The sequence below is a fragment of the Thamnophis sirtalis genome, unplaced genomic scaffold (genome assembly GCF_051295495.1).
Source record: "Thamnophis sirtalis isolate CommonGarterSnake01/CBP01778 unplaced genomic scaffold, rThaSir2_p1.2 scaffold_7, whole genome shotgun sequence".
In the NCBI taxonomy this organism is placed as follows: Eukaryota; Metazoa; Chordata; class Lepidosauria; order Squamata; family Natricidae; genus Thamnophis; species Thamnophis sirtalis.
Window position 1 is genome coordinate 7,111,727 of NW_028261387.1, and position 288,358 is coordinate 7,400,084.

A 288,358-nucleotide genomic window follows, 5' to 3' on the forward strand; every position below is an offset into this window, starting at 1 on the left:
TGCGAGGGTCTTGTAACTTGACAGCTTTAAGACTTGCGTGCTTCAAATGCCAGAGTTTCTGAGCCAACATGACTGGAGGAGGTCCAGCCCCGACTAGATTGAGTGTATGATGTGGTTTTTAATCTGTTTTCTCTGTTTTTAAATTTTTTTTATTTTTTTAAATGTATTTCCTGTAAGCCGCCCGGAGTCCTTCGGGATTGGGCAGCCTATAAATTTATTAAATACTAATACTAAATACTAATACTTTTCAAAAACAAAAACAAAATAAACCTCAAAAACACATGTCTCGCAGGGTATATACCGATTAATCCAAAGCCAAAACCACGGCCTGATTATCTAATCATTAGCCCTCTGCTATATCATTTATAAAACTGGAACAGAAAGATCCAAGATTGTAATTCCTTCATATACTCACTTTCTACTCGAAAGTAATTACCGTTGAGTCCAGCAGGGTTTATTCTCCACCAGATTAATACGATATTGCAGTTTGGGGTTCTATAATAATAATAAAAATAATCATTTAATATAATAAACACAGCTGCAAGAACGGGATCAATTACATAACAGCCTGCATGAAATTAAAACTGAAATATTTCCGATACTTGGATTATGTAATCCCCCTTTTGTGTGAATTTGTTACAAAGAATGCATTCTGAAGCCTGGAATTTGCTGCTTCAGGCTTTTATTTCTCACTGTCTATGGGTCTCCAATAATGGTTAACAAAATCTTGGCTGCCTCCCAGAGAACTGCAGTAAAAATGGAGTGAATATATTAACAAGAGCCCAAGGTGGGAGGATAACATCTCATTCTAATGATATACCAACTATGTGTTATTTAATATTAGTATGTCATTTAAAAATGAAGGAACATAAAAGTTATTTGGTGAACATGTTAATACCGTTTCCTACGTATATTAAAGCAAGATGGAAAACATTTCTGTGGGCCAGGAGACATTATTTCTAGATCATTTTCATCCCAGTGGTGTAAACTTAAAGGGGAATTGCAGAGATGTGATGATGTAATCAAAGGGATGTAGGAAGTTATCACCCATCCCTCTCCCAGAAAAATGAAATATCCTAGGAAATATTGAAAAGGCAGACTATTTCTCTGGATGTGAAAAGAAAGAAACATGTTTTAAAAGACAGAATAGCTGCCTGCCCATCCCCACTTTGTCAATGGGCCATTAAGAAGGCCAAGCTAGTCCACTTTACATAATAAAGACTTCTCCACTTCAGCTACAGGAAAGCATGATAATATTGGCCCCAACTGACCACATGGCATCTGAGAACTCAACCAAACCTGGATTAAAAACACAGCCTAGAGAGTTGCCCCTGCATGGCCCCATGGGAGTCTGACAACCAATCAGAATACATTTCTTACACAGGAACAGGAAACAGAGAGGTGGGACTGAACAGGTTATAAAAAGCCTAGAAAGCCCCTCCCTCAGCCCTTCTCTTCTTCTCCACCAACATTGAAGCATGTGATCACCTTTTCTGTTCAGGGCTCAAGCCATGTGGTCCTGTCCACCAATAAACCCATCTTTCCAAGCAGCCTCCATGTCTCCAGTGTCTTTTTCCCCACTTGGAGCCGAGCCCAGAAGGACATTTCTTTCATCATGGCCAAAGGAACTCATAACTACTTTAATAACCCATTTGTAATAGTGCAGCAAAAATGAACACCTAAAATATATACACCAATGTTCTCACCAAGGACCAACTCATCTGAAAAATTGAATTATTATAGAAAGCCCCTGCTAAGATTTGTTTCATGATATGATTCCTAGGGATGGAGTTACCAGGAAGGGAGGGAGTGGCCTCGAAACCAGGAGATTGAGTTCTATCAGTTTGGAGATTTAGATCCCTGATCCTCCACTGAAGGGTAACTATGACTTTTTTGAGATGGGCTAAAATCGGAAAAGCTGCAGTAAGCCAGATAGTGATAGGAGTAGGCAATATATTTAGTGTATTACCTACTCCAGCCGTAGTTGAATATGGCTTTCTCCTTCAAAAATTAAAGAAAGGTTAGCAGAATTAAGGAAAAGACTTTGCTTGTCAAAAACTATATTTTTATTCTTAATCTTTGCTTCAAGTCTGAAACCTGTTTACTGATCCAAAAACACTTTTAAAAAGAAAAGAAAACTTGCTTAGATGACTAGCATTTTTTTTAAAATTGAAGATGATACTCTTAACTTTCACTCTCTGTGATATATTTGTAGCTTATTCCAAGAATATATCAATTCTACAATATCAAATACTGTCCCAGCCTCACTTAATGTACGTCTGGCTGTTCTTTACAGTTTGAAAAAATAGAAAATGTGCAGCAGATGAAGGAAAGCAGAAATGTCCATATGTGTGTCCTGATTTAAGATAATGGATATTATGGCTATAAGCCATACCAAATTATTTCTATGGGGAAAGGATAACTAACACTAAAAGAGAATTAATGCTTAACAGTTAATATTTCATAGAGCATGCACTGTGCTTTTAGAGTGAAAACCTTTACAGAGCAAAAATCCTCTCGCAGTAAAAATCCCAAAATATAAAATCAAATCCTGAAAACAGTATTTACTACCTAATGATTTAAATTTTATTTAATTTTTTTTTAATCTTTTACTAAAACTCTTGTGTCTGTTTGACTGTTTGTAACCATCAATTGGACACAATACTGTGTCACATAGGGCAACAATTTTTGACCTCAAATCAGGGATAGGTTCCTGCCAGTTCTAACCTCTTCTATAGAAGAGGATCCACAAACCTACAGGGCTGTTTAGAACCGGTTCCAGCTCCCTCCCACCGCCCGTCCGCACATCATCCAGATGAAGAGCGAGAGGAGGAATTCTGGGAGTTGAAGTCCACAAGTCTTAAAGCTGTCAAGTTTGAACACCTATGGGTTTTTTTTTTCTAAAGGGTTAGGAGTGCAAGGGTCTTGTAACTTGACAGCTTTAAGACTTGCGCACTTCAATGCCAGAGTTCCTGAGCCAATATCACAGCCCAGAGGTGGGTTCCTACCAGTTTGCACCTATTCGGTAGAACCGGTTCATCAAATCTACCGAACCAGTTAGAAGAGGTTCCACCAGTGGACCCGAAAAGCAGGCCACGCCTACAGAAGAGGTTCCAAACTTTTTTGAAACCCACCACTGGTCCTTGGATATGATTATTCTACACTATCATGCTCATATTTATAAAACTCAGGGCCTCTGTGAAAGGTAAGGATGACTACGGCGTTTGTGGGGCAATCAGAACATTGCGTGTGTTGAAGTTGTTTTAACGCAAACCAAAGATGCCTTTTAAAAAACAAGTTTACATCATATTCTTATGCATGCCAGTGCTGTGTGTGAAGTAATTTAAGGTGGTTCTGACAAGTGTCGTCGGCATCTTCATATCTGGTCACATGGGCGGCAAGCCACTCCCATCCGGTCACATGGGCGGCAAGCCACTCCCACAAAGGAGGCCACACCCACAGAGTAGGTTCGAACAATTTTTGAAACCCACCACTGTCCCAGCCATAACTAATACTGCAGAAAGGCCCTTTGTCCAGCAACTGGACAGGAAGAGAAGCAGCACTTCCAGGGCAATTGAGAGACGAGCTGTTTCCTGACCCCAACCATTCCAGCATAAAGCCTCCTCCTTCCACCTTAGATTATCTGCTTAAGCGGTTCTGTGCTGGGATAAAAGGAAAAACACCATTTCCCTACCTAAAGCTGATCTCAGATTCCTCCGTAGAGGAGGCAATGACACGAGGAGATTGCTCTCTGTAAATAGTTGGTGGGAAACTATCAGTGCAGAATTGTGAGAAATCTGGATCTCAGTTTTTGTCAGTACTTGACAATGTAGGGTAAGGTGACCAGATTTTCAGATGGGTAAAGAGGGACACCTTTGACCGGGGGGTGGGGTGGGGGCCTTGATAAAAAAATGTATACGGAGCAACAAAAATTTTCATACAACGCAAAAATAGTATTGTAATGTTTTTTTTTATTTCAACCTAACTACAATCTACAAATATAAATTGTAACTGTTGCCAAACATCAAAATTTTGATCGCGTGACCATGAGGATGCTGCAACGGTCGCTAAGTGTGAAAGTGGTCACTAAGTGTGAAAAATGGTCATCAGTCACTTTTTTCAATGCCATTGTAACTTTGGTCACTATACCACCTTTCTTGCCACAGTTTTTAAGTGAATAACTGCAGCTGGTATTTTGTATTTTAGACAGAATCCTTTTTTAAATAGTCTAAGACAATTTTAAAAAAGAATCCACACAGAATAAATTGAAGTAAAACATTTCAAACTATTCCACACAGAATAAATTGAAGTAAAACTATTCTTAAAAATTCTATGCACAATATATTTCAAAGTATTGTGCATATAATTTTTTAAAAATGATTTCACTTCAATTTATTTTGGATAGAATCTTTTTTTTAAATAGTCTAAGACAATTTAAAAAAAGAATCCACACAGAATAAAACTATTTTAAAAAATCCTATGCACAAGAAATAAAATATTATTTTAAAATATATTTAAAAAAATAAAAGAAAAAAAAACCATCTCACTTAACAGCAGGCAGGCACTCCAAGTCAATCCAGAATGATGTAGATGTTAATACAAAGAACTGAGCAAATTAAAATGGTGAAATTAGTCCCAAAGAAAAAATAGTTACTTAGTTCAAAGAAAAATATTTCACCATTTTTCCCACACGAGCCGACCTCCAACCTCCGTGCCCCTCCCATCCGGGAAATCCAGGAAGGAACACTACTTCTCTAGCCAAGTATTTCCTGGAGCTCTATGGTACTGGGTCATCTTTTCTTATAAAAGTAAGTAAAAGGGGTGGGGTGGGGGTCCGTTTTCTTGCTTTAACGTTTTATCTTCAGTGAGAGAGACAGAGAGAGGGTTTAGACATAGTGTCTTCTGTCTTGCCCCAGTTAGGATTTCTTAAGCAAATCCACTGGGCTTTCAACATGAAGCCAGAAAATCGGGACTTTTTAAAAACGCCCCGGGACACGGGACAAATTGTTATAAATCGTGACTGTCCCGCCAAAATTGGGATGTCTGGTCACCTTAATGTAGGGCCCATATATTGGATCTGAACAGGGTAGTCCATGATCTTGGGAGTCCTTGTCCCAACTTGAAGCTCAAAACATTAATTTTCCCCTTTTCTTTCCTGCCTGCCTACCTTCATTATTTTTGTAAATAACTCAAGGTAGTAAACATACATAACGCTCCTTCTTCCTGTTTTCTCCTAACAATAACCCACCGAGGGTGGGTTGGCCTGAAAGATAGTGACTGGCTAACTTATTATTTTTTTCAGATTCTCTTACATTTGGCATCCAACATTAATCAAGGAAAACAAAAGCAAAAGAAATATTTATGGAAGAGGAATGACTTTTATACTATACAGGGAAATGAGCCATAACTAGAAAACAATCCCAGAAATGAAATTCATTTCTGGAATTGTGACTGGCTAACTTTTTTTTTATCTCACTGGCATTTATTTTTACCAGTTCATTCACTGCCACCAGCTCCACTCCGCTCACAGTAGGAATGCATGTACATTGTTGAGTTTAGGTGTCAACTTTTTAAAAAGCTCTGTTAAACTAAATTTTCTAAAATGCCTGGAGAAAACCATAGTTAATTATCCCCCCTAAACTATAATAAATAGGTTGTCAGGCCTGCAATTATATTCCTTTTAGAATTTTGGCCTGCCACACTTTCTCTTATTTCATTATGCTGTTTCTTTAGTATAGTTGATGGGAGGGGGGAATAGACAGGAGTAGGATTGTGGAATGTATTGTTTTCATTCTTTACTAGAAGCTCAAGGTCATCCTTTGTCTCCGCACTTTTACACCTGACCGGAAGCAGCTGGGTGTGGATGCCAGCATGGAAGAAGAAGATTGGACCATGTGATGGATTGTGGGTGTGGGGACAAGATCATGAACTTTTAACCGGGTGGGATTCTGATGTCATTTCCAGAATTGGGATTAACACAGCATAATGCCAAGACGTCTGATTTATTAAATTGGAATTTTAAGGATCATTTTGCCTTTGACTCTGATTTAATTCTACATGATACTTGGAACGCTGACATAGGTCCTGGCCATGGGATCCCTTTTTGTGACCTTCTGACAAGCAAAGTTAATGGAGAAGGGCAGATTCACTTAATAACCGTGCCACTAACTTAACAACTGCAGTGATTCACTCCACCACTGTGGTAAGCAGGATAGAAAAACCACTTGACAAATGTGCCCCTTAGCAACAGAACATCGGGGCTCAATTGTGGTCACAAGTCGAGGAGCACCTTTCAGTTGGAGTAAAGAGAACCTAACTGGCTGTACCCTTTCTGATTGTGTGTTGGGTTGTCCGAGGGCGTGCATGGGTGCAAAGCAAACTTATTTATTAAATCGATTTAGAGGCCGCCCAATCCCAAAGGAACTTGGCCAAGAAGAACCTTTTTATGGCTTCACTCAAACTGCAGGCAGTTGAGAACTAATATCCTGCAACGGCACCTTAGCACAATGGTCTAATGACGTGGGGGGATTCTCACAGCTACTTTAAAAATACCACCTGCCATCTGTCAGAAACGGTGTAGGGCAGGGGGTCCTCAAACCTGGCAACTTTTGAGACTTGTGGACTTCAACTCCCAGAATTCTCCAGCCTGGCAACTTTTAAGACTCGTGGACTTCAACTCCCAGAATTCTCCAGCCTGGCAACTTTTGAGACTCGTGGACTTCAACTCCCAGAATTCTCCAGCCTGGCAACTTTTAAGACTCGTGGACTTCAACTCCCAGAATTCTCCAGCCTGGCAACTTTTGAGACTCGTGGACTTCAACTCCCAGAATTCTCCAGCCTGGCAACTTTTAAGACTCGTGGACTTCAACTCCCAGAATTCTCCAGCCTGGCAACTTTTAAGACTCGTGGACTTCAACTCCCAGAATTCTCCAGCCTGGCAACTTTTGAGACTCGTGGACTTCAACTCCCAGAATTCTCCAGCCTGGCAACTTTTAAGACTCGTGGACTTCAACTCCCAGAATTCTCCAGCCTGGCAACTTTTGAGACTAGTGGACTTCAACTCCCAGAATTCTCCAGTCTGGCAACTTTTAAGACTTGTGGACTTCAACTCCCAGAATTCTCCAGCTTAAGCTGGAGAATTCTGGGAGTTGAAGTCCACAAGTCTCAAAAGTTGCCAAGTTTGAGGACCTCTGGTGTAGGGTCTCCTGTTTGGGCGGGGTTGGACTGGATGACCTACAAGGTCCTTTCCAATTCACCCGTTAATCAGTTAAACCCGTGTCCCTGCGCGCACGTGTGATCCGCAAGCAAGGTTCCAGCGACCCCGCAGATCAGCCGACGTTGCCGTGTCCCGAGGCGATCCTGATTCCCCGCTTCTTCTCCTCGGGGCTCCAGGCGGCCGCAGGAGCAGCAGCAACAACAGCGCGCAAGGAAACGGGGAGGGAACGACGGCGAGGCGGCTACGTCCTCCATCTCCTCCTCCTCCCTCCATCCCTCCATCCATCCCTGCAAGGCTCCCTCCTGGGCGTCGGGAATCTCCTGATTGGCCGGAGGAGCCGCCGGGGGGGCCCCCAATTAAAGTGCAGCCGCGGAGCTGCGAGGATCGTCGGGCAGGAGGAAGACCCCGCTCCCCGCGCCGCGGTGGCATCTTCGCCGCGGTGGCAGCTGGAGGGCGCGTAGAGGGATCCCCGGCGAGATGGGTAGCAGGATCACCTTCTTCGAGGTGGGTGTCTCGGCGGGGCACGGGATGAATCGGTAGCCTCTTGCCCACCCACCCCCCCTCCACCCCAAGCCGATGGAGTGGAGGGATCTCCAGGGATCGCCAGCCTTCCCTTCTCCTGGATCCAATCCCTGGCCAGATCGCAGGAAAAGAAGCGAGCAGGGAATCTCCCTTTTCTAACCATCTTCCCGCTTGCCCTGAAGCCATAAGCCAGGACAAAGGTTGTAATTTTTATTCTTAAGCACAAGAAGCCTTTACTTTGCATTACTAGGTCCCTGACAGTGGTGGAAAAAGCACTTTGCTAAGCGTGGTTGCTCCAATCGGAGCACACAGCTTTAAAACCATCCTTAAAGTAGCAAGTCTTCAATCTCTGATCATCTATCCTTTTGCCCTCCAAAGTGTAGTTAAGGACCACTTCCTCTTGAAGCACCTAGAAGAGGCTGTTAGCTGTTAGTTACACCAGTGTTTTCCAACCTTTTTTGTGCAAAGGCACACTTTTTTCATGAAAAAAAAATCACGAGGCACACCACCATTAGAAAATGTTAAATTTTTTTAACTCTGTGCCTATATTGACTATATATAAAGTGTTTTTCCCACGGCACACCTTACACTATGTCACGGCACACTAGTGTGCCACGGCACAGTGGTTGAAAAACACTGAGTTGCACCAACTGTATATTTGGAACAGTATTCTAATGGAACATGCCTTCTAAGGATAAGGACACACTTTTGCTATCCACTTTAGACAAGGGTCTCCTGGAGGCAGGGTTTCTGGGATTTGAGGTCAGGTTTACCACCAATTCAGGAAAAAGTCCAGAATGCATTTACAGTCAAATAAAAGATTTCAACTATGGGTAGTTTTTACTTAAGCGCTACAAAATACAAGACAGCCAACATTAATGTAAAGCAGATCTGGAGAGGTTTTGCTATGCTGTGTGTGTGTGTCTGTGTGTGTGTGTGTGTGTGTGATAAGTTCTTCTCAATTACTAGTCAATTGCACATAGTATTTGGGAATTGCTTTTGTTAACGCGGGCTCCAGATGGAGTGGATGATTCTCTCTTCCCCTTCCCCTGGCTAAATTTTCAAAAAAAGCTTTTCAAAGGAACAAGAAATGGGATGATATAATTTATGTTTGTATGGTAGTTTACGCTTTACATTTATGTTGGCTGTCTTGTCATTTGTAGCGCTTAAGTAAAAAAACTACCCATAGTTGAAATCTTTTATTTGACTGTAAATGCATTCTGGACTTTTTCTTACCAACATTATACATGTATATTGAAACTCGCTTCAGAATTGCATTCAGTATTTCTGTAACACTTAAAGCTACTAGAAACATCCTTTAGAAGTAGAATCAGAGGTGGGTTACTCCCGGTTCGGCCCGGATCTGGCGAACTGGTAGTAGTGGCGGCGGGAGGCTCTGCCCACCCGCCTGGACGCTTCTGCGCATGCGCGAACCTGTAGTAAAAAAAATGGAAACCCGCCACTGAATAGAATACATCTGAAGCAGAGATATGCTATGCTTCAGAATATTTAGCTTTAGATTTAACTATTTTCTCTTCGACTGTTTTCATCACTCAACACATTTATTTTTATCTTCTTGAGAATTCAACTGGAGAAGTTGGAATGCTTTAAATATTCCAGAGCGTTAACAACAGCCTTAAGGAGCGGGTTTTTTTTTTCTATTCAGAAAAGTATAATTAGTGCTCTTTTTGCTTGCAAGTTTGGCAAGATGGTTAAACTTGCCATTTTCCCGTCAAGTTCCACTTTTTAGGGTTTTTACGAGTACAGACCGTTGTGTGTGGGTAAAGATGGATAAAGATTTCAGATCACTTGGCGTCGATGGGCAGTGACATGTTTCAGATACAAACGGCCAACTTCTTTGAATAGTCTGGTTTTGTTAACTTGTGTGTTGTAAACCGTATTTCAACTTAATTGACAGAGCTTCTACTGAAGCATTATCTTTGTACTGTGATGGCGAACCTATGGGATGCGTGCCCGAAGTGGCACACGGAGCCATGTCGGTTGACCAGAGGGGCATCGCCAATTCCTCTTCTGTGTTTCTGGCGTGCATGCACGCATGCCAATCAGCTGTTTTTTTTCAACCTGTGGCAGTGCTGGAAATTGGAAGAGCTGGTCTTCCGGTTTCCATTGGCGCATGCTTGCCAGCCAGCTGATAGTTGTGTGCGCATGTGTGCCAGTAACCGGGAGACAAGCATGTACACTGGAAACTGGAAGTTCATTTCCCGGTGCGCACATGCCCAATCGACACTTCTCTTCCAGGGCCCACCCCTAAAGAACATGTGCGTGCATGCACACTCCCTTTTCAGCACTCAGTGCCAAAAGGATTCGCCATCACTGATCGAGGAAATCCCAAACCATCAATATCACAGGCCAGCAGTGCAGAATTGGAGATGGAATGATGTTTGGATCTCTAATTTATATATAAAAAAATTCCCTGCCTTTGTAAGCAAATAGATGATCAGATTTGGGCAACTGAAGATGTTTTACGATCAGCACATCATTCCATTGATGTTACTTTTAAGAAGGTTGGCACCAAACATGCTAGCAGTGAAGTTTGTAGGGGAGGTAGAAGAAGGATCCAATTTAGATTCTCCTCTCTAAAGTCTTGGAAAGGATGAAAATAAACCACCTATATAGCCAGGCACTATAGAATTGTATCTTCAGCTTGGCCAGTTTTGAATCTAAAGAGTAGTTTTTCTCTCCTTGTCTTATATTACATAACTGAAACAAATAGTTTTAAAACTTTGAATGGCTAAAAAACAGTATCATATTCATTTTACCAATTCCAAGCCATGGTTTGGTGTTGTGGCCCAGCAGGAGCCGTTGGAGCTGCCACCAGACTCCGACAGCGAGGGGCCCTATGAGTCGGCTCTGGAGGATGTGGAGGATCCTGGACAGGGTTCCGACTCCGAGCAGGGCGCAGAGAGGCTGGTTGGTCACCAGGAGGCACCTGAGCCTTGGACCAGTGGGGAGGAGAAAGGGAGAGTGATCTGGACAGCAGCAGTGAGTTGTTCCTGGATGCCCGGCACCGAAGAGCTAATAGGCGTCAGGAACAGTTGCACAGTTACAGGAGATAATTGTACTCAGCTGGTGGTCATTAGGCTCCTCTCCAGACTATAAAAGGAATGCTTGTGCACACGCCCCTCTTTGCAGAATTCAACGCAGGAACGAATGTCGGAGAACATTATTGTGAGCTTGGCAGGCTGGATTGCTGCCATGGCTTATCTGTGCTGGATTGCTGCCCAAGCTTGTCTGCGCCAGTTTGCTGCCAAGGACCTGTCTGTCTGTTAATTAAATGCCGTAACTTCTCTTTGGCTCGGAGTGTGTGTTGGTGTGGGACGAGGGGGGTCAGAACAGAATTGTATCTTCAGCTTGGCCAGTTTTGAATCTAAAGAGTAGTTTTTAATCTCCTTGTCTTATATTACACAACTGAAACAAATAGTTTTAAAACTTTGAATGGCTAAAAAGCAATAATGTATTCATTTTACCAATTCTAGGCCATTGTTTGGATACCGCCTAGAGGTATTGATTATATATGTGTCCCAAAAATGGCTCACTACCAAAAATGATGCCTATAATAGAGGTGTATATTTGGAGGTGTGAGAGAGGGGTAAAATCTTCACAAAAAGAGTTCATTGAATTGTAACTCAATCTGGAAATAGATGAGTAGTTTATAGTGATCAAGAGACTTTTTACAGTGTGTTCTACCACCGTGCGCCGAGATGTTTTCTTGAACAGTATGTTCAGCAGAGTATGTACAACAATCCAATTTTTCTCAGCAAAAGCTTGGATTCATTTATTCCTGTAGCCGCTCATCCCATTTTCACCTTGGCACGTATTCGCTCAACTGATCTATTATGAAATTGATCCCAAGTTGTTTTGCATTGGCTGAGACAAATCCCAGATGTTTTAATTGTAATTATTTTATCATCATTTAGATCAGCTTTCGTGGACTGAATTAGTGCCTTGGTTGAAGCTTGTGACTAAGCAGTATTTACAGTCTCTGACTTGCAAAATTTAGGGAAAGGGAAGGAGATATTTATGAAGCATGAGTGGGATGAAAGTAATTTTGAATCTGTTGGTAAGTATTTGGGTTGTCAGGACTGCAGGAATATTCCTTTCTGGATCTTTGGCCTGCTACACACACTCTTATTTTACTATGCTGTTTCATTAGTGGGAGATTGGAAGGGGGGATAGTAAGGAGTAGAATGTGTTGTCAAACTGTTGTGGCCCAGCAGGAGTCGTTGGAGCTGCCACCAGACTCCGACAACGAGGGGCCCTATGAGTCGGCTCTGGAGGATGTGGAGGACCCTGGACAGGGTTCCGACTCCGAGCAGGGCGCAGAGAGGTTGGTTGGCCACCAGGAGGCGCCTGAGCCTTGGACCAGTGGGGAGGAGACAAGGGAGAGTGATCCGGATGTCAGCAGTGGGGAGGAGCCAAGGGAGTTGTTCCTAGATGCCCGGCACGGGAGAGCTAATAGGTGTAAAGAACAGTTAGGCAGTTACAGGAGGTAATTGCACTCAGCTGGTGGTCATTAGGCTCCTCTCCAGACTATAAAACGACTGCTTGTGCACATGCCCTTTTGCAGAAGTCAACACAGGAACTAATGTCGGAGAACATTATTGTGAGCTTGGTAGGCTGGATTGCTGCCAAGGCTTATCTGTGCTGGTTTGCTGCCAAGGACCTGTCTCTCTGTGAATAAATTCCGTAAAGTATCTTTGACTCGGAGTGCTTTGGTGTGGGCCGAGGGGGGGGGGGTCAGAACACAAACTAAGAAATTCCTTTCTAGAAACCAAGATCATCTTTTGTTCTCTACATATTTGGGCCTGACCCAAACTGAATGGGTGGAACTGCCAGTGTGGCAGTGGAAGATTGGACCATGTGATGGACTTGTGGGTGTGGGGCAAGATCATGAACTTTCAACTGGGTGGGAAACCCCACGAAGTTTTCAGATTTGGGTTTCCACAGATGTGCCAACATGTCTCTCTTAATAAATTGGAACTCTGAGGAATACTTTGCCTTGGACTCTGACTTAATTTTGGATGATATGTGGAATGCTGAGTTTACAGTACAATAGAATGATGTAATATCTCTGTTTATGTGATAAGCATCAAAGTGACCCTCCTTTTTATCTTAAATTATTATGTTGCAATGAATAAAAGTAGAAGTAATTAAGAATAGATTTGGGGTGTATGTGTAAAAAAGATCATGACTTTACAGCATTCATTTTAGAGGCCTGAAATAAACAAGTTTGCAACCATGAAGAGTTTAAAAATATGTCTTTTTAAATTAGAGTTTGGCAGAAGCATATTTAGCTTACCGTATATACTCGAGTATAGGCCGACCCGAATATAAGCCGAGGCACCTAATTTTACCACAAAAAACTGGAAAAGTTATTGACTCGAGTATAAGCCTAGGGTGGGAAATGCAGCAGCTACCGGTAAATTTCAAAAATAAAAATAGATACCAATAATGTTTTTGAATATTTATTTCAAAGAAAAACAGTAAACTAGCGGTGTATTCAATGAAATACTTCACTCACCTCATGATGCTGATGTCCCGCTGTGATGATGATGTCCCGTGCAGCCGCGGGAGCGATGTCCCGCCTCCTATGACACACGGCACAGTGATTCCTATCATTGGATCACTGTACCAGAGGAGGTGGGACATCGCTATGTGGCTGCTTGCCATAACAAGGAGGAGGTGGGACATCGTTGCAGAGCGGCAGAAGGGGGAGGAAGGGGAATCGTAAGACAGCCCTGCATTACATTAGAACGTGAGGAGGGGGGATGGTGCGGTGCGCGCTGCGCGGCAAACTGACACAGAGGGAGGGGAAACTCACAGGGGCACTGGGCCATTCACGAGTGTCACCCAGCGGCATGGCCCCGCCCCTTTTTCTCCTCCATTTCGGGCAAATTTTTCACTGACTCGAGTATAAGCCGAGGCGGCTTTTTTCAGCCCAAAAAGTGGGCTGAAAAACTAGGCTTATACTCGAGTATATACAGTAAGCTTAGTAGTGGAAGTTTTATACCACACATGTTATGTGATTATGTTCTGATTCAGGGCCGGCCCCGCAGGCCAAATTTAAGCACCCCATGCACACGGGCCTTGAGTTTGGTACCCCTGGTGTAGGGGATCTTAATTCAACTTTCCCTTGATTTAAACTGAAGTGTCTCCTCTTCTTGCTTCATGGAGCAATTTCACCTAGAGAGCTTACCAGTTTGAACTACATTTGGGTTCAAGGTGGCTCTCCTGCATGCAGAGATAGAATCTCCTGTAATGACTCGATGCTTACAATCACATGTTGTAAACCTGATTTCATATCGTCAACATCCCGCGTTAAGTTTATTCGCTCCTCCCGAGAAGGCATAGTGGGAAGTTGCATCAAGTCAAATTTACCTTCTTCCTTCAGCCTGCTGGATTTTTTTCTTTCCTCTGAAGAATGTTATGTAGAGCAATGTTATCAGAAAAGGGCCCTTATGTATCCTCTTATTTTGCCTTGGCAAGCTTCCCGAGAGTCAGAAGGAAGCGGGCACAAGTATTTTCAAATACTCCAGTTGGCACAATTCCAAAGCTCTGTAGAAAGTGCTTGAGTCTTAAAAGCATTCCGGGTAGTAATGGTTGTTGAAATGACGGCACAAGACTCTTAAAGCCTTGGCAGCGTGGAAGCCAAGTTATCTCCATCAGTTCAATCAATGTTACTTCCAGTGGTGGGTTTCAAAAATTTTTGGAGCCTCTTCTGTAGGTGTGGCCTGCTTTCCGGGTCCACTGGTGGAACCTCTTCTAACTGGTTTCAGTAGATTAGACGAACCGGTTCTACCGAACCAGTGCGAACTGGTAGGAACCCACCTCTGGTTACTTCCCATCTAAGTAACTGTGACTGAGATTTCAAGATGGCCCTCTTCATATTCCGTCTTTGATTGCTGATGTGGATCATTGGTAGAACTAACATGACTTTCCTCAGTTGAAGTATGTATCTTTCGTGACCCGTCAAAAGCGCGCCGACAACAGCGCGCCGACAACAGCGCGCCGACAGAAGCGCGATTTCATTTAAGGTAAGATTTACAGTTAGGTTGAGGGTTAGGTTGAGGGTTAGGTTGAGGGTTAGGTTGAGGGTTACGTTACAGCGCGCTTCTGTCGGCGCGCTTTTGTCGGCGCGCTTTAGGGCTAATTAGTCGCTCATTCGTCGTGCGGTTTTGTCAGGCGCGCCTTAGACACCGCGGTTTAGTCAGGCGCGCTTTTGTTGTGCGCGCATTTGTGGTGGAACCTGTATCTTTCACTTGGTACACCAGTGCTAAGCTTTGAATTTTGCTTATCAACTGTACCAAAATAGTCCTCACCCCCCTCTTAGAGGGGTGTGTGTGTGTGTTCCCAGTATTGCCATTCTCACCAGCTGTCTCAATTTCCTTTATAAGACTAGGGAACGTTTCTTCTAGCATTTTTATTTTCTTTGTTGGCCTCCAACAGCTGATCAAATACAGATTGGACTATGTGGGTAGTAAGAAGACAATTTTTTTTTTTTTTTTGCAACTAAGGACAAATCTGTGTTCAACTCTAATGAGTTCCCAGTTGAATCTGCTTCCTGGGTCTCAGATTCCGTTCCAGCTACTTCTCCCTCTATGTTTCTTACACTTAAATCCTGATCAAAGGATAAGAGCTTACCAGAGTCCAGTGCCTGGACGGCTTCCTGCAGCATCCTGCTGGCCAAAACGGGTCATGAGGAGGGCATGCATGGCTCCCCAAGCCCTATTTGGCTGGCAGGGTGCTGCAGGAGACATCTGTCCTGTCTGCTATCTGTCCCACCTCCCCCCCCGCCCACAATTGGCCGGCCCATGGAGGACAACTACAATACTGATCCAACCCTCGAAGAAATCCAGTTTGACACTCCTGTCCTACACTATCTTCTTCCCTGTGTTCCAACATCATATTTATATTTCCCATACCATTTTCTTCTTCTTGAAAAAGAATATTAGAGCCGAGGTGGCACAGTGGTTAGGGTGCAGTACTGCAGGCCACTTCAGCTGACTGTTATCTGCAGTTCAGTGGTTCTAATCTCACCGGCTCAAGGTTGACTCAGCCTTCCATCCTTCCCAGGTGGGTGAAAGGAGGACCCAGACTGTGGGGGACGATATGCTGACTCTGTAAACCGCTTAGAGAGGGCTGAAAGCCCTATGAAGCGGTATATAAGTCTAACTGCTATTGCTATATTTGTGATGGGGAAAGGGTGGATTGTGTGATTTCACAGCAGTCACTTGAATGTTGCATTCAGTTATAAGTCCCGTTCTCTTCCTTGTGGTCTCCGTGATTTTACTTATTTAGAAAACCTCTATGGCTGTCCAACTTACTCACGGTGACACTGGGCAGAAATAAAACCCACAAACCCAACAACAATAACATCCCTTGACAATTTGACAACAATCAAACATACCACTTGTTGGACTCTGTATCACCCCGGGGTCCCCAGGCTCTCCGTCAAAACCATATCTTCAGACATTCAAAAGAGTACCAAGGAGGGGGCCAATCTTACCAATGCAGGCATGATGTCCACAGGTTGGGAACCACCATTCTTCTTAGGATTCAGTAACAAGCTGTGTTACCTTTATGGAAGACTAGCTGATAACCCGGCGTTGCCCGGGTGTTTATTTATAGGGGGGAAATGTCCGGGCCAAGCATAATTTCTAATGTTGGATTTTTCTCCTTACCAGAGGGAGGCCCCTTGTGGAGTACTGTGAAGCTGTTACCATGGCAATTCCACAGTGCTGTACAGTAGAACCCATTTTATGGCATTATGGTAGAAGCTGTTTTAAGGCACAACAGGCTGTATCTTAACAGAACACACACCCTGAGGGGTGTTAGGAAGGTCTTAACCCCACAGTATTTGTTTCCAGAGAATAAATAATCTGTGCACCAAGTTTGGTTAAAATTTCTCAAGACGTACACAAACACACAGAGAGAGAGCCATTTATAGATAGATAGATAGATAGATAGATAGATAGATAGATAGATAGATAGATAGATAGATAGATGAAGAAGTCACTGCATGTAGCTGATTTGCCAAAAGAGTTGTTCTGTCAGCAGTGGAGAAGTCAAACAAAAAGTGAAAATGGTAATTGTGACCACATGATGGAATTAGATTACACTATTTTGGCCGCCATGTTGGTGTTTTTACACACACTCACATGTATGGATGACCCTGCAACCAAGGATTAAGGCAGTTTAATGTAAGGCTGATGGCTAAGACTGGATGACTGCTCTAGAAACAGGACATTACAAGGAATGAGGGGGAAATTGATACTGCTCCAGCAGAGAGAGATGAATGATGAATGGGACATGACATTTTTGCAAACTAATGGACAATGCTACCCATTTGAATGTGTGCCCTTGTGACATTGCTCCATCTTTTCAGTTCCTGGATAAGGTATAATTTATTGATGAGAAGAAAATATGCTGTGCATTGCAAGTGGAAACCAACCACTTGTCAATTACGCACAAGGAGAATTCCAATGGCAATGACAAGGACTTCAGGAATGTTGGGGAAACTATTGAATGAAGTGACGAATAAGATTGATTTTGAGGGGGGGAAATCCTATAGAAATTCATACACTTAGATCACCTAACTTAGTCATTCTGCTCGCTGAGGTGACTGTAATGAGGAAAGACAGATTTCATAATATAATGAATATACATCCATTGGTCTGAAGGCATCCACTATTAATTTTTTTCATATAAGTGAGAGCCTTCATAGTTCAACTTACAAGAGAAGAATATTTAGAACTCTCTTTGAGTTCCAAAGAGAGAAAAATAGACATTTGCATTCACATTCCTGCCTCAGAGATGACTTCTTGATTTGAAGTCCCTCTTGGGTCTGAAATCATAACTCTGGATCAGTTGTCATCTCCATCATCTTGTCATCTTCTGTCTTGTCATTTCCAGATGACAACACAGAATCGAAATCTGGATGCCACATTGCCATAGCCTGCCTCTATGCGAATGGGGAAAATCAGTTCAGGTGTCAGGAGGCTTGAGATTGATGGGGAACAGATTCCACAATACAGTCTGGACATCCAGTAATCTGTTCTGCCCCCCCCCCCCTCGTTCCACACCAAAGCACACTCCGAGCCATAGATGAGTTACGGCATTTAATTAACAGACAGACAGGTCCTTGGCAGCAATCTGGCACAGACAAGCTTGGGCAGCAATCCAGCACAGATAAGCCGTGGCAGCAATCCAGCCTGCCAAGCTCACAGTAATGTCCTCCGACATTCAATCCTGCATTGACTTCTGCAAAGAGGGGCGTGTGCACAAGTAGTCTTTTTACAGTCTGGAGAGGAGCCTAATGACCACCAGCTGAGTGCAATTACTCCTGTAACTGCGCAACTGTTCCTGATGCCTATTAGCTCTTCGGTGCCGGGCATCCAGGAACAACTCACTGCTGACGTCCTGCTCACTCTCCCTTGTCTCCTCCCCACTGGTCCAAGGCTCAGGCGCCTCCTGGTGGCCAACCAGCCTTTCTGCGCCCTGCTCGGAGTCGGAACCCTGTCCAGGGTCCTCCACATCCTCCAGAGCAGACTCATAGGGCCCCTCGCTGTTGGAGTCTGGTGGCAGCTCCAACGGCTCCTGCTGGGCTACAACAGTAATCCATATCTCTTTATGATGGGTTTGTCAGTCACAGTCACATCACCTGGGACAGAAGTCACTATTTGGGAAAAATTGACTCCTCATCCATTTTCTCTGCAAGTGCTTAAATATCGCCCAAACCCTTTGACCTCTGGAGGCTTTCTGACTTTGTTTTACCCCTTCTCTTTCAGTCGGGCAACAAGAATAACTTGGCAATTGTATTCCCTCAGATTTGGGGGGGGGTGAGTGTGCTGTGCCACAGCAATAGTAGTGTAAAGGTATGGGTGACTGGGTGTCTTTCATCTCTTTTTCCAGGGGGTATAATAGTAGACTAGAATTAGGTGTCACCCTCACTTGACTGACCCAATTCACACATGATTAGATCAGTTTGGAATGAATTACATCCTTCTCTTCTCTCTTTCAAAAATTGTTCAAACCTACTCTGTGGGTGTGGCCTCCTTTGTGGGAGTGGCTTGCTGCCCATGTGACCAGATGGGAGTGGCTTGCCGCCCATGTGACCGGATATGAAGATGCCGACGACACTTGTCAGAACCACCTTAAATTACCTCACACACAGCACTGGCATGCATAAAAATATGATGTAAACTTGTTTTTTTAAAGGCATCTTTGGTTTGCGTTAAAACAGCTTCGACACACGCAATGTTCTGATTGCACCACAAACGCAGTAGTCATCCTTACCTTTCACAGAGGCACTGAGTTTTACAAATATGAGAATGATAGTGTAGAATATTCATATCCAGTGGTGGGTTTCAAAATGTTTTGGGACCTCTTCTGTAGGTATGGCCTGCTTTCCGGGTCCACTGGTGGAACCTCTTCTAACCGGTTTGGTAGATTTGACGAACCGGTTCTACCGAATAGGTGCGAACTGGTAGGAACCCACCTCTGTCACTAAGGCACAACATTGCATAGGGGTGGTGAAAATAAAATTTGGGTTATGTAGTATTCTGAATTTGAAGACATAAAGGTGTTCTGGAGTGTCAGGATGTAAAAAAAAAGCACCTGTTACTAACTCCAAATGTATATTTTCTTGGAATTGTAGTGCAAAGACAGCTTCACCCTATCCTTTGATTGTGTTATTGCTGACACATAGCCAAATGGAATGTACAGACAGATTTCAATTGCATCTCATAAACAGCTCCTTGCGGTGAAATTGCAATTTAATCTTCTACAAATCAAAATGTACACTTGTACATGCAGAAGAAGGTTTTTAACAATCTTTCAGCTTATTAACTGTTGGCCTGTGCTGCAGAACACCTTATGCTAAGTCCTAATTGATTTGTTTGTCTGGTATACACAGAGACTACGATCTGAACTGGCTCCTGATTCTTTCCCAGTCACCATCTGAGATGTCACTTCTAACATATAAAGTGTCAGTGTTCCAAGTATCATGTAGAATTAAATCAGAATCAAAGGCAAAACGATCCTTAAAGTTCCAATTTAATAAAGCAGACATCTTAGGCACATCTGTGTTAATCCCAATACTGGAAATGATATCAGAATTCCACCCAGTTAAAAGTTCATGATCTTGTCCCCACACCCACAATCCATCACATGGTCCAATCTTCTTCTTCCACGCTGGCATCCACACCCAGCTGCTTCCGGTCAGGTTGACTGGTGCGGAGACAAAGGATGCCCTTGGCTTCTAGTAAAGAATGAAAACAATACATTCCACAATCTCACTCCTGTCTATTCCCCCCTCCCATCAACTCTACTAAAGAAACAGCATAATGAAATAAGAGAAAATGTGGCAGGCCAAAATTCTAAAAGGAATATAATTGCAGGCTTGACATAAAGGTGTTTAGGGCCTGGGACCTCAGTATTTGCGATAACTCATCTTTCTGTACATTTCTACGTATATCTTCAAGGAAATCCTCAAAGGACCTGTTGAAGTTATTGTTCTGTGTTGAAGTACCTGTAACCCAGAGACAGACCTTCTCAGTGGTAGCCTTTTCCATTGGCTTATTATTTTGGCTTTTTTATACTAAGCAAATGACTTCTTATTCTCTGAGGCCTTTTAATAGATTGATATTTTAATATTTTGTACGTATATGCCTAGTGCACCTTAGCTAAACTCAAAAAGGCTGAGACAGCGCATGCCTGTTTAATAGTTGGATAGGAGACCAAGAAGAAATCTCTTCGGCAGCACATATACTAAAATTGGAACGATACAGAGAAGATTAGTATGGCCCCTGCGCAAGGATGACACGCAAATTCGTGAAGCGTTCCATATTTTTTAAAAAAAAATAAAGTAGGAAAAAAAAAAGAAATATCTGAGCTGAAGGCTGCATTTGATAATATAAAATAATTAATTCAGAAAAAGGAAATGGCAAATCACTTTTGCACTGTTGCTAAGAAAACTGAATAGATAAGGTCATGTAGTTTCCAAAAGTAAAACTTGATTCTTATATATGGGGTGTTGTGTAGATTATTAACTAATCTACCTGCGGTTATATTTTCATATATTCTATTTTTAAATGCTACTTGAGTTCATAGGATTTTTTTTTTAAAAAAATACAGTCTGGTTTTACTATGCTATAAGTTGCCAGGAGGAAATCCAGTTTGTTCTTAAAGAACATACGTTATTAGAATAAAAATGAATAAATATACTGTATGCAGCTTGTAAAATGATTATAGCTATCTTTGAGTCATGAACCCAGCTGTGGTTCATTTAAAAAAAAAGTTAAGGTATGACTTCTTTGATATTTGACCTCAACTGTTTCTTGTTCATGTAAACCGTAGCCGTTAACAGCGTAAGATCATTTGAAATGGTTTGTCCACTTTTTTCCCAGGTGGAAATTCTTGACTGGAAGACAAAACAACAGCTGTGCTTCCTAGAAAAGGTTAGTAAACACCCCTTTTTTATATTCACATTTATAGATCATGTTCTGAGCACTCGGAGATTTGCACAATATCTTCATCCTGTAGCTGGGGGCTTCCTTAATTATATCCTTTGCTCCCACCCACTCACCCTTCCAAAAAAAGAATTATCTGCTTGCTTCCTGATGGAAAATTTTTCTCTTATATAGGTTGAGCCACAAACTACAATCAGCGACATCCAAGTGATGTTCCACAAGATGCGTGAGTATCTATGTTTCAAAATTTATTTTAAAAGGGATGTCAGTACCTAATTAAATTATACATCATTGTGAGGAGCAGAAATGACATAAGCTTTCTCAAAGCCGAGTTACTAATTCTTTCTACTAATTGCTGAAGGTTTAAGCCAGACTTTTTCACTGTGAGGCTCTTCAGATGTGTTATGTCTCTAGTTTTTCCTTCCCAGTTGCCTCCCAGAAATAGACAAATGGTTGTTCTATGGCTAGAGTCGACATGGGGCAACTTGTTGCAGCCAATTCACAAGCAGATAACTCACCACAGCCAGCTCAAGGCAGATAACTCACCACGGCCAGCTCACAAGCAGATAACTCACCACAGCCAGCTCACAAGCAGATAACTCACCACAGCCAGCTCACAAGCAGATAACTCACCACAGCCAGCTCACAAGCAGATAACTCACCACAGCCAGCTCAAGGCAGATAACTCACCACAGCCAGCTCACAAGCAGATAACTCATCACAGCCAGCTCACAAGCAGATAACTCACCACAGCCAGCTCAAGGCAGATAACTCACCACAGCCAGCTCACAAGCAGATAACTCACCACAGCCAGCTCACAAGCAGATAACTCACCACATCCAGCTCAAGTCAGATAACTCACCACAGCCAGCTCACAAGCAGATAACTCACCACAGCCAGCTCACAAGCAGATAACTCACCACAGTCAGCTCACAAGCAGATAACTCACCACAGCCAGCTCACAAGCAGATAACTCACCACAGCCAGCTCACAAGCAGATAACTCACCACAGCCAGCTCACAGCAGATAACTCACCACAGCCAGCTCACAGCAGATAACTCACCACAGCCAGCTCACAAGCAGATAACTCACCACAGCCAGCTCACAAGCAGATAACTCACCACAGCCAGCTCAAGGCAGATAACTCACCACAGCCAGCTCACAAGCAGATAACTCACCACAGCCAGCTCACAAGCAGATAACTCACCACAGCCAGCTCACAAGCAGATAACTCACCACAGTCAGCTCACAAGCAGATAACTCACCACAGCCAGCTCACAGCAGATAACTCACCACAGCCAGCTCACAAGCAGATAACTCACCACAGCCAGCTCACAAGCAGATAACTCACTACAGCCAGCTCACAGCAGATAACTCACCACAGCCAGCTCACAGCAGACAACTCACCACAGCCAGCTCACAGCAGATAACTCACCACAGCCAGCTCACAAGCAGATAACTCACCACAGCCAGCTCACAGCAGATAACTCACCACAGCCAGCTCACAGCAGATAACTCACCACAGCCAGCTCACAAGCAGATAACTCACCACAGCCAGCTCACAAGCAGATAACTCACCACAGCCAGCTCACAAGCAGATAACTCACCACAGCCAGCTCATAGCTGATAACTCACCACAGCCAACTTGCGGCAGCCAACTTGCTGCGGGACAATTTAACAATTCACTTTAATTATTTAAATTATCTAAATCTAAATTTAAAATTATTATTTAAAATTGAAAAAAAATAAAATTATTTAAAATAAATTAAAAAAAAACTATTTTAATTTTTGTCATTCACATTTCATTTTGACCCTCCTTTCTGAATCCTTGCTTTGATGTTAGTGTAATTCTTGTCCCGCCGTGAGTTTTATTGTGGCTAGTTGTCCCGCAGCATGTTGCCTGCAGCAAGTTGGCGCTCTTTATGCTGGCTATGGCGAGTTGGCAGTGGCGAATTGTCATAGATAGCCTCAAGAGCCAAGGTGGCGCAGTGGTTAGAATGCAGCACTGCAGGCTACTTCAGCTGACTGCAGTTCTGCAGTTCGGCTGTTCAAATCTCACCGGCTCAAGGTTGACTCAGCCTTCCATCCTTCCGAGGTAGGTAAAATGAGGACCCGGATTGTTGGGGGCAATAGGCTGACTCTGTAAACCGCTTAGAGAGGGCTGAAAGCCCTATGAAGCGGTATATAAGTCTAACTGCTATTGCTATTGCTATAGATGTGGCTAGAGGGCATCAAATTGGTGAAGACTGGCTTAGGGGTTTCTGGGTTGAGTTAGCAGTACAGATCTTGCAAAGTTCATCTGCTGAAGCAAACGTTTGTTTTGGAATTTATATATTTATTTTATTTAAAAATATTTTTCGGCACTGTCTCGCTTCAAGGGGACGCTGGGAGGCTTACAACATTAAGCATCGATTTTTATCATTTATATATTTTATCTTTATACATGCTTTTATTTAGAAATGTATTCATATATGATTATATACAGGGGTGAAATTCAGCAGGTTCTGACAGGTTCTGGAAAAACGGTAGCGGAAATTTTGAGTAGTTCGGAGAACTGGCAAATCCCACCTCTGGCTGGCCCCAGAGTGGGATGAGAATGGAGATTTTGCAGTATCCTTCCTCTGCCACGCCCACCAAGCCACGCCCACAGAACTGGTAGTTAAAAAAAAAGAATTTCACCACTGATTATATACCAATATGCAGAGCCGAGGTGACGCAGTGGTTAAATGCAGCACTGCAGGCTACTTCAGCTGACTGCAGTTCTGCAGTTCGGCTGTTCAAATCTCACCGGCTCAGGGTTGACTCAGCCTTCCATCCTTCCGAGGTGGGTAAAATGAGGAGCCAGGATTGTTGTTGGGGGCAATATGCTGACTCTGTAAACCGCTTAGAGAGGGCTGAAAGCCCTATGAAGCGGTATATAAGTCTAACTGCTATTGCTATTGCTGTTTATATTACTTTTGCCAGAAATGTTGTGTAATACTTTGGGAACCAACCCCACCAAACCCAAACAGGCAAATTGAGAAAGAATGAGTAAAGAAGTGATTGGCAAGAATTGATATTTTTTTAAATAATGTGTTGAGATTAAGATGGAAAGTCAGAGGACTGAATAATAGGAAGGTCACGTTTTTAGTTGTGCGCTTCTGTTTTCCCCTATAGATCCTCAGTGGTATCCAGCAAGACAATCTATAAGGCTTGATCCTAGTAAGTATCGGTCGTGTGTGTTTGTGTGTTTGTGTGTGTGTGTGTGTGTGTGTGTGAGAGAGAGAGAGAGATTGATTAATTTAAACACTGCATTTTTCTCTAAATCAAAGCAGTTCATTCAGGTTACAATGTTAAAATCCTTTAAAAAATTAGTTCTTTGCTAGGTTGCTGCAGGAAGCACATTTAATTAGCATTTTGAGTTATGGGAAGTGAGATCTGGACTCCTGCATCCATAGACAGAACTGGGGCTGTTTAAGAGGGAGAGGGAATCAAAATAAAAATCATCTCCTCCCTGTGTGTTAAGAAAAGCAGGCTGCTCAACAGAGGTCCAAGGCCAGCTTCTTTCTGAAGTCGGCCCAATTATTGAGACAGAGTTCTGATAGAAAATCTTGTGTGTAATAAACACTTTTTGCCGTGATGTCTTTTTAACACCCTGGTTTCCCAAAGACTAGGCTGTGAGCTCATGTTTTGCATACAGAATGTTACCAATATAGCCCAATTTAAGAGGCTGTGACAGCAGTTCGGAGAAACATCAGCAAAGACTGAAAAAAAGCTGAACGGATTACCTGGGACCACGATCTGCTTCAGTTTTCTGTATAGAGGCAGTCCTCAACTTACAACAGTTCACTTGTGACTGCTCAAAGCTACAATGGCACCGAAGAAAGTGATTTATCACTATTTTTCATACTTAACCACCTTTGCAGCATCCCTATAGTCACATGATCAAAATTCAGATGCTTGGCAACTGATTCATAATTCGGACAGTTGCAACGGTCTATGGGGAAGCCAGATTCACTTAACAACCAGGTTACTAAATTAACAACTGCAGTGGTTCACTTAACAACTACGACGAGAAAGGTCGTAAAGTGGGACAAGACTCACTTAACAAACGTCTCACTTAGCAACGGAAACTTTGGGCTCAATTGTGGTGGTACGTCGAGGATTATCTGTATTGACAAGGACGTGTAGAATCATTTGACGTACTCATGGGTGAAATCCACTGACCTTTGCTAGCGGTTCGGTAGCAATGTGAGCACACGCGGTACTTTCCGTGCATGCATAGAAGCTTGCCTGCAAAGGTAAGTGAGCAGCGAGGGGAGGGGATCAGCTGTGCCATGCGATTTATATTAGCTAGAAAGCAGGAAATCCTGCTTTCTAGCTAATATAAATTGTGCAGCACAGCTGATCGTGGGAAAAACCGGTTTGGGCGAACAGGTAGCATTTTCCCGTCCGAACCGGTAGCATTTCAGTCCTGGATGTATTTTCCTTTCCCACATCTTCAAATGCTTCCTTTCCCCCCCCCTTCAAATGTTCTTAAATGGAAGAAAGGTTTGGATGCCTTCGAAGGCATCCTTGAGGTAAATAGGAAAGAATAGATGTAGAAAATGCAAGCTTTGATGAGGGGATTGTGTATCTCAGTTCATATTACAACTTCTTCTCATCCTCTCAGAAGGAAAATCCCTGAAGAATGGGGAAATCCTGCAACTTCTCCCAGTTGGCACCACTGCTACTCTCTATTTTAAAGATTTAGGGCCGCAAATTGGATGGACCATGGTGAGCCCCCTCAGCTTTGATATGTTTTAATTAATTGCTGTTTTACTTCAGTAATATCTTGCGTTATTCAGATTCAGATTGTTTATTTGTATGCCACCCTTTTCCCTGGGGGGACTCAGGGCGGCTCACAATCCAAGGGGGGGGGGGGAAGAGACAAACTTTTACATACAAAACAATACATGATTGAAACGCAACATTCATACCATTCGGGCGGGTTACAATCTTTAGCCCCAGGCCTGACGGGATAGCCAGATTCTAAGGGCTGTGCGGAAGGTCTGAAGGGTGGTGAGGGTACGAATCTCCATGGGGAGATCGTTCCATTGGGTCGGGGCTACCACTGAGAAGGCTCTCCTCCGCGTGGTGGCCAGTCGGCATTGGCCAGCAGATGGAACTCGGAGGAGGCCTAAACGATGAGATCTGATGGGTCGTGTGGAGGTGATCGGCAGTAGGCGGTCTCTTATGAGGTTATTTAGGTTTTTCTCCAACGCAAAATGGTAGGAAGCACCTCCCGCCTTTTTGCTTTCTTTTCTAAACTCAAGAGTTGCTGGGATGAAGGATGCAAAGGGGGAAAAAAATATATATATATATAATCACCCAAAAAAACTTGGCAAGCGAGTCCATAGCAACGCAGCCCTGGTTGCTTGGCAACCTGACAAAACCCGGCTTGTGTAATGCCTATATTAGGGGATGCAACGAGAAAGTAGGGAGAGGATGCTGCCCTCCAAAATTAGGGCGAGAAGGAAGCAGTCATTTGATCCAATTACGTGGAATGGAGCCAACTTTGGATAGAATAGAATCCATTCTTCCAACTTTTCGTCTTTGGCTTCGGTTTTTCTGCGCTTCAGTGCCAGGAGAACTTAAAACAGGTGAAGCGCTTCTCTGCACAAAGATGCTGTGACATGCCCCTTTTCCGAATTGGCTTTTCGCCTGTCATATCTGCTAAAAGAACAAAAATAACATCTGATCGGGGGAAAAGACATTTTTAAAAAGAAAGAAAGCCCTCAATGTAAGATGGAGCCAGGATTTGTGGGCACGGCAATTTGTGGGTACAGTGGGTTGTGTTATAACCGTGACCCGTCAAAACCGCGGTAGACAAAACCGCGCTCGACGAAAGCGCGTACCTGACGTCATCAGCAGCACGACGAAAAAAATTAAAAATAAATTAAATTGAAATTAAAATAAAATTAAAGCAAGCCGATTCACATAAAGGTAAGGGTTAGGTTTAGGGTTAGGTTTAGGGTTACGTTAAGCGTTAGGGTTAGGTTTAGCGTTAGGTTAAGGGTTAGCGTTAGGTTTAGCGTTAGGTTAAGGGTTAGGTTTAGGTTTAGGTTTAGGGTTAGGTTAAGGGTTAGGTTTAGGGTTAGGTTTAGGGTTAGGTTTAGGGTTAGGTTTAGGGTTAGGTTTAGCGTTAGGTTAAGGGTTAGCGTTAGGTTTAGCGTTAGGTTAAGGGTTAGGGTTAGGTTAAGGGTTAGGTTTAGGTTTAGGGTTAGGTTAAGGGTTAGGTTTAGGGTTAGGTTTAGGGTTAGGTTTAGGGTTAGGTTTAGGGTTAGGTTTGGGGGGGGTTAGGGTAAGGTTTTCGCTTTAATTTTAAATTTACCGCTCACAGCGCAATGTTTTCGTCGTGCTGTGATGATGTCACGTACGCGCTTTCGTCGAGCGCGCTTTTGTCTACCGCGGTTTTGTGGTGGAACCGTTACAACCCACAGTCTTCCCCTTCCTTGTGTTTTATTTTATTAGATTTTTACCCACCTTTATTACTTTATAAGTAACTCAAGGTGGCAAACACACCTAATGCTCCTTCCTCCTCCTCCTATTTGCCCCATATAACAACAATCCTGTGAGGTGGTTTGAGCTGAGAGAGAGAGAGTGTGATTGGCTCAAAGTCACCTAGCTGGCTTTCATGCCTGACGCAGAACCCAGCTCTCACCGTCTCCTGTTTCCTAGACCAACATCAATACATTGCTACCCATTCTTTGCCAGACTGGCAATTTTCAAACATGTTACACAGACCAACATGTGGCCAAGTTAAGGGACTACTTGCATGAATCGTAAGATAAAATGGGACATTGATAGCAAACCAATGATTTATATCTGGAATCAAGGCACAAAATACAATTGGGTTGATTTAAACTACCACATTTTCCCGAAAATAAGACCCAGCTGATTTTTAGAGCATGCGTCAAATATAAGCCCTACCCCCAAAATAAGCCATAGTGAAGGGCAGTGACGTGCGGTGAGGTTTATGGCTGGTGAGGCAGTCCTTTCCCCCGACATCCCAATGTCTAAAGCGCTTTCCTTCTTTCGCCTGAGGTCAGGCTGGGCTAGTTGCTGCCAGAGTCCCCAATGGATGACTCTGCTTAATTGTTTAAAAAAGCCTCTTAAAAAGCGCCCTCTACAGGAGGAGACGAGAGAACCACGTGCCTCATCTACATAAGGAATTTTTCGGCTTTTAACCCTTGCTTAACTCTGCTCGAGTGATCATGAAGTCAGACTAGATGAGGCACGTGGTTCTCCCGCCTCCTCCTGTAGAGGGCGCTTTTTTAGAGGCTTTTTTAAACAGTTAAGCACTAAGCAGAGTCATCCACTGTGACTCTGGCAGCAACTAGCTCAGCCTTTTTCCTTTTACATTTTTTTTTCTTTTCATGATGACAGTGGTGAGGCTCTGCCTCTCCTGCCTCCCCTGACTGCACGTCACTGGTGAAGGGGGGGCATAGCCAGCACAGGAGGCGGTGAGTGTGCACATACTGACAGTATTCAGCAGCAGCCACAGCCCGCTTAGCAGAGGTGAGCCGATTACCTGCCCAAGGAACAGATGCAGGCAATCTCAATGTGTTGTACGGGCCAAGGGAGGGCCAAGAGTCAGTGGGCCAGAATGGCGGGCCACAGCTCTGGCTCATTGACTCTTGATTTTCCCATGGCCTGTGCAGTGCGTCCAGGTCACCTCCCCCCTGTCCCCCCCTGTGCCTCTGCCTCCATCTGCTTCTTGGACCCTGACCAAGAGTGCCCTGACCAAGGGACTGGCAGACTGCAGCTGCTGCCAGATACCGTTGGTCCCCACCAGTGGTGGGTTTCAAAAATTGTTCGAACCTACTCTGTGGGTGTGGCCTCCTTTGTGGGAGTGGCTTGACGCCCATGTGACTGGATGGGAGTGGCTTGCCGCCCATGTGACCGGATATGAAGATGCCGACGACACTTGTCAGAACCACCTTAAATTACCCCACACACAGCACTGGCATGCATAAGAATATGGTGTAAACTTGTTTTTTAAAAGGCATCTTTGGTTTGCATTAAAACAACTTCAACACACGCAATGTTCTGATTGCACCACAAACGCAGTAGTCATCCTTACCTTTCACAGAGGCACTGAGGTTTATAAATATGAGCATGATAGTGTAGAATAATCATATCCAAGGACCAGTGGTGGGTTTCAAAAACATTTTGGAACCTCTTCTGTAGGTGTGGCCTGCTTTCCGGGTCCACTGGTGGAACCTCTTCTAACCGGTTCGGTAGATTTGACGAACCGGTTCTACCGAATAGGTACGAACTGGTAGGAACCCACCTCTGGTCCCCATGTGCTTGCTGCCTCTTGTGCACGTGCTGGGGGTGGGGCCCCCAGCCAGACTGGTCACCCTGAAATCGTGTTTCCCCCCCCAAAAAACCTTAGTGCTTATTTTGGACCCCCCCCCCAAAATATAAGATCGGGTCTTATTTTTGGAGAAACATGTAGTTTGTCTTGAGTCATATTGCTTATAACGACCAGCTGCAAGAAGTATTTTAATAGGCTTGTCCTATGCCCTTGAGCCAAGGCATCAGTCGTTAACAGATACATAGAAGGAATGTTAATATTTCATTTGCTTATCCCACATTTATTTCTCTTCTCCCATAGGAACTCATTTGAGTTGATCAGGAGCCTCATTTTGAATTGGGGATTCAGCCTTCTGCCTTGGATCCAACCATCTAACCATGCTGTGTTCTTTATTAAGCACGATTGTTTTCAGTTGTGCTAAAGGCAAAACCATCTCAGATTGCAAAATAACCACCGCAGTGTTTTGCCGTTTCAAAGCTATAATACAAGCAGCAACAATTCTTGGGCGATGAAGAGAGTTATGTAAAATAGAAAAAAATAAATAAATGACAGCCTCAGGGGAAATAAGCAGAGTACTTTCTAGAGCAGCGTTTTTCAACCTTGGCAGTATTAAGATATATGGCATTCACCAGCCAGCAAGTTAAAACGTTGGTTCAAAGCGTCGGCTATAGCAAATGTTCATTCAGCATCCATTCTGATTGGGGGGACTGCATGCAGTGTTGATGGAGGGAGCTGGCTCGTGGCACGACAAAACCGCGCTCGACTAAGCCGCGCCCAATTAAACCGCGTCGCTGACGTCATCAACAGGGCGACAACAGCGAGCGCGGAGAAAGAAGGGCGCTTTAAATAGCGCTTTGAAAGCAAGCCGATTCAACTTAAGGTAAGGGTTAGGTTTAGGGTTAGCTTTAGGGTTAGCTTTAGGGTTAGGTTAAGGGTTAGGTTTAGGGTTAGGTTTAGGATTAGGTTTAGGGGGGTTAGGTTTAGGTTTAGGGGTTAATTTTAGGTTTAGCGTTTACAGTGTGCTTCTGTCTCCGCGCTGTTGTCGCCCTGTTGATGATGTCAGCTACGCAGTTTCGTCGAGCGTGGTTTAGTCGAACGCGGTTTTGTGGTGGAACCGAGCTGGCTATGCACCAGCTTTGTAATATTCCCTGCAACCAAAAGGTAAACTTCTAATAAGCGTCTCTTTCCTTTGCAGGTATTTTTGATAGAATATACGGGCCCGTTGTTCATCTATTTTGTGTTTTATCTCCGTATGCCTTTTATCTATGGCCAGGATGACAGATTTTCTTCAGGCCGACATCCAGTAGTTAAGTGAGTCTCACTTCTAGGCTGGAGGTGTTTAATTTGGGGGCATCACAGCTTTATGCCAAAATGTCTTGCCCGATTTGTCTTTTTAGTTTTCTGAAACGCTTTTATCTTGCTGTTTCTAGCTTGGCATGTATCTGCCATTCTTTCCACTACATCAAAAGGTTGATTGAAACAATATTTGTTCATCGGTTCTCCCATGGGACTATGCCACTGAGGAATATTGTTAAGGTAAATTGTCACAAAATCTACTTGCAGCCCTTAAGTGCAATCTAATCTGGCCACTCCCTATAGGAGCCCAGTTTGTGATAACAACTTTGGGCCACAATGATGCTCTTCAAAGTGAGGAACTGTTCTCTGTTAGGATTTAACATCCGCTACTGAAATCTGCCATTCCGAATTATTGCTGCAAACCATGGGACTGCGATATCGGATCTTTTTTATTCTAGCCAAGTGGGAACATGCTCCTTGAGAGTGGATTTCTTCCTAGGTCATGCTCTCCTGTTAAAACTGTTGAGTCAGTGGGTTTCTTAGAATTACAGCTGACGTTGGCCTGCAGCTAACTTCACAATAGCAAGGTATATTTTACAGATTTTTTTTTAATGCACTCCTAGACTTCAGCTCCATCAGCAAAACCAAGGGAATTTCGGATTCATTAAAATGTTGCTAGCTTGCAACTATTCTTTTATAGAAAAATTTTGGACTTGGGACTATTTGCAAAATGTAACTTTGATGCGCCTTCTCCAGGGACGGAACCATTCCAAATGTTCGTGGGAGATTGATTTGAAATCCATTGCTATGTTAAAAATTAGCAATAGCAATAGCAGTTAGACTTATATACCTCTTCATAGGGCTTTCAGCCCTCTCTAAGGGGTTTACAGAGTCAGCATATTGCCCCCAACAACAATCCGGGTCCTCATTTTACCCACCTTGGAAGGATGGAAGGCTGAGTCAACCCTGAGCCGGTGAGATTTGAACCGCTGAACTGCTGAACTAGCAGTCAGCTGAAGTGGCCTGCAGTACTGCACTCTACCCACTGCGCCACCTCGGCCCTTAAATTCTCAAAGGAGGAAATAAAAGTACATTAGATTGAAAATGAGGCTAAAATCTATCCCCCCTCTCTCTCGCCCTGCCTCCCTCTCTCTCTGTTACCCTGAGCCAAAATAGATGTTTCTGAATTTATAATTTGATCCTTAAATTAAGCTCTTCTGGAGGTATTGCAGTGGTGGGATTCAGCCAGTTCGCACCTATTCGGGAGAACCGGTTGGAAACTTTCTAAGCAGTTCGGAGAACCAATTGTTGGAAGAAATCTCCTTTTGTTTTTTCCCCACTTTACAGGGCTAATCCTGTAAGGAAGGCAGGAAGGAAACATTCTGGTGTAGTTTCTAGCCTAATCTTTATTGCCCTGCTTACAGAAACTGTCTCTCCAGTTAACCCTTATTACCATTGTAACAACTAATCTGAAGTGCCCATCGACCTGAGTGACATTTTCTTGGCCACGCCCACATGATCACATGACCACCGAGCCCCACCTACCCAGCTGGTCATTAGGGCAGGGAACTGGTTGGTAAATTATTTGAATCCCACCACTGAGGTATTGAATGATTTAAGAAGAACAATGTAGCTAATAAATGTAGTTTAAAAAAAAAATTAATAATGGTGGGGTGTGGTTTTCTGTATTATTTTGTTTTTGCATTTCACATTTTATATGTAGAACATTAATTAGATCTGTATCTCATATTTCCTTCTGGGGTTCAGGAGGGAGTATATAGTAGATCTTTAATTTTTCTTATAACATCACATTGAGGATTGATTCAAATATGGGTATTATTCCAAAATCTAAGCCACTGTACCCTATTGATATAAACATTGCATTTTTAAAATGTATAATAGAGGGTCGTTGATTATTGTCATTCATGTGAATTTTTGACTTCTATGACTCCCCCCCCCCCGGATCTTTTTCTGTAGTGGGAGATGCACATAAAATAATAGTGTATTTGCTATCTCTGATATATATATATATATATATATATATATATATATATATATATATATATATGTATGTATGTATGTGTGTGTGTGTGTGTGTGTGTGTGTGTGTGTGTGTGTGTGTGTGTGTGTGTGTGTGTGTATGTGTATGTGTATGTGTATGTGTATGTATGTATGTATGTATGTATGTATACATGTATACATGTGTGTATATGTGTGTATATGTGTGTGTGTATATATATATATATATATATATGTATATGTATATGTATATGTATATGTATATGTATATGTATATGTATATGTATATGTATATGTATATGTATATGTATATGTATATGTATATGTATATGTATATGTATATGTATATGTATATGTATATGTATATGTATATGTATATGTATATGTTTTTGTTGTATTTGTGCTGATAAATAAATAAAGGGAGACTAGTATAGATCTATTTCAAGCTATTTAGCTCTCATCAGCTAGCCATACCCTTACTGGGATTTGAACCTGGGCTATATTACATACTAGGCAGACTTCTTAGCCATTAGGTCACAAAAAATGGATAACGGATAAGAGCCTGTGGCCTAATGGCTAAGAAGTCTGCCTAGTATGTAATATAGCCCAGGTTCAAATCCCAGTAAGGGTATAGCTAGCTGATGAGAGCTAAATAGCTTGAAATAGATCTATACTAGTCTCCCTTTATTTATTTATCAGCACAAACACAAAAAAAAACACATATATATATATATATATAATACCCAGATCGGATCACCTTATTTGTAAATAGTTGCTAATTTCCACTTGGTTTTTTATATAGAGTGGGGGGATGGGCATACCGTTCAAAATTAAAAATCTGGTGCCCTAGCAAAGACGTAATAATCCTTTAGAGCTTTAAGTGCTCTTAGCAGGTAGTTGTTCTCATTATGATTTTTGTTTCCTAACGCTGCATCTGAAGAACAAACTATTCAGTGGCAGCTGGCCAGTTCTTTCATTGGTTCTTTCAATCTCCGCTAAAACAAAGACCACTTACCGTAGAAGCTGTTGCTATTTGATCCGGATTATGTTCTTGAGATCAAACACGTGCTTTGGCTTGAATCTGGTTGTTTGCATTAATTAGAGCATTGCCTGCTGTATTTTGTTCAATGCAAGAGGCAGTTTTTAACACACGTTTCTCTGCCACTGGAGAACATCGGGATGAATGAGGACAAACGTAGCTATTCTCCAGGGATGGCCTTTTTCTGGCAGTTCAGATTATGCCTCAGAAGCACATGAATGCCCTTTTAATTTCTGCCTAATTAACACGGTGAACAAAATTCTCTCGCTCTTTCTCCCTCTGTGGTCTGGAGTTACGTAGCATTTACAGGCAATACTATTTGCAGGAACACCCAGATTCTTCTATTAAGGCCCATTAGCTCCAGCAGGAGAGGCATAGCTATGGGTCCTGTCAATCAAGAATGTCAACTTGTGAGACCTGGGGGAGAAGGGCTTGTTTTTCTGTTGCTATTTTGCCCTTTGGAACACCATTTCTCTTAAGATTAGGTGGCCCTGACCCTTCTGGTTTTTGGGAAGGCTTTCAAGATATGGATCTGTTCCAAAACATGGATTGTTAGAGCCTGTACAGCTGGGGTGATCAAACTCGTGGGGCGTGGGCTGCATGCGTCACACGCTGGCCATGCTCACGGCAGTTTAGCAAAGGGGGGGGGAGTCACAATACATCATGTGACAATCAAAGGTGGTATTCAGCCGGTTTGGACCTGTTTGCCCAAACCGGTAGTGGAAATTGTGGGTGGGCCTACCCACCCACCCCCTGCTCTATGCCGTCCTCATGGGTGCACTCACATTTGCGAACCGGTAGGGAAAGTGTTGTGGCCCAGCAGGAGCCGTTGGAGCTGCCACCAGACTCCGACAGCGAGGGGCCCTATGAGTTGGCTCTGGAGGATGTGGAGGACCCTGGACAGGGTTCCGACTCTGAGAAGGGCGCAGAGAGGCTGGTTGGCCACCAGGAGCCTCTTGAGCCTTGGACCAGTGGGGAGGAGACAAGGGAGTGAGATCCAGACATCATGCATTGGAGCAGTGGGGAGGAGACAAGGGAGTTGGTCCTGGATGCCCGGCTAATAGGCGTAAAGAACAGTTACACAGTTACAGGAGATAATTGGACTCAGCTGGTGGTAATTAGGCTCCTCTCAAGACTATAAAAGGAATGATTGTGCACACGCCTGTTGCAGGAGTCAACGTATTCACTAGAGCTGGAGAACTCTTGTAGCTGGCTTGGCAGGCTGGATTGCTGCCAAGGTTAGTCTGTGCTGGATTGCTGCCAAGGTCTTGTCTGTGTGTTAATTAATCCTTGAAGTATCTTTGTCTCGGCGTGCTTTTGTGTAGGACAAGGGGTGTCAGAACAGGAAAGTAAGTGAATACCACCCTTGGTGACAATGCTGTGATGACTTGAGTTTGACACCGCTGCTATAAGGTAATTGTTATCTTCCTGGATTGGTTTGGCTGTTGTCTGTTTAATATTGCATGGTTTGTATTTTTTAAATGTTCTCCACTGCCTATAGCAAAGAAATAAACAAGTAAGGACCTTTACTATTTCTCCCCTCCATTTATTTTATTTTTTTAATACACAACTCAAGGCAGCGAACATATTTCAGCAAGTACTTTAAGGATGCATTTGGCTACAGTTCCATTCAGCTCCAGTCAACAAGCAAATTATCTGGGCTGGTTCAGGATGTGAGGCCTGTAATCAAACTTCTAGATCAGCATTTCTCAAGCTTGCTGTCTGGGGAATTCTGGGAATTGAAGTCCACACATCTTAAAGTTGAGAAACCCTTATCTAGACAACACTTTGGAGGAGGCTGGAACAAAGTAAGAAGACAAACGGAATGATTTAAGAGAAGGATGGTTGGAAAGGGCTTCCACAACATCTGATAGAAGTGGAGTATTTTCTGTTACTGTATAGAGCAGACTTAGGAATTGCAAAGTGTAGTGTAGTAGAATTTAAAAGTGGAAAAATGGCAGTGTAAGACAATGGCCGGTTAAAAGTGACATTATAAATGTGCTATTACCTATTTTCATCTTCTGATATGAAGAGGTGAGGAAAATTAACAGTTTTTTTTCTAAAATATGAGGAGGCAGAAATTTTTCAGGTACAATTCATTTCACAGTAAACTTCACATTTTGGATTGATGGTAGCCATCACCAAATAGCTTTTTAATGGGGCTTCTATTATTAGTAATTAGTCATCAGCAGTGTCGGTGATTGGGGGTGGGGGGGGAAGGCAGTGGGGCTCAAAACGAAGAAAGCCGTGTTGCAATGCAAACTTCGCTTTCCATCTCTGTTGCAGAATCACTCATGCCTAAAAGCGGGTGGGGAGAGAGAGAGAGAGAAAGAGAGTCTTTGTGGTGTAAAAAAGTTAACACACAACTTTTTCATTTTCCAAAGTCTCCTCTTATTCATTGCAGGAAGGAAGATTTCCTGCAAATATAACATTTTTCTAGATTGTGTTATTTTCCTTTGAAGTCACTGAAGTTCTTTTTGTTAATTGTCTGTGTATCAACCGTATTATAAGAGGCAAGCATTTTAGATGTTAGATTTTTGTTTGATTGGAAGAAGAGGGCAGTGTTATAAAAATGGGACACAAGGTCAGTAAGTTGTTTCGGCTTGTGTTGGATTATGGGTTGGCAGTTTTTAATCAGCTGCACTCTAACACAAGATTCCTTTGTAGGCACAATTACAATGTGGACGCTGAGCTTTTAAGCTCTTTACAGTTGGGTATTGGTACTTAAATTGCCTACTGGTATTTAAACTATCTGCTACTCATTTCATCCACGCATTCCACTTTCAAGGCACAATCTTGTGGCCCCTGAACTATTGAACCTAAATTCTTTCCTACCTGCTTCTAAAGTGAAATTTCATGGTGTCAGAAGATTCTAAAAGAGGCAGATGGAGCAGAGGATCTGCCCTCATGTCAAACCTGCACTCCATAGTTGCCTGGTGTGGCCCAGCAGGAGCCATTGGAGCTGCCACCAGACTCCAACAGCGAGGGGCCCTATGAGTCGGCTCTGGAGGATGTGGAGGACCCTGGACAGGGTTCCGATTCCGAGCAGGGCGCAGAGAGGCTGGTTGGCCACCAGGAGGCGCCTGAGCCTTGGACCAGTGGTGAGGAGACAAGGGAGTGTGATCAGGACATCAGCAGTGGGGAGGAGCCAAGGGAGTTGTTCCTAGATGCCCGGCACCGGAGAGCTAATAAGCGTCAGGAACAGTTGCGCAGTTACAGGAGGTAATTGCACTCAGCTGGTGGTCATTAGGCTCCTCTCCAGACTATAAAAGGAATGCTTGTGCACACGCCCCTTTTGCGGAAGTCAACGCATGAACTAATGTTGGAGAACAGTACTGTGAGCCTGGCAGGCTGGATTGCTGCCGAGGCTTATCTGTGTTGGATAGCTGCCAAGGACCTGTCTGTCTGTTAATAAATCCCGTAACGTATCTTTGGCTTGGAGTGTGTTGGTGTGGGACGAGGGAGGGTCAGAGCAGTTGCCTTTACCTGCTTTCTCTCGCAGCTTTGCCAAACAATAACAGGAACAGTGGTGGAATTCACTTTTTTTTTTACTACTGGTTCTGTGAGCATGGCTTGGTGGCATGGCATGGCTTGGTGGGTTGGCAGGGGAAGGATATTGTAAAATCTCCATTCCCACCCACTCCAGGGGACTGCAAAATTCTCATTTCCTCCCAATCAGTTGGGACTCAGGAGGCAGAGAATAGATGGGGGCAGGACCAGCCAGAGGTGGTATTTACCAGTTCTCTGAATTACCAGAATTTCTGCTATGGGTTCTCCAGAACTGATTAGAACCTGCTGAATACCACCTCTGGACGGGAAGAGGATGGTGAGTTCCTAAGGGTGGAGGGAGGCTGTGGCATGTAAGTGAACCGTCTGTTGCCCGAGATACGTTATCTAACAAGGCCAAGTGATGAAGAATGTTTTGACCGAAGCAGACAGTTTTTCCCAAAGCAAAAGCATTGAACGCAATTGGTAAACGATGAACTCCGGGTGGCCCGGAAGGGGAAAAGGGGAATTACCTATGTGGGTTTTCACAGGAAAATCCCAGAACTGACTTTGCTTATACTATGCCTAGATGTATTTTTCAGGAAACCTACACTCTTGGTTTAATTTAAAGAACCAGGAATTTCTTTTGTTGAATGTGCCAAAAGGGATGGTTGATACCTCAGTATATCTTTAGATACCAAGAAAATTAAGAACCCAGAAACTGATTTAAGTTTATCCTGTTCCACAGAAGGATTTTTGCTTGTTTACACAAACTCACAGATCCCTTTATATCGTGCTAGCTGAATTGCTATCAAGTCTGTGCTTCAAAACGAAACACCTTCACACAAGTTTTAGGTTTCATCCACCCATCGATATCCATAGCTCCTATTGCTATTTTTAAAATAAAAAGGACAAAATTAGTGTCATATCACAACACCCCCAATCCCCTCTTCTTTTGGACCTTTATTCAATGCCACAGATAAATGGATGGGGTTTACAACACAATGCTGTTTTTTTTTGGACAGATCTCTTTAATCTGTATCCACCTACAGCACTTCTTCAACTTGTCTTAGTGAAATGCTAGAAGATCCTGATTCTTGAATTTAACAGTGCAGCTATTTATAGATTAAACACTAGCATAGGTTGATTTTGTCTGAAATAAGATGTATGAAATAGTATTAATTTGCTTGAGGGATTTAAAGTCTATAATTACGCTGAATAAAATTGCCCTACTTGCCATCATAAATTTGAGAAGTTTGTGCCTCTAAAATATTCTGTATTAAAAATTTACCAAACGGGGGATCGTATTTAGTAAGCTCACTTCCAGAATGTTATAAATACTGTATGTCTATTACAGAAAGGTCTATATTTTTAAAAAGTGCTACAAGGAATGTGAGATAAGTGTTTTTAAACATTTAAACAGCATTTACTGTTTTTAAAAAAATCTCTTTCTTTTAAATCTTCTCATATAAACTATTTTTGGTAGCATTAATAGTGTAAATTGTTAGGAAATAATAATAAACTGATTTTTTTTTTGTAGACTAAGTCATAGGGGAAGCATAATTTGTTTCTTTGCACTTCATTTAAATCTTGTTATATAAACTATTTTTGGTAGCATTAATACTGCAAATTGTTAGGAAATTATAATAAACTGACATTTTTGTAGACTGGGAGCCATGTGGAAAGCATAATTTGTTTCTTTGCTCTTCATTCACAAATATTTATTTATTTCTAAGGAACAAAGTAATGGGAAAGTTCTGAATTACATTTGAACCAACTGGGGAAAAAGTCAGACTGTTATAATGGAGGAAACATAATTTCCCCGTATTTTGTTAAAATAACTGGAGAACTAATTCTTCTTTGAATATGTAGTACCTGCTCACATTCTGTTTATATACGTTAGCATTAGGCAAATAATTTACTTGAGTGCACATGCACTATATTTTCTGTAGACCTCTTTAATATAAAAAATTAACAAAAATATAAATGACTTGTTTTACAGAATTGTTTCTATTACTGGGGATTTGCTGCGTGGCTTGCTTTTTATATCAATCATCCTCTTTACACGCCACCATGTAAGTAGCAAAAAAAAAAAAAAAAAAGGAAAAATAATTTGAATGTTTCATTCAGCTGAACCTTCATAAATATTTTCTTCTGCAGATTATGGACTAAAACAAGTTAATTTTGCTCTGATCATGTTCCTGGTAAGTATATTGCAAATTTAAATATATATATAGTAAGAAACATTTGTAATTGTTATTGTCACATTGAGCAATTTTTCATTGCAATTTTATTGTCCCATTTAGTCAGTATGATTTAGTGGTGGGATTCAGCCAGTTTGCACCTATTCGGGAGAACCGGTTGGTAACTTTCTAAATAGTTCAGAGAACTGATTGTTGGAAGAAATCTCCTTTTGTTTTTTTCCACTTTACAGGGCTAATCCTGTAAGGAAGGCAGGAAGGAAACATTCTGGAGTTGTTTCTAGCCTAATCTTTATTGACCTGCTTACAGAAACTACCTCTCCGGTTAACCCTTATTGCATTGTAACAGCTAAGACGAAGCGCCCATCGACCTGAGTGACCTTGAATTGGCCATGCCCACTTGGTCACATGACCACTAAGCCACGCCTACCCCACCTGGTCATTAGGACAGAGAACCGGTTGCTAAATTATTTGAATCCCACCACTGGTATGATCCTAGCATAATATTGGCATGTTGGTGTGATGAATCTAGAATCTTGCCAGTAACAGACCAGTAGTGAGCCAGTTTGGGGTAGTGGCCAAGGCATCAGGCTTGAATCCAGGAGACTGTGAGTTCTAGTCCTGTCTTAGGCTCAAGGCCAGCTGGATGACCTTGAGCCAGCCACTTGCTCTCAGCTCTAGGAATAAGATAACAAGGCCACTTCCAAATCTTGCCAAGAATACTGCAATTTTCACCCGCACTCAACAGTCTCAACACAGTAGACCAGAAACTGAAGCCAAAGACATTCTCATTTCTCTGTCTTCTTTTTTCTTTTGATTTTCTTTTATTCTCATTGCAGCCAATAGCAGAAAGTATATTTAAGGCAGTTTCAAAGGGTTCACCGACAAAAGGGCGAATGACAAAACCGCGCCCGACTAAACTGCGGTGACAAAACCGTGAGTTCTAAAGCGCTCCGACGAATGAGCGCTGAATCGCGCCGACAACAGCGCGGTGACAGAAGCGTGCTGTAAAACGAAACCTAACCCTAAACCTAAACCTAACCCTAAACGTAACACTAACCCTAACCTTAAATGTAACGCTAACCCTAACCCTAAACGTAACGCTAACCCTAAACCTAAACCTAACCCTAACCCTAAACCTAATCCTAAACCTAACCCTAAACCTAACCCTTAACCTAACCCTAACCCTAACTCTAACCCTTAACTTAACCCTAACCCTAAACCTAACCCTTACCTTAAGTTGAATCGGCTTTCTTTCAAAGCGCTATTTAAAGCGTCCTTCTTTCTCCGCGCTGACTGTTGTCGCTGCGTTGATGACGTCAGCGACGCGGTTTAGTCGGGCGTGGTTTAGACGTTCGCCCTTTTGACGGGTCATGGTTTTTTATACTACTGGCAGCTTCCTGAACTAATTTACACTAATTGGTATGTGATCAGAATATTTTGGCAGAAACGAGACTCAGAACCTAGTATGTGGTTTTAGCACGGCTATTTGAGTCCTATCTTTTCATTTAGAAGAAAATTATCATGGTCAGATATATCTTTTAGCAGGATATTTATTTAGTTGTTTTTTTTTTAGCTCAACTCCCTATTGATCCCTATTGATTCTGTGATGTGCATGTTTTTATCATGATCCTCAATTATGTGTTATGCCTTTGATTTTGTTGGGTTACTATCAGTGGTGGGTTTCAAATTTTTTTTGAACCGACTCTGTGGGTGTGGCCTCCTTTGTGGGAGTGGCTTGCCGGCCATGTGACCTGGTGGGAATGGCTTTCTGGCCATGTGTTTTTTCTCTCTCTCTCTCTCTCTCTCTCTCTCTCTCTCTCTCTCTCTCTCCTTCCTTTTGTCTCTCTGTCCCTTTTTCCTTTTTCCTTTCATCTTTCACTTTTTCTTCTTTCTTTCTTTCTTTCTTTCTTTCTTTCTTTCTTTCTTTCTTTCTTTCTTTCTTCCTCTTTCTCTCTTCCTCTTTCTCTCTCTCCCTCTGTGTGTGTGTGTGTGTCAGTGGTGGGTTTCAAAAAATGTTCGAACCTACTCTGTGGGTGTGGCCTCCTTTGTGGGAGTGGCTTGCCGGCCATGTGACCTGGTGGGAGTGGCTTGCCGGCCATGTGTTTTCTCTCTCTCTCTCTCTCTCTCTCTCTCTCTCTCTCTCTCTCTCTCTCTCTCTTTCTCTTTCCTTCCTTTTGTCTCTCTGTCCCTTTTTCCTTTTTTTCTTTCATCTCTCTCTCACTTTTTCTTTCTTTTTTCTTTTTTTCTTCCTTTCTTCCTTTCTTTCTCTTTCTCTCTCTCTCTCTCTCTCTCTCTCTCTCTCTCTCTCTCTCTCTCTCTCTCTGTGTGTGTGTGTGTGTGTCAGTGGTGGGTTTCAAAATTTTTTGGAACCTCTTCTGTAGGTGTGGCCTGCTTTCCGGGTCCACTGGTGGAACCTCTTCTAACCGGTTCGGTAGATTTGACGAACCGGTTCTACCGAATGGGTGCGAACTGGTAGGAACCCATCTCTGGTTATTGTGTACTGTATTTATAATGTTGTAAGGCTATAATTTATAAGGCTGTCCTTCTCATAAATTGCATAAAAGGGCAGCCTTATAAATCTTTCGAATCAAGAAAATAAATATGCGTTCAAAGTGTTAGCATAACAGGCTTAAAGCGAAAAACGGAGTGGTTTCTTGCCATATCTTAGCTGCACAACACAAAGCAATATGGATTATGGGCTTGTGGCTAGTAACTTGACTATTTGCAATCATTGTTCGCAATTACCTTACCCTTTTAGAATGTTCAAAGGAAGAAACTTTATTTAAAATTAGTTAAATACGCACATTTTAAGATTTTCCAAATAAGGGCAGTAGAAGCATTTTCCTTCAGTGTCAATGAACAATGCATTGTTCTTAAAGCAATGAGGGGTTTCATTTTTATGCGGAAACACAAAAGCTTCAATGTGTTTACTAGAGGAATCATCTGGGTGCTTCCCACAGGAATGCACAATTTCAGGGCCCAGCTGTCAAGAGGAGCGGTTGAGATACAGCACAGAGGTTGACAGAGCTAGCAAAATAACTCTTGCTCAGATTTTGAATAGCTATCTGAGCTGAATCCCCGGAGGCCTTGCTAATTTACATGCTCTTAAGATGAATCGGTCTTTGCACAGATAAATCAAATCTGAACTTCTTGTCTTGGCAGTTTGGGGAAAGACCTAGTGGAAGCGCTGTCATCTAAATCAAATGTTTCTAATAACTTGTAACAATTGGAGCTTTGCAGGTAGTCCTCAACGTATGACCATCCAAAGCCATAACTGCGTTGAAAAAAAAGTGACTTACGGTTGATCCTTGCCCTTAAAACTGATGCAGTGTTCCTGTGGTCCACTATCAAAATTTGGGAGCCTGGCAATTGACAGCTAAAATGCACTGATGCCATGTGATAGTCAGTTGCAAACTTCCCATGGCAAAAAAGGTGGTAAAATCAGGCATAATTCACTTTGTGACCACACTGCTTCATGACAGAGGTTCCAGGCCCGATTGTGTTATAAGTCAAGGACTTACCTGTATTTGAAGATGTGTCAAAAAAGCTGTAAGACCATGCAGTCCAGAGGTACCATGGTGTAAACAGAAATTAGATTTCGCTTTTAAAACAGGACAAAACAGATGAGATTTTTAAGATATTCTTCCCTATTTAGTATTTATTTTTTTTAGCAATAGCAATAGCAGTAGACTTATATACCGCTTCATAGGCCTTTCAGGCCTCTCTATGCGGTTTACAGAGTCAGCATATCGCCCCCAACAACAATCCGGGTCCTCATTTTACCCACCTCGGAAGGATGGAAGGCTGAGTCAACCCTGAGCCGGTGAGATTTGAACCGCTGAACTGCTGATCTAGCAGTAGCCTGCAGTGCTGCATTTAACCACTGCGTATTTTATTGGTCTTATATGCTGCCCACTCCCGAAGGACTCCGGGCGGCTTACAATAAACAAAGGGAGGGGATAAATAGACAAATAGACAAACAACAATTTAAAATACACAACATTCATAGTTCCCGTGGGGCTGGCTATTTCAACAGCCCCCCCCAGCCTGCCTGAACAGCCAGATCTTCGTGGCTTTGTGGAAGGCTAATCAGTTTCTTTCAGATGTGAGTGAATTCACTCTCAGTAAAAGAGCCCAATCTATCTGAAGTGGACCAAATGGGTCTGTATGAGAACTAGCTCTGTCGAATTAGGAATATATATATATATATATACCGAGAGCAGGGGTGGGTTTCAACTGGTTCGCGGCGGTCCCCGCGAACCGGTTGGTCGGCGAACCTGGAAGTGAGTAACTTCCGGGAACGGCGAAGGGCCCACCCGCCCGCCCGCGCTCCTTACCCGGTTTTGACGAGTTCGGCGCTTCCACGCATGCGCAGGACGCATACAGCGCCTGCGCGATCCTCCAGGAGCAGCTGGAGCATCGCACAGACGCTAGTACGCATGGGTGCACTGCGCGCGTGCACGAGGACGCCGCCGGCCCCGTTCCAACCGAACCGGTTGGAACGGGGCGAGAAACCCATCCCTGACCGAGAGCCCTCCTCTCTATTTAAACTACCTTTTCTTTCATTGTCTCTATTTTCATCCACTTTCTCATTCTCTCTCATTGCAGACATGTGAAGCTGGAAACTTTTCTATCCATATTACCCTTAGTAGTCTGAGAAGAGATGGAAAAAGCTGAGTGTTTTGCTTCTAATTAAATACTGTTAAGGTTACTGTTGACTTGCATTTATATTGAATAAATATATAGGTGAATGTGGGGCATCTTACAAAGAGCCTCTTCCATGAAGCTGGCTGATCTTCTGCCCCAGTTATTGGGTGGGGGGAGAAGGATTTCTCCTTTTTTTCTTTCTGATTGAGCTATCTTTGATCAATGTACTATCATTATAGATAGCAATAGCAATAGCAGTTAGACTTATATACCACTTCATAGGGCTTTCAGCCCTCTCTAAGCGGTTTACAGAGTCAGCATATCGCCCCCACAGTCTGGGTCCTCATTTCACCCACCTCGGAAGGATGGAAGGCTGAGTCAACCTTGAGCCGGTGAGATTTGAACCGCCGAACTGCAAGTAACAGTCAGCTGAAGTAGCCTGCGGTGCTGCACTCTAACCACTCTGCCACCTCGGCTCCCAAATCCTCAACTTTGTTTAATGACGGTCATTAAGTTACAGCACTGAAAAATGTGGCTTATGACCATTTTTCACATGGATGGCCCATGGTCATGTGATCCAAAATCAGATGCTTGCCAATTGGTTCATATTTATGGCAGCGTCCCGGGGTCATGTGATCAACTTTGGCGCCCTTCTGACAAGCCACGTCGATGGGCAAGGCAGATTCATTTAACAACCAGATTGTTATACTTAACCGCAATGATTCACTTAACAACTGTGTGCAAGAAAAGTTGTAAAACGGGGCAAAAGTCACTTAACATCGTCTCACTTAGCAACGTAAATTTGGGGCTCAGCCGTAGTCGTAAGTCGAGGACGGCCTATATCGCTGGGCAGTTGTGAGACTCCCAGTGCCTAGAAACATAGGCATTTCTTTGAAATTGCTTCTCCTTCTTCAACTGCTTTAATCTAGAAGGATTGGCAGTGGTGGGTTTGTTGAAAGATAGATGCATTAATTTTAATTCTGTAAATACTCTAAAGTGCTTTGAGTATTGAAGTATTTCTGGTAGGGTACCTCAATGAAAAAAAGCAGGTGAACTACAAAATTATATTGGAATAATAATTGCATCCATGTTATTGGTGCTACCTTCCAAGCCTTCTGCTAAAAGAAATATTGGAGATATATATATATTTTTAAACCTACACAAAGCAGAGCAGGTAGTTTTAAATTTTTTGGATCTTTCAATTGATAGGATCCAAGACCTGTAAGATCCCTTATCCAACGAAGAATCCTTTCACGTGGCTATTTTATTTTGTGTCTTGCCCCAATTATACCTACGAGGTAAGCATTTTTAATATTGCAAAAATTTGGCTTTGCTTGATGTATGTATGCTTAATGCGTTGCTATAAGGACAGTAATTAAAACACTCGAAAGCTTGAACTGCACCTTTAAATATCTCCCCATTTTTGATAAACCACCGAATTCTGTACTTCACAGAACATGCTCGTAATACTACTTTAGAACGGAAACGAAGAGAAAAAATGAATGCAGAAACATAGCGTAAGGAATAGGTGAAATTGCCGTGACCCGTCAAAACCGCGGCCCACAAAAGCGCGCTCGACGAAGGCGCGCATTTGACGTCATCACAGCGTGACGAAAAAAATTAAAAATTGAAATAAAAATAAAATTAAAGCAAGCCGATTCACATAAAGGTAAGGGTTAGGTTTAGGTTTAGAGCGTTAGGGTTACGTTTAGCGTTAGGTTAAGGGTTAGTGTTAGGTTTAGCATTAGGTTAAGGGTTAGGTTTAGGGTTAGATTTAGGCTTAGGTTGAGGGTTAGGTTTAGGGTTAGGTTTGGGGGGGTTAGGGTAAGGTTTTCGCTTTATTTTTACATTTATCGATCACAGCGTGATGTTTTCATCGCGCTGTGATGACGTCACGTACGCGCTTTCGTCGAGCGCGATTTTGTCGTCCGCGGTTTTGTGGTGGAACCGAAATTGCTGCATAGTGTTTCTTGAAGTTGAGGGATTACCTCAGATTTACTACTGTTTCAAGGACACCGGAAAAAATGAACATCATTTTTTAAAAGAACTGCAAATGGAAAGACCTACTATAAATTATTAATAAATTAGAAATGTATAAATGGGAACGTTCGTGGAGAACAGATGATGCAGAAGCAGCTTAGACAAGTAGTTTTCTAATTTATTTTACCTGGGCCACTTGAATATATTTTAATACATCAAGCTATTTTAGCTTCAACACACATTTTTTATATAAACCTGTAAAGGGGAGGAGGTAAATTTGGACATACTAGGATATCTCTAGGTGATTTTTGCAAGGCTTTACGATTCCTAGTACTATAATGTAACAAAAATAACCCGAAATTCTCCACTTTGCTGTAGATTATATACCTAAAAAGATGTTTAGTATAATGATCGGAAGTGAATTTTTATGCAGAATGTATGGAGAGAAGAGCGGGAATTACTAATTTTAAAAAATAAATCATCAACATTTTATTATTTTAAAATTGCTTCCAGGAAGGGGAGTCCTAGCAAAACAATTAAAGCCATTCTGCTATTATTATGTTTCTGCTCCTTAACAAACATGATAAATTGAGGGGAAAAAGAGCATTCCAGGCAGGCAGTTGATATATTCACATTAGATCCACCTTGTGAAATTCTGATTGTGAGGCATGCCAATTGCAATTAAATTAAATTAATTGCAATTGCAATTAAATTGCAATTAAATTCTCAAAGCACTCTTTCTGTACGTCTTTTTACCATCATCTTCAATTAGTAGATGTCAGTTCGTTGTTTTTAAAGGCCCTACACATAGTAACTCTGCCTACTAATATTTAAGAAATGTATACCTTCTTTACTTTATCTTAATTAACTTAGGTGGGAAATGTCTTCATGCTCTTATTCAGAAGATCTTAAACCAGAAGTTCATATATGTAGCAACACATTTCCAATCTATCGGTTGTGTCTTCAATTAGTTGCATGTTTATGTTTTATTGCTTTTGTTTTACAAACTGATATTAAAAGTAGTTCTGTTTGATTATTTTAATATAAAGGGACTGGTTGCATTTAGCAATTTTAATCATGTGAAATAGTTCTAAATCTTCTTGGCCATTACAGCTGGGAACGTGGATTGGTTTTACTATCATGACTCAGTGCGTTCCAGGTGAATAGCATTCTTGGTTTTAAAATTTTGGGGTATTTATTCTCAATAGAATATTTTGTAACGTTAATGATCTTTCTTCTCTCTTGCAGTGGGATTGTTCACCTTGCTGTGTTTCATTCAGATGACAGTCTGGGCGAAGGATAAACACGGCACTTATATACGAGAGTTTAAGGACTACCCTAGTTTTAGAATGTCCATCATTCCTTTCTTATTATAAGAACAATGTGTTTTTTCCCCCCCTTTCTGAATTATAAGCAGCAAAATGGATGGGTGTCCGAGAAGAGCCAAGATATGAAAATAATTTAGATTGATCATTTCAGATGCATGTCAATACTGTGCTACAGTGAGAGGGGATCACAAGCAGGGGTGGGTTTCACGCGGTTCGCGGCGGTCCCCGCGAACCGGTTGGTCAGCGAACCCAGAAGTAAGTAACTTCCGGGAACGCCGAAGGATCCACCCGCCCGCCCGCGTTTCTTACCCAGTTTTGATGAGTTCTGCGCTTCCATGCATGCGCAGAACGCATACAGCGCCTGCGCGATCCTCCAGGAGCAGCTGGAGCATCGCACAGGCGCTAGTACGCATGCATGCACTGTGCGCGTGCACGAGGACGCCGCCGGCCCCGTTCCAACCGAACCGGTTGGAACGGGGCGAGAAACCCACCCCTGCTCACAAGTCACACTTCCCTTTTGACTCCTCTTCCCCCCTCCCCCAATCTTATTGCCTTAAGGGTCATGAAAAACATTCATATTTTATTGCAGTTTGATCTGCCAAGGTAATAGATAAGTAGATGCTTAGTTTTGATGCTTCTCTGGATTAAACTCGGAGAAGAAAAAACCGTGAGCATCCATTCCGCATCCAAAAGAGAAAACAAAGGTTGCATCTGGTATAAGATGCTTGCTATAGCAAGCAGTATAGACCATTTATATGGGAAATCTCTAGCCTACAGGCCTGATCTGGTTTATGGGGCCAGCATGTTAAAGCCTGGGGGCCTTGGCCTTAATCTAACCTGCACTGAAACCTGTCTCATTTCCCCCAAGGGCCCCCTCTCATTACTGCCCTGCTGATTGGAAGCACATCCAGCGCATGGCTTTCCCAGGGAATACTCACTTATAGACAGATCGCCTAAGAGTTGCCTTTTGCTTCCCCTCAAAATGGGGGACCTACAGCAACCCCAGCCAGGTTCTCCCTGTACTGCATTTCTTTTGATTAGGAAATGTGCGTGCTTGACATTGGCATCTGTTTCTGATCACAATGGCGCCATGAGTAACTTATCAAAATCTTCACTCTTGCATAATAACATCCCACAAAATACATAAGAGAACGAATTTACATTGTGAGACACATGTCTTCACCCTTGTTCTATTCTTTACAGATACCGATATTTACCGGACAATTACAAGAGCAACTTGTAGCGAACACATGGCAGAAAGTGTTCCATGAGATTTATGAGTCCCACTAGGACTCATAGGAGAACAGTACGTTTCCCCGATTCACCGACAAATGCGCGCCCAACAAAACCGCCGCAACAAAACGGCAAAATCGAAAGCGCGCCCACTAAAGCGCATCGACAAATGCGCGCCGACAAAAGCGCGCCATCGAAACAACGGTAACAACGTTAACAACCCTAATCCTAACCTAAAAACCCTAATCGCGGTTTTGTTGGGGCGGTTTTGTCGGCGCGCTTTCAACTTCGCCCGTTTTGTCACGGCGGTTTTGTCGGGCGCGCATTTGTCGGGTCACGATGTTTCCCCATTCCCATTCTGCATAGAAAAGGAGCGGAGTTTATTTTAAACCCGACTGCATCCTGGAATTATAACCCACTGGGCCAAAGGGATTCAGCCGAAGACTGGACCCAATTCCCAACTCTGCTTTAGAACATGGTACGCAGAACTAGAGTAGAATCCCAAGGGAAGGAAGCAGTCAAGACACTAAGGATAATTATCCGGTGCAGCCATCTGGCGACCCTACCAATAATCTATTCAGAATTGCTTATGATTGAGGTACAATTCAGCTTAGTAAAATAAATAGAAGCAGGTTTCTGTGGAGATTGCCTATCCAAATATCACTAATAAAAATATACCTTGGGTTGACAGCGATTAGGACCAGGTATCACTGAGCAATGCAGTCATAAAGTATGACATGCCTAACCTCGTGACCCGTCAAAACCGCGGTCGACAAAAGCGCGCTGGACGAAAGCGCGTACGTGACGTCATCACAGCGCGACGAAAAATTTTTTAAAATTGAAATAAAAATAAAATTAAAGCAAGCCGATTCACGTAAAGGTAAGGGTTAAGTTTAGGGTTAGGGTTAGGTTAAGGGTTAGGGTTAGGTTTAGGGTTATGTTAAGCGTTAGGGTTACGTTTAGCTTTACGTTAAGGGTTAGCGCTAGGTTTAGCATTAGGTTAAGGGTTAGGTTTAGGGTTAGGTTAAGGGTTAGGTTTAGGGTTAGGTTTGGGGGGGTTAGGGTAAGGTTTTCGCTTTAATTTTACATTTACCGCTCACAGCGCGATTTTTTCGTTGCGCTGTGATGACGTCACGTACGCGCTTTCGTCGAGCGCGCTTTTGTCGACTGTGGTTTTGTGGTGGAACCCCTAACCTCATTGCTAAGCAATCCCAGTTAGGCACCTTGTTGTAGCCATTATAACTCCAGGATGAGTGGGCCATGAAGCAGGAGTTTCAGGTAAGAAGCTTGGGATGCCACAGCTGCTGGCACAGCCTGGGTATGAGTTGGGGGAAGGAGTGCTACAACGGAACCCAAGTGCACGGAGGCTGAAGTAAGGAAAGGAGAGTATGATACGCTGCACAGGAACGCTGGGGGTGGGGGTGGGGGACTTGAGGAACTTGCAGCTTTCTCTGCCAGCCTCCCCATTGACTTTGCTTTGAATGCAACATAATTTCATTCGGATGGATGCTGATTAGTGCACATTCAAAGTGACAATATTAGCAATAGCGATAGCAGTTAGACTTATATACCGCTTCACAGGGCTTTCAGCCCTCTCTAAGCGGTTTACAGAGTCAGCGTATCGCCCCCACAGTCTGGGTCCTCATTTCACCCACCTCGGAAGGATGGAAGGCTGAGTCAACCCTGAGCCGGTGAGATTTGAACCGCCGAACTGCAGATAACAGTCAGCTGAAGTGGCCTGCAGTGCTGCACTCTCACCACTGCGCCACCTCGGCTCGTAATAGAATATTCCATTCTATTCTTTCTATTCTATTCTTGTGGGAGGGTAGCGGGGAAGGTCGTAAATGATAACCACGCGACTGAAGGATGCTGCAACTGTTGTAAGTTGCAAGCTGCTTGCCAAGTGCTCGGAGATCATAAACAGGTAACCACGTGGACACTGCAACAGCTGGAACTTTGATGACCATTCGTGCATACACGTGTAATGCTGTCACAACTTTGGTTGCTGAACAAGTATTCTTGGCAAGCAAAGCTACCAATGAAAATAAAATTGGCTGGAGGTAACACAATAGATAAGGCAATGGATATTTACCCAATCTTTGGCATGTTCTGTCTTCATGAAGCCCTATTAGATAGGGGATGCATTCCCTACATGAACTTCACCACATCCTGGTGCTTCCACTAAAGCTAAAGCATCTTATACTACCTGCATTTCTCACGCTTGGAAAGGCTTATTTTTATACTTCAATTCTTTGCACAACTTATTTGAATGTAAGTCCTCTTGGTGTGACTTACTTTTAAGTAAGTAAACATGCATAGCAGTCCTCCAGCCTTATGCCTGGATGCAAGGAAATATTAAACAATTTTTCCCTAAAATGACCCATGTACTTTAAAAAAAAAAAAGTGTGCAAAATTGTATCAAGAAATCAGTACAATGTTGTCTTAAATTTTTAAGAAGCCCGTAGCAACAAACCTGGGATGTTTCAGATTTATTTCTCTAGAAATAATGTACATTTTTCAGCTATTTGTAAAGAGATAATATGTAATAAACCGAAACTTTTATTTTAAACTTGGTTGAAATTACTGCAGTGAGTGGCCACATTTTGGTATTTTATTACCCAGAGAAGCAATATGCTCAATCATATCAATGACATGTAAAAATTTAAAAAACACCCCACCTTCACACGTAGAAACTGTAAAGTCTTTGTACAACACTCAGTACTTCTGGGAAGATAGTTTGGAAATCAGTTGTTAAGTAGTCCTTGGCTTATGATTGGTGACTTTTGACTGTTCAAAGTTGCAATGGATCTCCCCCAAAACTACTTATGAGTCTAACTTGAGGACTAGCTGTAATTATTTTTCTACTAAATGTTCAAATGTTCTACAAAACTCATTACACGGACATGAGTTTATGGATGCTTTGTTAGCCCAACTAACAAGAAAACTTGAGCTGCAGTGTTGCCAATAGTGGATGTCCTGTTTCTGAAGATCTTCTGAAGGATAGCAAAAGTTTTCTTTTATGTAAGAGCCCCTTCAAGGCTGTGAGTTTGTTCTTTTTTTAAAAAAATATTCTAACTACACTCCAATAGATTCTTGACTGGTTTTAACTGTTGCTTTGAAGTATATGCCACCGCAGTCGTAGCAATAGCACTTAGACTTATATACCGCTTCACTGTGCTTTAACAGTCCTCTCTAAGCAGTTTACAGAGTCAGCAACAATCTGAGTCCTCATTTTACTGATCTCAGAAGGATGGAAGGCTTAGTTACCTTGAACTGGTGAGACTTGAACTGCAATTGGCAGTCAGCAGAAGTAGCCTGCAGCAGTCCTGCGTTCTAACCACTGCACCATCACAGCTGCTGTTTTAAGGATTTGAACTGTCCAAAGTGGGTCTTGCGTAAATGTTTGTCCTGAATAAAAATGGTCGGAATGCCGTAAACCAAGATAACTGAAAAATTAAAAGTTTCCCATTTGTCCGTAATGTTTGGCCAATACATAGCAGGTAGTGTGGGCTATTCTCACCCATAAGCGATGCATCTTGTCAGATTAGGGTTCACTGCCCCCCCACCCCTTTCTGGTTCTTACTAAGAATCTGTAACGTTATTCCACTTTCTTTAAAGTTTGGAAGATTGCTGTCAAGGGCTAGTTCTCAGCAACTGGAAATGTTGGCGCAGCTGCCACACAGCTTTTATCTGCTTATGTGCCGATAGACAACAGGAGTCACTTTCATCTCTCTATTAGCTCCAGCTGCACGAGGGTGTAGAGGAATCTCCTCATCCTCCATCTGCTGTTTAGCGAAATTCACAAAAACCTGTGGGAGAAAAGCAGAGAAATGTACAGCAAGAACTACCCCTAGAAAGCCCAAGTTCTGGTAGAAATTGGGATATATATATATATATTTAAAGTCACAACCCCTGGTATGCCCAAATATGGGAGGAAGGTCACACTTCCACTCTCTGTCTTCGGCTCATCACAAGAGGCCATCCAGACAGAAACCCAATATTTTTTACTGTTGCCTTTTTGTTACATTTGTTATATTTATGCTGATAAATAAATAAAGGGAGACTAGTATAGATCTATTTCAAGCAGCAGGCCACACCTACAGAAGAGGTTCCAAACTTTTTTGAAACCCACCACTGGCAAGGATCTTGTAACTTGACAGCTTTAAGACTTGCATGCTTCAATGCCAGAGTTTCTGAATAGCTACTTGGACCGACCTAAGTACTAATTCATAATTTCATATCCGGTCACATTTTAGAGATTTTTAGAGATTTTATTAATATTTGTAGGCCGCCCTTTTCCCTGAGGGGACTCAGGGCGGCTCACATAAAATCGGGGAGGGGGAATACAGACGCTAAGATAGAGACATATAATAAAATAGTAAACAACATGCATTCATCATTCGGGAGGGGTAACTATCATTGTCCCCAGGCCTGACGGGCGAGCCAGTTCTTAAGGGCTATGCGGAAGGCCTGGACGGTGGAGAGGGTACGAATCTCCACGGGGAGCTCGTTCCAAAGGGTCGGGGCTACTACTGAGAAGGCCCTCCTCCTTGTAGTTGCCAGCCGACACTGGCTGGCCGATGGAATACGGAGGAGGCCTAATCTATGTGATCTTATTGGTCGCAGGGATGTAATTGGCAGAAGGCGGTCTCTCAAGTATCCAGATCCACTGCCATGTAGGGCTTTATGGGTGACTAATAGCACCTTGAAGCGCATCCGGAGATCGACAGGTAGCCAGCGCAGCTCGCGGAGGATAGGTGTTATGCGGGTGTACCGAGGTGCACCCACAATCACTCGCGCGGCCGCGTTCTGTACTAGCTGAAGTCGCCGGATGCTCTTCAAGGGCAGCCCCATGTAGAGCACATTGCAGTATTCCAGCCTAGAGGTCACAAGGGCCCGGGTGACTGTTGTGAGAGCCTCCCGATTCAGGTAGGGTCGCAACTGGCGCACCAGGCGAACCTGGGCGAATGCCCCCCTGGTCACAGCCGTTAAGTGGTGGTCAAACGATAGCTGTGGGTCCAGGAGGACTCCCAAGTTGCGAACCCTCTCTGAGGGGTATAGAATTTGACCCCGCAGCCTGAGTGATGGAATATTGATCGAATCTTTGGGAGGGAAACACAACAGCCACTCGGTCTTTTCTGGGTTGAGCACAAGCTTGTTAACCCTCATCCAGTCCATAACGGCTTCAAGGCCTCGGCAAGCCACTCCCATCTGGTCACATGGGTGGCAAGCCACTCCCACAAAGGAGGCCACACCCACAGAGTAGGTTCCAACAATTTTTGAAACCCACCACTGCAACACACACTCATATCAGCCATTTAATGGGCTCCATCCTACTCTGGGTATCCACAGGCCCTCTGGCAAAACCACATCTTCCGGGCCACTTTAATTTCTGGAGGGATTAAGTTCCAGAAGGAGGGAGCCACCACAGAGATGCCCCTTCTTCTGGGTGCCACCAAATATACCTCCTTATAGGGGACAGAACCCGCAACATTCCTTGCCTTTTTCAATCTGCATTAAATCCATACAAAGGTGGTATAAGCAGCAGTGGATTACTATTCTACAGAGACAGATTGAGACAGAAAAATCTCAAACTAAACCAAACCAAACCATGATTATCGTGGAATTCCTTTGCAACTACAAAAAATGTTTAATTCCTTTGCAACTACAAAAAATGTTTAAAAGGTAAGTGCTGCTGAAATATCTCTAAACAGTAGTCCCACTGGATGTGACTCAACTGCACTTTCAAATAAATGAACTTCTGTCCCAAAGTGGCAAACTGAATTACCCCCCGTTTCTAATATACAGTACTGAAATAGTTTCTGTCCTTGGGCCGTTCACGTTCATTGAGTGGAAGATTTCCATTTTCAAAATAATTACCTGATCTAGAGTCGTTTGTGAGATAGAGTATTCTTCAATATTTAGGTTCTCTTTGTTGGAGAGAATCAACCTAAAGATCTTGGCCAATGAGTAGGTACATATTTGATACTGCAGCATGTTATAGTGTTTTTCTCTCTGTATCCCTCTTGGAAAGTTCTGGCACATGAATTGTTCTACTTGGTTGAGATCCGGAAGTAATCCAAGTTTAGGTGCCTTGATTTTCAGGGTAACAATGTAGCCATCTCCGTATCTATAAGATATCCATGGTTCGTTAAGTTATTAAGTTTGTGCAGTAATATTCACATTTATTTTAGGAGAAATTTCATAAAGAAAGCACATAATTATTAAATGACATACTTCCATAAAATCTTGGTTCCACCACAAAACCGCGGTAGACAAAAGCGCGCTCGACAAAAGCGCGTACGTGACGTCATCACAGCGCGACGAAAACATCGCGCTGTGAGCGGTAAATTTAAAATTAAAGCGAAAACCTTACCCTAAGCCCCCCAAACCTAACCCTAAACCTAACCCTTAACCTAACCCTTAACCTAACGTTAAACCTAACGGTAACCCTTAACCTAACGCTAAACCTAACCCTAACGCTTAACGTAACCCTAACCCTAACCCTAACCCTTAACCTAACCCTAACCCTAAACCTAACCCTTACCTTTATGTGAATCGGCTTGCTTTAATTTTATTTTAATTTTAATTTAATTTATTTTTTAATTTTTTTCGTCGCGCTGCTGATGACGTCAGGTACGCGCTTTCGTCGAGCGTGGTTTTGTCGAGCGCGGTTTTGACAGGTCATGAAGATCTTAACCATGAGCATGAGAAACCAATTTTCAACTTACTTGTATTTGAGTTCCTGGATTGTGCCCAGACATTTGAAGGCGCCTTTAGCCATGATTGCTATGCGCGTACAGAGCGCTTCACATTCTTCCATGCTTATAAAATGAGAAACACATTGCATTTTACATTTCACATACAGAACAGGAATCTGATTTCAACAAATGGGTCTCCTATGGTGACCTGGTTTTAAACTGTCTTTACATTAATGAAATTTTTAAAAAAAACAACCCTTAAGAAGACAGGAAGTGGAGAGACTGAATCCTTTCCTAACAATAATCAGCTGATACCAGGGGTGGGTTTCTCGCCCTGTTCCAACCGGTTCGTTTGGAACGGGGCCGGCGGCGTCCTCGTGCACGCGCGCGGTGCATGCATGCATACTAGCGTCTGCGCGATGCTCCAGCTGCCCCTGGAGGATCGCGCAGGCGCTGTATGCGTCCTGCGCATGCGTGGAAGCGCAGAACTCGTCAAAACCGGGTAAGGACCGCGGGTGGGCGGGCGCGCCCTTCGCCGTTCCCGGAAGTTACTTACTTCCGGGTTCGCCGACCAACCGGTTCACAGGGACTGCCACGAACCGGTTGAAACCCACCCCTGGCTGATACAATGGAGAGCAAGTTGCAAATTCAGGAATATCTTAACTGTGCTCTCAGAGCTAAGTTTTGCCATAAAATAAGAAACTTGCTGAGATGAGTTGGACTATGTTAGACTTGCAATTCTCTTAGGGGACATTTCTTAGTTTTAACAGAATAACAGAAGGGATCTTGGAGGTCTTCTAGTCCAACCCCCTGCTCAGGTACGAAACCCTATATCATTTCAGATAAATGGTTGTCCAATCTCTTCTTAAAAACGTCCAGTGTTGGAGCATTCACAGCTTCTGGAGGTGAGTTGTTCCACTGATTAATTGTTCTAACTGTCAGGAAAGTTCTCCTTAGTTCTAGGTTGCTTCTCTCCTTGATTAGTTTCCATCCATTGCTTCTTGTCCTACCCTCAGGTGCTTTGGAGAATAACCTGACTCCCTCTTCATTGTGGCAAACCCTGAGATATTGGAACACTGCTATCATTTCACCCAGAGTCCTTCTTTCCATTAAACTAAACATACCCAATTCCAGCAACCGTTCTTCATATGTTTTAGCCTCCAGTCCCCTAATGATCTTTGTTGCTCTTCTCTGCACTCTTTCTAGAGTCTAAACATCTTTTTTTACATCATGGCAACCAAAACTGGGTGCAGTATTCCAAGTGTGAGTTCTCACTGTTCTCTTTTTTCTACCTACACTATTTTCTCCAAAAAAAAAAAAAAGATAACAAATTGGCAACGCTGGGATTCATCAATCTTTACATTTTATTTTATTTAGCATTTACAAAGCTTTTAAAAAAAGCTTTTGCTGCACCTTCGCCCTATCTCATAAGAATGTATATGCTGTTGTCTTTCATTTGGAGCATTCTCATGTTTAACCATTTTATTTTTGTTCTGCCAAGCTGTTTTTTTTTTTTAAAATCATGCAAGACTTCTAAAGGACCTTCAAGGCATTTGCTAAGACCAAAACACCTGTATTCTCCAAGTATGAGGCAGCTATTTCCCAAAGTTTGCTACTTGACCAATTACCTCCAATTACCTCCAATAGACCCATTAGATCCCACAGATTAGGCCTCCTCCAAATTCCATCCGCTGGCCAATGCTGGCTGGCGACTACCCGGAGGAGAGCCTTCTCTGTGGCTGCTCCGACCCTCTGGAACGAGCTCCCCGTGGAGATTCGAACTCTCACCACCCTCCAGGCCCTCCGCAAAGCCCTTAAAACCTGGCTGTTCCGACAGGCCTGGGGCTAAAGAGCTTTTGCCCCCCCCCCTCGAATGGTATGGTTGTTGTGTGCTTTTAAATTGTGTATTGTTTTGTTTGTCTTTTTATCTCTTATCTGTATCCCCTTCCCTGACTTGGATTGTGAGCCGCCCTGTGTCCCCTCCGGGGGAAAAGGGCGGCATATAAGTGCAATAAATTCAATTCAATTCAATTCTGCTGCCTCCTACGATGGATTAAAAACGAAGTGCGGAGTGCGCTCCCAACTTAAACAAACTGAAATAAATTGCTGTCATTATATAATTGATGGACCTCCCTGAAGCCATTTTAGCAAAACCTAAAGATTTATAATGCGGGTGGAATAATTAAACATTGTTTTCAGGTCATAAAGTTATATTTTTGAAAATATAAAGTAAGGAGACAGTAGAGGGAATTCTGGGGGTTGAAATCCGGACATCTTCAAGTTGCCAAGGTTGAGAAACACTGCAGTAGAGGATTATCCTAATGCACCCCGGGATGGGCCAAGGTGGCACAGTGGTTAAATGCAGCACTGCAGGCTACTTTAGCTGACTGCAGTTCTGCAGTTTGGCTGTTCAAATCTCACCGGCTCAGGGTTGACTCAGCCTTCCATCCTTCCGAGGTGGGTAAAATGAGGACCCGGATTGTTGTTGGGGGCAATATGCTGACTCTGTAAACCGCTTAGAGAGGGCTGAAAGCCCTATGAAGCAGTATATAAGTCTAACTGCTATTGCTATTGGGCCCAGACAAACTGGAGTTCAATTCCCCATTCCTCTAGCAAGTTAATTCAATGATTTAGCCAGTCATTATCTCTTTAGCTTCATCTATCTCAGCAGGCTTGCTTTGAGGATAAAATGCCAGGAGATGGTAATTACTTGAAGAAGGACCCTCCCTGCCTTAAGAAAGTGAAGGGGAACATGGGATTTTCCCAGCTGAAATCTGAAGTGGAGCAAACACATCTGAATGAGCTGTGAGTGCTAACCAGGATGCACAATTCTCCTTATCTTGATGGCAGCGGGACTTAAATTACCTGTGAGAGGTGAGAACCACAGCTCTTCCATCTCTGATCACACTGAAAATTGAGTTCCATAAGAAGCGTCGGGACTGAGGGTCCATTCCCGTAGTTGGTTCGTCCTGTGAGAACAGGAATATAGCAACGAGTAAGTTTTCTTAAGAACAGATGGTGAAGCAGTCCTCCCCTTGGTAAAAGAAGCAATGTGCTCAGAGTTCCAGTTATTTTTATCCCACTGTTATTATTTTTACAAATAACTCAAGGCAATGAACATATCCAACACAATTTCCTCCTTTGGGGGTTTAACAGGCTTACTAAAGTTACTAAAAGATAACTTTTTCAAGGTTTGGATGCTACGTCTCTCATCCTTCAGAAGAAATTGTGTACCTCAGCTATCAGGATTGTGTAAAATGGCATGACCTAGCTTATCAGCATTCACTGAGTAGAAAAAGAAAGACAGCAAAAAAGACCATTAGCAGATTCTGCAAAGAGCTATTCCAAACCAAAAGTAACTATGGTGTAGGGCAGGTGTTGTGGCCCAGCAGGAGCCATTGGAGATGCCACCAGACTCCGACAGCGAGGGGCCCTATGAGTCGGCTCTGGAGGATGTGGAGGACCCTGGACAGGGTTCCGACTCCGAGCAGGGCGCAGAGAGACTGGTTGGCCACCAGGTGGCGCCTGAGCCTTGGACCAGTGGGGAGGAGACAAGGGAGAGTGATCCAGAAGCCAGCAGTAAGTTGTTCCTGGATGCACGCCATCGAAGAGCTACTCTGCGTCAGGAACAATTACGCAATTACAGGAGGTAATTGCGCTCAGCTGGTGGTCATTAGACTCCTCTCCAGACTATAAAAAAGACTGCTTGTGACATGCCCTTCTTGCAGAAGTCAACACATTGACTAAAGGGAACTGTTGTAACTAACTTGGCAGGCTGGATTGCTGCCAAGGTTTGTCTGAGTTGCTGCCAAGGTCCTTATCTGTTTGTTTGCTTGGCTTTCAGCCACCGAGATTCTGGTCTTGCTAATTAAAGTACATTCCAGTTAAGCTTGTCTCGGCATTCGTTACTGGACGGAGGTGGGGGTCAGAACAGGCAGGGGTGTCAAACTCTTGTTGCCACGTTGTCATCACATGATGTATTGCAACTTTTCAGTCCTTTGCTAAACCGGCATGAGCGTGTCAAGCTCACAATGCATCTGGCCTGTGGAATGCCAGTTTGACAGCTGTGGTGTAGGAGAAGGACAGGCAAAGCTTAAGGGTGGAGTCAAGAGCGGAATCAGCCTAGAGTTGATACGTTCCTACAAGCAATTCAGGTCCAGCCACTCTTGAATCCTGTTGACCTTTCTCTAGTGCCAATTTAGTGCTGATGGTATGCATCTAAGCATGAGCAGTAAATCATCCCACCTAGAGCTTAATGTGTGGTCCCGATTCTTTGTGACTAACACACAGTGGTGGGATAAACCCAGTGGTGGGTTGCTAATCCCGTTCCAACTGGTTCGGTTGGAACGGGGCCGGCTGCGTCCTCATGCACACGCGCAGTTCACGCATGCGTCTTAGTGCCTGCGCGATGCTCCAGCTGCTTGCGGATAATCGCGCAGGCGCTGTATGTGCCATCCAGCTGCTTGCGGAGATTCGCGCAGGCGCTGTATGTGCCATGCGCCTGCATGGAAGCGCAGAAGCCTTCAAAGACCGGTAAGGAGCGCGGGCAGGCAGGTGGGCCCTTCGCCATTTGGTATTTATTAATATTTGGTATTTATTAATATTTGTATGCCGCCCTTTTCCCTGGGGGGACTCAGTTACTTACTTCCGGGTTCGCCGACCAACCGGTTCGCGGGGACGGCCGCGAACCGGTTGAAACCCACCCCTGGATAAACCTTTCGGTTGCAAAGGCTATTCCTCAATTTTCCAGAACTGTTTTGGCAATTCATAGTTACCTTGTCACAAAGTTACTTACTAGCAGGACTAAGGGAGGGCAACCTATCAATGCAATAGCAGTGGAAAGTTTCCGCTTGGTGCCACCACTGTACGTTCCTGCCAACTGATCTGCATTTTGCGACAGACCAAGTTTCTGAATTCCCCACTCTGCCACCTGTGGGGGGGGGGAAAAAAATCAAGATCTATGTAAATATATTGTGGTTTTAATTCAGTCTGTTATACAGATTTATATCTGGAACTCTCACAAAACAGCCTACCCCAATCTGGTATCAAAATTACAATCATTTCCACAAAGGATCGTCATAATCCGGAGGACACCAGATTACGGAAATTAGTCGTAAAGGACGCTTCAATGAGAAGCTCATATCCTTTAGTAATAGCAATCTCTGGTGTAGCAATAGCAATAGCAGTTAGACTTATATACCGCTTCATAGGGCTTTCAGCCCTCTCTAAGCGGTTTACAGAGCCAGCATATTGCCCCCAACAACAATCCGGGTCCTCATTTTACCCACCTCGGAAGGATGGAAGGCTGAGTCAACCCTGAGCCGGTGAGATTTTAACAGCCGAACTGCAGAACTGCAGTCAGCTGAAGTAGCCTGCAGTGCTGCATTTAACCACTGCGCCACCTCGGCTCTATATGCCTTATATACATGTTGAATTAATATCATGTTCTGGTAATATTCCAGAAAAAGAAGAGCCAGAGGGAAAGGGAACAGAGGAAAGTAGGAGAGAATAGAATGAAGCTGGGGCTGAAAACTAGAACTAACTTTGGACCACTTCCAAATGATATTCATACAGATATGCATCTCACACATGATTTTAGGGATGAGATTGCCAAAATCTAATGGGCTTTGAAACAATTTAGGTCTTTATTCTGGACACCCATGATACCATGTAATGGTGCCCACTCTCTGAAAAAGTTGTTGACCCAGCCTCCAAGCCAGAAACAGGTGGGAAATTTCATGATCATGCTTAGCTAAAACCCAGTAGTGGGTTTCAAAATTTTTTGGAACCTACTCTGTGGGTGTGGCCTCCTTTGTGGGAGTGGCTTGCCGGCCATGTGATCTGGTGGGAGTGGCTTGCCGGCCATCTGTTCTCTCTCTCTCTCTTTCTTTCCTTCCTTTTGTCTCTCTGTCCCTTTTTCTTTTTTTCTTTCATCTCTCTCACTTTTTCTTTCTTTTTTCTTTTTTTAATTTATTTCTTCCTTTCTTTCTCTTTCTCTCTCTCTCTCTCTGTGTCAGTCTCTGTGTGTGTGTGTGTGTGTGTGTGTGAGTGGTGGGTTTCAAAAATGTTTGGAACCTCTTCTGTAGGTGTGGCCTGCTTTCCGGGTCCACTGGTGGAACCTCTTCTAACCGGTTCGGTAGATTTGACGAACCGGTTCTACCAAACTGGTGCGAACTGGTAGGAACCCACCTCTGCTAAAACCGGACAAACCCAGCCTCTGAGAAGGATTTTACTATCTTGCAATGAGTGCTGAAAGACTTCAGCCCATGCACTTCACACTGCCAGATTCATAATTTTTATGTGCAGTATACATATACATGTATGAGATTTTTACTCTAACTGAAATGTATTGCCCTAGCATTTACTGCACTCACCCCAATCTGATCATCATACGGGAGGCGGCAGGAGAACGAGGTGCCTCATCTAGTCCGACTTTACGATCACTCGAGCAGAGCTAAGCAAGGGTTAAAAGCCGAAAAAATCCTGACGTAGATGAGGCATGTCGTTCTCCTGCCTCCTGTAGAGGATGTTTTTTTTAGAGGCTTTTTAGAGGCTCTGGCAGCAACTAGCTCAGCCTGACCTCAGAGCTCTTGCCTTTTTCCTTTTACATTTTTTTTTCTTTTTATGATGACAGGCGAAGCAGAGTTGAAATCCTCTCTGAAGCAGCTGGAAAAGGTACATGTGGGTCGGAGGGAGGGGGAGGAATTCAAAAAGTTTGATTGCATGCAGAGCCATGTTGCCTTTTCAAACACACACACACACACACACACACAGAGACACACACACACAAAGCTGGATAAAAGTATATAAGCCCAGCTTCACTGATTGCAAGTTTGAAAAGGCAACGTGGCTCCACCTGCAATCAAAGGCTCGGATCGGAAGGCAGCAGGGGAATGGGGGGGGGGGGTTATGGCAGAGGAGCTGCTTTCAAGCCATTGGAAAATATATCCAATCCAACTTCTGTCTTTGTGTTTGTTTGAGAGTGAGTGAGTGGGACAGGGATCCAACTTCTCTGTGTGCATGTGTCTGTTTGAGAGAGGGGGGAGGGAGGGAGAGAGGGAGGAAGGAGGGGGAGGGAGAAGAAAAAGAATGAAGGAAAACTTCTTCGCAAAGGAGAAAAACAAATGCTGTCACTTTAAATCGGAACTGAGCATGCCTGGCTGTGGAATTCTGGGAGTTGAAGTCCACAAGTCTAAATTTGAAACCCCTGTGTCAGTGCCTCACCAGCTATAAACCTCACCGCATGTCACTGATCTGATGCAACATCAACACCACGTGTGTAACAGTTTCTATGAATACACAGTGCTATACCTTGAGCTAGCCCCACTGCAAGCTTAAGCAAGAACAACTCCATTACTTTTAAGTTTCATGTGTGCACATTTGAAAATATACTCTGTAGACGGAAGAACCTGTTTTGTGGTTGGATTTCGCCATGTGCAAGACTGCCAATTGGAAATAGAAACAATAGCCATTGCAGTGTGACAGGGCCAAAAAGACAACATTTTTTCTTTCAAAGTTTAATGTGAATAAATTACAATCAGTGGTGGGATTCAGCCAGTCCGCACCTATTCGGAAGAACCGGTTCTTAACTTTCTAAGCAGTTCGGAGAACCGGTTGTTGGAAGAAATCTCCTTTTGTTTTTTTCCCCACACTTTACAGGGCTAATCCTGTAAGGAAGGCAGGAAGGAAACATTCTGGTGTTGTTTCTAGCTTAATCTTTATTGACCTGCTTACAGAAACTGCCTCTCCAGTTAACCCTTGTTACATTGTAACAGCTAAGACGAAGCGCCCATCGACCTGAGTGACGTTGAGTTGGCCACACCCACCCAGTCACATGACCACTGATCCCTGCCTACCCAGCTGGTCATCAGGGCAGAGAACCGGTTGTTAAATTATTTGAATCCCACCACTGAATACAATCTAGTATCCCATCAGGAGCCATCTAGTATCCCATCAGGAGCCATCTTTTTGTGTAGGTATCTTTAGATGTAGCCCAAAACATGCACCGTAAATGAAGAATAATTATCCCTACCCTCTTAACTTCAGCTTCTGGGACACCACGGAGACGGGCATAGAGAAATAAATGTTCTCTTCCTGTTAGTAGTTCATCAATGGCATCGAATTGTGGGCAATAGCCCATGTTTTGGTGAACATCCCAGATTTGGGTCAATATGCTAGCAAAAGTGAAAGTGATAAAAGAAAAGAAAAATATTTACAGAGCCAGATTTAATCAGTAGAGTAGCATCAAGCGAGAAAAGTATCCAGCTAAAGTAGAACTATCATTTAATAAAATAATATTTTGTAATTAAAAGATTGAAGTAACACGGTAAGAAATTGATTAAAATAAATCAAGTTATATCTCTGTTCATTAAAGCTTGACTGGGTTATTCAAAATATTATTCACTTCTACAACATGATGGAATAAGACAATTAAACATACACCTTCTGGAAATACAGAACTTTGTTCTTCCATCTGCACAGAATTATATCCTTTGCAAACAATACAAAGTTGAGTACACACCAAATTTTAAAATGATATTCCTATCCACTATAATGTTTCAAATCCTCACTGCAGATTCATGTCTGGGTAAGCAGAACAGCCAGCTTCAAGATCACATACAGACTATGTAAAGTTTAAAGTTTAAAGTTTGATTTTATTTATAGGCCACCCAATCCTGAAGGACTCCGGGCGGCTTACAGAAGGAAAAAGAAATAAAATAAAATAAAATAAAAATAAAATAAGGCAAGTTAAAACACAACACAAATACATTTATTTCAGTCGGGGCTGGACCTCAATAATGAGGTCAACAGCCCCAGGCCTTCCGGAAAAGCCAGGTCTTGACAGCTTTTCTTAAGGCCATGAGAGTGAGTGAGGTCCGGATTTCTGGGGGTAGTTCGTTCCAAAGGGTCGGGGCAGCCACAGAGAAGGCTCTCCTCCGGGGAGCTGCCAGCCAACATTGTCTGGCTGACGGCATCTGAAGGAGGCCAATCCTGTGGGATCTTACTGGCCGTTGGGAGGAATGTGGTAGTAGATGGTCTTGCAGGTATGCTGGTCCTAAGCCATGTAACACCTTGAATTGCATCCGGAGACAAATGGGTAGCCAGTGCAGCTCGTGGAGGATAGGTGTAACATGGGAGTACCGAGGTGCATGGAATGCTTTTAGCTTACCACCAAAGTGATACCTATTTATCTACTCGCATTTTGGATGCTTTCAAACTGCTAGGTAGGCATTAGCTGGGGCAAATAACAGGAGCTCACTCTGTTGCACAGTGCTCAAGTCTTGAACCTGAGCCATTATACAGAGGAATAAGTATTTTCTCCATATCCCATATACCAGAAAATAAGAACCTATTGTTAAGAGCAACGTGATGGCAATTACCAGTTAGTAAATAATACCGTGTTTCTCCGAAAATAAGACAGGGTCTTATTTTCTTTTCACCCCCGAAATAAGCGCTTGGCCTTATTTTTGGGGAGGTCTTATTATTTTTGAGGTGCAGGAGGCCCTTTAACCTCAGCCGGTGGCCCCCGGAAGTTCTGCCTCTGTTTCAGGCGTACGCTTGCCAGCCCTAGTGTCTCTGGCCCTGCCGCTCTTTTTGCGGCTGCCACTAAGAGAAGGGGCGCGGTAGCGATAGCTAGGATTTGCAGGAGCAGCCTCCATGAGGCCATTCTGTGTGGATGGCAAATGCATGTGGGGCACAGGGGGCATCTTTTCCTCTTCCCTCCAGGAAATGGTGGTGACTGGCTGCACATGTGTTTAAATATTCGAGGGGAGGTCTTATTTTAGTGCATGCGCTGAAAAAGCCCGATTATTGGGCTTATTATCCGGGAGGTCTTATTTTTCAGGGAAACAGGGTTTGAGTTTGAGTTTTATTTCATTTGTATGCCGCCCTTTTCCCTAAGGGGACTCAGGGCGGCTCACAGCTCAAAAAGGGAAGGGGGGATACAAACAGTTTAACAAAAACACAAAACAATACAGAGTTAAAAAGCACAACAGTCATACCATTCGGGATAGGGGCAGCGAATCTTTAGCCCCAGGCCTGTCGGAACAGCCAGGTTTTAAGGGCTTTGCGGAAGGCCTGAAGGGTGGTGAGGGTTCGAATCTCCACGGGGAGTTCGTTCCAGAGGGTTGGAGCAGCCACAGAGAAGGCTCTTCTCCGGGTAGTCGCCAGTCGACACTGGCCGGCGGATGGAATTCGGAGGAGGCCTAGTCTGTGGGATCTAATCGGTCTAGTGGAGGTAATTTGCAGTAGGCGGTCTCTCAAGGGTATCAAGAAACATCTGTAGTTCTTTGGACTCAACGGTTTCAACATCTGTCGGGACTTACCTATGGCCAACCACAACAGCATCTCCTGATGTTACTTTAATATCTCCAGTCAGCATTTTGAACGTTGTCGTCTTGCCAGCACCATTCACACCCAAGAGACCAAAGCACTAAATTATAATTTAAAAAAAACAACAACGCTGGTTACTTTTAGAGCTTTTCAGGAAAAGAAATAATTCAAAATGCATTGCGTACCTGAGACACAACCCACCTCTCCCGGCCGAACACCCACGCAGAGTCTGTCGACTGCTGGTATACGTCTTCCTGCATATATCTGGAATAGGAATTTTTTTTCATCAGAAACCCTGACAGTTGAAGGACATGTACTACTGCAACGTGCTCTACATGGGGCAGCCCTTGAAGAGCATTCGGAGACTTCAGCTTGTCCAGAATGCAGCCGCGCGAGCGATCGTGGGTGCACCTCGGTTCACCCACGTAACACCTATCCTCCGCGAGCTGCACTGGCTGCCTATTGGTCTCCGGATACGCTTCAAGGCGCTAGTCGTCACTTATAAAGCCCTTCATGGTATTGGACCTGGGTACTTGAGAGACCGCCTGCTGCCAATTACCTCCCAAAGACCCGTTAGATCTCACAGATTAGGCCTCCTCCGAATCCCATCCGCCGGCCAATGCCGACTGGCGACCACCCGGAGGAGAGCCTTCTCTGTGGCTGCTCCGACCCTCTGGAACGAGCTCCCCGTGGAGATTCGAACCCTCACCACCCTCCAGGCCTTCCGCAAAGCCCTTAAAACCTGGCTGTTCCGACAGGCCTGGGGCTAAAGAGTTTTTGCCCCCCCTTCTCGAATGGTTATGGTTGTTGTGTGTTTTAAATTTTGTATTGTTATGTCTTGTCTTTTTATCCCCCTGTCTGAAAAATTACCTTAGTCAATTCGTGCAATTTCAAAATATAGCTTTGGCTGTCTCCTTTCATTATTCGCTTCCTTTCTTCTGCAACATCCTCATCTTCTTCCATAATAGGTCCCAGAGTATTTTGTAGAAACCTGGAAAAAAAAAACAGAATAAGTGAGTTGTAATTCAGCTTGTACTTGAAAAGCAGCCTATGTATGGATCCCATTTTCATGGCAGATGTAAACCCGGGAACCTCCCACCACAACAATATTTATTAACTCTCTAAAACAAATTTCAGTACAAAGACCTCTGAAGCCAGGAGATTATCCACATACCATCTTGTAGACAAGAAATGGCGTTGCAAAAGAAGATTCAGAATGAAATAGACCACACCCTGCACTGCCAGGGTTAGCATGTATTTTCCAGCGAAATCCCAGGACAATGGATTCGAGGCACGTTCTTCTCCTTTAGAATGAAACCAACAAAAATAAATGTGAATGGCCCAATGATAAAATATAGTTTTTTAGAAACAGAGAATTTCCCCCCTTTGGTCATCAACTGTTCAGCTCCAATTCATGGAATTGGAGATCAAGAACTGAGTTAGCCGGTTCCACCACAAAACCGCGGACGACAAAATCGCGGTCGACGAAAGCGCGCATTTGACGTCATCACAGCGCAACGAAAACATCACGCTGTGATTGAAAAATGTAAAAATAAAGCGAAAACCTTACCCTAACCACCCCCAAACCTAACCCTAAACCTAACCCTAAACCTAACCCTTAACCTAACCCTAAATCTAATCCTAAACCTAACCCTTAACCTAACGCTAAACCTAACGCTAACCCTTAACCTAACGCTAAACGTAACCCTAACGCTCTAAACCTAACCCTAACCCTTAACCTAACCCTAACCCTAACCCTAACCCTAACCCTAACCCTTACCTTTATGTGAATCGGCTTGCTTTAATTTTATTTTTATTTCAATTTTTAATTTTTTTCGTCGCGCTGTGATGACGTCAAATGCGCGCTTTCGTTGATCGCGCTTTTGTGGACCGCGGTTTTGATGGGTCACGGAGTTAGCCTGCCCCACACCACTGCTTTAAATTTATATACTTCTCCCTGCCACCAAGGTGTATCACATAAAAGATTTTTGTTTGTTTTCGATATAAAAATATCACATTTGTATTTGCCTCTCTCCTTCTCCGCCTTCTCCCTCCCCACCCCTCTCTCTGTGTTTTAAAAAACAAGGGATGCCAAAAGCAGGAGGATGGATCCAAGAGAGGAGACTAAAACATATGAAGAACGGTTGCAGGAGCTGGGTATGTCTAGTTTAAAAGAAAGAAGGACTAGGGGAGACATGATAGCCGTGTTCCAATATCTCAGGCGTTGCCACAAAGAAGAGGGAGTCAAGCTATTCTCCAGGGCACCTGAGGGTAGAACAAGAAGCAATGGGTGGAAACTAATCAAGGAGAGAAGCAACTTAGAACTGAGGAGAAATTTCCTGACAGTTAGAACAATTAATCAGTGGAACAGAAGTTGCCTCCAGAAGTTGTGAATGCCCCAACACTGGAAGTCTTTAAGGAAGATGTTGGATAGCCATTTGTCTGAACCGGTATAGGGTTTCTTGCCTAGGCAGGGGGTTGGACTAGAAGACCTCCAAGGTCCCTTCCAACTCTGCTATTGCATTGTATTGTATTATTGTATTGTATTGGTTAGATTTTATTTTTATTTTATCAATTTCATATATACATTCACAATTATATGATCTCATAACTGTTATTAATAATATGTATTTATAACAATTTTTCCCTACAGTTGACAATATACTTGAAGATTGCTTTCTTAACATCCCATAGATCCATCTTATCTTACAACGATCCTACTTCTTCTTCCCTCCCTCCCTCTTTCCTTCCCTCGTTTCTTCTCTCCTACTCCCCTTCCTTCCCTCACTCCTTCCCCTTCCCTCCTTCTCTCCTTCCCTCCCTCCTTCCTTCCCTCCTTCCTTCCTTCCCTCCTTTCTTTTCTCCTTCTCTCCTTCCTTTCCCCCTTCCTTTCCTCCTTCCTTCCCCCCTTCCTTCTCTCCTACATTCCCTCCTTCCTTCCCTCCTTTCTTCTCTCCTTCTCTCCTTCCTTCTCTCCTTCCTTCCCTCCTTGCTTCCCTCCCTCCTTCCCTCCCTCCTTCCTACCCCCCTTTCTTCTCTTTCTTCGTATTGGTTAGATTTTAAAGAATGATTTCTTCTGATTCTCCTCTTTAACTGTCTGAATATCTTTTTGGTGTGCATCCAGTGGTACAGAATAGGCTGCCAGGACAAAAGCAGGACAGAAGATTGGAAAAGGAGAATGTGTGGACAATCAAGCTGTGCGAGGACTTCTGCAGGCTCTTATCTCTGAGGCTGGATACCGTCGGATAAAGGGGGTGCTTGTTCCTGAGTAATTTCAGAACCAGATTTTAGATCTATCCATCTGTCAAAACTCTGAGGAGCCAACTCACCCCCCATGCCATTCTCTCTAGCAGAAGAGCCTTATCTTGTATCTGCCAAAATATTTCAGCTCCAGAAGAAGAGTCTTTTCTGCTGTGACCCCCCCCACCCTATGTAATATCCTCCTCTAGAGCTGAGACTCCCCCTGCCCCACTTCCAGAATAGCCTTAAAACCTGGCTTTGCCCATTCACAGGGGCACCTATAGGAGTGGTTAATAGGGAGAAGAGACTCCTTATGTCACTTGATCTGTTAGTTCTTAGTTTCTTATGTATTAATTTTAATCATTTTGCATTTTTTAACCTTTCTATCATATTGTAAGCTGCCCAGAATCACTGCTAACAGTGAGGTGGGCAGCATGTAAGTTTGATAAATAAAAATAAAGATTTGCCTCTTCTTCTAGGAAAAGCAATTGGTGGTTGTTTTTCCCACGGGCAAGGGATAGTAGAGCAATGAGTCACTTTCTTTAAGTTCTGTGAATCTTTAAGAATCTTTAATTCCACTGTAAAAATAGGACAAGCTGAATATATTAATAGATTGTAGAAATACACCGAAGGGAGGAGTAGAGGGATAGAAGATAGAAGAAAGAGGGGTAGAGAGGGTGGGAGAGAGGACTGGAGGGAGGGGGAGAAGGAAGGGAGGGAGTGTATCAGGAGAGAGGAGTGGTAGAGGGGGAGGGGAAGAAGGGTAGAGGGGAATGATGGAGGGAAGATGGAAAGTTGGAGGGGGGGGCGAAAGAAAGGGTGTATGGAGGGTCGAAGAGGTACATTGGGTTTCTATTTTGGGGGGTATTGTCGACAAGAGGGAGGGCTGTGTTTATTGTTTAATGTTATATGGTCCCGGTTATGCACAGTATATATGTGACTGTACGAAAATGAAATGGAAAATAAAAACACATTTACAAAAAAAATAAAAAATAAATAAAACGATATAAAAAGAATCTATGAAGACAGTGCCAGTCGGTGGCCTCATTACTGAGGCAGAATCACACTCAGCAATGCTGGCAGAGTACGCCAGCATAATTGTGTGTCAACTTATGGACCACAGAAAAGGAAATTAATATGGAACACACACACACACACACCATAAGACAAGGGTCTTTCTGTAGCTAGCCTTGAATATTTTATTGCTTGACCAAGATAGGGATTAAGTTGATGAGGATGTTAATGCCAGGGAAAGAAAGATATTTAATTGCACTGCCCTCAGCTGACAGCGCTGTGGGGAAGAAGAATAAAACGGTATACTTAAGCAAGCCTCTGATATTCTACAATCTCTGTATATTTGAAGGTATGAAACGTCAAGAATGTTTTATGTTCAGCGTGAAAGGGCTCTCGTATATGTCGTCATGATTGCAGATATGAAAGAAGTTGTGCAAATTTGCTAGGTTAGTAACGCTACAGATCTTGCCCAAATAATTCAGGAAACATCCAAGCATATTTCATTCAGAGTTTCTGACCAAATCATTTCCCATTGAGGGGAAATATTGCTATGGTCAGCTTCATCTCCCAGGATCTCTTCCCTAATCCCTCCCTTTGGTACTATTTGCTCCAAGGAGCAATTTGATCCTGTAGAGTGACTGGTTGTGGGGACGTCTACAAGAAAAAAACAAACACACACAGTTGGGGAATAATCAACAGAGACAAAGTCCGTTCAAAGACGGGTAAGGACAGCCGAGAAGATTATAGGAAGCTCGCTTCCTGTCATTCAGGATATTGCTTATAAGCGCTAGGGGCTTAGAGCTCAAAGCATTGTTAGAGACCCCACACGACTTTATGGTCTGTCTCTGTGGCTCCCTTCTGGGAGGAGGTTTTGGAGTATTTCTAGCGGGACTAGCAGATTCCATAACAGCTTTGTTCCCCATGCCATCCGTCTGGTAAACTCGCAAGATTTGTTTCTCTCGCTATGTACATGTATACATCAGAGGTGGTGTTCAGCAGGTTCTGACCAGTTCTGGAGAACCGGTAGCAGAAATTTTGAGTAGTCCGGAGAACCGATAAATACCACCTGTGACTGGCCCAGCCCCCATCTATTCTCTGCCTCCCGAGTCCCAGCTGATCGGGAGAAAATGGGGATTTTGCAGTAACCTTCCCCTGCCACGCCACCAAGCCACGCCCACCAAGCCATGCCCACTAAGCCACACCCACTAAGTCACACCACAGCCACCAAACCACGCCCATAGAACCAGTAGTAAAAAAAAATTGAATCCCATCACTGGTATACATCCGAACTAGACTGTGTTGTTCCTCCATGTCATATAATATATGTGAGTATATATATAATTTTGTATTTATCTATTTATTTTGTCATGTTTATGTAGTGTATATTGGAGCTGATGACCCTTTGAGAGCTGTATGCAACAAAATTTCATTTTAATATATGCCGATTAGTGTACATTCAAAGCAGAGGTGGGTTCCTACCAGTTCACACCTATTCGGTAGAGCCAGTTCGTCAAATCTACCCAACCAGTTAGAAAAGGTTTCACCAGTGGACCCGGAAAGCAGGCCACACCTACAGAAGAGGTTCCAAAATTTTTTGAAACCCACCACTGACATAGAGAGACACAGAGGGAGGGAGGGAGGGAGGGAGGGAGAGAGAGGCAAAGAGCCAAACACACCCACCCACCCACACCCACACCGACAGACTCACAGAGAGAGACAAAAAGAAAGAATGGAAGAAAGAAAGAAAGAAAGAAAAAAAGAAAGAAAAAGTGAGAAAGATGAAAGAAAAAAGGAAAAAGGGGACAGAGAGACAAAAAGAAGAAGAGAGAGAGAGAGAGAGAGAGAGAGAGAGAGAGAGAGAGAGAGAGAGAGAGAGAGAGAGAGAGAGAGAGAGAGAACACATGGCCGGCAAGCCACCCCCACTAGGTCACATGTCTGGCAAGCCACTCCCACAAAGGAGGCCACACCCACAGAGTAGGTTCAAAATTTTTTTGAAACCCACCACTGGTTCAAAGTGGCAATAAAATTATTCTAAGTCTAACAGGATGATGGGATTCTCTCTCAGATACAGGCAGCAACAGGGTTCATGGCAGATAGTTATACAGGCAAGACTGAGGGCTGAGTGAAAATGTTTTCCCTCCTTGATCGAAGCATGGATAAAGTGCAGAAGATTCAGCCTAGCAGCAGTTCATGACTGACTTTGATATAAGCGTAAGACTTTACTTTTCTCTACACTGAATTTCATTTTGCTAGATAGGCCCAGGGTTCAAGTCTATCTAGATCCATCTGGATCTTGAGCCTATCTTCTGGGGTGTTGGCTATTCCTGCCAGTTTAGTGTCATCTGTAAATGTGATGAGTTCTCTGTCTATCCCTCATCCAAATCCTTCATGAAGATGTTGAAGAGTAATGGGACTAAAATGGAACCTTGGGGTCCCCCACTGCTTGTTTCCCTCCATGTAGATGTAGTTCAGTTGAGGACCACAGGCTGAGTCCATCTGGCGCTGATGCTGTCTATCCCACATATTTTTAGCTTACCAAGCCATAGGTGGTGGTTTACATTGTCAAAGCCTTTTTAAATCCGTATACTATATGCACTGCATTTCTCTTGTCCGCTAATTTAGTAATTTTTGTCAAGAAATGAAATAACATTTATTTATTATCCATTTTTGGATCCTTCATAAGTCCTGGTAAATCATTCATATCTAAACTGAATAACAAGGGTTCAAATATGCATCTTCCCCCCCCCCCCCGGTAAGCATAGATCCTTCTTCTCATGGCTCCATTGAGCCCAAGCCTCCCTCTTAAACAAGGGCTTGGATCAGGGCAACACTCCGAGCTCCATTTTGAGGGCAATCCATTGTCCATTCAATCCATCCCATTGTCCATTGGCAATCCACTCTAGCATCCTAGAACAATCTCCCATCGTTTGGTACTTACCAAAACGCGCATAGACGTCGGTCACAGCTTGGTTTATGGCTAAGTCAAGGAGTCCACGACCCAAGCAGAAATGAGGAAAGATCAAAAATATTTTTTTTAATGTTTGGTTGAATTCTAGGAGAGGCTGAAAAAGAAACACAGATGCTAGTCTTGCTCGAATTCACAAGATTCCTTCCTAACTTACAAATATATATTAAATTTCTTTTACAACCCCTGGTATGCCCAAATATGGGAGGAAGATCACCACTTCAACTCTCTGTCCTTCGGCTCGTCACAAGAGACCATCCAGGCAGAAACCCAGTATTTTTACTGTTGCCTTTTTGTTACATTTTGTTGTATTTGTGCTGATAAATAAATAAAGGGAGACTAGTATAGATCTATTTCAAGCTATTTAGCTCTCATCAGCTAGCCATACCCTTACTGGGATTTGAACCTGGGCTATATTACATACCAGGCAGACTTCTTAGCCATTAGGCCACAGGCTCTTATCCGTTATCAGCGAAGCCAGGGTGAAAGGTATCTATTAGATTTCTTTTACAACCCCCGGTATGTATGTATGTATGTATGTATGTATGTATGTATGTATGTATGTATGTATGTATCTATCTATCTATCTATCTATCTATCTATCTATCTATCTATCTATCTATCTATCTATCTATCTCTATCTCTATCTCTATCTCTATCTCTATCTCTATCTCTATCTCTATCTCTATCTCTATCTATCTATCTATCTATCTATCTATCTATCTATCTATCTATCTATCTATCTATCTATCTATCTACATACGATTTGAGTTTAGGATGAGATGCCAGATGTCAGGTGTGAAAGACCAGGACCACACTTGAAGTCCCAATTAAACTGATTTATTACAATCCATGCCTACACGCAGGAATCTCGTCAACTAATGGTTACTACTATTTTAGCTCTAGATAAGCTTCAGCTGAATTCAAGAGGGATTGGAATTAGTCAATTTGTGGCTACATAAGTGACACTGGGCTGATTCCTCTTTTGACCCTCAGTTTCTGCCGCTCCTTCTCCTACACCAGATTAGTGGTATACATCCTGATTAGTAACATCTTTTGATGTGAAGATGTGACAGTAGGAAATCTGGATAGCAGACCTTTTTTTCCCCCCCTGAGAAAAGGAACATGATGAAACCTATAAAAGACATGTCCTCATTTTGCAACATCTCTATATAATTTTCCAGAATATCAGATTATCTTATGCTGGAACATTTAGACACAGTGCAAAGGTTCGTGAATATCAAATGTTTTCTGATACTTTCCATTGGGCAGCTGCTCCTTTTAAACTGGCATTATCCCTTAAAGCTTATGAGCCATATATTGAACCATGTCCTGACATAATGGAGCATAACTAATGTATGGTACTCTCCAGTGGTGGGTTTCAAAACTTTTTAGAACCTCTTCTGGAGGTGTGGCCTGCTTTGTGGGAGTGGCTTGCTGGCCATGTGACAAGGTGGGAGTGGCTTGCCAGCCATTTGACCAGGTAGGAGTGGCTTGCCAGCCATGTGACTGGGTGGGGATGGCCAACTTGTAAAATGTGGTGGAACTCACTTAACAATGCTCTTGCTTAGCAACCAAAATGTTGGCTCAGAAACTCTGGCATTTGAAGCACGCAAGTCTTAAAGCTGTCAAGTTACAAGACCCTTGCACCCCTAACCCTTTAGAAAAAAAAACCCCAGGGGTGTTCAAACTTGACAGCTTTAAGACTTGTGGACTTCAACTCCCAGAATTCCTCCTCTCGCTCTTCATCTTGATGATGTGCGGACGGGCGGTGGGGAGGGAGCTGGAACCGGTTCTAAACGACACTGTAGATTTGTGGAACCTCTTCTATAGAAGAGGTTAGAACTAGCAGGAACCCACCCCTGGTACTCTCATTACAACCGAGCCTAAGAAAAGTCACTCACCGCATTATTTTCGAAGAGATCCAGAATAAATGTAATGGCACTGGTGTTAATACCAACGAAGAGATTAATGCAGGACAAGACAACATAGGCAGTGCTAGGGACGTTAAAATAGCGGGATGCAGGGTACATCATAGGAATTATGGCCCATCTGTATACGGAACAATGAGAAACAAAAGTGGTATAATTCAATTAATCAAAATATACAGTCATAGCTTCCCCCTTCCCCAATAAAGTGGTTCAATGGCCATGTTGTTACAGACTGTCTTTTGATTTTTTTTAAAAAAGCCATTTTGTTATTTGTCTGCATAAACATTCATTCTTCCAGTGCCCATTATTCAGGCCAGCTGACAAGGAACATTTGAAACCATTCAAAAGAGCAGAAACTTTACAAAAAAGTTGTTTATTACTTTATTTGTAAGATGAAGTGGGGAAAAAAACAAAAGGAGATTTCTTCCAACAACAGGTTTTCTGAACTGCTTAGAAAGTTAGCAACTGTTTCCAGGGCTGCCCCGTGGACCAGGTCCAGGATAGACATGTATACCTGGGCATCATCTGCATACCTAATCCCATGCTCACCCAAGGTGATTAAAAAGGAGGGGAAAGACAGCTGAGTTCTGTGAAACTTTACAAAGCATGGGAAATATGAAGAGAGGCATTATAGGGTAAACACAGAAAGGTAAGAAGATGATGCATTACACAATTATTACCAACTGCCTTGTTCAATGACCATTACAATTATACAATAGTGCGATAGTCATGTGATGTACTTAATAGCCCACAGAGCAGTGGTGGGTTTCAATTTTTTTTTAGAACCTCTTCTGTAGGTGTGGCCTGCTTTGTGGGAGTGGCTTGCCAGCCATGTGACTGGGTGGGGATGGCCAACTTGTAAAATGTGGTGAAACTCACTTAACAACGCTCTTGCTTAGCAACCAAAATGTTGGCTCAGAAACTCTGGCATTTGAAGCACGCAAGTCTTAAAGCTGTCAAGTTACAAGACCCTTGCATCCCTAACCCTTTAGAAAAAAAACCCAGGGGTGTTCAAACTTGACAGCTTTAAGACTTGTGGACCTCAACTCCCAGAATTCCTCTTCCAGTCATGTTGGCTCAGGAACTCTGGCATTGAAGTGCAAGTCTTAAAGCTGTCAAGTTAGAAGACCCTTGTACCCCTAACCCTTTAGAAAAAAAACCCCAGGAGTGTTCAAACTTGACAGCTTTAAGACTTGTGGACTTCAACTCCCAGAATTCCTCCTCCAGTCATGTTGGTTCAGGAACTCTGGCATTGAAGTGTGCAAGTCTTAAAGCTGTCAAGTTACCAGACCCTTGCACTCCTAACCCTTTATAATAAATACCCAGGGGTGTTCAAACTTGACAGCTTTAAGACTTGTGGACTTCAATTCCCAGAATTCCTCCTCTCGCTCTTCATCTTGATGATATGCCGGCGGGCGGAGGGAGGGAGCTGGAACCAGTTCTAAACGGCACTGTAGATTTGTGGAACCTCTTCTATAGAAGAAGTTAGAACTGGCAGGAACTCACCCCTGCCACAGAGATACACTTAACGATCGCAGCAGAATTGATGTAAGTCCAGCAGAGGTACCAAGTTGCAGGTCCCCATTGCAGAAGGTTAAGTGAGAACTGTCTGCAACTGTTTTTATAAGTAATTAACCAAACTTTGAATTATTCTAGGAAATAAGCAGGCAAACTGTAGAGTTTTTGCAGAATTGATGCGATATGGTGAATAAAAAATGTCTATTGAAACATGTACTTTAACATTGGCTTCATTTCACATATTTAATGAGACATCTATATAACTTACCCATATAACAACAGCAATATTATAAGTGCGGGAAGATTGGTTGGTGATGTGTACGCTTTCTTTCTGAAACTCATGAATATTGCCACCACTAAGCCAGCACTCACTATATAATTCACCTGGCACAGAGGAAAAGAAAAATACAGTATGTGTTAAATTGAAGAGTCATCCAGAAAGGTAGTTTTTAGTAAGATAAATAAACAGAGATTAGCTTGTTCTGTCTTACTTGATTCTTTGAAAACAATGTTATATATATATATTTTTTAAAAAAGAAAAAGTTGGCAGGAAGAAAAACTTGCGGAAAGCTACCTACACCATAATTGCCAACAGCATGATTATTGTCCATACTGGTGAGTAGCACCTGGTTGAAAAAGTATATGAAGGGAAGCAGAATCACTCACTAGGTCCCAAAGGAAGTTGGTGAACCAGTAAATAAAAAGGCTCACGCCACTGACGAATTGGAGATGCTTGGTTTTCGCCACTTGTTCTTGGATCAGATATAAGACAAAGCTTGCTGGGATGAAAGACATGGCGAATATCACACAGATGGAAACGAGGGCATCTATTGAGGTGGTTAGCCTGGAGTGAGACATGTCAAGAACAGCCAATAAGCCAGAACCAAAAGCTGCAAGAGTTAATTCTCGTTAGGTTCACATTTCACCACAAGATTGACAATTAGACATGGTTGATTGTACACCCACCACTGAAGACAAGTCCCAGTTCTCCTATGGTTCTGCCAGGAATGTGCAGTCAGGGGAGGCAAGGGAGGCAGAGCCTCACCACTGTCATCATGAAAAGAAAAAAAAATTAAAAGGAAAAAGGCTGAGCTAGTTGCTGCCAGAGTCACAGTGGATGACTCTGCTTAGTGCTTAAGTGTTTAAGAAAGCCTCTTAAAAAAGCGCCCTCTGCAGGAGGAGGCGGGAGAACCACGTGCCTCATTTAGTCTGACTTTATGATCACTCGAGCAGAGTTAAGCAAGGGTTAAAAGCTGAAAAATTCCTTATGTAGATGAGGCACGTGGTTCTCTTGCCTCCTCCTGTAGAGGGCGTTTTTTTAAGAGGCTTTTTTTAAACAGTTAAGCATAGTCATCCATTGGGGACTCTGGCAGCAGCTAACCCAGCCTGACCTCAGCAGCTCTTGCCTTTTTCCTTTTACATTTTTACATTTTCATCATGGCAGACAAGAGCAGGGTTGAAATCCTCTGTGAAACAGCTTGAAAAGGTACGTGGGTCGGAGGGAGGGGGAGGAATTCAAAATTAATGTAATTTGTAAGTAATTGTAATTTGTGAGTATTTTTTGTGTGTGTGTGCTTTTCTTCACTCAGAGGGAAGGGGGTAGGAGAGGCAGGGAGGGCAGCCCGCCAGCTTTCTTTCTCTGTATCGGGGAAGCCCGCCAGCAGAGGCGGGTCTTTTACCCGCCTTTGCTGGCGGGCTGGCACTTTCTTTCTTTTTTGAAAGCGGCTTTTGGCCGCTCCGGCGCTTTTGCCCACTATCAAGAAAGTGGAATTTGGCCGCTTCGGCGCTATGTCTGACATAGAGGCGGGACCAGTGACGTGCGGTGAGGTTTATGGCTGATTGTGATGACGTCAGTGCCTCACCAGCCATAAACCTCACCGCACGTCACTGGTTCTGACAGAATCTACTAGTGCTAAATTTTTACTATGGCTGCATTGTTGAGTTTTTCTCCTGCTTCATTTTATTGGTGGAAAAAGGAATCTGAACCAGTTGTGGCTTGGTAAAAGATATACTGGGCTGCTGTTGCAGAGCAGAGGTGGGTTCCTACCAGTTCGCACCTATTCGGTAGAACCGGTTCGTCAAATCTACCGAACCGGTTAGAAGAGGTTCCACCAGTGGACCCGGAAAGCAGGCCACACCTACAGAAGAGGTTCCAAAATTCTTTGAAACCCACCACTGGTCCTTGGATATGATTATTCTACACTATCATGCTCCTATGTATAAAACTCAGTGCCTCTGTGAAAGGTAAGGATGACTACTGCGTTTGTGGTGCAATCAGAACATTGCGTGTGTTGAAGTTGTTTTAATGCAAACCAAAGATGCCTTTTAAAAAACAAGTTTACATCATATTCTTATGCATGCCAGTGCTGTGTGTGAGGTAATTTAAGGTGGTTCTGACAAGTGTCGTCGGCATCTTCATATCCGGTCACATGGGCGGCAAGCCACTCCCACAAAGGAGGCCACACCCACAGAGTAGGTTCGAACAATTTTTGAAGCTCACCACTGTTGCAGAGGCAACCATACAGTTCCCATCATTCATTTATTTATTGTTAACCGTGTATAAATATAGCAGTTAATGTAACTAGCTTGAGATTGTTTATTGCAAGGGTCAAATTCTGTGTGATGTACAATATGCACTTTTAAAGTACTCTTGTATGAATATTTTTAGCTTGCAGACAGACATATTTTTACTAATAAAGAATATTTGTAGGTTGACATGAGGGGTCCTTGTTGCTCTCTGAGCTTGCTTGTTTAGTGAAGACATTTCATTATCAAACCAGTGAGGGAAGCCCCCTCTCCAGAAGAATGAAATAGTTTGGGAAATATTTAAAAAAGGCAGAATATTATATTTCCCTAAAGGAGAAAAGGAGAAACATGTTTTTAGAGGCAGAAAGCAGCTCCCGGTGTTTCTTAATAGCCCACAGCATAAGCCAGCACTTTAAGGAGATAAAGAGCTTATTGAAAGAGGAAGCCAACTATCTAGATGAGTCCATTCATAAGCAAAGCAAATATTGCGGGCAGAAATCCATTCAAGGCAGGATATTTCGAAACTCCTTGCAGCAAAGTTGTGACAGCTAACAAAAGCAGAATGGCAGGATTAGTACTGCAGCCCCTCACCCAAGATCCAGCACAGGAGGAAAGCCATAGGAATTGTCCAACACAAGCCCCTTCATTGCACAAACCCACCCACCCACCCCCAGCAGCATTTCAGGACCTATATAGAAATTCTGGCACTCATCTAGCTAATTGTTCAGCTGACCAGATGGATTTTCCTTCTAACACCAGGCAACAATCACCTGTGCTAGTAAAGAGTAAGATTTTTTACAAGTATTAAGCTGTGATGTCCAGACCTGCTACATATAAGGGAGGGAGCAGGAAGAATAGAATTAAAACTGCAATCGGAGTAATTGGGAATTTAAAAAGCCAACAAGTGTTACCTACACAGTGATGTCAGACAACTGATCCTTCGTGAGGTTCAGTGGATGGTTAATAGCAGTTATGCCATATTCTTCTGGATCCTTATTTTGTTGGAGATTGGCTCTGAGAATTGCATTGTTGGCTACATTGAGAAAACTGACCACAGCATGCCAGCCTTTATTGTTAAACCACACCTGGGAAAACAACGCAGAAGATTACACACCTCAGCCAGTCAGAATCCTTTAAAATTCTGATTTTATCAGGAACAAGTAACAGGTTGGCGCACCTATCCTCCGCGAGCTGCGCTGGCTACCTGTCGATCTCCGGGTGCGCTTCAAGGTGCTACTTGCCACCTATAAAGCCCTTCATGGTAGTGGATCTGGATACTTGAGAGACCGCCTCCTGCCAATTACCTCCTCGCGACCGATTAGATCACATAGATTAGGCCTCCTCCGGATTCCATCTGCCAGTCAGTGTCGACTGGCAACCACGCGGAGGAGAGCCTTCTCGGTTGTAGCTCCGACCCTTTGGAACGATCTCCCCATGGAGATTCGTACCCTCACCACCCTCCAGACCTTCCGCGCAGCCCTTAAAATCTGGCTATCCCGTCAGGCCTGGGGCTAAAGATTGTAATCCATCCCCACCCGAATGGTATGAATGTTGTGTTCTTTTTAATTATGTATTGTGCTTATGTGTCATTGTTTGTATCCCCTTTCCCTATGAGTTGTAAGCCGCCCTGAGTCCCCCCAGGGAAAAGGGCGGCCTATAAATAAACTTTTCCATTCCATTTCCATTCCATTTCATTCCATCTTGCCCAAACGGCTCATGCAGCTAATGACAGAAACTGCACAGGTTTCAATATCTACTTTATTTATTATTATATGCACACTAGTACTCTGGGTTTTTCCTCCATAACAAATCAGGGGTGGTAGTTCCAGGTTTTCAATTTTTTACCCTCTTGTTCATAATTCAGCGTTTGCTTATTCCTTGGAATTCAAGGAAAGCTGGAGCTTTTCCCCAGCTTTTGTCAAGAGCCGAGTTGGCGCAGTGGTTAAATGCAGCACTGCAGGCCACTTCAGCTGACTGCAGTTCTGCAGTTCGGCTGTTCAAATCTCACCGGCTCAGGGTTGACTCAGCCTTCCATCCTTCCGAGGTGGGTAAAATGAGGACCCGGATTGTTGTTGGGGGCAATATGCTGACTCTGTAAACCTCTTAGAGAGGGCTGAAAGCCCTATGAAGCGGTATATAAGTCTAACTGCTATTGCTATTGCTATTTTTTCTTTCTCTCTCTCTTTATTCAATTTGTATATTTAAACAGCAGAAATCAAACTTCTTTTCTTTCTCCTTCTTTGGGTCTGAATAACAATAGCAATGCATTAATGTGCATATAATATGGAGTGCTGGGGATGTTTTGTAGAAGTTTGATCACTGCAGTTCTGCATGTATAGTAAGTATCCTTCTTAGGGTTTCTAGATTGTTTTTTTAATCTAGAACATATAAAGGTAGTATATCGGAGTAATCCAAACAATTTGGAAAAATATTTTGTTTCATAGAATGGTTCACTTTCCTTTCTCTTCCTTTTTTGGTTGTAATGTTATATTTTCATAGTTTTTATTTTTGTGCCTTTAAGTCAGTATTGATTCCTGGTGATTTCCTGGAAACGTTCTGCAATCTTCTTGGCAAAAGTTTTGAAGTGGGTTGCCCCGTCTCCTTCCTAGGACTGAGAATCTCCCAGCTGACTTTGTGCCCAAGGCAAGACTAAAATTCAAAATGTCCTGGTTTCTAGGTACTTTAACCATTATACCATACTATTGTAACAATATGTCTGCAAAAATAATTTTGGTAATTTGGTATCATACAATACAATGTTTTCATTTCATTTACATAAATGAACATGTTTCTGGATACAAGGCCGTATTGGCAAATCAACATGTTACATGTCCCCAAACTATCTTAAAATTGTTTTATTCACTCTTCCGTTTCCTTACTAAAAAGCAAACCAAAGTTATTATTCTCTTTAAATTAATTATCCTTTACTGAACTTTGTGTTCAATTACCGAGTTATGCAAGATTTTATGAAAATAAGTATTAAAATACCTTAATATTGTGTTCAGTTTCCATATATTTAAGAAAAGTTGGCATTTCTTTAGCAGCAATCCTTGTTATTTCACCCTAGGCAGCGGGAAACAAAGGTTCAGAATTCCTTGTTTAAATTTTAGTGTTACAAATACTAAAGAAAATGTTAGATTTGGTGATAATCAAGTGACAAAGCAGATGCAAAAGTTATTTCTTACCCCTGTTATATTCATCATTCGACCAACGTCTTTCATAAAATCAATAATTTGATCTCCGGTGATAGGTGGTATTGGAAGTTGCCCTCCAATGGAAATTCCTCCATATCTAAATACAAGATTACATAACCTTAAATTCTGTAAAAGAGAACCATACTCTACTTTTAATAGATAATGGATACAATAAAAGTTCCCTTCAACATAATTTATACAGTACCCCTCTCCCCAAAAGAAATATGTTATGGAGATTTTCAGTCCTCCAGGTCATAGTTGTCTCAAAGGTGCTTTTTCAAAAGGCATCTGGACTATTTTTATTGAGGAAAAAGAAGACATTTCGATTCTCATCCAAGAAGCTTCATCTGAAGAAGCGAAACCTCTTCTTTTTCCTCCATAAAAAAAGAGTCTAGCTACCTTTTCAAAAAACAGCATTTGAGACAAAAAGGAATATGATTCTCACTTTCATTGTTGATAGTGAATTGCACAAATAAAATAAATACAGAAAGCCCTCAGCTAATGGCCTTGATTGGGACTGGCAAGTCTGCCACTAAGCGAAGCAGTCACTAAGTGGGAAATCCCATGATTATGTTTCAGTGACGTGCGGTGAGGTTTATTGCTGGTGAGGCAAAAAGAAAGACATGGAGTCGGACAAAGCGCCGGTGCGGCCAAAAGCCTGTTTCTTGAAAACGGGCACCGGGAGGGAGATTGAAAAGGGCTGGCCTTGGTGACATCACAATGTAAAGTAAAATCTCCCCTCCACATTTTCAAGCCGTTCGCAAAAATGCCCCATTCTGATCCTTCAAATGCTGCAATCCTGGAATATGTGGAAGGCTCGAATTGGGGCATTTTTACGGAGAGCTTGAAAATGTGGAGGGAGATATTCCTTCCTCTCCCCGATCTGAAGGTCAGCACAGGATGAGAGACAAAATCCCCCCCCTCCCCATTTTCAAGCAGCTTGCAAAAACGCCCCGTTCTATGCTTTCAATCCTGCAATCCTGGATAATGTGAAGGATCGGAATGGGGCGTTTTTTGCAAACCGCTTGAAAATGGGGAGGGGGGATTTTGTCTCTTATCCTGAAAACCAGAACCAGGAGGCACCTGAGCCTTGGACCAGTGGGGAGGAGACAAGGGAGAGTGAGCCGGAGGCCAGTAGTGAGTTGTTCCTGGATGCACGCCATCGAAGAGCTAATAGGCGTCAGGAACAATTACGCAATTATAGGAGGTGATTGCACTCAGCTGGTGGTCATTAGGCTCCTCTCCAGACTATAAAAAGCTACTGGTGCACACGCCCCTCTTTGCAGAAGTCAATGCAGGATTGAATGTCGGAGGACATTACTGTGACCTTGGCAGGCTGGATTGCTGCCAAGCCTTATCTGTGTTTATTGCTGCCCGAGTTTGTCTGAGTTGCTGCCAAGGTCCTTATCTATTTGTTCTGCTTCGCTTTCAACCACCAAGGTTTTGGTTTCTTGCTATTAAAGTACATTCCAGTTAAGCTTGTTTCGGCAGTCATTACTGGACGGAGGAGTGGGTCAGAACAGCTTTCAATGTATACAAGAGCAGTTTATTCTCTTGCAAATCCTTTCTCTCCAAACTCTTCTCTATTCTGCAAGACGGGGGTAGACAGATTCGGGGCACAGAACAACACTGAAATGGTGATCACATGAGTAAGGGATGCTGCAAAGGTCATAAATGATAATAAATGGGCTATAAAATTATTTTTCCAGCACCGTTATATTTTTGAATGGTCACTGAAGAAAATGAGGACTGTTTGTATTCTTTCCAAACCAAGCACAGCCCTCTATTTTGTATTTCTTGTACTTGTACTTGTACTTGACGCCTCTTCACCCATCATGGGTATAGGCGACTTCCATGGAAATTTGACGCCACTGTTTTTGGTCCTGGGCTAGGGTTGTCAGGTGGTGCAGCCAGTCGCTATTATATGATTTTCGGCTAAGATTGAATGGGCGCATGACTATATCTTCGGCTTTCCGTTTGAAGTGACGCAGAGTGGTTAGACGAACACCTCCTTTTGGCTGTTTCCAGGTCGGACCAGGCTCTGCAAGCAGGGAAATTTTTGGGATTCGATTTTCTGGCATTCTCAATGTATGGCCTAGCCAGCGCCAGCGTCTAAGTTCTATAATGGCAGATACATTTTCATTGATATCACATCTTCGGCGGATTTCAGCATTGGATATTCTTTCAGAGTACTTGATTTTCGTAAGTCTACGCAAGCAACGGTTTTGAAATAAGTCCAGTTTGTGTTGCTGAGCAATTTTTATTGGCCAGGTTTCACAACCGTATAATAACGTTGGTATGATAGCAGCCTTGTATATACGGACTTTGGTTTTCAGGCAAAATAATAATTTTGTATTTCAGACAAAATAATACTGATTAGTCCTATCTTATTATTTGTCAGTTATTTGAAATTCTTTAGACTTAGAAAAAAATCAGCAAAAGATATACAGCACATAGTGGTCCTACCTTTGCTCATTGACCCAATATTTACTCTTTAAGCTGCCAAGAAAAATAAAAAAAAACATTTTAAAATGTAATCATCTTTAATATACTGCATTCATTAAAATTCTTTCAGATGCAAAATTACATCTGTGCCACGAGGATCAAGTTGGGGATTTTGTGGCTGTTTTGCTGACTGAGATGTCAACTTTAGGAATTTATAAGCCTCTTCAGATGATTGGTGAAAAGGATGACTCTATGCAGTCTGTACACTTAATCCTTGTCCCTGACCATTATTGGTTCCTCTGACTTGCACAGAAGCTACGAAAGTACAAGTTATAAAAAAATAATAATTCTTTGATGTGTATTTTGCTCAGAACTTTTTCTGAACAAGTGTGCCTAATCTAACCTCATGGAGATATTTTTTTTAACAACAAAAAAACAGATAGACAAAAGGCAAAAGTTTGTTATGGCTAGAAGCCAGCATAAAAGACAAATAAATGGGCATACAGAGAAATAAAAGAAAAAAAAACTAGCCAGTGGGTGGAACTTTATCATTTAAGTGTCTTTTATTGCACTGTTGAAGCTGAGAAGCAAAACCCAGCACCACTACAAGTGGTCCAGATTAGGGGTCTCCAACCTTGGCAACTTTAAGTCTGGCGGACTTCAACTCCCAGAATTCCCTAGCCAGCAAATTCTGGGAGTTAAAGTCCGCCAGGCTTAAAGTTGTGGGAGCGCCTTCCCTCTGGAATGAGCTGCCCCCGGAGCTTCGCATAATTCCTGACCTCTGGTCCTTCCGACGCGCCCTAAAAATTTGGCTTTTCCGGCAAGCGGGCCTGGCCTGAACTAAATAAAATAAATGATTGATTATTGTTAATTTTAATCGAATTTTTTAAAATGTTATTGTTAATCTTAATTGGTTTTTTTTTTGGGATACTCTATATAATTTTTTAAAACTTTTGTAATATGTGGTGTTTTTTTAATGTTGTACGCCGCCCTGAGTCCTTGGGAGAAGGGCGGCATATAAATCCAATAAACAACAACAACAACAACAACAACAACAAAAGTTTCCAAGGTTGGAGACCCCTGGTCCAGACATGTTTGTTAGCTAGTAGGAAAGCTACATAATAAGCACCTGATTGCTCTGGAATTGTAGCATAAACTCAAATAAAAACTGCTCTATAATGTGTGATAGTATCAACTTCCTTCATGCCTCAAGGCCAGAAGATAGTACTGTATTTCCAGAACAAGAGTGCAGAAGGAAGGTTGTTGAAAGTGTACCGATGAAAGCCCAGCAATACTCAGAATAGGCCAGTTTAGCAATAGCAATAGCAGTTAGACTTATATACCGCTTCATAGGGCTTTCAGCCCTCTCTAAGCGGTTTACAGAGTCAGCATATCGCCCCCAACAGTCTGGGTCCTCATTTCACCCACCTCGGAAGGATGGAAGGCTGAGTCAACCTTGAGCCGGTGAGATTTGAACCGCTGAACTGCAGATAACAGTCAGCTGAAGTGGCCTGCAGTACTGCACCCTAACCACTGCGCCACCTCGGCTCAGTTTATTGGGAATTGGTGAGAAGAACATCACAAAAAACCAGTAAGCATCGTAACAATAATCTCTTTCATTAAAAAAAAACATCACAGGTACTGGATTAACTTTGATTATATTATTGTATGTATTTCATTATAGCATACAACCTCCACTTTTCAATATCATGGAGACAGGGCAGAAAAAAAATGTTGGCATGGCATATTTTTATTATGGTTAGATGCTACTGGGAAAAAACCCACAGAAAACTGAACAGCTGACTTGTTATTTAGAAGTCTTAGGACCAACAATCCATTCATACAAACTGTAGCAGGTTCCTAGCTAGAATCATTCATCACACAAAGCTATTGTATACTTTCTTTTTTTTAAACTAGTTTTACGTGGGAATCTGCCATTACAGTTTATTGTTATGTGCCAATACAGCGTCTGAATTTGAAAATGTATAAATACATGTATACAAATGTATAAATACATGTATAAAACCAACCTGCTTCTTATTAGGGTGGGATATGTTTTCACCAAGAAATCAGAAATATTTCGGTAAGTGAGATCCTGAAGAATTTCTGTACCATGTTGAACCCTCTGTAAGATGAAGAAAATATTCATTAAATTCTTTGTGGTTATAACTTAATATTTCAGAGATTCAGACGCTAGAAAAGATCTCATAGGAAAGTTTTAGATTAAGATAACTGTTATTTTGCTGGAAACTGAAAGCTACCTTGTCTTCCTTGGGGGATTTTGTTTGTATATTTTGATCTCAAGCCACATAAAATAAGTAAAAGCCACATTGGATTTGCTGAATGCTTCAAAAGATTTGTAAGCCGGGAGCTAAAATGTTGGCAAGTGACATTTGAAGACTGGCTTTTACTATAAGACAGCCATAAAAATATAAACACATATACACGTTTGTAATTTTAGAGAATAAATGCAACAATCTTGTAGCACTTTAAAGTCTAATCAGTTTAATGCAACAGACTGAGTTACAAAATCTTACTCAATAATTGCTTAATCTTTTAAGTGCCAAAAGACACTTCACATTTCCTGTAATTTTAAATGAACACATCTCTTTTTAGATTGGGATAAGAGAGTAAATATACAATTCTTTTGTAGCTAGCAAGTAAAATTTATGAAGAATGTGAATTTAACCACTGAGAGGCAGTGTTGCCTTCCCATAGCAAAGATATGGGATATTTTCTTTGAAGTAATAGCAATTTTCTAACCTATCCAGTAAGCTTTGGCAAAACAGTCTGGAAATAGTTTCCTAATACATCCCTGTTTTATAGAAAGAACAATTTATGTCATTATGAATTCTTATTTTGCACTGACAAGGCTAAACAAAGTCTCTGTGTACCAGTGGTGGGTTTCAAATTTTTTTTAGAACCTCTTCTGTAGGTGTGGCCTGCTTTGTGGGAGTGGCTTGCCAGCCTGAGATCGGGTTGGGAGTGGCTTGCCAGCCATGTGACTAGGTGGGTGTGGCCAACTTGCAAAATGTGGTGAAACTCACTTAACAAGGCTCTTGCTTAGCAACCAAAATGTTGGCTCAGAAACTCTGGCATTTGAAGCACGCAAGTCTTAAAGCTGTCAAGTTACAAGACCCTTGCACCCGTAACCCTTTGGAAAAAAAACCCAGGGGTGTTCAAACTTGACAGCTTTAAGACTTGTGGACTTCAACTCCCAGAATTCCTCCTCCAGTCATGTTGGCTCAGAAACTCTGGCATTTGAAGCACGCAAGTCTTAAAGCTGTCAAGTTACAAGACCCTTGCACCACTAACCCTTTAGAAAAAAAAAACCCCAGGGGTGTTCAAACTTGACAGCTTTAAGACTTGTGGACTTCAACTCCCAGAATTCCTCCTCTCGCTCTTCATCTTGATGCTGTGCGAAGGGACAGGGGGGGGGAGGGAGCTGGAACCGGTTCTAAACGGCCCTGTAGATTTGTGGAACCTCCCACCTGCAGAAGAGGTTCTAAAATTTTTTTGAAACCCACCACTGCAACGGCACAATGCTCATTTTAAGGACAACATCACATCTGAACACAGCTTGGTGGTATGCCACTCTAAACTATGAAAGAATGATGGAATGTAAACAAAACAAACTTCTGGTTGTTAGGATAATTTTGCAATGAAAACATCAATGCATTTAACACGATATCATTTGCAAATACTTTTTTTAAAAAAAGGCTTCCCTCCCACTATTAGTCGATTTCAAAAGTCACAGTGCTTCGTATTAGTAGTTGATACTCAAATAGTACCTGTGGTGGAGGAAGACCTCCTGCTCCTAGTGGACACACTGGCAGCATAGTGAGTTTCTTCCTAGTGCTGCATTCACACGGAGGTGAGGGGTTGTCAGGACTCCATGTCTTAGTCCGAAAAAGGGCAGACACATGATAAGGGACAGTTGGTGTCCTCCAGGCCATTGATGTAGCAATGCAAGTGTAGTTACTACGGAGGGATTCAAAACCCAGTGTAAAAATCAAAGTTGATCACCGATAATCTTGCAAAATTATTGCATTTATATACCTCTCGTAACAGGACCAAAAATTCAAGGGAATGCCTCCTTAGTATTCTTTAAATAGAAATGAATGACACTCAATTTTCTTCATCACAAGCCTATGGATTATTTTTCCATACAGAAGCCATATAAAAATAATCCAATCTAATTTCATGCTCACTAATTAAAATTCAATTACATTTTACTTAAATTTATGTTGGATTGGATTGGATTTATTGCATTTATATGCTGCCCTTTTCCCCGAAGGGAACTCAGGGCGGCTCACAATTCAATCAGGGAAGGGGGTATAGACAGGGGATAAAAAAGACAAACATAACAATACACAATTTAAAAGCACACAACCACCATACCATTCGAGGAGGGGGGCAAAAGCTCTTTAGCCCCAGGCCTGTCGGAACAGCCAAGTTTTAAGGGCTTTGCGGAAGGCCTGGAGGGTGGTGAGGGTTCGAATCTCCACGGGGAGCTCGTTCCAGAGGGTCGGAACAGCCACAGAGAAGGCTCTCCTCCGGGTAGTCGCCAGTCGGCATTGGCCGGCGGATGGAATTCGGAGGAGGCCTAATCTGTGGGATCTGATCGGTCTATTGGAGGTAATTGGCAGCAGGCGGTCTCCCAAGTACCCAGGTCCTATATGTTTAATACAATTGTATGTTTAATACAATGTTTAAATACAATTAGTATCATTACCTTCCCTTTCTGTGGCATTAAAAATTAGGAACTTTGGGAGGTCTCTAGGGAATGGGTTCAGGTTTTTCGGCGACTGCATACGATCATAGAGTTGGAAGGAATCTCCTAGGTCAACTACTCCAGAGGTGGTATTCAGCCGGTTCTCTCCGGTTCGGGCGAACCCATATCGGCGGCTGTGGGAGGCTCCCTCTACCTGCCCTGACGTAATGCGCGAGCACTGCACATGCACACAAGTCGGTATGCACGCGCAGACGCAGCATGTGTGAGCGAAGTGATCATGCATGCCCACCAGTGGTGGGATTCAAATAATTTAACAACCAGTTCTCTGCCCTAATGACCATCTGGGTAGGCGTGGCTTAGTGGTCATGTGGTCATGCGGGCATGGCCAACTCAAGGTCACTCACATCGATGGGCGCTTCGCCTTAGCTGTTACAATGTAATCAGGGTTAACCGGAGAGGCAGTTTCTGTAAGCAGGGCAATAAAGATTAGGCTAGAAACAACATCAGAATGTTTCCTTCCTGACTTTCTTACAGGATTAACCCTGTAAAGTGGAAAAAAACAAAAGGAGATTTCTTCCAACAACCGGTTCTCTGAACTGCTTAGAAAGTTACCAACCGGTTCTCCCGAATAGGTGCGAACTGGCTGAATCCCACCACTGATGCCTACGCTCAAATTTGTGAACCAATAGGGAAGGTAAGTGAATCCCACCGTTGAACTACTTCCTGCTTTCTGCTCAATGCAGACGCAATCCATACATTTCTGACTGATGGCCACACTGGGACTGAAAACCTCTACCTGACCCTGGGGACTTAGATTGGACAACTCCGATTTATAAGGTGACCTTCCCTACTTAAAGAGAGTAACTTAGGGAGCTATTTCCTTGAACCTTTAGACATATTTTACTTCCTTATTAAACAGCAATACATATGGATTCCACAGAACTAACTAACTATCTATCTATCTATCTATCTATCTATCTATCTATCTATCTATCATCTATCTATCTATCTATCTATCTATCTATCTATCTATCTATCTATCTATCTATCTATCTATCTATTTATGGGCTTTATATGCCGCCCAATCCCGAAGGACTCCGGGTGGTTTACAGAAAAAAGGGGAAGAAATAATAAAAAAGAAAAAAAAGGACAGATTTAAAATAGCTACACATGCATTCGCTCTAATCGGGGCTAGACCTCAACAATGAGGTCAACAGCCCCAGGCCTGCCGGAATAGCCAGGTCTTAACAGCTTTCCTGAAGGCCATGAGAGTGGGTGAGGTCCGGATCTCTGGGGGTAGCTCATTCCAAAGGGTCGGAGCAGCCACAGAGAAGGCTCTCCTCCGGGGAGCCGCCAGCTGACACTGTCTGGCTGACGGCATCTGAAGGAGGCCCACCCTGTGGGATCTCACCGGCCGCTGGGAGGTACGTGGCAGTAGGCGGTCTCGCAGGTACGCTGGCCCTAAGCTACTACTATTAAAACTGTTTGTTCTAGTCTAGTGTATGTAGGCAAGGCCCCTTTTAAAAAAAAAATACACAAATGATAAAACCTGGTTTTACACATCCTGCTCTCCCATGGAATAGATTGCTTTGCGCTTAGCACAAACTGTAAGCCTAGAAGCCTAGATTTACAAACTGTAAATCTATTGTGGCAACTTTGAAGCTATGTTGGTTGATATACACATTTTAGGTTTCCATTATGTTAACACCCCAGGTTGTCTTCACTTCATATTTTGTTTTATCCTTTGATGTCACTGTCAACTTTGCATTTTCTTCAAATCTCTACTTTTACTTAATGTTCAGAAGGCAGACTTTTCTGGGGTTATCACCTTCCTTGTTTATTCCTATGGATTATGGCTGATTGCCAAAGCAAAATAATTAAAACGAACTGCTGACTCCGATGGTGGCAGTATTTTGTTCCAGGAGGACATCAAAAAAATAAGATCGCTTGCACTATTTTTAATCTGTGTGGGCTGAAATTCCTTACGGCAGATGCAACACAAAACCCCAGTTTTGTGCCAGGACAAAAATGAACAGATGAAAAGAGAAGTAGAAAACAAACTTTTAGGCAAACTATCCCCAAGATGTTGCCTTTCAGATATGTTAGGAATCAGTTTGTAGAAGTTACAACCATGCATCTTATTTAGATCCAATTTTGTATATATTTAATTATAAACCCACCAGAGGTGGGTTCCTACCAGTTTGCACCAGTTCGGTAGAACTGGTTCGTCAAATCTACCGAACCGGTTAGAAGAGGTTCCACCAGTGGACCCACCACTGACACACACACAAACACACACACACACACACACACACACACACAGACTCACACAGAGAGAGAAAGAGAAAGAGAAAAGGAGAAAGAAAAAAAGAAAAAAAGAAAGAAAAAGTGACAGAGAGATGAAAGAAAAAAAGGGAAAAGGGACAGAGAGACAAAAGGAAGAAAAGAAAGAGAGAGGGGGGGGAGGGAGAGAAAACACATGGCCGGCAAGCCACTCCCACCAGGTCACATGGCTGGCAAGCCACTCCCACAAAGGAGGCCACACCCACAGAGTAGGTTCAAAAATTTTTTGAAACCCACCACTGAAACCCACTTAAACTGGATAGTTTTATTTCTAATAGATCGGCAGTAGAAGTAACTCATGTGAACCTGGCCAAATTTTCTTAATGTTATTTTTTTAAAATTTTAAACAAGCCTGACAGACGGATCGATTAAAATAATAGTTGTACAATTCTTATTTTGGTACACATTTATAAAATATTTATAACCAAGTGATTTAATCTCACCACACTATTTCTTCCTCAATGTAGTTCTTCTATTAGATTGGAAAAGAAACCCAAGGTGGCTGTAATGCTATAGGTAAGGCAATCAGGATTCATCGGGGGGAATAAGGACATAACGTATAAAATAAGTTCCATATTTAGACAGTGAGAGAGATCAGTGGGACTTAATCTGGTTGTGATTAAATCTCTTTCATTCCATTGGGTCTAATTTAAAATCGTCCATTGTTCCATAGGCTCTTGCTTAAGGTTGTGGGATGAAGGGACTTTATCATGTTAAAGCTTCAGTAATAGTATAGGATCTTTATAATTGGAGAGAGACAGAGAGAGAAAGAGAGACAGAGTGGGGGGAGAGGGAGACAGAGAGAGAGGGAGGGAGGGAGGGAGAGAGAGAGAGAGAGAGAATGAACTTACTAAAGAGGTTCACTCTTCAAGCACCGATTTCCAAATCCTGGTTTCTTTAAAAAGGCATCACGAAGAGAAACCATAAGTTCACTGCCAGGCTGTTCATTGCTAAATGAGATTGGGGGAGATTTAGATTATACAAAGAGATTAACTATAGGAAAGTACTTTCCTGCTAATGAAAATTAGCAGAATCACTGCAGATATTACTTAATTAACTACCCAATCTTAGAAGAAGCCTGTACGTTTCATAAAGATTACAAAAAAAATAATTGTTAAAAAAAAATCACATTGTTGTTTACTACAAAGGTTTAATTTCTCAAAGACATGATAAGCAAAGACATTGATGTGTAGTCCTGATTAACAAGTGGAAAATAGTTTTATATAAAAGGTGAGATAGTCGAACACTTGTGGCTGAACATTTGCAATTCACACAGCCTGCTGATCCAATATCTTCCCCGCGCCCCGCCCCCTGATTCAGTCTAATGCTATTGTTTTGTTCTGTCCCCGAATTGCATTCATCAACACTGTAATCAAGTCCGTTCTCCGTGTTCCTGGTACTAAACTTAGGTCAACGCAATATCATATCTCAACAAAGTTAATCTATTTATGAGTCAGCCTCCTTTCCGGAAACCTACTCAATATTCATATAATTCATGGGTCAGGAATAGATTGTTAGCCATCAAAACTCCAATTTACTTCATGTTTCCTTGTACATTAAAACAGTGGCCACTCCTTTCTCCATATATTAAGAGATTTTTTAATAAAAAAAATCCTGAGAAGTGAAAGCCTGAGGATGGAGTGGGGGCACCCCCTGAAACTCAGTATATCTAGTCTTTGAAAACTGAGGTGATGAATCTCCTAAGTGATATTTAGCAATGATGCAAATAGCGAGATGTTGCATATACCGTATTTTTCGCAGCAAATGACACTCTGAGCCATAAGATGCATCTAGCTTTTGGGGAGGAAAACAAGAAAAAAAATCTGCCTCTGCCATCAGTTTGCCTCCTTGCAGCAAACAGCAAACAGCCTGATAAGCTTCAGCACAGCCTGATTTAGCACAAGCAGCTGATTGGCTGTTGGATCGGCCTCCCAGAATACCACTGATCAGCTGTTTCAGGCTGTAGATTGCTGCCCATCACCACCACCTATCACCGCTTCCGTGTGCCCCATTTTTTTGCCTTCAAGCGCCCCATTTTCAGCCTTCGTGCATCCCATTTTCAGCCTCCACACGTCCTGTTTTCGTCCCGTTCCAGGTGGTGGGGATTGCTGCCACTGTCAACTGCCACCGCCGCCAGTGATAGGCAGCGATGGTGGTGATCCCGACCACCTGGAATGGGCCGAAAACGGGACGTGCAGAGTCTGAAAATGTGGTGCGCAGAGGTGGCTATAGGTGGTGGCAACGATGGGTAGTGACGGTGGTGATGGACAACGGCAATCTACACAACCTGGAACAGCTGAGCAGCGATATTCCGGGAGGCCAATCCAACTGCCAATCAGCTGCTCATGCTAAATTAGGCTGTTCTGAAGCTGACCAGTCTGTTTGCTGTTTGCTGCAAGGAGGCAAACTGCTGGGAGGCAGAGGCCGAAGGGTGGGGCTTCCGCAACATTCACTCTATAAGACGCACAGACATTTCCATCCACTTTTTTGAGGGGGAGTGCGTCTTATAGACCAAAAATTATGGAATATCTGATCTCCAACTGAATGGTGAAGACTAGCTAATTTTATATGATCTTAAAAGTTAATCAGGGTCAGATCAGGTTAGAACACGGATGGGGGGGTATCACACCAACCCCACGGTTATATGTAAGACTACTGTTAAAGTCAAAAATAATGTACAAAAAAGGCAACAGCAAAAAAGAGTTGTTCAGAAAATTGCATGAATTTTCTCATGAAATCAAGAGGAATCAAGCTCAATTCGAATAATATACATCTTCTCTATTTACAGAATTGTGTTATGTTGTATTAGGTTAAACTGTTATGTTAATGTATCGCAATAATCAGAACTGGCTCCCACCAGTTAAAAAGAAGGAAGAACAATAATAATCAATAAAGTGTAATATGTTTATGACTATATGGTCTGGTCATACATGACAAACATTCCATTCATCTAGGCATTCCTTATCCACATAATTTCAGTGTCTCATAGTTTAGCTTCTTAAGAGAAATACGTTCAAGAACTAAGCAAAGTCAGCAATAGATATAGACTTGTTTATAACAGAAATCTAAAAAATTGTGTTACAGTAAGTACTGGATTAACTAGTATCAGTGCTAACTAGAATGTAGGAAACTTCAGAGGCAAGGTTACTGCAAAAATAGACATACTAAGGAATCCTCTGACCTGAAGAAAGTAAATTGATGTCCATAGATCCAAGGGTGGAGGGTTAGACTGGGATATTCACCAAACGGAGGGATGATGACTGTAAATATCAGAGCCAGCAACACAAAGCTAGCAGGTAGAACAATCTGCCGGTAGAACAATATGGAATATGTGAGATAACTGCTTTCACATAGTATCCTGTTGTGGCCCGGCAGGAGCCGTTGGAGCTGCCACCAGACTCTGATAGCGAGGGGCCCTATGAGTCAACCCTGGAGGATGTGGAGGACCCTGGACAGGGTTCCGACTCCGAGCAGGGCGCAGAGAGACTGGTTGGCCACCAGGTGGGGCCTGAGCCTTGGATCAGTAGGGAGGAGGCAAGAGAGAGTGATCCAGAAACCAACAGTGAGTTGTTCCGGGATGCACGCCGTCGAAGGGCTACTCGGCGTCAAGAACAACTACGTAATTACAGGAGGTAATTACGCTCAGCTGATGGTCATTAAGCTCCTCTCCAGACTATAAAAGAGACTGCTTGTGCCACGCCCTTCTTGCAGAAGTCAACACTTGGACTAAAGAGAAATGAACTTGGCAGGCTGGATTGCTGCCAGAGTTAGTCTGAATTGCTGCCAAGGTTTGTCGGCCTTGCTGCCAAGGTCCTTATCTGTTTGTTTATTTGGCTTTCAGCCACCAAGAGTCTGGTCTTGTTATTAAAGGACATTCCATTTTACGCTTGTCTCAGCTTTCGTTACTGGATGGAGGAGGGGGTCAGAACAGTATCGTATTAATGGCAATAATAATAGCACTTAGACTTACAGTATGCACCGCCCCATATGCTTGACAGCACTCTCTAAGCAGTTTACAAAGTCAGCATGTCGCCCCCAAACAATTTGAGTCCTCATTTTACTGATCTCGGAAGGATGGAAGTCTGAGTCAACCTTGAGCTGGTGAGAATCGAACTCCTGCCTGTGGGCAGAGTTAGCATGCAATACTGCATTCTAACCACTAATGTCTTTGTCCCATACGGATATAAGACCCAAAAAGATCTAGAGTCGATACTTGTGCTGGAAATCTATCTAACCCTGGTTGTAATTCACATTAAATAACATGGTTATTTACACAGTAAATTTCAATTTCTACATTTCTGATTTTTTAAAAATCCTAAATGAGAAATTCCTACTAATGGCTTCTTAGTTATATAAAATAAAACTTTAAAAAGCCCAGGAAGCTGCATTAGTTAACCTAGTTTAGTATTGCTGGCCAGTGGCTTTCTAAGCTTTATGGACAGACTTTCCTGAAGCTGAAACCACAGTATGGGGAACAGAGGTGGGTTCCTACCAGTTCGCACCTATTCGGTAGAACCGGTTCGTCAAATCTGCCGAACCGGTTAGAAGAGGTTCCACCAGTGGACCCGGAAAGCAGGCTACACCTACAGAAGAGGTTCCAACGTTTTTTGAAACCCACCACTGGTCCTTGGATATGATTATTCTACACTATCATGCTCCTATTTATAAAACTCAGTGCCTCTGTGAAAGGTAAGGATGACTACTGCGTTTGTGGTGCAATCAGAACATTGCGTGTGTTGAAGTTGTTTTAACGCAATCGAAAGATGCCTTTTACAAAACAAGTTTACATCCTATTCTTATGCATGCCAGTGCTGTGTGTGAGGTAATTTAAGGTGGTTCTGACAAGTGTCGTCGGCATCTTCATATCCGGTCACATGGGCAGAAAACCACTCCCATCCGGTCACATGGGCGGCAAGCCACTCCCACAAAGGAGGCCACACCCACAGAGTAGGTTCAAACAATTTTTGAAACCCACCAATGATGGGGAATATGTGCAAACTATTGTCAAACTCTCCAGCATATAAATACCTAGCCAAAAGAGTGTTCTAAGCTATGTATGTATGGTATAATTCTCACTCTAGGACATTTTTATTCATTTGTTGTATTTGCATCCAGCTTTTCTTCTAGGAGTTCAAGGCAGACTAGTCGATTTCCCTTTCCCTTTATTTTCACAACAATAACCCTGCAGACAAAGCAGGCTAGATTCAGAGAGCGTACAAAGAGTCCATAATCCCCTTGTGAGCTCCATGTTTGAGTGGACTTGAATCAGGATTGTTTTGATCCCAGTCCAACATCTTAGTCACTGAATATTTAACATACCAAACAGGGATAGTTGATTCTACGGATCACCGACAAATGCACGCTCGACAAAAGAGCGCTGCTGAAACCGTGGCGAGAAAACCGTGAGTTCTAAATCGCACCGATGAATGAGTGCAGAAGCGCGCTGACAAGAGCACGCTGACAAAAGCGCCCCTCCAACGAACAAGTAGTAACCACGAGTTCTAAACCTAACCCTAAACCTAACCCTAACCCTAACCCTAAACCTAAACCTAACCCTAAACTTAACCCTAACCCTAACCCTTACTCTAAACCTAACCCTAACCCTCACCCTGAACCTAACCCTCCAACGAACAAGTAGTAACCACGAGTTCTAACTCTAACCCTAACCCTAACCCTAAACTTAACCCTAACCCTAACCCTAACCCTAACCCTTACTCTAAACCTAACCCTAACCCTCACCCTGAACCTAACCTTTACCTTAACTGAAATCATGCTTTTGTGGGCACGGTTTTGTCGGCGCGTTGTTGTGGGCGCGTTTATGACATTGCGGTTTTCGCACCGTGGTTTCGTCGGCGCGCTTTTGTCGTGCGCGCATTTCTCAGGTCACGGATTCTCTACAATGTAGACTCTGGACTTTCACACTGTAGTAGAACTATAATAAATGTCTTCATTAACTTCGATATATGTCATTTGGGGAGGGGGGGATAGTAAGCACGTACCTGAGCCAAGAAGTCTTTAATACTACGGGTGGTATGATGGAAACGTTTGATGAGAAGAGCTTTGATCTGCTGAAGTATAAGCTGGGCACCTTTATTTTGCCAAGATCCTTTGCCATCGCTCTTGTCTCCATCCAGAGAAGCACAGCTGTTTGTTGAAGGTCTTTGCGGGGTTCCTTCGTTGCCTCCCGCAGCAACGTTCTCCCGGTCGGTTCCTGGATTTTACAAATAAGAATTCCCATGCCCGAAGGAAGAAAGAGGTAAGGAGAGGAGGGCGGAAGGGAGAGAAGGAGAGAAAGTAGGAAAAGGAAGAGTAGGAATAGGGAAGAAGGAAGGGGAAGGAGAGGAGGAAGGAAGGAAGTAGAGAAGGGAGGGAGAAGAGAAAGGGAAAATAAGATGGTGTTATAACAGGCGGAAGAGATGGTAAATAAAGCAACCCAAATTGTATATTATAACCCGTGGTGGGATTCAAATAATTTAACAACCGGTTCTCTGCCTTAAGGACCAGCTGGGTAGGCATGGCTCGGTGGTCCTGTGACTGGGTGGGCATAGCCAACTCAATATCACTCACGGCGATGGCGCTTCGCCTTAGCTGTTACAATGTAATAAGGGTTAACCAGAGAGGCAGTTTCTGTAAGCAGGGCAATAAAGATTAGGCTAGAAATACTAGAATGTTTCCTTCCTGCCTCTCTTACAGGATTAGCCCTGTAAAGTGGGGGGAAAAAAACCAAAATGAGATTTCTTCCAACAACCGGTCCTCCGAACTGCTTAGAAAGTTAAGAACCGGTTCTCCCGAATCGGTGCGAACCGGCTGAATCCCACCACTGATTATAACCTATTAAATGGAATAACAAATGTATAAGAATGACAAATGTAAAGAAGAATAACAACTATGTGAATGTATACTTATAATTGTATGTAAGAGAATAAAAAATAAAAAAAACTTTTCGGGGAAAAAAAAAAGAATTCCCATGCCGGTTTTGTTCAAGGCACAATGAAAAAAATACTTTAGTCCCACAAGTCAGAGATCCATTTATTTCTTCAAGACTGAGGTTTAAACATTATAACAATAGATTTCTAAAGTCTTAACATCAAGCTGTGAACCGTCTTTATGGGTAGTTCTCGTCCTACAACCATTTATCTAGTGACTGAACTTACAGCCACACTGAAAAAAGCGACTTATGCCCTGGTCCTCAACTTATAACGATTTCAGTCAGGTGATCAAAATTTGGGCGCTTGGCAACCAGCATGTATTTTCGAGAGTTGCAACGTTCCAGGATCATGTGCTCACATTTGCGACCTTCTAAATTGGCTTCCGGAAAAAGCACGGTCAACGGGGAAACTAGTTTCATTCAGTGGCCATGTGGTCCACCTTAACAACTGCAGTGATTCACGTAACAACCGTGGCACAAAAGGTCGTAAGTTTGGGTGCAACTCACTTAACAAATGCCTTGCCTTGCTTAGCAACAAAAACTCTGATTCCAATTGATGTAAGTATATGTACATATAAAATACCAAGTCAATCTACAATGCAGAAATGAATGGAGAGTGGGGAAAGGAGACAGACAGACAGACAGACAGACAGACAGACAGACAGACAGACAGACAGAGACTGATAGCAAAAGTAACCATAAGGCTCCAGCCATCATCAGACTAAATATTTTCACAGCACTTTTAATCATTTCTGCATTGTGGGTTGACTGGGTGTCTTCAAAATCATATCCTCTTTTCTTGATATGGGAATGTTTCCTAACTTATGGAATTGAATTGAATTGGATTTATTAGGTTTCTATGCCGCCCAATCCCGAAGGACTCCGGGCGGCTTACAGAATAAAAAAGAAGTTAAAGGAACTTAAAAACAATAGGACACACAAAGTTAAAAAAGAACGCAACAAACACCCAATCAGAAGGCCTGCCAGAAAAGCCAGGTTTTAATGGCTTTGCGAAAGGCCATGAGAGTGGGGAGGGCCCGGATCTCTGGGGGCAGCTCATTCCATATGGCCGGAGCGGCAACAGAGAAGGCCCTACTCCTAGGCGCCGCCAGCCGTCATTGTCCTGCTGAAGGCACCCGGAGAAGGCCCATCCTGTGCGATCTTATTGTCTAAGGGAGGTATGTGGCAGGAGACGGTCTCGTAGGTACCCAGGTCCTAGGCCATGTAGGGCTTTAAAGGTAATAACCAGCAGCTTGAATCGTGTTCGGAGACCAATGGGCAGCCAGTGCAGCTCGTGGAGGATAGGTGTGACGTGGGTGTACCTTGGCACACCCAGTATCGCTCGCGCGGCTGCATTCTGGACTCGTTGCAGTCTCCAAACACTTTTCAGGGGCAGCCCCAAGTAGAGCTGGGGCTGCCCATTGGTCTCTGAAGAGGCAAAGGATAGCATGAGGTGGAGACAGGAAGAGCATGATTTGAGTGAACACTACTGTATTGAATGTTATAGGTGGTAAGAGGTATGCTGGAATTCACCGCTGAATCTGAAGTATTAAAACCTTTCATGCAAACTTTGGTTTTCAGAGACTTGCTCATGGAATGCATACCTGTGTTGGGTATTTCAAGGTCAGCCTCGGCTGTAACCTTCAAGAAAACCTGAAAGAGATGTGCATGAGAAGATGCTATGTGGAAGCAAAGTAAGCACTGGTATCTTTAAGCATATCTCTCTCCCCCCCAATGCAACACAAGGGAAAAAGATCTTACTCTTCTCATTCTACTTTTAGTTAATGCTTAAAAAACTCTAAAAGGGCACAAAATAATCTTAAAAAACCAGGGTAATAGGAAGAAATATACTAACTATAGTATAAAGTATAAAGTTAGTATAGGATTATACGAACTATCCTATCTTTATCCCCTTAACCTTGCGTCTTTTTTCTGGTGTCTTCAAATGTGTCAAATTACAACTCCTATCTTCCCATCAGACAGTTCTAATTTAATAGTTTATTACCAGGGGTGGTGGGTTCACACAGATTCAGGTGATCCTCTAGCTAGGATCCTCCAAAGGCCACCCCTGGCTGGCTCTGCCTCTCCCACTCTACCCCTCCCCTCCCAGGAGTCTGCACACCGCCCGTTCATCATGCAAGTTAAGTGCGCGGAGGCTTGGGGAGGGCAAAAAACAGCCTTACCAGAAGTTCTGGAAGTCCAGAAACAGCCTCTGGAAGGCTTCCAGAGAGCCTCCGGAGCCCGGGGAAAGCAGCTTTTCCCAGAGGCTCAAGAAAGGCCTCCAGAGTCTGGGGAGGGCAAAAAACACCCCCCTCCCCGCCATGCTGCAGAAGGCTGACTAGGCCATGCCTACCATGGCTATGTCCACCCAGCAAGGGGGCAGCAAACCCCATGGCCTGACAAAACCGCGCTCGTCAAAATAGCGGTGACAAAACCGCGTCGCTAAAGCCGCGACGTCATCACCGTGACGTCATCACTGCGGCGACAACAGCGCGGCGACAGAAGGGCGCTTTAAAACAGCGCGGCGGCAGAAAGCCGATTTAAATTAAGGTAAGGGTTAGGATTAGGTTTAGGGGTTTGGTTTAGGGTTAGGTTTAGGGTTAGGGTTAGGGTTAGGGTTAGGGTTAGGTTTAAGGTTAGGTTTAGGGTTAGGTTTAGGATTATATTTAGGGTTAGGTTTAGGTTTAGGGTTAGAGTTAGGGTTAGGTTTAGAGTTAGGTTTAGGGTTAGGTTTAGGGTGCTGAGTGCTTTGGAAGGCGCGGATTTGACCTCCACACTTATGTCGGCGCGGATAAGGGCTTCACGGTTTTGTCGGTGAACCAGCAAACCCATTGCTGGAACTTTTGAAGACCACCCCTGATTATTACTCTAGCAATATTTGTTACTACAATGCAGGAAAAAAAATCCCTGCCCTGAACAAATTATTTCTACCTCTCCAAAAACTCAAATACTGGGTTAATATCAGCAGATGATTATACAATATAGTTTGGAGCATTTCATCCAAAATAGGAAAGCAAGGACTGGACAAACTGCTCAAATATATCAAGATGACCAACCTCTTCAAGGGGTGTATCTGAGATCCCAAAACTGCTGAGTCCCACGTCAGCCAGAGTTTCCTCTAATTCTCTGAAAAGGCCGGAATAGGCACGCTCTTTAAAATTCTTATTTGGCAGAAGGTAGACGAGTTCCTGGCCAATATTTTTGATTAACTGTGCTTCCGGAATGTGATGGTGGACAATCTCATTTAGTTCATTCACATTACCTAGTTGAGAAAATCAATAAAGCAAATTATTTATAAAAAGTGTTATTTATTACTAGATCTATAAAAGAAGGTGAGAGAACTTGGTGCTCGCTGAACTGGACTGTTTCCTTGCAGGCATTTCTTTATTGAAGTAACCTTTTAAATATCTGTGTGTGTGTTTGTGTGTGTGTGTGTAGGAGACGGTGGGTTTCAAAAAATTTTTGAACCTACTCTATGGGTGTGGCCTCCTTTGTGGGAGTGGCTTGCCAGCCATGTGACCTGGTGGGAGTGGCTTGCTGGCCATGTGTTCTCTCTCTCTCTCTCTCTCCTTCCTTTTGTCTCTCTGTTCCTTTTTCCTTTTTTTCTTTCATCACTCACTTTTCTTTCTTTTTTCTTTTTTCTTTCGTTCTTCCTTTCTTTCTCTCTTTCTCTCTCTATCTGTGAGTCTGTGTGTGTGTGTGTGTGTGTGTGAGTGGTGGGTTTCAAAAATTTTTGGAACCTCTTCTGTAGGTGTGGCCTGCTTTCCGGGTCCACTGGTGGAACCTCTTCTAACCGGTTCGGTAGATTTGACGAACCGGTTCTACCGAACTGGTGCGAACTGGTAGGAACCCACCTCTGGTAGGAGATCTACTACTTGTTTATTCACAGTAGCTTGCCCTGCCAGTTTTGGTGCAGGTGTAGTTTTCTCCTTAGTAGTTCCTTGTTTAGGATATTGTTTCCTGCTTGATTGCAACTCACACACAAACCCTCCTCAGAACGGATAGGCTAGGTTTCTGAATGGTGTATAAAGAGGGAGCAGACTCCATACTCATTCACATGGATGATGTTATCTAGTTGGGTAATGAAATGTCTGAAAGCAAACAGCCAAACTCAAGGTCTCCAAATTTCAACTCTTGAGCCACATATATATTCTCTTCTATAGGGAGTTGAGAGAGAATAGCCACGTTCATTCTGTTCACTATAGCAACAGCAATAGCAGTTAGACTTATATACCGCTTCATAGGGCTTTCAGCCCTCTCTAAGCGGTTTACAGAGTCAACATATCGCCTCCACAGTCTGGGTCCTCATTTCACCCACCTCGGAAGGATGGAAGGCTGAGTCAACCTTGAGCCGGTGAGATTTGAACAGCCGAACTGCAGATAACAGTCAGCTGAAGTGGCTGCAGTACAGCACTCTAACCACTGCGCCACCTCTTGTGGCTGACCCTTGTGGCTCAGACAAATATATTTCAAGGATCACACTATCAAGTATTTTGTTTGTTTGTTTAATATTCTGCCTTTATTTAAATTTACAAATAACTCAAGATAGCAAACATATCCAACACATTTTCCTCTTCTTTTCCCCTACAACTCTGTGAAGTGAGCTGAGAAACAGTGATCAAAAGTTAACAGCTGGCCTTCATGGCTAAGGTACAGAGGTGGGTTCCTACCAGTTCGCACCTATTCGGTAGAACCGGTTCGTCAAATCTACCAAACCGGTTAGAAGAGGTTCCACCAGTGGACCCGGAAAGCAGGCCACACCTACAAAAGAGGTTCCAAAATTTTTTGAAACCCACCACTGGTCCTTGGATATGATTATTCTACACTATCATGCTCCTATTTATAAAACTCAGTGCCTCTGTGAAAGGTAAGGATGACTACTGCGTTTGTGGTGCAAGCAGAACATTGCGTGTGTTGAAGATATTTTAACGCAATCCAAAGATGCCTTTTAAAAAAGAAGTTTACATCCTATTCTTATGCATGCCAGTGCTGTGTGTGAGGTAATTTAAGGTGTTTCTGACAAGGGTAATCGGCATCTTCATATCCGGTCACATGGGTGGCAAGCCACTCCCACCCAGTCACATGGGCAGCAAGCCACTCCCACAAAGGAGGCCACACCCACAGAGTAAGTTCGAACAATTTTTGAAACCCACCACTGCTAAGGTAGGCTTATAACTGACAATCTCCTGCTTTCTAGCCTGTTGCTTCAACTACTAGATCAAACTGGCTCTCTCAAATAGCATCAAGAAACACCGTTTATAATTTCTGCAGGTGCCTATATTCATTTAACGCAATAAAGCAGCGAGAACTGGGGATTTCCCACTGAAATCGCAACTCCTTGGTTAAGGTATCTGAATGAAATTTCACACATGCTTTGTATTCAGAAATGCTCTTTGGGGGGAAAAATTAAAAAGCAAATTGAAGAAAAAAGGCAGAGGAGAAATCATCATCATTCTCATTTACTAACAACTGAAACAAGATATAAACCTGTGGTGGTATTCAGACTGGTTCAGACCGGTTCAGTTGAACCAGTAATGGCGACCTGCGGGTGGCCACCCACCCACCCTGGGGCTATGCTGCCCTATTTAGCCACATTTTCTAAACCACACACATGTGTGCAAGCCACGCGCACAATCAAAGTGCATGAGTGGAAGGCCATGCGCGTGTGCAGAAGGCAGGTGCAAGCGAAGTGAGCGTTTGTGCGTGTGCGCTCATATTTTCGGTGTGCGGCGAACCGGTGGTACAATTATGTGAAACCCACCTCTGGTAGCCAAGGTGGCGCAGTGGTTAAATGCAGCACTGCAGGCTACTGCTAGATCAGCAGTTCAGCGGTTCAAATCTCACCGGCTCAGGGTTGACTCAGCCTTCCATCCTTCCGAGGTGGGTAAAATGAGGACCCAGATTGTTGGGGGCAATATGCTGACTCTCTGTAAACCGCTTAGAGAGGGCTGAAAGCCCTATGAAGCGGTATATAAGTCTACTGCTATTGCTATTGCTATTGGTATAAGCATATTGATTTCAGTTGTACATATTCTAATCACTATAAAAGTTCTTGATCTAGAGTCATTTGCTCAAAAGTTGGAATTGTGACAATGCTGGGATTACAACATATAATCCAAAATGACATAATGCGTATTTACTAGAAGCGTGAGAGTCCTTCTGAGCACAAATAGCCTTTTATGCCGGAGGCCTCCAAGGAGAATTTTATCACGGCCACTCCCTGATGGTTTTTCTAAACATCTTGTCCTCCGAAACTCTATTTATTTAATATGCCTAATAACCACTGATAGACCTATTGTTTGTGAAAGTGAGTAAGCCAGTTCCATCTTAACAACCTTGTGCAATGAACATGTGAAGCAAACCCTGTTCTTACCTTCTAGTTCCTCTTCAACAGTATGCCCTTTGTCCACCGAGGCACAGCAGCTGGAGCAGGTACAGGAACACCTGGATCCTAGGCTACAGGAGGCCTGTAAGAAGACAAGTAATAGCATTGTCGTCCTTTTCTCTACGTTCATGTTACATAACACATATAGTTACACAGTGCGAACATTTCCAGGTAAGCGAAGAACAGCTTTTTCTTCAATCTTAAGGAAAATGTATCTGAGCATGATAAGGAGCACAGAGAGTCTTTGACTTAGAACCTTTCAGATAGTGACCTTGGGAAGCTACCAACAACACTGAAAAAAATGACCTACAGAGGGTGGGTTCCAGTGGTGGGATTCAAATAATTTACCAACCAGTTCTCTGCCCTGATGACTAGCTGGGTAGGCGGGGGCTCAGTGGTCATGTGATCATGTGGGCATGGCCAAGTCAATGAGCCAAGGTGGCGCAGTGGTTAAATGCAGCACTGCAGGCTACTGCTAGATCAGCAGTTCAGCGGTTCAAATCTCACCGGCTCAGGGTTGACTCAGCCTTCCATCCTTCCGAGGTGGGTAAAATGAGGACCCAGATTGTTGGGGGCAATATGCTGACTCTCTGTAAACCGTTTAGAGAGGCCTGAAAGGCCTATGAAGCGGTATATAAGTCTACTGCTATTGTCACTCAGGTCGATGGGCGCTTCGCCTTAGCTGTTATAATGTAATAAGGGTTAATCGGAGAGGCAGTTTCTGTAAGCAGGGCAATAAAGATTGGGCTAGAAACAACACCAGAATGTTTCCTTCCTGCCTTCTTTACAGGATTAGCCCTGTAAAGTGTGGGGAAAAAAACAAAATGAGATTTCTTCCAACAACCGGTTCTCCGAACTGCTTAGAAAGTTAAGAACCGGTTCTCTGAGGACCTGGATTGTTGGGGGCAATATGCTGACTCTGTAAACCGCTTAGAGAGGGCTGAAAGCCCTATGAAGCGGTATATAAGTCTAATTGCTAATTGCTCTTGAATAGGTGTGAACTGGCTGAATCCCACCACTGATTGTATTGATTCACATTAAACTTTTAAAGAAAAAATATTGTCTTTTTGGCTCTGTCACTCTGCAATGGCTATTGTTTCTATTTCCAATTGGCAGTCTTGCACATGGCGAAATCCAACCACAAAACAGGTTCTTCCGTCTACAGAGTATATTTTCAAATGTGCACACATGAAACTTAAAGTAATGGAGTTATTCTTGCTTAAGCTTGCAGTGGGGCTGGCTCAAGGTATAGCACTGTGCATTCATAGAAACTGTTACACACAAACAAAATGAGATTTCTTCCAACAACCGGTTCTCCGAACTGCTTAGAAAGTTACCAACCGGTTCTCCTGAATAGGTGCAAACCGGCTGAATCCCACCACTGGTGAGTTTCAGCTGCTGCTACTGCTGGCTTGCTCAGGAAACATAAGACCTATAGATATAGAACCATGCTGTCTTCCATATGTGGAAGTTTTTTAAAAAAATTTCAAATTCCCCGATTAAACCAATGAAGTCAAATCTTTAGATTGAAAGAGGCTGATTAGGGGAAAGGGAATGCAAGGAAAAGCAAGGGAAGGTTACAGCCGAGAATTCAAACCGATCAATACCATCAGGCTAACCTAACTAAACTAAATATTTATTGTATCCTTGAATAAGATACTGAGTTTTTAAGACATCTAGGCTGTTCCCAAGGTGTTCTCCTCCCTCCCACTTCCTCCCCACCCACCCGCCAATTTAAGAATATGGAACATAAGTAAAAGCCATCCTTTTGGGGGAATAGACTGCCATTTTGCTCATAAAATACTCTGCTCTGAACTTATGAGCTTATGTAGCCAATCAAAAAATGTTAGTATCTATAAGCCATCTTCCTAGTGACTCCTGATGGAATGGTAATAGTAATAGCAATAGCAATAGCGGTTAGACTTATATACCGCTTCATAGGGCTTTCAGCCCTCTCTAAGCAGTTTACAGAGTCAGCATATCGCCCCCCACAGTCTGGGTCCTCATTTCACCCACCTTGGAAGGATGGAAGGCTGAGTCAACCTTGAGCCGGTGAGATTAGAACCGCTGAACTGCAGATAGCAGTCAGCTGAAGTGGCCTGCAGTACTGCACTCTACCCACTGCGCCACCTCGGCTCTAGTCCAATCTAGATTCCACTAGTTATGCCACTCTATTAGTGGGATTAATGAGAAGCAACGTTTTTGGAAAACAAAAAGCTGCATTCTGTTAATTCAACTTCCCTGATGCTTTAGGGGGCACTCTTGTGCCATATCAAAAACTACAGTAGGTGCTTATCATAAGGCAATCAAAATGAAATTGAATGTGAAGCTATGGAAGTGTCCGGAGGATCGTCTCCGGCGTGGGGATGCTGGTAATATGGGTACCAGTTACGCCTCCCTGGAAAGAGCTTAAGTGGGACCCCACAACGTAGCCTTCTACTTCATTTCTGTGGGGTGGGACCTCTTGAATCTCAAACTGGGCCTGGAAATATACTTGGAATCGTGTGATTATGATTAGCCAGTCCCAGTTAGCATATCTGTCGCAAACGTTTGGAGTGATTCAAGTTTTTGAACCGCATTCAAAGATAAACCCAGATACAAGGTACTGCAGTTATCAAAACACATTTAGTTTTTAATAATGCTGCAGTTATACGGTTTAGGTTTATTCGATTTATATGCCGCCCTTCTCCCAAGGACTCAAGCAATTAATACTTTATCCTTTCACTCTATCAGTTCTGTTACCTATCCTCTCCTATTTTTGTGTGGCTTATCTACCTATTTTGTTTCTCTTCCTTTCTCTTCCAACTTAAGTGTATTCCTTCCTGAGCTCTACAGCTTCAATGTAACTCTTCAACTACCACTCCCTAGCCAACCACTATCAACCAAGATTCCCACATCAATGTTTTAGTTGTTTATAAATAATATAAAAACAATAAAGGTTGGATACAAATAAACAAACGTTCTATGGCTCTTTCATTCTTTTGCTTCACATTCATTTCTATTGTCACAGAAATAGCACAGAATATAGCAGTGCTGGCAAACCTTTTTGGCACCAAAATGGGAGTGTGTGCATGCAGGGGAGCACTGGAAACCAGAAGGAGCATCTCCCCGGCACACACACGTGTGGGAACACCAGAGACCATAAACTCCGTTTTCCAGGATCGTGCATGGACGCTAGGGAGCTGCTCTTCCAGTTTCCGGTGCTCCCAGGCACGCAAAGACAAACTGGTCTGCGCACATTGCACGCTGGAACCTGAAACAGCAATAGGCGATGGCTGGCATGCATGGAGAGATGGCTCCATGTGCCACTTCTGGCATGCGTACCATAGGTTTGCTGTTGTGGCCCAGCAGGAGCCGTTGGAGCTGCCACCAGACTCCGACAGCGAGGGGCCCTATGAGTCAGCTCTGGAGGATGTGGAGGACTCTGGACAGGGTTCCGACTCTGAGCAGGGTGCAGAGAGGCTGGTTGGCCACCAGGAGGCGCCTGAGCCTTGGATCAGTGGGGAGGAGACAAGGGAGAGTGATCCAGACGTCAGCAGTGAGTTGTTCCTGGATGCAAGGCACCGAAGAGCTAATAGGCGTCAGGAACAGTTGTGCAGTTACAGGAGGTAATTGCACTCAGCTGGTGGTAATTAGGCTCCTCTCCAGACTATAAAAGGACTGCTTGTGCACACGCCCCTCTTGCAAAAGTCAACGCAGAACTAATGTCGGAGAACATTATTGTGAGTTTGGCAGGCTGGATTGCTGCCAAGCCTTATCTGTGCTGGATTGCTGCCCAAGCTTGTCTGTGCCGGTTTGCTGCCAAGGACCTGTCTGTCTGTTAATTAAATGCCGTGACTTATCTTTGGCTTGGAGTGTGTGTTGGTGTGAGATTGGGGGTGGGGTGGGGTAGTCAGAACAGTTTGCCATCACTGGAATATGGCATAATTGATATTTAAGGGCCAGCTGAGATGTTATTTAGCAGTGCCACTTGATTCTTCCCCCTGAATAAAATATATGCAATCATGGAGTCACTCACAATATCTGAATTCACTCGGGGGACAAATTCTATTTGCACAAAAAAATGGGTGTGCTAACCACTTACTACATCCTTTTGACCATTTTCCACGCTTTTCCTCTTGCGAACCAAGGTGAGATAGAAGCCTGATCCAAAGGAGTTCTTTAAAAAGACAGGTGATCCAGAGCAGTGCAGCTTTCCCCGGGAAACGATGGCGATGCGATCTCCAAGGATATCGGCCTCGTCCATATGATGGGTAGACAGTATGATGGTTCTGCCTGAGGGGAAACAACAGGTCTGTCAAGCATAATTTGGGCATTCAAAATTTGTACCTGGGACTGATGCAGAGGAGTGTACATAATGTGCACACAGGAACCCTTTATCCCTCGGTGGTGGGTTTCAAATTTTTTTAGAACCTCTTCTGTAGGTGTGGCCTGCTTTGTGGGAGTGGCTTGCCGGCCATGTGACCAAGTGGGAGTGGCTTGGCAGTCATGTAACTGGGTGGGCATGACCAACTTGTAAAATGTGGTGGAACTCACTGAACAACGCTCTTGCTTAGCAACCAAAATGTTGGCTCAGAAACTCTGGCATTTGAAGCACGCAAGTCTTAAAGCTGTCAAGTTACAAGACCCTTGCACCCCTAACCCTTCAGGAAAACAACCCCCAGGGGTGTTCAAACTTGACAGCTTTAAGACTTGTGGACTTCAACTCCCAGAATTCTCCCTCCAGTCATGTTGGCTCAGAAACTCTGGCATTGAAGTGTGCAAGTCTTAAAGCTGTCAAGTTACAAGACCCTTGCACCCCTAACCCTTTAGAAAAAGAAACCCAGGGGTGTTCAAACTTGACAGCTTTAAGACTTGTGGACTTCAACTCCCAGAATTCCTCCTCTCGTGCTTCATCTTGATGACGTGTGGACGGGTGGGGGGAGGGAGCTGGAACCGGTTCTAAATGGCACTGTAGGTTTGTGGAACCTCTTCTATAGAAGAGGTTAGAACTGGCAGGAACCCACCCCTGTTATCCCTGAATGCTTCAAACACTGATAATCTATCTCAGAGGATGGAGCAAAGAGAATGACACACAACGTTAACATCTTCTGAATCTTCAAATGTCTACATTAGGAGTAGGCAAACTTTTTATGCTAGAAGGCACCATGAGAAATATTGAGAACATATTGTTGGTGGTCCTTGACTTAGGTAGTCCTTAACTCAGGACTATAATTGATCCTGGAACTACAATGGTTAAGTGGTCGCATGATTGCACTCAGTTTTAAAACCTATTTTTGCCTTGGATTGCTTTCCCTGGCTTAAACACCCTATAACATTTTGAATGTGCAGAGATCGACATTGCTTTGTCCTGAAACACAGCAGGAAAGGTTTACGGAAAAAAAAAAAGAACATTCCAGCTGGATCTGAAAAGAGTTCTGGCATGTGGATATCAATGGAAACTTAAAATACTTATCATTTATAAACAAAAAGGGCAGACGTATTGCAATCACACAAAGATCTGTAGATCATATGACAAAAATCATGTGATTGATTTCTAATAAAGTCTTACAAGTTGGAGCTATTTTTTGGGGGGGGGGATAAGCAGAGCAAGGTCTTCATTTGTTGACTGAACTTCAATTTTGCTAGTTCGTAACTTTATTTGTTCATACTTTAAAAAAATTCTGATTTAATTTTTATTGACTGCAAAAGAAAAGAGAAGGGAAGGGCCCACATCTTTTATACATTTTTTAAAAAAGATAATCAGATAAAAGATATATATATGGAGTGGAAGTGTGACCTTCCTCCCATATTTGGGCATACCAGGGGTTGTGACTTTAAATATATACCTCTCACCCTGGCTGGCTGATAAGGAGTCGAGCTCTGTAGCTCAATGGTTAACACATCTGCCTAAGAGGCAATAGAGCACAGGTTCGATTCCCAGCAAGGGTATGGCTAGCTGATGAGAGCTAAATAGCTTGAAATAGATCTATACTAGTCTCCCTTTATTTATTTATCAGCACAAATATAACAAATGTAATAAAAAGGCAACAGTAAAAAAATATTGGGTTCTGTCTGGATGGTCTCTTGTGACGAGCCGATAGACAGAGAAAGGAAGCAGTAGGCTTCCTCCCATATTTGGGCATACCAGGGGTTGTGACACTAAATAAATAAATACATACATACATACATACATACATACATACATATTCATTCCTAAGTATATATTTATTTTTATATAAAGATATAATTAACTAAGCAATAAATGTCCAGTTCAGGAAAAATGGACAGGTGCTATCTAAACTCAAAAATTCATAGGGGTAATAACTTCACTAAATTAATCTGAAGTTTTATAATAGTTTTATAATTAAAGTTTTATAATAGTTACAAGCTATTGTAATGGACATAATGAAACTAATGAACCTACTATTTTTGTGGCATTTTTCAGCTCAATATGTCTATTACTTTAGATAATAATCCAGCATCACTTTCATTAAATGAAATATGACTATCTATTAATTTTATTCTTCCAAATAATAGTTCCCCCCATGGTTGAGTAGTTAGTTAATAATGAGGAAAGGGTTGAGAGCACCTGTCAAAACACTGCCCACATATAATTAGTTATGTCTTAAAAGCCTTAGGTTTTGGACTACAAAGGCTTGTCAACCAATAACGCAAGACAAAATATGTAAAGTTGCATGTTAGAGACAGGTGTTATTTCTCACCTTCCCCCTTTGGTGGAGAATGTGTGTCATCTTGTCATTTTTAATCACAATAAACAAACGAATGGCTCCCGGAGAGTACTCAATGCATTTGGAAATGGAGGGGGCGGGACGGGGTTTGCACTGACACACCGCCATAAAGTCCATGAACTTCATGATTGCTATTTTTTTTTCCATTTTAATGTGAAAACTATTTTCAGAAGGAAAATATAATTATTGCTACATAGGCAATAGCAGAGGGTCAGCCCAACTCACCTCAGATTGTTGTTGTGGGGAGAATAAGAGGAAAAAGTGTGTTGGATATGTTTGCTGATTTTAGTTATTTGTAAAAATAATAAAGATAGGATGAAAGAAAGAAAGAAAGAAAGAAAGAAAGGGAAGGAAGGAAGGAAAGGGAAGGAGGAGGAATGAGGGAAGGGAGGGAGGGAGAGGAGAAGGAGAGGGAGGGAGGATGGAAGGAAGGAAGGAAGGGAAAGGAAGGGAAGGAGGAGGGAGGAGGAGAGGAGGAGGATAGGTAGGGTGGAAGGAAGGAATGAAGAGAAAGGAAAGGAAGGAGGAGGAGGGATGAGAGGAGGAGGAGAGGGAGAGTGGAAGGAAGGAAGGAAGGAAGGAAAGGGAAGGAGAGAGGGAGGGAAGAGAACAATGGAGCAAGGGAGGGGAGAGGAGAGTGGGAGAGGGAGGGAGGATGGAAGGAAGGAAGGGGAGGAGGGAGGGAGGGGGAGGAGAGGAGTAGGAGAGGATGGAAGGAAGGGAAAGGAAGGGGAGGAGGGAGGGAGGAGGAGAGGAGGAGGAGAGGGAAGGTGGAAGGAAGGAAGGGAAAAGAAGAGAAGGAGGAGGAGAGAGGGAGGGAAGAGAGGGAGGGAGCAAGCGGGGAGGGGACGAGGAGAGGGAGGATGGAAGGAAGGATGGGGAGGGGAGGGAGGAGGGAGGAGGAGAGGGAGGGATGAAGGAATGGAAGGATGAGGAGGGAGGGAGAGAGGGAAGAGAAGAGGAGAGGGAGGGAGGGAGAATGGAAGGAAGGAAGGAAGGAAGGAAGGGAAGGGAATGAAAGCTGCAGAATGCAAAACATAACTCAACACCAAGTATACATACATATCCAAACTATATCAAGTAACTCACGCTTCATATAGAGCCATATAAAGTTGTTTTAAAGCCAGAGTTACTGTTTTTGAAATAAAATTACCTGAGCGATATTTCAGAAGGAGATCCCAAATAGAGCGTCTGGAGTAGGGATCCACTCCAGATGTAGGCTCATCTAGAAGTACTACTTTAGCTTCACCCACAAAAGAAATGGCGATAGATAGTTTCCGCTGCATGCCCCCTAAATAAGGGAAATGGGGAGCAGGGATAGAGGAATCTTAAAACATAGTTATACATTTTTATCCAAGAAAGGGCTACTTTAATAGGAGAAAGTTTGCTTTTGGGTAGCATACAAGAGAATTCACATCAACTATCTAAGTCAACTTTACAAAGTCTAGTAGAAACTCAAAGATAAGTCACTTTAAGCACTTGAAAGCATGGATTAATGTTATTAACAAGTTTAGACCAGAGGAGGTATGCTATAGTTCAAGAATCAGTATGATTCCTTTTTAGGTTTTACCCCATCGGACAAGCAAAGCATTGCTCTGAAATTTATTTCTCATTTAATATGTGTATTCAACGTTTTTCTTACGAAATACTCAGAAAGTCTTGCAAAAATAAAGATAGAAATACAGAGTCTCAACGCAGAACAAGAATAGATGATTTGTAAACTTTTGGACAAATGATGGTTCTCTTGACTTTCCCCCACCTGACAGGTTTTGAGCCTCTTCGTTCCTTTTATGTGGTAGGCCAATGTCTTCGAGGATCTTTTCCGTTTCCAACATGGCCTCTGCTTTGCTTCTTCCTTTCAACTGGGCGTAGAACTGGATGTGTTCTGAAACAGTAAGGCTCAAGAAAAAAAACATGGTGGCTTTAGCTGGCGAAAGGAAACTAAATGAATGAATAAATAAATGAGAATGTTGCATTCGTTGCTTTTCATATTTCTTCAAAAACGTTCAAACCAGTGGTGGGATTCAAATAATTTAACAACCCGGTTCTCTGCCCTAATGACCAGCTGGGTAGGCGGGGCTCGGTGGTCATGTGATCATGTGGGCGTGGCCAAATCAATGTCACTCAGGTCGATGGGCACTTCGCCTTAGTTGTTACAGTGGTAATAAGGGTTAACTGGAGAGGCAGTTTCTGTAAGCAGGAGCCGAGATGGCGCAGTGGTTAGGGTGCAGCACTGCAGGCCACTTCAGCTGACTGTTATCTTCAGTTCAGCGGTTCAAATCTCACCAGCTCAAGGTTGACTCAGCCTTCCATCTTTCCGAGGTGGGTGAAATGAGGACCCAGACTGTGGGGGCGATATGCTGATGCTGTAAACCGCTTAGAGAGGGCTGAAAGCCCTATGAAGCGGTATATAAGTTGAACTGCTATTGCTAATAAAGATTAAGCTACAAAAAACACTAGAATGTTTCCTTCCTGCCTTCCTTACAGGATTAGCCCTATAAAGTGGGAAAAAACAAAAGATTTCTTCCAAAAACCGGTTCTCCGAACTGCTTAGAAAGTAACCAACCGGTTCTCCCGAATAGGTGCGAACTGGCTAAATCCCACCACTGGTTCAAACCCTTGTTTTGGGGGGTGGGCAAAAGAAATAGGTGTGCAGTATCGGCTGTAATGTCTCCAGGTGCCTTATTTGAGTGAGAGAGGGAGGGGAAGAGGGAAGGAGGGGCTTCATTAATTATGAAAGAGGAGAGAACATAATCCATCCGAAATAGTATTTGAGAGTATAGGGAAGCTCTTTTGCAGGTATCAAGAGCCATTTCATGTCTAGATCTGTCTAGACTGGAGACTAGAATTAGACAATAGTGAGTGCCAATACTGAAGTGGCATTTTGCCAACATCAGTTTTATTTACTACAAGTAGAAACTGCCTGGTTTGGCACAGGAACCAAATAGGCTAGGTACAGGCTTCAACAGATAGTTAGGACTGCAGAAAAACAACAACAACAATCAGTCTGCCTTCCATTGAGGATCTGTCTACTGCACACACCAGAAAAAAGGGCTGAGAAAGTATCTTACAGACCTCACACATCCTGGGCATAATTGTGACCTGCCCAGAAGTGGGTTCCTACCAGTTCGCACCTATTCGGTAGAACCGGTTCGTCAAATCTACCGAACCGGTTAGAAGAGGTTCCACCAGTGGACCCGGAAAGCAGGCCACACCTACAGAAGAGCTTCCAAAAAATTTTGAAACCCACCACTGGTCCTTGGATGTGATTATTCTACACTATCATGCTCATATTTATAAAACTCAGTGCCTCTGTGAAAGGTAAGGATGGCTACTGCGTTTGTGGTGCAATCAGAACATTGCGTGTGTTGAAGTTGTTTTAACGCAAACCAAAGACGCCTTTTAAAAAACAAGTTTACATCATATTCTTATGCATGCCAGTGCTGTGTGTGAAGTAATTTTAGGTGGTTCTGACAAGTGTCGTCGGCGTCTTCATATCCGGTCACATGGGCGGCAAGCCACTCCCATCCAGTCACATGGGTGGCAAGCCACTCCCACAAAGGAGGCCACACCCACAGTGTAGGTTCAAACAATTTTTGAAACCCACCACTGGACCTGCCCCTTATATCAATATCATGGCACCTTATAGCATTTTACTGACAAAAACAAGGCTCCTTGAAGAACTTTGAAGTACATTTCTATTAGCACTTACTGATTGAACAAGATGTTGTTTTGGGGGCACATGCCTAAACTCTGCTGGATGGAATCGATGTGTATTTGGTTGTCCATTCCATCAATCAATATTGTTCCAGATGTAGGTGGGAAGAGACCTGTGATGATAGACCTAGACAAAAAAAAAAAGGACCACTAAAAGGAATCAAATACCTGAATAAAGAATATTGGATTTACAATGAGTAATCATGATAATAATATAATAATCCCAAATAACAATTAAATTACAGCTATTATTACCATTATTTCAGATAAATGGAGATCACAGATGCCATTAACTGGTGCCTGAGATCTCTGGAGACACTGAAGTGAACACAATGCAAAAATGAATGAATTAGTATGTTTTTGATAACACTTTTAATATCTCTCTTCTCTCTCTCCCTCTCTCTCCCTCTCTCTCCCTCCCTCCCTCTCTCTCTCTCTCTCTCTCTCCTCTCCCTCCCTCCCTTCCGGAAAGCAATTATCTTAAATTCCAAACCATCTTCCTACAGGCTGAAGGTGATATCCATATAATAAGTTTAAGATGGGATGTGCAAAAAGACCTGTTAATACGAAAGGACTTCTAATGATATGTTTGTTTTTTCAGAATAAAAATACATACTCTCTTCTTACCCTGTATTTTAAAAATTGTTGTCCCTGTGTCTGACCTGGGTTTTAAAGAGAGGGAGTGTCCTGGCATTAATTGGGAGAACTGGCGAAACAATACAGACCTAATTAAACCTTTCATTTTTATGATGTTTTTCATTTTTTTTAAAAGCATTTTCATTTCTTTAAATTTTTCCCAACCTTAAATTATCCATGGAACTAGGACTACTTAGCTCTGTAGATGCTTAGCCCAGATTTAAAAAAATGAAGCCTCCAATCACAAATCTTATTTCAGAATACCAGAAGAGTGTTTGAATTTACTCTGTCTTCCTCAAATCTTTGAAGGGCTGCAATACCAATGGCAGGGAAGATTTATTCAATGTTGCATAAATAATTTTGATCTAAGGCAGCGGGTTCAAATTTGACTTGATTTTGATAGAACATTGGGGAGAAATGAGCAATTTCAGAGTGGTACAGACTACCTTGGAATATGGTAGACTATTAGCAAAGGTAGATGCTACTTGTTAAGGATGTTGCACAGGTAGATTTCCTGAACTGTAATAGCAGATTTCCTGAACTGTAAGAGCCAAGGTGGCGCAGTGGTTAGGGTGCAGTACTGCAGGCCACTTCAGCTGACTGTTATCTGCAGTTCAGTGGTTCAAATCTCACCGGCTCAAGGTTGACTCAACCTTCCATCCTTCCGAGGTGGGTGAAATGAGGACCCAGACTGGGGGGGGGGGGGTGATATGCTGACTCTGTAAACCGCTTAGAGAGGGCTGAAAGCCCTATGAAGCGGTATATAAGTCTAACGGCTATTGCTATTGCTGTAGCAAGGACAGAGACTAGATGACCTATTTTCATCTCTACGTTCCTATGAAAACTGACAGATGTAGCTGTACTGCAATGTCCACAGTTTTTTTTTTTTTTGCAATGTTGACTTGGCCACAGTATACCAAAATTCCTCAGGAAGAAACCTAGCGGCATTGGGAAATTAAAGCCAAAAAAATGTTTGTCCAGACTCCTGAGAAACCATGCACCTGGAACTCTCATAGGCCCAAAGGCCATATCAACATTGTGATTTCATTGCTTTTTCAGCTTTTCCAGACAAAATACTCTCCATCTCTTTGAGCGCAAGACCTGACCCCAGGAAAACGTTGCTCTTCCAGAGAGACATCTGCGTTTGTTTCTTCTATTTCATTATTTATTAGGCATTTCCTTCTCTCAGAACGTTGCCTATTTTAGAATAATCTTTTTTTTTCTTCTCCTCTTACTTCAGAGTGTAGCTGAAGTAGATGAACTGACATCATAATTCGCAATGTTTGAGACAGGAGAACAGGATCGATCTATTCCTAGGGACAAAGTACTATCTACTTTGGAAAGGTTTGCTCCTGGGTCTAAATTCCAGATAGCTCTAGGGAATAACTTTATGACTATGCAAATTTAGAATATGTTTGAACATTTAAATCATCAAGCAAGGAAGCTAGGCTGCAATATCAGACAGGCAGAAGTCCAGCCAGGCATTCATACAAAGAGAGAGGAGTTTATTTGGAAGGTTTCCAATAAATCACACACTTGTGATTTAGAAAGGTGTGGTTGAGGGAAATCAAGTGCCTTCGAAGGGAAGCCAAGCCAACAGGCACCAGGTCTCCTGGATTAATCTGGTCAGGTTGGGTTCAAAATTTTGTGCAAAGAATCCCATCTGTTTCATTTAGTTTTTACAAAAAGATCAGATATAATTTATTTCTAGCTGGAAATGTCCATTTATATCCTTTAAGCTTTATTTGAAGAGAAAGTCAGAAGACCTCGGAGGTCCCTTCCAACCCGATTGTTCTATGTTAATTAAGACACAGAATAACAAAATATATTTTGACTCATTGGGCAAACAGCTGTTTAGAAGCACTTTTGATTGAAAAGACTATTCTAAATCAATATGTCAGCTGACATTCACACAGGTTCAGAGGGGAACGTAGCTAAATATAACAAACAAGGCATTGGACACAACTGTTGGTGGGATTTACACTTTTTTTTTTTGCTTTCAACTGAGCACACTCAGTGCGATGCCTATTTTAGGTTATTTATTTGCCTTTTGAGTCAATGAAGAATTTAAGTCAGCTAATGAGGAAGGCTTTGAAAGCAAGTTAAATTAGCAGGAAGTACAATCAGAGCAGAAAGGCCTTGGCAAAATTAAACCCCATCATCACAAGCAAAGTTAATGAAAGTTGTCGTTTCATTATTATATGAATTGCTCAGTACATAATGCTCAGTTTTATCATCTTTTTTGTATAGGAGTCAGGCACCATGTTCCTGTGAAGCTATGGATTATTTCAGAATGTTAAATGAAATCGAAGCATGTACATCCAGCAGATCAGATGCACAAATATGATTCCTTGGCCTGATGCGTACCCACCACTAAGTCTGCCTATTTTGTCCTATGTTCAAAACAATAGTACACACAGTAATGATCTCTTCCAATTTTCCCCAAAACAACACTCTTAAAGTAGAGTGAGATGAAAGATAAATGGCTTGCCAAAGCCACATACTGAGCTTTCACAGCTGAGGATCCTCCGATTCTCGTCCAATGATTTAACTGTTGGCTTCATATCAATTTCTTTTTTTCTGAAAGCCAGACTGACTTACATAACGGTTGTTTTTCCAGCACCATTCTGGCCCAAGAAAGCCGTGATTTGGCCCTCGTAGAAGGTAACGGTCATTCCATCCACTGCTGGCTTGGAACAATTGGGGTAGATCTTCACCAAATTCTGGATGCTCACGCCAGGCTTTAAGCCAGAGGGCTCCACTTCAAAATATGGATTTGCTTGAAACAAAGAAAAATCTATTTTATAAAATGATAGGCAAGCTCCATGGTTGCAACTCTCAATAAAAGTGATTTATTAACATCAGTGGTCACATTACTTAAGTATAATGAATTACGAATTCTAAAACAGTGTGTGTGTGTGTATGTATGTGTGTGTGTATATATATATGTTTTTTTATTTGTGCTGATAAATAAATAAAGGGAGACTAGTATAGATCTATTTCAAGCTATTTAGATCTCATCAACTAGCCATACCCTTACTGGGATTTGAACCTGGGCTATATTACATACTAGGCAGACATCTTAGCCATTAGGCCACAGGCTCTTATCCATTATCAGCGAAGCCAGGGTGAAAGGTATCTATTAGATTTTTACAACCCCTGGTATGCCCCAATTATGGGAGGAAGCTAACTGCTTCCATCATCTGTCAATCGGCTCGTCACAAGAGTCCATCATGACAGAAACCCAATATTTTTTTTATAGTTGCCTTTGTTATATTTGTGTTTTTTTATTTGTGCTGATAAATAAATAAAGGGAGACTAGTATAGATCTATTTCAAGCTATTTAGATCTCATCAGCTAGCCATACCCTTACTGGGATTCGAACCTGGGCTATATTACATACTAGGCAGACATCTTAGCCATTAGGCCACAGGCTCTTATCCGTTATCAGCGAAGCCAGGGTGAAAGGTATCTAATATATATATATATATACTCTTGTGACGAGCCTAATGACAGAGAGTGGAAGTGTGACCTTCCTCCCACACTTGGGCATACCAGGGGTTGTGACTTTAAGTATATACCTCCCACCCTGGCTGGCTGATAAAAGGAGTCGTTCTCTGTAGCTCAAATGGTTAACTCCCTGCCTGGGAAGCAATAGAGCACAGGTTCGAATCCCAGTAAGGATATGGCTAGCTGATGAGAGCTAAATAGCTTGAAATAGATCTATACTAGTCTTCCTTTATTTATTTATCAGCACAAATAAAAAAAAAACACAAATATAACAAAGGCAACAGTAAAAATATTGGGTTTCTGTCTGGATGGACTCTTGTGACGAGCCTAATGACAGAGAGTGGAAGTGTGACCTTCCTCCCACACTTGGGCATACCAGGGGTTGTGACTTTAAGTATATACCTCCCACCCTGGCTGGCTGATAAAAGGAGTCGTTCTCTGTAGCTCAAATGGTTAACTCCCTGCCTGGGAAGCAATAGAGCACAGGTTCGAATCCCAGTAAGGATATGGCTAGCTGATGAGAGCTAAATAGCTTGAAATAGATCTATACTAGTCTTCCTTTATTTATTTATCAGCACAAATAAAAAAAAAACACAAATATAACAAAGGCAACAGTAAAAATATTGGGTTTCTGTCTGGATGGACTCTTGTGACGAGCCTAATGACAGAGAGTGGAAGTGTGACCTTCCTCCCACACTTGGGCATACCAGGGGTTGTGACTTTAAGTATATACCTCCCACCCTGGCTGGCTGATAAAAGGAGTCGTTCTCTGTAGCTCAAATGGTTAACTCCCTGCCTGGGAAGCAATAGAGCACAGGTTCGAATCCCAGTAAGGATATGGCTAGCTGATGAGAGCTAAATAGCTTGAAATAGATCTATACTAGTCTTCCTTTATTTATTTATCAGCACAAATAAAAAAAAAACACAAATATAACAAAGGCAACAGTAAAAATATTGGGTTTCTGTCTGGATGGACTCTTGTGACGAGCCTAATGACAGAGAGTGGAAGTGTGACCTTCCTCCCACACTTGGGCATACCAGGGGTTGTGACTTTAAGTATATACCTCCCACCCTGGCTGGCTGATAAAAGGAGTCGTTCTCTGTAGCTCAAATGGTTAACTCCCTGCCTGGGAAGCAATAGAGCACAGGTTCGAATCCCAGTAAGGATATGGCTAGCTGATGAGAGCTAAATAGCTTGAAATAGATCTATACTAGTCTTCCTTTATTTATTTATCAGCACAAATAAAAAAAAAACACAAATATAACAAAGGCAACAGTAAAAATATTGGGTTTCTGTCTGGATGGACTCTTGTGACGAGCCTAATGACAGAGAGTGGAAGTGTGACCTTCCTCCCACACTTGGGCATACCAGGGGTTGTGACTTTAAGTATATACCTCCCACCCTGGCTGGCTGATAAAAGGAGTCGTTCTCTGTAGCTCAAATGGTTAACTCCCTGCCTGGGAAGCAATAGAGCACAGGTTCGAATCCCAGTAAGGATATGGCTAGCTGATGAGAGCTAAATAGCTTGAAATAGATCTATACTAGTCTTCCTTTATTTATTTATCAGCACAAATAAAAAAAAACACAAATATAACAAAGGCAACAGTAAAAATATTGGGTTTCTGTCTGGATGGACTCTTGTGACGAGCCTAATGACAGAGAGTGGAAGTGTGACCTTCCTCCCACACTTGGGCATACCAGGGGTTGTGACTTTAAGTATATACCTCCCACCCTGGCTGGCTGATAAAAGGAGTCGTTCTCTGTAGCTCAAATGGTTAACTCCCTGCCTGGGAAGCAATAGAGCACAGGTTCGAATCCCAGTAAGGATATGGCTAGCTGATGAGAGCTAAATAGCTTGAAATAGATCTATACTAGTCTTCCTTTATTTATTTATCAGCACAAATAAAAAAAAAACACAAATATAACAAAGGCAACAGTAAAAATATTGGGTTTCTGTCTGGATGGACTCTTGTGACGAGCCTAATGACAGAGAGTGGAAGTGTGACCTTCCTCCCACACTTGGGCATACCAGGGGTTGTGACTTTAAGTATATACCTCCCACCCTGGCTGGCTGATAAAAGGAGTCGTTCTCTGTAGCTCAAATGGTTAACTCCCTGCCTGGGAAGCAATAGAGCACAGGTTCGAATCCCAGTAAGGATATGGCTAGCTGATGAGAGCTAAATAGCTTGAAATAGATCTATACTAGTCTTCCTTTATTTATTTATCAGCACAAATTAAAAAAAAAACACAAATATAACAAAGGCAACAGTAAAAATATTGGGTTTCTGTCTGGATGGACTCTTGTGACGAGCCTAATGACAGAGAGTGGAAGTGTGACCTTCCTCCCACACTTGGGCATACCAGGGGTTGTGACTTTAAGTATATACCTCCCACCCTGGCTGGCTGATAAAAGGAGTCGTTCTCTGTAGCTCAAATGGTTAACTCCCTGCCTGGGAAGCAATAGAGCACAGGTTCGAATCCCAGTAAGGATATGGCTAGCTGATGAGAGCTAAATAGCTTGAAATAGATCTATACTAGTCTTCCTTTATTTATTTATCAGCACAAATAAAAAAAAAAAAACACATATATATATATATATATATATATATATATATATATATATATATATATATATATATATATATATATATATATATATATATATATATATATATATATATATATATATATATATATATTCATTCTTGTATTACATTAAGCTGGAAATGAAACAAGACCCACAGATTGGTTCTGTGTGTGCCTGCGGTAACTATCAAGTCAAGTACCATCTAATACCAATCATTTGAACTGACACAATCTTTATGAATCCTGTCATCATCCTTCCGTCTGGTTTTGCCACTGCCACTCACAATGGTGAGTCTAGTTTGATTAATCCCTTTAGTGGGTATTTCAAATTTGATGATATCACTAGAAGGTAATTTTAGATAAAACGTTAGAACTTCAGAAGTGGGACTAAGAGTGGCTAGGCTTCCACACAGAATTTTTTTTTTAAAAAAGAGACCCTATTGCTTAAAAGCCACTCTTTATAGAGAAATTATATGATAATTTCATTTGGTGCAGATAATTTCCCACAGCTAATAATCGGAAAGCAGGGTAACCTCTATCACAGGGAAAACAAAGTTGCCCCAGCCAATAGGTTGATGGAGACAATTACAGAAATTACAGTTTTTTAAGTTATAGGGAGAGAAGAGGCATTGGACTTTTTTTTATTTCCCAGTATCATGAAATTGCTTTGCAACAAGGTGGCCAGGAAACAAATTTCATAACAAACCTCAATGCATAGATAAAGCTATGCAGCAATGTAGAAAGAAACATATCCCGTCTGGACTGTATTAAACAATTGCAAATGAATAACAGGCCATTTAATAACAGGCCTTTGCACAGAGCAATTTAAAAGGGATGCTACGATGCACCAGTCTTTGAAGAAAGCAGGGGTGATCTCTAATAATCTAGGAACCTGGCATGGAAACAAGACATCTGTCCAGATGGGGTTTTCTTTTTTTTTCTACAAAAGGGACTGGATGAAAGCTCTGTAGTTTAAAATAACACTTCCCTTTTGGTCTTACTGGGAGAAAACCATTGTTGTTCAGCAGGGCAGACCCAAGGCTACACTTTTCCTTTTGTCGCACTTCATCCTGGCTGCCCAAATGCTGAGCTCATAAAAATGTTCTTTTAAATGTCACCCTGGGAAGTATTTTATTTCATTCTGAGCCAAAAAAAGAAAAAAAACAGACTCCCAAGTAAATAATCTCGTTGGGTATATGTGAAGATGTAAATTGGAATTTGTTGATTTTAGGATTTTCCGAATTACCTCACGGTAATGCCAGGATTTGTGGCAAATTTATGTAAAGGGTCGTGTGGTATCAGAAGAGTCTAGAGCAGTGTTTCTCAACCTTGGCAACTTGAAGATGTCCGGACTTCAACTCCCAGAATTTTTATTTGTGCTGATAAATAAATAAAGGGAGACTAGTATAGATCTCTTTCAAGCTATTTAGCTCTCATCAGCTAGCCATACCCTTACTGGGATTCGAACCTGGGCTATATTACATACTAGGCAGACATCTTAAGCCATTAGGCCACAGGCTCTTATCCGTATCAGCGAAGCCAGGGTGAAAGGTATCAATTCAGGGAGTTGAAGTCCGGACATCTTCAAATTGCCAAGGTTGAGAAACACTGCTCTAGAGATTCTACATCTAAGGCAGGGATCGGCAACCTTCAACACTCAAAGAGCTACAAAGGTCCTAACCAGAAGCCCCCCCCATTCAATTCTGGGGCTGACTGGAAGTCTTTTTCCTTTACCTATCCTGTTCTGACCCCCCTCGTCCCACACCAACACACACTCCGAGCCAAAGATAAGTTACGGCATTAATTTAACAGACAGACAGGTCCTTGGCAGCAAACCGGCACAGACAAGATTGGGTAGCAATAAACACAGATAAGGCTTGGCAGCAATCCAGCCTGCCAAGCTCCTAACATTGTTCTCTGACATTCGATCCTGCGTTGACTTCTGCAAGAGGGGCATGTTCACAAATAGTCTTTTTATAGTCTGGAGAGGAGCCTAATGACCACCAGCTGAGTGCAATTACCTCCTGTTCCTGACACCTATTAGCTCTTTGGTGACGTGCATCCAGGAACAACTCACTACTGGCTTCCGGCTCACTCTCCCTTGTCTCCTCACCACTGGTCCAAGGCTCAGGCGCCTCCTGGTGGCCAACCACCCTGCTTGGAGTTTGAACCCTATCCAGGGTCCTCCACATCCTCCAGAGCCGACTCATTGGGCCCCTCGCTGTCGGAGTCTGGTGGCAGCTCCAACAGTTCCTGCTGGGCCACAACACTGTCCTAACCAAAAACCCTATCAATTGTGGAGCCGACCAGCGACAGGGAGCCGCAGCAGAGGGATGAAAGAGCCACATACGGCTCCAGAGCCGCAGGTTGCTGATCCCTGATCTAAGGGTACCCCATTCTCCTGCTTGAGCCCTTGGCTGCAACTTTCATTGACTCCTTCCCTTTGATAACAAAAAAGCTATTTGAAGTTAAGGTCTAAGATGGTCCAGGGGATGGTGGAGAATAGCATATACTGCTTCATAACAATGCAATTAAAAATGAAGGAACAGCACAAGTGATGGACTATCTAGTTTTCAAGGAATGGGCATTAGATGTTGAAGAGTATAATCCAAATGAAACTTCCAGGTGTTGGAAAAGAGTATCAGCACCTTTCTGTTCCAAGGTTTGAACAAAGAGTAGGTATTTCAATCTGGCCTAAAATCTAGAATTTACATTTATATGAGGAGGAACTCTGGGGCAAATTAGCAATTAGGACTGCAAAATGAGTTCTAATTGGACAGCAAATCAGTTTCTTTCAATTTATGCCTATGTTATGCAGTCCATTGTCCGGTTTCTTCTAATAGAAATGTAATCATCCCTCTGTGCAAAAGGCAGATGGATTATCTAATAGAAATAACTAAAAGATTAGTATTAAATCAATTTCATGGTATCTATTTAATATCTATGAAAATAAATAAGTAAGGCAAATTAAATCAAGATTTGCAATATAAATAATGTAATTTCTCAGTGCGTAATCTCCTATTAAGCTACAAGGTTATTTGCTTGGATTTGGCTTATGTTATAATGATTAATCACCATGACTAATGCAACAAACTATAATTAAAACAAGTATTGGTTTGGCATAAAATTGCACTCTGCCAATCCCTCCTTGTCTTGTGCATCTTGCACTAGTAAGTATTGTGCGGAATGCACCATAAATGATGTTTAAATTTCAGAAAAATTCCATGCAGCAAATGCAACATGAATAAATCAGTTTTTAACAGTCATCTATATTGATCACTTAATATACATTAATAGTATGCCTACATAAGATCCTCTGCAGTTTAATATATGCATAGTATATGTGTGTATAAATAAAATTCTCTAGGATTCTGCTTTCTTCGGTCTCGATATAAGAAAATAAACAGATAAGCAAGACAAGTCAGAGAAATTTAAATGAGAATATTTTTCAAATTTTTTCAGATATGTTTTCAGAAATTCCTTTATCACATAAGCTGTTTACAGCTCCAAGGTGAAAAAGGAGAATATGAGATATTTATACGAAGGGCAAAGTAAGCCAGCTTCTGTGGCATTTCCAGAATTTGCAAGACATTCGGAGTTGATAAGAAGGCGCGAGGAGGAGGAGGAGATGGGGTAAAACGATCTTTGCTTTTTGACAGGGCTGATCTTTTTGAAGGATTATCGGCTTTTGTTCATCCATCATCACAACTGAAATCCCGATGAACCAAAATGGATCTGATTTATTTCAAATCTTTCAAGGGGATTCTTCTTTGCTGGTCAAATGTTGACCGTCTCATCACCAAGTGTAGAAATCTCGTCTCAGCTAAAACAAAACAGGCTCAGGCCACACAAACCTTAATGCTTATAACTGTAATTTCAATTTAAAGTAGAAATACACAATCTTATATAAGAAATACACGAGATACGGTATGGTACGACTGATATAAGAATTGGGCTGCATACAAATTGAAATTGTGATGGTGGTCACATAGGAAGCCAGATGTTAAGACTGGGTTTGGCATTTTTTCCCCATATATCGAATCCTTCTGAAGGACCTGGGATAATCAACTGTATTATACATATTAATTTTGTTTGCATAGTCAGCCAGATGTTGCATTAGCAATAGCAATAGTAATAGCTAGATATTGCTAGATGTTGCATTATTATTGCATTATTATTATTCAGCAGTATAGATCTGTTAGGCACAATTATATACATAATTGTGCCTAACAGATCTAGATACTAGTTATATACGTCTAGTAAATGCCTAACAAAAATAATAATATAATAGTTACAAATAATAGGTGATCTTTTGAACATTGTTGAATATCATTTAAAGCAGCACTATGAATGCTGAGCTACCCTATTAGATGGAAGAAATGGTACAGTTTTTACAACCTGTAGACTTTTATTACTAAAATTTATTTAGTAAATAAATTTATTTTAAAACCAGCTATCATCATTCTCAAAAGTGTGGCCCTTTTTTATGCTTATACTACTGATTTTTTTTTAAAAAAATGATAAAAATAAGTAGTACAAGCATGTGAAGAAGAAAAAACACTCCCTCTTCCCCGCCAGATGTAACCAAGATCGGGAAAACTTTATTACATGTTTCTCTCAACAATATAAAATGGCCTAGAGATATGTTCGTGCTCGTAGAATTGTTTTTTTTTTTTTTTTAATTTGGCTTGCAAGCAGGGCCGGATTTAGATGAAAAGAGGCCCTAGGCTATTCCACTTATGAGGCCCTTTCACCTCCCATTTTCAAGTTTGTAAATTACACGAGAGACAATAAAATACATCATTACCGTGATATATATCAATGTATATCAATATATATAGCTGGCCTCCCGACGGAGGGCGGCTCTGCTCTGCGGCAAAGGCAGCGAGGCCAGCCGCCTCCCCTGCTGCGCTCAGCTGCCCGGCTCGGCCCCCTCGCCCTCACCTGCCTGGCCGCTGATGGGCTCCACGTCAACGGGGCGGCTACTGGGAGCGGCCGCGCCTCTCGCCCGACCGCCGGTGCCGGGAATGTGGGCGGGCTCCCCAACTGCCGCGGCGCTGGAACGATCTTAACCAATACATTTTTATGTTTGTTTATTAGTCATATGCGTAGAATTTCTCCTTATTTTCGGCTCAGTGTTTTAGTGTTCACTGTTTTTAGAATAGTGTAATTTTAATTTTGCTAACAATTTGAATGTAGGCCCCTCTTGATCTTGAGGCCCTAGGCTGAAGCCTAGTTAGCCTATAGGAAAATCCGGCCCTGCTTGCAAGCAAATATGAACTACCGAGTGATAATCTTTTTAGTGCTCGATTTGACCCTTCCACAATGCATTTAAAAAAAAACCTCTTATTTTTCCATCACTGCCTGTAGCTATTCACACAAATGCACAGAACAACAAAAGGAGTAGCTAGCAGCAAGGAAATGCATTAAAGTTTATGCAATAGAAACAGAGTTGTGATTATTGCACTTAAGGTCTCTCTTCTTACTAGGAATGTGATCTTTGTCTTTTCCCTCTGTGGTCTCAGGTTTCCCCTGTTCCTTGCAGTCTTTTTTTCCTTTGTGTTTACATTTCTTTTCTTTACTATCCTCCTGCCTCAGGCTGTCAGTCTTGTGCTCTCCCAGGACAGGCTCAGCAGCCATGCTATTTCGCACCTCTTCATCTTCAGCCTTTGTGTCAATGACACCTGGGTCTGTTTCCAAGTTAATTAAGAATCAAGTTATTCACAGGTAACCAAAGCCAAGTATTAAGACAACAATAAAAGTTATTATTGGTTTTTTATAGCCTCCAAAGTATTTAAATTATGAAGACATTAACACATTATACAGTTTTTAAAAAAACCAACATCAAATAAAACTAAAACATGCATGAAACATATATGAAAACCTTGCAGCCTTGAGTCCCTTATCTTATTTATCTCTGGCATCTCCTTGAAACTCTCCTGCTGAAAAGTGGAGGCACGATTTAGGACAGTTTACCATTTGGAGGTAGGATATATAGCAATAGCAATAGCAATAGCAATAGCAGTTAGACTTATACACCGCTTCATAGGGCTTTCAGCCCTCTCTAAGCGGTTTACAGAGTCAGCATATCACCCCCAACAACAATCTGGGTCTTCATTTTACCCACCCCTGGTATCCGGCCACTCGTTCAAAGCCACTTGCCAATATTCCCACTACATGTCTGTGCCCCAAAACTTTTGTATGACTTCTGGAAATGAAGGCAAGTGTGGGTTCACTTCTTAATGAATCAATGCCACAAAATATTTCCGAACATCAGTTTTCCGCATAACTCACCATCGCCAGTTGTTATTTGCTGAGTCTTTGGGTGTCCTAACCCAAACCAATAAGATCGTTGCAAAGGGAAATTCCAAGACCGAGGAATTCCATAGTCTCCTGAAATAAAAACAGGTTGGTCGGATGCGAGAAGCTTCGTTTTTGCATTTTGCTATAGGGAGAACTGAGCAATGCAAATCACACTGTTAAGTAATTATTAGCATCAAATAGTGCTCACATTACACGCTTCAAAAAGCATGCCAAAACACCACAGAACCCAAGACCAAACCAGTCCCCGAGGGGTGGTTTTTTCTCCATAAGAAGGAGAGAAAAATAAATGCATTTAAATGTGGTTCAAGATTATATTTATTTCTGAAATGCATACTCTAATTAAAAATTAGAACTACGCAATCTTTAGTAAATAAGATCTAAATGCCAGAAGCCCTAAGGAATAAGGACTTCCCAGTACATTTTATTAGTTTTTGCCCACTGATGTCTTTTAGAAGTCATGAATTTGTAATTCTTCAGCCAATACAGGTAGTCCTTATCTTATGACCACACTGGAACCCAAAATTTCTGTTGCTGATTTCTGCTGTTAATTTTGCTCCGTTTGACAACCTTTCTTGCCAAAGTTGTTAAGTGAATCACTACAGTTGTTAAGTTAGTAACATGAGTCTTGAATGAATCTGCCTTCTCCGTTGACTTGCTTGTCAGAAGGTTGCAAAAGGAAATCACACTTGAACCATCATGATTCAGTTGCCAAATGCCTGAATTTTGATCAGGTCACCATGTGACAATGATTGTAGGTGTGAAAAACGGTCATAAGTCACTTTTTTTTTCAGTGTGGTAACTTCAAACAGTCACTAAACAAACTGTTTTAAGTTAATGATTACCTGTATTACTAATATCAGGTGGCTGGATCAGTAAGATACACTTGGAAGAAGTCAGCTGGAGAGAGTGCTTTAATTGGAAGATTCCCTTGGGTAGACATATTAATTGTGACAAAACAAGATGGATATTTTAAGGGAAAACAAACTAATGTATTAATTTTAATACATCTCAGCGATTTTTCTTCTTTAGCGAAGGGAGGAAGTTATTTGGAGTTTAGATGACCTGACACGAAATGTGGGGAATCAGGATAGAGAAGCTTTTCCAACTTCCAATTTCAATTCAGGGGCTCATGAAACTTGAGTCACCTCTCCTTTCGGGATAGCACTTTGGTGATCTTCATCAATATGTCTACAGAAGAATGTTCTCTTTACTGTTCTTTGAAGCAAAAGAAAAGTCTCTCGCTGCTTCTACCACAAAGACAAACAAGAGTTTCTTGAGCTGTGACAGACTGCAGGTTTTTTTTTAAACACTTCTCTTGTTTTTCTTTTTCTTTTTATTTGTGATTCAGAAACCACCCAATCCTGGTTTTGGAAAACTGCCTAAGCTGAAAGTGAGTGTGTAGCTTTCATTCTACAGATAAGATCTTTTGTGGGTCTTTGTTTTAGCTCTTCAACTCCTATAATATGTGACCAGACAAGTTTCTTTAACTATGGGGAAATCCAAGTTTCTGTTCTTCAAAGAGACATCTTTAAGCATTCACTTAAGTAGAAAGACAAGATACAAGTTGAATTAGTAAATAAAATAAATGCATATTGACTAATGTAAGAGTGATCCCTGCAGCTACTCATACGCTCTTTTGCACAACATGAAAAGAATAATTATGAGAAGAGATACTACAACCTCAAAAAGACCTCATTACTTCTCATAGGGGCTCCGAAACTGTCTAGCTATCACTCTTTTGGGGCCAGTCCTTGTTCCTCTGGTACATCGCTGTATTAATCTTGTCAGGAATCTCCTACATTATATTATAATCCCCTTTTTGAGCTGTGGTAGCTTGCCAACTGAACTTTGTTTATTTTCCAATGCCTCAATGGTTTAAAAAACTTGTACTGTGAGGTTTACATACATTCTTTAAATAGAAAGCTCCAGTCAAATCCACCATATGTAGGAGATGATTCTGTTTTTGTTAGCAACTACTATAAAAGAGAAACGAGATTCATTCCACAAAAGATTCTGAATCTATTTTTAAAGATTCTTCATCTTCCGGATATCTGCGAGACCGCCTTCTGCCACATACCTCCCAACGGCAGATAAGATCTCACAGGATGGGCCTTCTCCGGGTGCCGTCGACCGGACAATGCCGGCTAGTGACTCCTCGGGAGAGGGCCTTCTCTGTACCTGCTCTGGCCCTGTGGAACGATCTACCCCCAGAGATCCGGACCCTTCCCACTCTCTCGGCCTTCCGAAAGGCCACTAAAACCTGGCTATTCCAGCAGGCCTGGGGCTGTTGACCTCATGGATGAGGTCCAGCCGCACCTAGATTGAGTGTATGATGTGTTGCTTTTTAATCTGTTTTCTCTTTCCCTATTTTTAACTTTTTATCTTTTTAGTCTTGTATTTTGTAAGCCGCCCGGAGTCCTTCGGGATTGGGCGGCATATAAATTCGGTTCCACCACAAAACCGCGGTCAACTAAAGCGCGCTCGATGAAACCGCGTACCTGACATCATCATAGTGCGACGAAAAAAGCATGCTGTGAGCGGTAAAGCTAAAATTAACACATAAACCTAAACCTAACCCCCCGAAACCTAACCTTAAACCTAACCCTAAACCTAACCCTAAACCTAACCCTAAACCTAACGCTAACGCTTAACCTAACCCTAAACCTAACCCTAACGCTTAACCTAACCCTAACCCTAACCCTAACTCTAACCCTAACCCTTAACCTAACCCTAACCCTAACCCTAACCCTAACCCTAACCCTAACCCTAACCCTAACCCTAACCCTAACCCTTACCTTAACGTGAATCGGCTTGCTGTAAAAGCGCTTTTTAAAGCGCCCTTTTTTCTCCGCGGTCGTATTTGTCGCGCTGCTGATGACGTCAGGTACGCGCTTTAATCGGGCGCACTTTAGTGGACCACGGTTTTGTCGTGCCACGTATAAATTCATTAAATTTACAATTTTTAAATTTACAATTTATAAGATAATGAAATCTTTGTCTAATTGGGCAATGTACAAATGGAAGCCTTGCATTTCTAACCCACGTGTTTTGTCAAATGGCTTAAAGGCCATTGTATTATTACAACTTTCTCCCATGGAATGGATTGTGCATGATGCCTAAGATTAGTGAAAATTATAATCCGATATATACAGAGGGCATGAGATTAGATAATGCTTTACCGTAACATTAGAGGCCGCGATCTTTTGGAATATAAGGTTATAAAAAAAATCTTGATGAATTGCTTGTTGCTAACACAAAGTTTAAACTCTGGAATTTGCCACTAGACTTTAAACATTTCAATTAGTATCTTGACTATAAGTGTATTACACAGATCTTTTATCCCACAATACGGTATAAGCATAATGATATGGATTCAAAGATGTCACTCCCATTAGGGGAGGGAGAGGAAGACAGGATCCCACTTCCTGTTACGGTCTTCAATGCCGTATCCTATATTGTTCTCAAGATTCCTCAGCTCCATGAAGCAGCTTTTCACAAGGAGAAAAAAACCTGCATTTAAAATGAGAGGCAGGCAAACCTTTTCCCATGAAGAGAAGTTAGGATTTAAGGCTCTGACTTAACCTGAAATGTCAGAACAATCTCACATTTGAAATTGGGAAATATCAATATCTAGATGATTCTACATATTTAGCCCTTCTAGAGAACCATACTGAAAATAACCAAACCATGTTAGAAACATTCCTGACAGAATCTGAGAGCAAGAATCTGATTAGAGGAGAGAAGGAGAATAAGGAGAAGCCTATCGAATAACCTGATATCTATCACATAACGTTGCATTTACCTCCATTGTAGTTGATTAGACAAATTCTGAGACATGAGATATTTAGTCTTGTTGGTCCTCAGGGTTCGCCGACAAAAGGGCGTACGACAAAAGCGCGCCCGACTAAACCGCGGCGACAAAACCGCAAGTTCTAAAGCGCGCTGACGAATGAGCGCTGAAGCGTGCCGACAACAGCGCCGCGACAGAAGCGCGCTGTAACCCTAACCCTAACCCTAAAACTAAACGTAAACCTAACCCTTACTTTAACTTAAATCGCGCCTCTGTCAGCGCGCTGTTGTCGCCGCATTGATGACGTCGCGTTGATGACATTGCGGTTTTAGCGCTGCGGTTTTGTCGGCGCGCTTTTCTCATGCGCGCATTGGTCGGGTCACGGGTTCTCAGATGTATGAAAGTAGCAGAGAAAGTAGCAGAGCAGGAAAAAAAAAATCCACACAACCATAGACCACATTGTTGGCCATACCTGGGAAGACATTATCCAAGTACCAAGCAAGCAATCCATAGACAAAGCCATCAAAAACCATTATCACCATAGACAACAAGAAGCTGTATTTATCTCCTTCCAGTGGACTATTTCGGATATTATTCCACTGTAACCCAAGTCCTTGTTCTTCATAGCGTGACAGGTATTCTGCACCGAACCCAAAAGCCACAGGTGAAAGGAAACTCTGGAAGAAAGAGAGAAATGATCTGAGTTTATGACTAATCAGTTATCTTGACTGCAGGAGAGATATGACCAATTGTTCAGTGACCATTCAAAATTACAACAGAACTGAACAACTAGTACAGTGTTTCTCAACCTTGGCCACTTGAAGATATCCGGACTTCAACTCCCAGAATTCCCCAGCCAGCATTTGCTGGCTGGGGAATTCTGGGAGTTGAAGTCCAGACATCTTCAAGTGACCAAGGTTGAGAAACACTGAACTAGTACTTAAAAACCAGTCCTTAAGAGTTCCATCCATTGAAACATCCCCATTATTGCAATCTAGGTTAACCTAGCTCACAATTATAACATCACAGCAAGCCGTGACCACAACTGTGACTTTTAAAGTTCCCTGTCAGCTTTCCACAAGCAAATCAATGGGGAAGCCAGCAGGCAATTGGAAATCATAATCATACGAGATTCTTGGGTTACAAAGAGGAACCACGACTGCCAAAATGGCTGCCACTAGGCAATGCAATCCCGAGACTTTATGCTTTATCCAAAAAGTTGGCTTTTCCAGCAAGCCAGCCTGGCCTGAACAAAACAAAATGAATTATTGATTACTGTTAATTTTAATTTGATTGTTTTTTAAATGTCATTGTCAATTTTAATTGGGTTTGGGATATTCTGTTTAATTTAAAAAAAAAACTTTTGTATTATGTGTTTCTTTTAGCAATAGCAATAGCAGGTAGACTTATATACCGCTTCATAGGGCTTTCAGCCCTCTCTAAGCGGTTTACAGAGTCAGCATATTGCCCCCAACAATCCGGGCCCTCATTTTACCCACCTCGGAAGGATGGAAGGCTGAGTCAACCTTGAGCCGGTGAGATTTGAACCGCTGAACTGCAGATAACAGTCAGCTGAAGTGGCCTGCAGTACTGCACCCTAACCACTGCGCCACCTCGGCTCTTTTAATGTTGTACGCCGCCCTGAGTCCTTGGAAGAAGGGTGGCATATAAATCTAATAAACCTAAACCTTCACGATCACACCATGGTTACGTGGCATCGCCTTTTACAACTGCATCGCTTAGAAACAAAAATTCCAGGTTTATTACGAGCCGAGGTGGTGCAGTGGTTAAATGCAGCACTGCAGGCTATTTCAGCTGACTGCAGTTCAGCAGTTCGGCTGTTCAAATCTCACCGGCTCAGGGTTGACTCAGCCTTCCATCCTTCCGAGGTGGGTGAAACGAGGACCCAGATTGTTGTTGGGGGCAATATGCTGACTCTGTAAACCGCTTAGAGAGGGCTGAAAGCCCTACGAAGCGATATATAAGTCTAACTATTGCTATTGTTGCTATTGCTATTACTGGTAAACCAAATCCATTTGGGACAAGCCTTGGCAAAAGAAAAGGAATCCTTACCACCATGATCTTAATCTTAAGAGGCAGCCAATCCTGCCAAATGAAGCAGAGGATATGGGGCAGGTAGAGGGTAAAATAGATGACTCCACTGCAGGCAGCTGCCAGGTTAGCCTTGGAGAAGAAGGTGCTGAGCAGAAAACACTGCATGATGCTTGCCGTGGCGAAGGTTAACAGGAAGAGAAAGAGAACTTGCGGGTTGCAGTACCGAAGCACTTTGCCATACTGTATAGGAAAGAAAAGAAAAGATATACTGCTCCACTGCTTGACTTATAGCAGTTAGCAATAGCAGTTAGACTTATATACCGCTTCATAGGGCTTGCAGCCCTCTCTAAGCGGTTTACAGAGTCAGCATATTGCCCCCACAGTCTGGGTCCTCATTTCACCCACCTCGGAAGGATGGAAGGCTGAGTCAACCTTGAGCTGGTGAGATTAGAACCGCTGAACTGCAGATAGCAGTCAGCTGAAGTAGCCTGCAGTGCTGCATTTAACCACTGCGCCACCTCGGCTCTTGACTTAGGACCCATCTGAGATCAAAGGTCTTCAGTTTACAATACTAGTACATCAGAGGTGGGTTCCTACCAGTTCGCACCTATTCGGGAGAACCGGTTCGTCAAATCAAACCGAACCGGTTAGAAGAGGTTCCACCAGTGGACCCGGAAAGCAGGCCACACCTACAGAAGAGGTTCCAAACTTTTTTGAAACCCACCACTGACACACAATCACACACACACACACACACACACACACACACACCAGGGGTGGGTTTCTCGCCCCGTTCCAACCGGTTCGGTTGGAATGGGGCCGGCAGCGTCCTCGTGCATGTGCACAGTGCACGCATGTGTACTAGCATCTATGCGATGCTCCAGCTGCTCCTGGAGGATCGCGCAGGCGCTGTATGCGTCCTGCGCATGCGTGGAAGCGCAGAACTCGTCAAAACTGGGTAAGAAACGCGGGCGGGGGGGTGGACCCTTCGGTGTTCCCGGAAGTTACTTACTTCCGGGTTCGCCGACCAACCGGTTCGCGGGGACCGCCGCGAACCGCCTGAAACCCACCCCTGACACACACACACGAGAAAGAAAGGAAGAAATAAATAAAGAAAAAAGAAAAAAGAAAGAAAAAGAGTGAGAGATGAAAGAAAAAAAGAAAAAAGGGACAGAGACAAAAGGAAAGAGAGAGAGAGAAAGAAAGAGAAATAGAAAGAAAACATGGCCGGCAAGCCACTCCCACCAGGTCACATGGTCGGCAAGCCACTCCCACAAAGGAGGCCACACCCACAGAGTAGGTTCCAAAAATTTTTGAAACCCACCGCTGTAGTACATTCACTGTTGCCTGTCAACACTATTGTCACTTAATGATTTCAACTTCCTTGAGGAGCTTCAATTTCTCCATAACTCTGTAAGGCATGTTGGGTGAAAGACAAGGATTGATCCTAAAATCACCATGGTTCAGAATAGATGAACTCTGTTCTAATCCAGTATCCATCGTGCTGCATCGTACATGCAGCCAAGTGGATTTTCTGAATGTCCTGTTTTCCGAGAGTTGCATTCACACACAAAATGCTAAGTCAACGTTCAATTAAACAGTATGGAATAAACTGATTAAACCATCATTGGATTTCCACAACTTGCTAAGACATAAACTATAAGATGACTTAAAAAGCCTTATAAACCCAGCCAAAAATAAATCGAAAGAAGGAATATTAAGAACAGCCTTCAACAATTATCCTAGACTGAATATTTGTCATAGCAGAACGTACAACTTAATATATGGAAGACAGGATAGCAATGAGTGTCTAGAACAATCTAGCAGTGAGCATGAGCTCTGCTTTGGCTAGATATTGTCGAGATTTAGGAATCCTGTTTGTGTTAGGGATCTTGTTTGTGTACCATCCACACTGCTACAGGAAGGCTCCATTCCTGAGTTCCTTATGCTCATGTTTCAATTTAATGTACGGTGATTAGCAGTGGTGGGTTTCAAAAAGTGTTCGAACCTACTCGGTGGGTGTGGCCTCCTTTGTGGGAGTGGCTTGCCGCCCATCTGACTGGATGGGAGTGACTTGCCGCCCATGTGACCGGATATGGAGATGCCGATGACACTTGTCAGAACCGCCTTAAATTATCTCACAAACAGCACTGGCATGCATAAGAATAGGATGTAAACTTCTTTTTTAAAAGGCATCTTTGGTTTGCGTTAAAACAACTTCAACACACGCAATGTTCTGATTGCACCACAAACGCAGTAGTCATCCTTACCTTTCACAGAGGCCCTGAGTTTTATAAATAGGAGCATGATAGTGTAGAATAATCATATCCAAGGTTGACAAAATGTGGGTACACTTCCCAACTTGTTACATCTGTGGATTGCATCCCAGCAGGACTATTTTAGGGTGAACTAGTTGGCCTCAACTTATGACCACAATTGAGGCCACAGGCTATGTTGTTAAGTGAGAAATTTGTTAATGGGTTTTGCCCCATTTTACGACTTTTCTTGCCGTGTTTGTTAAGTGAATCTCTGCAGATGTTAAATTAGTAACATGGCTGTTGCCCGCTTCCCCATTGACTTTGCTTGCCAGAAGGTCGCAAAAGTGGATCTTATGACCCCTGGATACTGCAACTGTCATAAATACGAACCATTTGTCAATTTGTATGATTTATATTTGTATTCAAATATAAATCATGCGGCCATGGGGATGCTGCAGCGGACGTAAGTGTGGAAAACAGTCATCACTCACTTTTTTCAGTGCCGTCGTAACTTCGAACGGTCACTAAACGGACTGTTGTAAGTCAAGGACTACCTGAATTCTCATTGGAATGCAAGCTGCTAGAAAGATCCTCTCGAGAGTTGCAGTGAGTTTTTTTTTGGGGGGGGTGGCAGTTTGAGAACGAAATCATCCTTTGGCCCGGATACCCCAAGGAGTAAGTCGTAAGAGATTACCCTGATAGCATTGTGCATTATTATCTGAATTTATTTTGACTTCTGGTCTCTGAGGAAATAGGTTGAGTGATGTGTGGGAGGGACCTGCCGTGTGTGCTGCAATCATGCCTGCACCTGGCTGCTTCAGTAAATGACGTTTTGTGTGTGAGAGAGCATAGTTAAGAGTTGGAAGACATGTCAATGCCTCTTTGATGCCCCACTGCCTTGAAAGAGCATATTACCCTGGCAATGGTTACCCAACCCTTCATCACCCTTCGGATCAAGTTACTGAAGCTTGCGGTAGATGGAGCTGCCTTTGAAGACCACCCAAATGGGGTAGAACACAATAGTAATCTGTGCCACTTAACATCAATTTTGTGCCTGCTTATTTTGGCTTTCATTTGACTACATCTGACTACAAAAGTGCTGGTTTTCACCTATAAAACCTTTTCTCACCTGGCGTTCCAGGTATCTTCCAGACAATCATCTTTAGATTAAAACCAAAAAAAGGCCTGTTTCGTTCAATTATGTCTGTATTGTGTAACACGGCCAGAGGTGGGTTCCTACCAGTTCGCACCTATTCGGTAGAACCGGTTCGTCAAATCTACCGAACCGGTTAGAAGAGGTTCCACCAGTGGACCCGGAAAGCAGGCCACACCTACAGAAGAGGTTCCAAAATTTTTTTGAAACCCACCACTGGTCCTTGGATATGATTATTCTACACTATCATGCTCATATTTATAAAACTCAGGGCCTCTATGAAAGGTAAGGATGACTACTGCGTTTGGGGTGCAATCAGAACATTGCGTGTGTTGAAGTTGTTTCAACGCAAACCAAAGATGCCTTTTAAAAAACAAGTTGACATCCTATTCTTATGCAGGCCAGTGCTGTGTGTGAGGTAATTTAAGGTGGTTCTGACAAGTGTCGTCGGCATCTTCATATTCGGTCACATGGCTGGCAAGCCACTCCCATACGGTCACATGGGCAGCAAGCCACTCCCACAAAGGAGGCCACACCCACAGAGTAGGTTCGAACAATTTTTGAAACCCACCACTGAACACGGCTTACCTTTGGGAATGTGACTTCCTAACAGTTTTCTGGATGGTGGTTAAGAATGAGTTATTCACAGCTTTTATGTTTTGAGGACTGGTTATTGAACGCCGGGTTTGAGCGTGCTTATGTTTTAGGCTTCACACAGGTTTTATCTTTTAGGTGGAGATTTTTTTACAAATGAACAGAAATCCTTGAAGGAGTTTGTGGTATAGAACAGGGGTGTCAAACTCAATCGTGCCGTGTGACATATCATAACATTTTTTTTGTCTTTGGGAAGCCGGGTTGGACGTGGTCTGCACATGTCGCATCCAGCCTGCCAGTTTGACAGGCCTGGTATAGAACTACTATAAATAAATACATATTTGTAAAATCTAGACCAGTGTTTCTCAACCTTGGCAACTTGAAGATGTCCAGGACTTCAACTCCCAGAATTCCCCAGCCAGCGAATGCTGGCTGGGGAATTCTGGGAGTTGAAGTCTGGACATCTTCAAGTTGCCAAGGTTGAGAAACACTGATCTAGACCCTTTATCACTGTCATTTGATCTGGGCAATTATTGGATTTTTATTGATTCCCCCATAAACAAGTAGGAGTGCGACTTGGTGGGTTTTGGCTCAGCTGATATTTTGTCACTGTGGTGGCTTAGCATGATGCATGAAGCTACCAGTCCTTAGTTATGCTACTGCTTCCTCTTATTTACACATATCTGAAATGAAGCTTTACTTGTCTTAATCGCTGCAACATTACAATATTAATTACAAATTTAAGTGGGGATCGTCTACCTGGAACTGAATGGTTTAAAATCCAAACAATATTGAAAAATCAGAGCAAATTCTGATTGCTGTTCCTCCTTCGGCTGCTCCCTCCAAATGTCAAGCTACTGAAAACCAGGGTGTCAAAAAAAAAAATCACAGTATACTAGCAATAGCAATAGCAATAGCAATAGCAGTTAGACTTATATACCGCTTCATAGGGCTTTCAGGCCTCTCTAAGCGGTTTACAGAGAGTCAGCATATTGCCCCCAACAATCTGGGTCCTCATTTTACCCACCTCGGAAGGATGGAAGGCTGAGTCAACCCTGAGCCGGTGAGATTTGAACCGCTGAACTGCAGATATCAGTCAGCTGAAGTGGCCTGCAGTATTGCACTCTACCCACTGCGCCACCTCGGCTACTACACCGACATCAAACATGCATTCAAAACCAGCATACTCTACATGGAGTGGGAATTCTGTTATTGCCCTTTAATTCAAGTACTAATATAAAGAAATTAAGCAAAGTTATTCTTACTGAGCTGCTGGCCCCTCTTCCCCAGCGCTGTTTAAATATATGGCTGCCTATTGGTCTCCGGATACGCTTCAAGGCGCTAGTCGTCACTTATAAAGCCCTTCATGGTATTGGACCTGGGTACTTGAGAGACCGCCTGCTGCCAATTACCTCCACTAGACCGATTAGATCCCACAGATTAGGCCTCCTCCGAATTCCATCCGCCAGCCAGTGTCGACTGGCGACTACCCGGAGGAGAGCCTTCTCTGTGGCTGCTCTGACCCTCTGGAACGAACTCCCCGTGGAGATTCGGACCCTCACCACCCTCCAGGCCTTCCGCAAAGCCCTTAAAACCTGGCTGTTCCGACAGGCCTGGGGCTAAAGAGCTGTTGCCCCCCTTCTCGAATGGTATGACTGTTGCGTGTTTTTAAATTATGTATTGTTATGCTTTGTTTTTTTAAATTTTTGTCTGTATTCCCCTTCCCTGGTTTGAGTTGTGAGCCGCCCTGAGTCCCCCTTCGGGGGAAAAGAGCGGCATATAAATACAATAAACTGAACTGAACTGAACTGAATAGCAATAGCAATAGCAGTTAGACTTATATACCGCTTCATAGGGCTTTCAGCCCTCTCTAAGCGGTTTACAGAGCAATCTGGGTCCTCATTTTACCCACCTCGGAAGGATGGAAGGCTGAGTCAACCCTTGAGCCGGTGAGATTTGAACCACTGAACTGCAGATATCAGTCAGCTGAAGTGGCCTGCAGTACTGCATTCTACCCACTGCGCCACCTCGGCTACTACACTGACATCAAACATGCATTCAAAAACCAGCATACTATACGTGGAGTGGGAATTCTGTTATTGCCCTTTAATTCAAGTACTATTATAAAGAAATTAAGCAAAGTTATTCTTACTGAGCTGCTGGCCCCTCTTCCCCAACGCTGTTTAAATATATTTATCCTAGTTTAGAAGTATTAAAGAGTTCAGGCCTTCAGGATTTCCCTTTATCATTCTCTTAAAAACAGGGCGGATCTCAAAGCAACCCAAGGAGCTTTCTGTACTTACCATAAATGATACCAGGAAGCACAAAAATCAAAGTAAGAACTTAGGGTAACTATCACCAGTGTGATATCCACCCCGCAGGTGTTGGTCTACAGTCCACAACTCTCATTAACCCTTTAAATAAACAAAACAACTATATCTCGAGGCATTATTTATAATATCTGTAGCGAATGGGGCAGTTTAAACATAAACCCAGCGTCTCTCTCCTGAAGGACGATTTAAATGATAAGCCTTTGTGTGCCTCTTAGCTCCCCAAGGGATCATGTATTGAAACTAATGGGTTGGGAGAAATGAATTTGAAAAAGAGACATCACCAGGCTTTTCAAAGGCGAATGGAGGGGGGGGGGTCTCTTCCTTTCAAGCTTTCTCCCACCTGAAGGGCGATGTTTAGAACGTGACCTGTCAGCCTTAATCCGTCTCCAAACATCACAAAGGCAAACGCGTCCCTGAATGTCTCCGTCCCTTCCAAGGGATGATGATGATGGTGGTGATGATGCCTTAAGGGGGTTTCTAAAAAGCGCGCCTGCTGCTACGTGCCGAGAAGGAGCCAGGCTACTAGCAGGCTCCCCCCTCCCTTTTTAATGTATGGGCGTTTATTGTTTCTTACTAACACCTGGCTCGCCTTGTAAACGCCGGAGCTCGAGTTTACAACAGCCAAAGGCGCGCCTCCCCTGCTTCACTTACCGTAATGAGAGCCGTCAGGAGGAAGGTGCTCGCGGTCATCATGAGGAAGCTGTCCAAGAACCACGTGAACCAAATCACCCCGTTGGTGACTCCTCGGCTCTTCAAGGCTTCCTTCAGCCTCAGTTCTTTCTCCAACACGATGCTTTTCACGATCATGGAAGCGGAGTAGATCCAAGCCAGCACCATCAAGAGGGGAAAGGCACGAATCAAAGTAATCATGAAGCTGCTAGGCAAAAGAAAAGAAAAGAAAGGAAAATGCAAATAAATCAACCTTGCTTTGAAAGGTAACAAGAGAAATATCTTAAGAGTGATTCACAAAATTACTCTTAACAATGCAGCGATTTTTGTTGCGTTTTAATGCTTTTAACAAGGTTTATTTGCATTTTTCTAAGATATTGAGAATGCTTGGAAGCCACTTCCACAATTAATGCTTTTAACAAGGTTTATTTGCATTTTTCTAGGATATTGAGAACGCTTGGAAGCCACTTCCACAATTAATTCATCAAGCTGGTCTTCAAGGAGTTTAATATCATTTTTAAGATTTGATGATTCCCGCCATGGCTGCCCAATAACAGTGATATTTTCGTGTACAGATATTTCCAGAGAAATATCCTTTTCTCTGGAAGGCTCAGATTGGTAGTTTTGAGAACAGCTGAGAAATAAATCCAAAGAAAACTGGTGAGAGTCTTGGCTAAATAAGGCACCCCTGAATTCTTTGGAGAATTAAATTGCTATTTCCTGATAGGAACATCTAAGAAAGAGCATGCAAACACCATCAAAGCCTTCCTGGGGTAGTTTCTGTCCAGATATGTTGGACTACAAGTTCCAGAATTCCAAGCCAGTATGGGAAAATGGCAGTAGGGGTTCCTGAACAATGGGGCTATTATTTTGTTTGGATGTATGTGCTGCATCCATTTCTAGCCATTTTTCTTTTTTAAAAATGTCTTCTTAGCAGAGGCAACTAAAGTGTTGCCCATTGTAGGAGCCGTGGGGATTTGAAGAGCTTAGGCAAACATTTGGGGAAAGCCAATTTTAAACTCTTCAATAAGCTGACACAGGAGGAGAAAATCTGAACTGGGGAAAGGCCACCAGAGGAGTGTTTCTCGAACTTGCAAAGATGTGTGAGATGCCTCGGCTACACATCTTAAAAAATTGCCAAGCTTGCAAAAACATGGCACCAGAACATCTTAGCTGCATGCTAGACTGAAAAAGAAAAAAATATATCATGAAAAACAGAAAAAAAGCAACATCAAGCCACTTGTATTGTTGAAAGGAAACATCGTGGACACCTCCCAGAAGCCCCCCCAAAAAATTGACCTTGGTTTGAGGGAGGTTTCATTTTCTCTGAGGGAGGCTGAAAGAGCCACCTGTGCAGTTGGAAAAAAAAGTGACTTTTGCGAAAACAAAATTTGTCACTGTTGTGGAACTCCTAAGGTACATGTTTCCCATTACTCAAATCAATGTTCTGATTCTATGACCTGACCAGACCTTACTTCAGAGGTGGGTTCCTACCAGTTCGCACCTATTCGGTAGAACCGGTTTGTCAAATCTACCGAACCGGTTAGAAGAGGTTCCACCAGTGGACCCGGAAACCAGCAGGCCACACCTACAGAAGAGGTTCCAACATTTTTTTGAAACCCACCCCTGGTCCTTGGATATGATTATTCTACACTATCATGCTCATATTTATAAAACTCAGTGTGAGTAAGGAAGGTAAGGATGACTACTGCATTTGTGGTGCAATCAGAACACTGCATGTGTTGAAGTTGTTTTAACGCAAACCAAAGATGCCTTTTAAAAAACAAGTTTACATCCTATTCTTATGCATGCCAGTGCTGTGTGTGAGGTAATTTAAGGTGGTTCTGACAAGTGTCGTCGGCATCTTCATATCCAGTCACATGGGCTGCAAGCTACTCCCACAAAGGAGGCCACACCCACAGAGTAGGTTCGAACAATTTTTGAAACCCACCACTGCCTTCCTTCCAGAGTCCTATGCTGTTCTCCAAGGATACAATCACTTTCTTCCGCCTGCTTGGCCACTAGGCCTCCGTGCTGATATATAATCAGTTCACCGTATGGAGGGGGTAGCAACTGAAGAGAACACGAAAATAAATCACATCATGTGTTTCTTGGATTATCTCTATTTTGGCTATCCTGGGAGGAAGCTGTAGAGCAGCATTGTATTCAGAATTGAAGATAAGATCGTAGCAGGATAGCATTAAGCAAAGACAAAGGGAGCTGTTAAATTGGATCCCTAAGAAATGGGGTATTCTGGAAAATAAACCAGAGTCATGTAATTCCTGGCAGGAAAGGAATTTTATTTTGCAACCAAATGGTGCTCTGGTGACATTTGTTCTGGAATTGTTTCTACAGCTGTATCTGGACTCCGCTGAGCAAATCCCAGGGAGCTTAGCGGGGGCTTCTTTCCAGAGAGATTCCTGGGAGGGGAGCTTGGGTTATTGCTTCAGAGATGCCTTTTAAACCAGTGTTTTTCAACCTTGGCAACTTGAAGATGTCCGGACTTCAACTCCCAGAATTCCCCAGCCAGCATTCGCTGGCTGGGGAATTCTGGGAGTTGAAGTCCGGACATCTTCAAGTTGCCAAGGTTGAAAAACACTGTTTTAAACAATGTGAAGCCAAGTTTCATAAAGAGAGGAAAGGTCTCGTCAAACCATGAAACGGCCAATAGATGCGTCTCATAAATCAAAACAAAACAGGCTTTCACATCATGGTCTCCATCGGTGTGTAAGGCCTTATTCCAAAATAATTGGAAAATACGTTACATGTGAAAATATGATCATGCAGCTTTCTCTAACATGTGCTTTTCTATTCTGGCCAGAATTGTGGGAAGCAATCTGGAAGGGATGAGGAACGACAAGCTGAAGATTTCTGTTCACCGTGCTGGTAAGTTGTCTTTTAAGAATAGTATCTGGAACCTTCTTCATCTTTACATTAAAACTGTTTTATATTGAGTTTTAGGTTCCACCACAAAACCGCGGTAGACTAAAGCGCGCTCGACGAAAGCGCGTACGTGACGTCATCACAGCGCGACGAAAACAGCACGCTGTGAGCGGTAAACTTAAAATTAACGCGTAAATCTAAACCTAACCCCCCCAAACCTAACCCTAAACCTAACCCTAAGCCTAACCCTTAACCTAACCCTAAACCTAACCCTTAACCTAATGCTAAACCTAACGCTAAACCTAACGCTAACCCTTAACCTAACCCTAACGCTTAACGTAACCCTAACCCTAACCCTAACCTTAACCCTTAACCTAACCCTAACCCTAACCCTAACCCTAACCCTTAACCTAACCCTAACCCTAACCCAACCCTAACCCTAACCCTAACCCTAACCCTTAACCTAACCCTAACCCTAACCCTAACGCTTAACCTAACCCTAACCCTAACCCTAACCCTAACCCTAAACCTAACCCTTACCTTTATGTGAATCGGCTTGCTTTAATTTAATTTTAATTTAATTTATTTTTAATTTTAATTTAATTTATTTTTAATTTTATTTGTCACGCTGCTGATGACGTCAGGTACGCGCTTTAATCGGGCGCGCTTTAGTGGACCGCGGTTTTGACGGGTCACGGAGTTTTAACTATGGAATGAGGGGGATTCTTCAGCACAGCAAAAAGTCGTGTTGAGTTGTTACAGCTACAGCTCCAATTATACTACCATCGTAGACTTTGAAATATACGAGGGTCTTAACATAAGAATTATCTACAAAAACCCTGTGAAGTAGGATAGTCCCAGGTCATTCAGTGAGTTTCCATGGCTAGGGATGGACTCCCAAGTTTCCCAGTCCTAATTCATTGCCTTAAGCACATCCTCCCCCGTCAAGCTTTTGCTACATATTTCTCATTTTCATGTAAGAATTTTGGCATGATTAGCATGGAGCAAAACCAATTAAAACAACTTTGGAGATCTCTTCTTGGTATGTGGAGAAGTGACCTGAGGATGATGATTGATGACAAATCAAAGGAATGTGATGCCTTGGGAGAGAAAGCCAGACCTCTGCGTGAATTTTACTCCTTGAACATGATAAAATTCCACTCCCAGGCCTGCTATTGTTTGTAAATTTGAAGAAGCCATAGAATGCAACACTGCAAATTTTGTAAGACCCCAATTCACATTTTTTGTGTGTGTATTTCTTGATACTTTAGAGCAACATTCTTCAGGATAATATATTCAATATAATACTGTGCAAGAAAAAATAAATACATGGTGAAATAAAGCCATCCTGTATATATTCACAGAGACCGAATCTCTGAGGTGAGATTTTAAATTCCTATTTCCTTGGTTTCACTCTTTAACACCTTAGTTTTGTAGCCCCAGATGTGGTAGAACTAGATCAGTGGTTCCCAAACTTGGCAACTTTAAGACTTGTGGACTTCAACTCCCAGAATTCTCCAGCCAGCAGAGCTGAACCAGATAGTCTCTCAGCTATTAACCAAACACAATGGTGATTCCATCCTTTCTACACATTCTGAGAGCATGAGATTAGGCAAGGCTGCCTTGTTTCCTGTGTTGAAATATCCTGGCCAAAAAAAAGGGGAAATATCAGACTCTCTCCCTCACTGGTTTGCAAAGTGAATTTGTAGAGCCCCACGTACTGCATTTGCGTTACATTGGGACGTAGAGAAAAGCCTTGAGCAAATTAAATATTTCATCATATTCCAAATGCTAGCCAGGAACAGATTGGTTGTTTGGGAGCACAAATTTTTAACAAGATAATAAGAGGTGTGCCGGAAGAGGCCAGTATTTTAATAATGGCCTTTGGTTACATTTTAATTAGAGAGTTGGGTATAGTGATGAAGGTGTTGGCTAGGAAACAGACGGTGAGTTCTAGGCCTCTCTTAGACATGAAAGGCCCTGGATGACTTTGGTCATTCACTCTTTCCAGCCCAACCCATCTCACAAGGTTGTTGTTTCAGGGAAAATAGCAGGCAATGATATTAGATAGGTTTGCCACCTTGCATTGAGGATGGATAAAAATCTTATTTTTATGGTCCATTACACAGTCCACCAGTTGTTGAGTTTGGATTTGGCATTTTTATTTACCTATGGAGCCCTTATCAAGGATAAGGTATCATTACATGATGTAACTCTTCCAAGTAAAGCTTCCTTTTGCAGCTGACTGGTGGTGATGACCATTATTTCTATTATTACTCTGAAGATAGATAAATGGACTTCATATTAAAAATGTTAACTTGCTCATGTCCAGATAATTGGGACAGAAAAATTATCCACGTTTATTACAAGAGGGAATGATCACTACCATCATGGCATTGCATGAAAAACAACTTCTGTCAGGCCTGCAATTATATTCCTTTTAGAAGTTTGGCCTGCCACACTTTCTCTTATTTCAATATGCTGTTTCTTTAGTATAGTTGATGGTAGGGGGGAATAGACAGGAGTAGGATTGTGGGATGTACTGTTTTCATTCTTTACTAGAAGCCAAGATCATCCTTTGTCTCTGTACTTTGACACCTGACCGGAAGCAGCTGGACGTGGATGCCAGCGTGGAAGAAGAAGATTGGACCATGTGATGGATTGTGGGTGTGGGGACAAGATCATGAACTTTTAACTGGGTGGAATTCTGATGTCATTGGGATTCCATAGCATGATGCCAACATGTCTGTCTTATTAAATTGGAACCTTAAGGATAGATCTGCCTTGGACTGTGATTTAATTCTGCATGATATTTGGAATGCTGACAACTTCTTTGTTTGTTTGTTCTAGCCTGACCTGAACCTTGCATCATTCAACATAATTGAATGATCCGCATTCTAATGTTGTGGCGGAGAGTGGCAAGCCTTTCAGCACACCTGTATTCTTTTTTCGTTTTTGAAAATGAACTGAATACTTTCCCTGATTAAAAGAGTTCAGAAAAAACAGCTATAAATTTGCAACTTTTCCTCCATTCTCCTGTTGCTAATGAATTAACATTTATTTATTTATTTTGCAATAAAGGTTTAAATCCTATTGTTTTCTATTTTAAGTAGGTAGAGAGCTTGTTATGATAACAAGTTATTTGTTTTGGATTTCTTATCTCAGATTTAACTAACACAATTCTGATTCCTTGGCAGGGCAATTTGTCTAATACTTTGTGTTCTAGAACAGTGTTTCTCAACCTTGACAACTTGAAGATGTCCAGCTCCAGAATTGAACGGGGGGGGGGGGGGCTTCTGGTTAGGACCTTTGTACCTCTCTGAGTGTTTAAGGTTGCCGACCCCTGCCTTAGATGTAGCATGTCTAGACTCTTCTGATGCTACACGACCTTTACATAAATTTGCCACAAATCCTGGCATTACCATGAGGTAATTCGGATAATCCTAAATCAACAAATTCCAATTTACATCTTCACATATACCCAGTGTTTCTCAACCTTGGCCACTTGAAGATGTCTGGACTTCAACTCCCAGAATTCCCCAGCCAGCGAATGCTAGCTGGGGAATTCTGGGAGTTGAAGTCCGGACATCTTCAAGTGGCCAAGGTTGAGAAACACTGTTCTAGAATCTCTAGCATGATCCAAAGCAAAAACAGTGTCATTTGTAAGACTCAAAGTGCCACCCTGGCTAGCCACACAGTTAGATATTGGACCCAGATCACACTCACACATCATCTACAAAGCAAGGATAGGGCATTTGTTGTAGATATATCCCTGAAGGCACATCAACATGGGTCTGGGTTTTGATGATCCCTTGCTCGATCATATCTTGCAGATAAGCAAATCCTCCCCAGATGTAGCGCAGATCATCCATTGGGTCAGCTCTTGGGCCAGGATCCCAGTACCTGTAGGGGCAAAGCACAAATTTAGCCTTCAAACTAATGGGGATTATGGTGGGTAAAAGTGTCAATTATCAAACTCTTGAGGGACAAACTATATGCTATGTTAATGGTTTTTTGTTTTAGTTGTTACAATGTCATAAGGGTTAACCAGAGAGGCAGTTTCTGTAAGCAGGGCAATAAAGATTAGGCTAGAAACACTAGAATGTTTCATTCCTGCCTTCCTTACAGGATTAGCCCTGTGAAGTGGGAAAAACACAAAAGGAGATTTCTTCAAAACAGCCGGTTCTCCAAACTACTTAGAAAGTTAACAACTGGTTCTCCCGAATAGGTGCGAACCGGCTGAATCCCACCACTGACTTAGACGTATAAACTGCTTCGTAGTTCTTCTTACAGCCCGCTTTAAGTGGTTTACAGAGTCAGCATATTCCCCCCCAACAATCTGGGTCCTCATTTTACCCACTTCGGAAGGATGGAAGGCTGAGTCAACTTTGAGCCTGATGAGATTTGAACTGCAGCTAGCAGTCAGCGGAAGAGGCCTGCATTACTGCACTCTAACCACTGCGCCACCTCATCTAAACAATGGTTTAGATGCAGTTTCTTTTTATCACTTAATAATCACAGAATAACAGTCAGTGTTCTGACAAGCTACCATAAATAGCAATAGCAATAGCAGTAGACTTATATACCGCTTCATAGGCCTTTCAGCCCTCTCTAAGCGGTTTACAGAGAGTCAGCATATTGCCCCCAACAATCTGGGTCCTCATTTTACCCACCTCGGAAGGATGGAAGGCTGAGTCAACCCTGAGCCGGTGAGATTTGAACCGCTGAACTGCTGATCTAGCAGTAGCCTGCAGTGCTGCATTTAACCACTGCGCCACCTCGGCTCTCACAGGTAAAATCATCAGACCAGCTTTTATTGGAACAAAGGAGGAATCTTGTGGCAACTTAAAGACTATAAATATACCCTGCGCTAAACATTTGCAGAAACAATTTGCATGTCTATTTATATATGCTCAAGAACATTAAAGCTCAGTTGTTTAAAAGTCAGATGGAAGCACTGAGAGTTCAGATAAGTTTACTCCCAAGTAACTCCAATGCATAGAGCTGAATTTACGTTAGCTCTAAAAGGACATTATGCTTTGTCATGGTACGTGTGCTTCCTCATTCTCTCTCTCTGGGTAGTTGTATATACGCACATTTATGATAACATTTTGTATTTACCAGCAAACCACTGTTTGAGATAACTAAAAGTTACACTTTAGCCTGTAGCTAATTATTATATACATAACAGTCATCCATACATTTACCAGCCTTCTTTCCTGTAAATATGATAAATTGCCATTTCTCATTAAGACCCCTTTGATGACGGGGGACACCCAACAGATATGCAGGAAGTCCTGTTGGGGAGAGCTTCTCTTGGCAATTCTGATTTATTTTGTCTCTCCACTCACTGATATCACTCATGTTCTCGTCACCTCTAGGCTTGATTACTGTAATGCGCTTTACTTGGGGCTGCCCCTGTAGAGTGTTCGGAGACTACAATTGGTCCAGAATGCGGCCACGCGAGCGATATTGGGTGTACCCAGGTACACCCATGTTACACCTATCCTCCGTGAGCTGCACTGGCTGCCCATCGGTCTCCGAACGCGCTTCAAGGTGCTGGTCGTTACCTTTAAAGCCCTACATGGTTTAGGACCTGGATACCTACGGGACCGCCTCCTGCCACATACCTCCCAACGACCTATAAGATCACACAGATTGGGCCTGCTCCGGGTACCGTCGACCGGGCAATGCTGGTTGGCGACTACTCGGGGGAGGTCTTTCTCTGTAGCTGCCCTGGCCCTGTGGAATAATCTACCCGCAGAGATCCGGACCCTTCCCACTCTCGTGGCCTTCCGTAAAGCCACTAAAACCTGGCTGTTCCGGCAGGCCTGGGGCTGTTGACCCCAAAATATGGTCCAGCCCCACTCAGAATGGAGTGCATGGTGTGTTTTTTTAAATCTATCCTTTCTTTCTTTCTCTTCTTTCTGATTTATTGTATTGTTAGCCGCCCGGAGTCCTTCGGGATTGGGCGGGATATAAATGTTATTAAACTTTAAAGTTTAAACTCTCATTAAACTCTCTGCTTGCACGCCTAAAAGATTAGAAACCGTCCTTACCTATCTTTGATTTTGTTCGTTTTCTCCACAGCATCAATATCCATGCGTATCTTGTATTTCACGTGAGGGGGCAGTTGGTCAGCCCTTTCATCCACGTCAAGAAAGACAACAGCAGCCCAGAATTTGTTCTCCTCCAGAAGAGAGCGAGCATGAAAAATCAACTCAGTTTCATCAGCTAGGCCTTCAAACTTATCAAGGGTCAAGCACTGTGATAACAGAGGCATAAGAGATACTTGAATGAGATCACAGTAGCATTTGTAAAGGTGAAAGTTCCCCTCGTACATATGGGCCAATTGTTCCTGACTCTAGGGAGTGGTGCTTATTTCCGTTTCAAAGCCGAAGAACGAAGACGTCTCCGTGGTCATGTGGCCGGCATGACTAAACACCGAAGGTACATGGAACACTGTTACCTTCCCACCAGAGTGGTCCCTATTTTTCTACTTGCATTTGTACGTACTTTCAGACTGCTAGGTTGGCAGAAGTTGGGGCAAGCAACAGGAGCTCACTCCATTATGCAGCACTAGGGATTCGAACCGCCAAACTGCCGAACTTTCTGATCAACAAGCTCAGTGTCTTAGCCACTGAGACACATATATGTCCCTATTTTTCTACTTCCATTTTTACGTGCTTTCAGACTGCTAGGTTGGCAGAGGTTGGGGCAAGCAACAGGAGCTCACTCCGTTATGCAGCACTAGGGATTCGAACTGCCAAACTGCCGAACTTTCTGATCAACAAGCTCAGTGTCTTAGCCACTGAGACACATATATGTCCCTATTTTTCTACTTCCATTTTTAAGTGCTTTCAGACTGCTAGGTTGGCAGAGGTTGGGGCAAGCAACAGGAGCTCACTCCGTTATGCAGCACTAGGGATTCAAACCGCCAAACTGCCAACCTTTCTGATCAACAAGCTCAGTGTCTTAGCCACTGAGACACATATATGTAAATCAGAATTTACTCATGATTTGGACACCAATCCTGGTAGTCCTCTATAACCACAATTGAGGCCAAAATTTCTGTTGCTAAGCAAGGCAGTTGTTAAGTGAGAGTTGCCCCGTTTTATGACCTTTCTTGCCACAGTTTTTTAAAAGTGAATCGCTGCAGTTGCGTTAAGTTAGTAACACAATTGTTAAGTGAATTCTGGCTTGACTTTGACTTGTCAGAAGGTTGCAAAAAGTGATCACCTGAGCCTAGGACACTGCAACTGTCATAAATATGAGTCAGTTGCCAAGTGGCTGAATTTTGACTACATGACTATGGGGATGCTGTCATGTGAAAAACGGCCATAAGTCACATTTTTCAGGGCTGTTGTAACTCTGAACGATCGCTAAATAAACTGTTGTGATTCAAGAAGAATCTGTAGGGTTGCTTAGTAGAGAAATGGGCAGCATACAAATGTAAAATGAATAAATAACAAATAACAGAGAAACATGTTCCTGCCAAAGTCTGCAGAACGTTGGTCAAAATCAATCAGTCTACATATAAAAAATGCATGTGAATAAAATCAAAGTGGGTGGGGGGAGGGTTGTAAAATAGGAAGAGTTTGCAAATTAAGCTGAGGTTTGCGTTCAGATCAGTATTATATAATGAAAATAATTTGAAATTTGCATAATCTGGGTGGACCAGTGGTGGGATTCAGCCAGTTCGCACCTATTCGGGATAACCGGTTGGTAACTTTCTAAGTAGTTTGGAGAACCGGTTGTTGGAAGAAATCTCCTTTTGTTTTTTCCCCACTTTACAGGGCTAATCCTGTAAGGAAGGCAGGAAGGAAACATTCTGGTGTTGTTTCTAGCCTAATCTTTATTGCCCTGCTTACAGAAACTGCCTCTCCGGTTAACCCTGATTACATTGTCACAGCTAAGGCGAAGCGCCCATCGACCTGAGTGATGTTGAGTTGGCCAAGCCCACCCAGTCACATGACCAGCGAGCCCCACCTACCCAGATAGTCATTAGGGCAGAGAACCGGTTGTTAACTTATTTGAATCCCACCACTGGGGTGGACTATTCTTTCTATCCAGACTGAATGGTCCTTTTGCCCTGCCTATGGGACTTCAGGATTGTTATACATGAGCAGTGGGGTGTGTGTGTGTGTGTCAGACAATAACCGGTCTATCCATTCAATTAACAGAATTAATTTTGCTGATTAGGGAGAACATCAGTGGATTTACTGCCATAGTTTCCTTCTACAATGACGCTGAAATATTACAGTATTTATGAGAAAAACTACTGCATAGTAATTTCTATCCCGGAGTTTCAGGAGTTTCTATTCTGTGTTCCTGCTTAGCACCAAGGAAAGAAATCTCTTTGAAATAGTTGTTATAGCAATGGATTCCTGAATGGAGCATGGATTGGAGTAGATTCTTTCCAAATTCCTTTCAAATCTTTCTTTGGACAATAAAAAGGGTTAAAGTTTTTTTTAAAATGGGGAGGCTTTCTAGTTGCTGAGGGGCATAAGAAAGTGAAGAATTCATTCCAACTGTTGATAATACATGGTTAGTTCTACTTTTTAAAAAAATCACAATGTAGAAATGCTTTCACGATGTAGAAATCAATGTTGCATTGTTTTTTCTCCCAGTTTTATTTTTAACTTTTCACTTTGGTACAACTTTGAAATAAATGCACAGTGTTTCCGTATAATAAGAGTATGATGGAAAATATTTTTTAAAGAAAATTATTAACTCAGAGGAAAAAAAATATTGAATACTTTGGCTGGGAAACAAAGCATGCATGCTAAATCATTTAATACCTGTAATGCTTTAAATCGACAGCTGCACAGAATTTGGTTGATTCTACTTTGATAACTTCTTGAATTAATATATAAATCGGAACACAATAATCTCCAGAAGAGATTGTGCAGTTGCTTGGATTTTTTGCAATGCAGGTGTGTTCAAAAAAACAGTACAGATGATAAGGTTCTGTATTAAAATGTGAGTTTGCTTTTCTCAGTTAGCCAAAATGGTGTGGAAATTTGCCTGACCTGACTTCCTTAACACAAGAAAGAGCTGAAGATAGATCAGATTTATTTTCTCAGACTTTTCCTAATCTCATTCTCGGGTTAAAATGCACTCTAAAATTGTAATCGAAAGAGGAGATACCAAAAGCTGTCATAAGATATTCCACATCTGAGGTTTATAATAATTACCGTCCTTTTGTGCAGAGACTGAATGGAGCAATTGTCTCTGGAAGATCAGTCATTAAGGAAGTGTCTCGACCAGCCAGATAACAACCCCCAAAGAGAAACAAAGCTGAAAACATCACAATACATGAGGGTGGTGGGTAGGTGGAAACCTAATGTGAACCTATCACCTGGAAAATAAGCCTGGGAGAGCAAAACAAAATTAGCTCAAAGGAGGGGAAAGTGATGGCCATAAACAGCAGGGAGAATACTGCACACACAGCAATAGGTACACAATTGTGAGAAGCTGTGAGCAGACTGGGAAATCCTTTTCCTTGTTTAAAAACCAATCAAACGAAGTTTGAAATATAAAGAAGAAACCAAACCTAAAACAATGAAGAAGGGAAAGGCATCATTTCTGCAAGGAATGGAAGAGAATTGACATAAACAATTCAGATTTCAGATTCAGATTTCAGATTTAGTTTATTTGTATGCTGCCCTTCTCCGGGAGGGACTCAGGGCGGCGAACAACTCAAAGGGGGGAAAGGGGAACATAGAACACAATACACATAGTTAAAATAGCCAACAATCATACAACCACACAGGTCGAGCGGGGAGGGGAACTCATCAACCCCAGGCCTGCCGGCAAAGCCAGGTTTTGATGGCTTTTCGGAAGGCCTGGAGAGAGGTGAGGGTCCAAATCTCTGCGGGGAGTTCGTTCCAAAGGGCTGGAGCTGCCACAGAGAAGGCCCTCCCCCGGGTAGTAGCCAGGTGGCATTGGTTGGTAGACGGAACCCAGAGGAGGCCAACCCTGTGTGATCTAACGGGTCTTTGGGAGGTAATTGGCAGCAGGCGGTCTCTCAAGTACCCTTGAGAGATAGCGGACCTACGAAGAAGGTCAAATCAAATTATCTTAAGAGACATATCTTAATTTGCACACCATAAATGGGAATTGGCAAATTCCTCTTAAAGAGTTTTCCAAAACCTTCATTTACCACAGACTAGCATTAAAATTGCCTGACTGAAATTGGTATGCAGGAAATCCTCAAATTATGATAATTGAGCCCCAACATTTCTGTCGCTAAGTGAGACATTTGTGAAGTCTCACTTTATGACCTTTCCTGCCACATTTGTTAAGTGTATCACTGTAAGTTGTTAAGTTATAGTAACACAATTGTTAAGTGAATCTGGCTTCCCCATTGAGCTTGCTTGTCAGAAGGTGGCAAAAGGTGATCACATGACCTCTGAGACACTGAAACTGTCATATATATGAGTCAGTTGCCATGCATCTGAATTTGGATCACGTATCCTGCAATTGGTTGTAAGTGTGAAAAACGTCACAAGTCCCTTTTTTCATTGCTGTTGCAACTTTGAATGGTCACTAAATAAAATGTTGTAAGTTGAGGACTACCTGTAATCAGAGATGGGTTGCTCCCTGATTGGCCAAGATTGGGCGAACCGGACCCTCACCTCTCTCCAGGCCTTCCGGAAAGCCGTCAAAACCTGGCTGTGCCGGCAGGCCTGGGGTTGATGAGTTCCCCTCCCCTCTCGACTGGTATGACTGTGTGATTTTCGTGTATTTTAATTATGTGTATTGTGTTTATGTTCCCTTTCCCCCCTGAGTTGTTCGCCGCCCTGAGTCCCTCCTGGAGAAGGGCGGCATACAAATAAACCAAATACAATACAATACAATAAGTGGTGGCGGTGGGAGGCTCTGCCCACCCGCCTACGGAACGATCTACCCCCAGAGATCCGGACCCTCCCCACTCTCTCGGCCTTCCGAAAGTCTACTAAGACCTGGCTATTCTGGCAGGCCTGGGGCTGTTGACCTCATGAATGAGGTCCAGCCCCCATTAAGATTGAGTGCATGATGTGTCTTTTTAACCTGCTTTTTCTCTCTATTTTAAATTTTTTAGTATTCTTTTAGTGTTCTTTTTATGTAAGCCGCCCGGAGTCCTTCGGGATTGGGCGGCATATAAATTCATTAAACTTTGAACTTTGAACTGAATGCTTTTGCGCATGCACAGAAGTATCGCATGCGGGCAGATCCGCCTAACAACTGCGCTACTAACTTAATAACTGCAGTGATTCATTTAACACTGGAAGAAGGTTGCAAAACGGGGCAAAACGCACTTAACGACTGTCCGGCTTAGCAATGGAAATGTTGGAGCCAATTGTGGTCGTAAGTCAAGACTACTTTATCACTAAGAAATTCCAGATAGCCTATGCTTAAGATCAGGAATGATTTAAACTGTTCAAAGTTAGCGTAGCAAGAAGAAGCTAAGATCAATGCAGAGATGTTATTAACCCTTTTTTTTAATTTCTTTTTTTCTCAACATATTTTAGACACTGTTTGTTAAAAATCTATACCGTGTACAGGCTCTGGGAAGTCGGGGGGGGGAGGGAGGTGGGGTGTTGGGGGGGAGGGTGGGGGGAGGGAGGGACATATACTAGGTTAGATACGATGTGTTAGATTTCAATGTAATGCGATTTCATATGTATACTGTTTTTCTTTAATTTCTCTGTAAAAATAGGATAAGTTAAGTACATTGACATATAGTGGAAATACACCAAGGGAAGGAGGAGTGGGATAGAAGAAAGATGGGTAGAGAGGGACGGGAGAGAGGATGGGAGGGGGGGTGAGAAGGAAAGGAGGGAGTGGATCGGGAGAGAGGAGTGGTAGAGGGAGTGGGGAAGTAGGGTAGAGTGGGATGATGGAGGGAAGATAGAAAGTTGGAGGGGGGTGGAAGAAAGAGGTGTACAGATAGTGGAAGAGGTATATTGGGTTTCTATTTTTTGGGGTATTGTTGACAAGAGGAATTGCTGCGATTATTGTTTAATGTTGTATGGCTCCGGCTATGCACAGTATATATGTGAGTGTCTGAAAATGAAAAAATGGAAAACATAAAAGGAAAAAAGACTACTTTATCAGAAGTTGCTTTGATCCCATCTTTTAACTATCTGCTTCTTTGACCTTGATCCCAGATCTGGCCAAAGTCTTCTGTCAAGCACTATACTTTGCTTAAAGTTAAGGCAGCAGACTTCATGAGTGACGTGATATTTAACCAAGTCCCAATGTTTTACTATTTTGGTATAGAGAAAAGTAAGGGCCAGAGCAAGGAACTGGGGAAAAGATAAAGTCACTAAATATCTGTCTGTGAGAAGAAAGAGAAGAAAGGGGGGTAGGAAGGAGGGAGGGAAGGAGGGAGGGAAGCAAGGAGGGAAGGAAGGAGGGAAGGAAGGAGAGAAGGAGAGAAGAAAGGAGGGAAGGAAGGAGAGAAGGAAGGAGAGAAGGAGAGAAGAAAGGAGGGAAGGAAGGAGGGAATGTAGGAGAGAAGGAAGGGGGAAGGAAGGAGGAAAGGAAGGGGGAAAGGAAGGAGAGAAGGAGAAAAGAAAGGAGGGAAGGAAGGAAGGAGGGAAGGAAGGAGGGAAGGAAGGAGGGAAGGAGAGAAGGAGAGAAGAAACGAGGGAAGGAAAGAGGGAGGGAGGGAAGAAGAAGTAGGACCCTTGTAAGATAAGATGGATCTATGGGATGTTAAGAAAGCAATCTTCAAGTATATTGTCAACTGTAGGGAAAAATTGTTATAAATAAATATTATTAATAACAGTAATGAGATCATATAATTGTGAATGTATATATGAAATTGGTAAAATAAAATTAAAAATTAAAAAAAAATATCTGTCTGTATCTTGTGCTTCCTAACTCCAAAACGAAGGAATCCTTATCAGATGCTCAGTCTTGGCAACTATGGAAAGGAGATGACATTTTGTTTCTAAACTGACTGGGAAGAAATGTATTTAATTACTTCACTTCGCCGAATACCACAAAGCTAGTTTGTTTGATCTTATCGGCTTGATGGTCTCTTGCAGGCCAACAACCAATAATTATGGACATCAAAGTCCTCACAGGCAACTTGTTATTTAAGAGACAGATTTCTCTGAAATGTAAAGTCTCTTTTGTTTAGCCTTGTCATCTGAAGAACTGTTATCTATTCTACTAAAAGAGAAAAGAGGGGAGGTCTGCAGGAGGATCAGGTTGCTGGTGATATACCAAAATAAACTCTGGCATTTGAAACAGCATGTCAAGTAAGAACGGTATGATTTTTGTCATGGATGCAATAAGAGAAATGTATTTAAATTAATACTATGCTACCTGTAACAAAAGTAAAGCTGCCCTCAAGGTGAACTTGCTTTTTCTGTTGGCTTCAACTATGCAGTTTTCTCAGATGTATAGGGGTGATTTTTCCCATTGTCATCTTCTGGGATTTTCTAAAAAAAAGTTTTCCACTCTAGTTTACAACCCTAACATTCCTTAGCAAGGCAGTATTCCCACACTCACCTTCTGAACCTTATGTGGAAGATAGTCTTGAAGGTACCTGAAGACATTTAATTATTAGAGCTAAAGGTCAAACTTTATCTAACAATTACATGATTGTTGTCATTAAATGATCCTCTTTTTTTTTTGCATTTAGTAGTCTAGACCAGAAAATTAAGGAGAAAAGTTGCTTATCTTAATTCCTTGAAGATTTGTTTTATGGGGGAGGAGGGGAACACATGTACCCCTAAGCTGATTTGTTCTGTAGAGAAAATATCCTCCAGGTGAGTTTTCTAAACAAGATATAAAAGGTATAATGCAGGGAAAGTCCTAATCTTGATAGTGAAACCAGAAAGCTTTAGTATTTTATTGCCAAGGTAACGTACATTGTTTTTTTCCCCTTACTCCACACATTCCCCACATTTAATGCTAATATGCTCTCAAAAAACTCTCAAGCACTCGCTTTATATACACTTGATGGAAAAGCCAGGTTCAAATTAAATGACTAATATGTATTATTGCAGGTGTCTTACCTAAAGGAATCCAAAAATCTGGGTTATATCTTTTCCCAACAGTACAGAATTTCATAATGTTTACAGCATATGTGCTGTGTATGTATTAAACAGTGGTGGGTTTCAAAAATTGTTGGAACCTACTCTGTGGGTGTGGCCTCCTTTGTGGGAGTGGCTTGCCACCCATGTGAACGGATGGGAGTGGCTTGCTGCCCATGTGACCGGATAGGAGTGGCTTGCCGCCCATGTGACCGGATATGAAATTATGAATTAGTACTTAGGTTGGTCCAAGTAGCTATTCAGAAGTTAGTAGTCAGAAGCAATCGTAAAGCAAGATATGGAATTAAAACTAGAAATATTTTGTTGGCTATTTGAAAGGGAGTATAATATATAGTTAATTTTACACATGTTAGCAGCTGCTGGAATTGTGTTTGCACAGCAGTGGAAAAACAGAGATATGTAAATGAATAAATATTTCAATGTGCAGGAATAAATAAATTGACAATTAAAATCAAGAAGGCTTTGAATACTTTTTCACGTGGGATTGGTTTTAGCAATTGCCAACTAACGGAAACAGAAATTAGAAATCCAAAAGTATGAAAGAAAACACCAATTATGTAATGAAAGGTTCCTAAAATGTATAAGGAAATATTACTAGATCATTATTAATGCATAGATAACTGCGGGACATTACACACCCACCAGTGGTGGGTTTCAAAAAAATTTGGAACCTCTTCTGTAGGTGTGGCCTGCTTTCCGGGTCCACTGGTAGAACCTCTTCTAACTGGTTCAGTAGATTTGACGAACCGGTTCTACCGAACTGGTGCAAACTGGTAGGAACCCACCTCTGGTATTAAAACAGCGTGCCTCAATGCTGGTGCATTGCCACAATGTGTTAAGTATTGCAGTTGAGACATTCGATAAAATAATACAAAATGCAAGTGTTAGCATTACCAGACTGACAGTTTACAAACAACTGCTCACGTTTCTCTAATTAGACATCTGAAGTCTGCCTCACCAAGAGCCCCCAGTTCAAAAGAGTCATCACTGATGCTTGTCCAACCACTCTTTCAAGCCCCAGGGAAGCAATTGGACCATTGTTTCATGGGTAACCATCCTGCCTTAAGCCAAAAGGTTCATGTTTGTGCTATCCTTTTGCCAAATAACATAACATCACTCGGCAAATCCAGGCACAGCCAAATGTAAATATTTATCCGAAAGACTCTTGTGATTCCTTCATCACATTTTGTGCCTCTTCGACTGAAGTATAAAGTGACACTGTTCCCAAATGTTACGAGAGGATATTCTCAGGGTAACCAGCCATTCTAGAATTAAGATTAAGAGTTCCCAGTTTCCTGAGTCTTCCCACTCAAAATGGCACAGGCATCATATTTTTAAATTCTAAATCATGCTCCTAGGCAAGATGTATTTGTAATGAGGTCATCTGAACTCTTTACTACCACCTGTGTGTTGGAGATCTAAATTGCTTTTTATATATGGTCTCGAAACCTGGAACAATCTTTTCCCAAAAAAAACCCCCCACGTATGGAAGTTGTGGGGGGGGGGGGAGAAACCCACCGAAACCTGACTTTGATTAAATAAGTGCCTGAAAAATTGTAAACGCTGATTCATTTTTAAATTAATTATTCAATTGTAGCCATTTTTTTCATGATGAAGGCAGTCTGCTCTAAAATAATAAATAATTAAAGATATTGGCACTAATTCAATCCTCTACTACTGCATGCTGACTGGGGAGCCGAAGTCAACACTTCTTAACATTTGAGAAACACCAATCTAAGATAGTTTGCCCCAATCTGAACGTTTTCCGCATTATAGTGGACTTCAATTCCCAGAATTCTCCAACCAGAATGAATCATTAATGGGAATTCTGGGAACTGAAATCTATACATCTGGTGCCTGGATAAGAGAGGGGTAGTCTATACTTTGAAGATTATCTGAACAGCAGTAACTAATAACAAAACTAGTAGTTGCAATTTACTTTAAGAAGAGGGTCTGGTCAAAAGCTACTTGTTATGCCTTCTGCAATCAGATAAAAGGCCCTGTGAAAATAATAAATCATGGAAAAACTTTCTATCTCACTTTTTTTTTTAAGTAAAGTTTACCTCCAGGTATTGGTAAGCCATATGGAAAGTCTGATTGGCCATTCTGAAGATATCCCTCCAATCAAAATTCCTCACACCATCCTTCCTTTTCTCCGGGGGTCCATTATAGAGAAAATTGATAGCATCTTCCACATTTAGACCTTGTTCACTTAAGAAACTTTTCACAGTAGGATTTTGCAAAGTGTCCTGTAGGTAAAAAAAAAGAAGAAATATCTTTAATTTCACAATCCAGCTGTGAAAGCACAGCGATTGCTCTTAAGTGGGAAATGAATAGAAGGGGCCAAGTAACAGTTTTCCAGGTTTTACTTATTATGTAAACATAAATTCAGGAGAAAATTGCATTTCCAGGGAAATGTTTCACCCTTTATACGCACCTGCTGGTTGCTTACTTTAAATGCTGTGCCCTCAAAGCCGGTTCCCCTCCCACTAAGACTTCTAGTTTCAGAGCAATTAAACACATGGTAGCACATTTATTGCTAAAGGAAGCTGTAAAGATCTCCCTGCTGGCTACTTGCTTAGTTTCATCCTTTAAGGATGAAGATGAATGGCAACAGTAAAGTGGCATTAATAGAATTTTGTTTCAGTCCCGGAGCTGGAATTGCAACAACTCTAAATCACCAAGTATGGGCAATAAAAATCAATCATTAAGAACAGAAGCGGTTTTTTAGAAAAAAAATACATACTTTTTTTTTTTTAAGCCCGGTATTTTACATTTTAATGTATGCCTCTCTGGGAGCGTTTTTTTACCATGTGGGCTAAAAAAAAACTTGTCCTTAGCCACTTTTGCTGGCTGAGATAGGAGCGATAATCCAAAATTGGACAGCCCCAATTTTGAAAGATTACTCTAGAAATTTGATAGGTACTGTACATCCTGATGGATACCTAGACTTAAAAAGAAGACTGTATTTGCAATTCATTAATATTCACGCAGAATATTAGATATTCTGTAAGTAATACCTCCACTTGGTATATCAAGATATTCTGTAAGTAATGCCTTCACTTGGTATTTTGTCCTGTTTTTGTTGTTGTTGTTGTTATTATTATTTTTTAGTGAGGATGTTCCGTGTATGCAGTTTGGACTTTCTTGGCTCCTGGATTTCAAATGATTTTCAAACTTAGGAAACAAATAAAGTAGACTTGCCCATTTGGTAAATAAGTTATTGCAAAAACTAAAACAAAACAGTCCAGTAATTTCTACTAGATAGTTGGTGCAGCAATTTATTCCTCTCGGTGTGTTCAGGAAGGAAAGTCTTGGTCATATGAAATGATTTTTCTGACTCTGAACCAGAGGTGGGTTCCTACTAGTTCGCACCTATTCGGTAGAACCGGTTCGTCAAATCTACCGAACCGGTTAGAAGAGGTTCCACCAGTGGACCCGGAAAGCAGGCCACACCTACAGAAGAGGTTCCAAAATTTTTTGAAACCCACCCCTGGTCCTTGGATAGGATTATTCTACACTCTCATGCTCATATTTATAAAACTCAGTGCCTCTGTGAAAGGTAAGGATGACTACTGCGTTTGTGGTGCAATCAGAACATTGCGTGTGTTGACGTTGTTTTAACGCAAACCAAAGATGCCTTTTAAAAAACAAGTTTACATCCTATTCTTATGCATGCCAGTGCTGTGAGTGAGGTAATTTAAGGTGGTTCTGACAAATGTCGTCGGCATCTTCATATCCGGTCACATGGGTGGCAAGCCACTCCCATCCGGACACATGGGCAGCAAGCCACTCCCACAAAGGAGGCCACACCCACAGAGTAGGTTCAAACAATTTTTGAAACCCACCACTGCTCTGAACTATTTTACAACCACCTTTTTAGAATCTTTCTATTACTGCAATATGTTTACAGAGAACGAGTCTTTCAAAATCTAGTAATATTACTAACTAAACCTTTGCCAGTTCTAAAGTATCAACTGAATTGCACAGACCAGGGGTGCGTTAACCCGCTTTTGGTTCCAAGGATGGATCATGGAAGCAGAAAGTTGAAAACAAGGTAAAACGTTCCTGTTTAGTCCTGAATTTGTAATGAAGAATGCAGAAGGAACAATCCACCCTTCTTCCAAAGGTGACTTCTGATCCCTTCAATTTTTAACCTGCAGCAAAGTTTAGACCTATTTTCTGTAGCAGTGTTTCTCAATCGGTTAGAAGATGCATGGATTTCAACACCCTTCCCATGGCTGGCTGGGAATTCTGGGAGTTGGAGTCCATCCCTCTTAAAGTTGTCAAGATTGGGAAACAGTGCTCTGGATTAACAGAGAACAAAAATCTGCTGGATCTTCTCAATGAGCATATACTGGTAATTAGAAGTGATCAACCTGGAGAGCACATGGACCAATATTTATAGATCCTTAGATGCATTTGTGTTCAAAGGTGTGGTTTTTTTCCCCAACTTTAATGCTCCATGCTGAATTATTGTACTTTAGTTGCTTTTCCAGGGTAAGCAAAACATCTGTACTTACTCGGATCATGTTCATTTGTACACTGTCATTGAAGAAATTCCACAGTTGAGGTCCTACTTCTTTCCATGCCTTAGTCAAGAATGTCAAGCGCTCCAGTTGTTCAAATGTAGAATTTGCCTGAGGAATTTAAAATATATTGAATGAGGAAAAGGAACTTCGAGGTGGTGGTGTCTATGTGAGACCGCCTGCTGCCAATTACCTCCAACAGATCGATTAGATCCCACAGACTAGGCCTCCTCCGAATTCCACCCACCAGCCAATGCCGATTGGATACCACCCGGAGGAGGGCCTTCTCTGTGGCTGCTCCGGCCCTCTGGAACGAGCTCCCCGTGGAGATTCGGACCCTCACCACCCTTCAGGCTTTCCGTAAAGCCCTTAAAAACCTGGCTGTTCCGACAGGCCTGGGGCTGATGAGTTCCCGTCCCCGCTCGAATTGTGTGGCTGTTGATTGTTTTTAAATTGTAGTTGTTTTTTTCCCGTTGTCTTTCTTCCTGTTTGTATCCCCCCCCCCTTACTTGGTTTGTTAGCCGCCCTGAGTCCCTCTGGGAATAGGGCGGCATAGAAATATAATAAAATCAATCAATCAATCAAATCAATCAAATCAATGTGTGTTGACTTTGCTAAATTCCGCAAATCAATTTTGTAAACAAAAGTGACATTCTTTCAAGTGAGATGAGTGTATTTATTTATTTATTTATTTATTTATTTATTTATTTATTTATTTATTTATTTATTTATTTATTTATTTATTTATTTATTTATTTATTTATTATTAAAACTTGTATGCCGCCCACTCTCGGAAGACTCAGGACGGCTTACAAATAAGAAGGGGGGGATATAAAAAGTAAAAAACAACAATTAAAAATTCAGGAACATTCATAACTTAGGATGGGGCTGAATGATTCAACAGCCCCAGGCCTGCCGGAAGAGCCAGGTCTTGGTCCCTTTGCGGAAGGCCAGAAGGGTGGTGAGGGTCCGGATCTCAACGGGGAGATCGTTCCATAGGGCTGGAGCAGCTACAGAGAAGGCCCTCCCCCAGGGGGTCGCCACCTGACATTGGCCGGCAGATGGAATCCGGAAGAGGCCTAGTCTGTGCAATCTAATAGGTCTTTGGGAGGTGATTGGCAGGAGGCGGTCTCTCAGGTAGCCAGGTCCGATACCATGTAGGGCTTTAAAAGCAACGACTAGCACCTTGAAGCGTGTCCGGAGACCAATGGGAAGCCAGTGCAGCTCGCGGAGGATAGGTGTAACATGGGTGTACCTAGGTGCACCCACAATCGCTCGTGCGGCTGCATTCTGGACTAACTGAAGTCTTCGAACACTCTTCAGGGGCAGCCCCATGTAGAGCGCGTTACGGTAATCCAGTCTTGAGGTGACGAGGGCGTGAGTGACCATCCGAAGGGCCTCCTGGTCCAGATAGGGTCGCAATTGGTGCACCAGGCGAACCTGGGCAAAGGCCCCCCTGGTCACAGCCGACAGATGATGTTCTAGTGTCAGCTGCGGATCCAGGAGGACTCCCAAATTGCGAACCCTCTCTGAGGGGCGTATAGTTTCACCCCCCCAGGCTAAGAGATGTAATAGCTGGACCATCCTTGGGAGGGAGCATCAATAGCCACTCAGTCTTGTCAGGATCTCTACAGCTTCCTACATTTGGAAGTACAAGTCAATAAATATCCTTTGAAATTTCTCCTGAAATTATCTGAACATTATGAGCCTCTGAATTAGGATGAAAAACATGTTTTCTTTACACTCCTAACTACTCAGGAATATTGTGCGTGTGCGTGTGTGCGTGTGTGTGTGCGTGTGTGCGTGTGTGTGTGTGTGTGTGTAAAGGAAGAAGAAGTAGAAAATGCTTTGAGAATGAAATATATTTTGGTGATAATAACTTTATTGGTTAGTTGAATACTAAATTTCTATTAAATTGCTTTAAGAGGGGAGGGAGATGGGCAGTCTAGAAACATGAAATATAACCAAACAAACGAAAATACTGCAGGTAGAAATAATTAGAAATGGATGAAGGGAGGGGAGAAACTCTTACATTCTTCAGAATCTTCTGTACCGCAGGTGAATCAGGAGCAAAGAGGATTTTCCCCATCAGCAATGGTTTCATAGTTCTCCAAATTATTTTGGTTAAAGTGTTCGATTCCATGGTTTGTATCAACTGATTACAAAAGAGTGCTGTTAGAAGAGGATAAGGGGGAAAAAAAAGACAACTTACATTATATAATGCTGAGCTAGTCTCTGTTTAATGAATCCCGCAGAGTCTATTCTCCTGAAAGGATCTTTTCATATTACTAAAAGAAAACCACGGTCCCTAGGAACTGAACACTGAGCGGAACAACTTGTTCTGCATTTGTATATCTGCCATGTTCCTGGCTACAAAAACAAGAATAAAAGTTAGGGAAGGGGAATAATGCATTTATTGAGAGCAGTGTACAGCAGGCATGGCCTTAGCAGCAGACACATTTTTCTTCCACCCTCAGTATTTTTTTTCATGTCCTTTTATTTTTTAGGTTCTTGCCTAACTCTTGAAATCTTGAAATCTGGAAAACTCAAATTGGGTCAGAGAAATTTTTGTTTTGTTTTTAAAGTAAAAGATAGAAATGAGGGGGGGGGGGAAAGTTGGTTACTTTTTCCTAGTTTTTTTTTATTTGTGCAAACTTTAAAAGAGAGTTCTGCCAGTGAAGTGAATAAAAACTTTAATATTTACACATTGGAACAAAAATGGAATAATCACACATCATACATTTCTGTAATCAAAACATCCTGCCCTTCAAGATAGACTGGACTTCATTATAATAAAATGTGTTCTTATACAGCAATAATGTGAAACATAATATATGACAAAGGTTTTTTTTAATGATTAGCTTTGGAGTCTCCAGATCAAACACATGTCACACGCCTACAGAAGCAAAAACTTTTTGTGCATTTCTATAGACACGAACATTTCTGTAACAAACTGGGGCATCTGTATCCTCACAATAACTTTGGGGTTCCTCAAATTCTATCATCAAATACCCATTAAAAACTTCCATCTTATTATTGGATTGATCCAACTTGCTAAAATTCTTTACGGATCAAGAGCCTAAGAATAGGGAAAGAATTTAAGATAACTAGCTAGTTTGCTGATAAAACAAGTTATTCATCAATTGCTCATCATTGCCTGGGTTATTGATAAATTATAAAATCAGATAAATTGTTGCCAACATCCAAAGCAAAAGATGCCATTGAATGCAACTTATTTATAAGTCCATATGCGAAGGCCATCTACACTTAATATAATACTGTGAGTAAGCAGAAATTTAGGAACATCAGTAAAAGCAAACCAAGCAGACCGTTCTCATTAAATAGCACTTAATTTAACGGCAACTAGCATTTGTTATTTATTTTTTGGTTGGATCTCGCCTTCATTATTTTTACAAATAGTTCAGTAACATAGGAATTCCAGTTCCAGTTATTTAAACATAGAAATGAAGCAGGGGTGGGTTTCTCGCCCCGTTCCAACTGCTTCGGTTGGAATGGGGCCGGCGGCGTCCTCGTGCACGCGCGCGGTGCACGCATGCGTACTAGCGTCTGCGCGACACTCCAGCTGCTCCTGGACGATCGCGCAGGCGCTGTGTGCGTCCTGCGCATGCGTGGAAGCGCAGAACTCGTCAAAACCAGGTAAGGATCGCGGGCGGGCGCACCCTTCGCTGTTCCCGGAAGTTACTTACTTCCGGGTTCGGCGACCAACCGGTTCGCAGGGACCGCCGCGAACCGGTTGAAACCCACCCCTGGGTCCACTGGACTTTCTGTTTTTTCTTTGAGGATGCTTCGCTTCTCATCCAAGAGGCTTCTTCAGCTCCTACTGGATGTAAAAAAACCTAGATCATTTCATGAGCTGAGGAGGCTTCTTGGATGTGAAGCAGGACGTCTTCAGAGAGAAAACCGGGGGCCCAGTTGCCTCTTGAAAAAAGCACTTTTGCATTCATGACCTGAATGATGGAGAATCTCCATACACATTTTGATTTTGGGTGTTACCGATTAATAGGTTCGTTGTTATTAAAAAATGGGTACTTTAAATCACTCTGTAAAAATAAAAAGTTGAGGTTTAAAAAAATAAGGAATGAGCTTTTTAGATCAAACATTTTTTTAACCAAAGAATTTTCTGCAAAATTTTGCCAGTTTTACAGGAATCTTTTTTTAGTGGCTGAAAGTTCTACCACTGCCCACATCTTAAGTCTTTGGTAGCTCTCTTTGAAGCACCTGGTAGTTCTCAAAATACTACCAGTCTCAAAGAAGACACCACCCTCGCACTGCCAGCAAAGATACACAGCTGTCAGATCCCTCCCTTAATGATTGCAGCTGCTTTTTGCCTTAACTCAGATGAAACACTAATTGTTCAGCCAAACAGTCCAAATGATTAAAGTGGTAAGGACACTATCACTGTTGAGGGCAATCCATCATCCTCACATGAAGTCACGATCCAAATGGGAGACTTACTGGTTGAGTTGTCGTAAAAATAAACGGATTCCTTTGCTTTAGCGTCGATGCCAAGGAAGGCCTTGTAATTGTTGTCTTCATACCAGTTTAGAGAGAGTATTCTGGATCCGCCTCCCTCTGGGTAACCACAGAACAGGTTGGATAAAATACTCAGCAACTGCGGTAAGGATGCTGGCTCTCCTTCTTGAACAAGTGGTTGGAGTGTTGATAAAAGCACCTGAGCGCTTGGCCTGTGAATTAACTGGCACGAAAAAAAGGATCTTAATAACGGTTTTTATTTTTTTAAATTTATTTTTTTTATTTTATACACATAAGCACATCAACAGAACACATAAACACATTAACAAAAATAACCACATAACTTAAAAACAACATGGGAACAAGAAGTTCCATCGTATATCATACAGCAGTTCCGAATCGGTTTCTTTGCAGTTAGTGTTTTCCCTTCTGTACATTTCTATCTTGCGTTCGTAATCTCGTTACTCGTTATCCATTTTTATATACATTTCTTTCTTTATTTATACTTAGCTACTTATGATCAAGTATTATTTACCTATATTGTGCTTTATATTTTTACTGTCATCTATTCTCTTACATGCAGTTATAGGTATACATTCACATAGTTATTCTTTTTCTTTGCCATTCTTATATTATTATTATTCTATTTAAAAGGGTATGAGGTATAAATTGGAATGTATTATTTACCATCCTTCACCTGCTATGACACCACCTTATTTTCTCTTTCTTTTCTTTTCTCCCTCCCTTCCTTCTCTACTTCCTTCCTCCTCTCCTTCCCCTTCTTCCTTCCCTTACTTCTCCCCTACTCCTACCCTCTTTCTTCTCCTTCCTACCCTCTCTCCTTCTCTTACTCTCCCTTCCACCCACCTCTCACCTCTTTCTTCTTCCCCTACCTCTCCTCCACATCTCACCTTATTTTCTCTTTCTTTTCTTTTCTCCCTCCCTTCCTTCTCCACTTCCTTCCTTCCTCCTTGCCTTCCCCTTCTTCCTTCCCTTACTTCTCCCCTACTCCTACCCTCTGTCTTCTCTTTTTCTCTCTTCCTCCCTCCTCTCCTTCTCTTTCTCTCCCTCCCTCCCACCTCTCCTTACCTCCTTACCTCTTTCTTCTTCCCCTACCTCTCCTCCACATCTCACCTTAATAACGGTTTCTAAATTAAGAACCCCTCCAGACTCTATGGATCAAAGAACACTACTGTAAATATAGATAAGGAAACCTGGCCCTTTCTTGGTCCGTGGCTAAAAGGAAGAATAAATAAATAAATAAATAAATAAATAATCATGGTACTCTTGTGGTCCCCTACTTCCGCTGACTCTGCCATTAGGCAAAAGCATCTGACTGTGTTTTCTGGAATTACCCAATTATGGCTGTGCCAAAAACTAGTAATGATGATGGATTTTAAATTGCCTCAAAATTAAATGGGTGCGGAGAGCTAGAAGATTTGGCCTGAGTGAAGTAGCAGATAACAGGGTATCATTAGAAGAAAACACAAGCATTGCCACGCTGTTATTTTAGTAATTTTGATCTTAGGAAAATGTACAAGAATTTACGTCTCCAGGGCCAGAATAGCGTGGCCAGACCTAGGTAATAGGTAGCTTCTATATTGGTCTTGAATAAACCCATTTACTCTAATGAATAGATTGTATCCAACACAATTGTCGCCAACCAGACACCTTCTAGAGCAGTGTTTCTCAACCTTGGCGACTTTAAGTCCTGTGGACTTCAACTCCCAGAATCCCCCAGCCAGCTCTCGCTGGCTGGGGAATTCTGGGAGTTGAAGTCCACAGGACTTAAAGTCGCCAAGGTTGAGAAACACTGCTCTAGAGAAATTGGAGTACAATATTTAAAATTTTAAACCATGCTTCACTTACCTTTTGCACTGCTTGAGATATATTAGAAAATACTCGGCCCCAGAGCACAATGTCAACACCTTGTGCATTATTGTCCCAAACAGTGGGAAGCTGCAATGGAAAGACAAGACACGCTGATGAGTCATTAACAGAACTTCACTCATGATACACCATGGATGTTTGCTTCCAAGTTTAATGATTCCAGCTTTGGAGTGATGGGATTGTAAAACCAGTCCTAGTAACGGAAGCAGTCTTAAAAATAGCTGGGTGTAAAGCTATGCATCTATCATCTTTGTTGAATGGAATGAGTATTGGGCAGTGGTAGTCAACCTGGTCCCTACCGCCCACTAGTGGGCGTTCCAGCTTTCATGGTGGACGGTAGGGGGTTTGCTGTAACTCTGCTTTATAAATTTTATAAAGTAAAGTTACTTCCCTACTTTATACATCACCATTTACTGTGGAACCGGTGGGCGGTTAGAAAATTTTACTACTAACAGAAATACAAAAGCGGGCGGTACATATAAAAAGGTTGATCTCCGGGTGCGATTCAAGGTGCTACTTATCACCTACAAAGCCCTTCATGGTATTGGATCTGGGTACTTGAGAGACCGCCTACTGCCAATTACCTCCACTAGACCGATACAATCGCATAGATTAGGCCTTCTCCGAATTCCATCATCTAGCCAGTGTAGACTGGCAACTACCCGGAGGAGAGCCTTCTCGGTGGCTGCTCCGACCCTCTGGAACGAACTCCCCGTGGAGATTCGGACCCTCACCACCCTCCAGTCCTTCCGCGCCGTCTTAAAGATCTGGCTGTCCCGGCTGGCCTGGGGTTAAGATTCTAACCCCACTCGAATTGTGTGACTGTTGTGTTTTTAATAATGATGTATTGTCTTTATGTTAGAAATTGTTTGTCCTTCCCCCCCCCTTTTTTTTGAACTGTGAGCCACCCTGAGTCCCCCCAGGGAAAAGGGCGGCATACAAATAAAGGGAAATAAAATAAAAATACCTTTTTGGTATTGGTATTATATTTCAGAGGAAATATAAGTGCATGTTGAATATGGTAGGAAGAAGTATTTCCAAAAAGAAGAGATGCAATCAAGGATGAATGGGTGTACGAATGTTGATTGAATAAGAAGTGTGTAACCAATGCTAGGGGAGGTCACTGAGGTTATAGAGAGAGAATGCATGTTTCCTTTTCTCTCTCTCTCTTTTTTTTTATGTTAAATGTTTTAATTTTCAATTTTTCATTTTCATACAGTCACATATATACTGTACATAACCGGGGCCATACAACGTTAAACAATAATCACAACAATTCCTCTTGTCAACAATACCCCCAGAAGTATAAATAAAATGAAACTCAAACTCAAACTCAAATAGAAACCCAATATACCTCTTCCACTCTCCATACACCTCTTTCTTCCGCCCCCCCGCAACTTACTATCTTCCCTCCATCATTCTCCTCTACCCTATTTCCCCTCCCCCTCTACCACTCCGAGAGAGAATGCATGTTGATCACATTGCATATGTGGAGCCGAGGTGGCGCAGTGGTTAGGGTGCAGTACTGCAGGCCACTTCAGCTGACTGCTATCTGCAGTTCAGCGGTTCAAATCTCACCGGCTCAAGGTTGACTCAGCCTTCCATCCTTCCAAGGTGGGTGAAATGAGGACCCAGACTGTGGGGGCGATATGCTGATTCTGTAAACCGCTTAGAGAGGGCTGAAAGCCCTATGAAGCAGTATATAAGTCTAACTGCTATTGCTATTGATATACAAAAGAAGAATGAGTAGGTCAAAAGGAAGGTGAAGATCAAGAAAGTTCATTGAATGAAGTTGCTGAGATCCTTCAGAAGAGGGAGTAGAGAGGACTAAAAACAAAAGGCAATATATGAAGTGCTATATTGAGACAACTTTTGATTCAGTGGGAATTAGATTTAACTGTTTCCTTCTCCCCTCCTCTTCTCTCAGGACTTCAATTTTTGGGCATGTTTTTTTATTTTTCCTTCGCTACCCTTGCATAACATTGCTTACACCAAAAGAGAATATTTTGATGAGCAGCTATAGTGTACATGTTGAAGGTAGAACGTATCCTGAAATCTTAATTGCCTTTGGATGGTTTAGACAGAACCAAATCTTGGATTAGAGCAGAGGTGGGTTCCTACCAGTTCGCACCTATTCGGTAGAACCAGTTCATCAAATCTACTGAACCGGTTAGAAGAGGTTCCACCAGTGGACCCGGAAAGCAGGCCACACCTACAGAAGAGGTTCCAAAATGTTTTTGAAACCCACCACTGGTCCTTGGATATGATTATTCTACACTATCATGCTCATATTTATAAAACTCAGTGCCTCTGTGAAAGGTAAGGATGACTGCTGCATTTGTGGCGCAATCAGAACATTGCGTGTGTTGAAGTTGTTTTAACGCAAACCAAAGATGCCTTTTAAAAAAGAAGCTTGCATCATATTCTTATGCATGCCAGTGCTGTGTGTGAGGTAATTTAAGGTGGTTCTGACAAGTGTCGTCAGCATCTTCATATCTGGTCACATGGGCGGCAAGCCACTCCCATCCGGTCACATGGGCGGCAAGCCACTCCCACAAAGGAGGCCACACCCACAGAGTACGTTCGAACAATTTTTGAAACCCACCACTGGATTAGAGGAAAATAAAGCTATCTTGGGTTAGTAGCTTAAAGCTAACAGGGTGGCTTGAATGAAAACTCTAGAATAGGGAATCAGACAATACCTTAACTAGGTTATCTTCCGCATTGCAAGAAAAGACTTTGAGGGCTCTTTCAATATATTCCTTCTGAACTAAATCACACCAGTCTCCCAATTCCAAACCCAGAATCCCTAGGAATAATTTAGCCTATTTAAGGAGAGCATGTGATATCATCGCTTTTCATGAGCTGTATTTTCTAAGTCATTCTTAGAAAACTATACAACACCAAAAGCACACAATGCCTCAGGTAACACTCTGTGACTTGGTACTCTCAACATTTGTTGACACTACAAACCACAACAGTATACTTCTTTACACAGTCTACCCACACAGCTATCCTTTTTATGTAAAATAACAATAAGGTCCCGGTGTAACACAAAGGGCTTGAAACAACTTTGCTGACAACCAAGCATTTGTAGAAGGCCGAAAGAATGCAGTTTTCTTTCCTAGATGGTGAGCTGAAATTGTACAAGACATGCTGGAATGCATGGGCTGCGCTTCAAACTGTGGGAAACACACAATCCAAATATGAGGATGATTCACTCCCTTTACCGTTTAGGTCTCATCCTCCTCCTGGCTTGTCGAAATTATTTCAGAAAACTTCACTCAGTGGGATCACACACATACCAGAGATTACAGGACAGGCCTTTCTTGTTCGTGGTCTGTCTGTCACTTATGAGACAGTCCAGTGAAACAAGGAAATTGTAATGTGAGTCATTGTGCAATGCAAACAAGGGATTTTTAAAAATTTATCTATGCCATACTGCATTTCTCCATATTCGTTTCCTTGTGCTACCAATAGCAGTTAGTAACAATAGCAGTTAGACTTATATACCGCTTCATAGGGCTTTCAGCCCTCTCTAAGCGGTTTACAGAGTCAGCATATTGCCCCCAACAACAATCCGGGTCCTCATTTTACCCACCTCGGAAGGATGGAAGGCTGAGTCAACCTTGAGCCGGTGAGATTTGAACTGTTGAACTGCAGATAACAGTCAGCTGAAGTGGCCTGCAGTACTGCACCCTAACCACTGCGCCACCTCGGCTCTCCTCTACCATAACTTTCCACCAGTGGTTTGGATTAGTTAAAACAGTGTTTCTCAACCTTGGCAACTTGAAGATGTCCGGACTTCAACTCCCAGAATTCCCCAGCCAGCGAATGCGAATGCTGGCTGGGGAATTCTGGGAGTTGAAGTCCGGACATCTTCAAGTTGCCAAGGTTGAGAAACACTGAGTTAAAATATTTAGCCATCCTTTAGAATCCAGATTAGCTGGATCAGATTTTTCATTTGTGGAACCTCTTCTATAGAAGAGGTTAGGACTGGCAGAAACCCACCCCTGAGGCTAGGGAAACAGAGTTTGAAAACCAAATACACCTAAGAAGTTATCAATTTGGGGACAGCTGCTGTACAATATGAATAGTAAGGGTAGGAAACCAATGCAGAGCTCATTTTGGAGTAACTGTAGCAGGCTTACAATACATGGATTTTCCAGCAGAGCAGATTTACATTTGTTGTTAAGAATTTAGGACAGAATGAAAGTCTTAAACCAGAAGACATGACTTTGTTCAGCTAATGATTCTAAAAAAAAACAACACAAGATCAGATAGTCCTCAACTTATGACTGGTGATCTAGCAACAGTTTGAAGCTACGTACATCCAGGCTTCAGGCTCAATGACAAAATCAAATCCTTACCAAATCTCACCAGTGTCAAGACTGTGCAGCTCCTCTGCGAGCTGCACTGGCTTCCCATTGGTCTCCGAGCTCGATTCAAGGTGCTGGTTATCACCTTTAAAGCCCTACATGGCCTAGGACCCGGATATCTACGAGACCGTATTCTGCTGCATACCTCCCTAAGACCGATAAGATCGCACAGGATGGGCCTTCTCCAGGTGCCATCAGCTGGACAATGCCGGCTGGCGACGCCACAGAGTAGGGCCTTCTCTGTTGCCGTTCCGGCCCTATGGAATGAGCTACCCCCAGAGATCCGGGCCCTACCCACTCTCATGGCCTTCCGTAAAGCTATCAAAACCTGGCTTTTCCGGCAGGCCTGGGGCTGTTGACCTCTTGATTGAGGTTCAGCCCTGCTTAGACTGGGTGCATGTTGTGTCTCTTTTAATTTGTTATGTCTTATTTGTTTTAATCCTTTTTAATATTTTTTATTCCTGTAAGCCGCCCGGAGTCCTCCGGGATTGGGCGGCCTATAAATTCAATAAATGGAATGGAATGGAAGACAATTCTGAATGTTGGGCCAAGAGCCAAGGTGGCGCAGTGGTTAAATGCAGCACTGCAGGCTACTGCTAGATCAGCAGTTCAGCGGTTCAAATCTCACCGGCTCAGGGTTGACTCAGCCTTCCATCCTTCCGAGGTGGGTAAAATGAGGACCCAGATTGTTGGGGGCAATATGCTGACTCTCTGTAAACCGCTTAGAGAGGGCTGAAAGCCCTATGAAGCGGTATATAAGTCTACTGCTATTGCTGTGCCAGAAGGCAGGCACCACAACAGGAAAGGCTGTTTTTCCTGGGTCCTGCAACATGCCAGCCTCTCATGGATGGGTTCCAGAACACGCCTCTCCTGCTGGGTCTTAACAGGATGGACACATACAGTTGGGGAGAGACGATCCTTTCAAGTAACATGGCCCCAATCCATGAATGGCTTTAAAGGAAACTCCCAGCACCAGACACTGAATCCAGAAACAGAGTGGCAGCCAAAACACCTGATGGAGCAGAGGTGTTATGTGTACCGAACACAACAGTGTATTTTGCACCAATTGAAGATGGTGAACACTCTTCAAAGTCAGCCCCAGGTAAAGCTCTTTGCAGTACTCAAGTCCACCCAGGGAGGTAAGCTTAGCAAGATGACCTTAAGCACTGCTACCCAGTCTAGGAACGGGATAAATTGCCCCACAACATAGAGCTTTGCAAAGGCCATCCTTGCCAAGCCTGCCACCTGCTCTTCAAGAGTGTTCAGGAGGACCCCCACAAATTTCTTCTCTCTCTCTCTCTCTCTCTCTCTCTCTCTCTCTCTCTCTCTCTCTCTCTCTCTCTCTCTCTCTCTCTCTCTCTCTCTCTCTCTCTCTCTCTCTCTCTCTCTCTCTCTCTCCTTGCTTTCAGCAAAGATCCTTTTTCAATTCAGATTTCATTTCCTAAGGCCAAGTTGTAAAATGCAGCAACTCTCAATTGGGTTGCAGGTCAAAAGGCCTCTGGAGGAGCTAAGTGCCTCTAAGGCCATCATTCCATCCTGACAGCAAGTTGACGAGAAAGGCTTCTCCTGCACCCCCCAAAAAAATGCTTCAGCTGTCAGAAACCCTAACAAAATGACAGCTTTAGGGGAAAAGGCATGTTGGCGTTTCGCACTCATTGTATACAGTAGAAGGGCTCGCAACCGAAAGTGCCCTGGGGCGTTTAGGGTACTCCATCTGAACTCTCAATACAATAGAAGAATAGAGTGAGTGTGAGGCTCACTCTGGAAAGTTTCCAAACATGGGGTTAACCTAAAGGCAAAAGCTGATTCAAATATATACCCGGAATACTGCAGGGGGCCTCTTGTAGGCCCTTCCCCTCCTTCTCCTTCATTGCACCTTGACAGAGCAAGCTTGGCTTATTGCCTCTGCCCACATTATCCATTCCTGGTACGAGTCCGTGGTACCCTCCTGGAATAAAATCTAAAGAATGTGATGACTCTGACAAGTATAAATGGTCCCTTGCCTCCTTCAGCTCTTCTTTCCTCTGCCAGACAAAACTCTCTTATTCTCTAATGAATGTCTCATGCAACACCCACCATTTGACTCATGCTCCAAATCTCCCCCCCCCTTCACTCCTGGTGTCTTTAATTTAATCTTTTTTTTTCCAAGAAGAAGATGTGTTAGAAATTCTCCAATTTACCCACCACACATCTCATTATCTTTTTGACTATAAATTGCTTCTCTTTTTGATCCCCAAACCACAGAGACTCTAATCCATCGATCCATTTGTTCCAATGATGTAACTTCCCTTTTCCCTTCGTATCCTGTGTTTTATTTTTTTAATGTCCATCTCTTCAACGTATTTCATACATTCCTTCCACTTATTTTGCTGGATTTGTCAAGAAAGGAGCGGGGGGGGGGGAAATCCACATCAGCTATGAGTAATTTATCAGGTGTAGTTGGGGGTTGATCTAAGTGTAACTTAGAGTGATGAATGCAGCTACTTTTTCTGCATGTACCTGTCGAAGTATTCTTTTAATAAAAAACCAAAAAGGCAGAGGAACTAGATCAGGAATAAGCAAATGAAATCTATTCTCAAAATCATCCAGAACACTTTATCCATCCAATTTATTTCTCCCCCAATAACTTGAAGAATTAAAGTCCTCCTTTGGGGCAAACCAGTGTTATACAATTTTGTATTTATACAACATCTTAGATTGGGCTAAAGTAGGAGTGTCAAACTCACATGGTCACAGTATCATTATGTGACGTATCGTGACTTTTCTCCCCTTTGACTAAACTGGGCGTGGGCATGGCCAGCGCATGACACATCCGTCCCACAGGCCACGGGTTTGACACCTCTGGGCTAAAGTGATTGGATAGTTTGTGGCTTCATCATGCTGTGAGACTAACCAATTTATTTTCTTGGATTAAGAATATTAAGGAAACATAGGAATTATATTTTGTTGAGCCAAATTTAAAGTTTAGTATGTTGTACAAATTGCAGTGGAAGATTTTTAGGCATTTCTTTTTCTGGAATGGTTTAAGAAACTTTTATGTTTCTCCATCCTAAATGATCTTTGAGCTATTCCATATTACAGCCCTTTGCCAGCTTGGGGCCATCCAAATGTATTGGGCCAATTCTCAAAACTGCTTGCCCAACCCAGATACAGAAGGTGAAGTCAGACATTTCCGGAATGCTTGAAAATGAAGAAGGCAGCATTGCCTTTATTAAAATAATTAGAAACCCTGCATGCCCATATTACTCAGTCAAAACACCCTGAATGTTGGAGTTGAAAGGAAGAAGAAATTTTGGAGATATTGGGATGGAGAGGAAAGATATGTGAGGAGAAGGCTTTATATATCTTTCAAACATCCCTTAGAGTAAAACTTCTATCATTTCATTCATTTTCATTTCATTTTATTATATTTATATGCCACCCTTTTCCCCCGAAGGGGACTCAGGGCGGCTAACAAATCAAATCAGGGAAGGGGGGGTACAGACAAAAATAAAAAACGAAACATAATAATACATAATTTAAAAACACACAACAGTCATACCATTCGAAACGGGGGCAACAGCTCTTTAGCCCCAGGCCTGTCGGAACAGCCAGGTTTTAATGGCTTTGCGGAAGGCCTGGAGGGTGGTGAGGGTTCGAATCTCCACGGGGAGTTCGTTCCAAAGGGTCGGAGCAGCCACAGAGAAGGCTCTCCTCCGGGTAGTTGCCAGTCGATACTGGCCTGCGGATGGAATTCGGAGGAAGCCTAATCTGTGGGATCTAATCGGTCTAGTGGAGGTGATTGGCAGCAGGCGGTCTCTCAAGTCTCTCTCAAGTATCACTTTATGGGAAGAAATGAATCTAATGCATCAAGTGAATCACAATGCATCTAATTTAGTCCTCTGGACTCCCTTATCCTGGTATTCTCAGGATACTTCCATCATCCACTGCCAGCCAAAATATCTGTTGGAGGAAAGTTTTTGCCCTCATCTATGTCAAAACAAAGGAAAAAGCTGCCAATGTGGATTTTGCAGTGATTGTCCCACCTCTTTCCTTGCCTTTTTTTTTTAAAGGAACATATGCTGTTGTGGAGATAAGCCTTTAAGCTTCCTGTACAAAATATTTCCTTTATTCTACTCATTAGAGTATTGGGTTAAAAAGTACCATGAATGAAGATGCAGCTTAGGCTGTTTAAATTGTATTTATAGGATTAAATCACACATACACCGCAGAACTTATAACAAATTCAACTAAGGAGTGTTTTAGGTAGTTATGACAGGATATTTCCCTAAACATTTTTTTAAAACATCAGTAAACTTTGGGATTCCACATCTATGCCTCTGTTGCATAGCCTTTCTGGCAATGCAAGGTTCCAAATTCAGAGAAATGTTCACTATTAATATAAAGAGAAAAAAATTGCCATGAGTGGCACAATACCACCAGCCTCTCAAAGCCTTTTCCCTTTTGGCTGAAATATAGTAGGTAGAATTCAATTTGTTTCTTTGTGAGTGATGGAATAGAATATAGTCCTCTAATCTCATTTTTTCCCCTTTGTTCTTCAATTGAAGTTTCTCTGGTATAGCAATAGCAATAGCAGTTAGACTTATATACCGCTTCATAGGGCTTTCAGCCCTCTCTAAGCGGTTTACAGAGTCAGCATATCGCCCCCAACAACAATCCGGGTCCTCATTTTACCCACCTCGGAAGGATGGAAGGCTGAGTCAACCCTGAGCCAGTGAGATTTGAACAGCCGAACTGCAGAATTGCAGTCAGCTGAAGTAGCCTGCAGTGCTGCATTTAACCACTGCGCCACCTCGGCTCTGGTATGGCTGCCAGGACTCTTATAGGTCCTGATTATGCCTCTGACCCTGTCACACAATAATTATATCATTACTTTATTTATTTATGGCTGGATTATTGCAACGCGCTCTACATGGGGCTACCCTTGAAAAGCGTTTGGAGACTGCAGCTAGTCCAGAATGTGGCCGCGCGAGCGATATTGGGTGTACCGAGGTGCACCCACGTTACACCTGCCCTCCGCGAACTGCACTGGCTACCGATTGGTCTCAGGACGCAATTCAAGGTGTTGGTTATTACCTTTAAAGCCCTACATGGCTTAGGGCCAGCATACCTTCGAGACCGCCTACTGCCACATACCTCCCAGCGGCCGGTAAGATCCCACAGATTGGGCCTCCTTCAGATGCCGTCAGCCAGACAGTATCGGCTGGCGGGCCCCCGGAGGAGAGCCTTCTCTGTGGCTGCTCCGACCCTCTGGAATCAACTACCCCCAGAGATCCGGACCTCACCCACTCTCACGGCCTTCAGAAAAGCTGTAAAAACCTGGCTGTTCCATTCATTGTTGAGGTCCAGCCCCAGTTAGAATGAATGCATGTTGTGATTTTAAACTGTCTTTTTTTTCTCCTTTTTTTTCTTTCTCTTTTTTTTTTCTTTTGTAAGCAGCCCAGAGTCCTTCGGGATTGGGTGGCATATAAATTTTAATAATAAATAAATAAATAGCAATAGCAATAGCAGTTAGACTTATATACCGCTTCATAGGGCTTTCAGCCCTCTCTAAGCGGTTTACAGAGTCAGCATATTGCCCCCAACAACAATCCGGGTCCTCATTTTACCCACCTCGGAAGGATGGAAGGCTGAGTCAACCCTGAGCCGGTGAGATTTGAACAGCCGAACTGCAGAACTAGCAGTCAGCTGAAGTAGCCTGCAGTGCTGCATTTAACCACTGCGCCACCTTGGCTAAATAAATAATAAATAATAAATAATAAATAATAAATAATAAATAATAAATAATAAATAATAAATAATAAATAATAAATAATAAATAATAAATAATAAATAATAAATAATAAATAATAAATAATAAATAATAAATAATAAATAATAAATAATAAATAATAAATAATAAATAATAAATAATAAATAATAAATAATAAATAATAAATAATAAATAATAAATAAATATTTTAATTTCATCCTCTATGAAAAAATTACTCTGTTGAACTTGGTTTAAACAAAAGAACCATACCCCCACTGTCATTCCCATTAGTAAAAAGATAAAAGCCTTTGGCTGGAACTTACCAAATGGAAAAGCTTAAAGAAGTCCACGTTTGCATATAAGGAGTCTTCCACTCTTTGCAAGTTCTCCTGGGAAAGGGCACACATTGCTCTATGCACAGCCTGAAAGCCACTTGAACTCCGGAAGATAATAAAACGATTCAGCAACTTCTGGCTGCAAGCTATATCTTTCAAAGTCAAGTCTGGGACACCGAAGGCGAACTGTGGATAAAACACAAATCGTAGTCACCCATCATTCTATTGTTGTACATGTGTTTTTATTTTCCATTTTCATTTCGTACAGTCACATATATACTGTGCATAACCAGGGCCATATAACATTAAACAATAAACACAGCCATTCCTCTTGTCAACAATACCCCCCAAAAATAGAAACCCAATGTACCTCTTCAACCCTCCATACACCCTTTCTTTCGCCCCCCTCCAACTTTCCATCTTCCCTCCAACATCCCCCTCTACCCTACTTCCTCTCCCCCTCTACCACTCCTCTCTCCTGATACACTCCCTCCCTTCCTTCTCCCCCTCCCTCCAGTCCTCTCCCCCACCCTCTCTACCCCTCTTTCTTCTATCCCTCTACTCCTCCCTTCGATGTATTTCTACTATCTATTAATATATTCAGCTTGTCCTATTTTTACAGTGAAATTAAAGAGCAACAGTATACAAGTGCAGTCGCGTTACTTTAAAATCTAACACATACTATATATCCCCACTCCCCACTCCCCCCTAACACCCCAACCCATCATTCTATTATGATATCATCTAAGAATGCCTCGGCAGCGCAGAGGCATTGTTGGAAACGAATGTTATATTGGAGGACAACGTGTTCTTTTGCAACATGCTAGCTTCCCATTTTTAAAAAGCCAACGCAGTATTTTAAAATACATAAAAAAGAGAGCTTGGAAAGATGAGAAGGTTGTGTTGGCAGGTACATGGTCACAAACCTCCCAGTGTCCGATAAGATCCCACAGGGTGGGCCTCCTCCGGATGCCGTCAACTAGACAATGTTGTTTGGTGGCTCCTTGGGGGAGGGCCTTCTCTGTGGCTGCCCCGGCCTTATGGAATGATCTACCACCAGAGATCTGGGCCCTCCCCACTCTCGCGGCCTCCCGTAAAGCCATTAAGACCTGGCTTTTCCGGCAGGCCTGGGGCTGTTGACCTCTTGAATGAGGTCCATCCCCATGAAGGCTGAGTGTATGTTGTATCTCTTTTAACTTGTCTTTTACTTTTTAACTTTGAATATTCCTTTTATTGCTTTTATGTAAGCCGCCCGGAGTCCTTCGGGATTGGGCGGCATATAAATTTATTAAAACTCAAACTCAACTCAACAAACTGCAGCACACGCAGGTGAGAGGAGATAGAAGTCCAATCAAGGTACAATGTTCAACGTTTTACCTGAGGGATTGCCTTTTCCCAAGAATCTCTGTCTGTCCAATCACATCTAGCAGATTGGTCGTTCTGCAGAAGATCCTGTCAGCCGAAGAGTATCGGCTGGCAGGGATTAAAAAGATGGGCTTTTTCTGCAGTGGCCCCTGCTCTATGGAGCATCCTCTCTTGGGAGATTAGAACAGTTCAACTCTGTTAGCCTTTCTTAAGGTCATAACTTCCTGGCTGTATTCCTGAGTCTGGGGTGCTGAATGTGTTAAGGACTCAGTTTCCTGGCTGTGTTGCTAACTGACCAAATATCTTGGCTACGTATATTTAGTTTGGATGCTTCCATTGTTTTTATTCTTTTAAAATGCTTTTAGTATTTTGATTGTAATGTATTTTTTAATTGTAAGCCGCCCAGAGTCTTTGACTGGGTGACTAATAGAAATTGAATAGATGGATGGATGGATGGATGGATGGATGGATGGATGGATGGATGGATGGATGGATTAGATGGATAGCGATAGATAGATCGATAGATAGATAGATAGATAGATAGATAGATAGATAGATAGATAGATAGATAGATAGATATAGATGATAGATAGATAGATAGATAGATAGATAGATAGATAGATAGATAGATAGATAGGTGATAGATAGATAGATAGATAGATAGATAGATAGATAGATAGATATAGATGATAGATAGATAGATAGATAGATAGATAGATAGATAGATAGATGATAGATAGATAGATAGATAGATAGATAGATGATAGATAGATAGATAGATAGATAGATAGATAGATAGATAGATAGATGATAGATAGATAGATAGATAGATAGATAGATAGATAGATATAGATGATAGATAGATAGATAGATGATAGATAGATAGATAGATAGATAGATAGATAGATATAGATGATAGATAGATAGATGATAGATAGATAGATAGATAGATAGATAGATGATAGATAGATAGATAGATAGATAGATAGATAGATGATAGATAGATAGATGATAGATAGATAGATAGATATAGATGATAGATAGATAGATAGATAGATAGATAGATAGATAGATGATAGATAGATAGATAGATGATAGATAGATAGATAGATAGATAGATGATAGATAGATAGATAGATAGATAGATAGATAGATAGATAGATAGATAGATATAGATGATAGATAGATAGATAGATAGATAGATAGATAGATAGATGATAGATAGATAGATAGATAGATAGATAGATAGATAGATAGATAGATAGATGATAGATAGATAGATAGATAGATAGATAGATAGATAGATGATAGATAGATAGATAGATAGATAGATAGATAGATAGATATAGATGATAGATAGATAGATAGATAGATAGATAGATAGATAGATAGATAGATGATAGATAGATAGATATAGATGATAGATAGATAGATGATAGATAGATAGATAGATAGATGATAGATAGATAGATAGATAGATAGATAGATAGATAGATAGATAGATAGATGATAGATAGATAGATGATAGATAGATAGATAGATAGATAGATAGATGATAGATAGATAGATGATAGATAGATAGATAGATAGATAGATAGATAGATAGATAGATAGATAGACAGACAGACAGACAGACAGACAGACAGACAGACAGGAAGGAAGGAAGGAAGGAAGGAAGGAAGGAAGGAAGGAAGGAAGGAAGGAAGGATGGACGGACAGGTAGACAGACAGATGAATAGATTACATGAATAGATTAAATGGATGTATGGATGGATAGATAGATGGATGGATGGATAGATAGATAGATAGATAGATAGATAGATAGATAGATAGATAGATAGATAGATAGATGATAGATAGATGATAGATAGATAGATAGATAGATAGATAGATAGATAGATAGATAGATATAGATAATAGATAGATAGATAGATAGATAGATAGATAGATAGATAGATAGACAGACAGACAGACAGACAGACAGACAGACAGACAGACAGGAAGGAAGGAAGGAAGGATGGACGGACAGGTAGACAGACAGATGAATAGATTACATGAATAGATTAAATGGATGTATGGATGGATAGATGGATGGATGGATGGATAGATAGATAGATAGATAGATAGATAGATAGATAGATAGATAGATAGATAGATAGATAGAGATAGATAGATAGATAGATAGATAGATAGATAGATAGATAGATAGATAGATGATAGATAGATAGAATAACCCATAATTAAGAACAGAGCTTTTATAGCAAAATCAAGTTAAATACATAGTGATTCAAGTTCATTACACAGTACTGCAATAACCAGTTCCCTACAAATTTGACCTAAGGACAGAACTTGGGAACAGAACGTGTTCTTGAACTGAGAACTACCTGTACCTTAGAATACCTTTTTCTCTCATCTTGAAGTAGATAACACTTTGCTGGTAGTTTATTGCTCTACCTGACCCAGATTCACCTCCTTATGAGGGAGCAGTTGGTAAAATCATCCTGCAGTTTAAGAATGTGAAAAATGGAATCCTGTCCAATGTTGTTCATGTTTAATCTTATCAGACACTTAAGATTGTATCCTATGTGACATTTCTACAAGAATATAGAATATGTGGCAGAATAATACTGATATTATTTTCACTTCTGATAAAGAAATAAAACTTCACAATCTTGTCAGTAGGACAAGAAAGAAAAGTGACTAATGCAGTTACCTCCAGAAGCTAGAATAGTACTTGTGTAACTGCCACAGTTGTCTTGTAGGCAAGTATTTTAGATCCCCATCAAGAAATGAAGTTGGAACTAGGAAAAGATCCTTTTATTAGTTGGATGGGAGACAACCCGGAAATCCCAGGGCAGTAGACTGGACTAGGATGTTTAAGATACTTCCCAGAAGAAGTAAGGAATCACAATCCATATCTCTGCCAAGAAAATACTGGGACAATATGGCAGGATATGTTCAAGCAGTGGTAGAATTACTAGGTTATCTTGAGCATTTCTGTTTTGTGATTTGTAGATGTTGTGCAGTGGTGCGTTTCAAATTTTTTTCGAACTTACTCTGTGGGTGTGGCCTCCTTTGTGGGAGTGGCTTGCTGGCCATGTGACCAGGTGGGAGTGGCTTGCTGGCCATGTGACTGGGTGGGAGTGGCTTGCCGGCCATGTGACCGGGTGGAAGTGGCTTGCCAGCCATGTGACTGGGAGGACGTGGCCAACTTGTAAAATGTGGTTAAACTCACTTAACAACGCTCTTGCTTAGCAACCAAAATGTTAGCTCAGAAACTCTGGCATCTGAACCACACAAGTATGTGGGTGTGGCCTCCTTTGTGGGAGTGGCTTGCCGGCCATGTGACCAGGCAGGAGTGGCTTGTCGGCCATGTGTTCTCCCTCTCTCTCTCTCTCTCTCTCTCTCTCTCTCTCTCTCTCTCTCTCTCTCTCTTTCCTTCCTTTTGTCTCTCTGTCCCTTTTTCCTTTTTTTTTTCATCTCTCTCTCACTTTTTCTTTCTTTTTTTCTTTTTTTATTTCTTCCTTTCTTCCTTTCTTTCTCTTTCTCTCTCTTTGTGAGTCTGTGTGTGTGTGTTTGTGTGTGTGTGTGTGGCAGTGGTGGGTTTCAAAATTTTTTAGAACCTCTTCTGTAGGTGTGGCCTGCTTTCCGGGTCCACTGGTGGAACCTCTTCTAACCGGTTTGGTAGATTTGATTAACCGGTTCTACCGAACTGGTGCGAACTGGTAGGAACCCACCTCTGATGTTGTGGTACATTTCAAAATATTTTCTGGTTCAAAAGTGGAAATAAAAGTCTAAATACTATTCTATGGACATTCTTTACGGAACCAGGGCCAACAGAGCAATTTAATATTAAAAGACCTTAGTGAAAAAGAGTATTAATATTGATTTGCTGAAAGAGATTACTAAGTCATTCAATGCCATTTCTACAATAGAACTTTAAATGAAGCCCCAATTCAAAAAATGTTCTTCTTAAACCACCCATCTGGTTTTCTTTGCAGCCCAGCTTTTCCTATGAGTCAGAAACAGCTCCGTTATCTCTCTTGTAACCTGAAAGCAGCAGTTGGGAAATGCATTCCAGTAATTTTATCGGCGTGCCATTGTTCAGCAAGCACTTTTGAGAAGGAGAAACAAAATATTTTCTCAGTTAGCTGGCCTCCAGATTAGGTTGAGCTTTTATGTGTGAGCGTGTGTCATTTCCTGCGCTCCCAGGGTGCTTACGAGGTCAGCCCTGCAGTTCTTCACAGAAGACTGAAACACTTGTAAACAGCATGGCTGGGACTATCCATTCTTTTTCATAGTTTCCTTAGAATGAGATTGGAAGAGGAAACAGGATATATTATTAGCCCTGGCAAAGAAGCATCAGAACATCCCATGACAAGAGCAATGTCTTGCTCTCTGGAGGATCCGTGCACTTTGGCTTAACCATCCACAATAAGATACTATTTTTCAAGCAGAAAGAGAGTCGCAGTGCATACATGTTCCCAGATGGAATCCCCGTATATGCCAGTCAGTTGAAAAAACAATTGGTGCATCAAATAAGTTTGATACTTTAGAATGCATAAAGGAGAATACTCTTTCATACAACAGGGAATCCAAAGTCAGAAATCACAAGGAAAAGTTTTTGTGCAGCCACAGCCCGATATGAGCATCATCTATTCCTACCAGAACTCGCCTAATCAATTATTAGATCTAGCAGGAAGGAACTGTTGTATTTTGGGACGGTTTGGAGCGTTAATAGCAATAGCAATAGCAGTTAGACTTATATACCGCTTCATAGGGCGTTCAGCCCTCTCTAAGCGGTTTACAGAGTCAGCATATCGCCCCCAACAACAATCCGGGTCCTCATTTCACCCACCTCGGAAGGATGGAAGGCTGAGTCAACCTTGAGCCGGTGAGATTAGAACCGCTGAACTGCAAATAACAGTCTGCTAAAGTGGCCTGCAGTACTGCACCCTAACCACTGCGCCACCTCGGCTCATTAAGGCACCGCTTAGTGCAATTTCTCCACAGCAGTGCCAATGTTGTGGGAGATATTGTTTATCCTGATCTATCATCTGTATTAATAGCAATATTGGGATTTTATTCTAACAAGAACTGATAAACCCTCTTTTCTCGACAGTTAGTCCTTGACTTACGACCATGATTGAGCCCAAAATATCTGTTAAGTCAGACATTCCTTAAGTGAGTTTTGCCCCACTTTACAACCTTTCCTGCCCCAATTGTTAATCGAATCACTACAGTTGATTACCGTATTTTTCAGAGTATAAAACACACCTTCCCCCCCCCCCAAAAAAGAGGGTGAAAATCTAGGTGCATCTTATACACTGAATACAGCATTTTTGGCCTACACCGCTCCCTTTGCAAAAAAATGGATGTGCAGAGGTTTTGGGAGACTTGCAAAGTGCTCCTGGGGGCTGGGGAGGGCAGAAATGAGCAAAAAATGGGCCATTTTTTGCCCCCTCCCCCAACCCTCCGGAGCACTTTACAAGCTCCAAAGCTCTGTATTTTTTGCAAAAAACGAGGTGTGCAAAGAGTATGGGAGGCCTGCAGAGCACAAAAACTTTTTTTTAAAATTTACCTCTTCAAAATCATGGTGCGTCTTATACTCTGGTGCCTCTTATAGTCCAAAAAATACGGTAGTTAGTGACCCACTTGTTGAGTGAATCTAACTTCCCCTTTAACTTTGCTTGTCAGAAAGATGCAAAATGAGATCACATGACCTTGGAACATACAGTAATGGTCATAAATATGAATCGGTTGCCAAGCATCCACATTTTGATCACATGATCATGGGGATGCTGCAAAGGTCATAACCATGAAAAACAGTCATGTCACTTTTTTCAGTGCTGTTGTAAGTTTGAACAGTCACTAACTGAACTGTTGTAAGTGGAGGACTACCTGTATTCAGATTCTGATATGGCACAGCACTTAAATAGGTTTTTTACAATAGCAGAGTTGGAAGGGACCTTGGAGGTCTTCTAATCCAACCCCCTGCCTAGGCAGGAAACCGTACACCATTTCAGACAAATGGCTATCCAACATCTTCTTAAAGACTTCCAGTGTTGGGGCATTCACAACTTCTGGAGGCAACTTCTGCTCCACTGATTAATTGTTCTCACTGTCAGGAAATTTCCCCTCAGTTCTAAGTTGCTTCTCTCCTTGATTAGTTTCCACCCATTGCTTCTTGTTCTGCCTTCAGGTGCCTTGGAGAATAGTTTGACTCCCCCTTCTTTGTGGCAACCCCTGAGATATTAGAACACTGCTATCATGTCTCCCCTAGTCCTTCTTTTCATTAAACTAGCCATGCCCAGTTCCTGCAACCGTTCTTCATATGTTTTAGTCTCCAGTCCCCTAATCATCTTTGTTGCTCTTCTCTGCACTCTTTCTAGAGTCTCCACATCTTTTCTACAACGTGGCGACCAGAACTGAATGCAGTATTCCAAGTGTGGCCTTACCAAAGCATTATAAAGTGGTATTAACACTTCACGTGATCTTGATTCTATCCCTCTGTTTATGCAGCCTAGAACTGTGTTGGCTTTTTTGGCAGCTGCTGCACACTGCTGTGCAATCATATTTAAATGGTTGTGCACTAGGACTCCAAGATCCCTCTCACAGTTACTACTATTGAGCAAGGTACCACCTATACTGTCCCTGTGCATTTCGTTTTTGTTGCCTAAATGTAGAGCCTTACTCTTTTCACCATTGAATTTCATTTTATTAGATAGTGCGCCCAATGTTCAAATTTGTCAAGATCCTTCTGTATCTTGAGCCTGTCTTCTGGAGTGTTGGCTATTCCTGCCAGCTTGGTGTCATCTGCAAATTTGATGACTTCATAAGAGGGAGATAGGATTTCAGTGAAACTCTTTTACCGTGACCCGACAAATGCGCGCACGACAAAAGCGCGCTGACGAAACCGTGTCGCCAAAACCGTGACATCATCAACGCGCCCACAACCGCGCACCAACAACAGCGCACCGACAGAAGCGCGATTTAAGTTAAGGTAAGGGTTAGGTTCAGGGTTACTTTTAGGGTTAGTTTTAGGGTTAGTTTTAGGGTTAGGTTCAGGGTTAGGTTTAGGGTTAGGTTTAGGGTTAGGTTTAGAGCGCGCTTCTGTCGGCGCGCTGTTGTCGGCGCGCTTCTGCGCTCATTCGTCGGTGTGATTTATAACTCGCGGTTTTGTCGCCACGGTTTCGTCGGGCGCGCTTTTGTCGAGCGCGCATTTGTCGGGGAACCCTCTTTTACATGCATCACTGTGTCTTCAAAGACTTTCAAAATATTTTTAAAGATGATCAGAGGAACTCAAACAGGTATTTTTTTCAAGGTGAGTTAGCCATGCACCTACCTGTATTATTCGTTTACAATGAGAAATCAAATGTTATTTACTGGATTAGTTTAGGCCGGCATAGGCTACTACTAATATTCATGTTACATAGAACTCCCCCCCGCCCCACTGGCTGCCTTCTGCACGAATAAAAGAGCTGCGAGGGAGTTTCCTACAGCACCAGTCAGAATCCAATCAGCTGAACAGTTCAACAAAAGTCACACAAACCACCTACAATTTGGAAAAAAAAAATAACTAACAGAGTGAAAGGCAGGCTCATTAATTCCATCTCCTGCTGGCCATAAATAACCACACGCACTTCCCACTTCTGAGCATTATCTAACAACAGCAAAAAAGAAAAAATATATAAAGAGGAATTGTGCCATTCAGCCACTGTCTTTCTTTTCTCAGTTAAGAAAGGCTTTAGTACCACGGATCTGTTTCAGCAGACCTCAATTATTTGCACCACATTCCTTTCCCAGTTCCCCAGCCACACAAGAGCCAATTGCTGTAGTCACACGCAAGTCAGCTATGAGGAGAAGATGGGTGCAGAATAACCAGGGGCTGCAATTCTCTAGTAAAAGAATTTTTAAAAAAGAAGAAAACAAAATAACTATTGTTCGGTGTGAATTCAAGACAGGAGAGCTATCTTTCAAGGGCCCACTCAATTCACCTGTGACAATGCCCCAGCAATGCCCTTTCACCTCTGCCCTGCTGACGTGAAGAGTTGGGGATTGTGAATTCTAGCATTTCTGCTACTGAAAAAATCTGGGATCCATTCAGGGCCAGATCAAGGCGTTTTACTGCATGAGCTGAAAGACACGATAGTGCCTCCTTTTCCATTCAATTGTCCATCTGGTTAACTCTTCCATCATGCCAAATGCCAACAACTGGTTTATGGAACCTTTCAACACACACGCAACTTTGTTCTCCAAGAGAAAGGAATGTCTGGGCCATGATGTAATGGTATGTGGGAATGACCTTGGGAGACGGGGTGGGGTGGGGAGCCACAGCCAGGGTAATGGTTGGATAGGGGACAACTTAACCCACAGCAGGAATGTGGGCATAGCAAACATCTCAAAAGGGAATCTCCCTAGCAGTGGTGGGATTAATTTTTTTTTACTACCGATTCTGTGGGCATGGCTTGGTGGGTGTGGCATGGCTTGGTGGGCGTGGGTTGGTGGGTATGGCAGGGGAAGGATACTGTGAAATCTCCATTCCCTCTCAATCAGCTGGGACTTAGGAGGCAGAGAATAGATGGGGCACGGCCAGCCACAGGTAGTATTTGCTGGTTCTCTGAACTACTCAAAATTTCCGCTCTCTGGTACTGATCAGAACTTGCTGATTACCATCTCTGCTCCCTAGTTTCTTGGTTTGTAAAGGTAACTGGAAGAAATGTACCTTCTAACTTGCAAGATTCTATTAATAAAGTTGAACTAGTTCATCTGGGCATGCTTCGTGTCCGGTCTATCTCACAAGACTGACGTAACCCTGGATTTCAAAAATCCAGAAGACTATTAGACCCCAAAGTTAGTGTTTTATATATCTTCTCTCTCCTGCCACCCTAGAGGTCCTCTCAGTTTTTGCAGACAAAACCATGTTACCTCTAAGAATGGACAGTCAATAGGCATGTAGTGATTGGAGTGCTTCTGCCCGGTTCACTGACAAATGCCCGCACGTCAAAATCGCGCCGACAAAACCACGGCAAGAAAACAGCGAGGTCGAAATCGCGCACACAGAAGCACGCCGATAAATGCGCGCCGACGAAAGCGCGCCATCAACAAACAATGTGAAAACAAGGTAATAACCCTAACCCTAACCCTAACCCTAACCCTAACCCTAACCCTAATCACGCTTTTGTGGGCATGCTTTTGTCGGCGCTCTTTTGTGGAAGCGCTTTCAATCTCGCTGTTTTCTCGCCGCGGTTTTGTCAGTGCGCTTTTGACGTGCACGCATTTGACGGGTCACGCTTCTGCCGTAGCGCTTCTGCCTTCTATTTAAGGAATGATCTGGTTCTGCTTGCATTCACAGTTCTGTTGGAAAACAGCAGCATACCAGAAATTTTTGTGGAAAAAAATATTTCCACAAAACAAAACGGAAATGTTAAAAGTTTCCAGTAGCTTCAATGCATCTGTGAAAACAAACTTCTCAGAACCGCCTAACTCATGGGAAAAAATGGGCAAAAAACCCTGTTTCGTTGCTTTGACTTCAATCCACCTTCATCCATTAAAGAAAACAAATTAAAAGGAGTGGGAGTGGAATCATTCCTGGCCCAGGAGAAGGTTTCTCCCCATCAAAATGTCACTAAAGACTCACCAGAAATCTGGATGCAAAATTACTGAAGCAGGTTTCAAAGCATCCTACCTTTAATTATGATTGTGTTATATTTGTCCTGAACAACTCATAGCCAAGGTGTGGCTAAAACAATTTCTCTCTGTGTTCCCCACTTAAAGGTAAAGGCAAAGGTTCCCCTTGCACATGTGTGCTAGCTGTTCCCGACTCTAGGGGGCAGTGCTTATTTCCGTTTCAAAGCCGAAGAGCCAGCGCTTTCTGAAGACGTCTCTGTGGTCATGTGGCCAGCATGATTAAATGCCGAAGGCGCACGGAACGCTGTTACCTTCCCACCGAAGGTGGTCCCTATTTTTCTACTTGCATTTTTACCTGCTTTCGAACTGTTAGGTTGGCAGAAGCTGGGACAAGTTACACGGCACTACAAATTCGTTACACAGCGCTAGGAATTCGAACCACCGAACTGACGAGCTTTCTGATCGACAAGCTTAGCATCTTAGCCACTGAGCCACCGCATCCCATGTTCCTCACTTAAAGCAGGTGGTATGCAATGAATTAGATTGCTGCCTAATTTTGTTTTCTATGACAGTATTATTCTTTTTTTTTCCCCTTTAGTATATTTTATTTTCATTTTCATTTTCATACACTCACATGTATACACCATACAGTATTAAACAGTAATTGCATCAATTCCTCTTGTCGACAATGCCCCAGAAAATAAAAGCCCAATATACCTCTTCCATTCTCCATACACCTCTTTCTTCCACCACCCTCCAACTTTCTATCTTCCCTCCATCATCCCCTGCTACCCTACTTCCCCTCGCCCTCTATCACTCCTCTCTCCAGATCCGCTCCCCCCTTTCCCTTTCGCCTCCCCCCCACCCTCTCTCCCATCCCTCTCTACCCATCTTTCTTCTTTCCTACTCCTCCTCCCCTTGGTGTATTTCCACTATATGTTAATGTACTTGGCTTATCCTATTTTTAAAGAGAAAAATTAGAGAAAAACAGTATACATGTGAAGTCACATTGCATTGAGATCTAACACATCGTGTCTAGCCTAATGTATATCCTTCCCTCCCTCCACCCTCCACCCCTCCACCCTCCTCCTTCTCCCCCCCCCCCCGACTTCCCAGAACCCGTATTCTGGGATACAGTATTATTCTTTAAGTTCTATTTATTAGCAAAAGCATTGTTGGACACAAACAGTGGGAAAAAACTGTAACTATCTGAACCCACATAACACAGAAGCTTCCCATTTTTCAGAAGCTCATCAACTCACTTGTTCAATTCGCACTACGGCATTAATTAGGTGGTAGACTACAGTATCGGAAAGGCCTGCATCTTCAAGCAGAAACTTGGTTAGATTCTCTCCGTTTTTTAAGATATCCTGGATTCGTATTCCTCTTCCTAAGTGAAAAAATAGTAAGAACGCTGTTAAGTGTTGATGCAGCAAAAATGTATTCTTAAGCGAACCACAAAGTCACACAAATTCACTTGCTCCTCATCCCATTCCTACCTTTATGGAAGATGAGGTTAATGTTACTGGGCTATCTTAACAGGATTGTGCATTGTCTGAGGAATATGAAACTGTGCATGAGAAAATATTTCAACTCTACTTTAAAAAACACTCCATAAATACAAAAAAGGGATTCAACCTACACCAGCATTACATGCATAACTGTTGTGGCCCAGCAGGAGCCGTTGGAGCTGCCACCAGACTCCGACAGCGAGGGGCCCTATGAGTCGGCTCTGGAGGATGTGGAGGACCCTGGACAGGGTTCCGACTCCCAGCAGGGGGCAGAGAGGCTGGTTGGCCACCAGGAGCCGCCTGAGCCTTGGAGCCGTGGGGAGGAGACAAGGGAGTGTGATCCTGACGTCATGCATTGGAGCAGTGGGGAGGAGACAAGGGAGTTGGTCCTGGATGCCCGACAACGGAGGGCTAATAGGCGTAAAGAACAGTTACGCAGTTACAGAAGATAATTGCACTCAGCTGGTGGTAATTAGGCTCCTCTCAAGACTATAAAAGGAATTACTTTCCACATGCTCATCGCAGGAATCAACGTATTTACTAGAGCTGGAGAACTCTCATGGCTAGCTTGGCAGGCTGGATTGCTGCCAAGGTCAGTCTGTGCTGGATTGCTGCCAAGGCCTGGACTGTGCTGGATTGCTGCCAAGATCTAGTCTGTGTGTTAATAAATCCTTGAAGTATCTTTGTCTCGGCGTGCTTTGGTGTAGGACGAGGGGGGTCAGAACACATAACTATGAGAAATCACAACTCTATGTTGTTTAGCTGGTATTGACCTTCATATGCACTGAGTTCTTTCCAAGAACCTAGGATGTCCTAATGTATTGGTGTGCATATGTGTCGATCCAAGCTGTGGGGCCTTTTGTGATTTACAGATGGAAAATTTGTCAATGTGCAGATTTTCTAAGTGACCAGAAAGCTCATCAAATGGGGCAACGTTCATTTAACAAACATCTCGCTTAGCAACCATAATTTGGGGGGGGGATCAATTATGGTCGTAAGTTGAAGACTATCTGCAATAGAACATTCCAGAGGTTTGGGAAACACTCTTCAAAAAAAAAGAATTGCCTTCATTTAACAGCAAGCGGCATGGAAGGCTTCAAGAACAATATCTGAATGCAAAATGACAGTTGTATTGCCCATTACACAAGAGGCTTGGCATTTGGAACACACTTATTTATTTTTCTGCACACTGAAAAGAGTTGGCACGCTCAAAAGATGCAGACCCTGAGATTTCAAAGGATAACCCAAAAGTCTGAAAGGCCTGGTGCTGTGAACTTCAAAGCTCAAGTGTTTTGTTGTTCCTGGTTACTGGGCTAGTATAGTTGGGTTTCAGCCACTTAAGAATAAATAGTTTTGGAATCTCTTTCTCCAGTTTATTTGCCAAGAGAAAGTAGCAGTCACTTTAGATCTCGCCTTGTAGGGAGCCCTGAATCCTTCCAATTAGTTTCTCATGACCAAAGCTGGATTAATCATTATGCTAAATAAAGTAGATCTCTCATTAATCAACTGGAAGCACATGCTGTGGCTTGATTATTTGAAGTTTCCCTATGTTTGTTCTTTTGAATAACTTAAGCACAATTTAAAACACTGCACTGCTTAACCACGGGGGGGAAAAGAAATGTCCTTAAACTCACATAGAAAGTGATGAAGATACGAATCCTTTGGTTTTCATCATTTACCAGGAGCCATGGTGAATGATTGCTATCATAAATTAAATATTATGGACCAAGCAATTCTTATTCCTATATTCCAGTATTTCCCCATGATTAAAGTTGACATTATGGAAAGTGCCGCTTAATTCTGAGACCACGCCAGGGGTGGGTTTCAACCGGTTCGCGGCGGTCCCCGCGAACCGGTTGGCCGGCGAACCCGGAAGTAAGTAACTTCCGGGAACGGCGAAGGGTGCACCAGCCCGCCCGCACTCCTTACCCGGTTTTGACGAATTCCGCGCTTCCATGCATGCACAGGACGCATACAGCGCCTGCGCGATCCTCCAGGAGCAGCTGGAGCATCGCACAGACGCTAGTACGCATGCGTGCACTGCGCGCGTGCACGAGGACGACGCTGGCCCCGTTCCAACCGAACCGGTTGGAACGGGGCGAGAAACCCACCCCTGGACCACGCCCTGTTCTTTAGCTTTTGATTCTCTTTATCTCTTAACCTAGATGAGACCGTGCTTGTAGGCAGGCAGCCTCACAGAAGGGGAAGTTTGGTTTTAAACAGGCCAAATTTAATTCTATCCCCATGTATTTTTTAGAAATCTTAGAGAAACCATGGGTTGTTTGTATGTTGGAGATATTCAAAGTACCGTATTTTCTTTCCCCCCCCCACTTTTGATATCGATCCATTTGTTTTGTTGCCAGCAATCAACATACCCTGTTATGATTTTAATTCTCAAGGGAGTTTTCTCTCCTGTTTAATGTAAACCTCTGGTATTTGGGAGGAGGGAAATAAAAAAAAGAAAACAGAATCCACAGTTACCTGCAATCTTTTCAGGGTTGGTCCTCATTGTTTCCATAAACTGGGTCATGGTTCGTAGCTCTTCCCAGAATCTACCCAAGTCTCTTTCCCTGATTTCAAGCAATACCTCTTGAGCATCTTGATATACTCTTGCTAAACTGAAATGGACAATAGTAGAGAAGTAAAAGTTGCTTAAGGCTGTTCCTCCTGGCTATCTTGTAGAAATCAGCCATTCTCAGTCTGCAGAGCACTGGGAGAATAAGACTAAGTTAAAGATTTGTTTCTTTTCCATCTTTGCTTTTTGGAACTCATTGATCATTCCTATTTATTTATTTATATTTCATATCCCTAAGCCACCCATCCCTTAGTCAGTTTGTTCTCTGTTTATAAACGGTGGCTTGTCCTATCAATGTTGACCTAGGACCTGGGTACCTACGAGACCGTCTCCTGCCACATACCTCCCTTAGATTGGATTGGATTGGATTTATTTCATTTATATGCCACCCTTTTCCCCGAAGGGGACTCAGGGCGGCTCACAATTCAGTCAGGGAAAGGGGTACAGACAGGGGATAAAAAGACGAACATAACAGTACACAATTTAAAACACACAACAACCATACCATTCGAGGAGGGGGGCAGAAGCTCTTTAGCCCCAGGCCTGTCGGAACAGCCAGGTTTTAAGGGCTTTGCGGAAGGCCTGGAGGGTGGTGAGGGTTCGAATCTCCACGGGGAGTTCGTTCCAGAGGGTCGGAGCAGCCACAGAGAAGGCTCTCCTCCGGGTAGTCGCCAGTCGGCATTGGCCAGCGGATGGAATTCGGAGGAGGCCTAATCTTAGACCAATAAGATCACATAGGATGGGCCTTCTCCGGGTGCCTTCAGCGGGACAATGCCGGCTGGCGGCGCCTAGGAGTAGGGCCTTCTCTGTTGCCGCTCCGGCCATATGGAATGAGCTGCCCCCAGAGATCCGGGCCATCCCCACTCTCATGGCCTTTCGCAAAGCCATTAAAACCTGGCTTTTCCGGCAAGCCTTCTGATTGGGTGTTTGTTGCGTTCTTTTTTAACTTTGTGTGTCCTATTGTTTTAATTTAATTCTTTTAATTTCTTTTTTATTCTGTAAGCCGCCCGGAGTCCTTCGGGATTGGGCGGCATAGAAACCTAATAAATTCAATTCAATTCAATGTTGTTGGGAGTATTCTTAGTGGCTAAATTATTGTTTGGTGCATTACTTAATAAGAATGAAAGAGAGATGAACAGAAGGTTAGCGGGAAGCAAGTCGATAGAATGATTTCATTACAAATGGTTAGAAAACCCCCACAAAATCAACACATTATTTCAAAGTTTGGAAATTAACGAACAAAGAAATAATATTGGGATATTATATATTTAAATAGTATTTAGATGAAGGACAGATCTTACATGGATGTCAGACTGCTATCTGGAAAAGGAAGAATTAAAACTAAAATGCACGTAAGGCCTATCTTTGCTTTTTATTCACTGACTTGTGTGGATCACAAAACTGGGTTCTAGGCCTGGATTGTTATGATTTTGTGCAGTTTGGAGAACCGCTACAAATCGACCACCAGCTAACCCCACCCACCCCATGTTGAATGCTGCTTCTCTGTACTGCAGGCTACTTCAGCTGACTGCAGTTCTGCAGTTCGGCTGTTCAAATCTCACCGGCTCAGGGTTGACTCAGCCTTCCATCCTTCGGAGGTGGGTAAAATGAGGACCCGGATTGTTGTTGGGGGCAATATGCTGACTCTGTAGACCGCTTAGAGAGGGCTGAAAGCCCTATGAAGCGGTATATAAGTCTAACTGCTATTGCTATTGCTACTGCACATTTTCCAGATGGGACTAAGAGGAAAGCGGCAGCTCACAGTTGCTAAATTGCAGAAGAGATAGGCGTAAAGAACAGTTACACAGTTACAGGAGATAATTGAACTCAGCTGGTTCAAGTTACAGGGGAGAGAAACAGTCGCTACCCCGGAGAGCAGAGATGGAGCGGAGCAAGCCCCAAAAGGCTGGTATTTTTTTTTAAAGGTATTTTATTAAAATTTATAGGCCGCCCTTTTCCCTGAGGGGACTCAGGGCGGCTTACAACCATTAGGGAGGGGGTACAATACAAAATAAACAATATATAAACAAGATAAGTAGTAAAAACACAACATGCATTCTACATTCAACACTCGGGTGGGGCAAATTAAGGACTTATCCCCAGGCCTGTTGGGAGAGCCAGGTCTTGAGGGCTGCGCGGAAGGCCTGGATGGTGGTGAAGGTGCGTATCTCGACGGGGAGATCGTTCCACAGGGTCGGAGCTGCAACAGAAAAGGCTCTCCTCCGTGTAGTCGCCAGTCGACATTGACTGGCGGATGGGATTCGGAGGAGGCCCAGTCTGTGCGATCTAATCGGTCGGAGGGAGGTAATCGGCAGAAGGCGGTCTCTCAAGTACCCAGATCCACTACCATGGAGTGCTTTAAAGGTGGTCATCAGTACCCTGAAGCGCACCCGGAGATCGACAGGTAGCCAGTGCAGCTCGCGGAGGATGGGTGTAACGTGGGCGAACCGCGGTGCGCCCACTATCACTCGCGCGGCTGCATTCTGGACTAACTGCAGTCGCCGGATGCACTTCAGGGGCAGCCCCATGTAGAGCACATTGCAGTATTCCAGCCTAGAGATTACAAGGGCTCGAGTGACTGTTGTGAGAGCCTCCCGATTCAGGTAGGGTCGTAACTGGCGGACCAGGCGAACCTGGGCAAATGCCCCCCTGGTCACAGCCGACAGATGATGATCGAGAGTCAGCTGTGGATCCAGGAGGACTCCTAAGTTACGAACCCTATCTGAGGGGTATAAAATTTGACCCCCCAGCCTGATAGATGGAACATTAGCCAAATTGTTGGGAGGGAAACACAACAGCCACTCGGTCTTGTCCGGGTTGAGTACCAGTTTGTTAGCGCTCATCCAGTTCCTAACGGCCTCCAGACCCTGGTTCATCACATCCACCGCTTCATTGAGTTGGCACGGGGCGGACAGATACAATTGCGTATCGTCCGCATATTGATGGTATTTTATCCCGTGCCTCCGAATGATCTCGCCCAGCGGTTTCATGTATATGTTAAATAGTAGGGGGGATAAGACCGAGCCCTGCGGCACCCCATATTTTAGGGGCCTCAGGGACGATCTCTGCCCCCCTACCAACACCGACTGTGACCTGTCCGAGAGGTAGGAGGAGAACCACTGCAAAACAGTGCCTCCCACCCCCACCTCCCGCAGTCGTCGCAGAAGGATACCATGGTCGATGGTATCGAAAGCCGCCGAGAGGTCAAGGAGAACCAGGATGGACACATGGCCTCCATCTCTGGCCCTCCAGAGATCATCGGTCAATGCGACCAAAGCGGTTTCTGTGCTGTAACCGGGTCTGAAGCCGGACTGGAAGGGGTCAAGGTAGCTAGCTTCATCCAAGGCCCGTTGAAGCTGGAAGGCCACCACCTTCTCAACAACCTTCCCAACAAAGGGAAGGTTGGAGACAGGATGGTAGTTATTTAAAATGGCTGGATCCAAGGATGGTTTCTTCAGGAGGGGTCTCACCACCGCCGTTTTTGGTCAGTTGTCCCTTGCCATGTGGTGGAAGCCGTGCATGAGCAGTAGCCATGTGCACAAGTGTTGTGGCCCAGCAGGAGCCGTTGGAGCTGCCACCAGACTCCGACAGCGAGGGGCCCTGTGAGTCGGCTCTGGAGGAGGTGGAGGACCCTGGACAGGGTTCCGACTCCGAGCAGGGTGCAGAGAGGCTGGTTGGCCACCAGGAGGCACCTGAGCCTTGGACCAGTGGGGAGGAGACAAGGAAGAGTGAGCCGGATGCCAGCAGTGAGTTGTTCCTGGATGCCCGGCACCGAAGAACTAATAGGCGTCAGGAACAATTGCGCAGTTACAGGAGGTAATTGCACTCAGCTGGTGGTCATTAGGCTCCTCTCCAGACTATAAAAGGACTGCTTGTGCACACACCTTTCTTGCAGAAGTCAATGCAGGAATTAATGTCGGAGAACATTATTGTGAGCTTGGTAGGCTGGATTGCTGCCAAGCCTTATCTGTGCTGGATTGCTGCCCAAGCTTGTCTGTGCCGGTTTGCTGCCAAGGACCTGTCTGTCTGTTAATTAAATGCCGTAACTTATCTTTGGCTTGGAGTCTGTGTTGATGTGGGACGAGGGGGGGTCAGAACAACATGCATGCGTCGAAGCTGCGCATAAGCGCATGCATGTGCGCTCACATTTTCAATGAACCAGTTGTTAAATGGTCTGAATCTTACCACTGATTATAGGGTACATTATATTTAAAATATCAAAGTCTGCCACATGTGAATCTTTTCTCTTCCTACCTAAAAGACAAGGAGATCTTTTAGTTACTTACATGGAATTATTATAGTTGGAGACGACACCTGGAGATTCTCCACGGGTGGGGCTTTTGAAACATGGATTGTTCATGTTACAAAAGATGCCCTGTAACCATGGCAGAGTTCCTGCAGAAGGCATTGCTTTATTTGGAAAGTGACCTTCACATAAGAAACAAACACATGGCATGAAACATTAGCATTGATAATCAAATCCACTTGCAGTGAAAATATTTTACTTATACAAACAATTTTTGCTTTGGGGGGGAATAAGATATAAACACATTCAATTTGACTGAAACTGAAACTTAAATTCGACTTAGATATCCATGGCTTAAAATTTCAGCTACGAAGAAGGTGAATGCAGAAGTTAAGTCTGTTAACTAGTGTGCAACATTGCTGCCATTGAGAGCCGAGGTGGCGCAGTGGTTAGAGTGCAGCACTGCAGGCTACTTCAGCTGACTGCAGTTCTGCAGTTCAGCTGTTCAAATCTCACCGGCTCAGGGTTGACTCAGCCTTCCATCCTTCCGAGGTGGGTAAAATGAGGACCCAGACTGTGGGGGCAATATGCTGACTCTGTAAACCGCTTAGAGAGGGCTGAAAGCCCTATGAAGCGGTATATAAGTCTAACTATTGCTACTATTGCTACTGTTATTTTGGACCATTTTTACAATAGCAGTGATTTAAGCTTTCATGTTTTCAATGCTGAAATTTCCTACATATTCCCAAATAAGTACGTGTAGGACAGTGATGGTGAACCTCTTGGGCGTGGCATGTCAAAAATTCAGAAAATGCCTAACTTGATTCTACCAGTGTATCAGTGGTGGGTTTCAAATTTTTTTAGAACCTCTTCTGTAGGTGTGGCCTGCTTTGTGGGAGTGGCCTGTCAGCCATGTGACCAGGTGGGAATGGCTTACCAGCCATGTGACTGCGTGGGTGTGGCCAATTTGTAAAATGTGGTGAAACTCACTTAACAACACTCTTGCTTAGCAACCAAAATGTTGGCTCAGAAACTCTGGCATTTGAAGCACGCAAGTCTTAAAGCTGTCAAGTTACAAGACCCTTGCACCCCTAACCCTTTAGAAAAAACCCCTCCAGGGGTGTTCAAACTTGACAGCTTTAAGACTTGTGGACTTCAACTCCCAGAATTCCTCCTCTCGCTCTTCATCTTGATGATGGGTGGACGGGTGGCGGGAGGGAACTGGAACCGGTCAGAACAGTATCCTATCATCGTTATTTATTTTTATTGGATTTACATGCAGAGCCCAAAAGGATGCACGTGGTGCTTCCTCCAATTTTTCCTCATAACAATAAATAGGTGAATTAGATTGGACCGAGAGATAGTAACTGCCCCAAAGGTATCCCTCGAGGGTGGACTAGAACCCACATGTCCCTTACATTGGATCTCAATTATTTTGTTTTAATCATTTTATCACCATCACAAGGCTGCGAGGAAGGCGGGGTGTTGAACTGCAACCGAGTAATAGTTGTCTAATGTCTTTCCAGCCATTCCTTTGTAGCTGCTGCTTTTTCAGCTAAAAGATTTTTTTTTCTTCAGTGTGTATCGGAAACACAAGGGCAAGCCTATACATGTATTAGGGGACTGGCTGTGGGTGGGATGATTCCTGGCGTGACCCGTCAAAACCGCGCTCGACTAAACCACGCCCGATTAAACTGCGTCGCTGATGTCATCAACAGGGCGACAACAGCCAGCGCGGAGAAAGAAGGGCGCTTTAAATAGCGCTTTGAAAGCAAGCCGATTCAACTTAAGGTAAGGGTTAGGTTTAGGGTTAGCTTTAGGGTTAGGATTAGGTTTAAGGTTAGGTTAAGGGTTAGGTTTAGGGTTAGGGGTTCGGTTAAGGGTTAAGTTTAGGTTTAGGGTTAGGTTAAGGGTTAGGATTAGGTTTAGGGTTAGGTTAAGGGTTAGGATTAGGTTTAAGGTTTGGTTAAGGGTTAGGTTTAGGGTTAGGTTTAGGATTAGGTTTAGGGTTAGGGTTAGGTTTAGGGTTAGGTTTAGGATTAGGTTTAGGGGGGTTAGGTTTAGGGGTTAATTTTAGGTTTAGGGTTTACAGTGTGCTTCTGTCTCCGCGCTGTTGTCGCCCTGTTGATGACATCAGCAACGCGGTTTAGTCGGGCGTGGTTTAGTCGAGCGCGGTTTTGTGGTGGAACCATTCCTGGGGTTTCCGTAACCTAGAGCAGCTGGAAGAGGGGCATTTCTGGAGCAAGATAGTTTTTGCACCCCTCTGTTTATCTGCTGAAGAAAGAGCACAGATTGAAACTTCTACTTTTCTCTATCTTTTTCTCTGCATTGTGAGGAAAACGGAAGTTAAGATAAGCTTCAAATGGACTTGGGAAGAAGTGAGGAGTGAATGATGGCATGGCCAGGTTAAGACTGGAAGTAAAGTATGACCTAAATTGGGAGTATCCTTATGTTCGCATCTTCATGGATCCCCCAAGCTGCAACAAATCAAGCAGGGAAATGCTTTCTGGATGATGTAATCTCCTATTCTTTTTCCATCTGGAGAGTCGAAGGCTAGTCAACCCTTGATTTCCCTTCCCCCTCAAATTTAAATTTGAGATTGAGAATAGCAGAGGCATTGATCTCCGGCTTCCTTCTTAACTGACACCACCAGATTCTGTTCAGCCAGTAGAAACCTAAATCCTCTGGATACCCGGTTACTTTTGATTTGATTTAAATTCCACCAAGAAGGAGCCTATCCTTCCTTTAAAAAAAAAAGAATATAAATAACACTCTTACATTCATGTTTCTGGTAGATCGGAGTAACTTTCCTCAGCCATACCAAGACAAGAAATAAAGAAACCGGCCATAGAAGTTCAACCAGCAGACGAAGCTGGAAAGGAAAATAAAACGACAACAATTAGATGCATCAATTCCATTGAGAAATGGCATTCATTCCGTCTGACTTAGGTTTAGATCAGTGTTTCTCAACCTTGGCAACTTGAAGATGTCCGGACTTCAACTCCCAGAATTCCCTGGGGAATTCTGGGAGTTGAAGTCCGGACATCTTCAAGTTGCCAAGGTTGAGAAACACTGGTTTAGATCATCCAAGAAAAGGGGGGCATGTCCATCTTTTTGTTCTCCATGTTCCCATAGCCTTAAAATCAAATATTGCTTGGTTTTTTTAAATGTCTTGTGTGGTGTTTTATTTTGGACCATTTTTACAATAGCAGTGATTTAAGCTTTCATGTTTTCAATGCTAAAATTTCCTACATATTCCCAAATAAGTACATGTAGGACAGTGATGGTGAACCTCTTGGGCGTGGCATGTCAAAAATCCAGAAAATGCCTAACTTGATTCTACCAGTGTATCAGTGGTGGGTTTCAAATTTTTTTACACTTGTAACCAAATGACATGCTGTATGTAATGGATGAGATTTTTTATGTTGTTTTTTTATGTTTAAAAATAAAAAAATTGCAGCAGCAACAACAACAATAATAATAAATATTAATAATATTAATAATAATATTAATAATATTAATAATAATATTAATAATAAATAGTAATAATATTAATGATAATATTAATGATAATATTAATAATAATATTAATAATAATATTAATAATAATATTAATAATAATATTAATAATAATAATATTTATAATTTCCCACTTCACAGGGCTAATCCTGTAAGGAAGGCAGGAAGGAAACATTCTGGTGTTGTTTCTAGCCTAATCTTTATTGACCTGCTTACAGAAACTGCCTCTCCGGTTAACCAAATATTTATAATTAATAATAATTATTAATTAATAATATTATTAATAATAATATTACTAATAATAATTAACTAGTCCCCCCCCCATGGGTGGGGCCCGACTAGTAACCAATGCCAAATCCGGCGAAACAACTGGCCGCTGTGATACAATTGTGTAATAATTTGTCATTTATTCATTTATTCCAAAACATATGAATTATTTCCCTTCTCCCAAGCCACTTTTCTTTTCCCTTCCCCCCAGTACAATAAACCACTGTAATGCACTTCTCCAAAGTATGAAATGTACAGTAGATTGCAAATAGCCAAATAGCCAAAGACTTTGTCAATTTCATGATAAGTTTAATTCACTCAAATCCTAAGGTTTAATCTATAACCTTCAAATGGTCTGGTATGCTTTGGTCTAGAGACAATTGCATAACAAACTCCTGTTATTTGAAGAACCACGGCAGATGAAAAGATGTAAACCTTTGGACAGTTGCTTCCTGTAGGAAAAGTCCACTGGCTATTTTTATCTCCCAGCCCTGTGTCCTGTTTGAGTCAGTGTATAACGGGGCGTCAAGAGGAAATGAATCTCTCTAGAATTTTCTACACTGAAGCATTGAGTCTTCTTTCTGGGGAAGCCTTCTGTAACAAATTAATTTAGTACATCTGAACTATTCCAAACTTCAAATTAAAATATTTGATCAGAACAGATTAATCACGAAAGCACATCTCATTTTTACCTTTCAAACACATGGAACACAGGGAGTCCTCAGCTTACGACCCACCATTGAGCATGAAATGTATGTTGCTAAGTGAGAAATTTGTGAAGTTAATTTTTGCCTCACAACTTTTCTTGCCACGTTTATTAAGTGAATCGCTGCAGTTGTTAAGTTAGTAGCACGATTGTTGAGTGAATCTGGTTTCCCCGTTGACTTTGCTTGTCAGAAAGTTGCAGAAGGTGAGGACGTAAATGTGAGTCAGTGGTCAAGCATCCGAATGTAAATCATGTGACCATGGGGATGCTGCAACCGTCATAAGTGTGAAAAATGCTCATGTCACTTTTGTTTCAGGGCCATTGTAACTTCGAAAGGTCTCTAAGTGAACTGTTGTAAATCGAGGACAGTGATGAGTTTCAATTTTTTTTAGAACTTCGTTTCGTTTTAATTTCGTTTTATTTATTTATAGGCCGCCCTTTTCCCTGAGGGGACTCAGGGCGGCTTACAATCAAAAAGGAAGGGGAGTGTAGGACAATACGAAAAAAGAAATGTGCACAAAGTAAATTAGACAATAAAACTCAACATTCACTCAGCATTCGGGAGGGGCGAAATAAGATTATCCCCAGGCCTGACGGGTTAGCCAGTTCTTGAGGGCTGTGCGGAAGGCCTGGACGGTGGTGAGGGTACGAATCTCCACGGGGAGATTGTTCCATAGTGTCGGAGCCGCAACAGAGAAGGCTCTCCTCCGAGTAGTCGCCAGTCGGCACTGACTGGCGGATGGAATACGGAGGAGGCCAACTCTATGCGATCTGATGGGACGCAGGGAGGTAATTGGCAGAAGGCGGAGAACCTCTTCTGTAGGTGTGGCCTGATTTGTGGGAGTGGCTTGCTGGCCATGTGACCGTATGGGAGTGGCTTGCTGGTCATGTGACTGGGTGGGAGTGGCTTGCCAGCCATGTGACCGGGTGGAAGTGGCTTGCCAGCCATGTGACTGGGTGGATGTGGCCAACTTGTAAAATGTGGTGAAACTCACTTAACAACGCTCTTGCTTAGCAACCAAAATGTTGGCTCAGAAACTCTGGCATTTGAAGCACGCAAGTCTTAAAGCTGTCAAGTTACAAGACCCTTGCACCCCTAACCCTTTAGAAAAAAACAAAAACCCATGGTTGTTCAAACTTGACAGCTTTAAGACTTGTGGACTTCAACTCCCAGAATTCCTCCTCTCGCTCTTCATCTTGATGATGTCCGGACAGGCAGAGGGAGGGAGCTGGAACCGGTTCTAAACAGCACTGTAGATTTGTGGAACCTCTTCTATAGAAGAGGTTACAACTGGCAGGAACCCACCCCTGGTTGAGGACTACCTGTATAAAGGATGTTTGAATCTAATTCTGTTTCTCTAAAAGAATTTGAAGCATACATATTTGTTTTATTTTTTTTGTAGATATGCATTAAGTGCTTACTTTTTGCCGTTTTCGCAGTATCCAGTTTTTCCATAGAAGAAGTCTAACCTTTCTGAAGAAACTCATTCTGAAGCAGTGACCGCATCGCAAATTTGAAGACCAAAAATCATTTGAAGTCTGGAGGCCACAAATATGTTGCTATTATCTTCTCACATAAGCCTCTGAATCCTACAAATAAATGAATTGATTAGCAGATAGTCCTATGTGGGTATGAAGCTGCTGAACTCAAATTTTTATATAAGTTTATTTATTTATTAGACTTATATACCACTTCATAGAGCTTTCAGCCCTCTCTAAGCGGTTTACAGAGTCAGCATATCGCCCCCACAGTCTGGGCCCTCATTTCACCCACCTCGGAAGGATGGAAGGCTGAGTCAACCTTGAGCCGGTGAGATTTGAACCGCTGAACTGCAGATAACAGTCAGCTGAAGTGGCTTGCAGTACTGCACCCTAACCACTGCGCCACCTCGGCTCCTCATTGTATACAGTTGTATATCTGTATCTAGACCCAGTCATAAAACTGCAGGGTTTCAGAAGTTAGTCAGTCTTGATCTTTGTTTCTGCCCCATGAATTTATGCTAATAGGGGGTAGGATTTTTTTTCCATCTGCCAGATGACCCATCTGCCCTTCAGATGGATCAGATGAGCCACAGTGGTGCAGTGGTTAGAGTGCAGTACTGCAGGCTACTTCTGCTGACTGCCGACTGCCTGCAATTTGGCAGTTCAAACCTCAGCAGGCTCAAGATTGACTCAGCCTTCCATCCTTCCGAGGTCAGTAAAAAGGAGGACCTAGATTGTTGGGGGCAATATGCTGATTCTGTAAACCACTTAGAGAGGGCTGGAAAGCACTGTGAAGTGGTACATAAGTCTAAGTGCTATTGCTATCACCTTCAACATCAGTTTGGGACCAGAAGATTGCCGAATAATCAAGTGGTTAGTAGGTTAACCGTCTTTTATGTTACAGATGGTTTTCATTATCCACCAGGAAGGCCACTTACAGATCAGCAAAAACCAAAACAAAACCCAGAAGTTCAAATATGCATATATTTTGCAATAATATTTTACAGGTTCAGTTATACATTTGCTACAATTGAAATAGAAATACACTTATCTCACCTTGTGGGAATGACTATGGCTGAGTAACCATATCTGCTCCATCTGTTGTCAAGGTGCAAGTTGCTGATGGGCACATCACATGCTTTGCTTTCTTGATCCCTTTAAATTGGACTGTTTAACATTTGAAAGTGTGGCTCTTCAAATATTATCGGCCTGCAACTTCCTGTCCACTGAGATTGATGAAAGTTGAAGTCCAACAAAATTCAGAAGGCAAATGATTCTCCCTCCCTGAAAAATAAGGGTATATTCAATCAGAGGGCTATGCTGTGTAAATAAATAAATAATAAATAAATAAATAAATAAATAATATAATAAATAATACAACACACACACACACACACACACACACACACACATATATGTTGTATTTGTGCTGATAAATAAATAAAGGGAGACTAGTATAGATCTATTTCAAGCTATTTAGCTCTCATCAGCTAGCCATACCCTTACTGGGATTTGAACCTGTGCTGTATTGCATCTTAGGCAGATGTGTTAACCATTAAGCCACAAGGTTCTTCTCCATTATCTATCTATCTATCTATCTATCTATCTATCTATCTCTCTCTCTCTCTCTCTCTCTCTCTCTCTCTCTCTCTCTATCTATCTATCTATCTATCTATCTCTATCTAAAGTCACAACCCCTGGTATGCCCAAATATGGGAGGAAGTTCACTGCTTCCATTCTCTGTCCATCGGCTCATCATAAGAGACCATCCAAACAGAAACCCAATATTTCAGCACAAATACAACATATATATATATATATATGTATGTATGTATGTATGTATGTATGTATGTATGTATGTACGTACGTACGTACGTACGTACGTATGTACGTACGTATATGTATATATGTATATAAAACCATCTTATGACATATTCTGAATGTATCTCAGATGACTAGTTGGTGTAATGCAGGCATCCAAACAACAATACACTGATTTTCTAGGTAACCTCTAAGGCTCCCAGCTTGCATAAATTAATGTGCGTATTTGGAGTAAAACTTGGCTTTGGTAGCACTTATCACATACTGGCAAATATATGCCAAAATGGATTGGTAACGTCCTTGCTGATACTTGGAAATTCTACATTTGCCATAGGTATGGCTGATTATCTAATTTACATTCTATCTCTATTATTAGGAAGTCTTATGCGAAAGCCTTGACTGACCGAAGCCATGATAAGAAGCAAAAAGTCATAGACTATGGTGACAACCATTATGTTGTTATGGGTGTTTGTGACTTCTTATGTAAGTGGAGTAAATATTGAAGAGCCTGAAGGAATGGCTTAGGTTGGCTTGGGTAAGAGGAAGGAAAAGAAAGGAAAAGAAAGGATCAGAGGAGGTATTCAGCAGGTTCTGACCAGTTCTGGAGAACCACTAGCAGAGATTTTGAGTAGTTTGGAGAACTGGCCCCGCCCTCATCTATTCTCTGCCTCCCAAATCCCTCTGATCAGGAGGAAAGGTGGATTTTGCAGTAACCTTCTACTGCCACGCCCATAGAACTGGTAGTAAAAAAAAATTGAATCCCACCATTGGAAAGGATGATTATAAACAAAGAGAAAGGGAAACAATAGATCTGAAAGAAGACAGCCTTATGGAATTTATGATTGCAAAAATTGTATTATGAGTGAAAAGGTTAAAATCGTGGCACGACAAAACCGCGCTCCACTAAAGCGCACCCGATTAAACCGCGTCGCTGACGTCATCAGCAGGGCGACAACAGCGACTGCGGAGAAAAAAGGGCGCTTTAAATAGCGCTTTGAAAGCAAGCCGATTCAAGTTAAGGTAAGGGTTAGGTTTAGGTTTAGGTTTAGGTTTAGGGTTAGGGTTAGGGTTAGGGTTAGGGTTAGGGTTAGGGTTAGGTTTAGGGTTAGGTTAAGGGTTAGGGTTAGGGTTAGGTTAAGGGTTAGGGTTAGGTTAAGGGTTAGGGTTAGGTTAAGGGTTAGGATTAGGTTTAGCGTTAGGTTAAGGGTTAGGTTTAGGTTTAGGTTTAGGTTAAGGGTTAGGTTTAGGGTTAGGTTTAGGATCAGGTTTAGGGGGGTTAGGTTTAGGTTTAGGGGTTAATTTTAGCTTCAGCATTTACAGCGTGCTTTTTTCTCCGTGCTGTTGTCGTGCTGTGATGACGTCAGCTACGCGGTTTCGTCGAGCGCGCTTTAGTCGAACGCGGTTTTGTGGTGGAACCGGTTAAAATATATGACATAACTGATCATATGTATGAAAGTAAGTTTCCTTATGCTGGTGACTTTTGAATGCCATGCTCCAATGAATAGCAATAAAGGACAAAATCAGAAATGAACTTTGTGAATGTATAAATGCAGGTATCTAGTAAAACTCATTCATTGCTAGCAATATTTTTTTCATTTTTTAAAAATCACAGCATTGCCAAACAATGAAACCACCATAGTAATTGTGTAGCTGATGTCCGTCTATAGGGTTGTTACAGTTTTTTTCCTTGGAAATTTCCAAAGACAAATTGTGGATTAGACCATGGAAGAATGTATCCCCTTCCTGCACATCTTCCTAAGGATTGCAGAGCCAACAAAGGATAAACGCCACTTTTGAAATGTATATCTAAACAAATTAGAACATAATCCTTGCATAATCCTCCGCGGGACCATTCAAAAGTAAATTCCACTCAGTGATATGGTATTTACTTCCAGTAAGTGTGCATGTAATTGCAATCATACAGGCTGCAATTTTCTATACATTCACCTTAAGGGGTAATGCCTCTTGTATTCTATGCAATTCTAAACTGTTATACATAGGAATGCATTGTTAGCTAACTCAGAAATAAAGATTATTTCAGAAAGCTGCTTTTATGACAGGCTGTACCAACACCTGACTTGTGGATTACATTAAGCATAATCTTCTTAATTAAATTATAAATCCCATTTGAAGATATGAGAACTGACTTGTAGCTATTCTTAACTACTGTTGACTGCGTTTGTGACCTAATTTTGCTATGGGGAGGATTTCTACGATCAGGCCATGGATCTTTATAATTATCAAAATTGTAAACAAAACGAAAACAAATGCCCTCCATTTAAATTCCAGATTTTGGCTAATTATACAATGGTAGAGATTCTTGGAAGTTGAAGGATGCTCACTATATTTTTGAAAGGGTGTCAAACATTAATTGCATTTATATGTGCAAACTTCCAAAATATTTACTGCAGCTATCACAATCCAACGTGAGTTACATCTAAATAGGACCAGTTTGCAATATTAATTTTTAGACCCCGAGCATAAACTAAATCTACTCCAATAAATATACAGTACAGAGACTTTTCCCCCATCACTGGAGGGGTGGAAAGGTAGTGTTATGATTCTTATGATTCTCCAGTTCATGCATCAGAAATGTTATTCTGTTACGTCTGTGTCCCGTGTTTTCTCTTTCCTGCTTAAAAGTTTGCTTTAATAGAACACTTGAGATTGATCAAAATCATAGTTAGGTTTAGGTTTAATTTTATTTGTATGCCGCCCTTTTCCCTGAAGGGACTCAGGGCGGCTCACAACTCAAAAGGGAGGGGAAATACAAACAGAATAACAAAACATAAAAACCATACATAGTTAAAAACACAACAATCATACCATTCGAAGTGGGGCAGCGAGTCTTTAGCCCCAGGCCTGTCGGAACAGCCAGGTTTTAAGGGCTTTGCGGAAGGCCTGGAGGGTGGTGAGGGTTCGAATCTCCACGGGGAGTTCGTTCCAGAGGGTCGGAGAAGCCACAGAGAAGGCTCTCCTCCGGGTAGTCGCCACTCGACACTGGCCGGCTGATGGAATTCGGAGGAGGCCTAGTCTGTGGGATCTAATTGGTCTAGTGGAGGTAATTGGCAGTAGGCGATCTCTCAAGTACCCAGGTCCAATACCATGAAGGGCTTTGTAGGTGACAACTAGCACCTTGAAGCGTACCCGGAGATCAACAGGCAGCCAGTGCAGCTCGCGGAGGATAGGCGCCATACTGTAGCCAGGATATTGTGGTGAGAAAAAAACTTTCCAGATGAGGGCGAACTCAGATCCAAGCTAAGATTGCAGTTCTCATTAGGTTTGTTCAATCCAGTTTGCCACCTCAGTAGCAAAGTTTGTTGCAATAAAATAAATAAAACATTGAGTTGAGAGAAGGAAAGGGAGAAGGAACGCACAAGCAAAATGCTTCCTGCTGATGCTCCAAACCAGTCAGTGAAGGGACCTGTTCCCTCTTATTGTATATTAGTTTCCATTTTGAAATGATTAGGTAGCCTATGATTTGGCTGAAATAGTGGTGATGGGGAGTCAAGGATCTTATCAGAGTCATTCCTGCATGCCATCTCTGTCTCTTAGCCAGAGATCCTACACATAGCAGGAATAACTGGACTTTTAAAAGCTGCATTGTTTACACTGCTTCATCCATTCCCAACCTGATGTATTCCAGGTGCTAAAAGAGCCATTCAATAAAGAGAAACAGCACATGCGGAGAAAGTGTATAAGTGTGCGCAGTGCGCACTGCATAAAATATTATTATGATATGTTCTGGGATTAGTTATGCTTTGGTTTTATTAGCAGTTCTCTAGGTGGTTAAAAAATGCAATGTCTCCTCCACAAGAAAGATAATTTTTGAGGCCCTAACTAGAACAAAGTTTTATATTAGATTGGACAGCTGAAGCAACAACAGCAGCATACGTGACATTTATGAACTGGAATGTTAGAGTCATTTTGTTTTCCTGACCTAAGGGCACTATTTGTTGATAGATAGCTATCCTTAAGATGTAGCTCTACACCCAAATATGCCTGAGGACATGTATATATTAAGCATACGTACTTACTCTTCATTTAGGAGAAGGATATACATTTTTAAATGATCAGCCACCATGATTAGCACACGTAAAGTTTCTCAATAGATAAAATGTATTGGCACAGTCCATCTGTATTTCTAAGTCTGATATGACTTTTCAATATTTAAGTAAAGAAAGAAAAATACTATAAGGCCTACTGGAGATAAAAGAATATTGGGAATTGTTTTTTGTATTATTCACTTGATATTTTACTAGAAACAAATGTGTAGAATTTCTAAACATTTCATAAGCTAGATAGGAAAATGTTGTAAAGGACTGGTGAGAAACATATTAGTAAAATCAAAGATGAGATAATAAGTATAAGTAAGTATAATCTTCATTGTCATTGTACTTAAATACAACGAAATTGGTTTTAACCTCACTGGTGCAAAATTATAATAGAAACGAAAAAAGAAAGAAAAAGAAAAAAACTAGTGTGTGCCATGGAGCGATTGTGGTTGTATTTAAAAGTCTCATAAAGACAATTGTCTTATTGCAGTATTATTTAGAATTACATTCCCAAAATCAAGAATTCTGTTGAACAACATTTCTATAGGGAACTACGCCTCTATAGAATAGTTAGTTACCTCCAGACTAGTACATACAATTGTTACCAATGGTGTCTCATATCTTGCATTTAAATTTACTCATTAAATTGGTTTATGCAAGCATCATTTTACTTGCCTGCCAAAATAAATCTTATGAATTGTTTTTGAAAAGGCTGTACTTTGCATTTACAATGATTATGTAATGCAAAACACAATGGCCTTGTTTTTATATAAATCATCGCAACTTAAGTAGAGATCTCTTCTATTTCACTGCAGAATTATCTAGAGGTTTACAATTTCTTCTGTTTGTACCCAAACATATTCAATCTGATACTTGCCACATTACAAAACCAGCAACATTCCCACACTAAGATTTTTTTTTTAAAAGAGCAAAGGTTGCATCATTTAAGAATAAACACTCAAAAAAAAATCTTCGGCTTACCTCGTTTGCAATGGTATCTACTACAAAAACATTGCACCGCTATGAGAATTGAAAGAGTTTCTGAAAGGAAATCAAACATGACCACAGAGGAATGCCTTATCTCAGGAACAGTGAACACTTACCGAAGCTCAGCTGTAAGGAGATTTTTTTTTAATCCTTCAATTTAATGTGGGGCAGCTTTGTTTTCATAATGTAAGCCCCATCGCATGAAGGGAAAATTCTGCATTTAATAGTCCTTGCAATAAATTTATCAACAGATCTGAATGCCTGATATGGTGAGAGTTCTTAAGTCCATAGCAAAATCAAGCAGACGTTACAAGTAATTGGCAACTTAAGGTTTTAACTAAATTCATGGAAATACTTGCTGCTGCTGTCTATTGTATTGTATTGTATTGAAGTTTATTTATATGCCGCCCTTTTCCCTGGGGGGACTCAGGGCGGCTTACAACTTGAAAAAAGGGGGGGGGAACAGACATTAACACGTAAGACAATACATCAATTAAAAGCACAACATTCATACCATTCGGGAGGGTTACAGTCTTTAGCCCCAGGCCTGACGGGATAGCCAGATTTTGAGGGCTGTGCGGAAGGTCTGGAGGGTGGTGAGGGTACGAATCTCCACGGGGAGATCGTTCCATAGGGTCGGAGCTACCACCGAGAAGGCTCTCCTCTGCGTGGTTGCCAGTCGACTATATTTCAATAATGTATAAATATTAGGATCTAATATTTAGATTACAGAATAAAGAATAATAGAGTTGGAAGGGACCTTGAAGGTCTTCTAGTCCAACCCCCTACTCAAGGAGACGACTCTATACCAGGGGTGTCAAACTCCATTTCATTGAGGGCCGCATCAGCATTATGGTTGCCCACAAAGGGCCAGTTAAATGTAAGACTCTGATGATTCATAGCGGCCAGGTGGTGTGGCTTGGTGGGCATGGCCAACTCGATGGCACTCACTGGGCGCGGCTGACTTGGGATGGCTGGGTCAGGACGGAACAAGTTGCACCTGCTAAATGGATGTGGGAACAATTCAGTGCCCCACAAGCTCGCCTCCCCGAACTGCTAGTAGCCGTGGGGGGGAGGGAGGGGGGGAGGGAGGGAGGGAGGGAGGGAGAGAGAGAGAGAGAGAGAGAGAGAGAGAGAAAGAGAGAGAGAGAGAGAGATGTTCTTCTCCCAATCCCAGACATCATTGGTATTTCCCTGTGCGGTGCAGAGAATGATGCTGTTGTGTGTGGAAGTGTGGAGGAGAAAGCTTGCAGGAAGCAGTTTTCTAAATTCACCTAACACTCTGAATCTACTTTTACAGCTCTACATGCTAAAATATTACAAGCTTTATTTATTGGCAAAATTATTGCGATTTTTAGCCGCAATTTTCACAGTATTTTCCCTTTGAACAAACTATAATGGCACACACGCTTCCACAATGACATAGGCTCTCCTCTGTATCACTGGATAGCTGGGGCATTTTATATAGAAAACGAGTCACTTACTTTCTTTTGAAAGATGCGTACTATAATCTTTAAAGCTGAGCGAAGTGCTTGTGTTGAAGCTGAATCAGCTCCCTTTACTCGTTCCTATTTCCTAGGGAAGTGGCTTAAAATCATTCTGAACGACTCAGGAATGTTTCCCTCCTGCATCATGAAACCCCCAATCCCCATTTCAGGGTCTTTCACTACAACAGCTACTGCCGGAGTGCACTACCCACAAGGGTGGCAATGTGATGGTTTGGAAATAGCATCGTCCCTGGGCAGGGTTTCTAGTAGCCAGCCGATTGTCTTTGACATCTTTGAATGGAGACACAAATATTTCCACTTTGGGGGTTCCCACGGGACACTGGGATTACACCCCAGCCCTAGGGAAGAAGCCATACTTGTGGGTAGGGTTTCCACCAGACCGGAGGCTTGCCAGTGCTCGAAGGCTCACATACTGCAAAGGGTGGCAGAGATAAGGACGGGTGAAAATAAGGGGCAGGCATGGCAGAGCCAGACAAATAAGCGGCAACAAGAAGCATCTCCAGAGCCTGAGACTTCCTCTGGAGCCACTTCATGCTGCCCAGGGGTGAGTTACTGCTGGTTTGGTGTGCGTGCGCAGTTGCCTGTAAATTGGTATGTGCATGCGCACATTAAAAATGTCAAAAACATGCCACAGCAACCAGGAAACCAGTTCGGGGGCGTGGCCAGCCTGGGTTACTGCCGGTTCTGTGACGCAGGCCAACATTCCACTACCGGTTCGGTTGAACTGGGCTGAATCAGTAGCAACCCACCTCTGATGCTGCTCCAACCAAAGTGCAGGGAAATGGGCGGCAGCGCATGTTCCTGGCAGCTGGTAGTCCCGGCTCTGCTGCTCCTTGGCGGGGTAAAGTGGTGCGGAGTGAGGGTGGGTGGGCAAAGCAAAGGCAAGGGGTCAGCCCCTTGCCTTTTCCAGGGCGGCCCCACAGGCCAGATCTAACCACATTGCAGGCCGATTATGGCCCATGGGCCTTGAGTTTGAAATGTTTGCCCTATACCATTTCAGACAAATGGCTCTCCAGTCTCTTCTCTTCATCCAGTGATGAAACACCCACGTCTGAAGGCACGGCGTTCCAATGGTTGATTGTTCTCATTTTAGGAAATTTCTCTTTGGTTCTAGGTTGCTTCTCTCCTTGATTAGTTTCCATCATTTCTTGTTGCCTTCTGGTGCTTTGGAAAATAAGGTTGATTCCTTCTTCTTTATGGCGGCACCTTAGATATTGCCACACTGCTCTCATGTCACCTCTAGTCCTTCTTTTCTCTAGACCAGCCATACCCGATTCCTGTAACCATTCATGTTTTAGTCTCCACGCCCCCAATTACCTTTGTTACTTTTGTTACTCTTCTCGGAACTCTTTTCAAAGTCTCAACATCTTTTTTCTAATGTGGTGACCCAAACTGTGATGCATTATTCCAGATGTGGTCTTACTGAGATTTTATAAAGCAGTACTAATAATACTTCTCATAATCGTAACTCGATCTCACTCTTTATGCAGCCAAGGATTACATTAGTTTTGGTTATTGCACACTGCTAGCTCAGCAGTTAAGTGATTGTCCACTAGGACTCCAAGATCTGTACTTGTGTAATTGTTTTTTCTTGCCAGTGTAAAATCTTATTTTTCTCTATATTACATTTCATTTTGTTGGATAGGACCCAGTGTTCGAGTCTGTCAGGATCCATTTGGATCCTGAGCCATTCTTCTGGAATGTTGGCTACTCCTGCCAACTTATTGTCATCTGCAAATTGGATGAGTTCCCCTCATCAAAGTCAATCTATTGCTTTGAATGTAATCACCATACCAATCTGACCAGCTGTGTTTTATCATGCCAGGAGTACTGAGCACAATATATAAATACAAATACTCTTAAGTACTCTCATTCCTGTAGTAAACAATCTAGTGGCAAAATTTAAATGGCTAATCAATTAAGATCTTAATTTTAAGTTTGCATATACATTTTGACAGTGCCACCAGATAATTATAGCCACCAGTAGGTAAACCATAGGAAGAAAGATAAAAAATTGTAATCCAAAAAAAAAGAAAGAAAAGAAAATACAGCCAAATGTAATTACAGCAGTCACTATACCACTCCATACCTGTCATTGCTATAACACACCTATAACACACCTCCATCCATTGCCTTTTGTTCTTTAAGCTTCTCACTCCTACTTTATGAGGATCTCATCAAGATAGTCCAATTACAATTTTCTTGGTTTACTTTTTCATCTTCCATTTCATATATTTTAGAGTTTGATTTTCATTCCTCCCTTCTTTATAACCAAACGTCAATGTATTTATTTTGTAGTGGTCACAGAGTTTTACCTTCATTCAACCCTGTTCATTCTGAACCCCTCTCTTGTTTTATTACACCCAAATTCTAAAGGATCTCGTTCCCATGGCATTCAATTTAGTGAGTTTTCTTTGATGCAGCTTTCACATCTCTGTAACAAACTGGGCAAAAGCACTCTCTGATTCATAGTGATTGCTTCTTTTTATAAACATTCATTTATTGCAGCAAACCCCATACTACCTATTGCCTTTCTACTGTCACTGCAGGTCTTAAAATTTCCACATTTATCCATCTTTAGTCAAATATTTTACAAAGTATACAGTTGTTCTAGTTTTTTTAGCCATTTATATATAACTAGCAATCATTGATTCCATTTTCCCTTCCAGACACAATTCTATTGGTGCTTGATACTTTAATGTTCAGATTCATATTCCTTGCTGCATCAGATATATATTTCATATTTGCATTATTCAGGTTGCCAGGCAAAAATGCAGCATTATCTAAACGAAACAGTATTATACATTTATGTCTGCATCTAAAATACATCAAATCCTAGCACAATTATTCCTTAGGCGTTGATCTGTTAATGCATAAATAAACAACAGGGTATTGTATAACTTTGTCAAAATACTTTACTTCAGTCACTGGCCAATATTACATATGGTACATATGGTAACATAAAACAGGAATAAAGGATAAATGAAACAAAAGGGAGTAAAAGAAGAACACAACCAGCATAGGTGAAACTTTGTTAATTCATTGTGAACACTGAGACTCTTAAACTACTTCTGGATCGAACATCATACAGGAAACAGATAAAACAGGAAAGTGACACTTATTATTCCGGCTCCAAACAGTTTGCTGCATACTTTCTCAGCCAAGTTGACCATTAGTGTCAAATTATGCTTTCATATCCAGTATTTCTGTTTGTGACTTGAGACTGTTTGTTTCAGTGAACTGGAGAGCATTTAATTGTCCAGAGTAGAGAAAAAACTAAATACAGACACTTAGAGCAATGCTTCAAGCTTTGGTTTATTCTTAAATTAAGTATCTATATTTCATTCATACTCTGCAGTCTTAATAAACAATTTATTCTTGGATATGGACTCCTTTCACTGCTGCACTCATAAGTAGGTTTTCATGAGAGAAAAAATACAATTGAACAAATGAAGTAGATTATAAGGTTTTTTTGAGTGCACTTCGTATTAGCTGCTCATACATTTGGAATGCATTTAAATACTCTCGAGAAAAATGAAATAATAATAATAACAATAAAAAATTAACTTCAATAGTCTTCACAGCTTGTTTTAAAATGCCTGTACAGATATTTATAAAAATAATTTCAATATGGCACAAAGGTGAAATCCTGAAGAAAAAAAAAAAACTACTCCAGAAGTTTTGAGTGCCTTACACAAAATGAGCTTCCCTGTGTTCCAGTTCTTGCACCCGCTTTGGCCTTAATCTCTGATAAGCGGGCTTCAAATCTGTAGGGGACACGGTTTCAAAATTGGGTTTTGGCTGCTTTCGCTGTTGGCTGGAGGAATCCAAAAAGCTGTGATCAAGGCCAGGATTCACACCTAGTCCTGGCATGTCGTTATGGGTTATTGCTGCACAGCGTTTGGACGCAGAAGTCTCATCATTTGGTTTGGCATTATTGTTGGGTGATGGTCTATAAAAGGTTCCTCCTGGCGGCTGGAAACATCTTGGCTTTTTCAAACTGCCAACAGGAGACGAGGCTGGGCAATGAGCTTCTCCCGCAGGCTTTATAGTTGGGATCCGTCCTGTACATGGCTTACAAAGAAGTATGGCATTCACTGAATTATGAACAACGTTGCCAGGTGGGTTTAAGGCACATGTATGTATAGATTCCTGGGTTAGGTTTTCCTGGATATTGGTCATAATCTTCGCTGTTTTTGACGTCATGTCATACTGTTTGTATTGCTTGTCCCAAGTCTTTTTCAGAGTTTGTGGGTCATAACAAGAGATTCTAGAGCCAGCGTTAGCAGAGGGAAGTGACTGTGTCTCAGAAATGTCTTCAATAATAAGACTTTTCCCAAGCTTGTCTGGGTTCAGACTTGAATCCTGGAAGTTTTGTTCATTTAAAGTACAAGAAGGAAGCATCGATCCTAAAGGTAAACTCACAGGACGAAAAAATGGCTTGGACCTTTGACAGCGCATCTGAACTTTGGTTATATGACGTTTATGTCTTATTAACTGATCACTTTTAACACCATCGGTTTCAAAGTCATGCTTCCCATTGTCTTGATCTGAAACTGGAGTCGCTTTATTTTCTAGAAAGGAAAGAATGTTTCGAGTGTCATCAAAAAGTATATACATTTCAGATAATCACATTTCTTCTTTATGTCTCTTCTTACACTTTGTTTTATAACAATTATGCCTGAAAGACAGATCAGCCAACTCCAGAATCCCATTATATTTCTTGTATTTATTATGATTCATGTTCCTCCACTTAATTTAAGAAGGAAGGAACACTCCTTCAACTGTTTTTCAAGAAGCTACCCATAATGGAATTTCATCCCTCCGATTTGTTTTTGCTAGTAGAATGAACACAAACATTTTATATTTGTTTTTTAACTTAAGCTTCTCCAACTTTGCATTCTTCAGATGGAATCACTTGTTGGGAATTTCAAGTGGTTGAATTCCTAACATATCTGGACAGACAGCTCTCATTAGTTGAAAGTCAGGCTAATTGCAGAATTAACATAGTAAAACAACCCAAAGGAAAGATTCTTACAACTGGACCCTACCTACATAAAGATGTTCTCATAATTCAAATTTAGCACTATATTGGTTGGGAACAGTGTACAATATCCTACCATAAATATTAGAGAACTACAATACTTTTATCTATTTCATCATTATGAAAAATTGAATATGATAATTAAGCTGGCAAAACTCAGATTGTAAAAGGACAAACAACAGACAGCATTTACAGACTTAGGGAACTCTCAGGCTCGTCCGGGATATCATGTTTAAGCACTCTCGAGCAGACTGTAAGCCTGCATAAATTGTGCTGTTTGCCCAGCCAATCCCTATTCTGCTAGAGGAACAAGGTCAGTGAAGTGACCTTGCAAATTTAATCCGGGGCAGATTGTGACTTAATGGCAGGTAATCAATCAAATTTGAGCTATTTTTATTTATGCACAAGATTTTGTTTCAGTAATACAGGTAGTCCTCAATTTATGACCACATTAGAGCCTAAAATCTTTGCTGTTCTGAGTTGTGTCTGTTTTATGACCATTCTTGCCACAGTAGTTAAGTGAAATTGTTAAGTTAGTAATGTGGTTGTTAAGTGAATCAGGCTTCCTCATTGACTTTGCATGTGAGAAGGTTGCAAAATGGGATCACGTGACTCAAGGACACTGTAACTGTCATAAATAACTCAGTTGCCAAGCATCTGGATTTTGATCACATGACCCTGGGGATGCTGCTACAGTTGTAAGTGTGAAAAATGGCCATAAGTCACTTTTCTCAGTGCTGTTGTAACTTTGAACAGTCACTAAATGAACTGTTGCAATTCGAAGACTGAACCTAATATGACACAAATGGAGAACAGTTATTTTAAAAGCTATTAGTAAAGTACGTATTTATGTGATTTTAAGTTGCAGATCTGTCAAAAATATTATCGACTGTAGCTACAGTACGCAAAAAAATAAGCTATAGATGTAGCACTTGAGAATTAATTATAATGCACTTTTACCCTGAAATATTCTTTAAGTGTTAACTCAAGTTTCAAGTGACCTTTTAATCTTTAAAGATTTCCAATTACATGAACACCCTAAAAGTTGACATTTTTTCATCAATACTGGCACCAATTTAATCTAAACAAACAATTGCTTTGGCTTTTAAACATAGAATAATTCAACAGTAATTAGGAATAATAACTGTATAAATATTCCATAGTTAATAAAACTAACCTGATTCTTTTATAGGAACTGTGTCATTTTCCAAACCCAAGACAGGAGTAGATTCTGAAGAAGAATTTTGCTTGCCAAGACTGAGTTTTCTTTCAAGAGTACAGGTGGATTCTAAGACAAAAACCAGCAATGCAAGCCTTTACTATATATTTGCACACAGAAATCTAGTATAATGTGGAAGTCAACTATGGAGATTGTTAGGATCTGAATTGTAGAAAGCAGGTTCAAACTGAAACACAGTTAAGATTGAGCTACAGATGTACATTGAAGTACCCCCCCTGTGTTGCCTCTGGAAAGAGTTGCATTGTCCTTGAAGGAAGAGGTCCACAATGGGTTCCTCCTGGATTTGCAGTTGCAATTGCATCAACAGGTAGATTATGGCCAGGGGTGCCTTTGCCCAGCTTTGGCTGGTGTGCCAATGGTGGCCTTACTTCAGGTAAAATGATTTGATTACAGTGTGTCATGCCCTCCTCACTACTCATCTAGACTAACCCTAACCCTAACTTTAACTAAATGGGACTACTATTATTTTTCCTCAATCAGGTTGACTCTCTGGAATGGCCTTTTATATCACAAGTGGTTCCAAAATAATTCATCTTCCAGAAGGGCTAAAGATGGAGTTTTTCCAGATGATCTTTTGGTATTGATTCCAGGTAGCAAATTTAGTCTAGTGATTAAGTCTAGTGATTAAGGCATAATAAAGGTTGAAAAATAAAATATGTAATATTTTTATTGTTATATTGTCTTTTATTAACCATTGAGAATCAATTTATGATTGCAATAGGAAGTACATTTGATAAATAAATAAGATTATTTCAAGCCTAAAATATTTAATACTGTTTTTTTCACTTTCACAGTGGCCGTCAATATTTATCCCCAGAAATTAAGAGACAGTTTTGGCTCCCTGGCGTATTTGTCAGTAAAATGAAGACTCAGATTGCTGGGGGCAATATGTTGACGCTGTAAACTACTTAGAGAGGGCTATAAAGCATTATGAAGTAATATATAAATCTAAATGCTATTGCTAGCTATTGTAACATACCCTTACCTTTCACTAAAGAATCAGATTGGAAGGGAGAACGTTTGCTACCATCTGGTTCTTCAAAAGATATGCTTCTTTTAGTAGAATTCTTCCTCTTGACACTCTGTCAATAATAACAATAAGAGTAGAATATTTTTTCCTAAATGAAATACTACAAATATATTGGAATATTATATTGTTCCTCAATAGAAACTCACTTCCTTCACAGCCACAAAGAAGCCTCCTTTCCTATCTTGAGATGTTTGCTTATCTTCCACTGATAAAATACTTTTAGTACAAAAAGAATTTTCATCAGATTCAGTTGCCGCTGATGAATGTTCTTGGACAGTGTCAAAGATCTTCTCATAGTGAGTGATGAGAAGTTCTATAATTCGGGCTTGATATGGATAATCCACAAGCGAAGATAGTGAGAGTGTGGCATCTGTCTCACGTGGTCTGATCAAAGTTGGACCAAATATAATGCCAAGATTGCGGGCAGACATTTTATTTTCCTCAGATTGTTCACTAACTCTGCATAAAAGAACAGAAAATACATAAATATTTGTACAAATATCTCTCTCTCTCTCTCTCTCTCTCTCTCTCTCTCTCTCTCTCTCTATCTATCTATCTATCTATCTATCATCATCATTATCTATCATCATCATTATTATCTATCTATCTATCTATCTATCTATCTATCTATCTATCTATCTATCTATCTATCTATCATCTATCTGAATTGCCAACTAACATGAATCAAAACTTAATGTCTAGATATCTATCTCCAATTGTTTCTGGCTTCCCAATATGTTCCAGGAGATAAGTGTTTCTACCACCACCATTCCCTGCCTTTTGGGTACAACAGCCCCTCTCCCCCCTCCCCAAACCAAACCAAACCAAACCACCAAACAGTGCCTTCTCTCCTGGAGTTCTGAAAATACCTACACACCTAACTTTGACCTCAGGTAAGGTGTTGTGACTGTCTGTTGTTATGATGGTTGTTTTAGTCCAAGTTTTGTTGGTTATGTTTTTTAAAATGTTTTTATTGTTTTGGAGTCTAAAAGTCACTCTGGGCCTTACTGGTCATCATTGGGTAGTTATAGTAATTTTAAGCAATTAAAAAAATCTGTGTTGAACTTTATAACTGATCTTAATATAGTAAATATAACAAGTCACTCAATAGAAAGGGATATTATTTTCATTACTACTAGTTGCTGGTTGACCCAGAATGCTCTTACCTGCAAAGATGAGCTAAAAGAAACTTCAGAGTGTTATGGTTCGCTGTAGGTAGCAATCTCAGTAGATCTTTAATTTTAAGTATGATCCTATTCAATTCAATGCAAACTGGCTGCTGTTTGTTTGATTTTGGTCTCATCTGTTTCATATCAAGTTCCCCATTAATATTCTGGCTTTCTTTTGCAAGTCCAATGAATTCATTGTAAAATCGAGACAAAATCAAAGGTTCAGGGAGCTGAGGGAAAGAACACCAGAAATCCATGTGAAATTTTATCTTAACTTTATGTCCTTTTCATTTGTCCAATCCTTTTCTGGGAAGTTTCTGAATTTGATTTTGCATAACTAGCATATTGTAAGAAATTCATGTAGCACTGTCGATAGATTTCATTTCTTATAGCTTGGATTTTAATAACACTTATATGTGTGTTTTTAAGTTTTGCTTTGTTTAAATGACGAATTTGGTTTATTTGTAAAAAGTTTCTAAAAACAAAACCTGACTGAGATAGTTATTAATCTGCCTTATTACAGAACCAGAGAACAATTTCACTATTTTAAATAGGACTAGATATTGGTGAATGGATTCATGCATTATATTAGTCTATAACCTAAACTGTGATTTGACAAACAATCATCTCTGTTTCTCAGAAGAAAAGGAAGTACAGTAGAACCTCTGGTCATGATCATAATTCGTTCCATAAATTTGGTCATGACCCGAACCTAATTTTTGAAATTTGACATTTACAAAAAAACCTGATTTGATCATGGTCAGAAGTGTTCGTGACCAGAGGTTCTACTGTACTATACAGGTGAACTCAAGTGAGTCAATCTGAGTAAGAGGAAAAGGCAAATGAGAGCCTGCAATTCAAGTGTTAAAAAGACGGTTAATTTTAGGAAGGGGTATGGAATATCAAATATGAACAGCAATGAATTTTCCCATTCAGACTTGTAGCCTGTGTTTGTATGACACATTTGAACCTATCAGCTGTTTACTAAAGTAAACATGTTCCACAGCGCACAATGACTTAATATTTCCGTTTTCATGAAAAAGAAACTTTGTAACCGTACATTAAATACTCATGCTAATATGCAATCAGACACTACTGCAAGCTTTAGAGAATGCTAGTAAGGGATTATGAAAGTCTAGGATATGTGAACATTAATCTTGTGAATTGGTAATCACTATTCACAAGATTCACGTCTTTTTATAGTATTTTAGTATTATACTCACATTTATAGAGTTGCTGTATTAATAAAAACGGCAATTCTTTTTTAAGAGTACGCTGTCAGCATTAGCCCTAAGCTCTAGTTGTATATTGTCAGAGGTTAGGTTTCGCTTTTTTGAGCCATTTATTTAAAGCATGATTAGAGAATTTTTTGGTACACCAGAAGCCAAGTGGATATAGTAAAAGCAAGATGTGTTTGGGTTTTTGTTATTGTTCAACAAATTGTTCCCTTTCATTTTTTAAATCTTCCCCATTTTTTTCCAGCTAATTTCCCCTACCCACTTATTCTACATTAATCATACTTAAAATAGCTAATTTTAATTAACCTGACCAAAATCAGCAACAGTGAAAACTCAATAACAATCTAATTTTAAGAATGATAATTTGATTGTTTTCTATCCTTCCAATACAAGCAAGAGTCAAAAGGTAAACTCTCTGCAATCACCTCAATTCTGGAATTTTCACAAAACTCTACACAAGAATCATGTCCCACTTAATAAATCTCTTAATATACAAATAAGAATAAAGAAGACAATGTTTATTTACCTGGCGAAGAAATAATTTAAGGACATTACTTATATCATGAGCATGAAGTTCAGATAATTCTACCAAATCTTTCCCATTTTCAAATGACTGACAAAGTTTTTCAACTCTGGATTTGGCGCCATTCACACGATATATCCCCTTAAATATGAAACAAACATCATAAATAATTGTAAAAACAAAATTTTAATGGTTTTGAAGAAAAGCATTTGAAAACCAGTATAAATCTTTACCTTCATATTTAAGGCTCTGCTTTCAATTTCAGAGGTACACTTTCTTATGATGAAAGGGATACCATCTTGACTATTTTTAGAAACTTGAGTAAATTCTACCCCAAACAAATGAAGTTTTCCATGAAGCTTCTTATGCCCACACTGAATAGCTAAAGTCTCCAAACATTTTTTGTGACAGGAAAGCGAGCACTAAAAGAACAGCAAAAAAAATGAGATATTAAAAGCAGGGTAAGGGCATATAGCATCTACTGTTCAGCTCATCATCTAACTTCATTTAACTTATTTAAAGCAGTGTTTTTCAACCTTTTTTGTGCAAAGGCACACTTTTTTCATGAAAAAAATCACGAGGCACACCACCATTAGAAAATGTTAAAATTTTTTAACTCTGTGCCTATATTTGCTATATATAAAGTGTTTTTCCCACGGCACACCTTACACTATGTCACGGCACACTAGTGTGCCGCGGCACAGTGGTTGAAAAACACTGATTTAAAGCATTAAGCTTCTTTCAACTAGTTGACAGTAATTTGGTACTACTTTAAAAGCTTTTGAATAGTTAACAGCTGCTTGAGTGTTGTATGAGCAAAAAGGCAGGCTATAAATTCCAAAAATAAATGTATACAGTATATGCAATAGACAGGCAGCCATTCAAGTATGCAAGATCTTAAACATGAGGCATAATGAATATTTCACCAACAAACCTTTCTGTCAAGCCTAATAAATAACTGGAGAAGGAGAACCATTTATATTATCTTGGAAAATATACTGCCAAGCTGGTAAGATAAATTGACACTATCCTCTCCGGCACTTCAAGTTCCCCATAGTAGTTTCACATCTCCAGTGCACCTCAGTCATGGAAAATACAGGGTGTGAAATTATATGATGTGAATCTAGTAATTTTTATTGCCCACAAGCCATTGTAAGAAAGCCAAAAGGGGTTTGGATTTCCAACCTCTTCACATTCTGCTCCATGGAATACAACCAGGCTATCACATTCCCTGCATTTGGATGGCGACCTCAGCTTCCGAAGTTTGTGTGTCTGTGCTGCCTTAGACAGGAGTGTGTTTCGAAAAGGTCCAGGTGTACTGGCAATTTCAGCTGCTAGGTCATTTAAACCTTAAAATAAAAAGGTTTATTGTTAGCTTTTCAGAGTACAAGGAATACACACTAATATTTTCAGATATTTATCCTATGAAATGATAGCCTAATAGTGATGCATATAATGTGTTCAGTGAAGAAAAACTATGTATATCTACCTACCTATCTATGAGATCCTAATCCCAAGCAATTCTGCGTGAGAAGGTTGCCTTATCATTGTATCGTATGATGGGGGCAGAAATTGCTCAGAATTTCATATTTCTATTTTTGAAAAAGTCAAATCATACATTTCTGTATATTTATTGAATTATTATTTATTGGTTTTGAAATATCCACTAAGCATATCACCAAAGCCAAAACAACCCAAAGAATAAAAACCCTGCTTATTTAATTCCAGCTTCTATCAATATATATATATTCTATATATAGCAGATGTATTACACTTTTAAGCAGAACAGCTAAGCTTCATTTTTGCAGAATTCTTGTACTTACTGAAATGTGCTCTTTCAGCTCAATAAATATATTTGTTGGCTTAGAAGAGATAAACATGTTTACTATCTACCCTTCTGTTTCTAACAAAGTTTAAGAATAAAAAAAAATGGGACTGCAAAATGGGACAAAAGATGAACTCAGCGTAGGAATTATATTACCACAATCAGAAGGTGAAGGTGCCTCTCTCTCATCAAGGTCATCTGCAGATGACATGGTCCCAATAGATGGTGTACGAGGAAGTCTTTTAAAGTCACCTACTAAACAGCCAAGAAATGGACAATTTAAGCCCTTTGGTTGCATTTCTTTTGCTTCACTAAATCACAGCAATAATACTAGCATTGAAGAATAATATCTGTACCTGGGCTAGCAGATGGAGAATCCACAGATCGTGATTCACTGCTTCCTCCTGCACTTTCAGAATCACTGCACATTCCCCCACTTTGATTACCAACTGACCAGGATCTAAAAGGTGGTGGGCCTCGCACACCTTTAAAGGAGAAGGAGAAATAGGTTTAGTGACTTCAGGTTCTTCAGATATAAAACAAATTTAACCCTGCTTCTCACAGCTTATATACTGTATACATTTTAAAATCAAACCTGGAGGTACCCTTCACTGTACTACAGTAAGAACTATACATTATCTGTGTTTCTTTACAAGCCACTCTTTTGGTTGTGCATGCTCTGCTAGTGGCAGTTTTGCTGTATTCATCCAATGGGATAGCCTGAATCATAACTATGGCAGAACAAAGTAGTCCAAGAAGCATTTGAATGTAAAACCAGAGCAGTAAATCAGAAATTTAGTTGTACAAATTTTGCTCATAGGAAAGTTGACATTAATTGACATGAAGTCCAATAGCTATATTCAGGTAGATCCAGAGGTTGGTTGCTGCTGGTTCTGCCCGGTTCTGCCAAACCGGTAGTGAAATTCAGGCCTGGGTCACAGAACCAGGCCTGATATGCCCCCGAACTGGTTCCCTCACTGCTGTTTGGGTGCCGTCCTTTTGAATTTTAGTGACTGCGTATGCGCAGTTCACTGTAAATTGTTCAAGCATGCGCGCGGAACAATTTGCACTGAACAGTGTGTGCACACACGTTGCGTGTGGGTTGCAAACCGGCAGAAACCCACCCCTGGGTAGATCCCAATTACATATCTGCTGTAAACCCATAAAAAGGCCTTGAAAACATGAGCTACCAATTCTTGAACAACTAATCATTAGAAGAAAACAGCCTCTACATTATAATGACACACTTATCCTCAATAAACAAATTGAAATGGATAAATATTAAATATCTAATATTTATTATATTTAAAATATACCGTATGTTATTAACTTTCACATATTTCAACATTTTTCTATATTTACTGTTTGACCTTTGTTTCATTTCTTTGAAGAGGAATGGCATTGTTCAGTTTCTATTCGTATTTCACTCTGGTTTATTGACATATTAATATGAATTGAAAAGTTTAAAATTCTCACTTCCCAAAATTAAATTATGAGTCTTAATTATGTTTCATTTCCCTTAATATATTGACTTATGTAAAGATCTTTTGTTGCAGACAACAAAAATAAAAATAATACATTAGAAAATACATTAGTGGCCAAATCACAATGATATGTTAAAATTGTTTACTTAACTACATAAATGATCAATTGAAGTATTACCAGAAACATCTGTATTACTCAAAGATCTTTTGTCTCCAATTTTTTGAGAGCAAAGATAGGCTGGGCTTGTAGTATCATCTAGTAACGGAATAGGATAATCTCTTGAGCACTGAGGTATGCTTCCTTGGGATGCAGAAACATTGTTTGACTGTTCACCAAAAACTCTGTGAAAGGGAACAAACTATTATTTGGAATTGCATTGTTTTCCTAATTTATCCCAACAAATCAACATTTTACACTTCTCTTCAAGATTTTAAATGCTTATAGAGACATAACCATAAATACTGAATCTTTCCTTGATGACTTTTAACAACCTGGCAATCAGAGACTCAATCCCCAGATTATAAAATAAACCTAACAACAAACTCTGCTCAATTTTTCAGGACCATTAGCTTCAAACTAATCCTAAAATGGTCTCTGGCATCTCAGATAAATTTATTTAAACAACTTCCAACTTGTAGTGAGGGATGCTATAAGATTTCATCGTAATGGCTAGCAAGCACTCTTTCAGCCTGACATTTTCCAATGGGTTCTAGGTAACTGTAAACAATCTTGCTGGGCAGCTATTCACAGAGGAGTACACTTATTTACTGAGGTGTGTTACATGCAGGTCTCCTCCAAACCTGCACTCCTGAGAACTCCACTTTTAATTTCCTGACCTTTCATCTCCAAAATCAAACCGCTCACTATGACTTCACTCCCTCAACTCTTTTGTTAATTAATTAAAATGTATTAAATAAATTTAAATGCGTGAATAATGTGAAATTATTAATTTAACATCGTGATGACATACACGCAGCTTCCCTCAGGTTGCTGACTCATATACAAAGATCAGAATAACGTAAACAGAAGAACAATCCTACAAGCTTTAATGAATTCTGGATAAAAAACACGCTTATCAATGAAAATGTGAGGCAGATTGTTGGTTTCAAAATTAGATGATAGATGGATGGATGGATGAATAAAAAGTTTAAAATGAAAATGCAGTGTAAGCCAACTGTAAGTGCCCCCGTTTAGAATGTTGGGTTTTCTCCAAAATCCTATGATCCTATAGGCGTATAGTAGACATCAAACAATTCAATCCAATTTTTTGTTTCTCTGACATTCAGAGTTCAATATTTTCTCACTGAAATGAGCATGCTAAATTTTCAATTACTTCTTTTGTTTTTAAAGTGGTTATGATTTTGAAATTTTTGGCAGATATTGGCTCTGTATTTAACACTGATGAGAATTATGAACTTATCTCCCTCCCCCCAACTGAGAAAAAAGTGGTAATTGCCTTAGCATATTTGGTTATAGACAAGAGGAAAATGAAGACTTTTCTAACTTCAAAAAACTGACAAACGTGATTTAAAATAACTACAATAAAGAAACAAAACTGTAAAGAATCCTGGTAATAACCAAGAAATCCAAATATTCCCAGACTTTTATATAAATTATTTATATAACAACCATTTCCCTATAACATTATAGAATAAATAATTAAAATTTATTCTTCAATGATAGTACTTAAATATGGTAAAGAAAACTCAGATATATTGGTAAACCTAACCAAATGCACAATTTTGCTAAATTCAAAATTTCTTTATCTACATTTTATTTCTTTAGTTGAACTTTTGGTTCATATTTACTGCCAAATACGGAAGAATATATCTAATATCTCACCCTTCAACCTGGGAAGCCTGAGTTTCAAAGCAAGCAGACTCAGTAGGAGCATCATATTTTGGCAAATTCTTCACATATTCAAATAACATTTTTCCTGGATCATACAGCTTGGCACTTTCACAAAGGTGTTGGTAATCAACTGGAATAGACACTTCTTGGGCATGGTGCATCTGGAAAAGGTTGACTGTTGCCTATGTGGAAGATAAAGTTTTTCAAGACTGCACAGTACTTTTCAGAAACAGCAAAATACAAAGAAACTACAAAATATTAGATACATATATATATCATAATTAAAATAAAACCAAACTCTACAAATAGTTCTAAGCCTACATTTTCTATATAATTAACCTATTATAAAACAAAGCAGCTTTAAACTAAAGTGTAAAAACTGCAGCTGCATTTTCCATGCTTTTCAAATCTCACCGGCTCAGGGTTGACTCAGCCTTCCATCCTTCCAAGGTGGGTAAAATGAGGACCCAGATTGTTGTTGGGGGCGATATGCTGACTCTGTAAACCGCTTAGAGAGGGCTGAAAGCCCTATGAAGCGGTATATAAGCCTAGCTGCTATTGCTATTGCTATTTTATTTACTTTTTTTATTTAGCTACCTACTTGCTCACAAGGACTCTAGGTCAGAGTTCCCCAAGCTTTCTAGGTTGGCGGCCTGGAGTGAGAAGAGGGGAAAAGAGGGGATGGTTTTGTGGGAGGTGCAGGGACGTACATCAGCCAGCTACTCATGCAGCCCGGTGGTCATGGCACAGCAGAGGACCATGACCCACAGGTTGGGGACCCCTGCTCTAGATGGCTTGCAAACAATAAAATACAGTATAGAAATAAAAATAAACATCAATAACCCCCACCCACCCACTTGTTGATCTTCAAATTCTCAACATTGGTTTAAAGAAAAAATAAACATTAGACCCTTGTTGATCTTCAGATTCTCAACCTTGTTTTAAAGGAAAGGTAAACATAAGACCCTTTGCTTAGTACCAGTTATTAAAAAAAAACAAGCAAGCATTGGCACGCTCATCAAATATTATGGCATAAGCTACATTGTTACTGTTCTGACCTAGGCTTCCCAAGAGCATGAAGCAAACTCCTTGTCCCGACAAAACCCCTTTTATTAATTTACTGTGAATTCTGCTCATTTACATCCAGCAAAGTCTTTCGAGAGAGGATTTACAGTCACAGACCTCATCTGGTTTGGACAGCTGGCAGGCTGATATCTGGCAAGGAGTCTGAGAGAGTCACGAACCAATTAAGCAAACTAATTGTCTCCTGCAAACTCCACTCCCCTTTCGCTCCTCTTTTATTTCCTCTGGGAGGGGCCATTCATCGTCCACCTATGGCCTTACTCCCAAGTCCACCCCTGTTCTTTAGCTGTTCCCTTCACCTGACAATTCTGCATGCGCACACTGGGAACAGGCTCCAGCTGTTCGTCTGCCTCACTGATGTCTGCCTCTGAAGGCAGCTGATAACTGGCATACGGCTCTGGCCCCCTCTCAGCCTCCAACACAGAACCCTCATCAGAGCCTTCCCCAGATGTCAGGACTGGCCTATGTTCCTCCCCAACCTCCTCACTGCCAGCTCCACTGGCCACTGGTGGGCCACAGCAGTTACACAAAGAAGCAAATATGGCAAAGATAATCAGATATAATGAGATAGGAAATGAGGCTCTGGAACTGGGAGCTTTTTTCATTTGCAGTTTTCTCTCTAGCAGGAGCACAAAAACATAGCTTACCCACATCCATTTTGCAGCATTCAGAGCTGCCACAGATTTAGTGAAGCTCTCAATTTACCATGAAAAGCACAGTATGGCTTTTTAGCTAATGAAAGTTGTACAACTTCTCTTCAGTCAGGTTTTTCAAGTTTTACTTTAACTCAGGTGTCTCCAATCTTTTGGCTTACCTAGCTGCACTGAGTGAAGAGGAACTGTTTTGGGCCACATATACAATATATAATATAATCAATATATGAAAATAATGTACTTCCTTTATTATTTATATTTTTATTACGATCTTGTACGGCCAAATTACTAGCTGTCAGGGCCATATCTGGCCCATGGGTTGTTACACTATGGCAAAGTATCTAATGTTGCCAATTTTAAAATTCACTAAAGGTTTGCAGATTCAAGATACATTAAGACATATATTCTTACAGCTTTTAGTGTGAGATCACATTGATAAATTTGTTCCCGTAGCTGTGTTAAAATGACACTTTTGAAATTTTCTAGATTACTTCTCTTTTCTTCAACTTCAGCCTTGCCGGCTTTGAAATGTTCATTGGCTTCTTCAGCCTACAACAAATGAAAGATAAAGAAATAAGTACTGATAGAAAAAAACATCCAGTTAACTCTAATCCCCTTCCATAAATAACCCATAATAAAAAGTCATATGATTCAAATAATAGATAAAAGCCAAATATCTGTCTATTTGTCAAATAGTGACATATTTAAAGAAGATACTTTACTTTTTGGAGAGCTTCCTCTTCCAGTTTACGTTTCTTTTCTAATTTGCTGGTATCTTTTGTAAAGCCCCAATTGGAAGAAATATAGTCATCCTCAGCACGAAGAGTGGTTGATCTTGCCTTCTCATACTCCTCTTGCCGTTGAAGATATAATTGTTTTGCTTTCCTTACGCTTGATTCCAGTTCTTGCTGCACATTCCAAAGAAAAATATCTTTTATACTAAGAAGTAAACCTTGTGGTGGAATATTAATCTGTTAAATCAATATGATTTTTTTTAAATTTCCAAGCAATAGCAATAGCAGTAGACTTATATACCGCTTCATAGGGCTTTCAGCCCTCTCTAAGCGGTTTACAGAGTCAGCATATTGCCCCCAACAACAATCCATGTCCTCATTTTACCCACCTCGGAAGGATGGAAGGCTGAGTCAACCCTGAGCCGGTGAGATTTGAACCGCTGAACTGCTGATCTAGCAGTAGCCTGCAGTGCTGCATTTAACCACTGCGCCACCTCGGCTCTAGCATGTTTCTACTTATTAAAGCATAATGATTATGGTAAAAGAAACTATGATCCTTATACCATTAAGGGAAAAAGAAGCGTGTAGGCAATTGCTTACAGGTAATCCTTGACTTGCAACCATATCACACAATCGCATCCAATTTTACAACCTTTATTGGTCCTTAAGTGTATCATTGCAATTATTAATCGAGACATCATTTGACCAAGACTAGCAACGTTTTTTGCTGGCTTCCTCACTGATTATACTAGTTGGAAGCAGCTGGGAAGGTTGCAAAAGGTTTTCTTATGACAGCAGGACACTGCAGCCGTTGTAAATGCACAACAGTTGCCAAGTGCTCATATCACAATCACATGTCCAGGGGGACTCTACATGAGACTTGTCTTTTTTATACAATATCACAATTTAAGCTCAGAAGGAAATTCAGAAGTTCAAATGAGCAAACAAGATGTATAATAAACAATGATACTCACCAATTTTTTCTGTTCTCGTTGCCAAAGTTCCTTTATCTCTTTTCTTTGCCTATCCAATTCATTTTTTCTCCCCAGCAGTGGCTAAATAAGAAAAATGAACTGAGTAAAGAACTATCAGTTATATGTTTGTAGTTCACATAACAGTGAATAATTCATATAGTAATACTTCTTACAGAAATTTTTTTATTTACCTGTAAAAATTTATTAGTTTGAAGAGCTACTGCTGTCTGCTGCCAAAGCAGACTGTTCTCTATATCATTTTGAAATGCATTTATGAATATTGACTGGAATGGCATGTAGTCCTAAAAGCAAACACACATAATGTAATGCTAATATTTTTTCAAAATTGTGTTAAGATTTAGATTTCCAATTATAGAAATGAAAAGTTGTTTAAACAGCTTTAATGCCAAATTAAACTGCTACGTAACTGTTTAAACTAATTTTAAAATGCTTAGTTTTTTAAAAAAAAATAGTGCTTCAATTACTGTTTAAATATCTGCACGTTTACACATCTGTTTAAATATTTGCATCTTACCATAGTTGAGTTATGATATACTTTATAATAAATTATTCAGATTTTAAGACACAAGATAAGATACAAACTACCAAATAATTAGGAACTTATAAAGTTAACTTGTAATTCAATTAATTTTGAATATCAAAATAATAATGGTTTACTAATACATTTAATACTTTTTTTAATTGAATACACACCTGAGATAAAATAATAGTCTTCGTGGTTTCTGCTACTTTTGCCAGGTTTTTAGCACACTCCATTTCTGTAGAAAGAAGTACTAGATATAGTAAAAAAAAATCTAAATCTTAATTGGATACTATTTTATTACAATCTTCCAGGCACAGGAACTAGCATTTGTCCCATTCATTTTAACAAATAGTTATTAATTTAGAAGTCACAATGGGTAGCACAATTCTGACAATATAAAACTTACATGCCTGCCTGACTCTGAATGACTGCAGGTGCCAGAAATAGGTACTCACCCAAATTAATCTTTTTCTCTACCCATACAATAATATCCTTTACATATTTTGACCATGCTTTAGCATAGGATAGAGCAGATTTGATTCCATTATCATTTCTTAGAAGAGCGCTATCAATTTCTTCAGGACTAAGGTGCCCTGAAAATAAAGCATCAAATACAAAAAAGCACATTTTAGACATTAGCTATGAACATTAAATCAGCTGCAATCTTTTTTTAGTTGACAACTAAATGGATCTTATAGAACACATTAAAAGTTCACAGAATTATACCTTAGCAAACTATGGAATTTTTGTAATAGCATACCAGGAGAACAATAATACGAGCAGCTTAGGTTCATTCTTATGGTAGCATAAACATTTAAGATTGGGATGAGACATAATAATATTAGTAACCAATTGCAAAAGGCAGCTTTACTTGAGACAGGTTACATCCTTCGATGATAGCTTTTATACTATCAGACAACAACATCTGCCTATCTGACATCCTTGGAAAGGACTCAATAGGTGGATAAAAATTCCAAAGCTAGTCTAAACTTCTCTTGACTGTGCAATCAACCCTAATAATATGTTCAACTATGGATTTATGATTGTTAAAGCATTTAAAAACAAGGAGCAATAGAAAAAAATGCTAAATCAGGACAAGAAAAGAGAGTCATGGGGAAGAAAAGTTCTCTGTGTGTGTGTGTGTGTGTGTGTGTGTGTGTGTGTAGAAAAGGGCATCAGTCGTCCTCACCAAAGGGTTGGGTGAAGAGTCACATTTTTAAGGTCCTTCAAAATACCAGTAGACTCAGAATCTTAATTTGGGAGGGAATTTCATTCATAATAAAACAGATATTTTAAAACACCAATTATTTTCCTTTAAATATTTATATTAGTATTTTTATATAGCATTTATGTAGAAGATCTGTTTATAACTTTTTAATGCCAGTATTACGATTTACCTACAAAAATGGGGTACAAAGTTATCATGCATTTAAAAACGCTCACCTGTTGATTGAACACCTTCATGTAATGATATTCCAGAATCTGTACAAAGGTTTTCAAAAGACTAGCATAGAAAAAAACATAACTTATTAGCATCAGCTAAAAAAAATATTTCAACACATTATATGCTACCTGACAAGGCAGAGGGGGGGGGGGGGATACAAAATCAGATAAGCAATAAATCATTACCTAGTATTTATAGATAAATCATATTTAATTGGCCTTATTAATATTTTTAATTTTATTAAGCTCATTTACCAAATATTGTTAAGACAGTTAAGCACAAAGGGAGCTTATGGTAGCCAACATTCATCTTTCTATAAAGATTTTTATCCATCACAAAGTTGACCTGACAACTCATTTCAATTTCTTACTAGAAGCCCACAAAGCTCATGTGCCTTAACTACTGTAGTTAAATACAATAAAATATCTCAAAAAAGAACAAAATAACCCGCATTTATATTTATATTTTAGAACTAAGGTAATGCCAGTTTTATACAAATTATCTGCAATAGTTTCTACAAAAAGTTGGGTTCTTATGCAGTTTTTAAGTTTTAAACTGTTCTTGATCAATAGTAAGGAAATCTATATTAACAAACACTACACAAAGCTAAAACTTTCAAGAATATTATCAACGTACTTGACTTTGCCGAGATACCTGAAGACCCAGTCCTGAGCCATTATCCACATCTCCCATAAGGAAGTCTGAAACTCTGTCATGGGAGTCAGAATAAAAATTAAATTATGCTTTGGCATACCACACAGGCACAAATGTCTAACAAATATTCAGACCAAATATCATGTGGGAACAATCAGCATCTATTTTAAGATAGTCACAGCTATAAAAGGTAGCATTTTAAAATATATATTACGTTTAACTGCTAAAAACTTCTACTAATGAAATTGTTGAACATCAGGTAATTTCAAATTTTGGGTAAAAGCTTAGATATAGTCTGCTCTGTTCTCAATTGTTAGAAAACAGGTGGGACTTCAGTGATGCTTCAGAAATCAACAATTTAATGGAGAATAGCTGCAAGAAAAGACTGGAAACATTGAAGCAAAGACCTTCAAGTATAAGAGTATAAAAATTTACTTTCTTTTCAATTGCAAGAAAAGCCTCCTATGTTAGGAGACCTAAAAAAAGAAATAGCATTAGGAAAGGAAAATTACAAATTAAATGAATAACATGGTTGAAGAATCTTATTAGCGGTTCAGATACGTAGAGTCTAAAGTCTAAAAAACACAATTATATCTTTTTAAAACTTACGCGTTGCCAAAAGTGAATGCCAGTAAGTCAATAGAAGAGAATATTTCACTTAATACTTCTCGCTTCTTTTCTTCATTAATTTCCTTAAAGTTCACAGCTAAGAGAGAAAACAAAGAGGCTCTGTAAATTAGCAGATTGAATTTTCGTAGCTAAGTAATGCTCTCAAATCTGGCCATAGAGTGAGTACTATGTTGTATTTAAACTAAAGTAATAGGGCTAGGGAGTATTTTATTCAGTTCATGGTAGATAATCTTTTCAAAAAAGAAGGAGGGAGGGAGGGAGGGAGGGAGGGAGGGAGGGAGGGAGGGAGGGAGGAAGGAAGGAAGGAAGGAAGGAAGGAAGGAAGGAAGGAAGGAAGGAAGGAAGGAAGGAAGGAAGGAAGGGGCATTGTGTCTCCAGATAGGAATTAAGCACTTCCCAATTCCTCAAGCTCCAGAGAGCCATCTTACATAATACTTGTGTGCATGTGGAATTTGGGACATCTGAGAAGGGAAGGCTAGCAACTTTCCTGAAAAAAATGTTCATGGCAGTGATCATTTACTGGCACCAAGATAAGCATTTTTTGTTAAGCTTAATTAATGTTTCCTATGTCATGTGATCATTTTGACCAATCACACTATACAGAAAAACAAATAGGTTTTTAGTGACTCCTTGAAAAATCACTTTGCCAACTTTCATTGGCACTCAAGGTTCTGGAAACTAGATTCAGGATCCTGGCAAAAAGAGTAAAAACTGGCTGAAGGTCTATCATTGCTCTTTATTGTCTGAATCAGTTTGTAATATAAGCCACATTTTTATTTCTTCATTAAGCAGAAAAGTGTTTGCATGATGTAACTATATTTTATCATAAACAGGGGCATACATTATTATCCTGGATTGTAGAAAAACTGAACCTACAAAAGATAACTAAAATGAAGAACAGAAAAATTTAAATCCACTTCAACCAGAGGAGCAGGGGGTTAACTGCAGCAGTCTTAGACTGAAAGGCTTTGCAGAGTATACTCAGAAATTTAGAAAATTGGGAGACTATATCAGTTCCAGTCTCTGAAAGATTACCTCTTTCAATAATTTCCCTTCACAAAAATATCTTCCCCATTACTCAATCTTCATATTTCACTGGTATTTAGAAACAGCTTCCATTATATCCTTTAACATCTTTTACACAACACATTATTTTATTAAGAAACTAATGAAACCCTAATGTTTTAAAGAAAATAAATTAGAAAAATGTAAATGAGTTTATTTAGAAGTTAGCTACACTTAAAATATGTGATTTTATTGACAAGTATTTAAACAAAGGCAATGGATTAAATAAACCAGACATAGTAGGGTGATAGAAATTAACTGTCTAATATTATATATTATCATAATCTATTCAACATAGACTTCATTGCTCATAATGTAAATTTTGTTTCCTCATATAAACTTTGCTCTGAAAACTCTCTTCACAAATAATTGAAATATTTAAAACCAATTCCTCTACATTCTATATTCTAAAATTTAACAATGCATTTATAGTCATACTAAATAGGTTTTGTAAAATAGATTACATATATCATTTTTTTCCAGAATAAAATATTAGAAATGCAAAGCCTGATAACCATTAAGTAGTTTAAAAGTTCACATAAATCAAAGGCCCTCACTAGCTCATCCTGTATGGCGTAAAAGGGACAGTACTGTTAATTTGTGAAAAACAATCTAATGGCTCACAATAACACTGTAAGTTAAGTATGCAAAACATAAATACATATTTTAATATATGTATATTGAAAATATTACTGGAAATTAAAAGAGCAAATAAGGAGGAATACAATAAAGATACCAGTAGCAAAAAAAATGTACAATTTGAACTGTTTTGAACCATGTTCCCCCAAGGAAATGCTATCGACTATACTAAACAAAATCTTTTCCTGTTTTACAAGTCTGTCTTTGTTTCTTGCTATGCCTAAATTTTAATGATTTGGAAAATAAGCACTTAGTGATTTAAATATAAATTAATTTCTCCTACCTTATTTCCAAAACACTTCTACTCAAAGAACGCTAAAACCTTCTTTCAACCATTACATACTGATATTACTTATCATCAGCTTTAAACAGTCTTTCCCCAGGACATCCTGGCTGTACACAATAGCACTGACAACAATTAGTAATACGATTTCCATGTCTGGAAATGGCAGTTTCTATAGAGCGACTCTTTCAAGTCAGCATGCAACATAATAAGAGATGGGAAAAATTAATGTAAACATTTGGTTCAAGGACTATTATTAAAAACTGAAACCATCATCCCTGGATTTATAATAACATAATTTAGTAGTCTAATAAAATATAATTGTAACTTGAGTTGTCTCCCTCCCTCTCTCTCCCTCCCTCTCCTGAAACAGTTGTGATCTACTGGTATTTATTTTTTTCTTCACCTATTTTAGATATGAAAATATTAATTGTGGCAAGCCATGCAAAATAATGAAATTATGTTGGGATAAATTAAATGCCCAATGTAGTAATTTTTTCACAAATTGTGATAATGGATAAGATCATAAGATTAATTGAATATAATTAATAATAATTAGTGTAATAACATTACAATTAAAGCCAATGCAATTACTCAAGGTCGCTAGAAATGGCATATATTTTGCAGTAATAAATAAAATGCAAAAAGATTGTTATTTACAACAAATCTTCATCTGGGAATAAATGGATTTTCTGCTGTCACAGAGAAATATATGAAAGCAATAAAGTCTATATTGAGTAATTTATTATAATATAATACTAGCGGGATACCCGTGCTTCGCGATGAAACTATGTGATCGGGCAATGCAGGAGAAATCCGGTTCACTCTGGTTCAATTTGTTGGCTCAGTGGTGGTCGGTGATTGAAACACATAAGGGGAATATCACTCCCGCTATCTTGAGTCCAGAAGCAGTTCCATAGCTGGAAGGCATAGATATTTAGGTGAGGTACCAACGTTTAGTACGGTAAGGAGCCCCAGACCGCTCCTGAGTGAAGGAGTGGGACGTCTGCCAGTTTGAACCGAGGTAACAGAATGTGAGGCAACTGGCAGCTGGAACAGAGGTTTTTTTTCAGATGGGGGCGGGGAGTGGAACTCCTTAGCATACTAATGATCTGATGGTCATTTCGAAAAATCCTTTCTTAGCAAGCACCTAGAAGCCAAGAGGAACATATTTCCAAGTTTCAAGTTTGTAGGCTTTAAAGTTCTGGAGATTTTGTGATAAGTGAGTGGTATTTGGCTTTTATATATATATAGACAGCTAATAAACAGAAAGCTTGCCTCCAAAAGACTGGAGTTTAGTTTAATAAGGTGAGTCAAGACTTTGTTGAGAGAAAAAAATCTGTATACTAAATTTTTGAGAAAATAAAAATAGTAAAGCTTCCAATATAGATGGTTTTTGATTAACAACAACTCATTCAACAACTGTTCAAATTTTTGATGACACTGAACAAATGGTACTTTAAGGACAAATCCATAAAGTTCCAGCTGTTGCGGTGCCCTTACAGTCATGTGATCACAATTTGTGATCTTCTCTGTTGGCTTTCCACAACCAAAGTCAATGGGAAAGCCAGAAGGAAGTCACAGTCATGTAAGATTCTTGCTTAATGATTCCTTCAAAAATTTAAATGGGGACTGTTGGAACTGCCATCACTAAGCAGCACATTCACATGATATCATCACCTAGAAATGGAATTCTGGCCCCAATTGCCACTATTAGCTGAGAACTGCCTTGTACTAAATTATAAGCATCAGATAAGAGTATAGTAGCTTATACATGTATCAATGGAAAATGCCCATTGGAGAAACCATGGAACCCTACTTCTTCTTCTTCCTTTTTTTAAATTTTATCAGTTTGTATTGTTGAGTTGTAATTTTTAATGTAATTGTTCAAATCAATAATAAATATTTAAATTACTAATATACTATTGAATCAAATATGGTTAGACATACTTCAAGTTAATATAATATTGATTAAAAATTGTAGCTAGACACATAATTTAGTTGATCCATTAAAGTCAGCTGCAGAATTATTCCAGTGGCACAATGATTACATATGGGAATAGAACTGAGACTTAGCATCAAGTCTACTTTCAGTCATGAGAGTTCACTCAGTGACTTTGGGCCAGTTATTATCTCTCATCCTAAATTGTTTCAGTGTTATTACTGTGAAGGGAAAATCTGAGAAGGAGGGCTGTATATGATGCCTTGAGCTTAGGGGGGAAAAGACAGGATATAAATCTCACAAAGCGATTTATAGCAATCTCCAAATTATTGGTACACTAAAAAGAGACACACCTCCTCCCAAAACTTTCAGAAAGCTATATTTTGCAATTCAAATGTAATACAGAAGTATTAAACAAAATTAAGAGCATGAGCCATGAAGAGAGGTATATGTAAAATCTGGTGGTTTCATCAGTTGCCACCCCCCATTTCAGATAACTGGTTGTGATAACCTGATTAAAAACTGATTAAAAACTAAATTCAGGTATGAATATTTAATATGACCTTTGTAAGATTATTTACCTAAATTTCAGTTTAAATGTGCACAATAGAAAATAATACTGTTCTGTATCATGTTATTCAATTTCTGCAAAAAATATTATACCTTAAATACTTTAGCTATCTCCACCCCCCACATACACCAATTATTGAATTATCAAATGGAAAGAAATACCCATATGAGTATCTGAGGAAATTCAGAATTGCACAATAATATCAATAATTAATCCATTATTATTTTTTTTAAAAGCATTTAATTACTGAGGAAGATACAGATAAAAGAATCCCAATTTATGTTAATTGATGCTATATTTTGAAGATTTTTTTTCCAATCCCAGTTTACAGTCACAATAAAATAATTGTATCATTTTTCTTACCTCTGACTTTTGCAATGACTGTACCTGCAGCACTTAGAACATCAACTGAATAAAGATTCGGATGTTTGTTAATTATTGCCTTTAATACACGAAGTACCTCACCCAAACGTTCATGAACAAATTGATGGAGACAGTTTTGATTTTCTGTAAAGAAATTTTTATAGTATTTAATAGATAAGCAGTATCCACATAAAGTGCTGCAAATATGATTTCCCTTGTTATCTGGGCTTAGTCACATGGAAGGCTTACAGGAGCTATTTTAAGAGTATAAACTAGTTCAGACTGTCAAAGAAAAGTATGGTAGGAAAGTATTATGATAGGAGTTACAGCATTTAAAAACCGAGAATAAACTTCCAGGAAAGACTATCAATAATTATGACCATACTATTTTCAATGGATGTTCACAGAGCCACCCTTGCCCCCATGTGGCAATGGAACATGCCCATTGCCTGCACAAGCAGGTATTCTGGAGAAACCATGAAAGAATTAAAATATTGCCCCTTGAGCAGACAATATTTCTTCCAACTATATTAATTATTCAACTGATGTAGTTAAAACTTCAAAAAGTGCGCAAAGAAAAAACTTGTCTATCCACTATGTGCCATAGTTTCTGAAAGTCTGGGAAATATCAGATGTTCCGCTATGGATTTTCTCTCTCCTCCAAATTAAAAGCATTTTTTGTTATAATCATTCAGCAAAAATATATTCAAATGGAATCACTTTTATTTTAAATAAATGAAGGAGAATTAAAGACTTCTATTTCTTCACCTAGATTAATTTATTCCTTTAACAGGCAACCTTCTGTGATCTAAGAGCTGCACTCAAAATATGAGCTTGACCAGAAAGAAATCAGCAAGCTGTTAGTCAATAAAAGTAAATGTATGAACAAACAGAACATTTTATCTCCAGAAGTGGCCAATCAAGTACTTTTAAATGATCCTAAAGCCTGGTGTTCAGCTCTGGAAAGAAACAATATTACTCTTTTTCCCTATTTGCTTCTTCTGAAATTGAAATATACAGGACAATTCATTTAAGTGCTTGGACTACTTTAATGTTAAGTGGAACATTTGAAAACAATCCAAATTCTGACAGAGTGCAAGCCCACTATGTATATTATGGGTATCAAACTTGCAGCCCATGGGCCACATGTTTCATGTGCTGGCCATGCCCACCCCCATTTTAGCGAAGGTTGATAAAGTCATGTGATGTCATGTGATGAAAACGTGAGGCTGCAGGTTTGACACTCTGATGTATCTTAAAAGTCACCTCATGGCCTACTGTAAATCAGTAACTAATTTATATACATATCACAAAAGACAGGAAAGAATATGATCTGTTTTACTAAAACTTTATTTCTAACAATGTAGCAGATGCTAAAATATATTCTCATTGTTTTCTATGTTTTTATAATCTATAGATAGGAGTCAAAATATCTAAAATCTAGTATCAAAATGATGATCACACTGTTTAACAGGAAGAGCGCGCACATATGTCAATTTAATTTCATATAATAAAAGGTTAATTAGACAGATGTATACTTAATTTCATAAAATAATAGTTCACTTGGATACTGAAGGATTTTAAAATTATCATATTAAACTCTCTCCTAGGCTTAAATTTAAGACATGGCAGCAGTACAAACAGGTACCAACATTTTTTCAATAGCAATCCTACTATAGCCGAACCGAGGTGGCGCAGTGGTTAAATGCAGCACTGCAGGCTACTTCAGCTGACTGCAGTTCTGCAGTTCGGCTGTTCAAATCTCACCGGCTCAGGGTTGACTCAGCCTTCCATCCTTCCGAGGTGGGTAAAATGAGGACCCGGATTGTTGTTGGGGGCAATATGCTGACTCTGTAAACCGCTTAGAGAGGGCTGAAAGCCCTATGAAGCGGTATACAGGGCGGGGCATAACCTTTTCCTAGGGGGTCACAGCAAGATCAACAGCAGTTTACAACTTCCACGACACCTCATTTTAAAGCCCATAAAAAACTGAATTGAATGAGCTATTAAATGTTAAATTTGCTTTAAGAATGGCTGGAAAATTCGATTCAGAAATGCAAATGCGACTCAGCAATTGTTAAAGGAAAACAATGTCGAATTTTGGGGCAATGACGTCTGGCCGGGAAATTCGCCAGATCTCAATCCGGCAGAGAACATTGGGGCCATAATTAAGAATTAAGGATGAAGTGGAAGCTCTGATGATTCAGGAGCAAGGTCAAAATCGATATTCGGTTGAAACTTTGAGAATGAATTTGGAAACTGTGTTGAAAAATCTGGAAAATCGAACGGAACTGTTTGAAGATTTGTTGTGTTCTTATCCACCTCGTTTGAATGCTGTTCGAAGGGCTAATGGTGGTCATACTGACTATTAAATCATGTCAATAAACTCAGTTTTTGATGGGCTTTCGAATGGTGTATGAATTATTTGTGTTGTTATTACAAGTGTTGCTGTGACCCCCTAGGAAAAGGTTATGCCCCGCCCTGTATAAGTCTAACTGCTATTGCTATTGCTATATCCTAATCCTCACTTCATTTAATCTTTTCCTATTTTAACACACTTCCATCTTTCCTAGAATATCATTATGAGTACTTTTTACTCATTTATTTCAAAGGAGGATTTATATTGCTTTAAATGATCCTGACCTACTCTAAAGTAGTAATTTCCAATCCAGTCTCTATAACTGGATTCAGAAAAAAGAGTACTTAATCTTCCATTGTTCTAATATGCAAATCATTAAAGCAAAGATTTTGTTTTTTACCAGAATAGGATGAAAGTCAGTAACAGCACTGAAAACACATCAAACAATTAAAATTGATGCAGATGATTTTAAACTCCTTTAAAAATCTGTTTTAAAGTGTTATGGCACTTTATAACTATCAAGCAAACCTTATGCTTGTGATAAACCACTGTTAACTCATTTTTCTCAGTTGCAAATTGAGTGCCATCATCAAGCAAGTGAAGGAAGTGACATATTTAGGAGTTATCTTCCAATCGTCTTCAACATGGAAAAAATTAATAAAAGACTATCTTGGGTACCTTCTTTGTGACCAATTTTCAGTTACCTCTAAAAACACTGCAAAATCTAATAATCAATAATTATTAGAAGGCTAATAATAGTTGTTCCTAATTGTTTCAGGCCTGTCCTGTATACTCATTCCACTCATATGCTGTCTAAATATGTGTTTTATGTCCGCTGTGTGATGTATTTTAATTATTGGTCTGGACTAAATAAACTAACAAATCACGTACATACAAAATCTACCAACATTACCTTAGTTTGCAAGCTCCTGCACCAGTAAAGCTCTTAAGGCAAAGGTCCTAAGCCTAATGCTTTATGGTGCAGAAGTCTAAGAGCATTAGACATTGCCAATACAAAATTTGTAAGAGCGATGCTTTATTTCACTTGCATTCTAAATATTTCCACAAATTCAAAACAGGTTTCCCTTCTATAAAGGCATTGTATGATTTTATAAATTAAGATACTGGAAATCTCTCTACTGCTTATGGGCAAGTTAACTTCCTCAGAGAAAAATAACGCAGGGAGAGCTTTAAATTATTGTAGCTTTTTGCTCAGTGTTTAATTGTACAAAATGTCACTGGAATAAAAGCAGAAATAAAGCAATTCCAACCTGCAGAGAGATGTTTGGTCCAATTTATACTCTTATAAAGAAACTATTTCTTCTTCTCAGAAAACAATCTGTATTAGGCTCTTCTCAAAAAATTATTTGTATTAGGCTGCTACTTTACTAACATTCTGTCTATTCCACAAATAATAGTTTTTTCCATGTTATAATGACATAATAAATGCCTATCTACAAATTTAGAGGGCAGATATAATGTTTCTCTCAAAGATCATATTCGTTCCTGTTTGAAAGGATTGGTGCATTAATTTCTATTAGTCTTTAATTTTTATTAATCACTCAAATACAGAATCTGGCCACACAGCTGCTAAAATATGTTCAAGTTTACTAGTTTCAAAACAATGACCTGACATTACATTACATGCAAGCGAGAAAAGTATTCAAGTTGTATCAGCAGGGTCTTCTTTTGTTAGGCGCTATTTATGAAATTCAAATAATTGATTTTATTAATTAACCTTAATCATGAAAGCAAGTTTAATATTTGGCTTTTAAAATATGCAGATGCTTTATTTTACTATCCATTTTATCAAATGTTAAATATTCCTCTATTAGTATTTAATAATGCTTTGATCTAGAGGTGGTATTCAGCAGGTTCTGACCAGTTCTGGAGAATCGGTAGCAGAAACTTTGAGTAGTTCAGAGAACTGGTAAATACCACCTCTGACTGGCCCTGCCCTCATCTATTCTCTGCCTCCTGAGTCCCAGCTGAGGAAATGGGGATTTTGCAGTAACCTTTCCCTGGAGTGGGGAGGGAATGGAGATTTTACATATCCTTCTCCTGCCACGCCCACCAAGCCATGCCACGGTCATCATCCACACCCACAGAACCGGTAGTAAAAAAAATTGAATCCCACCACTGCTTTTGATTCTAATTGAATTAAGTGTTTTAATGTTTTAAAAATAACAATTGATTGTAACTATTTTTTTCTTTAACAACTCTGTAATCCTGTAATGCATCGAAGTAGAGTCGGGGGTGACTGAACAGAGCTCAAGTGTTTACTAGGCACATGCTCTTTCTGATGCCTACATGAAGTTCACAGCAGACAATTACTCATTGCGCCCAAAGAGAGAAATATCTGCTGCTACCTAGGTTTGAATTCACAGCCTCCTGCTTCTGAGTTAAGAGCTCCACCTCTATGCCACAATGCCACTCAATTGATTGTAACTATAACAAAAATGAATGAAACACAGCTGCTATTTACAGACCAAACGAAAAGGTATTTGAAACATTTTAAGCTAAGGAAATCTTACACTGAACTGTATATGATGAAGGCTTTCAAAATTCATTATTCCATTTATTAAAAATAATTCAAGTCCTTTTTATGACTAACAAACTGCAGTAATCTGTAAATTAATTCTGTGCATCATTTCATTCTTGCTTTAAGTCTATCTGCAATCACCAGTGCCTAAATCTTCAGAATATTCTAGAGTGTTTATATAAAAAAGTTTTTCTGAATTTCTTTTGCAATTTCCAACATTTTTAAACAGCATAAAACAAAATGCAGCAGTGAAATCTATCTTATCAAGAATCCATGCAACAATTCCCAGAAATGTTACTCCCATTAATGCTACCTGAATATGCTATATATTGGAGTTTCATGTCCCGGCTTTGAACTTCATTTTTCACTGTGAAAGCTAAATTTCTCAGAAGCACAACACACATTTCTGTAAGCACACGAAGAATTGATAAAAATATTACCAAACATTTTGATAAATATATTACAAACGTATTTAAGGCATCCCATTCTGCAATTTGAGCAAGGTGTTCTAACCTCAGTCAAAATGGAGTGATACAGCCTCAAGATTGACTGGATCACTGTTTGGTAGTCATTGATCCCAGTTTTGAAAAGATTCAAAAGATTCATTAATCTTCCCTACTGTTTTTCAGCGAGCAATGTTATGAGAAATGCAGATAGTGCAACAATACCCTTTTGTGAGAAATATATTGCATTATAGAAGATTACATGCAGGAATTTGGAATTAGGCTGTTTTAATTTCTGATTGTTGCCAAGAAGAAAGCAGTCTTTCTGACTGTTTAAAAATGGAGGGCTTCTGACCTCCCTCTGCCCATACTGAAGAAGCAAAATTTAAAAGTAGCGTTATATTGTAGCAGTATTCATTCCCATCAAATTGTTTAAGAAAATTCATACAGCCTCTACATGGGGCTGCCCCTGAAAAGTGTTCGGAGACTACAATTAGTCCAGAATGCAGCCGCGCGAGTGATATTGGGTGTACCAAGGTACACCCACATCACACCTATCCTCCGCGAGCTGCACTGGCGTCCCATTGGTCTCCGGATGCAATTCAAGGTGCTGGTTAGCACCTTTAAAGCCCTACATGGCCTAGGACCCTGATATCTGCGGGACCGTCTTCTGCCACATATTTCCCAACGACTGATAAGATCGCACAGGGAGGGCCTTCTCCGGGTGCCGTCAGCCAGACAATGTCGGCTGGCAACTACCCGGGGGAGGGCCTTCTCTGTAGCCGCTCCGACCCTCTGGAATAAACTGCCCCCAGAGATCCGGACCCTAGCCACTCTCATGGCCTTCCGTAAGGCTCTTAAGACCTGGCTATTCCGGCAGGCCCCGGGCTGTTGAACTCATGTTTGAGTTCCAGCCCCGATTAGACTAGGTGTATGTTGTGGTCTTTTTAACTATGTTTTTGTGTTTTTAACTTCTATTTTAAATCCATTGTTATAAGCTGCCCGGAGTCCTCCAGGATTGGGCAGCCTATAAATTTATTAAACATTCAACATTCAACATAATGAACTTAAATCAGATCACTTCACAGGTATCTTGCTTCATCTAATATAGCCACAGAATCAGTCTAAAGCAATCAAATAAATAAATACATTTGCTCTAATTCACAATTTGAATTTACCTAGCATTTGTATTGTATTTTGAGTCATTCCAATTTTGAAGATATAAAAAAATCATAATGAACTACAATAATTAGCCACTTGAGGAAACAAAATGCGTAACTGAATAATTCTGAAATATTACTATGGAAGCAAATGATAAGACACGGTCTTATCATTTCCAAAATATTATTATGGAAACAAATAAAAGCCATGAGCTTATCATTTCAAGCCAATATCAAAGAGAAAATTTCCTTAATATTCCTAGATAAGTATATAATGTAGATGATTTAGTGTAGGGGTGTCAAATTGATGGCCCACGGACCAGATGCAACACGCGCAGACCAAGCCCACCCAACTCCATGAGGGGAAAAAATGTTGTGATACGTCACAAGACAGCAACATGATACGGCGAGTTTGACACCCATGGTCTAGAGTTTCCAATGTTATAAATGTTTGTGCCAGGACATGCTTTCTCAAGTGATGATCTGTATACTACATTCTCATTTACTTTGAAATTATTTAATGAGGATTACAAAATTAACACAATCCTATAAGTAATGGATAAGCAGATGTGTTCATCTGCAAACTAAAGTTCAATTTTCCTACAGTTACAACATTCCTCACTCATTACAGTGATCAATTTCATTATCTTCCATTTCTACCTATCTGAATGCTCCAAATGACATACTTCATCTCACCTATACACAGAGATGTTGGGGGAAAAAAGACTTTATGTAAAATGCATATATTCCGTAAAATGCTTCTTTTTCCAGACTAAATTATATACTTTTTAAAATTATTCATTTTTTTCTTGTTAAATATTTAATGCATCAAGCAAAGGCTCAGTTATTAATATGAATGCGCCCTGGACAGGTCAATACACATAAACTGCAACATATCAAAATCATTATTATCTCCAAAGCATTTCTTCTGTTTCATTTCTAACCTTCAAAGAAAAGTATACACACTTATATAGTAAAACAACAGCACACATAAGATGGAGTACAAAACTACTTTAGAACATTAAAATGAAAGATACAGAACTTCTTTCAAAAGTAATTAAGAACTGAAGAAATTAAGTGAACACAATAAACTCATTAAGGAAGAAAGCCAGAATTGCAATAAAGATTAAACAAAATAGTTAAAAAATAAAGAATTGGAAAAAGACCAAAATGTCAGAAGTATAGACAGAAACATCTCATTATTTTATAACTCACTTCTGAAATCCCACTTAAGTTACAGATGCTACATCCTCAAAGACAAATCAACAGAGAAATCAAGGAATGTTCATCTCTACTTCTAAGCCCAAAGACAAAATAATTGTTCCTATTACTTCAAGATCAGTTGTTTAGTAATAACTTTAAGAAAAATTCTTTCAAATAAAAACCCAAAAGTAATTTAAATCTACTGTTCCCATATTGTGATTATTTTTGGCTGTTTGCACTGTATTTATTTTATACTAAATACTGAAAAGAGAAGCTCTCTATTTTAAATACTAGATAAATATTGGTTATGTAATATATATTTAACATATAAATATTAAATAGATTTAAGAATCAATGAAAAGTAATTTATGATAAAGTTTGAATTCTTTTTGATGTTCATGTCTATTATTTCAGCTGTTTAGTCACAAGCTCTGGTAATAAACTCGGTATCTAAGACCACACTTGCTTCTTCTGTTGCCAAATATATGTGTGATTAAAACAACGGAAATGTTATGTAAGAGCAAGTACTGACAAATCAGCAACATTTGAAATATACCCAGAAGTATAAAGAAATGTTGGGGAAAATGAGAAAAAACAAGAGTCAAAGAGGATTAAGATGCTCAATGAGAAAGAAGAAAAGAAAAAGCAGTGAAAAACAGAAGTGGGATGAAGAATGGAACTGAGAATTTAAGAAATAAGTACTTAAGTAGCAAGCAAATACGTAAGTTGTGAGGAAGAACTGAAGTGCACACAAGCAACAAGCACTTAATTTTGTTGTTTAAATGTGCAAATATTTTCTAATCATTTCTCAAGGATTCTCACTTCTCATAAACACATATAGCCAATGTGTTTTCTCTTTTTTAACTAACTTCAATTTTTTTAAACATTTTTTTCATTTTACTATTTTTGGTGCTGTTGAATTATGGTTAGTAATAAAAGTTTATTTGAAATTGATATTAAAATTGCTAAGGAAAATTTCAATAAGCTCTTTGATCCCTGGAAATGAGGAAGACTTAAGGAACCTCTTCTTGAAGTAAAATTTAGTATCAGTCCAGTAAAAGATACACATTTAAGATAGAACTCTACCTTTCTAGACTCAAAACTTTGGTGACATTAGCCAAGAAAAGAAATCCTTGTCAGTTAGGAAAAAGGTTATAGCAAACCTTGACAAAATATCAAAGCACAAAATTATGAATTTACAAAGTATATGGTTTTTCCTGTTGTAACATGGCTGTGAAAACTGGACTGTCAGACTGAATAACATTTTTCTGCCAGCTCCACACATAAATGTTTTGATTACAATTCAGGGTTTGTGCTCTTCACTTCTAGAAAATTTGCTAAATTTCCAAAAGATTGCTGCATTTCCAAATTTTCTTTGGAAGCATTTTGAAGTCTGAAAACCCATGATTGAAATTTACGATATGAAATATTGGGATGATTTAGTCTTTCCTATTATGTACAGTATATTATTTCAGTTTTAATTTGGTAAGGCAAACTTCCCTATGTGTCAAGTTCAATTCCTAGTGACTTTAAGGATGTCCTTTAGGTTGTTGGTTGACAACACAATTCCAAAGTTCCAATGGCTGCCCTCCCCTGCAGTTAAATGACCACATTTCAGACAGTTGGCAACCACCATGCATTTACAGCTGTTTGTAACATCCAGCAGTCAAGTGACTCAATTTATACCATTTTTGCTGAAAAAGGAGTTTACTTTGGTTAAGACCACAGACGCGCTTAACAACCATGGTGATACACTTAATAACCATTGCAAAAAAATATAATAAAATCAAGTAAGTTATGAAGTGCTTTACAGTTTTCATGTCTTTTGACCATAATGGGCATTCCCCATTATAGTCATAAGTTGAGGACTACCTAAATACTGTATTTTCTTGGCAGTAATATAAAAGTATTATATATTGAGAGTTTTTTTAACTTTGGATTCACTTGTGGTCTCCCATCCAAGTACTGCCCAGACAGGATCATTCAAGTGCTGCCACCTGCTGAGCCATCTTAAATCACTATTTGTAAAGACAATGAGAAAGAAAGCACTGCTTCGCAATTATGTAGAATACCACAACAGCCTAAGTCTTAAACAAACATATGTTATTGTCAGAAAGAAAAATTCAGGAAGTGGACTGATCTTGCAGGAAATGTTTATGAAACTTTGCTTCTCTAATCCTTTCTTTTACTTTAAATGTCAATTGCTGAAATATTTACTTAAGTATTGAATGAAAATGACATTTTTAACCTACATACACATTTTATAATGAAAATGGTTATTCATATTCTGCTATATCACTGGTGCTAATATTTTCAACCATACTACTAGTACATTCAGCTGGAGGAGATAATCAGCTATATATCTCTATCAAATTCTATAAACCATCCAAGAGACTGCATATATCACTTGAAATGGAGCTGATCAGAAATTCTGTTTATTTTTCCAAAGAAAAAAATATTTTAGAAATCATATAAGCATTTATATACAGGTCAATAGAAATGACGTTTAGTAGCCAAATCTTGTAAACTTTTTGCTTAAAATAATGTTTAATATGTTTGTCTTATGCATTGCTTTAATTGTTATACTGCTAAAATCAATTGTTACATTGCTAAAAGCATACCAATTAAAGATGAATCTAGGACTTTCCTTTTTCATAACTATAAAATTATAAAGTAAAATAAAAAAAATTCTGGAGCAAAGCTTTAGAACTCTACAACAGAACAGGCAATCCTCAAATTACCACCATAATTGAACCCAGAATTATGATTATAACTTATGGTGGTCATTAAGTATGGTAGGTTACCACATGACTGTTAAATGAATGCATTTTAGCCAACGAGCATTTTTTAAAACCAAAAACTGAAAGAAAATAGCAGAAAGCTCTATCCTTTATTATGTCAAACATTTCCTCCCAAGTCTTAAAATCAGTCTCATCTAACCTAGCCACATTTGGAAAGACAGCAATATAATCCACAGTTCTGCCATTAAAAATCTAGATTTAAAAACAGTGCTATTATTAGGAAGTGATTTTTGTGTTTCAACTCTTATGTTAGGAATTACGGCACAAAAGTGTTCTTTAGGGAGCAAGGTTCACTTTGGTTTCTGAATAAAATACTATTTGGCAGTAGTTCTTAAACTTTTTGCTTTCAGGGCCTCTTTACATTCTTTCAAATTATTGAGGAACGCAAAGAGTCTTTGTTTATGGGGGCTACGTCTATCAATATATACTGTATTAGAACTTAAATGTGTAGAGAGTAAGGAAGAGATAGCGAGATTCATTATCAAAATAAAGGGGAAAACATGATTTAAATCTAAGACAAGTGGCAGATATGCTCAGAGTTGATTTTTGATCTAGACTGTGGGGTTAGGGTTGGTGTATTGTGAGAAGATTGGCATTGTTTTATATTTTTGCAAATTTCTTTAATGTCTAGCTTAATAGAAAGCAACTGGATTATCATATCTTCTATATTCAATCTTTGGTTATATGTTGTTTTGGTTGAAATATATGAAAAAAATCTAGTCTTATGGTGATATGTAGTTGGGGAAAAATATTTTAACAGTCAACTGGATATTTTTTAGGTAACTGAATATTGTTCTCTGGTACTATACTAAAAGTTTATAAATGATCATTTCTTAAAGGTTAGTTGTAATGTGGAATCTGAAATCATATTAATGAACTTTTCATAGTCTGTTGCATTAAAATCCATTGGTTTATCATGTGCTTAAATGGATCTTTTATCCATGCATAATTCTGTAACACCATTCATTGATCTTCTGAAAAACATTGGTTCACTGAGTTATGCAGATCTTCCAAATGTCGACCCATTTCATTATATCATACTGAAAAAAATACACTGATGTGATCAGATAGGTCTTAAAATGTTGGGGAGCTGTTAAATTCATAGTGGCCAACACAAGCTTTTGTGAATTCTAATTTTCACTTGAAATTTCTAATTTTAAATGCCGTTATTTTCCTTTAAGTGACAGACCTCTTTTGAGAAAATGTTTGTCAAATACTAAGTCTGAATAATCAGTTTGACAGTTTCAATTAAAAATGCTTCATTAAAAACAACAACCCAGAATTCAACTCACAATGCAAACACATGTGCTTTTTCTCAGGGTAAGCATTGTACTTTAGTGTGCAGCAGAAGCACTCAATATGTACTTTCCTTCCACCACATACAATATTAAAAAGAAAACACACACTCAAGGGTCAAGATTTAATAAAATTAATAATTTTTACTGCTTCATCAAGGCCTTTTTAAAATGAAATTGGCTTTTTTCCCCTCCACAAATAAATGGTGATGCAAAATACAATGACCACTAGTACAGTTTGTGGCCACAACCTTGAGTTTCTCCAGGATAAATGATGGGATTCAAAAAGTTATTCAAGTCTTGGAATACATTAGCACCATTTTGCTTGTTGCAAGTATTTATATAAAAGATCTTCTCTAGTTATTAATTTGTGCAGATGCCAGATAAATACAAGCCAAATGGCAAATCCAATCATAGTTGTAGGTTCTTCCATTTGTAAGGCAGACTAGATTTAAATCAATTAGTTCGATTATTTTTTCATTATTTCTTTTCATCCAACAGGCATTCAGCAATGTCACCTCTACAAGATTTCAAGCTATTTTGTGTGCTTCTCTTGCCAAAACAACATGGTAACTTTCTCTGTGGGAAGTATTAATTAATTAATTTCAAGTTTGAATTTTTGGGGATTTAAAGAGCTAATAGTTTCTGTTTAAAATATATTGATTCCTTTTTCTTTAAACTATTCAAAATGTTCTTTTGCCTGATATAATAAGGTAAATTAACACCAGCTATAAATATGAGGGAAATATATGGTAGGTTTCATCATATTAGTTTCTTATTTACAGCTTCACCCAGTTTCTTGGGAGTAGATTCCTTCCTTCCGTGAGTCAGAGATATGTCAAGTTTCAACTTTTTCAGTATTTTTAGGTGTAGACAGTGCAGTTGTAGTACACTGTCATTAAAAGACAGTGAATCTTGTAATCTTGAGGGTGGGAGAAGAATCAACAATATTTGGAATCTCTGCATATAATGTTTTGCTCAAAAAAGCAACATTATTGACATTCTTTGGAATTGTAATATAAGTGATGTTCAATGCTACTTCATTCGTATGAGAAGGAGAAAACCATTACCATCACCCTCATCATTTGGTCCATTGTAAAATCAGAAACAATTAAGTTTGATTTAAACTATGTATTTTTCTGATCAACAAGCTATTTTAAATTCAGGAAAAATTAAACTTCCTTCACAGAATTTGATTTTGAACACTCTATGAACTTGCTCAAGAAACATACCCCTAACTAACTGTCGATTTTGACACTATAGCAACAAGTGAACATTTGTTCTGAAGGAATGCAAAATATGTGGTGGGGAGGGGATATGGTCATATTTTTAAATCAGATGGATAGACTTCACAAAGAAGTACAGATTATTATCTAAATTAAATATACACTGCATTTCATTTACAGGATTTTGTTTTCATATACATTTACTGACCCACTGCATTACTGCACATTAATTTTTTTTACAATTTTGTGATATGACTATGTTATAGTTGTTTAAATATCTGAACGTGGATCATACAAAGTGATTTTTAATCTAATTGTGTAATAGCATAGATAATCCCACACATAGAAATCAAAAACATTTGCTGGGGTTAGGAGACAAATATTATCTTCGGTAGCCAGCAATATTTTATTATCACATTTCAAAATTTCAAACCATAGTACCAGAATCCCACTACAAGATATAGACTGACATCATTTTGAAATAGGTAATTGCTTGCTGTTTATTCTAATCAGAATTACATACACAGAAAAGTTGATATACTAAGATTTTCTTGGTCTTAGAATTTCTGACAGTTAAGATCAACAGTAGAAAACGTCCTGGATTCACATGTAGATTGTTGCTATTAGGTAAGTATCTTGGCAGCCAATAAATTCCCTGCTTCACCTCACTTTAAATTTGGCATGCTTTAAAGCAATATTTGAGGGATTATCATGTACAAAGATTGTCTGCATATGCTGTGTATGTATGTGCCTTTTGTTATTTTAATGTGTTTTGGGAAAATGCACCTTTCTGTATGTTGGCATAAAAGACTATTTTGGCACTGATATTTTTCTCAGCACCCCATGCATATTTTTAAAATTGGGTGGCACGTGTGAGTACCTGTGATCTTACATACTGCTCATTTCACAAGAATGTATCTGATAGCTCCCAGAGGTCCAAAACATTTTATTCACTTAGAATACAGGTGGGCAAACTAGACTCCAATCTATAGAACAAATGAATGGAAGAATGAATGTTTTTCCATTCTCCATGAATATGAGTGAGTGAATCGCAGAGAAAGGTAATCCTACTTGTAGCTATCACCAGGCTAAAACAGGCTCATCTCCAACAAAATACATTAGCGCTATGAAAATTGATTATGGTAATATTGAATCAAATTAAAAATAAAATATTATTTATCAGTATTTTTCTTTTCTCAGTAGCAGCTCCGACCCTTTGGAACGATCTCCCCGTAGAGATTCGCACCCTCACCACAGTCCAGAGCTTCCGCACAGCCCTTAAGATCTGGCTATCCCGTCAGGCCTGGGGATAAGATCTTCATACACCCCACCCGAATGTTGAATGAATGTTGTGTTTTATTGCTATTATTATTTGTACTCACATATTATTTTACGTTCTGTCTTGCACCCCCTTCCCATGAGTTGTAAGCCGCCCTGAGTCCCCTCAGGGAAAAGGGCGGCCTATAAGCAAAATAAAAATCAAATCAAAACAAATCTTTTTTAGCAGAAGATGTTAATATAGTTAAACATAAACACAATACTAGGAGAAATATGCTAGTTATCATATATACATTCACTTGATTCATTATATGTTCAGTAGTATTAGGCTATACCAAGAAATCACTTATTTTGTACTAAATTTATATGCCACCTATCTCGTGCTTTGAGGTAATCTGAATGGCTTATATGGTATAAGATTTTTAACTTGCTTCATATATTAAAATTAAAAACATACTAATATTTTATTTAATTTCACTAAAATGTTTTTTTTAATTTCAAACTGAATAGTTAAAGACATAGTAACATTGTTTTTCCACCTATATCACATTTGAATCAAGATCCTAACAGGTAGCACCACTGATATGCACCAGCCAAAGAATCCACTTGGACAAAAGAAAGCAATGTTGAATTCTTAGTTTAGTTATGAATTTTTCTAAGTGGCCTCAGATAAAGTAATATATTCCATGTTAAATATACTTTATAAAACAATCAAACTGCAGACGTGATTTGAGCTCCCTGAGAAAAAAACTGGAAACACAAATTCCAAATTAATTTTTCAAGCCTGAAAAAATACCGCTATTCATGAACCCACCAAAAACACTCTCATAAACTGACCATTCTTTTATTTGCTTTATTAAAGCAATTGTTTCCATTATACGGTAAATTCTAATTTGAATAAATATCATGTTGGCTATTTTTTTGATTAAAGAAGCACTCAGTGCTCCCTTAAATGTCTTCATACTTTTAAAGTATAGGCAGCCATCATTAAACAAAAAAATGTTTCCAAAATCATATACATAAGAATGCTAGTATCATCTTATATATTTGAGTGTAAGCACAAAATAGGCAAATCTACCAAAGTAGTTTTTCCTACATTTCCATTAATAGTGGATTTTATAATGCAATTCTCAGTTCAAAATGCATAGCTTTAGGAAATTTTTTTTTGCATTTTATTTTTTTAAAATGGCACTGCGTAATAAGATTAAAAAATTATATCCAACCACAAACAAAATTTACAAATTAGGAAGAGACTGTTATTACATGTCTAGTAAATTTTTAATTGTGACAACAACAGTAGCTGTAGTATTCAGAGGGATCCAATTGGAGAAATCTATACTGTATTAAACTAGTTGGATAACCCTGCTTCGCTATGAAACTATGTGATTGGGCCTAATAGATTGAACATAACTCCCAGCCCGCAGGCCGGATGAGTCACGCGCTGGCCACACCCATAGAAGGCAACTGGCAGTTGGAACAGAGTTCCTTTCAGGTGGGGAGGGGGAGCAGAACATCCAACCCCTTAGCATCTATATTAAATAACAAGCATTTTTCTTTATCTTTGCACACTCCCATTTTCTTGTTTACTATAATAGCAATAGAACGTAAGACTTATATACGGCTTTACAGCCCTCTCTAAGCAGTTTATAGAATCAGCATATTGCTCCTAAAAATTTGGGTCCTCATTTTACCCATCTCGGAAGGATGGAAGTCTGAGTCAATCTTGAGCCTGATGAGATTTGAACTGCCAAATTGCAGGCAGCCAGCAGGCAGCAGCAGCAATACTGCACTCTAACCACTGCACCACTGCGGCTCATAATGATATGCTCAGAAATGTTTGCTTCTGTTTTTGCTTAATTGTAACTTCTCATAGTATCCATATCACCAAATTATGCTTAATATTTATTGTAGTTTATCTGAAATAAGCCTACCAAAAAATCAAGATTTCAAACAAGCATTTTTGTTACATTTAATGGTATTCAAACTAAATCATTTGAATTAATTTTTGCAGCTACACAGTATGAAGGAGAAATCGCTAATTGCAACTCAATCTCATCTTACTACATCAGTATTAGCACAAAACCGCCTTCAAATTATTTCATGTATCATTATTTTGTTGACTTTTTGACATTAGTAGATCCAGAAGATAATCTTTTGTACTAATGTATCTTTTATGGGGATTTTTATTGATCTGAGTATATAGGATCATAATCAAAACCATTCAAAATCCAAAACTTCATGGAATGTAATACATAGAAATCTTGCATAATATTTATGCAATATTCAGATTTGCCAAAAGGCTCTAATTTCCTCTAGGGAAAATTCATACTCAGCATTAAGACTTTTTCTCTGAAATACAACATCTTCCCAAATTGCAAGGTACCTGTTGGTTACAAGCCCCCCCCCCCAAAGTAATATAGTATTTGAAGGCAGAGTTAAAATTTATTAGAACTTTTGTTAGCAGTTCTTCTGTATTCAGTGAAACAATTAATTATTTCATTAATATACAATCTCTACAATATGTTTAAGGATAGTGCCATCAAGTTGCTTAAGGTGTACAAATTAAAATTTTAATTTAAAAATGCAGTCATCAATGTTCATCTAATCTAGAGTAATAGGCAAGAACTATAGTATGGAATTGATATCAAATGCTGTGATATGAATCACATGTCATTTGAAGCCATAATGTGGATTTTATTTGCTTTGTTAGTTGAACTTATCAACTGAGGTTTAAAAGCTATTGGTTATAACTTAATGTGCAAATGTATTTTAAGATTGTATTTGTTTGTATCAATAGTCAATTTAATTGTTAACAACTCAAAACTACAGAAAATCTATTATATTTTTATCTGAGCTTTTTATATATAATACAAAGCAGCAAACATATCTAATTGCTTCTATTCTTCCCACAATAACCCTGTTAGGTCATGCTGCACAAAGTAGTTATTCTTAGGAAACACAATACATACACTGCTCAGTTTAAAAGATTCATTAATTACTTTGCAAAGAATATAAGGTATTTCAATCAAAAACCTCACCAATTGAGAGAGACAGAGATTTATTCCTCAATAGCTTGTTTTTATCTTTTCATGTAAGAATGCATTTAACTAAACAGCTTTCTTGACTAATTTGACAGAAAAACTATTGTTTTATTTCAGAACCCACAGGTGAATTAACACATAAGTTATTACAGCTTACATAAGAAGGCTAAATAGAATAGAAATTACTGGCAATAAATATTATATATTTTTCAAAATTAAAAAAGAAATCTTCCCAACAATCCAGTCTGTAAGTGTTATTAAACTACAGCATAGCATTATGCCCAAACTTTGCGAAATCCTTCCTTTCTCCATAGCAAAATAATAAGCTACTTCTCCCTAAGAAGAAAACACAGTTAAAAGGCATTTGCTATTTCCATATATGCTGGCATTTAGTGGCAAAAATGTCTTATCCAATTTTGATTTGAAAAGGTAGTTCATTTTAAGAAAGAAAGTTCAAGTAAAATGTCAAAGCTGTCAAAACAAGGGAAAGCCATTCATACTTGAAAGTATTACTAAGCTAAAGAAGCAATGAGAAATCCATTTAAATCAAAACCTTCATTGCTGACTTTCAGTTCCTATGCAATGTTTCACACAGGAAGTTAGCACAGTAAAAGCCACAATTTCCTGTAAATTACAAACATACCAAAGAGAAGTTTACCACTGTTCCACCTTAACATTCCTAGAATCATATTTTACTAAATACTTTGCTACAAGTACACATATAAAATGAGAAGTTATCAAAAAACATCTGACACACCTGAAGTAATGGCTTCTCTCAAATTCAGTAAAACATCCGCAAATTTTCTGACATCGTTCACCAGCTGCATGATATAGTCTGGATCCACAATCATGCTGTCATAGCCATCAAAGTTTGAGCTAATGCTGTTCAGAGAACTACTTTTGATATTGCGCCCCATTCCCCAGTTTCCTGTATTAGAGATGGGGAAGAAATTGGAGGTAGACAGTTTAGTTAATCCTAAACCACGCTTGTTGCTGTCACCGTTCTGTCGCAACATCCCAGCTACTGCAGAGCTTTTGAAATTTCCAGAGCTAACATTCAGTGGTACTTAGAGTCCATCCGCCAAGCAACAGAGATCTGAGAAAACAAAAACAAAAACAAACTTGAGCCAGCTATAAAAATCAAAATACAAATCAAAATGATTTTGAACATTATTCAAAGGCTGCATTATTGATAAACTTTTTCCAATATTGGAAAATATTTTTCAGTTCAAGATGAACGGTGCCATTTAAATTTTTGACAAAATTGTTAGTATGCAACTTACACTCTTATAAAGTCATTTTAAACCAATTTCCACATCTAAGCGTAAATATTTCTAAAATTACAATTTTAAAAAGTATATCTCAAAGTTTAAGAAATTCTTATTCAAGTGGTAACTTGAAGCACATGCAAAAGCCCAACATTGTAGATTTCATGAAAGAAAAATATATTAATATTTCAACCATGATTTCTCCCATTTCCAATGTGATTCTATTCAATTCAATTCACTCCTACAAACACCTTCAAGCTTATAAATAGAATTTAAGACACATTATAATAGATTTTTTTTGTTTTTACTATATAGCTATTATAAATCTTATTTTAAGCCATCCAGTTTGAGTTATAAAAAAGTAAGTAACAAATTAAATGCAAGTATAATTATTCAATATGCCACTTTCTCAGTTTTATGAAGAAGGTAGTATTTTAAATTACAATTCAGTTAAAATATTTAGGGGATTATATAATATAGAGAAAGGTTTAAATAGAAATTTCAAATACTTTCTAGCTAACACTTGAACATGTAAATTTGCATTCTCTGGGGAAAAAAAATTCTCTGAATCTTTTACACTTCTTTAATCTTAGGCATATGCACGATATCATACCCTAATATATAGAAAAAATGGAATGTCAACATCATATCCTGATGCACTGAACTTTATGATGGTAGATAGGAGCTCTCTTTAAACTATGTTGTGAAAAAACTCTTACCTTCCTATGCGTGTTTTCAGAACCAGAATAATATTCTGCAATCTTATCCTTCCACTTAACCATTTCCCTCTTTTAAAACATAATGACTACTAGCGAGACAAGCAAAACTTGCTGAACACAGACAGCTCTTGTGGCTTTATATCCTAAATATGCAGGCCCTATTTAGAATCAGGCTCATTTTAAACTATGTAAAACGCTTCCTCTCATACTTGTTAATTGAAACCTGCTCTCAGCCCTCATTACAAGACTTTTTAAGATACACAAACACGCTTTAGAATCTCCTGTCCAGCTCATGCCTACACTGCACAATATTAGCTAACTTTTTTTTTCTACAATTATCCAAGCAAGGACAGCAACTACCATAAAATACATTTTTTTTAATAGTATAAATCCTTTCCTTAAGCTTGTTAGGGCCCTAAGGCACTGATCTGTATGTTTTGGGAGGGGGGGGGAAATCCCTCTTATATTTCATCATCCAAAAACACAACTACCGCCCTTGGGGAGAGTGGGGGGGAAGCCTCCATTCCTTCCAAAGTAATAAGGTCTTATCAGTTTATAGGACCCATTTATCTTGTGCGTTCCCTTAGAATTAGCGATGCCTACACTGCACAATATTAGATAACTTTTTTTTCCTACAATTATCCAAGCAAGGACAGCAACTACCACAAAATACAATTTTATTTTATTTTTATAGTATAAATCCTTTCCTTAAGCTTGTTAGGGCCCTAAGGCACTGATCTGTATGTTTTGGGAGGGAGGGGGGGGGGAAATCCCTCTTATATTTCATCATCCAAAAACACAACTACCGCCCTTGGGGGAGAGTGGGGGGGGGGAGCCTCCATTCCTTCCAAAGTAATAAGGGTCTTATCAGTTTATAGGACCCATTTATCTTGTGCAGTTCCCTTAGAATTAGCGATGGGGCTCTTCTTGGCCATACCCACAACAAGCTCACTTCCCAGTTTTGAGAAAAAGCAGAAGTGGAGGCAGGTTTTTTCAGAAGGCACCCAAGTTTCTTAAGACCGACCGAACCTACCCCCCCCCCCCCGGTAGGGTTTTACAAAGAGGGGAGAATTGGGCTTTTTTAATTAAACGAAAGGCAAGGCAAGGGAACCCGGCCGAAGAGTTTATAGTTGTTGACAAAATACACACGCAGGGAGCCCAGGAGTAAAACCCTCCCGGTTTCAGCGAGGGAAAGGAGGCGCCTGGCTTACACACCCGCCCCTTCAAAGACATAGCTGGCATTCCTCGCGGGGCGGACGGGCGCACGCACACACACACAGACACACACAAACTTTTCCCCCACCAACCCCCTTCCCCCCCCCCATAGTTTCCCCATTCATTTTCCCCACCGACCCTTTTTCCCCCCCATTCATTTTCCCCACCGACCCCTTTTTTTCTTGGCTTCCCACCCCCACCCCAACCACCCACCCACCCCGTCCCAGGCGCCGCGGGCAGTCAGTCTAGGGATCCTCCTTCCCCACCCCGTGCAAGTGCAGTCAGCTGCCAAAATCGCACGTTTCCTCTCCTCCCACGGAGGGTTTTCGAGCCTTAAACGCGGCGTCCGAAAGGGGACGCTGGGGCTACAAACGAGGCAGGGGAAACGGGGCGTGAGGGGAGGTTGAGGGGAACTTATGAGGTAAAACTCCATAGGCAAGGGCGGAAAAAAAAACCACAGGGGAATCGTTTTTAACACGGAGAAAGGGGAAAGGTGGTGGTTAAAAAAACACAATCCCCGAAACTAGCGAGAGATGGGAGGTTCTCAAAACCGGCTCGCCGGTCTGAAAAGCGACTCGCGAGGCCAATAAAGGTAAACCAGCCCGTTCCCCGTCAGGGCGAATTTCTCTCAGTCGGCGCTGCCGTTGAAAAGAACCGTTGGAGGGGAGGGGGAGGGGAGGGGGCGCGCGCGGGGTTGACAGCAACACGTCCGCGAGCCCCAACGACCCACCAATAGCAGCAGCCAACAGCAGCCACGCGCCCGCTCGGTTCTACTACTTACCCGATAGACCCCGGCTGAGGCGCGCGCGGCGGGCAGAACCGAGGCTATAATAGCCAGCTCGGAAAGGACCGGGCTCGTTCGCCTTCGGAACGGCGAGGCGAGGCAAGCAGCGTCGGAATCCGCTGCATCCCCTCCGTCCATTGAACTCAGCCTTTCCTCGACCCTCCTCCCTTCACGCGACGCCCTGGCCGGACTGGCTCACGCCGCCGCCGCCACCTACCCTCCCCAATCTCTCTCTCTCTCTCTCTCTCTCTCTCTCTCTCAAGCCCCGCCCTTGCACGCTGCCCCGCCCCGCTCCTTCTCAAAGCGACGCCTCCCATTGGGTACTTTCCACCGCCCCCCGGGGCGTGGCTTTCTGGGGGTAAAAAAAAAAGGCAGCAGGTACGGAGGGGACGTCAGATGCTTTTCGGTTTTCGAGAGGGAGGAACGCTCGGCGGATCTCTCAGAGCCCCCGGGGCGTTTCCGTTCCTTGGTTGTGAGGAGCCTTGCTCAGTACGCGGGCCAAAAAAGAAGAAGAAGGCGCCGCGTTATAAGTAACGAAAACACAAGAGGGTCGGGGTGAGGGGGGTGGGAGGTTTGTTCAATGCGAACTCCTGGGCGGCGAGAGCACGTTTTTCGGCGCGCTGCGGGCTGAGGCAAACTACCCTGGGCGTTTTGTGGTGCTTGAACTTTAGTTAGTTAGTTAGTTAGTTAGTTAGTTAGTTAGTTAGTTAGTTAGTTAGTTAGTTAGTTAGTTAGGTAGGTAGGTAGGTAGGTAGGTAGGTAGGTAGGTAGGTAGGTAGGATAAGATAAGATAAGATAGATAGATAGATGATAGATAGATAGATAGATAGATAGATGATAGATAGATAGATAGATAGATAGATAGATAGATAGATAGATAGATAGATAGATAGATAGATAGATAGATAGATAGATAGATGTAGGTAGGTAAGATAAGATAGATAGGCAGATAGATAGGCAGAGAGATAGATAGATAGATAGATAGATAGATAGATAGATGATAGAGAGATAGATAGATAGGCAGATAGATAGATAGATGTAGGTAGGTAAGATAAGATAGGCAGATAGATAGAGAGATAGATAGATAGATGATAGAGAGATAGATAGATAGGCAGATAGATAGATAGATAGAGAGAGAGAGAGAGAGAGATAGATGTAGGTAGGTAGATAAGATAAGATAGATGATAGAGAGAGAGAGAGAGAGAGAGATAGATGATAGATAGATACATAGATACATACATAGATAGATAGATGTAGGTAGGTAAGATAAGATAGGCAGATAGATAGAGAGATAGATAGATAGATGATAGAGAGATAGATAGATAGGCAGATAGATAGATAGATAGATAGATAGAGAGATAGAGAGATAGATAGATGTAGGTAGGTAGATAAGATAAGATAGATGATAGATAGAGAGAGAGAGAGAGAGATAGATGATAGATAGATACATAGATACATACATAGATAGATAGATGATAGAGAGATAGATAGATAGATAGATAGATAGATAGATAGATAGATAGGCAGATAGATAGATAGATAGATAGGCAGATAGATAGGCAGATAGATAAGGCAGATAGATAGATAAGACAGATAGATAGATAGATAGATAGATAGATAGATAGATAGATAGATAGATAGATAGATAGATAGATAGATAGATTAGACAGATAGGCAGACAGATAGATAGATGGATAGATAGATACATAATAAATGTGTGTGTGTGTGTGTTAATGTGAACTTTTGCTTATCATCTTCAAACTTCACCTCTTCCTCCCCCCCTCCTCCACTTCCCCAGCTTTGGAAATTAAAATATTGTGGTATAGCCATTTATTTAGCCATTTATTTAGCCATTTGGAGAATGTCGAACAGATCTTCCCTGCTGACCAAGCTAGCTCGTTCAATGTCCCCACGGCTCCCCAAAATCCAGAAATATTCTGTCATCCGTGGTCAACTATGCAGAAGAGGCCGAGCATCTTTCTAGGACTGTAACCCTGCGTTATTTTAACGAGTGGCCGATTTCTTTGTGGCAGATCAGAAATGTTGAATTCATAAGGCATTCAAGGGCCACCCGTTCATCCCTCATCTTCCCTAACTGGGAAACAAACGCCCCCTTAATAACATTTTTGTCTTTCCTGGCCTCATGACATTGGCTTTGACTAATCCCCTGCCGGGGATCTGAAGCAGCTTAAAGTCATCCGGAGTCCGTTTTTCTTTCTTTCCCTGTCACAATGTCTTGGGTTTGCAATCTGACATGCTTCACTGGCCGTGTGGTTGCTGACTTGGTCGGAGATTGGGACCTGCCCCAATTCCTATTTATCACGTTGAACTTTCCTGAACATACTGCTCCTCTTTACTTTGTCCATGGCTATTTTGCACCAAAGAGAGGACATCCATCTGGCTTTCCACAAAGGCGTTTCCCTTTTGCAAAGTCTGATCAGCTCTTTCCAAAGCACCGGTCGGACTGTTTTCCAAAGGGGTCCTTGTAAACGCAAATACCGTGTTTTGAAAAATACAAACGTGTCCTTTGAAAGAATGCTACTTTTGATCTTTGCGCTCGGGTTTAGCACTAAGATTTATCTATTTAATCTACTTAAAAATCAGGATTAGGACTCTCTTCAAAGAGTACAAGTGTTGTGCTGTACAGAAGTTTGATTTAAACCAGGAAAGAGAGCTTGGTTCTGCCAGCAATTCGAATGCAATATTGCAGGCTAATTCTGCCGACTGCCAGCAGTTGGATTCTCATCCGTTCAAGGTTGACTCAGCCTTCCATCCTTCTGAGGTCGGTAAAATGAAGACCCAGATTGTTGGGGGGCAATATGCTGACTCTGTAAACCGCTTAGAGAGGGCCGTAAAGCATTGTGAAGCGGTATATAAATCTTAAGTGCTATTGCTGTCACTACTGTCAAACATCATAGAGGCATCTACAATATCTAAAGCTTTTATTAAAATAAAATTCTGCTTCAGCATGTGCCCTATCTTCGGAAGAATACTAAAATTTGTGCTCAGAAGTAGCTGTACTGACAAGTCAGAGTAAAGAGCAGGGTTCTGGGAGCAGGAGCAGGAATTAATGAGGGTTGGAGTCAGAGGTGGGTTCCTACCAGTTCGCACCTATTTGGTAGAACCGGTTCATCAAATCTACCGGACCAGTTAGAAGAGGTTCCACCAGTGGACCCGGAAAGCAGGCCACACCCACAGAAGAGGTTCCCAAAAATTTTGAAACCCACCACTGCTAAAGGGTTAGGGGTGCAAGGATCTTGTAACCTGACAGCTTTAAGACTTGCATGCTTCAATGCCAGAGTTCCTGAGCCAATGTGACTGGAGGAGGAATTCTGGGAGTTGACGTCCACAAGTCTTAAAGCTGTCAGGTTTGAAGACCCCTAGTTTTTTTTTTCTAAAGGGTTAGGGGTGCAAGGGTCTTGTAACTTGACAGCTTTAAAACTTGCATGCTTCAATGCCAGAGTTTCTGAATAGCTACTTGGACCGACCTAAGTACTAATTCATAATTTCATATCCGGTCACATGGGTGGCAAGCCACTCCCACAAAGGAGGCCACACCCACAGAGTAGGTTCGAACGATTTTTGAAACCCACCACTGGTTGGAGTTCACAGATCTCAAGGGCTTATGCTGTTCTGCAAGATGGACACAGCTACTGGGAAGAATCATCAAATCCCACAAAAAAGAATGGGCTTGAAGTATGGGCCTACTTAGCATTAGCTTAAGATGGGAAAGGTCATTTTGAAAACTATGCTGACAGACAAAGATGTATCATTCGTAGGACAGAATTAAGTGCAATCAAAATGGCGTTCTTTGGAAATCGTGCTATCCAACTGGAGAAAGGACCCAAAATTGGGTGCTTCCAGCAGTGACGTGCGGTGAGGTTTATGGCTGGTGAGGCACTGACACAGTGGTGGGTTTCAATTTTTTTTAGACTTGTGGACTTCAACTCCCAGAATTCCACAGCCAGGCATGCTCAGTTCCATTTTAAAGCGACAACATTTGCTTTTCTCCTTTGCGAAAAAGTTTCCTTCATTCTTTTCTTCTCCCTCCTCCTCCTTCCTCTCTCCCTCCCTCCCCTCTCTCTCAAACAGACACAAACACAGAAGTTGGATTGGATATATTTTCCAATGGCTTGAAAGCAGCTCCTCTGCCATACCCACCCACCCCCATTCCCCTGCTGCCTTCCCCAAACACCTCCATTTTTGCAAATGCAGCCTGCTGTCTGGGTGGGAAATGCCTGAAATGCAATAAAGCCCACCCACCCACTCACCTCCTGCTTGCAGGCGGGGGTGAGAGAAGAGGCAGAGAAGCCGGAGGGGAGCCGATCTGAGCCTTTGATTGCAGGTGGAGCCACGTTGCCTTTTCAAACTTGTAATCAGTGAAGCTGGGCTTATATAGTTTTATCCAGCTGTGTGTGTGTGTGTGTGTGTGTGTGTGTGTGTGTGTGTGTGTGTTTGAAAAGGCAACGTGGCTCTGCCTGCAATCAAACTACACTTGGGGAGGGATCTACACTTGAGGATGAAGTTTAAATTCCTCCCCCTCCCTCCAACCCTCACATACCTCTTCCAGCTGTTTCAGAGAGGATTTCAACTCTGCTCTTGCCTGTCATCATGAAAAGAAAAAAAGTGTAAAAGGAAAAAGGCAAGAGCTCTGAGGTCAGGCTGAGCTAGTTGCTGCCAGAGTCACCGTGGATGACTCTGCTTAACTGTTTAAAAAAGCCTCCCAAAAAGCGCCCTCTACAGGAGAAGGCAGGAGAACGACGTGGCTCACCTATGTCAGGAATTTTTAGGCTTTTAACCCTTGTTTAACTCTGCTTGAGTGATCATAAAACGCCTAAAGTCAGACTAGATGAGGCACGTCGTTCTCCTGCCTCCTCCTGTAGAGGGCGCTTTTTTAGAGGCTTTTTTAAACAGTTAAGCAGAGTCATCCACGGTGACTCTGGCAGCAACTAGCTCAGCCTGACCTCAGCTCTTGCCTTTTTCCTTTTACATTTTTTTTTCTTTTCATGATGACAGTGGTGAGGCTCTGCCTCCACTGACTGCACGTCCCTGGCTTCCAGATAGGGTGCAAATGTCTTCAACTCTTCCACTTTTTCCTGGACAACACTCAGGATATAGAAAGCTCCTGTAGATCAGGAATGGGTAAAATGAGATATTATAGAGCAGCATATTTCAACTCTGTCACCATCAGCCATGCTGGCTAAGATTTTTGGGGATTTAGATTTGCAACATCTGGAAGGCTATAGCGCCCCCACCGTTATACTCTTATCCCACCACAGCCTCTACAGCACAGCTACCAAAACAACAGACTATCTAAATACAATAACATGCAAATTTTAATTATTTAGAAGGACAGGTGACCCTGGCTATAAAGATATTACAAAGAATTATTTGAAAGTCAGCATTTTATTTTGCCATGAAGTTTAAATCATCAGTGTATAGATAAGCTTCATAAGTTAAAAAGAAACAGAAGTTAGGGTACTGTCCATCAAGTAAGAGCATTTGCTAATGCAAATTTATAAATATGCTTGCATTTTAAAAAATCTCCATGTTATGTGAAGATTACATTTGGAATGTTTATATTCACGTTGCCTCTCCTTTCGCCACATTCTTCAAAAGTATGATCACATTTTGATTACACGTTAGAGGCTGCAACCTGAGGATATATTCCTCTTGAACCTGGAGTTAGCCAGTGGTTTAATGCATGAGCCACCCATTGTGGTAGGTAACATCTAATTATAGTGAATGAAAGTTTGCCCAGCCATCTGAGGAGGTCTTCTCTGGATTTGCCCTCCCCAAAGCTGAACAACGACCAGATTTTCTGCTAAATTGAAGCTTTCAACAAAAATTGTATTTATTTTTTTTAAAGTTACTGGTCTCATGAATCTGCTGCTTGTCAGGAACAATGCTTTATGTGGATCACAGCAAGAAATATGAAAGGAATCTTCACTCTGCTTTTGCACAACAATTTGGTTTCACTCCCCAGAAGAATTTCTAATTTATTAGCAAAGAAGAGATGGGGAAAAATGACCCTTTACTCCAGTAAACATTTCCATTATTGTTCAGTTCTTTTTCATAGTTCATTTTCTTTCCATGAAATTTTCTGTACAATCGAATCTATTCTGCAAGCTTTAATTAAATACATCCGATTTCTGCTTTGCTATATTTTATTAATCATTGATTGGAGCTGGGTACAGATATGAATAATTGTTATCCTTAACGATCCACAGCTATATTTCAAAGAATATATTTCTATTTTCCCTCAACCAAGATCTCAGCTTGAGTATCTCAACTCCCAAAGTTCCTCATCAGTAGAACCATGGTTCAAGAAGGCAGCAGGGATTCATCTGTCTTGCCTGCTGTGTCTCAAGATGCCAGGAAAATCCTTGCACACTGCAATAACTTAAATGCCGGACAGAGGGCAAAGACATTCAGAGTATCCGCATGAATTGAATAAAAGGGCCCTGTGGTGAAAGGTCAAAGGCTGGAAACAGGCTGACCACCTAAGCAGTGAATAGTGGGACTGTTTAACAATAATAAAAAGGAGTGTTTGTATTTGGGAGGTTATTACATCATCATGCATTAGGTAAAGATTGCTCCATAGTAGGCCTTCCTTAAAACAAGCCTGTCTGAAAATATAGTCGTGGCTTTCTTTAAGAGCTAATAGCAATTTAGGGGGGGAAACCCCCAGAAAAAGCTAGCTACAGGTCTTTCCTATAGCTAAAGAAGAACAAAATCACATATTAAAGCATCCCTTTATTATTAATGCCAGTGAGTTAGCATACAGCTAGTCTTTGACTTATCAAGCTGCCAAGGGTCTGAATTTGGATCATGGGACCATGGGGATGCTGGAAAGGTCCTGGGTGTGAAAAATGATCTCTCAGCCTCTGTTTTGCTGCTTGCTTTTTCGGCTGCCATTGAAACGGGGAGAGGGGGGGGCATGGTAATTGGGTGAGGGAAGTATTCTGTGCAGAATACTTTTACTAATTACAAACGAATAGTAGCAAAGCTAAGCTGAATCTGGTTAATTAGGCGCGAGAGCAAAGCATATCATGTATAGTTCAATCCCCTCCCCTTGGCACCCCAGTCCATAGTCCAGTTATAATTCACCCAACTGTCAGGTGGGAGGTATCTTCAAAAAAGCATCATCAGGGTGGAATGCTGGACAGTTAACCTTGGCGGGAAACTCCCTTCCTCCACATGCGCAATGAGATGGTCAGGACAGCGTCTAGAATATTCCTCCAGCACATAATGATTTCCCTCCCAAATACCATGCCCCCTCTCCCCATTTCAATGGCAGCCGAAGCAGCAGCAAAGCAGAGGCTGACAGAGAGACTGTAATAAGGGAGTTGTTCTCACTATCTGCTACGCATGTGGCGGAGAGAGGGGTTGCCGCCAAGGCCAACTGTCCGGCATACCAACCTGATGATGCTTTTGGAAGATGTCTCCCACTTGACACCTGAGGGGTGTACGGATTGGACTATGGGATGGGGTTACCAAGGGGAGGGGGGTTGGATCACATATTGATATCTATGATTACGCGCGCTTTTGCCTCAGATTCTGCTTTGCCTAGCTGCTATCCACTCATGACCAGTAAAAGTACTCTTAATTCTGCAAAATGGAGTTGAGTGGTTTCTTTCTTGGTTACTAAGCGAAGCAGCCCTGACATGATCACGTCACTTTTTTTTCAGTGCCGTTGTAACTTTCAGATGGTCACTAAGTGAAGAATTGTGAGTCAAGGGCTATCTGTATCTTTTTTTAAATCCAATTTACATGCTTCCCCCTCCCTTCCCACCACATCTATCCAAAAAAATTCTGAGGAAAATAAAAGCAATTAAATGAAAAGAAGCCACATATGACTCCATGCAAGCTGAGTAAAACTACTAATTACATGCACCCATAAAAGATCCCCATACTAACATCTTGCCTCAAATGCCTAATGTTATACATCGCGCTTCTAATTCAGTCACAAGAGAAGTAAAAACTTAAATATGCACTGGACACAAATTCCTTGTCTGCCAATCACACTTGGTCATTACAGAATTCTATTCTATTCCTATCCTATCCTCCTTGAAGCTCAATCTAACATGTGAGTTTAGCCACTGTGGTTAAGCCACTGTGGCTAAGAATCAGCTGTTGTGGCTAATTTTGCACACTCTGGCCGGCTCCATATATCTATCACACTAAGCCATAACCATACATATGGTTTCACGGATTCATAATACTGTTGACCAAGAAAACTATGGCTGATTAAATTAACAATGACTATGTTTACCATGTGAACTCAGCAACTTTCTGATTTAATGTTCTCCTTCCGAGCAAAGGATAACCAGAAGATAGATTTACTGGTTTTCTGATAAGGTTTTCTAATTTCTAACATGGTATCAGTGTCATTCATCAAACTCCTTAATGAACTTCAAAAAGGAAGAACGCTCAAGAATATCTGGGGGATAATTTTTGTGTGTGGAAGGACTGTGACTTTAGTGCTAATACATGTGAGTTTAGCCACTGTGGTTAAGCCACTGTGGCTAAGAATCAGCTGTTGTGGCTAATTTTGTACACTCTGGCCGGCTCCATATATCTATCACACTAAGCCATAACCATACATATGGTTTCACGGATTCATAATACTGTTGACCAAGAAAACTATGGCTGATTAAATTAACAATGACTATCTTCACCATGTGAACTCAGCAACTTTCTGATTTAATGTTCTCCTTCCGAGCAAAAGATAACCAGAAGATAGATTTACTGGTTTTCTGATAAGGTTTTCTAATTTCTAACATGGTATCAGTGTCATTCATCAAACTCCTTAATGAACTTCAAAAAGGAAGAATGCTCAAGAATATCTGGGGGATAATTTTTGTGTGTGGAAGGACTGTGACTTTAGTGCTAATACATGTGAGTTTAGCCACTGTGGTTAAGCCACTGTGGCTAAGAATCAGCTGTTGTGGCTAATTTTGCACACTCTGGCTGGCTCCATATATCTGTCACACTAAGCCATAACCATACATACGGTTTCACGGATTCATAATACTGTTGACCAAGAAAATTATGGCTGATTAAATTAACAATGACTATCTTCACCATGTGAACTCAGCAACTTTCTGATTTAATGTTCTCCTTCCGAGCAAAGGATAACCAGAAGATAGATTTACTGGTTTTCTGATAAGGTTTTCTAATTTCTAACGTGGTATCAGTGTCATTCATCAAACTCCTTAATGAACTTCAAAAAGGAAGAACGCTCAAGAATATCTGGGGGATAAAATTTTGTGTGTGGAAGGACTGTGACTTTAGTGCTAATAATGTGGAATGTGCTCAGGGGAATGCCAGAGCATTGTATTGCCTTCATGTCAAACTTGTACAGATAGTTCTTATTTACTGACCATTCACTGTTGTGACTCAGCAGAAGTCTCCTGTGAGTCTTTTCGGGATGCAAGATTGACAATGCAGCTGGGGCTCGTTAGTGGCATCTTCTGGTGATAAAAGGACCGATGGTGCAACGCCCTGGTTGCAGGAGTCAACGTTCAGCATTCATCGGTCGTGGTTTGTTTGTGAGAGACACTTGGAGAAGTGATTTGCTTTCTGTAACCCTGATTCAAGGAGACACTTGGAGAAGTGCTTTGCTTTCTTTTTGGACACCTGGATTTGCCGTAAGAGTTTTGTTTTACAGTCTGTTATCTCTCTTTTTTTTTTTTGTGAAAATACGTTTATCTCCATTTCATTCCATACCATCACATGTATACTGTGGATAACCGGGGCATATAACATTGAATAATAAACACAGCCCTCGCTTTTATAAACAATACCCCCCAAAATACAAACCCAATATACCACCTTGACCCACCATACACCCTCTTTCACCCCCCTCCAACTTTCATTCTTCCTTCCGACATTCCCCTCTACCTACTTCCCCTTCCCCTCTAGCACACCTCTCTCCCAATACCTTCCCTCCCTTCCTTCTCCTCCTGCCTCCAATCCTCTCTCCCACCAGTCTGTTATCTCTTGTCAGAGACTTTGTTTATGTTTATTTTTGGGCTCGCAGCCAGTCTGAGCCAAGGACTGATAAAGTTCTTTCCTTTTAAGTTTGTCTGCCTGTGGTCTGTTACTGAGCGGAGAACAATTCACTCAGTGACCATTCAGTTATGACTGCTGAAAAAATAACTTTACAGCCCATTTATGACTATGACGACCTTTTCAAGGTCTCTCGGTTACATCATTGCCATTACAGTCGGAGCCCATTCTCTTATCAGCATCAGGGAAGAGGCAAAGGAGATGTTGCTACACCATCACCCTCCCACACAGAATAGACAGATTTTGAAAGGGAGAGATTTCAAGGGAGTTCAGACGGTCCTCGGTTTACAACGGTTCACTTAGTGACCATTTGAAGTTACAACCTCACTGAAAAAGAAGTGACTTATGGCCATTTTCCAACGGTTGCGGCATCTCTCTGGTCGCAGGAGCAAAAAAATCAGAAGCTTGGCCTGCTGACTCACATTTACGATGGTGGCCGTGTCTCTGGGATCCCCATTTGCAATCTTCTGGCAAGGAAAGTCAATGGGGAAGCCTGATTCATTTGGCAACCTTATTGCTAACTTTAAAACTGCAGCGATTCACTTAACAAATATGGCGAGGAAGGTCATAAAATGGGGCAAAGGGCACTTAACAATTGTCTTGCTTAACAACAGAAATTTTGGGCTCAGTTGTGGTGGTAAGTCAAGGACTACCCCAGCGGTGGGATTCAAATAATTTAACAACCGGTTCTCCGCTCTAATGACCATCTGGGTAGGTGGGGCTCGGTGGTCATGTGACTGAGTGGGCGTGGCCAACTCAAGGTCACTCAGGTCGCCTTAGCTGTGTGATAAGCAAGGAATTCCCCCAGTTAAATATACATGGTGATCCTGCCTTCTTTTAAGAATGAGTTTTTTTCAAAGACCTTGAGAGAATTATTGGCAAATATTAATATAAGTACGCCCTTTTTTCCCACTGAGTCCTATTTGTGTCTAATACTGAAATAACTCAGGATTATGTTTTAGTTGAGTATTATTTCTGCCTGAAAAGAAAAATAGCCATTCCCTAATCATCTGAAATCTGAGGCATACTTTTGAATAGATCTTATCCATGCTCCAATAGCATAAATTATTTCAGTAGTTAAGAAGATATGAACAGTTTGTGTGATATATGATTGGGGGGGGGAGGGAGACCAGAGGTGGGTTCCTGCCAGTTCGTGCCAGTTCGGTAGAACCGGTTCGTCAAATCTACCGAACCGGTTAGAAGAGGTTCCAGAAAGCAGGCCACACCTACAGAAGAGGTTCCAAATTTTTTTGAAACCTACCATACACACACACACACACACACACACACACACACACACACACAGACTCACAGAGAGAGAGAGAGAGAAAGAAAGAGAAACAAAAGAAAGAAATAAAGAAAAAAAGAAAGAAAAAGTGAGAGAGATGAAAGAAAAAAAGGAAAAAGGGACAGAGAGACAAAAGGAAGGAGAGAGAGAGAGAGAGAGAGAGAGAGAGAGAGAGAGAGAACACATGGCTGGCAAGCCACTCCCACCAGGTCACATGGCCGGCAAGCCACTCCCACAAAGGAGGCCACACCCACAGAGTAGGTTCAAAAAACTTTTGAAACCCACCACTGGTGGGTTGAACAGGGATGGGAATGAACAGATGGGCTCTATTCAAGGAAAACACAGAGCTAAATAATTCCCAGCCTTCTTTCCCTTGGTGTGGGAAAAGGGATACTCTCGGGAGGTGAAGCTTAATATGGTATCCTTATTGATGACATTCTCCATCACTTCTTCAGTCACTTCACATCACCTTTTCAGGCTGGTCTGAATTTGGCTCCCAGACAAACACGTTTCCTACCCATAGTTTATGGGACAAGGCACGTGGGACAATTATTTCCATGGCGGCTAAGTTGCTTGTCTCCAACATTGCTATTCTGAAGCTAATTGCAATCCAAATTGTATTGGTTGGTAACACAGCCAAGTTAGTGTTTAGTTCAGTTATGACCGGTGCAGGCCCTGATTTTCTGCTGCCCCGCCTCTCGAATAGTAGAAGTCTTGCTTCAATCTACAAAGATTACAGCAGAGGGGATGCATTCCAATGTGTGTCCAAACTTTATGGCAACGAAGAGCTGATGATTTAGGTTTATAGGGGCAAATACCTAAGTAAGATTTTTGTAGCTTCATTCTAACATGAATGTTAGCCTATGTTCCCACTTAGTTTTAAAAGGGGAGATGCAGTGGTGGGTTTCAAAAAATTTTCGAAACTACTCTGTGGGTGTGGCCTCCTTTGTGGGAGTGGCTTGCCGGTCATGTGACCTGGTGGGAGTGGCTTGGGGGGAGTGAGCAATGGAGCGGCTTCCGGACAAGTGGGAAGTGCATTTGTGGTTAGTGGAAGCTGATTTTGTCAGTTCCTGGAAGAAATGTTTATCCATGTGTTCTGTGAAGCAGAGCCCAACTGTTCATTCAGGATGAGGTTATTTTTTCATCATGTACCACACTAATTATCAATATCTGCCTTACTGCTGAAATAATTGTAATAATGGATTGTTTGAAAAGGTAAAGGAGCATCTGACCATGAAAAAAAAAAAAAGCCTCATCTGGCCAATCTTATGACATGGTTTCATAAGACACTTGAGTGAGGGTAAACAAGCAAGGATGAATCATGGATATAGATGAGGGTTTGGAGGGGGTAATCAAAACATGCCAACAGCCCTTAACTGGATTTCAGAAATATTCCATCTCAATTTGATTTATCAGTCATGGACAAATCTGGCTAGATAGAGAAGCTTATTGCAGTACTTAAGATAGCAGCCCTTTAAGTAAGTAGAATATTAAGAAAGGAAACAGGGATGATATTAGAAGCTGTGCTTGGTATTTAAAAAATGTTGAGGAGGAGCTAGCAGGAATTTTGCTAAATCATTACAAAAATGCCAGCAAATCTCCATTTCCCATACTTTACAAGAATCTATGTTGTTGTTTTTTCCCTCTATGTTCCTTCGATGTCTGTTATCAGTCCATGATGCAACATTATCATTCTGGGTCTGTTTCCACAACCAGCAATATGAGACTGAACAATGGTAAATGCATTACACAATTATGTTATAGCAGGATAAAGAGATGTGAGACGAAGGAGTAGCATCACCAATTCAGCCTGTTGCGAAAGCTAAACATCAAACCCTTTGTAATCCCAATTCCTTTTTGACCAATTTTTTGTTTCAAAGTTAGCTCTCCTGTAGTGTACTCCATTATTCTGGTGGCAGATTTCCTGCTCATATACACATGCTGAGCTTGTTGCATTTATCTTTCAGGAAGTACTTCTGGCTGCTTCATCACATTTCCTAAATTAAAAATAATGCTAGTGGTATAGACTTTAGATATTTTTTTCTAAGGGGAATCTCATGTTTGCCATCAATTAGAAAAAGCTACTTGATTCAAGAAAGCAGTCCTTCATGCAGTAACAGGTTTCATACATTGCATTAAGTCACAATGTGGTTTGCTTAATTATTTGCTTAGTATATTCTATGCACCCAGCCATCACTGCTTGGGTACTGTATCTTTTAATTTAACTCAACATGTGAACACAATGAAATGGGTCATGTGTCAGCGTTCCAAGTATCATGTAGAATTAAATCAGAGTCCAAGGCAAAACGATCCTTAAAGTTCCAATTTAAGAAAGCAGACATCTTAGCACATCTGTGTTAATCCCCATTCTGGAAATGACATCAGAATTCCACCCAGTTAAAAGTTCATGATCTTGTCCCCCACACCCACCATCCATGACATGGTCCAATCTTCTTCTTCCACGCTGGCATCCACACCCAGCTGCGTCCGGTCAGGTGTAAAAGTGCGGAGACAAAATATGACCTTGATCTTCTAGAAAAGAATGAAAACAATACATTCCACAATCCTACTCCTGTCTATTCCCCCCTCCCATCAACTATGCTAATGAAGCAGCATAATGAAATAAGGGAAAGTGTGGCAGGCCAAAATTCTAAAAGGAATATAATTGCAGGTCTGACTTCGTGGTGCCTTGCTATGTATGAATCTTGACACTGAACTGAACCGTTACAGTAATTCATGGGATTTGCTGAGACAAAATGAAATATTAGTCATTACTTTTAACTCTAAGAGTTTAAAATTATGAAATATTTTTTTTATGGGAGCAAAAATGCTCCCATAAAAAACATTCCTGGTATGGTCAGATGTGTTTTTTAATATGGAACTCCCACAAATCATAAACCCTGACTCCCTGGTATGTGCAGTTTTTCATTCTTTTTACACCCTACAGAGCTGACAAGGAATTCCAGTCTGAACTATAAACTAATCTATGTTTGTAGAAAATGTTAAATATACTTCTGGGCAGTGAGTGTTAAGCAGCAGCTTCCCTCTCTTGGTGGTGCAAGAGAAATTGTGATCAAAAGAGAAGACTAGAAAAGGACCTTGCACAAAGCTGTAGACATCAGTTTTCCCACTCTGGATGCCCTCCATTTTTCTCCACAACAGGTGCCCTCCGGGTTTATGGGAAGTACAAAATCCTTGAGTTTTGGGAATCCATAGCATATAAAGAGTGCTAGATTTTAAAAGATGGTACACATAAGCAGGATATGCATAGGACCAGGGCCGGATTTAGATGAAAAGAGGCCCTAGGCTATTCCACTTATGAGGCCCTTTCACCTCCCATTTTTAAGTTTGTAAATTACATGAGAGACAATAAAATACATCATTACTGTAATATATATCAATATATATCAATATATATAGCTGGCCTCCCGACGGAGGGCGGCTCTGCTCTGCGGCAAAGGCAGCGAGGCCAGCCGCCTCCCCTGCTGCGCTCAGCTGCCCGGCTCGGCCCCCTTGTCCTCACCTGTCTGGCCACTGGTGGGCTCCGCGTCGATGGGGTGGCTACTGGGAGCGGCCGCGCCTCTCGCCCGACCGCCAGTGCCGGGAATGTGGGCGGGCTCCCCAACTGCCGCGGCGCTGGAACGATCTTAACCAATCCATTTTTTATGTTTGTTTATTAGTCATCTGCGTAGAATTCCTCCTTATTTTCGGTTCAGTGTTTTAGTGTTCAGTTTTTAGAATAGTGTAATTTTAATTTTGCCAACAATTTGAATGTAGGCCCCTCTTGATCTTGAGGCCCTAGGCTGAAGCCTAGTTAGCCTATAGGAAAATCCGGCACTGCATAGGACCATTCGTATACTTTTCACAAGATTTGTGCAAGAAAACTCCACAGTGGCTTTTGCTGGATTTGAATCTGGATTTGAATCTGGATTTGAGTGTGTGTGTGTGTGTGTGTGTGTGTGTGTGTGTTTGCCTTTCTGAAACCAAGATTCTTAAATAAAGATACCAGAAGCAAAAGAATGAAAATCAGCATGGTATTTCATTCTTCAAACCACATGCTCCATTTATTATTCATTGGAAGGCACCCGAGTTCCCCTACACCTCTTCTCCGTTGGAGTGAACGACGTGGAACCGCAAAAACGGGGAAAGCTGAAAGACAAATGCCTCCCCCCCCTTCCTTTTTGTTCTTTTCTGTACACAGAGACACACAAACAAAACTGATTCGTGGGAGCAGGGTAAGGGAGGTCAAGACAAAACACGCAGTAAGAAGTCTTGTTTTTTTATGCCAATCTCAACTATTTTGTTTGGCATTCATCCTCAGGTTCTTTGCCAGGATTCAATATTGTGCTGGAAGGTGCCCAAACAGAACAGTAACTAAGGAGCAGACCAGCATGTTAATATTTTTTTTCTGTTAGGCAAAAATAGCACGCCTATGACTTCAGCATATTAAAGTCTTGAGTGGTATTCACAACCTAACTAGTTTCGTGTATGTATGGGTGGCTTGTGTGAGCTGCAAAACTGCAGGTTGGATGACTTTCTCAATTCCTTGGCTGTCATCTAGATTTTTGCAACCCAACATTGGCAGATTTGTCTTGCCTTCAAGAGGATCTGGATTCCTTTGTCATCTACAACTTGCTCCAGCCCCAGATATGGAATACAGTAGCAGAGCAAGGAGTTCCAATGAAATATGTCATGTCTCACTTAGTACGCCTAGCCCTTGACTTGCAAGCACAATTGAGTCCAACATTTTTGTGGCTAAGCGAGGCATTTGTTAAGTGAGTTTTGTCCCATTTTACGACCTTGCTTGCCCCAGTTGTTAAGGGAATCACTGCGGATGTTAACTCAGTAACATGATTGTTAAGTGAACCTGGCTTCCCCATTAACCTTGCTTGTCAGAACGTTACAAAAGGTGATCACAAGACCCCAGGAGACACTGCAACCGTCATAAGTATAAGTATCAGTTGCTAAGCATGTGAATTTTGATAGCAATAGCAATAGCAGTTAGACTTATATACCGCTTCATAGGGCTTTCAGCCCTCTCTAAGCGGTTTACAGAGTCAGCATGTTGCCCCCAACAACAATCTGGGTCCTCATTTTACCCACCTCGGAAGGATGGAAGGCTGAGTCAACCTTGAGCCGGTGAGATTTGAACAGCCGAACTGCAGAACTGCAGTCAGCTGTAGTAGCCTGTAATGCTGCATTTAACCACTGCGCCACCTCGGCTCTTATCATGTGACTTGAAGTGATTGCAAGTGTGAAAAATAGTCACAATAGTCAAAAATAGTCATTTTCAGTGCCATTGTAAATTTGAACCTAAATTTGAATTGTAAATCAATTGTTGTTAAGTTGAGGACTATCTGTAGCATATGCTTAGATCCACACAGATCTCGCCTACAAAGCTGTGTTGTTTCCACTGTCTCTTTACATGTCATTTTAAGCCTAACTTACTGTGGCATTTATTTATTTAAGTAAACATATTGCCCATCTTGGGAGGCTTATAAAATCCAGGAATAAGTTTTTTAAAAAAATTATTATTATTAAAAACATGGCGGAGGAGGTGAAAGAATAAAATGACTGCCATACAGAAATATAGTGAAATGGGCAAATAATCGGAGAAAGTTCAGCTGGGCATACTTTTCAGAAAAAGCAAGGCCATTGCTGTTAAAGAAAAGATCTCATTATAGACCTGGTATCAGGAGGTGCGCAAATAATGAGATGCCCAAGTACAGTCTCTCTTCTTCCCCAATTAAAAAAAGGGGAAGTTATCCCTAACCCATTGCTGGGTTAGAGAATTGGAAAGAAAACATTCATTGAAAAGGCAAATATTGTAGCAGAGGCTGCCCAAACATACTTCTGTTTACACCTACCAGAGGCCACCAGGCCCCCTTTCTAAGATGAGTGGCAATAGCATTATAGATTTGGCACATCTTGAAAAACAAGGAGGTGGCAATGTCAAATTGAACAAGGAAAAATCCACACACATAAAACATAAGGTTGTGTAACTCACGGCCTGGGATTAGATGAAGTCAACCTTATGTGATCCAAGGAAAGATGGAAATTATCAAGCTTGGTGGTGTTTTCCAAACTGCAAGTTGGTTGCAAAAGCCACGGTTAAAGTTTATAAGAGAACTCTGTGAAACAATCTTCCAATAACAACAAGACAAATTAGTAGGTGGCTGTAAATATTAGGGATTGGGAAAAAACTGTGCACACCTCATAACAAAGGACAATGTATTTCTTTGGTTTGCAAATCAATTTTTTTTAAAGTGTTTGCTAGAATTCCTTTACAATTACCTCACTGCAAGGATAAAGTGGAACAGCTTTCCAAATAAAATGTAAACAATGTGTTAATCTATGATCTGTGGTTTGAATTTCAGTAGAGGTCAGGTAAAATTTAAGAGAGAAAAAAAATGGGCTTTTCAATTGTGCCAGACCAATCTTGCAATGTGATTATTACTGATTGGTATTAGCGTATTGCCTTAAACATATTTTTTTCCCTTAATCTGAAATCCAGGTTTGCTTCTGTCAGAATTCCTAACCAAGCATTGGTTACTTTATTTTGATATACAAATCTAATTAGAATTGTTGGAGTTTAGAAAAAAGAACAAAAATAGACATGTTTGTACAACTTTGTTGCTCCGGTGCAAGATGGCGGCCAACTGATTTGCAGATTTCTTGATCTGGGACTGTAACAGAGATAGTATTCAGCAGGTTCTGACCAGTTCTGGAGAACCAGTAGTGGAAATTTTGTGTAGTTCAGAGAACCGGTAAATACCACCTCTGACTGGTCCAGCCCCCATCTATTCTCTGCCTCCCAAGTCCCAGCTGTTGGGGAGGAAATGGGGATTTTGCAGTAACCTTCCCCTGGAGTGGGGAGGAAATGGAGATTTTACAGTATCCTTCCCCTGCCACGCCCACCAAACCATGCCCACAGAACTAGCATAAATTTTTTTTGAATCCCAGCACTGGACTGTAAATATTTAATATGATTTTGCTCAGCTTCTGATCTGAGACAAAGGACTCAATCTGATGGTATGGAAACGCTTGCCAGAGCAGAGAAGCTTAACTGCAGTGTGAAATTAAGTTTTGTAAAGTTTATTTATCTCAAACTAGTTCCTTGTGTTGTTTAAATTCAGACAGAAGCGTTAGACTAGGGTTAACATTTAACTAGAATGCTGTGCAAACTAAGTTCACATGGTTAATTTATGGTTCAATGTATCATGCGAACCCAAAAAACTTGGATAAGAAAATTATAATTAAGTTAATCATGGATAAATTTATAATACACAGACTCACAAACCCAAAAGCTTTGTTGTTTTACAGAAGAAGTAGTCCTAAATTAACTCACAAATAAGCATTTATAAATAGCTCCATTATCTCCATGACAAGAACCACTATTACTTACCGCATGCTTACTTTTGCTATCAAACAATAGTCTAATATTTTCTTAATATTTCACTGACTCAGTTTTCTTTTCTGCAAGTTTCCATGTGTGAACATGATTCTTGATTATGACCAAAATAATTACAAATTATGGTAGAGTTAATTTGTCTTATAGCAATACCTTAAGGACCCTCTAGCTTGAAATATAAAATTTCAAGAATATTTTTAGAGATGAAAAAGGATCAATTCCACAGTACTGACTTTTACGAAAACAGAAAATACTTAAATCTGAAATTTCTTAAAAGAAATTGCAGCTGTTTTTCAGTAAGTGGAATTTGTTTCCCCATTCCTACCCAGTTTTCTACTGTATACAGGTTGACAAGTAATTAAACTGGTTGCATGTTTGATTCTCAATTCGATATATTTCCACAGGAATATTTTCTGACTTGCTATTGGACATAACTACGAAAGTTAAGAGACAATGTCAACCTTTTTTCCATATCTAAAAGGACATGAGGAATTAATTACCTCCTTTACTTTACATCAGTGGTGGGATTCAAATAATTTACCAACCAGTTCTCTGCCCTAATGACCAGCTGGGTAGGCGGGGCTCAGTGGTCATGTGATCATGTGGGCATGGCCAAGTCAATGTCACTCAGGTTGATGGGCACTTCACCTTAGCTGTTACAACGGAATAAGGGTGAACCGGAGAGGCAGTTTCTGTAAGCAGGGCAATAAAGATTAGGCTAGAAACAGCACCAGAATGTTTCCTTCCTGCCTCCCTTACAGGATGAGCCTTGTAAAGTGGGAAAAAACAAAAGATTTCTTCCAACAACCGGTTCTCTGAACTGCTTAGAAAGTTACCAACCGGTTCTCCCGAATAGGTGCGAACTGGCTGAATCCCACCACTGCTTTACATACAATGCAGGAGTGGAGAACCTGTGGCCTTCCAATATTGCTAGATCGATTCCTCCACTACCTAACAAACGTTACAGGGAAAAAAACCATGCTTAGTGGAATGCAATGCATGTAAACAGCAAAGATTGTGATTAAGGCTGACTCTGCTGGACAAAACTGAGCCATAATTGAGATCGCCACATTAAAGCAAAGCATTTAATGCCAATCCAGACCATGCCTGTATAGTGTACAGCTCAGCCTGTCCAGTGCGAAGCCAGAGAGCTGTGTTGAATAAGTAAATAATTGTAACTTATCCATGGCGTTGTCTACGGAAGGAAAAGGAGGGGAAACTCTTGGCGCAGAGGAGAGAAGGAAATGAAGTGAGCAAGTCATGGAAAGTTCCCAGTTTCTAATGAAATCAAGTCTGCCTGAGGTTTTAATGGTGCTAAGGACGTAGCACAAGTGTTGGTTTCTTTTCCCAGAGAAAAATTATCGTGACCCGTCAAAACCGCGGTCCACTAAAGCGCGCCTGATCAAAGCGCGTACGTGACGTCATCAGCAGCGCGACAAATAAAATTAAAAATAAATTAAATTAAAATTAAAATTAAATTAAAGCAAGCCGATTCACATAAAGGTAAGGGTTAGGTTTAGGTTTAGGGTTAGGGTTAGGTTAAGGGTTAGGGTTAGGTTTAGGGTTACGTTAAGCGTTAGGGTTAGGTTTAGGGTTAGGTTAAGGGTTAGCGTTAGGTTTAGCGTTAGGTTAAGGGTTAGGGTTAGGGTTAGGGTTAGGGTTAGGTTAAGGGTTAGGCTTAGGGTTAGGTTTAGGGTTAGGTTTGGGGGAGTTAGGTTTAGATTTACGCGTTAATTTTAAGTTTACTGCTCACAGCATGCCGTTTTCGTCGCGCTGTGATGACGTCACATACGCGCTTTCATCGAGCGCGCTTTAGTCTACCACGGATTTGTGGTGGAACCAAAAATTATAAGCTGGGGTAATCTTATTGCAAAGTAAATAAGGCATGGGTCTTCTGGAATGATAAGAACATAAGCAGTGCCCTGTTGCATTGAACTCCAAGCTCATCTAGTCTGTTTCACAATGGCCAACCAAGTGCACAAACTCTTCAGTCTCCCAGCCAATAGCTTTGCAATGATACAAACACGAAATTGATTCTTACTAGTTTATTCAGATTTTTTTCCTCAGTAATACTTCTGGTCTAGATATTCTCCCATTTTAGGGAACTGAATTCTCTCAGCTTTGTCCGGATGGGTGGGGCGTCCGCCACAACTGTCATAATGCATGTAAGAAAAGGCGGCGCTTTGATTGCACCATTGTGGCTAGCTACCATCTCAACTTTTTAAACCTCTGATTTTGTCACTTCAAAAAAAAAAAGAGGACTTATTGCATGTTTATCTGGAAAACTGCTATGCGGAATATATAATAGTGTACATTTCATGCAAACCTATTGAACAAGAAGTTTGTGCTAAGTTGTACGTAGCCAACTCTTAACTCATACAACAAAATATGGATAAGCAATAGCAATAGCAGTTAGACTTATATACCGCTTCATAGGGCTTTCAGCCCTCTCTAAGCAGTTTACAGAGTCAGCATATTGCCCCCAACAACAATCTGGGTCCTCATTTTACCCACCTCGGAAGGATGGAAGGCTGAGTCAACCTTGAGCCTAGTGGGATTTGAACAGCCGAACTGCTGAACTGCAGTCAGCTGAAGTAGCCTGCAGTGCTGCATTTAACCACTGCGCCACCTCGGCTCTAAGCAAATCATGGCTTGCAGTAAAATCTATCTTAAAACGAACACCCATGCACGCAACGATTAAAAAAGACTCTTCTAATTTCCTTCTTTTTACATCCTAAGTGTATTAGCAATAAGAAACATACATGCAGCGATCTGTTTTGTTAAAAAAAAAAAATTTATTCTTTTTAAACAAAGCAACACATACAAAACAAAGCAAGAGAAGAAAAAAGAACAACTTTCCTCCATTTCATTAAGCATGTCGTTTGGTTACAGGTTTTTGTCCTTAAATTTAGGATTAACATCACTGGTTTACATTAAACATAACTGGATATTTCGCTGTCATTGAGCACTGTGTATTCAAATTACCATTAATATTATTTCATTTGTAACAATCTTATTTCCTTAAATTCATAATTATCTATCAAATAACAATGAGTCTTTAAAGTATTATAGTATCACCTATCTCTAAGGAGTAAAAGTGAAGATTAGAACAAAGAATTCCCATTAATTTGTAATATACATTCATATTTTCAATTGACCATAACATCACCAATCATCAAGAATTCCAAGAATGGTTTCCCATTATTAATTATTAATCCATACAGTGGTTAAGTATTTCAATTCATGTATATATCAATTATTCCTTACATCATCATTGATCCGTTTAATATACCAAGATCTTTCTAATATAAAACGGTCACTACATATTATTATACCAAAGTATTCAAATCATCCCACTCTTATACATTAAAATCATTATTGTCCTTTATATATCATGTAAGTAGTACTCTATATTATAACACACACAAACACACACAAAGAAAAAAACTATTACAACATAGGTAAACAGTTTCATTCCCAGGTTTTTTTATCTAATTGTGGGAAGTTATCATCCAGCCCTCTCCCAGAAAAATGAAATATCCTAGGAAATATTGAAAAGGCAGAATATTTCTCTGGATGTGAAAAGAAAGAAACATGCTTTAAAAGACAGAATAGTTGACTGTAGCTTCCTGCCCACCCACACTTTGTCAATAGGCCATTGAGAAGGCCAGGCTAGCCCACTTTACATAATAAAGACTTCTCCACTGCAGCTGTAGGGGGAAGGGATATTACTCAACTCTCCACATGGCATCTGAGAACTCATCTATGGATTCAAAACAGCCTAGAGAGTAGCCCCTGCATGGCACCATCGGAGTCTGACAACCAATCAGACCAATCAGAATACATTTCTTACACAGGAACAGGAAACAGAGAGGTGGGACTAAACAGGGTATAAAAAGCCTAGCAAGCCCCCTTCCTCAGCCCTCTTCTCTTCTTCTCCACCAACATTGAAGCATGTGATCACCTTTTCTGTTCAGGGCTCAAGCCATGTGGCCCTGTCCAACAATAAACCATCTTTCCAAGCAGCCTCCATGTCTCCAGTGTCTTCTTCCCCACTTGGAGCCGAACCCAGAAGGACATTTCTTTCAACATAACCATTGGTAAAACAAGTCCCACACTTGCAGCGATCTGTTTTGAAGCCTAAAACCCACCATGGTTAGGAAGAATGTTAAACCTGGCTCTGAAGAAAGCTATTCTTTCTTTTGGGGAGATCATGTCATTTAGATATCTTGCCGATTCCCACACACCCTGTTTGATTCTGTCCCTACTGTGGAGAGGCAACCTATTTAGTTCTTCTTGGAACTCCGTGTCCCTCATTCTATTAATTACTACTTGCTTGGCTTGCTCAAAGCCTAGGGACATTAAGAATAAGGGTGAGAGCCCGTAAGAGCTCAGCTTGTGATCAATTGCCTGTTTCCATGGGGAAGGGAAATTGTCAGTCAACACATGAAGATGGCAAAGGTCATCTGGGGTGGTACAGCACAGGGCAACATTCATTCATTTTTTTTCATTTCATTCATTCATTTTCATTTATTATATTTATATGCCGCCCTTTCCCCCCGAAGGGACTCAGGGCGGCTAACAAATCAAATCAGGGAAGGGGGGGGTACAGACAAAAAATAAAAAATAAACGATACATAACAATACTTAATTTAAAAACACACAAGAGTCATACCATTCGAGACGGGGGCAACAGCTCTTAAGCCCCAGGCCTGTCGGAACAGCCAGGTTTTAAGGGCTTTGCGGAAGTCCTGGAGGGTGGTGAGGGTTCGAATCTCCACGGGGAGTTCGTTCCAAAGGGTGGGAGCAGCCACAGAGAAGGCTCTCCTCCGGGTAGTCGCCAGTCGACACTGGCCGGCGGATGGAATTCGGAGGAGGCCTAATCTGTGGGATCTAATCGGTCTAGCGGAGGTGATTGGCAGGGATCCCAGCGTGCATGGTAGTGAGGGCAACCATGACTGGGATTAAGCTGGGGCAGCTAAGCTTCCTAGGACAGGGCAAGCAGCCCCAGAACCCAGTTCTGGTTTGTGCAAAATGGTGCAGCGCAGACTAAGGGTAGAAATGGGGAGCTGAGTGATGAAGACACGTGACTATCTATATCCTGTACAGGTTGGGGAAAGGAAGTGATAATCTACAAAATTCCGTGACCCGTCAAAACCGCGCTCAACTAAACCGCGCCCGATTAAACCACGTCGCTGACGTCATCAACAGGGCGACAACAGCCAGCGCGGAGAAAGAAGGGCACTTTAAATAGCGCTTTGAAAGCAAGCCGATTCAACTTAAGGTAAGGGTTAGGTTTAGGGTTAGGTTTAGGGTTAGATTTAAGGTTAGGTTAAGGGTTAGGGTTAGGGTTAGGTTAAGGCTTAGGGTTAGGGTTAGGTTTAGGGTTAGGTTTAGGGTTAGCTTTAAGGTTAGGTTAAGGGTTAGGGTTAGGGTTAGGTTAAGGCTTAGGGTTAGGGTTAGGTTTAGGGTTAGGTTAAGGGTTAGGTTTAGGGTTAGGTTAAGGGTTAGGTTTAGGGTTAGGTTTAGGGGGGTTAGGTTTAGGTTTAGGGGTTAATTTTAGGTTTAGGGTTTACAGCGTGCTTCTGTCTCCGCGCTGTTGTTGCCCTGTTGATGACGTCAGCGACGCGGTTTAGTCGAGCGCGGTTTTGTGGTGGAACCCAAAATTCAGAGGGTTGGAGATTCACACAATTTCACCTAAACAAAAAAATCTAATAAGGACCAAATGCATGAGCCACTAGCTTTTTTATTGATTATTATGCAAAGGATTCAGAATACTTTGTTTTAATTTTCCTCTTTCTCCTGGGAATCTATTCTGGGTATATGGTGAGTTAGTTCTTTTTCTGATGTTTGATAAATCAGGAGCATTAAGGGCAGAGCCACAATCTATTGTGACTGGCGTGGTGCTTTACTCTTCCTGTTATGTTGCTTCCCTAGTTTGAATAGACTTCCCTAAATGTCATTTCCATCTGACTTAATGCAAAGCCATAAATTTTCCGACTGCATCTTAGCCTGTTGTGGTGATTGGCATGCAATCCAGTCTAGTTTTCGTTAATAGCTGTGTATTATACAAACTCAGAAATGTGGGTTAATGGAGTAAACTGAGGTTATATTCATCACAAGCGTATAGCAGTTAGACTTATATACCGCTTCATAGGGCTTTCAGCCCTCTCTAAGCAGTTTACAGAGTCAGCATATTGCCCCCAACAACAATCCGGGTCCTCATAATGCAAAGTAATTTCATAAAGAGGCTAAATCACAAGACATCTTTCGTCCTTTCCTCTGCTGCGAATCTAGTAGGTGGCCTTCATGTACTACTACACAGTCCATCAGTTTTGAACAAGAGAATTAAAGGTCAGGAAAGGGGTTAAGTATCTCCTCCCACCTGCCATTTGTTCTCAGAAATCCTTTGGGTTGTTAAGTCAGCATTACCAGGAAAAAAACCAGAGATCAGAAAAGTCTGCTTTGCAAAATGTAACTTTGCTCTCGGAAAGGCCGCCCCAAAATAAACATTGTTTTGAAATTGTTTCGCTTATGCCATAGTTGTTTTTTTTATAGCTCTTAAAAGATACCAAAAGCCAGCTGATGAAGAAAAAACACGCAGTTCCTGGGCGTTAGGATTTTGCAGAGTAGTAGCCAATAACAGGAAACGCACTGAAGCTGCTCTCTCTGCTTTGCAATCAAGTTGCTGAGCTATGATTCAGCATGGCACGAAACAGCAGGTGTATTTCCCATGAGGAAATGTGGGTGCCTCCGGGCCCTGTGCTAGGACTTAATGTCAAGAAGAGCAATTACAGGGTTTGTATCTGGGCCTTTTGGAATAGATGATTTTTTCACACTTTTTTGTAACCACCTTTGTTTCAAACAAAGGCGATGAAGGCAGAAAGAAGGGAAGAGGAGTCCAAATAGCTACTCTCAGATCTGTTTTTTTTTTTAAGTTCTTTAAAAAAAAAAGTTCTAGGTTCAGCTGGGTTCATACAGCCACAATGTGATTTGTATTATTTGTTTTAACCTGCCATGAGAAACCAGTCGTTGTGGTTTGTAAATCACGGTTTAGTCTTATTACAGGTGTACAGAATATATGGTCTGTCAGCATCCTCAAGACAGAGGGGAACGCATGAATCTATGTGGGAGAGAAAATGGTTTGTATGCATATATCAGTGGTGGGATTCAAATAATTTAACAACCAGTTCTCTGTCCTAATGACCAGCCGGGTAGGCGGGGCTCAGTGGTCATGTGACTGGGTGGGCGTGGCCAACTCAACGTCACTCACATTGATGGGCGCTTCGCCTTAGCTGTGACAATGTAATAAGGGTTAACCGGAGAGGCAGTTTCTGTATGTAGGGCAATAAAGGTGAGGCTAGAAACAACCCCAGAATGTTTCCTTCCTGCCTTCCTTACAGGATTAGCCCTGGAAAATGGGAAAAAACAAAAGGAGATTTCTTCCAACAACCCGTTCTCCGAACTGCTTAGAAAGTTACCAACCGGTTCTCCCGAATAGGTGCGAACCGGCTGAATCCCACCACCGCTTTTTGTTGTCCTCGAAATGAGAGGGATCAAATCTTTGGGTCCTTTTTAGCAGATTTACTCTTCAAAACATCTCTCATCAAATACAGGTAGTTCTCGACTTACAACCACAATTTAGCCCAAAGGTTCTGTTGTTAAAGCGAGATATTGGTTAAGTGAATCTTGCTCCATTTTTCGACCTTTCTTACCACAGTTGTTAAGTGAATCACTGCAGTTAAGTTAGTCACACGGCTGTTAAGTGAATCTGGTTTCCCTCTTGACCTTGCTTGTCAAGTCGCAAGAGGGGATCACAAGACCCCAGGAAACTGCAACTATCACAACGATTGCCAAGTGT

At 41.2% G+C, this 288,358-nt stretch overlaps 3 protein-coding genes and 1 non-coding gene across 8 annotated transcripts; 2 read left to right on the top strand and 2 right to left on the bottom strand.

The window, feature by feature from the left end:
- Positions 1–7,615: 7,615 nt before the first annotated feature.
- LOC148044529 (very-long-chain enoyl-CoA reductase-like) lies at positions 7,616–48,205 on the top strand. The gene is made up of 13 exons (XM_087719272.1): positions 7,616–7,720; positions 21,166–21,216; positions 21,403–21,454; positions 24,385–24,429; positions 25,880–25,983; positions 30,765–30,880; positions 31,000–31,105; positions 39,412–39,484; positions 39,570–39,613; positions 44,222–44,285; positions 45,470–45,558; positions 47,354–47,399; positions 47,489–48,205. The coding sequence occupies exons 1-13, from the start codon at positions 7,694–7,696 to the stop codon at positions 47,614–47,616; spliced, it is 945 nt and encodes a 314-aa protein (XP_087575398.1). The 5' UTR covers positions 7,616–7,693; the 3' UTR covers positions 47,617–48,205.
- On the top strand, positions 20,504–20,610 carry LOC148044530 (U6 spliceosomal RNA). Its single transcript, XR_015697422.1, has one exon. It is a non-coding gene; the product is annotated as a U6 spliceosomal RNA (small nuclear RNA).
- A 2,989-nt stretch (positions 48,206–51,194) lies between the features above and the next one.
- ABCA4 (ATP binding cassette subfamily A member 4) lies at positions 51,195–205,118 on the bottom strand. Its single transcript, XM_087719273.1, has 49 exons — positions 204,976–205,118; positions 201,840–201,933; positions 199,102–199,243; positions 194,722–194,858; positions 191,992–192,119; positions 179,723–179,920; positions 169,248–169,337; positions 167,361–167,601; positions 164,917–165,056; positions 162,879–162,995; positions 160,419–160,604; positions 150,358–150,563; positions 148,025–148,201; positions 141,398–141,620; positions 134,427–134,648; positions 132,826–133,030; positions 128,534–128,632; positions 127,726–127,929; positions 118,744–118,921; positions 115,502–115,633; positions 113,549–113,688; positions 112,943–113,080; positions 109,143–109,333; positions 105,047–105,140; positions 101,730–101,935; positions 100,299–100,326; positions 97,745–97,962; positions 94,927–95,051; positions 92,597–92,695; positions 88,459–88,648; positions 86,698–86,792; positions 84,689–84,721; positions 82,214–82,319; positions 82,017–82,091; positions 79,944–80,113; positions 77,169–77,346; positions 76,771–76,886; positions 74,958–75,105; positions 73,027–73,150; positions 67,009–67,138; positions 66,705–66,825; positions 66,036–66,098; positions 65,828–65,934; positions 63,535–63,676; positions 60,298–60,432; positions 58,368–58,471; positions 55,533–55,625; positions 54,682–54,931; positions 51,195–52,610 (listed from the first exon to the last, which is right to left on the bottom strand). Exons 1-49 carry the CDS (start codon positions 205,039–205,041, stop codon positions 52,488–52,490), a joined length of 6,927 nt encoding a protein of 2,308 aa, XP_087575399.1. The 5' UTR covers positions 205,042–205,118; the 3' UTR covers positions 51,195–52,487.
- An 11,178-nt stretch (positions 205,119–216,296) lies between these two features.
- Positions 216,297–261,936, bottom strand: ARHGAP29 (Rho GTPase activating protein 29). Of its 5 annotated transcripts, none has more exons than XM_087719276.1 (24): positions 261,722–261,936; positions 258,496–258,834; positions 240,391–240,534; positions 235,507–235,603; positions 234,880–234,952; positions 234,243–234,303; positions 233,255–233,392; positions 232,970–233,034; positions 232,447–232,557; positions 232,256–232,336; positions 231,270–231,455; positions 230,959–231,096; positions 228,803–228,993; positions 227,111–227,301; positions 225,832–225,960; positions 225,632–225,727; positions 224,836–224,999; positions 223,884–224,072; positions 223,654–223,791; positions 221,887–222,119; positions 220,867–221,179; positions 220,676–220,772; positions 219,628–219,738; positions 216,297–217,980 (listed from the first exon to the last, which is right to left on the bottom strand). In XM_087719276.1, exons 2-24 carry the CDS (start codon positions 258,752–258,754, stop codon positions 217,097–217,099), a joined length of 4,089 nt encoding a protein of 1,362 aa, XP_087575402.1. In that variant the 5' UTR covers positions 258,755–258,834; positions 261,722–261,936; the 3' UTR covers positions 216,297–217,096. The 5 variants fall into 5 exon arrangements, with proteins under 5 accessions (XP_087575402.1, XP_087575400.1, XP_087575404.1 ...); XM_087719274.1 differs by having other exon boundaries at positions 225,632–225,730; XM_087719278.1 differs by having other exon boundaries at positions 227,138–227,301; positions 261,722–261,935.
- Positions 261,937–288,358: the final 26,422 nt, after the last annotated feature.

Coding starts and splice junctions, on each gene's coding strand:
- ABCA4 (XM_087719273.1), bottom strand. CDS start 205,041: ATGAGTTTCTTCAGAAAGGTTAGACTTCTTCTATGGAAAAACTGGATA. Junction 167,602..169,247: donor TATCTCAAGCAGTGCAAAAG/GTAAGTGAAGCA, acceptor TTTTCGTGCCAG/TTAATTCACAGGCCAAGCGC. Junction 55,626..58,367: donor GTGGTTCTCACCTCTCACAG/GTAATTTAAGTC, acceptor TCATTTTATAAG/CATGGAAGAATGTGAAGCGC.
- ARHGAP29 (XM_087719274.1), bottom strand. CDS start 258,754: ATGTTGCGACAGAACGGTGACAGCAACAAGCGTGGTTTAGGATTAACT. Junction 235,604..240,390: donor AGTCATTGCAAAAGTCAGAG/GTAAGAAAAATG, acceptor TTTCTCTCTTAG/CTGTGAACTTTAAGGAAATT. Junction 234,304..234,879: donor AGGTATCTCGGCAAAGTCAA/GTACGTTGATAA, acceptor TTTCTATGCTAG/TCTTTTGAAAACCTTTGTAC.
- LOC148044529 (XM_087719272.1), top strand. CDS start 7,694: ATGGGTAGCAGGATCACCTTCTTCGAG. Junction 21,217..21,402: donor AGCTGTGCTTCCTAGAAAAG/GTTAGTAAACAC, acceptor TCTCTTATATAG/GTTGAGCCACAAACTACAAT. Junction 21,455..24,384: donor AGTGATGTTCCACAAGATGC/GTGAGTATCTAT, acceptor TTTCCCCTATAG/ATCCTCAGTGGTATCCAGCA.